At 36.3% G+C, this 288,358-nt stretch overlaps 2 protein-coding genes and 1 pseudogene across 4 annotated transcripts; all 3 read right to left on the bottom strand.

Moving 5' to 3' along the window:
• Window positions 1–62,850: 62,850 nt before the first annotated feature.
• On the bottom strand, window positions 62,851–64,450 carry LOC308341843 (hsc70-interacting protein-like). The gene has a single exon (XM_080801881.1). It carries the CDS (start codon window positions 64,364–64,366, stop codon window positions 63,257–63,259), a length of 1,110 nt encoding a protein of 369 aa, XP_080658007.1. The 5' UTR covers window positions 64,367–64,450; the 3' UTR covers window positions 62,851–63,256.
• Window positions 64,451–92,419: 27,969 nt separating this feature from the next.
• Window positions 92,420–283,500, bottom strand: OLFM3 (olfactomedin 3; the record flags this gene model as incomplete). 2 transcript variants are annotated; one of them, XM_080802825.1, is made up of 6 exons in its annotated part: window positions 92,420–93,097; window positions 94,207–94,313; window positions 115,149–115,368; window positions 120,285–120,440; window positions 126,307–126,453; window positions 283,432–283,500. In XM_080802825.1, the coding sequence occupies 6 exons, from the start codon at window positions 283,498–283,500 to the stop codon at window positions 92,420–92,422; spliced, it is 1,377 nt and encodes a 458-aa protein (XP_080658951.1). The 2 variants fall into 2 exon arrangements, with proteins under 2 accessions (XP_080658951.1, XP_080658950.1); XM_080802824.1 differs by lacking the exon at window positions 283,432–283,500 and adding an exon at window positions 136,723–136,851.
• LOC308341396 (large ribosomal subunit protein uL30-like) lies at window positions 181,996–182,974 on the bottom strand (annotated as a pseudogene). The gene is made up of 2 exons: window positions 182,364–182,974; window positions 181,996–182,135 (listed from the first exon to the last, which is right to left on the bottom strand). The product of its transcript is annotated as a large ribosomal subunit protein uL30-like (transcript).
• Window positions 283,501–288,358: the final 4,858 nt, after the last annotated feature.

The following is a 288,358-nucleotide window of genomic DNA, read 5'->3' as shown; positions in this document are numbered from 1 at the left end:
GAGTCCTTTTAGTACCTACTCTGTTGTAGAATGACATCTCTTTTAAGGCAGTAAGCTGTGGCTCATTTCATTTGTTTCCTTTTTTGATTTTGATTTTTCCTAGTTGTTTCATGAGGCGGGGTAAAGGATAAGTCTGATCACTGTTACTCCATTTTGGCTAGAAGTGAATGAAATGGATTTTTTTTTTCTATTTATTTATCTATTTACTTACTTACTTACTTACTTAGAGAGTGGAGGGTAGGGGGAGAGGGGGAGAATACCAAGCAAACTCCATGTTGAGTGCCGAGCCTGAAGCAGGGCGCAATCTCATAACCCCAAGATGATAACCTGAGCTGAAATCAAGAGTTGGACCCTCAACTGACTGAGCCACTGAGGTGCCTCTATTTTTCTTTATTCATTTATCTATGTATGTATGTATATATTTTAAAAGTGTTTCTTCTTTTTTTAGGGATTTTATTTATTTATTTGTGAGAGAGAAAGCACATAAGCAGAGGGAAGGGGCAGAGGGAGAGGGAAAGGCAGACTCCCTGCTGAGGGGGGAGGATCCCGGTACTCAGAGAGCATGATCTGAGTGGAAGGCAGACGCTTAACTGGCTAAGCCCTAGGCACCCCTAATTTTTTTTTTTAACTAAAGAATGTTACATATATGTCTTCACTCTGTATATATTCTTTAGAAACTTTCTTTTTCCTACTCAACAGAATATGTTAAGGTTTGCCCCTGCTGATCTACATAGAATTAGTATATTTATTTTAACTGTTGTTCAGCAGGAATATAATGATAATAATTATTTATTAATGACACGGCATCATGTTTGAATTGGTTCTCTTTAGTATAATAGGGCAAGTCAATTTTCCAAATAATTCAAATTTCTTTTTTTTTTTTTTTAAAGATTTTATTTATTTATTTGGCAAAGAGAGAGAGATCACAAGTAAGCAGAGAGGCAGGCAGAGAGACAGGGAAGCAGGCTCCCCACTGAGCAGAGAGCCCAACACAGGGCTTGATCCCAGGACCCTGAGAGCATGACCAGAGCTGAAGGCAGAGGTTTAACCCACTGAGCCACCTAGGTGCCCCCAAATAATTCAGATGTCTTATCTGGAAAATATTGATGGCAATAGCAGGATATTTGTGAGAATTACATAATGTGTCTCATGTTGTTCACATGGAGCAAGGTGCACAATACACAGTCAGTAATTACTGTAGGGTAGAGTGGATTTTCCATATCCGTTCTCCATTGGCCTGGCCTGTTCAGGGCAAAACTCACACATCTCTGTGTCGAGGTGCTGCTCCTTGCTTCCCTCCCCAGCCAAAACGTTATTCTAACTTTTCTCTTCATCATCATCTTTTCATTCTTTTCCTCTTTTAACTCTTTTATGTCTTTTGGATTCTTTAAGCCAGATTAACCTGTTTGTTAAAATAGTCAAGTATGTAATTACAAGTCAGACAAGAGTTACTTTGTGAGCATTTTATAGCCTGAGCAGGAGAGGAAATCTTTGTGGAGCCAAGTAGTTGGTTTGACTGAACTTTTCAGTTTTCAAAGTTCTGGACTTCTATGACTCAACTTTTGTTATAGCAGCAGGGAACATGAGGAAGACCCAAGGGAAAGGCTACAAAAAGTAGTTCAAAGCATTGAACTTTCTCAGAGAAATGAAAAAGCAGGGAAGTAAATCATATTGCCAAGTTGAATAGAGTCTACCTTTCTTCGTATCTGCCTGATTTGCTCTTGAAGGAACTCGGTACCTTTCTATGTGGAAACCAAAGCTTCATAAAAACACAGTGCTTTTTCTGACCCTCCCCTTGCTTTTTTTTTCTAGACTTCATTAAAAATTTCTTAAATCAGATCAAAAGGAAAATGAACCTGTGCATTAAGCTATCCTGTTGCAGCAACTTCCTAAGTAGTTTCCTGACTGCCTGCATATCTCTCCTCCCAACCGTCCTATATGTTGCTGCCAAACTCATCTTCCTTAATGAGTCACCTCACAGACAGGGATGGTTCCCCATTGACCCCTGAATTGAGTACACAGGTCTCAACTGTCATTCAAGATTCTCCACCGTGTGATCTATAGGATGCCTTTCTGTATTTATATCCTAGGGCTATTCCTTATATACTCTGCATTTCAGCTAAATGGGACTATTCACCCAGAGCTGTTGCAAATGGTCGTATAGTCTTTGTATTGCACAAAAGCATATGGGTAAGAGAGCTGGAATGCAACCTGTATTTTTGCCTAGCTGAACATATTTGGGGTGTGTCTGCTCAGCCAAGTGCCTTTTTCTAATTTGCACAAAAATGAGATAAGCCAGAGATGACCCTGTTAACTCAATATTCACCAGGCATACCTTACTCTTTCCTGTATTTTCGTCTTTGTTCATGCTTCTGCCCTATAAATTTCTTTTCATCTAATCCACTGAAGCTGTCAAACTTTACTAGTGGCCTCCCACTAGTCCTCATGTTTTTAATCTTTTCTGAGATAATTTATTTGTTGACTCTCCCTCTTAACTCTCTGTTCTCTGGATTTCTAGGTCATATTCCTTTATTTTTCTTCTAAATATCTGATTAATTATGTTTGGGCTTTTCCTGGGTTCCTATCACCCCACCTCCTCCCTGACTCTTAAATATTATTATTGCTCATGTTTTTAAAGAAACAATCCTGACATCCTTCTTGAGCCCTAGACCTATGTCTCCAACCACCTCCTTAGATGTCTCTTCTCAATAAGCCTGCCTAAAACAATATGTCTAAAATAGTATCCACCCTCAGACCACCTTATTATTCTGTATTCCCAATCTCCAGTCCTGGGAGCACCATATACCAATTTTCCAAACTATTAATTGTCAGGTTATCCTGTCCCTCCTTTCCACTTGGGACAGTCAACCAATCATCAAAGCAATTCTATTTTTGAATGTTTCTCATAACTCTTTCTTTTATCCAACTGATAATGCCTTAGTTCCCAATTCATCCTTTGGCTACACTAGTGCAAAATATTCCTTATGGTACATTTCTTGTGCCTCTTGATATTTCAGTCCATTCTCCACATTTCTGCCCCAGTTACTTTTCTACATTAATTTACCATATCATCATCCCACCCCCCAGCATCTAATCAAGAAAACAAAATATTGTTAGTTGAATGCCCGTTCTCCTAAGTGCTAGACAATTCTCATATATCTGTTATCTCATATAAAGTGCACAGTAATCCAGATGTGAAGATAATCTTGTGTTATAGGTCAAGAAATCAATCCTCTGAAGGGATAAATAATTTTCTCACACAGCAGTGTCAAAGCAATATTTCAAAGACAGGTTCTTCTGATTACAAAGCACTCTCTCCTTCTAAATCTTACTGCCCCTTCAGAGATTTGAACATAATCCTAATATTTCATGTTCTCAATGGCCTTGTCAAATCACCTAGGTTAGGTATAATAATAATGACAATATAAAATTCAGAGTTTTTTTTCCTTAGGGAAACATGAAACACATATTAAAGTACTTACAAATTAGTGCTATACAGATGTAAGTTATAATTACAGATTCTTCAAGGCCCTGATGATATCTATTTTTCTAAAGTCTTCTTGATTCATCAAATTGAATTGATTCTTACTTTCTCTGTGCATTTATTGTACTTGGTGCCTATCTCAGAGTTCATTGTATTTACTTTTAAATATTTTCTCCACATACTGTGAGTTTTGGGGGGACCAAGTTTATGTCTCAGTTGTGGCTATATATCCAGCACTTAGAAAAATGTCCAAGAGAGTAAATTGACCACTATCTGCCCCCAAAAAAGAAAAATAAAAAGCTTGAGTTAAAACTAATAGATTAGCATGAAAGGTATTTAAATCTAGGTATTTAAATCTAGAAAGGTATTTAAATCTAGAATGAGACCCTTTACTTTCAAAGCTAGTAAAGATAGCAGAGAGTAACCATGAAAGAGAAGACTTTGAGGAAAGAAGTCAAAAGGAAGGTCAGATTCTCAATTCAAATATAAAACATAAATGTTACTGTTGCACATCTCTAAGTAGCCCTTTCGAGTCATTTGACAAACAACAAATCATTTATTGAGGATAATTAGGGAACAGACTCTTCCCTTCTTAATATAAGCCTACAATAGAAATAATATGCTAGTTGTTTCCAGATCTCTAATGGTCCGAGACTATGGATATGGAAATCTAGGGTATTTTCAATATTTTGGTGATCTTTTGGCAATTTTTCAACTCCCTGGAATTAAAATGTAGGCCAAAGGTGAAGAAGCACATTTTGAAGTTCAGAAGTAAAGACTGGCTCTGGGGACAGCACGAAGATTATCGGCACAAGTTAGTGGATCAGACACTGTGACTAGAATTACCAGTCAGACGGTAGGTCTAATGAAATGAATGTGTCCTGTGGGTGATCAGCCTGGGATACAAGTGCCGAGGGACAGGTGAAATGTGTGACCGGTAGCACTGAAAAGTGCTAAGTGTCTGTGGACTTCATTTTATTACTTATGAGTATCACAACTGCTGTCCCGACTTATGTAATATTGCAAATAATACTGTGAACTCAGAAGTATAGATCACTAGCTAACATTTGAAAAAGTGTAAGAAAAGTAGTGCCAAAAATTAATAAGTAGTTTGGTTAGTAGACTAATCCTTTCAGATTATCATGTCCATAGCTGAAAACAAATAATAAAAGGAATGTAATGATGCAAATGTTAACTCTTTATAAAAGTGCATAAATCTTAAGGGCATAGCAAGCTTACGGTTATTGAATGAACACACCATGGTGTAAGTACCCAAATGAATATATTGAACATTACCAGCATCTCAGAAACCTCCCTCGTGCTTCTCCTGTTACCTACTGCATACCCCCCACATTAGGCCAAAGCTAACTCTTATACTGACTTTAATACTGAAGATTAGATTTACCTCTTTGTGCACTTTATGAAATCAAATAGTACTTCATGTATTTTTTTTGTCTGGCTTTTTACACTCCATTTTATGCTTTGGCATTTATCCATTTGATGGCATATAGTAGTAGCGTGTCTTTATTGTTTTATAGCACGTCATTATTTGAAAATACACAAATACACTTGAAAAACGTGTTCTCTTGTTGATGGACATGTGGGCTGATTCTCAGTTTTGACTATTACTGATAACACTGCCATTAGCATTCTTATATGCATCTGTTGCATATCTGTCCACATTTTGCTGGAGTATGTAATTAGGAGTGGTCTCATTAAGCAAGAGGAAGGCATGTGGTCAGATTCATAGATTCTGCCAAACAATTTTCACTCAACTAATAGTACAAGAATTTCAGATGTTCCACATCCTAATAATTGGTATTGCCAGGTTGATTGATGATAGATTGATAAAATTTCAGCCATTCTGGTGGGCACGTGGTAGTATTTCATTGCTATCTCAGCTACCGTCCTCTCATGTACTTCCTCCTTAATACATTATGGTTTAGTATCGTGATTCTAATATTTTTTTCCCTCTTCTATTTTTTTGAGTCTAATTTCAGTAACCAGTTACCACCTGTTATTGTTATTCCTTAATTGTGTGTTTATTATAATACAGATATCAACTTTGAATTACTATGCAAACAAGTGGTCCTGTTTTCTGTGGTGTGATACTGATCTGAAAATTTTCATAGTGATGTTTTGGGGGTTATGGAATGTATGCTAATTGAGAATGAATGTTCTGTGCATATTTTCTCAGACTTATTCAGGAATTGAAATTTACTTGACTCTAGAACTTCCTACTGATGGAAGAGGCAGAGAGAGTTAAACAAACCCTTTTTGCAAAAAGATATGGCCATTTCCATACTGCCCATTAAATGTGAGTAGAGGGGATATGAGTTTTTAAGATATGGTTTATCCGGGACGCCTGGGTGGCTCAGTTGGTTAAGCGGCTGCCTTCGGCTCGGGTCATGATTCCAGCATCCTGGGATCGAGTCCCACATCCAGCTCTCTGCTCGGCGGGGAGCCTGCTTCTCCCTCTGCCTCGGCCTGCCACTCTGTCTGCCTGTGCTCTCTCTCTCTCTCTAACCAATAAATAAATAAAATCTTAAAAAAAAAAAAAAAAGATATGGTTTATCCACTGGGTCTTCCTCTTCTATTAACATTGCAGATCACTATGGTGACTTTGGAAGGTGGTGATGCCATAGGTGGAAGCAGCCTAGTTCTCTAAATTATCATCGAAAGGAGAGTCTTCCACGGATTCAGAAATATTTATTTTGGACTTCATAGGAATGAATAATGAACTTCTAATGTGTTTGGGCCATTTAAAATTTATGGTTTATTTGTTATATCAACTGGCTTGTTTTTAATTAATACGAAACTGTATTTACTTGGAAGTGGATCAACTACTTACAAAATCTATAGCTCTAAGGGTACAGACACCCGATTGTGTGTTGATTGCTTCTCACTGCATTTGGCGAGGTATTATAAAACAAAACAAGTACAGGAAGACTTGACAGTTTGAAAGCAGAAATAAAAGGGGATAGAAAGATTCCAGAAATTTTGGGTCTAACAAAGTTGGAAAAGATGTCTGTTCCTACACTTTTTTTTTTTTAAGGTTTTATTTATTTGTTTGACAGAAAGCACAGGTTGGGAGGAGCTGCAGAGGGAGAGGGAGAAGCAGACACCCCACTGAGTAGAGAGCACAACATGGGGCTTGATCCCAAGATCCTGAGCCAAAGACAGATGCTTTAATAACTGAGCCACCCTAGTACCCCTATTTCTACATTTTTTTTCTATTTCTACATTCTTAAACAGTAAGAAGTAAAACTGGAAAGAAATTTAAGAAACAGTTATTAAGATTTTTCCAGGTAAACAGTAGTGGGACAAAGATCAGACTATGGGTGTTTGCTTCTCAATGAAGCATAAAGTATCATATGGCTTCATGGTAAACAACATTGAGTTCAAGAGAATAACATGAGAGTGAATAACTAAAGAAATCAGGTAGCCTTGAAAATTATACCTAGGAAAGAAAGTTGGCCATGTTTTATATCACATGGAACTGATGGAAATAGATAATTCAGAATCTACAAAGATACTGAGGGACTTTTTATTTTTTATTTTTTAAGTAGACTCCATGCCTAATGCAGGCCCAATGCTGGGCCCAACACAAGGCTTGAACTCACGACCCTGAGTTCAAGACCTGAGATGAGATCAAGAGTTGGATGCCTAACCAGTTGAGCCACCCAGGTCTCCCAGATGTTAAGGGACTTTTATTGCCAACCCCTCCATGAACCCTAGCCTAGAAAAGACCTGTAATTGTAAAATAATTTTTGGACCCCCAAACTTGTGTCAGCAGAGAGTAGGCTCTTTAAGTTGTACAGAACCCTAAGAAAGCTTACACCTCAGTATTCAGAGAAGATAAGGGACAAGGACAAACCTTTCAAGGCTGCAGCCGGTGTCAATAGACAGCAGTGGGCAAAGAGTTCTGACCAGAGAGCAGGATTATCGTCTAATGTAGGGACATCTTCTACCACCAGGTAAGAGGTAGGCATTAATAATGTCTATCCCTCAGGAGTTAATTATTGCTGTGACTTTTTTCCTGTTGAGAGTTTTTATTATAGTTTTCCTGTCCCTGAACCTCTATTTTCTGGGTGAGAGAGAGAAAAAAAATGTATGTGTGGTAAGTAGAAGCTAATTAGTTAATTTATAGGACCATGAGGAGCCACATTTGGAGGTGGTGAAGAAGTTGGATTTCACTAAGATGTTCTAAACATTAATGTGGATGGCTTCTGAATGGACTTTGGATGGTCTCCCTTGGGGAGAGCTTGACTTGAAGAAAAAGATGGCCAAAGGGATGGACTGTTTTATAAGTAATAATGTAGCCTCCCTCAAAATTGTGTCCCTTCTTCCATAATGTGGAGTCGTCACTGGAATGTGGTTTCCAGTTAAGAATTATTTTTACCAATTTTATGGTTCACTTTTCAGGTCAGGATTTTTAACAATCTAGTATGCCTTCTTCACTTCCTTTTTTATATTTTTTCAACTTGATACAGAGGAGCATGACAACATTTAAAATGGCATATTGAAGACAGTGGAGCCCTAAGGCAGGAGTCTGTGTTCCTGTATTACTGCTTGAGGGGCAGTTTTTAGTAAATCAGGAATACCTTTTAGTCTTTATAGGAGGAAGAAATAAGATTTTAATGTATTTGAGCTGTTTTTAGGTTGATTTGTTACTTAAGTTAAATCAACTTTAGGTTGATTTGTTAGCATTACTTAACTAATAAACTCAGTATGACTTTGTATGACTTTGTTTTTAATTATAACACAATAAAGAAAAATAAGGAGAAAGATTACAGATAAATACTTAGGTGATATTTAGGCGGTTAGATGCCAAGTTGTGGAGAAGTTCTTAGTAGTGTGCCATGTGATACTGTCCTATCTGGTATGCCATGCTTTGCAATTAGCACTTTAATTACTTGACTGAAGAACTATAGAAAGGTCATGTTCAGAAGGTTATCAACAATTAAATCTAACTGAGTACAAAACAGGGATAAAATTTTTATTTTCAGGTGAGAAGTAAATATAATTAAATATGGCAGAAAAAAAGGATATCACTGTCTTTACATTTAATGAGTTTTTCTTTGTAAGAGTTTATTTATTTATTTGAGAGAGATAGAGAGTGAAAGCATGATGGGGTAGGGGAAAGGAGGAGGGGATGGGAGAGAATCTCATGCAGACTCCATGCTGAGTGTGGAACCCAACTTGGGGCTCAATCTCAAGACCCTGAGATCATGACCTGAGCCAAAACCAAGAGTCAGACCCTTAACTAAACCATGCAGGATCAGTCTAATAAATCGCCTACTAAAGTGAGGTTTTTTTTTTCAAAGTTTTTATTTATTTATTTGACACAGAGAGAGAGATCACAAGTAGGCAGAGAGGCAGGCAGAGAGAGTGGGGGAAGCAGGCTCCCTGCGGAGCAGAGAGCCCGACGCAGAGCTCAATCCCAGGACCCTGAGACCATGACTTGAGCTGAAGGCAGAGGATTAACCCACTGAGCCACCCAGGCGCCCCAGTAAAATGAGTTTTGAAAGAAGTCAGACTCATAGAAATGAGGAGCAGAATGGTGGTTGCCAGGGCCTGGGGGCAGGGAAATGGGAAGATATTGGTAAAAGGGTATATAAAATTTTAGTTATAAGGTGAATAAGTCCTGAAGATCTAATATGTACAAGGTGACTATAGTTAGTAGCACTGTATTGTATACTTGAAATTTGTTAAGAGACTTACATCTCAAGTGTTCTTTCCCCACCCCACAGCAACATACACACAAATGTAACTGTGAGGGGGATGAAAATACTATTAACTTCATTGTGTTAATCATTTCACAAGGTATACACATGTCAGTGTCAAATTATTATGTTGTACCCCTTAAATATATACACTTTTATTTGTTGACATACCTCAGTAAAACAGGTGGAAGAAATTCAGTTGGGTAATTTTCATGGTTAGAAGCTCCAGTATGATGCAAAAAGGACGTTCTTGTCTTCTACCAGGCTCAGGGCAAAGAGGTCAGTCTTTTACTATGAAGTATATTAGCTTCAGGTTTTTTTGCACATGCTCTTTATCACGTTGAGGAAGATCCCCTCTATTCCAATTTTTCTTGGAGTTTTTTTTATCATAAATGAGTATTGCATTTTGTTAAGTGCTTTTTATGTACTGATCACTATGATTGTGTGAACTTTATTTTTTAGCTTGTTAATACTGTAGATTACATTGATTTTTCAAATATTGGATCAGTCTTATGTCCTTGAAATCAACCTACTTGGTCATGAGAAAAGAAAAAGACATGGAGGAAACTTAAATGTAGATTACTAAGTGAAAGGAGCCAATCTGCAGAGGCTATACATACTATATGATTCCAACTACATGACATTCTGGAAAACTTAAAACTGTGAAGATAGTAAGAAGATTAGTAGTTGCCAGAGGTGGGGGATGTCAGAGGGTTCAATAGGTAGAGCACAGAGGATTTTTAGGTCAGTGAAATTTCATACAACACTGTAATAGTGAATACACATCATTATATATCTGTCAAAACTTATGGGCTGTACAACCTCAAGAGTGAACCCTAATGAAAACTATGGACTTTGGGTGATTATGATGTTAATGGCATTTCATCATTGTAACAAATATACCACTCCAGTGTGGAATGTCTTATGTGAGAAGCTGTTGATGTGTTTAGAGAGAAGGAATGTGGGAACACCGTACATTCTGCTCAATTTTTCTGTGAACCTAAAATTTCTAGAAAACTAAAGCTCATTAATTAAAAAAATGAGTCAGTACACAGTGAAGAATATATGATTTGATTTAACAGTGCTTGCATGAAATATGCTGAGGTTTTTCATTGACCATAAATTCAGTGCAAACAAAAATTATGATGAAATTTCTAAGAAGAAAAAAAAGGAAACATCCCTTTCTCTTTTTGGCTAAAATCGAGGAACTAATAGGCACATCTTAATAAGCTTTGATCTAATTACATCTGGTATTCAGACTCTGCATCTTAAAAAACATTTTCATGTAAATGAGATTATTGTTAAATTGTGAAAGGTTTTTGAGCCTTGTCATTTTAGAAATGTTTGAGAGAATTAAAAATATATATCCTGAAGAAGCAATAACTAACAAAAGACTTAATATCTGCATCCTGAGATTCAAAACTGTCATGTGGAGTTGTATCCACTAGGTCCAAATGTCAAGATTTGCATCAATTGACAGAAGAAAGATGGAGATTTTTTTAACTTCTTTCTCTGGAAGATCATTCAAAAAGAATTGTTGTTTCACGAAGAGAAACATGTCATGGACAACATACAAACAGACCTCAAATAATCCTGTGTCAGAATTATAGCAAGCAGTTCTTTTCGAGTAAGTTAATTATGTGATGTCCGAGGTGGCGGATCTCAACATTTTCTACAACATGGCACAAAAGACAATTATATTTGTGTCACACAATATGAAAGCTGGAGGCCACTGGCTAGAGCTCAGTCCACCATATTCCCTGGTGGTGGGGGAAAGACTGTCTCCACCTTCCTCTAACCTCTTCAGTGTGGACCGTGGTGCTGTGGCATGAATTGGAAAAACCTCACTCAAAAGTCACATCCAACTGTAAGATTGCATGATGCTCCATTGAGGATGGAAAGATTTGAGATAGATTTTTTTGTTTCCCCAGCAAGAAATGGCTTCCATATTAGAAACTTCCATAAATGATAGAGAAGAGGACAACTACAGAATAACATTTCTTTATGCTTCCTGTTCTTATATCACTGCTACTCTACTCTGATCCTCAATTTTGGCATTGAGTAAAGTATTCTGTGTTCTGGCCATTCTGAGAACTTGTCTCCAAAATCAGGCTTCTACTTCATGATAAGTCAGTTGGCTTTTTAAATCTGTGTAAGGAAGCAAGGAGAATCAAAACCAAATATTTGGTCTGTAGCAAAGAATCTGAATTCTTCGCTTCTGCTTCTGCAGATGAAAACATGTTGAACACAATGCCAGAATAACAAATGATAATGCTTTTTCTAGAGGGAGTAGGCCAAGCTGCAAGCTCTTGGACTCTGTCCATATTTACTTCTCAATTTCAGTTCTGAATTTTTAGCTGTTCAGATCTAAGTTTTATTTCAGCTGGAAGGATTATGACTATGTCACATTCAAGATATCGAGTGTGGTAACCAACTTGTGGCTACACATCAAGGGAAATTATATTACACATTCAACAGTGAACTTGATATTAATGGTCTAAGGAAGTCTTCCCTGCTAAAAGAACTCTCATCTTTTCCATAACCATGGCTTCTCAGATTTCAGTTCTTTTGTGAATCTAATAAAGTGATGGAAGGAGATGTAGGGCCTTTCCAGAAGGAGAAACATCTCCTATCCAATGCATTTTTCTTCTGGATTCTCAACATTTAAAACTTTTTATTATTTTGTAAAAAATGCAAATTAACAAGGCTTTCTTAATAGTTATGTTTATTGGAGCACCTGTATGGCTCAGTTGGTTAAGCAGCTGCCTTTGGCTCAGGTCATAATCTCAGGGTCCTGGGATTGAGCTCCGCATTGAGCCCCACGTGGAACCCCACATCAGTTTCCCTGCTTAGCAGGGAGTCCACTTCTCCCTCTGCCCCTCCCCGCAACTCATGCTTGCGTGTGTGTGTGTGTGTGTGTGTGTGTGTGCATGTGCTTGCATGTACACCCTCTTTAATAATTAATTAAAATCTTTTAAAAAAATAGTGTTGTGGTTGTTTCTTACTTTCTCTTTTCTTTTTTTTGTAACAGCTGCTATGATTTTGGTGTCTTTTGAATTATTGTTCATTCATCAAACATTAATTTAGAACTTATTCTGTGCCCAGCGCTGCAAAAAATGTTGGAAAGGAGAGATGAAAAGGGGATAATTTTTGCCCTAGGAAAATTTAGGCAAGGACATGGACATACATACCAATGTTTCCCATAGTGTAGCAAATACTGTGTCTTTGGGATTGTGTACAGGGTGATAAAGATAAATTAGGTGGGAGGATGATTTTGAGGAATAATGTCACAATTCTGTTAAGCCCTGAGCTGAGTCTTAAACTCACAATGTGCTAAATTTTATTTAATTTAACTTATTGGATTATTCTTATACATCATACTCTGATTATTCCACAGGATCAGGGCAAGTCTGATTCTCACCCTTCTAAACAGTAGTTATCAATTAATTCCTGTATTCTGCTGAACCCTGTTGTTCACACTCAAGTCTTTTACAAAAACACTTTATTTTTAAGGTAACTTATCTTGTCTGTTTTGATTTTTTTTTAATAGATTTTATTTATTTCTTTGACAGAGAGAGAGCATAAGCAGGGAGAGCAGCAGGCAGAGGGAGAGGGAGAAGCAGCCTCACTGCTGAGCAGAGAGCCTGTCAATGGGGCTCCCTGACATGGGTCTCTGTCCCAGGACGCTGGGATCATGACCTAGCCAAAGGCAAATGCTTAACCAACAAGGTGCCCCTTGTGCCTTGATTTTTGTAACTAGGCTTCCATTTGGGTCCTTGGCTCCAAGCCCTATATTTGATAACTACTTGTAGTTCTTTCAGTGTTTGCCTTATGTACAGTCAGTTCTCATCAGTCTTGATAATTGTGTTCTGTAAAAGTACCATGAATACTGAAATAGTGAATATTGACCCATTCTTCCTAATGATGCTCTGCAAATGAGGACCTGCAAATGGGGCTCTGCCTTCTGCCTTGCAGGGATTGGAAAACTGCTCATCTGATGTCAAGGTAGTCTCCCAAGTGTGTGTGTGATTTTTAGTATCTGAAGCACCTGACCACAGTACCTGATGAATGTGGGTGCCCAATTAATTTCTTTGAATGAATATATATATATATATACCAAAGCCTGATGGCTACTTTTCAGATATCATACTTACCCAGTTATTCTAACCTCATTTCTGTACCTGAATTTTGTGTTATTGTAATGTTTAAATTTTGGTATAATTTTAACTTTAGGAAAGTTTCAAGAGTAGCACAAAGGATTCCTGTATGCCCCTTACTCAGATCCACCATTTATTCTTCTCTTATTTACTTCAGGATAACCTCTCTCTCTCTCTCTCTCTCTCCCCCCTCTCCACCCTCTTCACCCTTCCCTATTATATTTCATTTTAAACCATTTGAGAGTAAGTTGTGAGCATCATACTCCATTGATCTCTAAGTACTCCAGGGTAGATTTCTTAAAAATCAATAATAATTTCTTATATAACCACAGTGTAATTACTGACATCAGGGAATTTAACATTGATGCTATACTATTGTGTAATCTATAGTACATAATCAAATATCACCAATTTCCCCAATATTATCTATATTCTAATAATATCTACATTCAGATTTCATCAATTCTCTTAATAATGTCTGTTGTAGCTTTGTTTTATATGATTTTATAGATTCTAATTCAGGATCATGCCTTGCCTTTAGTTGCATATTTCTTAGTCTTCTTTAATCTGGAATCAGTCTTTTTCTTTCATGACCTTGACAGTTTTGAAGTATGCAGGCTCATTATTTTGTAGAATATATCTGTTTGGTCCTGTCAGATGTTTCCTTGTGATTAAAACCAGATTACACGTCTTTATAAGAATAACACAAAAATGACACTGCATTCTTGTCATTATATACCATCACAATGACTTGATGGTACTTTGTAGACAAAATATGTTAATTGTGTTGTTAAAATTTCCTATATTCCTACTGAGTTATTTTTTTCTGTTTGATCTTCCAGATACTGGAAGAAGTGTATTAAACCTTTCATTTTGATAGTGGATTTATCAGTTTCTACTTGCAATTCTGTCAGTTTTGGTTTATATGTAGTCAGTTCTCACTGGTCTTGATAATTACATTCTATAAATTTACCATGAATACTGAAATAGTGAATATTGAACCATTATGCTTAGGGGAAATACAAGGTTAGGTTCCTGTGAGCCTCTGATAACACTGTTTTTGTGAAGTGACCAATACATAACCTTGTTCTATGTATGCTTCTGTTTAAAGACACTTTATTTAGTGTATACTGTTGATTCATTAGTATTGAGTTCATACCAATAATACTAGAACTCATGCCTGAACAAAGCTCATTTAACACACGTGTTTTCTCTGTGAGGCAAATTGCAGTCTTCTAATGCTTATAGGAACTACAAAACTGCAGGCGTACGCTTGGGGACCATGTTAAGCAGTAAAATCACCAACAAAAAGCACAAAAATAAAAACATGGCATTAAATAAATGAAAAAGACTCCTGGTTACAATATGAAAACTGAAACAAGTAGTAAGAGCATCACCTTCTTTAACCTTAACTGGAAATGTGCATTTTGGGCTACTCCAATTTTTTTCTTCTCTCTGCCTGTCAGTGGTCATCCACCACAAAAGTGCTGTTTTGCTTTTGGAGTTACAAATTGGGTATTCTCTGTAGGGAAATTTGCAAATATAGAATCCACAAATAATGAAGACTGGCTGTGTTTGAAACTATTATTATGTTTATATAACTTCAAAATTATGATGTCTTCCTAGTGAATTTAACCTCTTAAAAATAAGAGGTGGTCCTTTTTATTTGTAGTGATGTTATTTGCCTTAAACTTCATTGTGTTTGATATCAATTATGCTATTTCAGCTTTCTTTTGATTCACATATGCCAAGTTTTCTTATATTCTACTTTCCTATATCCTTATATTTAAGTGTGTCTTTTATAAACAGTTTTTGGCTGAACTTTCAAAAATAATCTGAAAAAAACAACTCAGACCTTTAATTAGAAATTTTAGTTTCTTTATAGTTGCTGTAATTATTAAATATTTGGATTCATTTCTACCCTCTTTGTGCTTTCTGTTTTTTCCACTTTTTAATTTATATTTTCCCAGTATATATTTTTATTTTATTTATTTATATCAATGAAACTTTCTCTTTTTATTCTCTTTATTTTTTTTTCTTCTCTAATAGTGGAAAAGATTTTGGCTACTTAGTTAGATTATTTAATGTTTATAGGACCAATCAGATTTTCTATTTCATTTTGGATCACTTTAGAAACTATGTCCATTTCTTTTCTTGAAGTGGTTACCCTGGATATTTTAGCATGTTTATTCTATTTAGAAGGTATCGTAGTAGAACCAGACACCCACATGTGAACACTATCCATATTAGAATTCTTAGCTCCAAAGAAATTTACCTCATTATTTTTGAAATAGAGTCTAAAAATTACTTTTCTCTTTGGGGTAAATCCTTGGCTGTTCTCTGTGCTCCATAATTGGGCAAGTGGGTTGACTAATGCAGTTATTCTATGTGTAGATGTTAAAGGAATTCCCCTTGTTTTCAACTGTTCTTTCTTTTTTCCTAGAGTCTCAGAGCTCAGACATTTTCCCGGACTCTAATGGGCAGAATGGCTCTCCCTCCCATTGTAGTTGCTTCCATACCATCTTCTGGATTACAATTTCCTCCAACCTGTTTCATCTGTAAGTATATTTCTATTTCCCGATTTCTCCCAATTTTCTTTTCTTTAATAGGTTGATTCCTTTTTTTGCAATTTGGTGTTTTAACAAGCTAAGCACATTTCCTTTGTGTGCAATCTTGAATTGGAGTCTATTGAAAATAAAAATTTTACTGTTTTTATCCATTTACAAAAGTAATAATGTACATTTAAGTAAATTTGGAATATACAGAAAATTTAAAAATCTGTCCACGATATTGTAACCTAGAGATATGATTAACATTTGTGTATTTCTCTGATTTCCCTACAATATACACTTCAAGATATCTGAGGTAAGCCACAGCTTAGATTCTGAGAACATGTTGACATGTAGATTGACTGGTTTAAAATCTTAGCTACATCAGTAAAGAGGTGTGTGGCCTTGGGGGAATTTTCAAATTATTCTCGTGTTTCTTTTTTCTACAATGGAAATAATCATATCTCATTGGATTATTGTGAACAATAAATGAATTATATGTAAAATGCTTAGAAGAGTGCCAGACATAAAGTAAACACTGGATGAATGTTAATCATATTTATCTGTGTGGTTTCAAATGGGAGCTACCTGTCTTTACATGGATCATAGTTAATTGTCCAGGTCTGGGCACTTGTAAGTAGTTGCTGACCTGGAAGGATAAACTAAGTAGAAGAGGTGAGGAGGGAGAGTTTTTGTGGTGTTTAAACCTTTGTTCCCATTGTTTCTTAGATTTATCCCATTGTTTGTGCTTCTGTGAGTTATGTTCCTGTGGCTCTCTTAGGTGTGCCAAACCTGCTTTTTGCCTCTGCTACTCTAATTTAGAGTTTTCTTCAGAGTCCAACCAAAGTGTCTTGAGGAATACATTTATTTCCTTCATATTAACCTAATAGAGCCATGCATTTATTTGAAAACTCAAACCAAATATTAAGCACTTTACATCCATGTAACCGTTTAGTCATTACCATAGCCCTATATAACAGGTATTATTATTATTCTGTTTAATATATGAAGGGGACACAGAGAATTAAACTTGATCCTAAACCAGGCATTCTGGCTCCAATATCTATGTTCTTAAATGTTATGTGTCATGGTGGCACCTCCTGGTCACTTTGACTGTACTCTAGTTTGCAGTGTTCAAAGAGACTGTAGATTCCTTTGATAGAATTTATATACTGAAGAATTTCTCTGTGTCTCTTTCCGGTGCATATGCATATATGCACATGCATGTGCATGCTCACACACACACATAGAGTACAGATAGATAATTCAACAGTCTAATCTGGTAAAGTCATTCTTATATAATAATTTAATTAGCATTTTTAAGACTTCAGTGTCTTTTGGCTTCAAAGCTTAATGTTTTAGATTTTCTCCCTTTGCCCAACTCCTCTTCAAGGTGGCACTGGATTGTGAAAGGAATTCTCCCCATTTGAGATTTTGTCTTGCAAGTCAGTCCAGAAAGACAGAAGCTCTGTGTGGGAGTTTCTTTTCTGCCTGTGTGAGTGATGGTAGGGGCAGAAATAGCAGCAGCTCTCCCCTCAGACCAGTTTCGTGAAGACCAGCTTCAACGCTGATCGGTGGCTTCTCTAACCTGGGTTTTAACTTTCTCTACTTCTGTGAAGAATTACACTTTATATGGTATGGGACATGGTTTATGAAAGATAAGATAATATTTTGTGAAACATTATCATCCTTACTTTAATATGGTCATTCCAGTTTCTTTGGGTATGCTTTTGTCTAAAGTGTTTTTGTTTGTTCTTTTGAATTTTCCCATTTTCTCTGTCAGTTTATTTTAGCATTCTTTTTTTTTTCTTAGGCTTTTATTTATTCATTTGAGAAAGAGCCAGAGAGAGCTGGGGGGAGGGGCAGAGGGAGAGAGACAAGCAGACTCCACGCTGAGTGCAGAGCCTGACACGGGGCTTGATCCCATGACCTTGAGATCATGACCTGAGTGGAAATGAAGTCAGACACTTTACCAACTGAGCCACGCAGGTGCCGCTTATTTTAGTGTTCTTGTAAAAAACATAGCTAGCTTTATTTTATTTAAAACCCAAAATCAAGGTTTTGCTTTTTAATTTTTTTTTTGAAGATTTTATTTATTTGAGAGAGAGAGCACACTTGAGAGATAGCTCATGAAGCGGAAGGGATTGAGGGAGAGGGAGAAGCAGGCTCCCCACTGAGCAGGGAGCCCAATGACACAGTAGGGAGTGGTTCCCAGGACATGGGATCATGACCTGAGCCCAAGGCAGACATAACCGACTGAACCACCAAGGCACCCGTAATTGGTGTGTTTAATTACCGAGGAGTGTATGTCTCTGTGTACTCTCCATTATTTTTGCCTACGATTTGGTGAGATATTTTGATTAAGTACTTTTTTTTTAAGCCAAAATAGTTATTTTGTTTTATCTTTGATTCTTCATTCTGTTTCTATTTTTCTTGCTTTTTCCTTGAGATCCTCTATATTTGTTAGATTAACTGAGTTCCTATATGTATCCTGTTCTTATTTATTTTATTATCTTTGTTCTTTGTCTATACTTTCTCAGAGAGTTTCCCCAAATTTTCCTCCATTAGACTCACTTGGTAATCTCTGGTGGCTCGCCTGCTTTCTTAGCCATCCCAGTCGGCTTTAATTATGTTTTGTGGCTGGGATTTTTCGAGACTTTTTTCTCAGACAGATAATTTTGTGTTTCTGCTGTTGTGGCAGGCCATCCATTTTGTTACATACAGACCCACGTACTCTTGAGCGTCTTCCGAATTTTTTTTTTCTATCTTTTGGAGAAAACCTTTTTCAGTGATGCTTTTCTTCTATGTCTTCAAAGCACTAGCTCCTTTTCCTTGATTGTAGACATCTTTTCAGAAATCTCATGGCCTTTTCCCACTCCATCTACTCGCTGTTGAAGAGAAATCTTTCATTTTCCATTAGGTGGCTAGGTAAAGGATGCAGTGTCCTAACCTTTTTAGTGTCCGCTTATATGCTGGCATCTAGCTCTGAAAGGCACTTTTGTATTCTCAGCCATTAGGCTGTATTGTATAGACACTCATCCACTGAGGCTCTGTGGGCGGGCTCACTTCAGCTTCAGCTGTTGGTATCTTCCTGTTGGTAAGTGAATCACATTCTGTTCACGGTATTTCATTATAAGCGAGGGGTGCGACACAGCTACCCCTGCTGCTCCAGGCATCCTACCCCATCCTCTCCTTGACCTGCCACCTGTATCTGACATTACTCGCTGTCCTACCCCCCAGCCACCCTCCCCCACCATCAGACCCACTAAACATACCATATGGTCCCCAACTACACCCCAGCTATACGTTTGCCTTCCTGGGAAATGCCACACTCCGCCCACTTGGATCAGGCCTTGGCTCTGGCTAGCAGGCATCCTTGTTGAGTGTTCGAAAGAGGAGAATGTTATTTGATGGAGGGGCTTGGGTGAAGAGGCCTGATCCCCCTTCATGGACTTCTGGAAGTCAGGGGAGGTCAGAAAGAGAGACTAATGCTCCGAGCTGATTCATAAAGGGAAGGCCTCCAGGAACAGGCAGCCGTGGTTTCCTGGGACAGTTCTAGAACACCTCACTGCTGCTGGGAGGAACACCAGGCCCAAGGAGGATAACAGAACTGCGTGTTCTGGTTGTTGTGGCTCTGGAACTTGGCAGATACAGGATGGCCCCATGGCCCGCATGAGAATGTTTTATCTCTGACACGGATAGGATGCTTTCTTGAAGGCTGATAGACTTGCGGCCTGTGCATGCACAGTTTACTTCCCCGTTCTGGTCTAAAGCGTTCCTGTCCCTGCATAGAATTTTGCTTAGAGCCCAGGTCCCCCACACCCGGCTGGACCCAGGGGCAAAGCAGCACTGGGACTCTGGGCTGTAGTAGGAGACCTCAGCAAGGACTGGGATTTGCTTGCTAGGTAGCCTGAGCCAGGAGACAAGGAGTCTCCAAGCACCTGGGGCACCCAGATGTTTCTCATCCCAGGACTCCCCTGCCAGCACCTGGAGAATTCCTGAGATCTCGCCAGATCGGCCTTTCTCTGAAAAGAGTGCTCAGAGAGGTCAGGGCAGCCCCACCTCTTGTCTGATTTTAGTCGTTCCCTGAGCTGTCCCAAAGCTCAGAGTTTCCCAGCCTACCCTTTCCCTACACCTCCATCAGGACCAGGGCTTCTTCCCCCCCACCCCCTGCAACCTACACACCCAAAACCACAAAGCTCACTCTTTGAGTTCCCAGCTGTGCAGTTTGCCTTCCTGGGAAACACCACACTCCCCACCCGGACCAGGCCCTGACCCACAGGCATTCTCTCCTAAGAAAAGGTAAGTTACCAGTCCTCCTATTTTTGCTTCTAGGACCTTTCCCTACGCTGTTTGGCAGTTCTGTTAACTTCAGAGCAAAGAACAATTTCATTTAAGTAAAGAAAATGAGTTTATTTGGGAATAGAGAAATTGTGGTTCGGGAGTAGCCAGCTCTGCGTAACCATGGGCAAGTTCAAAGAGACAAAGGAAGGGGAGGTCAACTTTTATTAGGTTGTAGGAGGAAATTGGGAGAGGGTTGTTCTGAGTAGAAGCTTGTTTGTTGGAGAAGAACATGAGTCAAGGTTGTGGCGGGTTCTCATTGGCTGCAGGTGGTGGGTAGTGTGTTGTTGCTGGGCAGGAAGGGTCCTGCCTTGTCTTGAAGGAAGATCAATTCTTATGTGAAAAGTGCATTTCCTGGTGGAAATAATTATCTTCCTTTTTCCTGCTGGTTATGTGGCTGCAATGAATGGTGCTTACAGGAGAGTTCTTGCTTTGGGGCTTTCTGACTTCCATTTTAAATGAGGTTTCTTTATTTATTTTCACAGTTCTTTCTGCAGCACATAGAAATGTATAGTTCTGCTTACCCTAGCGCATTATACACTGAGAGCTTTAGTTCTGTGTGGCTCTGAAAAGAAAGGATCTGATGGGGAAGCAACTGAGAGGAGGACTAGGTCAGGGGTGAGTGAGTCATACTTCTAACGGGACTTGTGCCGGGTCCTCATTCAAAGTAAACATATCCCCTACATCCCTGAATTAGTGGCATATATGGCTGGAGTCAGACACAATTTTTTCTAACAGTGTTTAGGCCTTCTATATTCTGGTGGGGTTTATGGGATATATTCGAAGGCCTTTGGTTTCTAGTCAATATCTGTTGAATGTTACCATTAGTAAAAATGTGGTTTGGGAAAAATGACTTTTCTAAAGCTTTGATGTATATTGTCATTACAGGGCTTTGCCTTTTCATGTATCTTTGTGGACTGTTAGTGCGGGGCCTTACTTCTAGGCTGATACCCTACCCATCTGGGTGATTTTAGTTCCACTCTGAGACTGTATATGTATTTAGACTACCTCCTTCCCAAAGGATGTGAGGTCTGAAGTGTAAGAGACTATGTTTGGAGAACAACTGGGTATATGGAGTTCATCAGTTTATCAGTTTATCTAACAGTCTGTCATCTAGTATCAGAAATGTCAGTAGCCTTTTGAGTTGAGAAGAAGAGCATGTGCAAAGGACAAGGAAACCAACCAGTACATCATGCTGGGCAAATGACAGAAGCTGAATGTTGCTCTGAGCGTGGACAATGGATTACTGGAAGCTGTGTTTGCTACTGTTTGAACCTCACCCTACTGCAGCGTGGAAGCCGGGAAGGTCATGAAGCATTGGAGGGACTTGGTTCTGATTTATATTTTAGGAGATCAGTAACTGAGGCAGCCACTAAGAGCTGGAAAGTAGAAGGACCACAGGCAGAAATACCAACTTGGGAACTCTGTAACTTCGCTGAAAGTTAATGAGAGCCCCCAGGAAGAGGGTGAAGAGGACAGAGGAGGAGAAAGATTTGAGAAATACTTAGGTTGTAGAATAGATGAAAGATTTGATGTGGCAGGAACAAGAAAGAATAGTGGAGGCTTAGACTGATGTTCCTAGGCTTGTGTTAATTTCTCACTGCACACGGAAGGGGCAGCAAGGATCTGGAGATTGGCCTTGTGACATTTTAAGTTTGAGGTTTCTGAGGGAAAGGGATTAACATTTATTTTTATTTTTATTTTTTTAAAAGATTTTATTTACTTATTTGACAGAGAGAGGGAGAGATCACAAGTAGGCAGAGAGGCAGGGGAGAGAGAGGGGAGGCAGAGAGAGAGGGGAGGCAGAGAGAGAGGGGAGGAAGCAGGCTCCCTGCTGAGTGGAGAGCCTGATGTGGGGCTGGATCCCAGGACCCTGAGATCATGACCTGAGCCGAAGGCAGAGGCTTAACCCACTGAGCCACCCAGGGCCCCAGGGATTAACATTTATTAACCACTTCCTGTGCACTGTGCTGGAAACGTTACACCTATTTTTTTCTTTTTATCCCCCCCAATATTATGAAATTTAATAATTTCATTTTAGGGGCACCTGGGCTTCCTGCTCAGTGGGGAGCCTACTTCCCCCCCCCTCTCTCTACCAGCCTACTTGTGATCTCTGTCTGTCAAATAAATAAATAAAAATCTTTAAAAAAATAATAATAATTTCATTTTACAGATAAAGAATCTACCTGTGGTCCAGCTTCATTAAATTGCCCAATTCCTGAATAACACATTTCCATGATTAAGGTAGTAAGTACAGATTTGATCCCAGATCTGTCAGTGACTATAATTCACACACTTCCAGGAATGAGAGCTGAAGAGTATGGGTGTGGGGCTTGGTAGATCCTGCAACCAGAGTGCTTGGGTTCATATTCCACATCTGCCAGTATTCAGCTGTGTGCCCAGAAACAAGATCCTTAAACATTATGTCTCCTTTTCTCTTTGATTTCAAGGGAAAAAAAAAGGGGGAGAAAAGAATGGTACTTACCTCATATAGTTGATTTTTGAAGTTTAAATGAATATGTGTGTGTGTGTCATGTGTATATCATGCGTATATGAATAAGTACATGTATGTATATCATATGCATAGTTTTGGGTATGTGCCAAGTGCTAGTAAGTGTCTGCTAATATTGTTACTATTATTAGTGCTATGACTTGTGCATTTAAGGTGAAATTATTTCTTAGAGATTCGAGATAAAGGTACTGAAACGAGGAAGAAAGTTTAGATTAAATACGATAATGTAGGTCATGATTAGAGTCACTGCTCTAGAAGACACTATGTTCTTTTTGTTTTTTTAAACATTATTTTGGATATATAAAAATATGAATTTCTAGAAGAACGCTTTCTTTTCTAACATGCTTTATATTTCTAATACGGTAATTCCTCCAAAAGTTTATACTTAAAAAATCTTCACTTGTGCTTTTAATATCTTAAAACTCCCTTTGGTGTCTTTGATAAATTGAGTTTATCGAGGCTTTTCTAGAAATGCTTTAGGGAGTTTAGTGAGGAGGGGTGGTGGAAGCGGTTTTTGTATGTAAGCATAAAGCACAAAGCAATCTTTTTTGGAGTAATATAATAAGATATCCACTGAAGTCCTGATGGATTCAAGCTCCAATTCCTGCACAGTATTTCAGAAGAAAATTATAATAAAGGGAAAACATGAGCACTATAGATATATGAAGCTTGGATTTGCTTTCAGAATCATCTTAAAGGGATAGGACCTGGTAACCTTAACTGCCCCAGAAATTCTACCTCTGTCCAAGCTGTTGTTATGGTAATCCTATAAACTCTTGATTTTGTTAATTTATTTGTTGATTTGCAAATATCTCTTAATCTCCTTTTAGGCTCCAGATATTGTGTAAAGGCCTCAGATACAAGATTGACCAAGGAACAGTTGCAATTGATAAGTGATTAATAGTCACGTGAAAGAGATAGCTATGACAGGGATTACTAAGCACTTGGTATTATGTAACACAAAATAAGGCCTAAAACTGTTGATGGATAAGAAAGTCTTCCTGGAGGAAATGACACTTCAGTGGAGTCTTTAAGGATAGGCAGGGTTAACCAGATAGAATGGAGGAGAGGAGGGAATGATGTTTTAATTAAGGGTAAAGAGTAAAGTTAGGGTAAGAGGAAAGTCATGCCAATTAGATGGCTCCACAAAGCCAAGAAATTCAGCCTTTCAGTGTTGTTGGAACATAAAAGGCAAGGCTTAGTGAATTCCTGGTGAGAAGGGGAGAGTCTGTATTAGACCTGTAGTGGAGAAGATGGAGGCAACAAACACGGACATATGTTAGAACTATTTACTGCTTTAGCAAAGGAGACTTCCTCAGCTAGATACAAAATTCAGAAGATAAAATTGCAACACCTTAACCACATATTTTTTGACAAAATTTTGTTCGGCAAAAAACCCGTAAAGCCACATGCAAATGACAGATAAAGATGTAAATTTCTTGGTGTACAAAGTGCTGTTAAAAATCAATAAGGAAGAGGCCCCCGGGTGGCTCAGTTGTTAAGCCTCTGCCTTTGGCTCAGGTCCTGACCTTAGGTTCCTGGGATTGAGCCGGCATCAGCCTCCCTGCTTCTCCCTCATCCACTCCCCCTTCTTGTGTTCCCTCTCTGGCTGTCTCTCTGTCAAATAAATAAATAAAATCTTAAAAAAAAAAGAAATCAATAAGGAACACCCATGCTAAAGAATGGATTCTTCCTCCACCAGGAAGAGAGGGGTCTTGTCCTTCTGCAGACCTAAATCGTGAAGCAGGCTTCTGGGGTTGGCCTGAATCTGCTTTCTCTTACCTGCCAGTAGCAACACTATGTCATCTGGTTAAGATCATAACTTTGCCAGTGGGCCCCCAAGCCCGTAATAGAAAACAGCAAAGAAATAAATGGAAAGCTACTTAGTTTATTGTGTCCTCAATGAAGCAATATGTGTAGGATGATGTATATAATGACTATACATTTCATATCAACTCTGGGGTGTATTAACTAAGAAATATATATAGGGTGATGAAGAGAGTAATTATACATTAATTATAGGAACTATTAACTATATTTCTAACCTACAAAGACAGGAAATAACCTTCTTCTCATTGGACCAGAGTTCTTTTTTAACAAATATGTCTATATTAAAACACGAGGATAATATCTTTTACAGATTTAATTCCTCTTGGACTGGTATCAGCAGACTTATGAAATTTCCAAAATAAAATTTTAGTTTAAGAATTGTAGGAGTGTCTCTGTTCTACCTCATCAGATGCCGAGGCAAACTTATTCTTCCAGTGTATAACCCAGAAGGGAGTGAGGTGTGCACCCTACCCTTAAACCTCACACATGGTCCAGTTTATTCATTTCTCCTCCAGAAGAAATATGTAGCTTCTTCCTTCTTCCTGCCTCTCTAAGATACTGAGATTAATCTGTTCCTTTGTATAAGAGCAGCTTCATCGACTAGGCAGTATACTGGATTTTCATGGCAAGGATAATTGGTCGGAACTTTGTATGTATTTACTTTGATTTCATTTTGTAAGATATTAGATACACTTTAATAAAGGAGATAAATTAGAAAGGGTCATAAAAGGAAACAAAATACCATTTCCTATTACACATATTGTATAAATTTTCAATATCTTGTGTTCTCAATAGAGGATTGAGTCCCCAGATCCCATTAGAGAATATAGATTGGGTTTGTAAACTGAAAGTTTGGCTGCAGTTTGTGAATTTTACTTAGTTATGAATTCTCTAAACTAGAATCAATTCTGTTCTTACTCTTAACCACAACAGAAACAAATATGTATTTGAAGTCTTACTTGCTTGCCGTACTTTAGACAGCCTTGAATGAAGTGGTCAAATTCCTATATAAAATTATAACTGAAAAAGGGGAAAAAAAAGCAATAAAAACCAGAACGGTCATCCTTAGCAACAGTGGTTCAGCCAGGTGCTGCTTGGAAATTCAGGAGACTGTCTTCAGAATACTTTTATATGTTGCTGAAAGAAAGTACTGAAGCTAATAGAGCTGCAAAGGAGAAACAGTTATTCTTAAATGTCATCTATTTGCTGGACCTGAACTGGGTAAGGATTCAGACTTGATTCATTCAATTATTGTTCCCAGCAGTGTTCTCACCAATATATTGCTTTTTTGGCTGCTCAAGTTAGCTGAAATAAGATTGGGCTCTATGCAAGAAGGACTGCAAGGAAAGAAAGAGGTTACTGGCTTTAAAAACTACCGATAGTCCATTTTATGACTCATGTTATTTGAATGAATTCAAATATAAAGCTTTTTTTTTTTTAAAATTTCAGAAAACAAAGCTTATAGGAGGTCATAAAATTGATATTAAATCCAAAACATGAATCTGAAGTGTTGTCTTTTTTGGATTTCAAAGTAACACTCTAGTTTTATGATATATATTTTATAGCATGCAGTGTAGGAAAAAAATGCATAAGTTAGAAACTAGTAGAATTAGGTAAACATGTTTTCCATCAGTATTATACCATTTTCTCTTAATAAATCAAATATTGGTAAAGATGTCTCATGCATCAAAACTACTTGACCATATTTGAAATAGTTTGCTGTGTTCCTAGAAAATAATTTCCTAAAGGTGTCTTGTTTATTAATTTTTGTAATAAGCCTTGTCTAGTATAGTTCTAACTATATAGTAAGCTTTTAGTAAATTTGCACCAAACTGGACAGATTTGAAAGATTTCTGTCTTTGACATAGTCATGGGTTAAGTACAAAATTAGCACCATAGTAAAATTTACGTGAGCATTATTTGCAAATTTAAGAATTACCTATTAGGAAATTACTGACTGTGGATTCATTAAAGTTACCCAGACAAATAATTATTTGGCATCTTTTCTCCCTAATGTGCCGAGATGTATATTTTAAGAGTTATTTACTTCTAACCTTAACAGCTGTACTTAGAATATTATATTTCATCAAGTAGATCTCACTGATAGTTCAGTATTATAGCTGATTGATTATTAAAGTTATTGTACTGGTTCAAGACTATGCCAAAAATACACAGAAAGTAAATTTTGAAAGAATCTGAGCCACTTTGTGATGAGAAAAATCCCTCCTGTGAGTCATTTCCTATTATTATCTCCTGTAGTGAGTTTTAGAATTTTATAATTTTAATGAAGTTTATAGAAGAGTACTTCCTTAGAGGGTCATTAGTGACATATAAGAATTCTGTCAAGTTTGACAAATGAGTTTAAAAAATAAATAAATGTGGATAAAATGTATTATTTATAGCTGTTTTTCTGCTCAGTGATTTTTATTGTGTTGCCTCTTTTCTACCTCAGTAATACAGAGTTCCTTAGCCCCTAGAGAGTGTAGATTTGACTCTTGTTCTTGTTTGTCTTACTGTACATCTTCTGGTGGATTTACAGATAGAATTACATCCATTAAAACATAACATTAATACAAAACTAGGTATAGTGAAAGCCTTTACAAATCATAGGTAGATGATGAAGTGAATATTAATTTTCCTCCACAGCCATTTTTTTCAAGGTGTTTCTCTGGTCTGGGAGTTAGATAGAAAAGATTGATAATATGACTGGTGGTATTTTCCCCATCATGTTCTTGGGAAAGAGCCCTGATGACCTTGAGAGAGTACCTGTTACCAGCCCTAATGGAGTCTAGTGCTCTTTGAGGCACTGCTTCTCTGCCTTGTAGCCCCAAATTAACTAACCATCACTGATTATTTTGATTGGTAATTTTCCAGCATTCCACAAGCATATTACACTAACTCAATTTAATAGAGTAGAAGACAGGTCTTATTTATCTGAAAGAGTTAATGAGGCTCCATCGTAAGTCACTGTGATATCCAAAGTAGACCAGCTTTAGGAGCCTGGGAAGTTGCTTCAACACTATAAAATTAGTGTCCTAGAATTTGATACAAAAACAATTTAAAGTCTTGATTAATTCTACATCTTTCCAGGGACACCTGACACACACATAGAATGGACATAAGTCCATATTAATAACCACAATGACTTCACGTCTGATTTTATAAGACAAGGATGATTGCAAATATTTGATTCTAATAAATATATTCCAAATGTGTTCTGAAGTAATAATGCTAAATAGGATTCCGAGGTCAAATAATTATGTTGTTGTTGGTTGTGTGAATATTTAATTAGGAATCTGAGAGCTTTTTATTATGCTCATACACATTGTGATTCTCCAAGCCTTATTTGACTATAGATCTTTATTTTTTATTTTTTTATTTTTTAATTAAGATCATCCACTTACTTGGGAAGTTCATCAGTAAATATACTTTTCTACTTCTGGTGTGGGCAAGGGGAGAGTGTATACATAGCACATTTTCTCAGCTACAGATTTCCAAGGCATTGAAAATAAAGAATTCATGATCTTGTGTAGTGACAAAAGCAAAATTTGTGCATCTGTGGTTTAAGCACTACAAACCACAATGTTAGCAATAGATTTGCCATATTAAAGTGTTCTTGTAATGAACTATGTGGTACAAAATGTTGCTACAAAGCTGTCTTTAATTCTCTTACTGCTTTGGCTTCATTCTTTCCTTAAGGCCAATCATTCAACTTGAGATTTGGAAAATTGTCTTCATTATGCTAGAATGTAACTGTTCTTTCAGTTATATAAGGAGGCAATAAACATTGCCAAAGATTAAGATAACTATTGTATAGTATTATGCTAGCCCAACAGAGGTCGTCTGAAGTTGATAAAATAGCTCCTGTGGGAACAGGGACCTTCGACTTAAACAATGAAAGCAGCTATAATGTCTCCAGTGAATTGACCCACTCTATAAAGTTGTTTTAAAATAAAAAGCATTTTTTTTCTGGTTGGGATGATCTTTTCTACCAAGAACTGCCTTAAAATTTTAAGTGAGCTTAGACCCCAAACCTTTCAAAACAAATGAATTTGTAGTACTTTTGACTCATTGGGTAGTAGTTCACCTTTGTAGAAACTGCTAGAAAAGCACATTTGTGGCATCTGCAAGAATGCTGGGGCTGCCACTCTGCCAGACTGCAAGTGAAGCTTCTCTTCCACCCCTCAGTGTACCTACTTTACTTCTGTCCTGCACCACCCTCTTAACACTCCAGTGGCAGCATTTCAGCATATGAAAAGGCAGGGATGGAAATTCTTGGGAGCTGGAGCCCTGACCAGTGTTCTGAATATCAGTACCTTTTCGGTCTATAGGGAGGTGGGCCTGAATGAGGAGGCTCTTAAGCCCACTTTAAATGGATGGCCATACTGCTGTTTATAAGCACTATTTTAGCAGCAACCTTACTATTCAAGTAACTCTTAATGCTAATGGAGCTAATTTACTTTATTAGATGAAAGCACTAATGAAACTATTTAAGTTGTCCCAAATGCATTTTGGTAGTCTGTTCGTCTGTTAGTCTGGTTTGCCAGGTGAAATGAAGGTGAATGGTGAAAGGAGGTAAGGGGAACCCAGGAATGTAGAGATAACCTCATGCCAGAAAAAGGCCCTCCAGAAAAGGCATCTGTACTTACCCAATGATGTCCCCCTTGTAACTTGGGCTACCATTCATGCCTCTTGTATTTACAGGGGATCTAGAACTCTGTGCTGCTTCTTCCCATGGAACCCAACATGAGTGTCAGAAGATGGCGTGTTAAGGTGACTCATAGTCCTTCTTTGCCCAGGACTGAGGGATTTCCTGGGACGCAGGAAGCCTGGGTGTTAAATCAGGGTAGTCTGGGGCAAGCTGGCCATCCTGGTCGGTAAGCAGCTAAATACTCTTTGGCCTCACCTTTCTCACTTTCCAGCGTAGAGCTGTGGTAGTTCAGTGGAATGAAGAGATCGTGGGTCATGATTTTTAAAAAATCACCACATCATCATTTACTTTGTGACTGAGAGAGTTAACATTTGTGACCCTCAGTTTTTATATTTTGTAAAATGAGGATGATAAAGTTTATATTTCACAGGATTAAAGGAGTCAAACCTTGGGAAAAGATTCATACCAGAGAGCACTAAGTAAATGTGAACTTCTCATTTTCACAAGTGTTGTGATCCTTGAAGCTATAAGACACCTTATTTTTTTTTTTTTAAGATTTCATTTATTTATTTGAGAGAGAGAGAGAGAGCATGAGAGGAGAGAAGTCAGCGGGAGAAGCAGACTTCGTGCTGAGCAGGGAGTCCGACGTGGGACTCCAGGATCATAACCTGAGCTGAAGGCAGTTGCTTAACCAACTGAGCCACCCAGGTGCCCCGCCCCCCGCATTTTTTTTTTTTTTAAACAAAATACATGTAAGTCATGTAAGTCCAAACTTCCAGTGTAATACTGACCCCACTACAGCCTTTAAGATTGGGCACCAGAAATGAAGTCTTATATTTAGGAGTTATTTTACAGTCCTTGAATATATCTGAGCAGTGGTCTGTGAGATTTTGTCTTACATTAGGGGGACAATTTTTCCAATGAAGTTGTCTGCATAGCATCAACCAGTTCTGGTTTGGTTAGCCTGGTAGCAGTAAGTCAACTTCTTGAATTTACAGTAGGAAAAAGTCCCTTACTGCTTTCTTGATTTTACTGTGTATGTTGTGTCAAAATGGTAGATCTGATAACTCTAAGATGAACCCTTGTGAATTCATAGAGCAGCTCTGGGTTATATATGGCACATTTCAATGAAGACATACCATTTTATCTTACTTCCATCAGCCCCCACTTTTCAGGAGTGGGCCAGACTGATTAAGTCCAAAAATATAGCACCTTTCTGGTATAGAAAACACATCTGCTCTGTGACTCTTAATGATATGTGGTCACACATTTACATTTCTGAAATTTGTGGATTTTTTTTCTCTACATACTTTTGTTGATCATGGACTTTAAAGTTTGTAATTTTGCACATAATTAGACATCTTTAAGAAGAAGAAGTAGAGTTTAAGCTTATATCAGTAAAAAAAAAATCAATGGACTTTGTCATTCTTTAAACATCTTTTTTGATCCCTATGGTTCTCTACATGTATTTACTTTTTAAAATGTCAGCAGATATTATTGGAAGGCAGCAATATTAAAAATTTGGTGTACATATGTTTGATATGGGGAGTCATTGTGGGGACCTCTCATATGTTCCACTGACTCCATCACCCTGTGTTCCATCCACTCTAACACTATAACTGCCTCATGCTTGTCACTGCCTCTGGCTTTTGCACATGCTGTGCTCCCTTCCTGGAATGCCCACACTACTCTCTTAATTACTTAGCACATATTTATTCATGAGTCAGTACCTAGCTCCAGTGATCTCTCAATAGAAAGCTTTCTTCAGGAAAATTAATGTAGTGACTTTCTGGAATTTCTACACAGGGCTATGAATACCAGGAGATAGGGATTAGTGGAGATCTGTTTTTGGGCCCGCCCACCATAGCAGATGTGTGCCAAAAGTTGTGCTAGAACATCTATGATGAGTTTCTATTGTCTAAATGTCTTTAAAATAACCTGAACAGTGGGGTGCCTCGGTAAACTAAGACCTAAGTGAGGAAGCCTCAATTCATAGGATATATCTTCTAATCAGTTTGCCATTGAACTTTTAGGCTAGCCTGAGCCACCCATACGTATGCACTTGACAACCAATAGAAACTCATCATCAATGTTCTAGCACAACTCGTGGCACACACCTATTATGCCATTGGTAGCCTTGTGTAATTCCATTTCCTAGAGTAATTTGCTTCTGACCAGGTCTGTACCTCAACCTTGAGGGGATGCCATTTCTGCTATTAGATTTTGGAAGGTTCTCACTTTTGTTTTGGTAGCAGACTCTCTCCTTTGCTGGCTTTGATGAATCAGCAAGCTGTATGGAGAACATCTATATGGCAAGTAACTGAGTCCAAAAACCTGCAAGAAATTGAATCTTGCCAACAGCCATGTGATCTTAGAAGCAGATACTTCCCAGTCAGTCCTTCAGATGAGTTGGCAGTCCTGGCTGTCACCTTGACTGCAGTTGTAGGAGAGAGATCCTGAAGAAGCAAACCCAATGAAGGGTGTACCTGGGCTCCTGACCCACAGAAGCTGTAAAATAATAAACATATGTTGATTTAATCCTATAAGTTTGTAATTTTTTACATAGAAATAGTTAACCTACAATACCCCTCCCTGATTTATTCATTCAACCATCTGTTCATTCACTCCACAAATGTTGATGGACTATTTATTATATGCTAGGAACCGTGTTGGTATTGAGGATGTGACAGTGAACGAAGCAGATGTGGTTGTTGTCTTTTTGGAGCTTATTATTTAGTGAGGACATACTGTCAGGTAGTATGGTAACAAGGTAGAGAATGAGGATCATGGGACACTTTGTGTGCATATGGCAGAAAAACCTGATAAGCAATGTTGGTATTAGGAGGCTTTATCTAAGAAACTGACCTTTCATTTGAGGTGTGAAGAGTAAGTAATACATCAAATGAAACATGAGGGAAATGCTCCAGGGAAGAGGAAGGCATGTATGATGACCTAGAGATGAGAGTTTCAGGAAAGCATAGAACTTCTCTACCTTTGGATCTGAGAGAGATAAGCCTATTAAAATGGTTGAGGTCACATCTTGAAGGCCCCATAAGCCCATTTTTCAAAAAGAACTTTATCTTGAAATGGGGCATCACAGACTGCTTTTGACAAGTAAAGAACGTGAGCACACTTTGTTCTTGGAAAGAGCATTTTGATTGCTCTGTGAAGAATGGTTTGTTTATTGGTCAGAGTTCAGTTGAGGAAGCAGTGCTATGATGATTTTATAGGGTTAGAGATTTGCTATAGGAAGTGGGCTTTATACAAATGTGGGAGAACCATGGACCAAAAGATCTGGAAATGGATCTCTGTGAGAAAATCTGAGAAAACAAGCATACCCAACCACTGGAGGGAGACTGAAGGGGTTGTTTTCATGGAAAACTCTATGGAAAGTGATTGTCTCTGTGTAGCTCTTTCCTCTGGGGTCCATAGAAAAGCATCTGATGGTGGACCTCTGGTGCGAAGATGAGCTGGACATTCTCCTGTTCTTTTCAAATTTTTCTATCGTCTGTCTGTCATCACCTGCTAACCTACTACATAATTTCTTTCTTTATTGTGTTTGTCTTTCAGTTAGAAATGTAAGCTTCATGAACATAGGGATATTTGACTGTTTTGTTTATCCTTTTGTCCTGAGTAGCCTAAACCTAGCCTAAAATAGTACTTGGCTCATAAGAGACAAATAAATAGTAAATTTATGTAATTTGTTATAAAGGTATATGTGGGGTTTTTTTGGGGAGGGTGATAATTCTCCAGATTCATTAATTGGCTTTATTTTGCTTATGTAAAAATGATAAAAAGTTATCTCAAACATAGAATTTTTAAAATGTTTATATATTGGATTATAAACATTTTATTTTAATTTTTTTACATGTCTTACTCTAGAGTGGAAAATCAACCTAATTTGTCAAAAAAGATTTTTTTTTAACTTCACAAATTCAGGTGATGATGACTACATGTATTAAAATGAAAGGAAATTATGCTCCTGAGTTAATAGTCATATGGGAACAAAGATCATTTTTCTTTTTCTGTAATATTTATTTTCAGTTTATATCTGATCAATCTATTTTGGATGATTCACTTTCCAAAAATGAAGCACTCTTTGTGGTTCTGCATTTCCATATTATTAAACCCTTCTAGCAGTGGTAATTTTCCTAATCTCTAATCCTTGTAAAATTCTTATGCTTGTTCTGTATATTGGGACTTAGATCAGGAAGGAGACATTTTCTGTTTCCACTAGAAATGACCTCTTGTTAAAATAGAATTGATTTCAATAACTTGTTCTCCTGAGATAAAGCCACTTTGAAGCTTCTTGAATAACTTGCCATCACATTTCTCATTATTGGTGCTCAACAATTTCTTCTGCCTTGGAAGTCTTAATACATATTAATGTTGTGAAGATGTGCCTAGTTTTGATTTATAGATTCAGGTGTGGTGGTTCCCTCCTTGCCCCCTGGGAGGCCCAAAGAAGAGGTCTTTTTGAACATGAGCTTGTTTTCATACATATACAGTGACTTCCTGGGGCTGTGTTTGTGAAAATTTTGCTGGAAATGAATGCAGGGATCATGGAGTGGGGGTGGGGTATCATTAGGAATGAGGATTCTACTTATATCTTATACCTTCTTTGCTTTGCTCTTTCTCCTTTACCTCTGCCTTCATCCTAATTCAGCTAGTCCTGTGCCACAACCCAGAGCTCTAGACTGGCACTGGAGGATGAGGTGTTGTGATGAGATAGAGTTTGGGTTAAATTGCAGCTTTGCCAATCTCACATGGATCATGCAGTAGGTTTTGGATTGATCTTCTACACTTATTCTTGCCATTTTTCCAATTCAAAACATGGAAGCCAGCATAATGTTTTTGCAATGTGAACCTGATTTCTTCTCACCCTGTCTCATAAAATCACTTTTTAATTCCATAGCTGTTAGGATGAACAGAATTCTTAATATTTTTTATACAGTCTTGTATGGTATGTCATTTAAGTATGTCTCCAGACCATTTTGGTACCACACTTCCTCCTATTATATTTGGAACAGCTACACTAGCCTTAAAATCTTTTTTTTTTTTTCCTTCTTCATAGTGTAGATTTTCTTCTACATGCTGTTCCTTCTACCTGGTATACTTGCATCACCCTATTCAACCTTAGCTTAGCTAACTTCTTTTCTTCAACTTTTCCTCAGAAAAGTAATTCCTAATCTCCTTGGCCAGTCAGTTATCCCTTGAAAGCTCTTATAGTTCAGTGTACATCTCTGTAATAGTATTGGTGGCTATTGTCAACCAACAGGTATGCAACTTGAGTCCTTGACAAAGTTGCTCTTTAATTGGTGAAGTCCAGAAGAATAGGAACACTATTCAATTTCTTATTACTGTCTAGCTTCACCACCTAGCACAACATCTCACGCAAAGTAGACAGCACCCCCCCACCCAAAAAAAGGCATTTGAATGAGTGAGTAAAAGCACTAAGTGAGCACATTTCAGATTCCATTCATTAATTTCTAGAATAGTAAGTGTAAATTCCACCCTCCCTTTATGGCCAAAGCACATGAAAGAATAGAAGTGTTGGAAGAAAGTGCTAAAAAGAAAATAATGAATGGGCTAGATGTCAGGTGATGTAAGTTTTGGCATTGAATCTTCAGTCTGATACTTATGCCACCTTAAGCAAGACTCTGCCCCAATGTTATCTTTAACATGGAAATAATAATAATGACAATAACAAGAGACTAAACTTTGTGAAAAACTTACTGTATGTGGCACACATCAGACTAAATGATGTAAAGACATCATCTCTATTCATCCTCTGAGTCCCTATGAGCTGCATATTAATATAAAAATAAATAATAGTTTCTAACATTCATTTAGTACTGTGTGTTCAGCACTATTTTCAGCATGTTGTATAAATTATTTAATCTTCTGTAATATTGTTAGAATCAGATGAAATATTTATGAAAAATGCTCATAAAGTATACATCAGAATATAGGTGTTAGATAATTATGTCTGTTTAATCTGATTAAAAAGTACATTTTACATAATATGGGGATTAGTCGTGCTATATTATAGCTAGTATACTATTTGCTTCTTTTGATTTAGAAACTCAGAATAAATTCTGTATGCTTAAAAGTTTCTGGACTAAAACTATTTTTCTTTTATGCCCTCTTTTACAATGATCCATTGCTACTCAATTTTCACTTGTGAGAATTTTGGCATATTCGACATTGCATATTTAGTATTCACTCCTCTTTAATGCTGCATGGCTAGAGGGAAATACTGTTTTACATTCTTACCATGTGAGGTAACTGCGGAGAGTCGATAAATTATTTTTATACCCTTGAGGCCTATAAAATTAAATTTTAAATATGTTCACAGGCTTAAAACTCAGAGCTATTGGCATATCATAAACAGGTTTCTCTTACATGTATTCTTGAGATATTTCATTAAATTAAAAATAATTACTCATTCATTTCACCAAACTGTTTAAGATAAAAGAGACAAATGACCTCTGGTCATTTTGAATTATTGCAGAAAATACTTTCAGTAGTAGCATCTTTTCTTAGACTATTTAGAATCCTATACTTAGGTTGAATATATTTTCCAGTTATGCACTAAACTGCCTTCTGTATGAAACCTTATGGGAAATAAGAAGAATGGAGGAAAAGTATTAAAATGTTAACTTATTTATTGTATGAAGACTGCTTTTCTATTTTTCTTTAAGTTAAAAGTGTATAGCTTAGAGCTTTCTTCAAAGCACAAGTTCTTTATTAACCATATTTGTGTCAATCAGTGCTTTAGTAATTACCTCGAAGTATTGCTTCATCTTTGTTAAAATTTTTTTTCCTAGCAAATTTTTATAGTCCCGAATTGCCAGCAGCAATAATAATAGTGTGTAAAATTACATTGAGTTTACTTCCCCAGTAAGGACAGTTTGGGAACAGAAAGACTTGGTTTTAGTTTTATTGCATGCATAATTGAGTTTTTATATTTCATCATGTATAAAACAAGGAAATTGTACTAGAATTTCATTTACTCATCAGTTAAACACAGGATTCGTGAATGTTACTGTGTACCAGGTGTTGTTCTAGATCCTGGGAAAGACAAAATTCTTCATGAAGCTTACATTCTAGTAGAAAGATAATGAATGATAATATTGATAATAATAATCATAATCTATGATGGAATAGCATTCTGTTATTCCCTGTTTTTTTTGTGGAACTATTTTTCACCTTCTTAATTTGAATAGGACTTTGTGTTTACATTTATAATTTCACTTAAGTTTTGTCATATCACTTGTTTATAAGGAGAGATTCTCTTTGTTATGTCCTTAAAAATTGGAATCATGTTCTGAGAATTTTTTTTAATAAGTTGCAATACTCAATGAAAGTTTGTTGAATAGATGAATGCATGGATAAATGAGTTGATTAGTGGAAGAGGAGAAATGAGTAAGATTTTTTTTGGCATAATCTCTAGGCCATAAACTCTGTATAGAGTATTCATGAGTTTCTCAAGTTAAAGATACATTCCTTTACCTTAGTCCCTTAAGAAAGTAGAGTAGTGCACCCCACACATGTTCTCTCTTTAATATTTTACTAGCATTCTCAGAGAGGTTAAATAATTTTGGTAAACAGAGAGGATCCATACACATATACATACATAAAAAATATAAAATTATATATATATACACACATATATATAAAATTTAAATTAGATAATCTCCAAAAAATAAATATGGAAGAAAGGCTCAAAGTCCTTATATATAAAATTTCTTAATTTTACATGCTTTTTAAACTTTTTAAATAATTCCTATCTATATGGTATTATCTTCCTCAAAATCTCATAAACCACCATTTTTCACATGACTAAGTTAATTATTCTATTTTCTTATAGTCATTGATCATAATCACTTATTTGGCAGTATGATGAATTTAAAAGACTAAGATATATAACCATGATAAATACAACTAAGGGCCATTTAAAAATTCGTGAATTAGAAGTGGGCTTGACGAACTTGCTTGTGAACAAAGATAATCAACATCAGTAATAGCCATTCTCTTGATCTGGTACAACAGGAATTGAAACCTGGCAGCATGTTATCAGCCAGGCAAGAGGGCACAGTCATGCTGGCATTCCTATTGGTAAGAGAAAGGATTGTAATAAGGAAACATCAGATAAAATGCCAGAAGACCTGGCAATCTTTTCTGACGGACAGTGAGTCCTAAAACATTTCAGAAAGACTCTTTGACATTTCCTTCTCCCTTACATAGAACAAGACTCCACTTTTTCATCTGCATAGTAGTCAATGTTGCTTAGGAGCAAGGCTACTCTTTCAATACTGTTAAATGTAAGAAAAAATTTTAAGGAATAATTACCACTAATTATATTGGTTTTATGAATATACATTTTATTGTTTTTAAAAGTGGCATTACTTATTTTTTATCTCTTTTTGAAAAATTTGTTTTAAAGATTTTATCCATTTATTTGATAGAGTAAGAGAGAAGGAAAGAGCATGAACAGGGGGAGGAGTGGAGGGAGAAGTGGATTCACTGTTGAGTGGAGAGCCCATGTGGGGCTTGATCCCAGGACCCCGGGATTATGACCTGGAAGGCAGACACTTAACCAACTGAGCCACCCAGGTGCCCCTATTTTTCATCTCTTAAATGCATTTGGATTAGTAATTTTATAAGACACCTGTTTTGGTATGAGACCTTTTATTCCAAGTACCCTTTTATATGTGTATAGATGTATATGTCTGTCTGTCTGTCTGTCTATATCTATCAGAAAGTGAAATCAGTAAGTCACCTGGGCATTGGTAGAGTCATTCTCCCAGAACTGAGTTCAAAGTGTCAGATTTGAATGGCATTGTGTACAAGTCATGATGAAAGATTTGTGCTTTGCTGGTGTTAGTGGGATGGGGTTTCATCTAAGGGATATAGTCATATAACAAATACAAATACCAAATGATAAAATCTAATGTCCTTTTATGGTGAAATTGGTCTTGATTCAAGCCTTGAAAGACAACTTAAAGGATTTATTTAGTTGAAGGGAGTGGCAATAGGAAATCCAACTCTGGTTTTTTTTTTTCTTTTTTTTCTTTAATATTTGTTTGGCATAGGACTTTTGTAGGTAGTTAGGATATGGTAATAATGGTTCGTTATTTCCACAATGTGAACCATCAACAATTAGACAGACATCCTGAGCTTTAATCTAGGGAGTTGGGTATCTTTCTTAGGTTGGTTTGTATTGTCAGTATTACTCCATATTTTTTTTTAAGATTTTATTTATTTATTAGACAAAGATCATAAGTAGGCAGAGAGGCAGGCAGAGAGAGAGGAGGAAGCAGGCTCCCTGCTGAGCAGAGAGCCCAATGCGGGGCTTGATCCCAGGACCCTGGGATCATGACCTGAGCCGAAGGCAGAGGCTTTAACCCACTGAGCCACCCAGGTGCCCCGAGTATTACTTCATATTTAACTACACATTTACTCATTCTGTTACTCTGTTCTTTCTGATGTTTCCAGGTTTCCATCTTGGATTATTTTTATACTTTCCTAGTAACCTCCCTTTAATATTCTTTTTTGTGCAGGTCTCTTTGGTGGCATTCTCTCAGTTTTCTTTGTTTTGCCACATTTGAAAATATCTTTATATCATCTTCATATTTGGAGAATATTTTATATGTGTGCAGAAATGTAAATTGGCAACTTTTTTTTTTAGTACTTTAAAGGACTTGTTCAATTGTCAGTTGAGTTCCATCATTTCTATTAAGAAATCATCTGTAAAAATCTTCCGTCATATTTTCAGATTTCTCCATTTGGCTTCATCAGGTTTTCTATGGTGAGACTAGATGTGATTTTCTTTGTTTTTATTGTGCTTAAATGCAGTGCTTCTTGAATATGTGGATTACTATCTTTCTTAGCTTCTGGAAAATTCTCATTTGCTCTTCAAATTTCTCTCTCTCTCTCTTTCTCTTTTTTTTTTCCTTCCTGATTTCTTTTTTGATCTCACTTGACCACGTTCCACATCTATGTTTCTTCTCAGTTTTTTCATTTTTAAAAAATACATATTTTAGTTTATATATTTTGACTATTGCTATTAAGATCTCTGTTTAAAGTTTTACCATTTTTTTATCAGCTTTTCCTTTCAAGAACATTTTTTTCTTCATGAAACAAAGTTTTAAAATACATTTAGTAATTTTTGATGGTACATTTTACAGTTTTTGTTTATTGGAAAATATTTTAAAATTTATCTTCATTCTTAAATGATTGTATTTGGTATAAAATGAAATATTGGCAATTATCTTCACTCAAGACTTTGAAAATATCATTTCACTGTCTTATCTTCCTTTGTTGCTGAGTATTCTTTTAATTCCAATGGCATTCCTTTATATTTACTCTGTTTTTGTTTATTTCTCTTGATATCTTTTTTTTTTTTTAAGATTTTATTTATTTGACAGAGAGAGAGAGAGACCACAAGTAGTCAGAGAGGCGGGCTGAGAGAAAGGGGGAGGCAGGCTCCCCACTGAGCAGAGTGCTGATGCAGGGCTTGATGCCAGGACCCTGAGATCATGACCTGAGCCGAAGGCAGAGGCTCAACCCACTGAACCACTCAGGTGCCCCTCTCTCTGGATATTTTTAAGAACTTTATCTTTTTCTTCTGAAGTTTTGATATGAGGTTTCTAGATGAGAATTTTACTTCCTATACTTGATGATTTGTATATTCATTAATTCTGAGAAAACCTAAACCTTTTTAAACATTTTATTGAAGTATAATATGGAGGCAGAAAAGTTCATAGTTTGATAACTTTTTTTTTTTTTTTAAGATTTTATTTGTTTATTTGACAGACAGAGATCACAAGTAGGCAGAGAGGCAGGCAGAGAGACAGAGGGGGAAGCAGACTTCCTGCTGAGCAGAGAGCCTGATGTGGGGCTCGATCCCAGGACCCTGGGATCATGACCTGAGCTGAAGGAAGAGGTTTTAACCCACTGAGCCACCCAGGTGCCCCCATAGTTTGATAACTTTTTGTAAGCCATGCATATTGAACTGTAGTTGGCCCACAAATCAAGAAATACATCATTTATAAAGCTCTATATGTATATTTCAGTTGTCTTTTAGTCCATTATGCAAATACTGCCATTATCTTTTCAAATATTCTCTCCCTCATTTTCTTATCAAAAATTACACATCCAATTATATGTTAGACTTTCATATTTTTGCTTCCATATATTCTGTCTTCCAACTCATTGTTTTCCTAGCCTATATTATCAGTCATTTCTTCTTATATATTTTTTAATTCATTAATTTTCCTTTGAGTTATTTATAATCTGTTTAATGTGAACATTTATTTTAATCTATATTTTTAATTAATTAATTAATTAATTTAAAAGATTTTTTTTAATTTGTTATTTATTTATTTGACAGACAGAGATTACAAGTAGGCAGAGAGGCAGGTAGAGAGAGAGGAGGAAGCAGCCTTCCTGCAGAGCAGAGAGCCCAATGTGGGGCTTGATCCCAGGACCCTGGGATCATGACCTAAGCCGAAGGCAGAAGCTTTAAACCACTGAGCCACCCAGGCACCCTATATCTTTAATTTTAGCCATAACATTTTTATTTCTAGAATTATTCACTTATTTTAAAATATGCCTTTTAAAAAACAATTTCCTTGGGGTGCTTGGGTGGCTCAGTCAGTTAAGTATCTAACTCTTGGCCTCAGCTCAGCTCTTGATGTTAGGGTTGTGAATTCAATTCCTGCATTGGGCTCCATAGTGGTCCTGGAGCCTACCAAAAAACCAAAAAATAAAAAAACAAAAAAATGCCAATTATCTTATTGCTCTCAATTATTATTCCATTGTAATGTATTTAAATATTTTAAAATACTTCTTTTACATTCTGAATCTTACAATTACATTATATGATGCTATAGGATATTTAATTCTGCTATTGGTTGTTGGTTGTTTCTGCTAACTCTCACTGATGGTATCTCATTTTCCTAAAGTGTATGTAGTCTTATGTGTTTACTTCATATGTAGCATGGATATTTTTCCTCCAAGAATCTAAAGAGTTCTGGATATTTCTGTGCTTCTTGGGAAATTTGCCTTTGATTCTTCCAGATGCTACCACTTGAGTTTTCTGTTAGACCTTGCAGAGAGAATAAAATAGAGTTACAAGCTTAGCTGTGATTAAAAAGATTTTTTTTTCATCTAGATTCTCCAAAAAGCTAAAAGTTCCTTTTCTTTTTTTCTGTTTTCTGACAGTATTTTTTCCCCTCACCTTAGTTTTACTAAGACTATACACTCTGAGTCTTCCATCTTTTCGTAAGGATCTCACTTCTAACATTCCACCTTATGAGATCCAAGAAAATGACCAAAAACCAAAGACTCTGTTTTACTGAGATGAATAAATCATTCTTAGTCATGCCTTTGAGTAAGTGTGTATTCTTATGTATCCTTGTATTCTTCCTGGTTTTGCTCTCTTAGTTTCTTAAGAATTCAGCCATGTCTTTCTTTTTTTTTTTTTTTTTCCCCAAAGATTTTGTTTATTTATTTGGCAGAGAGAGAGATCACAAGTAGACAGAGAGGCAGGCAAAGAGAGAGGGGGAAGCAGGCTCCCTGCCAAGCAGAGAGCCCGATGCGGGGCTCGATCCCAGGACCCTGAGATCATGACCTGAGCCGAAGGCAGAGGCTTAACCCACTGAGCCACCTAGGCGCCCCTCAGCCATGTCTTTCTATGACATTTGTTACACTTACAGGTCATTTGTAAATTTTTTGTGTTGGAAATTTGTTTAGGTATCTCTTTTGCCATATAGAAATAGAGGTTTTTTTATAGATATTATTGAATAAACTCTTTTACCAGGTAGCTCCTCCAGCAATTAACTGTGTGATTGGGGGGAAGTTACTTAACTTTTTTGTATATTGTTGTTTTTTTATCAGTAAAATAAAGATGATCAACTTGTCTATTTCTTATGCCTTAAGGGTCTAATGGTATAATACATACATGTAAAGTTCTCTGAATAGTGCCAGACACATATTAAGTTGTCAGTAATTGTTAGCTATGACTACTATCTGTACCATTACTGTTACTGACCCTTTGAAGAGATTGATTTCCGGGTATTTAATTGTTATATTGACAATAATGATTGATAATATATTGATAAATGTTGATAATAATTATTGATAGCTTTCCTATGCCCCCTTTTCATGAGTGCTTCAATCCATGCTGCTAACTTATCCTTGTTTTTTTTCAGTTTGATAATGTCAACTATTCCAAATTCCAACCCTTTATAGTAATGTCAGACAAATTACCATCCAGTCTGTCTTAACACATCCCTGGATATGGAACTAAAGGAATATATTTTGTTTGTAGTTATCGCCTATGATCTACTTTTGCCTATCCTTCTATGTCTGGCTTATGGAAGTGATACATACAATAATATAATGAGCCATAAGTTAAGAAAAAGGACATGATTTCTAATAGCCATTGGACCATGACACATCATTCCCTAGGAAAAGAGAGAAGAGAGCTCAGTGAAGAAATAAAGAAGCATGTTGTTTCTCTTATTTATCTTTGGACTTTTTCAGGCAGCAGCTCAGAATGGTTTCTAGACCCAGTGAGACTGTATGCCTGTTGCTCATGTGCTTATAAAAGGTCAAATAAGAAAAAAGTACACTCCAGAGTGTTTCTGTTGATTCATTTAAGATTCTTTTTTGATTTAATGCTATAGAGGCCAGGATTAAATATCCTTTGGGGTTATGCCCATAGATAGGCCATGTTTTATTGACTTAATGCTTACCAGGCTAACACAGTAAAACAGGTGTAGTTTTAAGCCTGATTGAGTTTAAGCCAGTTAGAACACCTAATATTTTTGTTTCTTGTTGGGTTACCCTTACCATGGCATTTTCACTGCTTTGCTTAAAAATATGAGAATGAGGAGAATAGATTCTATTTTATTTCTCTGCTTCCGGCATAGTTTTAAAACTCTCATAAAATAATCAGGGAAATTGTCTCCATGAACAATTATGAAAAAAGCTATTCAAGCTGAATGCCTCTAAGTGAAGCTTCAAGAATGTTGTTAATTCGTTGTAAGATACATTTCTGATGAGAATTAGTATAAAGGAAGACAAGAGGACATACCAGAACTCTAGAAGCCCTAAAGAAGTAGAAGAGCACTCATACAACAACTTCCTTTTCCACCTTCAAAATTTTGAATGGAAAATATATGTCTCATTTTCACTTATTGTGAGTGAAACAGGCATTCTCAGATGAAGCCTGGCTCTTTTAAAATGTAAGCTCTCTCCTTAACCATCATAGCAGAGATGAAGCCTGCCACTTTTCTGACAATTCCAGCACACGGAGAGATTCTAAGTTTTCACATCAGCACTTCAAAAGTTCCATTTTCTGGTACACTATTGTATGATTTTTCAAGGATTAGCAACACTTTCAGTGGTGTTAAAAAGAAGACTTTTTTCCCCCCTTTCCTGCAAGGAGTACATCTATAGTAGGAACTTTTTTTTTTTTTTTTCTTTTTGAGAAATCCCATTGATTACCATTTATTCATGAATGATTTAAAAATCTTTTAATTTTGGAAGCACAGACCTGTGTATACAGAGATTTTCATTTGAATGTCACATGGATGTGTCGTGTCTAAATTTGAATTCTTTGTCTTTCGCCAAACTCTGCTCTTCTCATACTGAATGAATATTTCAAATTGGACACACTGCCACCTGCCACATCTACTAAATCCTTTCTGCTTTCTACCTCCAACATAGATCTTAATCTTCTCTCCATGCTGATCTACCTGCCGTTCCTGCTACTGGACCCATGGCTTCATACCTCACTACCTCTTTATACTACTTCCTTTGCCTGGAATTAAAATCTCCCTCTGGGCCCCTTTGTGTCTCCTACTCATCCTTTTGGAGTCCTAACTTTTTAAGGAAATGATAATTTAAGATGCTCTTAGTCCAGAAAGAGAGACAGGCAGATAAAAGAATATTTTAATATAGAAAAATGTAGGAGCTCTGTTCCAGTAATTTTCTTATATAATCCTTTCCTCTTTGAATTTTGAACTTTCTGAGCTCATGGGCTGTGTCTAATTTATTTTTGTATTTTTGGAGTTTCATATATTAATAAATATTATATGTTTTTTGCTGAATAGATATATAATAAGTGTTTACTGAATTACTGTAATTTCCATGACCTACAATTATAAAAATAATTACTTATACAAGTATTAGTAATATTTCTTTCATTCTCAGACAAGCTCTAGTCAGCAGCTCACTGACAAAAGATTCATATTTACATAAGATTGTAAATTCTGAAACAGAATCCCAAGTGCTTTCCAAAATTAGCATAATATATTTCACAGATTCCACCACAGACTGTTTTTCAAATGCAAAGTTATAGCATTAAACTACAGATGAGTCCTTAAAAGTGAATTTTTATATAGATTATTTCTTCTCCACACAAGGCAGCTTTCTTTCCTTACAGACTCTATATCGAGTTGTATTTTATTGTTGGTCAAAGGATTAGAAGACCTAGTTTATAATTCTGGCTTCTCTATATGTTAGCTATATGATAAATGAAATTTGCTTTTGAGGTTCAGTTTTCTTAATCACAAATGTGAATAATAGTATTTGGCATGATTATCTTGGTGAAGCCCAAATGAACTAATTAATGCACATAAAAGTATTTTGAAATATGTAAGTTGCTGAGAAAGGACAAAGAATTTTGATTAGGCAGAATGTACTAGTTTTGTTATAATGATCAAAGAGAAGAAAGTAAATATCTTAGCATAAAAATAGATAATATTTCTGAATTTATTTGATAAAAATTCTTATCAATACTTATCAGTACTTATATTACCATAATACCAGTTGTTTTACTGCCTGTTGACAATGTGCAAGAACTCATGTGAATTACCTCATTTAGTTCTAATCACAGATGAAGGAATGATAACTGTGGTAGGTAAAGGTGTTTCTCCTGATGAGATGAGGGCCCCAAATGTGGGGTGACTGATGGGTGGAAGCCGGTGGTGGGGGCTGTGACAGGAATTCACTGAGGCAGAACAAAGGAGATAGAAGTTTCCTGATTATACTGCAAGGGAGCAGCAGGCAGGACGGCAGAGGAGAGGCTGTCTGCCAGGAGGCAGTGGGTAGGGGCCGTTTTTAAAGAGGGCAGGTAAAGGAAGTATGACAATGTATAAGAAATCTCCCTTTTTTGGTAACTGTGCCTGTTTGTAAGTAGCCCATTGGTCTGTTAGGGCCTATGGATTTTTTTTTTTTTTTAAAGATTTTATGTATTTATTTGACAGACAGAGACCACAAGTAGGCAGAGAGGCGGGGAGAGAGGGGAAAGCAGGCTCCCTGCTGAGCAGAGAGCCTGATGCAGGGCTCAGTCCCAGGACCCTGAGATCATGACCTGAGCCGAAGGCAGAGGCTTAACCCACTGAGCCACCCAGGCGCCCTGCGCCTATGGATATTTTGAGGTAGGTCGCCTGATGGGCCTGTCTTTATTCAGCCAGATGGTCACTGTGGCCCTTTCTGCATTCCATTGCTTAAGTCTGTTTGCCTAAAGCAGCCTCTACAATAACTATCCCATAACTATCCCATAAGGAAACTGAGTATTATAGTTTACTCAACGATAAGGTTACTCTACGCTATTGCCAAACTATAGCATCTGCTAAAAAGGAAACCACGGGCCCAAGATGGCATCATTTAACATAATACCTAATATAATTACAGTTTCATCCTCCCCCAGAAATGTAGTCTTAACCAATGAGTTTCAGGAATTTATCAATCAGCACCAATGGTGTCTACCACATGGACTCTCTCCATCTTCAAAAGGAAGATCTAAGATGAGCTCATTTGCAGGATAAGACCTCCTGCTCCTTCTCCCCCTCGCTCCGAGAATGTGACCTTGCCTGGAGCAGTCATTTTCTCTTGCTAATAACTTTCTTGCCCCATTCTCATTCTATAGAAACCTTCCATTTCATACAGCTCCTTGGAGTTTCCCTCTACCTGCTAGACAGAATGCTGCCCAATTCATGAATTGTTTAATAAAGCCAGTTAGATCTTCAAATTTACTCAGTTGGATTTTGCTTTTTAACACATTCAAACTAATTTTACTCTGAGTTTAAGAGTGGTCATTGTAAAGCAGGGTGGGGGGGAAGCTCTAATGTGCAAGAGTATGTTCTTGCTAGTCTGTGAGTTATTTACTTTTCACATATTTTAGCAAGCATTATTCTAAGGCGAATAGTACGTAAGATTACTCTGAGCATATGTGCACATCTCCGATTAAAAGAAAAAAAAAGGATTCCAGTTATCTAAGAATAGGATGTAGTATTACATTAGTGGAGAGGAAAAAAAAAAAAAAACTTTTAGAAGGAATCTGTAAGGGATAATAAACTTTTCCCTTAAAATTTTCCCTGGAGGCATTTCTTTCTATTTCTTAAATCAGAATATTCCATCCATTATCTTCCCTCTTACTCAAATGAGAACCATTGGGATTATTATTTAATTTTTTTCTCCCTTATTCCTCCTTTCAGTCCTTATTCCATTTAGTCAGTTACCATAGACTAATCTTCTACCTTGAACATACTGCTTGATTCAGCTTTCTTCTCTTCATCTCCTTTTCACTACGTTAATCCAAGCCAAAACGGTACTTGGCTTACAACATAGCAAACGTCTTTGAATTTGTTCCATTGAATTACTTTTCATTCCTTTTAATTCATTCTCTAACAGCTAGATTGAAGTTTTTACATTGTAGATTAGATCGTGCTATACCTTTGCTTCAAAGTTTGTAGATTGCAGTTATTCTTTGAATAAAGTTTAAATGCCTTGACATAAGCTTTGAGTCTCGGTATGATGTAGTTTACTGAATCTCATATCATACTATTCTTCTCTCATTGTATGCCTTTTGGTCATATTTGCCTAATTTCAGGTTAGCCAATGCTCATGCTTCTTCCAGCATTGGAAACATATGCATGTAAATTCCTCTGCTTGGAATGCTTTGTCACCCCCGTCCTGTCATCTGGCAAATATTCATTTGTTCTTTAGGCTGCACTCTACATGTCAGTTCAGAAGGGAAGCATTCTTTTATCACCCTAGGTTAGGTTAGATCCCTCAATTAGTTGCTCTCACAACATGCTGTGTTTTTCTTTTTTAATAGCCTATATCACAATGGCTTTTAATTATTGGAGAAATTATCTGTGTAAATGAAGTAAAACACAAACATTTTGTTTTCCTTATAGCCTTATACTTACAACAGAGCAGTGTAGAAATAGAATTGATTCCCCTCAGAAGATAAGATTCTAAATAACTATGCTCTAAAGTTTCCTCTGTCATTCCTATGTAATATGTGTTAGGCAGGATTTTATTTATTACTGTGTCGTATGACTGTAGCAAAGTGCCTGACGCAGAGTGGGTGCACAGTGACCCTTTAGTAAATGTGAATACATGAACTTTTCTGTACGAATTATCTATAACTCTTGGGTTCTCCCAAGGATAGAATAAAATATCATGCAGGTATTCCTACTCACATGAACGGAAACTATCCCTTATTAATTTCTTCTAAGAATCAAGGGCTTTTCTAGATATGATACCTAATTTCTTGTACTTGTAATTTTCTCTTATCTTGGATAATTAATGTATTTGTGGGTTTTTATCATTTAATTCTGGAGATACAGTCTGAGTTGGATGTTATTTTTACAAATGAAAAAAACCAAGTATGGCAGAGACTTCCATCTACTCTCCATAGCCTTTCTCTCCTTCCATAAAAATAGAATTCTGGTGGGCACATGGCTAGACTACATTTCTTTGACTCTCTTGCATTGAGGTCTGGCCAGTTCTCTCCAATGTCTTGTAAGAGAAGCACCGTGTGCCACTACAGCCTGGAGCTCTTCAGAGAATGGCTGTGCTTCCTGCAACCCTGTAAACAGGAAATAAATATCCGGTATACCTGAGCTATTGCAGTTTGGGGTTCAGTTTTGCAGCAGTATGGAACTCAAGCCGACTCAGAGGCTTGTTACTCCCTGAGGCCACCAGGTGGCAACCAACCTCAAGACTGCTTGGCTCAAAGACCATCCCTCTCTTCCAAGGTAGGACCTCTCCACTGTGGATGTAATTGGGAAATGTCTCTAGTTTGTGCGCCTGTTTAACCCTGGTCATCTATCCTAGCTTTTATGTGATTTTTTTCCCCCTCCAATGTACTTTTTAAGTGTTAGCATGTTTCAATTTTTAATTCAGTTTCTTCAACTTACTTTTAATGAATGCCCTTCTGGAACAGAAATAAAGACCAGTTAAATAGAGTCCCTGCTCTCCAGGAATTCATACCCTGTCGGTGGCCAGGAGGAGAGGTAAAGATTGTTAAATAATGAGAACACAATTTAAAAAATAGTAAAATAGTTCATACAGTAGAAATGTGAATACAGGTTTAAATGCTACAAGAAGGAAGTGCCTGTCATGTTTCTAATAATATTAGCTGAAGATTAATTAGCCAATATCCTGCTTAATTTATTTTCTGCCTTACAACTCGGTAAGGTCAGAGCACTTCTGACATCTCTATTAGGACTAGCACAGATTTAAGCTTAAAAGAGGGGGCCTCTGATGAGATTCCAGCCCTTCATCTTCTTGTAACAACCCTTATACACTGAAGCTCTACAGGCTACTAATGAGATCTAAATTGTGTCATTAGGCAGGTAGTTTGGTTTTATTATCACCAATTCTTTCAATATGGCACAGCTAATCTTTCCAATTAACCAAAGAGAATCATTGCCAACCAATCATATAACTGGACTAATGAGAATGGTTACTCAGAAATGATTGGTTTAGACCATAATAGTTTGTTCAAAAGACTTTAGAAGAAATAACAATTCAAGGGACAAGTCTAGACATCAGTAGTTTTAAAAATAGATCTGAATGTTGCATTCATTTATTTTGGAAAACTCACAAAATAAAATATTTTCAGAGGTATGATGAATTATCTTACTCTTTGAACTCCTGCATCTTTTCTTTGATTACATAGGCATTCTTAACCACAGATTGTTACCTCTCCGCACACATTCAAGTCACATACTCACAATACGCTTTCATTTTATGACGTTGTCTGTATCTTCAAGAGAGAATTAGTCCAGGCAAACCTAGTTTTAAACACATTAGTTTTCTTTAGTTGACATAATATTTAAAATTAAAATGAAAGTTTATTCCATTAAAAAATAAAAGCAAGAGTTTGATATCAACTATCTCTGGTGTAATTGCCAATTTCCTCATAATCTTTTGCAGAAAAGCATATCAACTGTGAATCAATAAATATCTTTAAAGGTCCCACTTAAAGTAAACTTAGACAAAAATACAGACATGACCTTTGAGGCATCAAGTTGAAATCAACTTGTAGGACCATCTAAAGATAATGACTCAAGGAATAACTCTTATTTTATCGTCTTAACCTCAGTAAGACCAATGATTAATCATTCCAACAGAAGTACAGTTCTCGTAACAGACTGTGTTAGTCAACCAATTTCTCTTGCTATGAGAATGAATACCTTACATTGCTTCAGCATTTATATGTATAGCAAGAGACCATTGAATAGTAAAAATAATTTACTTTGACATTAGTTTTTAACTTTACTGGAATTTTAGATGTTGATTCTTTTGCACATGGAATTGGAGAGAAACAACTTTTCCTACTTGAAACCCTCTGCTTTGTTTGTTTATGTAAGGTAAAAATGATGACAAACTTATATCATCCACCCCATATCATCATCCTTTTTCAACTTTATTTTTGCCTTAAATCTTACCGTTCCACTACTACTTTTTTTCTTTTTTTAAAGTAGATTCTATGCCCAATATGGGGTGTGGACTCATGACCCTGAGATCAAGAGGCACATGCTCTCCTGACTCAGCCAGCCAGGTGCCCCTCCACTACTACTATTTAAGATGTTTCTTATGTAATCCTTATTCTTTACATGTTCTTCTTTTGTGGTTATATAATAGTTGTAAACTAAATCTCACATGCCCATATAGTGTTAAAATTATTTTCCTAGAAAGAAATGGTTTTGTTTATTTATTTTTAAAAAGATTTTATTTTTAGGTAGTCTCTACACTCAGTGTGGAGCTCGAACTCACAACCCTGAGATCAAGAATCACATGCTACTGACAGTGCCAGCCAGGTTCCCCTAGAAAGAAGTATTATGCTTTGTTTTATTTTATTTTATTTTTATTTTATTTTTGAAGACTTTATACATTTATTTGAGAGAGAGAGAGAGTGAGGGGATGTGAGAGAGAGAGGAAGATCATGAGCAAGGGGGCAGGGTAGAAGGACAAGCAGACTCCCCAGTGAGCGGGGAGCCTGATGTGAGACTATCCCAGAACCCTGGGTTCATGACTTGAGTTGAAGGCAGATGCTTAACTGACTAAACCACCCAGGTGCCTGAAGCAGTTTTAGAGTGAGGTCTTCTGTACTATCTTTGACTCATTTGGGACTAATTTCTTGAGAAGCAGTAAGTTGTTTTTTTGGAACAAAACAAAGCAAAAGGCATGGATTACTTACCTAGTATTAAATACAATTTCTTTGGTCTTACCTATATGTTCATGTAAAGATTCTGTCTGTCATATATGTTTAGGCAGAGAGTTAGAGATGATTGAGAGAAAACAGAATTTAACGGTATTAAGTGACAATTTCAACGAGGAGCCTGAGGACAGACCAAGAGCTCTGATGGGAATTTCTTCCAAGAGATGTGTTTAATTGGGATTGGAACATGTTTTAAAAACTGAGATGAATAATTCTCCTAGGAAAAATGCATCTAATAAGTAAAATTACTAATTGAACTGTAACACTGATCGTTAAAGTAACATACATGATTAAGTGTGTATCATCAGAGTGGATTTCCTGTCTAGACATAAGGCTTTTAAGTGTTTCATTCTTTACTTATTGACTTCGGTTAATATATTCTGTGGATTTTTACTTGATGTATTCAGCAAAGTAGAAAATAATTAACCACTACGTAGGTTACTGTCAAGAATGATGAAGTAACAGAGATCACAAAGCTTTTGTGGACCACTGGTTGCACCACCTTTTAAATCTGTGGGATCTCATCAATGTTACCTCCAGTACAGCATCTTCAAGATGCGTCTTCCTTCTGCTTTATGAAAGGGACACATGATGTCTTGTAAATTTAACCTAATAGGAACAAATGTCAACAAAAGTAGGATTTGATTGACAGGTACTTGAGAGATACAAGTGATCGAACTCTAAAAAGTGAATGACTGCTAGGATACTACAGTTTTGGAAACCAGTAAGTGTAGGAGGGGAGAAAGAGACTCTCAGAGGGAGGAGTTAAGATAGCAGAGTGATCAAGGGATCCTGAGCTTGTCTTGTCCCTTGAACACAGCTAGATCTGCATCAAATCATTTTGAACAACCAGGAAATCAATCTGAGGATTAAGAAAACAGTCTGCACAGTTGGAGGGAAAGAATATGGCATATGGGAGAGTCAGAGTCATGAAATGGGGAGAGAAAAACCAATGCCTTAAACAGGAGGGAAGCCCTTTCATAGGACAAAGTCAGGGAGAGAGCAAGAGAGAGAGCAATTTGTGGGGATCGCACAATACATTGCATTGAGGGGATCCTCTGGGTAACAGTGGGAGAGATTGCTCCCCTTCGTGGAGTACATTTGGAAGAGAGTTTTTGCCTCTCTGATGACAGAAGCCCACCAGGAACCACTGAGCTCAATAGCAGGGGACAGAGACCCATTGCAGAAGGCAGATAACCTGGTTGCAGCTTTTTCTCAGTATGTGACAATAGACTCTAGCCACCCCGTGCACACCATGCACCTGCTTTTCTGGGACAGAATGTTCCAGGTGTACTGTGAATCTGTCCTCCAGGGGGAGGAGAGCAGGTCCATGCTTTGTTGTGCCCTTTAAGGTTTAGAGTTTTGAATCCCAGTCACCTGCCAGGAAAAAACCACAGGAGAATGGCGGTACTGGGTGTGCTGATGGCCAGGCACAAACAGGTTGAGGGCAGGGATCTGATGAAAGCCTGGGACACAGTAGAGGAGATTGTTTGCCTTTCTGTGAGGGCCTCATATACAGTGGTGACTATGAGTTCCCTTCCCTGGGGACGAGAGGAAAGGATGGTGCCATTGCCATTGCGCCTGCCCACCAGCACAGCTGGACTTCAGAGAGAAACACTAGTGGCTCCAGTGGAGTAAAAACTGGAGTCACTCACACGAAACCCTACCCCCCTTGGCTGGTAGGGGCATCTGACAAGGGCATGTCTGATTATGAGTCAGTTCCGCAGGCCTCTCCTTCGGAAGATCAACATGGGCCCCCCTCATGTACCAAGTCTATGGATCATAGAGTGCTCCAAAGGCTCAGCTTCAGTTCTGGTAGAAATAGGACCAGACTTTTTTTTTTTTTTTAATTTTTAAATTTTTAAGTTTTTAATTTATTTAATTTATTTGTATTTTTTATGTTTTAATTTAATTTGATTTTTTTCTCCCTTTAGTATCACACTTACAGTTTTTTGTTCATTTGTTGGTTTATTTGTTTCCTTTTCTTATATTTTGGATCAAGGTTTTTTTTTGGTTTTGTTTTTTGTTTTTTTTTTTGTTTTTGTTTTTTACCTTTTCCATTTTCTTTTTTCCTTCTTTCTTATTCTTTGGAGTTAGGCTTATAGTTTTTTGTTTGTTTGCCTTTTTTGTTCCTTTTCCTTTTTTCTTGGATCAAGTTTTTCATTATTATTTTTTTAAAATCAGCTTATCTTAACAAACAAATCAAAGAACCTCTTGTTAAAGGTCCAGACACTCCCCACTGCAAACAAGGAGGAACTTTGTAGAGGACTGACTTGTGTGAAAATAAGGCCAAAACACAGAAGAGAGTGCACACAGCATACACCAGAAAGCTGTCCTGGAGCTCCAGGCCCTGGACAATGTATGGTCCATTCTTCATACATTGTTACTCTCAGGAACAGGAAACATAACAAGCTTTCATAATATGCAAAAGACAGGAATCTAGATGTAATGACAAGATAGAGATTTTCTCCAAAATAAAAATTAAGAAGAAATCACAGGTAGGGGTTTGCTCAAAATAGATATAAGCAATATATCTGAACAAGAATTTAAATCAACAGTCATAAAAATACCAGCTGGGCTTGAAAGAAGCAAAAAGACACCAGAGAAACCTGACTGCAGAGAGGAGATGTGTAAAAACTGGGCAGAATGAAATAAAAAATTCCATAACTTAGAAGCTAAACCAACTGGATGTAATCACAATGAGGATGGAAGAAGCAGAGGATCAAATAGATGATATAGAAGATATAATTATGGAAAATAATGAATCTGAAAATAAGGAAAGAGAACTATTAGAACATGCATAAAGACTTAGAGAACTCAGTGATTCCATAAAGCACAATAATATCTGTATCATAGGAGTCCAAGAAGAAGAAAAGTGGGAAAAGGGGCAGAAGGTTTATTTGAACAATTATAGCTGAGAATTTATCTAATCTGGGGAAGGAAACAGGCATTCAAGTCCAAGAGGCACAGAGAACTCCCCGCAAAGTTCATGAAAATAGGTCAGCACCAAGACATATCGTAGTGACATTTGCAAAATACAAAGATAAAGAGAGAATTCTGAAAGCAGCTAGGGACAGAAGGTCCTTAACCTATAAGGGTAGACACATGAGGTTAGCAGCAGATTTGTCCACAGAAATCGAGCAGGCCAAAAGAGAGTGGCATGATATATTTAAAGTGCTAAATGGGAGAAATATCCAGCCAAGATTACTTTATCCAACAAAGCTGTCATTCAGAATGGAAGGAGAGATAAAGAGTTTTCAGGACAAGCAAAAACTAAAGGAGTTTGTGAACACTAAACCAGTCTGCAAGAAATATTAAAGGGGACACTTTGAGCAGGAAAGAGAGACCAAAAGCAACAAAGACTAGAAAGGAACAGAGATAACCTATAGGAACAGTGAACTTACAGGTAATACAATGCATTACATTTATATCTATTAATATTTACTCTGAATGTACATGGACTCAGTGTTTCAATCAAAAGACATAGTGTATTAGAATGGATTAAAGAATAAGACCCATCAATATGCTGCTTACAAGAGACTTATTTTAGACCCAAAGATACCTTCAGATTGAAAGTGAGGAGGTAGAGAAACATCTATCATGCTAATGGACATCAAAAGAAAGCTGGAGTAGCTATCCTTATATCAGATAAATTAGATTTTAAACCAAAGAGTGTAATTAGAGATGAATAAGGGAACTATATAATAATAAAGGGGTCTATTTAACAAGAAGATCTAACAATTGTGAATATTTATGCCCCCAATTTGGGAGTAGCCAAATACACGAAATAATAACAAACAAAGAAACTCATTGATAATTATATAAAAATAGTAGAGGACTTTAACAGCCCACTCACAGCAAGAGACAGATTATCTAAGCAGAAGATCACAAGGAAAACAAAGGCTTTGAATGACATGCTGGACTGGATGGACTTAATAGGCAAGTGCAGAGCATTTCATCCTAAAGCAGCAGAATGCACATTCTTTTCAAGTGCACATGGAATATTCTCCAGAATAGATCATGTATAGGGTCACAAATTAGGCCTCAACCAGTAAAAAAAGGTTGAGATAATACCATGTGTATTTTCAGACCACAATACTATGAAACTTGAAGTTAAGTACAAGAAAATTTTGGAAAGACCACAAATCCATGGAGGTTAAAAAAATTCTACTAAAGAATGAATGGGTTAACCAGGAACCTAAGGAAGAAATAAAAAAAAATATACAGAGAAGCAAATGATAATAAAAATGTGACAGTTCAAAATCTTTGTAATACAGCAAAAGTGATTCTAAGAAGGAAGTACAGAGCAATACAGGCTTTCCTCAAGAAGTAAAAGTCTCAAATACACAGCCTAACCTTACACCTAAAGGGGTGGAAAAAGAATAGCAAGTAAATCCTAAAACCAGAAGAAGAAGGGGAAATAATAAAGATTAGAGCAGAAATCAGTGATACAGAAATTAAAAAAAAAAAAAAAAAAAAAACAAAGTAGAACACATCAACGAAACTAGGAGCTGGTTTTTAACAGCTTGTAATTAACAAAATTGATAAACCTCTAGCCAGACTTATCAAAAGAAAAGAGAAAGGGCTCAAATAAATAAAATCATGAATGAAATAGAAATCACAACCAACACTGCAGAAATACAATCAGTTTTCAGGGAGTATGATGAACAATTACATGCTAAGAATTGTTGAATCTGGAAGAAATGGATAAATTCCTAGAAACATAAACTACCAAAGCTGAACCAGGAAGAAATAGAAAATTTGAACAGACCAATAACCAGCAAATAAATTGAATCAGTAATCAAAAATCTCCCACAGGGGTGCCTGGGTGGGTCAGTGGTTTAAAGCCTCTGCCTTCGGCTCAGGTCATGATCCCAGGGTCTGGGATTGAGCCTCGCGTCGGGCTCTCTGCTCAGCAGGGAGTCTGCTTCCCCCTCTCTTTCTGCCTGCTTATGACCTCTCTCTCTGTGTCAAATACATAAATAAAATCTTAAAAAAAAAAAAATCTCCCACAAACTATTGTCGGCCAGATGGCTTCCCAGGGGAATTCTACCAAATGTTTAAGGAAGAATTAATACCTATTCTTCTGAAGCTGTTCCATAAAATAGAAATGGAAGGAAGATTTCCAACTCATTCTATTAGGCCAGCATTACCTTGATTCCAAAGCCAAACAAAGATCCCACTAAAAAGGAGAATTATAGACCAATATCCCTGATGAACATAGATGCAGAAATTCTCAACAAGATATTAGCTAATCGAATCCAACAGTACATTAAAAGGATTATTCACTATGACCAAGTGGGATTTATTCCTGGGCTGCAGGCATGATTCAATATTCTCAAATCAATCAACGTGGTATACCATATTAATAAAAGAAAGAGTAAGAACTATATGATCCTCTCAGTAGATACAGAAAAAAGCATTTGACGAAATACAGTATCCTTTTTTGTTTTTTAAAGATTTTATTTATTTATTTGACACAGAGAGAGAGAGTGAGAGAGCACAGCAGGGGAAACAACAAAGGGAGAGGGAGAGAGCCTTAATACAGGGCTCAATCCTAGGACTGTGGGATCACGCCATGAGCCCAAGGCAGACGCTTAACCAGTGGAGCCACCCAGGTGCCCCTACAGCATCCTTTTTTGATAAAAACCTTAAAGAAAGTAGGGATAGAAGGAACATACTGCAACATCATAAGGCCATATACAAAAGACCCACAGCTGATATCATCCTCAGTGGGGAAAAACTGCCAGCTTTTTCCCTAAGGTCAGGAACATGCCAAGGATGTCCACGCTCACCACTGTTGTTCAACATAGTACTGGAAATCCTAGCCTCAGGAATCAGACAACAAAAAGAAATAAAATACATCCAAATCATCAAGGAAGAAGTCAGACTTTCACTATTTGTTGATGGCATGATACTCTATGTCGAAAACCCAAAAGACTCCACCAAAAACCTGCTAGAACTGATAGATGGATTTAGCAAAGTCACAGGATATAAAATCAATGTACAGTAATCTGTTGCATTTCTATACACAAACAATGAAGCAGCACAAAGAGAAATCAGGGAATCAGTCCCATTTACAGTTGCATCAAAAACTTTAAGATACCTAGAAGTCAACGTAGCCAAAGAAGTAAAAGATCTGTACTCTGAAAACTATAGAACACAGATGAATGGCAATGAAGATGGCACAAAGAAATGGAAAAACATCCCATGCTCATGTATTGGAAAAACAAATACTGCTAAAATATCTATACTACCAAGGCGATCTACACATTAATTGCAATTCCTATCAAAATACCACCAGCATTTTCCACAGAGCTAGATCAAACAATTCTAAAATTTGTATGGAACCAAAAAAGATTTTAAATAGCTGAATTAATGTTAAAAAAGAAAAGCAGGGGTGTCTGGGTGGCTCAGTGGGTTAAAGCCTCTGCCTTCGGCTTGGGTCGTGATCACCGGGTCCTGGGATCGAGCCCGGCGTCGGGCTCTCTGCTCAGCGGGGAGCCTGCTTCTTTCCTCTCTCTCTGCCTGCCTCTCTGCCTACTTGTGATCTCTGTCTGTCAAATAAATAAACAAAATCTTCAAAAAAAAAAAAAAAAGGAAAAGAAAAGCAGGAGGCATCACAATCCCAGTCTTCAAGCTGTACTGTAAAGCCACAATCATCACAATACTATGGTACTGGCACAAAAACAGACACATAGGTTAGTGGAATAGAATAGAGAACCCAGAAATGGACTCACAACTTTATGGCCAACTAATCTTTGACAAAGCAGGAAAGAATATCTAATGGAGAAAGGCAGTCTCTTCTACAAATACTGTTGGGAAAACTAGACTGCAATATACAGAATGAAACTGGACCACTTTCTTATACCATACACAAAAATATATTCAAAATGGATGAGAGACCTAAATGTAAGACAGGGAACCATCAAAATCCTAGAGAAGAAAACAGGTAGCAACCTCTTTGACCTCAGCCAGTGCAACTTCTTACTAGACATGTCTCCAGAGGTGAGGGAAACAAAAGAAAATAAGAACTATTAAAAGCTCTCAAGATATAAAGCTTCTGCACAGTGAAGAGAAACAATCAACAAAGCTAAAAGGCAACCTAAAGAATGGGAGAAGATATTTGCAAATAACATATTTGATAAAGAGTCAGTATCCAAAAAAATCTATAGAGAATTTACCAAACTCAGTGCCCAAAAATCTAATAACACATGAATAAACACTTTTCTAAGAAAGGCATCCAGATGGCTAAGAGACACATGCAAAGGTGCTCAACATCACTCATCAGGGAATACAAGTCAAAACTGCAATGAGATACCATGTCCATCTGTCAGAATGGCTAAAATTAGCAACACAGGAAACAATAGACATTGGTGAGGATGCAGAGAAAGGGGAACACTTTTGCCCTGTTTGTGGGAATGCAAAATGATGCAGCCACCCTGGAAAATAGTATGGAGGTTACACAAAAAGTTAAAAATAGAATTACTGTATGACTCAGCAATTACAGTACTAGCTATTTATCCAAAGGATACAAAAATGCTGATTCAAAGGGGCACATGCACCCCAATGTTTATGGCAGCACTATCAACAATAGCCAAATTATGGAAAGAGCCCAAATGGTCATCTACTGATGAATGGATAAAGATGATGTAGTGCGTATATGTGTGTGTATGTGTGTGTACGCATATATATATATACACGTATACATAAATATATATATGTTCACATATATACACACAATGGAATATTACTCAGCCATCAAAAGAATGAAATCTTGCCATTTGTAACAGTGTGGATGGAACTAGAATGTATTATGCTAAGCAAAATAAGAAAGACAAATACATGATATTCATCATATGTGGAATTTAAGAAACAAAACATAGAGGAAGGGAAGGAAAAATAAAATAAGATTAAAACAGAGAGAGAAGTTAATCATAATAGACTTCTAACTATGAAGAAGAAACTGAGAGTTGCCTGAAGGGGGTGGCTTGTAGGGGAATGAGCTAAATGGGTGATAGGTATGAAGGAGGATACTGGTTGGGATGAGCACTAGTGTTATATTTAAGTAATGAATCACTAAATCCTACTCTCGAAACTATTACTACACTGTATGTCAACTAACTTGAATTTAAATTAAAAAAAAGAATCTCATTGCTCTTCTCTGGAAAGCAAATTAACTAATGATGTTTGTAAGGATATGCTATGTACCAGGGTTGTACATTTAGCAAATAGAATTTTCACATTATGAAGTAGCACTATTGATTGATTGATCGATTGACAGATGTAATATCATTGGCTTGCTTGGTGAGGTTATATAACTTCCCTGAAGTCATAGTGCTAGAAATCCAATACAGGTCCATATGGCTCCAAACTGACATTCAGTGCAACATCGGTTAGAAATGAAGGCAATGGATTTTAATCACTGAAAAAGAGTAGAAATTGTCACTTGATGAACAGAAAGCTTAGGGATGAAAGTGAAGACAAAAAGGAACAACTTTCACAAGGGTAAGGTGAAACAGGAAGGCTTTAACACCTCAAGTACTTTGAGGCTCAGAGTGTGGGCTATTTTGTAAAGAAAGAAAGACACACATTTTATATTATCTGCTATGCTTCATTTAAAAATGCAGAAATTTTGAATAGGTGCTTTCATTTTCTACTTTGTTCTAAGAAGAAACACACTTAAAGTCAGGTGTCAAGTAAGATAGAAATCAGCTCTATAATTGTTTTACATATATTGCCTACTTAACATTCTTTAAGTTATTTCAAACTCACATGATTTAGCATTGTTCTTTTTTACATAATTAAAATAGGATTCACTGTGGAGCTCATACAGCTACCACCTTCAGCTATTAATTAAGAAGTCATGCAAGTCAGAGTGGTGAAATTTTGATGCTGAGTCATTTCTCATTTTGTGAATATCATCCGAATGACCCAGAAAGCAAATAGTGAATTATTTCAAGTTGAGCAATAAAATTATATGGAATACAAAGACAGTTGGGTATTTCAAGTCAGTCTGTGTCCATATATATGCCGAAAATTGGTTTGGGTGTGACAATAGCAATTCACGTGGTACTTTTCTGGTGGTTTGAACATCAGAATGATTTACCACAAATCTGTCATTGTGTTTTCTCTGATACTTATTTTTTAAGAGTAGAACAAGTAATTGTGAACACTGCCTCAGCCATAACTTTCATGCATGACCTCTCAATTTACTCATATTTGGAGACCCTACTAGCATGAGAAATAGATGAGAAAACAAACAAATGCATTTACTTTCACTTAGCTCATAAAACAGTCAACTTTTCTTGTTAGAAGCCAGAGTAAATGCTTTCCACTTTCCTATGGTTTGTCTGTGTCATAGTCACTGGACTCTCACTGGGGAGAGGCAGCCATGGACAGGACATAAACAAATGGTTTTGTCATATTTCAATAAAACTTTATTTGCAAAAACAAGTGGCAGGAGCATTTGGCCTCTGACTGTAATTTGCCAGTCCTTAAATTAGATCAACAGCTAATCTCCTGGATAGACAAGGCTAATAGGAATCAGAATGTCAGAAATAAGAAATTTTAGAGGTTTTCTGGCACTCCTTATTCATTTTTAAATGAGAAAACTAAGGCCTGCAGAGGAGGACTGAGTTGCCTACCACAGCATAGGTACTTCAGTCACAAAGAGAAAGGAGGAAAATGCTCCTTCATGATTCTGCCTTGGTTGCCCAGGCAGTCACAGAGGAAGACGACCTACCTGAATGTGTGGAAGGACACCTTTTGGTAGTCTAGTAGTGCATTTTTCCTGCACGTCAATATATGCAAATATATGCTTATTTAAATGGGATATTTGGCAGGACTTAGGGAACCCCATTTAGCTGCTACTAAGGAAGTTATCCCCCAAGAATACAAACTAGAATAAAATTGTTCCAAAGTCTGATTAATTTTTTTGTGGTCTGCATAGAGCTGCCTGCTCATTTATCCAATTCCCCAAGCTGGGTCTCCTCTGTGGTCCTTTCTTCATTTTTGCAAAGATCACACAGCAAACATGCTCAGACTCATCCCTTTTATTCAAGCACACAGCCACAATGGCTCGCTCAGGCTTTGTGGTCCCTGGTGTGGAGGCAGATGCTGTAGCTCCTTTCATGCTGAAACTTTTCATGTTTGGAGTTGAGTGATTTTTTAACTTGAAGTGAGTTCTGTGGATTAAAGGAGGTAGTTGACTTTGCAAACTAGACTTATCTTAGAGTAGGAGACCAAAAGTGGCAGCAATTTCCTTGCAATCTTTTTCTGCAGAGAAAATGCCTTGAAAATACTAAAGGCAAACTCAGTAGTTTAGACAATTGGATATGAACATGAGTAAATCAGAACAAACGGAAAGAGAAATTCTTATAAAAGGAACAATAAATATGGGTCTGATAAAGATGATGATGACAATAAATATTACTTACAATGCCTCTACTTACTATAATAAATACTGCTTATTATATGGCAGATAAAGTTCTAAATGCTTTCATATATATTAAATAATGTTGTATTTTGTAAAAAACCACATAATGTTCTTCATTATGAACAGAATAAATCCAAAATCCTTAGCATGTAGATCAATATTCCTCTGCATACATTTTTAGTATTTTTATTATTCTCTTGCCTATACCATATGGCCAGACATTTGGGCAAGTTGCTATTTTTAAAAAGCTGTCTATTATCTTCATTGGGGCAGACATTGCTTAGGTATTTCAAAATGAAAAACCAGAAACTACTTTTTATTTTTGAGGAGATTACTGTCTAGTTGGGGAAATAACTCCCTGCTACTTCTAGACCCTATAAACTCAACTGGAAGCAACGGAGGTTGATAAGACCTATGTGGTAAGCTCAAATAGTTAACTAGTGAATCAGAGCAACTCTATTGTATATTTTGATCTTTCCATTCAAATCATAGCTTCTACTTATTACTTGAATGCTATCCAAGGTACTATTAAATAGAAGAATACACATTAAAAATATTAGTTTTTTAATGCTTATTTATATGTAAGGAAACAGGAATAAGCACATATGGAGAAGCTCTTCCAAAAGTAGATGGAAACCAGGATTGAATATTTGCATAAAAGAAAGGAGAACTACCAGAATGAAAATACAGTTTTTTAAAAAAAGGGATATTGGAAAAAGTCTCGATGAATGGAGACCGAGAAAAGACCCTTTGATTAATAAAGAAATCATCAAGAAAGCATTTTATTAGATTAGTAGTAATAGAAGACAGATTTCTAATAACTACCTAGGAAATGAATAAGCAGGTTCTAGGATGTAGTCATTTCAGTAGTTTCACTGAATGGAATTGGCCATTTGCAGCTTCAGGAGCAGTAGAGGGTTGTGATGTCCAGACTTCAGAATCACCATCAGTTACCTGTGTTATCCACAGGAGGATCAAAAGGCTCTGTTTATATTAGTGTTTCTATATGAAACACTTGCATTTTTAAAATTAAGAAATTTTAATATTGTGAAGACACTGGTCAAAGGATAGAGTACATTTTTAAGGAAATGAACCCTACTGGACGTTTCAAATCATTTTGGTAATCCAAAGCCTTTGGGGCTATGCAAGAGCTTGAAGCGGGCTATAGAAAACAGAGACGAAATGGTGGGATTATTTTAAAGGACAATTTTGGCTCCTTTGTCATGGGTTAATACACTGATTTTCAGTTACAAATACCATTTATTATTTTTTTTTCCCCTATGTGGAAATAATGCAAAACATTTATTAATTTCTATATCAGACAAGAACACAGCTAAGTAATCCAAGTCTACTGCAGCATTATAAGAATCATCCCTTCACCACAGTGTAAGATTTAAATGCATCTGCACAAGGGTGCACACTATATAAAAGGAGTAAGGTTGCTGCTGCCCTGCCAAGCACTTCGGGTCCCTACCCAGGTCCGACTGCAATACTGGTGGTCCCAATGGTTCTATCAAAATAAATTGTGTTTAAAAAATAAAGCATTAAAAAGACAAGTCAAAATGCCTCAGAAACCGTATCTCCAACTCAAACTTCATCTATTTTAATGTATTATTTACCTCCCACTAATAAACCTTTATTTCACTCGTTACAACTGAGCAATTAATCTTCCACACTGAAATATCTTCCTTGCCCAATTAATCCAAAGGAAAAAAACTGAAATGATTAGTAAAGAAAAATGTAGGGACTAACACACCCTTTTAATATGTTTTTAAATATTTTTAAGGTTTAAAAAGTGTTTAAAGTTTGTAGTTCCTAACAGAAAAACATTATCTGAATGAATACCCTAATGGCAAACCATTGTAGAATGTTTCAGTTGCATGGGGAGCAGAGGGGTAGGGATTCTCTTCACAGCACCCCAGCTTTCTTCATGAGAAGGTCGGAGGTACACTGGTTTATATTATTGCGACATCCATTAGGTGATCGAAGTTGCTTTTCCTTCAGCAAGGGCTTTATTTGTCAGAAGGGCATTATGCTTGACCTCCAAATTTGGCTGACAATTTACTGATGAGATTCATAACCTTTGGGTTGCTCTGATATTTTGACATATTCGCTGGGTTCTGGGCCACATCCTGGAAGGCCACCATAACTTCTGGATCCTGCATGGCTGCAAGAACTTCCGGATCACTAAGAATTTCATTGAGCCCAGGCATTCCTGCCATTCCAGGCATCCCCCCTGCCATTCCAGGCATTCCTCCAGGAAAATTACCAGGCATTCCCCCAGGAAAGCCACCTGGGAAAGAGCCATACTGAGCTCCTGATTGTCGTCTGGCTTCTTCCTCCCTCTGGGCTCTCTCATGTTCTTCCCGAGCCTTCTTAACACTTTCTATTCTTTCTTTGATCTCTCGCTCTTCACGTTTTCGCTCATATTTTCTCCGATGTTCAGCAATTTTCTGGGCCCTCGGTTGAACTTCTTTCAGCATTGCACTAGCATCTTCATCATAATCCAGTTTACAAGCAAGGGCAAGATCATGTGCTGCTTCTTCCCAATGGCCCAGAAGTCTATGTGCTTTCCCGCGCCACTTATAAGGCTGAGCTGAATCAGGATTTATTTCAATAGCTCTGTCACAGTCTCGAATGGCAGCATTTGGCTTCTGTAATTTGATGAAGACACTGGCTCTCTTGGCATACAGAATGGCCAAGCGAGGATTTAGTTTGATGGCATCTGTGAACAAGTCAATGGCTTTCTGTAGTTCACCATCATTTAGGGCATCAATGGCAGCCACTTTTTTATCATTTGCCTGATCCATCATTTCCTCGGTTATCTCTACATTTTCATCTCCCATTTCTTGAGGGGCATCAGTATCTGGTTCAATCACACCTTCATTGTCAATTTCTAGATCACTTTCCTCACTTGATGGTTCATCTGTCTTTATGTTTTCCTCCGCCTTCTTACTATCTGGTTTTTCTTCCTTGATACTGTCTTCTGATTTAGTTTTATGAGTGGCAGGTGGTATTTTACCCCCCATGCTCTCCACCCACTCCCGCAGGAAACGCATTTCCTCGGTGTGCAGAACGCTCGGATCCTGCTTACACATTTTCACGAATGCCCGAAGCTCGCTCACTTTGCGGGGGTCCATGGTCCAGAGACAGTGGCAGGCGGCAGGCGCGGCTGAGGTTACGACCCGATTCCAGGCGCGGGTACTAGCTCAGCGTGATCGTGTAGAAGGCCAAATACCATTTATTATTAATAAGAAAGTGTTCCCTCTCAATTCTTTTTTTTTATTTTAAAGATTTTATTTATTTGAGAGAGAGAGAGAATGAGAGAGAATGGGGGTGGGGAGCAGAGAGGACTCCGTGCTGAGACCATGACCGGAGCTGAAATCAAGAGTCGGGCACTTGGGGCGCCTGGGTGGCTCAGTGGGTTAAAGCCTCTGCCTTCAGCTCGGGTCGTGATCCCAGGGTCCTGGAATCGAGCCCTGCATCGGGCTCTCTGCTCAGCAGGGAGCCTGCTTCCTTTCCTCTCTCTGCCTGCCTCTCTGCCTACCTGTGATCTCTGTCTGTCAAATAAATAAAATAAAAATCTAAAAAAAAAAAAAAAAGAGTCGGGCACTTAATTGACTGAACCACCCAGGCTTAAAGAATATCATAACACTAATACTTTTTTACTTACTAAACATAGAATATTCAGGTTTCAGACAATATCAGGTCTCTAACTGGGGCCTCTTTGCTCTATTTAAGCATTGTTTGATTTATAGCAGAGTTAGCATAATAGCTACATATTTCTTTTTCCTTTATTCTTTCAATTTTGATAGGAATAAATTAAAATTTAATTCATACAATGTTTTTAGTATTCGGTTTAGCTTTGTATTTTAAAATTTGGGAGGGGAGTTTTAATGGGCATGTTTGGATATTAGTGAAGAAAAGTTGGATTTTGAGATTTCTAAATAACTGAGAAAAAAAAGTAGGCAGTGTCACACAATACTTAGACAATTATTACATTTTTCTTAAGCTTTCAAAGATTTTTGTATTACTACTTAGTAGGATTCATGAAATTTTTCACATTATTAGGGCATGTAATCTAACAACAACTTCCAGCTTTGGGGATTTGAGGGAGTTATAACTTTTTTTCAAAGTTAGGAAACTGATATAGCATTATCAAGGCATTATTTTGGCAAAACAAGTGGATTGCTGATATTTCTATTTAACTCAGAATTATCTACCTTCTCTCTGGTAACCTGTACCCTGATTTTCTTAGGGGGTCATCTCTTTCTTTGATTACTCCATTTATTTTTTCTTTCCTTCTTTCTTTCTTTCTTTCTTTCTTTCTTTCTTTCTGTCTTTTTCTTTCTTTCTTTTTTTTTTTTTTTTTAAAGATTTATTTATTTAATTGTTATTCCAGAGAGAGAGAAAACACTAGAGGGGAGAGGTTCAGAGGGAGAAGCTCCCTGCTGGGCAGGGAGCCCAATGTGGGACTTGATCCCAGGTCCCTGGGATCATGACCTGAGCCAAAGGCAGATGCTTAGCAGACTAAGCCACCCAGGTGCCCTACTTTATTTTTTTCTGAGGATCTGACTCTACCTCTGGGCTTATGAATGAACAATTAGACCATTGTGTCCTCTGGTTAAAATGATTGGTTCAGGGTTAGTCATGTGACTTGAGCATGCCCAGTAGGACTTTTCTTAGGAAGGTCATAAGTTTTCTTCCTACTGGTAGGGTTAACAATAAGGATTATGTAAGCATGAATCATCATCATCATCTTCTTCTTCTTCTAAGATTTATTTATTTATCTGAGTGAGAGAGACAGCATGAGCACACACAAGCAGGAGGAGGGGCAGAGAGAGAGGGAGGAAATCCTTAAGTAGACTCCCCACTGAGTGCAGACCCCCCCTTCAGGGGGTGTTCCATACCAGGACCCTGAGAAAATGACCTGAGCTGAAATCAAGTTGAGTGCTTAACTGACTGAGCCACCAAGAGCCCTGAGCGTGAATCCTCTGAGGCTTCCCTGTGAAATCTGAGAATACAGTCTTTAAAAAAACAAAGCAGAACCCAAAGATGGAAAGGGAAATGAGTCCTGATAACATCAGTTGAATCCTGGATCCAGCTACATCTGAACCTATGATCATGGATTTTTTTTATGTGTATATATATATATATATATTTTTTTTTTTTTTCTTTCTCCATGTGCCAGTAAATTCTCTGTTCAGCTTAAACTAGTTTAAGTTGGATTTTAGATGTGTGCAACAGAGGGAGTTCAAATAGGAAGAAAGACCATTTAGAACCATTTTTATCCCCATCATTTAATTTTTAAAAACTTTTTCACACAAAGATAGGACAGATAAAAGGCAATCCTTTAAAATAATAATTATTTACTTTCATAAGATTATTGCCCCTTAATATTTTTATTTCTCCACAGACAAGTGAAAATCTTACCACAGGGCACTAGGAATGGCTTGTCCAGTAGGAGAGTAACAGATCTGAAACTCAAAAGAGAAGGTTTAGGTTTCAGTTTTGCAAGTAAGTAAGTATTGTATTTTATCAGGGAGTTACTTAAATTATCTACATTTTGACCCCTCATTTTTAAACTGTATAGCTACCCCGTATGCTATTTATGAGGAGAAAAGAAGGCTAATTTGTATAAATATGTTCCAAAGTTTCAAATCACCATAGTGCACAGTTTTTACTTACCTATTATTATGACTTGTGAACTGGACAAGTCTTAATTTAATCTCTAGTGATTCTGGAAAATCAAGCTGTGCCTCTGCATTCACACAGAATTTTTCAAATATTAAAACACGCGTAGCAGTCACTACAATATACGGTTTCAATTTTTTGCTAATGTTTTGGGTACAATTTTATTTTGATGTTATAAAATAAACATGCATTGAGAATGTTAGAGTTAAATGAAATAAAATGATATTTTCCAAGAATGCTCACATTGTGTGAAGAAATGAACATCTGTTTTATAGGCTAATTATGTGATGTAGAAGGCTTTTTGTTGTTCATAGCTATGTTTTGAAGGATTGGTCAACGAGCCATATCATAAACACTGTTAAAATGGGGTTTTGGTGCATGAATAAATCAAATTCTGTTCTCTGTTCTCAGCAGATCTCTTAAAAGGACTTGTTTTTATTTTCTAATATTCTTATCTATTTATTTGACACAGAGAGAGAGCACAAGCAGGGGGAGTGGCAGGCAGAGGAAGAGGGAGAAACAGACTCCCTGCTGGGCAGACAGCCCAATGAGGGACTTGATCCCAGGACCCTGGGATCATAACCTGAGCCAAAGGCAGACACTTAACTGACTGAGCCACCCAGGTGCCCCTAAAACAACTTGTTTTTAAGTGCATTTTGTAATCAGAGTAAAACAAATGATTTTAAATAATTATAACAGATACAAAGTCTGAGTTAGTGAAGTCCAGTGCTTCTTTACCAGGTGACTGTTTTCTTTGGTTTTGTTATTTATGAGGTTCTGGACAATAAACAGTTTCCGTGAATTTGGGGCCAGTGAAGAGAGATGCAGTGTGTTTCTGTGAAAGAAAACCTGCTTCATAGTGGAGGATTGCATCACGTCCAATCACATTTGGCAGAAGAAAGAGGAAAAATAGGAAAACACAGAAAGCAATCACTGAGACTGCTCTTGAGGCCCCCGAAACTCCTCCTCCCAGGATCAGCACCGGGGGTCAGTTACATTGTCCCTTTCCGGCAGCTTGCCTTTCAGATGACTGTTCCTCCTTCTCCTCTCAGTTTGCCTTTGAAGTTTCCTTTTGCAGGGACCAGAGGTAATGGGCCATTTTGCACAGTTACAGGAGCGAAGTGAAAGCAGCATTTTTCCTTCAGAAAGCTACTGAAATGTCACCTGCAGTGAACATATGTTTGGCAACAACAAGGTCATGTACTCAGCCATTTAAACAGTTTGATCCAAACAAAAGAGGCCCAGATTTTTGGAAGGGCTACAACTTTACTGGAGGTATTATGACTTGGCCCAAATATGTCACACCTTTTTTTAGAATGGCGATCTGGTGGGCACTATTTTGATATTTTTCTGAATTAGGGCTGATCCACTAATTCTACCTGCGCTGAATATCTTTTGTCTCTGTTTCTTTGCTAGATAACATGGATTTAGCTGCTTTTTAGCTTCTGTGATAAATAATGTGGTAGGGAAAGCACATAGACTCTGAAGCCAGACTGTCTTGAGGTTCAAGTCCTGGTTCTGTCACTAGTTAGCTGTATGACTTTGGGAATCTAACCTAATCTCCCTGTGCCTCAGTTTCCTGACATGTAAAATGGGGGCAAAGTTTGGTTGTGAGGATTAAATAAATTGACATATGTGTAAATGCCTAGCATGTTGTAAGCCCTCTATCAATGTAATTATTATTATTTTAAATTATGATTAAACTTCGATACTTTACTCAATCCTTTTTTTTTTTTTTTTTTTTTTTTGGCTGATCCAGAAAAAATCACGATGTTGCAAAATTGATTCAGGAATATTTATTGGCTACATACACATAAATATGTAAAGTCCTTATCATTGTGATATGTGCTGTTGAAGATAGTTAGTTCTTGAATTTCTGTGGTGATGTTTGACTTAGGGATATGTGTGACACAGAGTAAATATTGGCAGTTTTTAAGAGACCTTTGCAATTTGTTTTGACTAAATCAGTTAAGCAAGCAAAACATTTTTAGCACTTGATGCTTTATTAAAGGCACTGGGCAAGGCATTGGAAGGTCAGAGAAATAAGTTGGAGTCCTTTTGGGTTAATTGAAACTCCTTGAATCTTAGGCTCTCATTTCTGTGCATTAGGCTTAACATAAGGACATCTGAAGACAATGCCTGACACATAGTAAACATTTGTTGAATAACTCCTATAAATTTACAAATCAATTTCACATACACCATCTCATCCAGAATTTCTCCAGCTTGGCACTATTAACTCTTCTGGGCCAGATAATTCTTTGTTGTGGAGGATGGTCCTGGGCATATAGCATGTTTAGGAGAATCCCTGGTCTCTGTCTACCCTCCCCCTTAGTTGTGATAACCCAAAATATCTCCAGGCCTCGGAAAACATCCTCTGGGGGTCAAAATTAACTTCATTCGAGAACCACTGATTCTCATTTTATCCTCAGACTTTCTTGTGAGAGTGATGGCCATATCAGGTTTCTAGTTTACAGCTGAGAAATTGAAATTTTGGTGTTTAAGTGACTTATGCAGTGTCCTTTGGCTGTGTCCTGTAGAGCTAGTACTTGAACTTGGCAGGGGTTTTGACTGAATCTTATGTCCTTCTGACTTAAATGACCACACATAGCATAAAGGTAAATTCAATTGAAGCAAGCAGAGTTTCCATGACTCAGTAGCTCGCAAAGGCCGCTCGGCTGATTCAGCTGGGCTTTTTGGAGTCGTGACCACACAGCAACTCTTCAGCTGTGTTTCCATTCTCAGGGTCATCTTTGGAAAGAATAATGAATGGCCACGGTATCGTTTCTGGGGATACTCCCAAAGGGAACATTCTGTCTCCTTTTCTACATCTGTCTACTAGCGTCCTTAAGTTTTTTCTTGGTGATGGACACACCTTGTTGGTATAGAAGTACATTCTGGTTTTATTTATATTTGTGATAGTCTAATTTTCTTTCCTTTCTCTTAGGGAACAAAATATTCAAATCTTTCCTGGTGGGGGGCGGGGTAAGGAAAAGAGCGCCTGCTCCCTAGAGTCTGGTCTAAATCACTTGTGCATACCAGCCTGTGAAATACAATTGCTGTGGCTTCCAGGAGGCTTTACAGACACAAGAGATCTAAATTTTACAGAACTGCGAAAATAAATTAGGCCTTCTCCAGATGATGCTCCCTGAACGATAAATCTCCTCTGCAGTTTCAAATTCTATCTAAACAACTTGGCATTAAAATTCATTCACTCAGATAAGCTGGGCTAGAGCAGGTGTAAGCAATGATCACGATTCATATAAAGAGGCCAGAGAGAAAGAGATAAAGTAGAAACAACAGACACGGAATGACAAAGCTGAAGAGTTAGAGGACACCATGAAAATGAATGCGTAAGAATGATTTATATGAAGAATTTGTTTAGAAGAGAAAGAAAGATGAGAACTCTCAGTTTTTAAAATCTGATCTCTTTATATGCATCCCAGTGAACTTAAAGGCACTCAAGACAGATTTTAGCTAAGAGAGTGGACTCTGACACAAGATAATTCAACAGAGGTTTATCATTATTTCCAAAGTTATTAACAGCAGCATCAATAAAACATTCATTCAAGACATCAATACCAAAATCAAGGTACTTAAAGCAAAAATGGCACTCAAAGCATTGAAACCGAGGCTTTAACATGAATATAACTCTGAACTTAGACCAACAGTTCTTGGTTTTTAGCTTAACTTGAATCATATGGAGGGCTTGAATCTAGTCTGTTCATAAGCCTCCACCTGGAATTTCTGGTGGTGTGAGGACTGCAGGATTTGCCTTTATGACAAGCTTTCCTGTGAAGTAGATGACAAGAGTCCGTACTTTGTGAACCAAGGGCTTAGATCATCATTGGACCTTGTTTTCCTTGGGCATTTAATGTGACTGAGGACTGTGTACCCCAGTATTTATGTGTGAGAAGTCTTTTAAAAGTATAAATTAAAAGTAAAATCCTTTTAGCTGCAGTCTAGGATTGTTCCACTGATTTGGCTTATTTTATTGGGAACATAATCAGATTATTCTAGCACACCAAGATAATCATTGCTAAATTCCTGTGTCTTCCTGATTATTTTTTCTTATCAAAAAATGGATATAAATTTTACTTATTTTTGAGGGACAGAATATTGGCGCTCAGACCTTTTAAGATGGCTCATCTCTGGCTACGCTTTCCATTTGCTTTCTGACTGCTTTTGACAGAAAATGGGAAACACTCTTGTAACAGACAAATCATGGAAATAACCCTTTCACAGATTATTGATAATCCATTTTTCAACTTCTCAAAATTCTAGATCACCAGTAAGTACTATCCCTCTATGTAGTGTTATCTTTTATACTCCCATACTAACTTACAAGCCCACTTTATAAATGACCCATGGAGACCCTTAATTTAGAGAGTGACACACCTGAATTATATAGATTTCTAAAAGCTAAAAATGTTATTAATTTAAAAGGAATGATGATTTGAGTATTTTACAATCTATTTCTCAATCCTTTATGTAGTTACATAAACAAGAAGAGACACTTCAGACATCTGGGAAGTCAAATTATTATTCACAAATTTGGAGGGATCTTCTACATGTTTCAACAAACATATTGAGTCATGCTATATTCTAGGCACTATGCCAATTGCTGGGGAAACATTTTTAAATGAATAATTGATCCTAGTTTTTAAGAAGCTTACAATATATGAGGAAGACAGCTTACAAATCACTAATTATGTATAGCAAGTAACAAGTGAAAGCCGCTGCAATGGGAATATGTACAAAATAGAATGAGAACAGATAAAAGAGGGTGAAAAATACAGTGTAAATGGGAAACTGTTATTAGAAAAAAATACCTCATCAGTTACCAAACAAGCCTCCAAAACTACTTAGGTTATTTATAAACATAAAGACTATTATCGTTGATGGGGCTAAGCAGCACATATAAGAAACTGCCAGGAATTTTGAGATTCTTGCTTTGCAAAGTCTTAAGTTCCAAATAATATATTCATATTTTATTGCCATATTTTTCTGTACATCCTTACATACTTCAGAATGGTTCTAAATGGTTCATTGCATTTGAAATAATGACCATTTACTGATGAGTAAAAGAAGTCTATCCTGATACTATAATTTATCATTATGTTTTACTGTTATTCCTCAAACACATATATTGAAGTGCTTGTAATATTTTAATCACAGGTATTTTTGAATCTGGATTTAATAATATAAATAAATAAAAAATAATAAAATATAATACTATATAATAAAATATTTAAAATATAAATATATAGGTATATAAATAAAAATATAAAAGTATTAAATATTAAAAATAATAAATAATAAAAATAATAAAAAATTGCAGAGGAAAGAGGTTATATAGTGTCACTGAATGTCAGATCTAGGACCCAGTTTCAGATCTCTTGATTTATAATATGAATGAAATTTCTGCTATATGATATTGTTTCCTTTTGGAAGCTAAAAATGAGTGTATTTTGAACCTACTAAAGGAGGAATAGGCCTCAGATGAGGAGTTTTTAGGCTTGGAGTGGCATTTGTGCTGGGTGAGTCTGGGTAAGGGTACACTGAAAAGTGGAACTTTAGTAAAGTTGAACAGTGAACCGCAGAATTAACCTCATTTTAAGAAAGTAAAGATTTTTTTTTTTAAAGATTTTATTTATTTATTTGACAGAGATCACAAGTAGGCAGAGAGGCAAGCAGAGAGAGGGGAAGAGAAGCAGGTTCCCTGCTGAGCAGAGAGCCCGATGCAGGGCTTGATCCCAGGACCCTGGGATCATGACCTGAGCTGAAGGCAGAGGCTCTAAGCCACTGAGCCACCCAGGTGCCCCAAGAAAGTAAAGATTTTTGGAAATATTTTATTTATTTGAGAGCGAGAGTGATAGAGAGAGAAAGCATGAGCAGGGGGAACAGCAGAGGGAAAAGCAGGCTCCCCACTGAGCAGGTAGCCTGATTTGGGGCTCAATCCCTGGACTCTGGGATCATGACTTGAGCTGATGGCAGATGCTAAACTAAATGAGCCGCTCAGGTACCCTAATGAAACAAAGATTTAAAATTTCTTTTACATGAATATATATGTCATGTCCTTCCTGATCAGGGTCATCCCTGTGTGTGTGGCTTCCTGGACATAGCAATAGGTCTTTCCTTCTATTTTATTAACAAAAATGGGAAATTACTTGTTATTGATTGAATTATACCTCTCAAAATTCATAGTTAAAGCCTTCACCTCCAATGTATATGGGGATGGGGTCTTGAAGGTTAAATGAGGTCCCAAGGGTTGGGCCCTAATCTGAAAAGACTGATGTTCTTATAAGGAGAGGAAGAGACATCAGATATCTCTGTTTGCAGGTAGACAAAAGTCTATGTGGGAACTCAGTAAGACAGCAGCCATTTGCAAGCCAAGGAGAGAGGCATCACTAAAACAGAAACCTGTTCACACCTTGTTCTTGGACTCCTAGCCTCCAGAGCAGTGGGAAAATAAATTTCTGTTGTTTAAGCCACCCAATCTGTGCTATTCTATTATGGCAGCTGGGGCTTGTACCTTACTTAACAATGAGAAATAGCATAACTTGGGGTGCCTGCTGGCTCAGTTGGTTAGGTGTCTAACTCTTGATTTTGGCTCCGGTCGTGATCTTGGGGTTGTGAACCCCACATCAGGCTTTGCACTGGGTATGGAGCCTGCTTAAGATTCTTTCTCTCCCTGTCTGCCTACCCCATATGTGTGTGCTTTCTCTCTCTCTTTCTCCTCCCCTCTCTCTCCCTCCCTCCTTCCTTCTCCCTCTCTCTCTTAAAAAAAAAAAAGTATCTTGATTCTATCCCTTTGACCTTATTGATCTCCAAATCTATACATTATGTGATTAGATGAGACTGGAAGGTACTTTTTTCCAAATGGATTGCTCTAAAAATGTTATTTTTGAAAGGACTTAAAGGCTCATTGTTTGAAAGGTTAGAAAGCAGTGGTAAGAAAAACTACCTGGTGACAGGGATGGGATGATTCTATATAGTGATTTAATATGATGATGGGCTTTTTGCCCTTGAAGATGTCTAAATATTCATCTGTTGGATAATGACTACTTCCTGGTATATTTTTACTTTGTTTGCTCAGTACACTTCTTAAATTCATGTATGGCATGTACTGTGACTAATGCAAACAGAGCAGCCATCAGATCCATTTCATTAAGAGAAGATTAGGTGGAGATTCTGAAAATTTCCCATGAAACTTTGATGCACCATTCATTCCTTAATTAAAAGCAAACAGTGTTGCTTTCTGGGATTAGACCTCCTAATTATATAAAGAAAAAAAAAAAGAGAGAATATGTTGATAAAGAGTGTTTGAGTAAAAACAAAAGAAAAACAACCAAACTTTGCCCCAAATGAATGTCATTCCAGAACATGTGAGGCAAGAATGAAAATCAAGAATATTTTTTAGGGGCGCCTGGGTGGCTCAGTGGGTTAAGCCTCTGCCTTCGGCTCAGGTCATGATCTCAGGGTCCTGGGATCGAGCCCCGCATAGGGCTCTCTGCTCAGCGGGGAGCCTGCTTCCTCCTCTCTCTCTCTGCCTGCCTCTCTGCCTACTTGTGATCTCTGTCTGTCGAATAAATAAATAAAAAAAAAAAAAAAAAGAATATTTTTTAATAATCTGTGGTTCAACTCCCCCTCCGATTTGCTCCAATCCACTTTTCCTTTCCTTCTCCTAGTAGAATGGGGAGATGAACCATGAGAGACTGTGGACTCTGAGAAACAAACTGAGGATTTTAGAGGGGAGGGGGTTGGGGGGATGGGTGAGCCTGGTGGTGGGTATTAAGGAGGGCACATATTGCATGGAGCACTGAAACAATGAATCTTGGGACACTGCATCAAAAACTAGTGATGTGGGGCACCTGGGTGGCTCAGTGGGTTAAGCCTCTGCCTTGAGCTCAGGTCATAGTCTCAGGGTCCTAGGATCGGGCCCCGCATCGGGATCTCTGCTTGGCGGGGAGCCTTGCTTCCCTCTCTCTCTCTGCCTGTCTCTCTGCCTACTCAAATAAATAAATAAAATCTTAAAAAAAAAAAACAAAACCCTAATGATGTATTTTACGGTGACTGATATAACACAATTAAAAAAAAAAAAACCTGATGGTGGGGAAATCCGTGGTTCAGATTCTTCTAACCCCTGAAGAATAAAAATCACTGATGGTCCAGCCAACAGGCAGGAGTTGAGCTGATAAGTTGACCTAGGGAAAAGTGCCGAGGGTGAGATATTCTCGTTTCAGACTCTAGAGAACAATTTGCCTGAGATTTCCGGGTTTCTTCTGACCTCACTGCTAACTTGCTGTGTAACCACAGGCTAAGTGAGTTAATCTTTCTGTGGCTTCATTTGTGCCTTTGTCAAATGGAAATAATAACACCTACTTCATGGGAGTGTTTGGAAGTTTAATTAAATTAGTGCTTTCAGCTTCTTAAATGAAAGTTGCTATAGAAATGCAAAGCGCAATTATGGAAGTCATTTTTTTTCCTTTTCTTGTAGGGAACATGATGATTGAAACACATTTATTTTAATTGGAAACTTGACTAATTGCCTAAAGAAACCTTTCCTCATGGCATGTAATACATGTGACAATAGGTCAAACCTCTTTATAATAAATTGGATCATAATTTAATTCTTAATTTGACAAAAAAATCTAATCTGTGTTAAAAACCAGTTATTTCAGAAATCATTCAACATGTAAAAATTCTTCTATTTTGAAGTAATAACAGTGAAATCTAACTTACGGTCTGGTCTAGGAATGTGGGGTCTCCCACACCACTATTTATAGGGTTGATTGAATTTGCCAGCAATTTTTCTGTCGAATTGATTAGTTTTTGCTTTCTGGCTTAAACAAACAGAAAACCAGTGCTGTTTAAGAAAGGAGAGTGTCAACTATTTGAAGAGTGGAAATTTCCACCAGAAAAAACAATTTGATATACAGTCTTGTCTGGGGTATGTCCATGTGAGCAAGTGGCTCACTGGTAGAAAAGAGGTCAAGGAATTGAGAGGCTCTGGTATTGGATAATTCTAGAGTGGTAATATTAGAGAGAGTGATGATGAGCCAGGGTGCAAAATTCTGAAAACAAGGAGTGGGATCTGAGCGTCCACAGATGATTCTATAAAGAAGGGTAATGAGTGGTGAGGTCTGATGACAAGAGATTAAAAACTGAGTTATGGCCCCATTAGGGGCCATTAGGATCAATGGCAAATGAGTAGTAATTAAGAGCGGAGAGTATCCATACTCACCTCCACACTCGGGCATTTGAGGGTCTCTGGGAGAGGAAATAGCCTTCTTCTTCTTCTTTTTTTTTTTTTTTTTTAAGATTTTTTATTTATTTGGGACGCCTGGGTGGCTCAGTTGATTAAGCCGCTGCCTTTGGCTCAGGTCATGATCCCAGAGTTCTGGGATCGAGTCCCGCATCAGGCTCCTTGCTCGACAGGGAGCCTGCTTCTCTCGCTGCCTCTGCCTGGCTCTCTTCCTACTTGTGTGTACTCTCTCTCTCTCTGAAAAATAAATAAATAAAATCTTAAAAAAAAAAAAGATTTTTTATTTATTTGACAGAGATCACACATAGTCAGAGAGGCAGGCAGAGAGAAAGGGAAGCAGGCTCCCTGCTGAGCAGAGAGCCCAATGTGGGGCTCGATCCCAGGACCCTGGGACCATGACCTGAGCTGAAAGCAGAGGCTTTAACCCACTGAGCCACCCAGGCACCCCGGAAATAACCCTCTTTTGAAAGGAGCAGTTGTGTGCTTCGGGGAGAGCTAAGTTTCCATGAGACTCAGCAGAGGTTCTCAGCTGAGAGCACTGTCATATACTAGAATCTTCTTTGGAACTTTAAAATCAATACGACTGCTGGGCCTCATTTCCAGATCAATTAAATCAAAATCTATGGGGATAGATCCCAGAGAACAGAATGAAAAATCAAACAAAACCCCAAATACTTCTCTAAAGTATTGAGCTGGGTTTACGAACTAGGACTGGAGGCAGGTTTCGGTTAGATTAAGAAGGGGGATGGCACATGGAGAGGAGATAGGGGAAAGGTAGGGGATTCTGCTTAGATGGACTTTGACTTCTAGAGGACACTCAGTGGGAGTGAGAAGTCTGAAAGTCCTGGGATTCCTAAACCATATTGATGACCACAGGCTGTGAACGTTGGGCAGTGGGGTGGGCAGGCAGGTAGTCCTTGCCGAGTGTATGCCGAGTAGTCTGGCTTCCCTTTGACTCTTCACGAGTAGGCACAAGGATAATAGGGGAGAGAAGAAGTTTATTCTTAGCAAGCAAAGCCCTTTTTTACCACTGTCAGTGGGACTAGTGATGAGTATAAACACAGTCCAGACCATCATTTTATTTACTTTGCTTTATTTCTAATTTTTTTTGGATATATATCCAAATATCAGCCTTGTTGTCTATCTCTGTTTTCTTTAAATTAGCATTGATTAATATGCCTTATAAACATTGTGAATTCTTGTTTCATGGTCATTTTTGAGGCTTAGAAATCCTGTGTCTCATGCAGGTGAACTCCTTAGGCTTTGATGAATGAAGATTCAGTAGTAGCCAGTTTATGGATGGCATTCAATAAAAGTGAAATCAGCTTGACACAGCCTGCCTGTTAATGATAGAAAGGTAGAAGCAGGTCTCTCTACAGGGGATTAAAATTCAGCTAGATTCTTCTGAGGATTAAATTCTGCAGTCTGGCCACTTGAATATCGTTAAGTTGCTGGTAATATGAGACTTTACAACTCCTGTGTCTCTGAAAGAGTAAGTTATAGAAAGGAAAATCTACATCAGTATCAACTGAAGATGCTATATGGTTTGATTTAAGAATTTGGAAAGTCAGTAAAGTGAACATAGCATTTATAGGTAGAGGGTAACTTTTGGGAACTTAACTTTTCTTATCCTCTTTTTATACCCTAGTACTTTTGTAGCATTTAGGGAAAACAGAATTTATATAGTTCTACATATATAGATATCTATATATATATAGTTCTATATATAGAACTATATATATATATATAACTGTATAACCATATATATATATAACCAGTTATATATATATATAGTTCTATATATAGAACTATGTATATATCGAACTATATAACCATATAGTTATATAGTTCAGCAAATGGCCCAGTACCTCCAATTTAATCAGAATAAATGCCTATGTCATATACACCATTGCAAATTTTTTATCTGACTGTATTCAGTGCCTTCAGACCATCACATCACTCTCACAAGGCATTTATCTTATTTATTTATTCATTTATTTATTTATATATTTTGATTGACGCATTGCGTATAGGCAAAGCTCTGCAGGATGTTCTGGGGAGACTCTAACGGCAAGTTACTTATGACTGTAACAGATGTTGCTGAGTTTTAGGGAAATGCTGACTTTATATTGTGAATCTCTATCTCTCTTAGGGAAAAATAAGGAATTTCCAAATGCCTGCTAGCTATAAGAACAGAAGGCCTAAACAGCCTAGCTATAAAAATGGAACACTAAAATTCTGACAAGTTAAAAAAAATGACGACATCCTTTTTCTTATTAGGAAGCAAATTTCTCTCTCAGTTGTTCATTATTTGGTTATGGCTCTGTAGACATGATTAAAGAAGAGGTAGAACTTTAACCCTTAATTCAAAATACTTATTATTTAAAACAAAACAAAAAGGCTGACCACAGGGGTGCCTGGGTGGCTCAGTGGGTTAAGCCTCTGCCTTTGGCTCAGGTCATGGTCTTAGGGTCCTGGGATCGAGTCCCGCATCCGGCTCTCTGCTCCATGGGGAGTCTGCTTCCCTTGCTCTCTCTGCCTGCCTCTCTGCCAACTTGTGATCTCTCTCTGTGAAATAAATAAATAAAATCTTAAAAAAAAAAAGGCTGATTGCAAAAGTGGGAATAAACACAGTCTTCCATACTATTCTTAGTCTAGCATTGTTATTAGTAGTAGGAATTTTTGTGGGAGTTGTTATAGAAAGTCTAATAAGCATAGTGTCCCACTGTTACCTCTTATAGGTAAAAACCTGAGATATTTGGGTTTGTGTTGTTGCAAACTTAAGACTTGGAATTTCTCTTAACTTGGTAAATCACTGTGTTTAAACAAATATTTGATCCTATTATAAATATAAATATAAAAAAATTGAAAGCAATTCAAAAGTTATTGAGGAAATAAGCAACTAGCATCAGATGTTGAGATATACAATCTGAAGTTTTGAGTGTGATAAATGTTGATTATTTATTTACTTATTAAAGATTTGTTTTTACTTGTTTTAGAGAGAGAGAGACAAAACATTTGCATGTGACAGCGGGGTGGGGTGGGGCGGGGAGGAGCAGAGAGAGAGGGACTAGCGGACCCTACACTGAATGCAGGCCCAGTATTGTGCCGGAGCCAAAAACAAGAGTCCAACACTTAACTGACTGAGCCACCCGGGCATCCCAAATGTTGATTTTTTTAAACAATTGATTGCTTCATTCAATCATTAACAGTTATTTATTGGGAAACCACTTTATTCCAGGCACTTACTTAAGCACTGCAGATAAAAAGAGAAGTAAGGGGCACCTGGGTTGCTCAGTGGGTTAAAGCCTCTGCCTTCGGTTCAGGTCATGATCCCAGGGTTCTGGGATCGAGCCCCACATCAGGCTCTCTGCTCAGCAGGGAGCCTGCTTCCTCCTCTCTCTCTGCCTGCCTCTTGCCTACTTGTGATCTTTGTCTGTCAAATAAATAAATAAAATCTTTAAAAGAAAAAAATGAGAAGTAAGACAACCGTGGTCCCAGCCATGATGGAGTTTACTTGCTGTTTGGCCGTGTATGAAAATTAGATAAAATAAGCAGATTCAAGGACATGAAATTGAATCTTGCAGCTGAGTCAGAAGCAGCATTTAACAAAGTACTGAACGTCTACTTCCTGTTTTTATGAAATTCAGAGAACACCTAGTCAAGTACTATGCACTGCAAAGTTCATAATAGGGCCTAAGTCTGCCTGTAAGTAATATCTGCATCCATAGTTTATTAAATAGATATGCTGTAAATACTTACTAAACAAAGGAGTGCATTGTTGCAGCTGAGAATCAACTTGTGTATAACCTAAACTTCTTGTTTTCTTATTATAAGCTTTATCTTTTTCTTTTGCCCATTTTTTTCCTCTTCCTGTCTTCATTACACCTTCTGATTTGAACTGACTTCCTCTGTTTTGGGGGAGCTGAAATATAGGGTTCCAAGAAGCTCTTACTGGGCGCTTTGAAATCAGTCTAAAGGACAGCCTAGGGAGGTTAAGGTCCTTAAGTAGGAATTTGAGTGTAGTCCACATCTGTTTATACTATAATAAATACGCTAATTTCCTTTCCTTCTGTTTCTGAGGACCATTAGAAGTTATATCATTCCTCCAGAGGAACATACCCAGTAGGAGTTCATGCAGTGAAATACTGGTGCATATATGGGGTTTATTTGAAGAGATTTTATAACATCATTAGTCAGCTTCTACAGAGGTTGGTCTAACAAAAAATCTCACACATATTTGGGAAAGTGATTAATTGGACTATATGGTCAAGGGTAAGATTTTAAGTCTGTTTGTTTTATAAACATGTGAGCTGGTACTTCTCTGAAAATCATTTCACCAATACCACTGTATACTTCTGCCGAGACAAAAACTACATGTTTCCTTGTAAATTTTTCTAACTCCTATTCTCTATTACTTTCCCCCCTTTTTTAGTTGAGGTTAACATACAATTTTACATTAGTTTCTGATGTACAACATAGTGATTTGACAGGTCTATATGTTATGCCATACTCATCACAAGTGTAGCTCCCATCTGTCACTATACAACACTATTATAATACCAACGACTGTGTTCTCTATGCTGTACCTTTTATCACTGCATCTTAGTCCGTAAGAGGAAGCCTGTGTCTCCTACTCTGCTTCACATATTTTGCCAGTTCCCCTCTCCCGCCTCTGGCAACTACTAGTTTTCTTTATTTATGGGTCTGTTTCTGCTTTTTGTTTCTTTGTTTTGTTTTTTAGGTTTCACATATAAATGAAATCCTGTGGTGTTTGTCTTTCTCTGTCGTACTCATTTCTCTTAGCATTATACCCTCTAGGTCCACCCATGTTGTTGCAAATGACAATATCTCATTCTTTTTTATGGCTGAGTAGTGTTTCATTATATATCTATGCACACACACACACACATCTTCTTTGTTTATGGATGGACAGTTGGATTGCTTCCAATATATACAGGGGTGCATATATTGTTACTATATTGGCTATTGTAAATAATGCCATATATGTAGGGGTGCATATATTTTTTGAATCAGTGTTTTCATTTTCTTTTTTTTTTTAAGATTTTATTTATTTATTCGACAGAGAGAGAGAGAGCACAGGCGGAGGGGAACAGCAGGCACAGAAGAGGGAGAAACAGGCTTCCCGCTGAGCAAGGAGCCTGATGCGGGGCTCAATCCCAGGACGCTGGGATCATGACCCGAGCTGAAGGCAGACACTTAACTGACTGAGCCACCCAGGTGCCCCAGTGTTTTCATTTTCTTTGGTTATATCCCAGTAGTAGAATTACTGGGTCATATGGTATTCATGTTTTTAATGTTCGAGGAACCTCTATACTGGTTTTTTATAGTGGCTGCAATAATTAATATTCCATCAACAGTGCATGAGGGTTCCTTTTTCTCCACATCCTCATCAACACTGGAACACTTATTATTTCTTATCTTTTTGATTCTTGCCATTCTGACAGGTGTAAGATGATATTTCATCATGGTTGTGATTTGCCTTTTGCTGATGATTAGTGATGTTGAGCAATTTTTCACCTGTCTTTTGGCCATCTGTATGTCTTCTTTGGGGAAAGACCTTTTCAGGTCCTTTACCCCTTTATTCATCATATTATTTGGATTTTCTCTTCTCTTCTCTTTTTTTTTTGTTGGTGTTGAGTTGTATTAAGTTTTTTTATATATTTTGGCTATTAGTCCCTTAGCGGATATATCATTTGCAAATATATTCTTCAGTCAGTAGGTTGCTTTTTCATTTTGTTGCCTATTCATTTTGCTGTGCAGAAGCTTTTAATTTTGCTGTAGTCCCAATATTTTATTTTTGCTTTTGTTTCCCTTGCTGCAAGAGACATTTCAAGAAAAACATTTCTATGGCCTATTTCAAGGAAATTATTGCCTATGTTTTCTTCCAAGAGTTTTATGGTTTCATGTCTCACATTTAAGTCTTTAACCTATTTAGAATTATTTTTTTTTAAGATTTATTCATTTACTTTTTAGAGAGAGCTAGTACATCAGAGGGGCAAAGGGAGAGGGAGGAGGGGAGAGAGAATCTCAAGCAGACTCTGCACTGAGCATGGAGACCTACATGGGACCCAGTCTCATGATCCTGAGATATGTCCTGAGTCAGAATTAAGAGTTAGACGCTTAACTGACTGAGCTACCCAGGTGCCCCTTGAGTTTATTTTTGAATATGGTATACAGGAGTGGTCCAGTTTCATTCTACTGCATGTGGCTGTGTAGTTTTCCCAGCACCATTTATTGAAGAGACTTTTTTTCATTTCATTTTCCTTTGTTGTAGATTAATTGATCATATAAGTGTACATTTATTTCTGGCCTCTCTGTCCTGTTCCACTCATCCATGTGTCTGTTTTGTATCCATTGCCATATTGTTGTGATTACTATGGCTTTTTAGTATAGCTTGAAATCTGTGTTCTCCCTTCCTTCTTAATATTGATGATTCTCCTTATGGAATTATTTGGACTGAGTGGGCTTTTCATTGGGCATAGATATGTAAGCAAAGATTCTGAAGGTAAGACAGGAAAGAGGACATTCAAAATGTGGATGTAAACTTAGAGGAAAGAAAAGTAATATTAAGTATGTGGACAAGGAGGAGGGCTTTATGACTGGATTAGAGGAAGTATGTTGGGTATTAATAGAAAATAAATTTATTAAAAAAAAGAAAAAAAAAAGAAAATAAATTTATAAACGTCAGGTGCAGTCAGTCAGAACAGCCTGAAATTGATGTAATGGGAAGAAGAAAACTATGGTTTGCTAAAGAACAAGGAGTGACCCTGACAGAAGAATGCAGATCAAGGTGACCCTGACAGAAGGTGACCCTGACAGAAGAATGCAGGTGACCCTTGACAGAAGAATGCAGATTAGATTTTTGTGAGGACAGGTTGGAGACAGAGATATCTGACAGCAGACTTTTGTAGTACCTTTTGTAGGTAGAAGATGGTGAGATCTTGTATCACTTGTGGCTCTGGTGTGAGTCAGGAAGATGGAGGAAGAAATCATTTGAAAGAATAAACAACAGATATTTGTATTTTAGTAAGAGTTTGAATATAGGAAATAAAGGTAATGGAAGAATTAACGATGTCTAAAACAGTGGTATTGGTGAAATGTAATGGTTTGACTGGTCAAGCCGGCAACAGTTCTCTACAGCAACTGTAGAGAACCTACAGTTTTTCAGGGAATGCTCTGCTAATCTGGATGCCGTTTATGACCTCAAAAGCTCATAGTCCGGGGTGGAGGGCAGACAAGGAAATAAACACTCAATTATAGGAAAAGTACTATAATTGAGGCAAGTATAAGGCAATACGACAGCATAAAAAGAGATCAGGGAGCATAGCTGAGGAGCAATTAGGAAAACTTTCTAGAAGAAGCAAATTGTTAAGCTCATCTTTGAAACACAGGTAGGAATTAATCACATAAGAAAGACACTGCATATAGTGCTATGGGTAGAAGGAATTGCAGGAGAGGAATGTTGAGGAGTGAAACCTCAGTGCTTATTTGTTGAGTTAAATGATGGATGGTTGTATTGTGTTAAGGAGAGTAGACTTTATTGTCTCGGGAAATGGGTGTAGGGAAGATTTGCTCACTGATCGTTAAGCTATCTTTAAATTAAGGGGACATTTGTGTATAGGTATCACTTAGATAGCTAGAAATTATCAACTTGGAGATATAAAATGGATTTAGAAGTCATTCAGTAAAGCTGAAACCACGTGAGAGGGTTAGTTCTTAAAAGAAGTGTGAAGAGGAAAGAACCATAGATTGCAAACTGAGTTGTGTAAGTGGGGGAATAGCCCGAGATAGGTAGCAGGTTTTAGTCTTAATTGGCTAAATGAACAGTATGAAATGTTTGTCTTAGCTTTTATATAATATAGGTAATTCTCTAGAAACTACTTGAAAACTTTTGGAAACTGAATTAAACTTTCATTTTTGTCTCTCCTTTCCTTCTTGTATTTTACCTTTCAATCTGGGCTATATGAGGATCTGAGTCCCAGTTCATGCATAGCCTTTATTGATCATTTAGAATAACAGATAGGAGAAAGAGCTGAAAGAAACCTTGGGGACCATCGAGTTAAGTGGTTTTCAACTTCTTTTTTGCAACAACAAAAAATGTTTTCTGACAATAAAACCTAAACACAGGAACATTTTAAAAGGTAGATAAAATTGAAGTTGCTTTTATTGGAAGGGACGAGTGAAGGTTGTGGCTCATTTTCCCACCTCAATTAAGTGTGTCTGTTTTTTCATGGTAGACTCAAAAGGATCCCTGTAGAAACCTCAAGCTGTAAAGGGCAGCTTTTGAAAACTGCTGATAGAGCGTCCTGCTTTCATTTATAGAAACCAAGACATATAGTTAAACGTAACTTCAGAACTAATATTCTGCCTTTGCAAGACTTGCTTGCAGTAGATGAATAATCCATCTTCGGTCTTGCTACTTAGAAGGCATCACAAGTTGCATTTACTTAGACTCACGGGCAAATGAATGAACATCAGATTTCTTGTTGGTATGTCCTTTGGAAACACAGGATAAGGAAGGAGAGGTAACAGGTGAAGAGGGGAGGAATGGCTCCTTGACTCTCTCCTGGCCTGGTAGCACTGCCATTTTGAGAAAACCCTGTTGTGCCAAAGATGAAGTATATTCCTAAGAGAAGTCTTTACTCACAGGGGAAATAAAGGCAAAATAAGAAATAAGAAACCGAGTGGGTGAGAATTAAAATGTGTTTTTCCTTTTTAGAAATGAGTGTGAAGAGGAGAAATAAGGCAAATAACTATGGTGGCCCTTTTAAGGTATTTCGTCCTGTAATAGAATTCTGTATCATGGAGAAAAAAGTCACCTGAGAGCAAGTTAAGCCATTTTTATCTTCTTGACACTTCCTGTATTTAAAATCTTACTTTAGTAAGGATAGAAATTTATTTCCAATAAAATAAATTCGGAAAGGTTAATTTTTTAAAAAAATTTCTTTTCAGCATTACAGAATTCATTGTTTTTGCACCACACCCAGTGCTCCATGCAATACGTGCCCTCCTCAATACCCACCACCTGGCCCCCCCAACCTCCCACCCCGAAAAGTTAATTTCTTATGATGTTCTAAGAATGGAACAAAGTTTTTCGTGTTTTTAGATATGAGAAGATACTCCATCTTATACTTCTTTGGTTAATACCATTTACTGTGGGATTATTCTGTGTTAGATACTGCCAAGATAATATAAGGAAAATAATTGCTCCTACTCTTGGGAAGTCCATACTAACTTGGAGGAAACAAATAATGTGAGGTGATAATTTTAGTAATACAAGATTAATACTTTAAGAACAAAAAAGAATGACTTTTTTATAGACTTCTGAAATAAGATAATGTTTTAAGTGAATTCTGAATGATGAATAGGAATTTAATGAAAGAGAGTAAGATGTCAGACTTGAATGTGGATTATGAAGGAAGGTGTAAAATTTACCCTTTAGTCTGACTTGCAAATTGAGGGATTGCTTGGGTCAGGGAGCATTTCATAAAGCCATAGGTAATGGAAGTGTCCCTTGGCCAAAGCAAAAGGTAAAACTGATTACATAGGAGAAATCAGGGGTCAGTATTCAAAAGAAGCTTTTCCGAACAGGCCACCCAATTCTGAGTATAGAAGTGGAGATGAGAGAGTTGATTGAAGAGAGCTAGAAAACACTGAGTGAACCGAACAAACTGGAGGTAATTGTTGAGAACAAACATCTGAAATAGGCATTGATTCAGATTTTAGATATGTTTGAATTTTGTCATATTTTATTTGTCATGAGAATCTCATAATGTAAGGGAAGGTGCATTTAAAGAGCCAAAGATACGGTGAGAAGGAAGGCGGAGGATGGGATGATATTTCTGTTACCTGAGGTGAGAAGGAAAAGCGGTGGGGGTTGGGGGGCAGGTGAGGGAAAGAGAAGTACTTTGGTCTGGAACATATTAAGTGCCATGGAATACCTATGGAGAAATATAAACATTGAAACATAAATGTTCTGTTTTCTTATTAAGGATAAAAATGTTTGCCCTCCCTATTCCACAGAACTGTTGTAAAGCCATACATGGAAGAATAGAAATGACACAGCCTTGAAAAATAGAACGCAATGTACAATGGAAAGAGTTCTTTTGGTTATGTTCAGTGCACATATTCTAAGGAAGAATGGCAAGAAAAGCTAATCACAAATTAATTATGCATTTTAGCCACTTTGCTGAGCCAAACTTTACCTGAAGGGCAAGAATATCATTTATATAGAAACTCATTACTCATATAAAGACATATTCCGTTTCTTTTTCAATGCATATTGCATATTCCAAGAGTAGTTTCTAATGGAGTTTAATAAAGACACGGAGGAGAGAGAATAAAAATACTTCTTTTTATTATTTTTGGTTCACATTAAAGTAGAAGTTAATGAATGTCTTCTCAAGGTCATTGGTTGGGAGGGGGAAGAAAATATCACTGACAGAAGCTGCTTCAATGCTTTACTCAGCATCACTTTATAAACTTGACTGGAGGATTATTTTTTAATAAAAGTCTTTATTTTCTGTAGCTGTAGATTGCATACATATCAATTACAATAACTTCTCAAGCAAGACAAGTGGTATAACCTTTCATTTTCGCTGTTTCTGTGTTGCCACTGTTGCTAATTTCAGAAGAGGAGTTTGCCGTTCAATTTGAGGAAGCACATGGGTCTGCTCAATATCAGTCAGATTCTAATGGGGCTGCCAAAAGGCTGTGCTAGAATTATAAAAAAATGTTCTTCAGTTTCAGGTAGTTATAGGAGCCTTAAAATAGAGAGTCTGGGTCACTGAATCTGGTAAGAAGATGCCCTACAGACTGGATCACAGAAAAATAATTAGATTTGAACAAAATATTAAGTCCCTTTAAAGGTTTTATAGAGAACAACTTAATCTTGAGTTCTTCTGAGGAAAAAAAAAATACCCATAATATTAGGGTGTCGATTTTTTTCCTTTCTGGAGCATGTTGAAATTTTTGGAATGCAAGACAGAGGATAGACATTCAGTGCTTGTCATAAAGACATTTAGTAAATTTGTGATTAAATTAGGTTGTGTTGACATGGTGGTGATCTTTTGGGTCATGATTCTTTGGGAATGTGATGAAAGCTGTGAATTCTCTACATGAAAGAATGTACAACCACATATATACACTAAATTTAGCACATATTTTCAGGGTTCAGCCATGCCCAGAAGTATATCCTTAAACTCCAAGTTAAAAAAAATAACTTCTGCAATAGAGACATATTAAGAAATGTTTGGTCCATGGATTTCTAGGAACATAAAGGAAGATGTTAAATTTTGTACATGGATTAGATTTGTTACATTCCATTCTTCGACTGAATTTGCCATGGCAGGCTGCTTCTAAGAGAAATCACTCTTTACTGTTCCCTCTTATACATTACTTCCTACCCCAACCTTGCCCCTAGCAAACATTCACTCACTTTTAATGACTTAAAGTATTTATTTCCTTCACAACAATTAGTACAATTATAACTTTTTCCCCTTAATATATATATGTATTTTTTCCAGCCTGTTCTTACTAAAATGTAAGCACATGATGAAGACCTTATCTGTTGACAGCTCTATCCTTAGCATCTAGAAATTGTCTAGATACATAGTTTTGCTCAGGGCTTATTTTTCAAATAAATGAATAAATAATGCAATATTACCTAGTTGGAAAGCCCATAAACTATGTATTGGTAACATATATGAGTTCATGAAGTTAAGAGCGATACAGACAAAAAGCTTAGCTGCATATGTATTACCAAGTTCAATATGATAATTCTGTAACATGCTTAAATTTGAAATGGCTAATGCTTCTTTTAGTCAGCTCATTTTTTGAGGTCTTTTCAAGACCTTTGTCATATAATATTTATTTTCTGGAAATGTCTGCTGAAAATACGGTACTTCCAGGTCTGATTGTGGTAGGGAATGATATATTATGGTGAAATTTTGGTTATTTATTTGTTTGTTTTTTAGAATATGAGTGTGAGCTCTTCTAGGCAGTCTATACCATTGGTAGGGATGCAACCCACATACAACCGTATTTGTGTGTATGGTATCAGCAAATTTCTTGTATCACTAAGGTATTCCTGAGAACTTCTCCTTATTTACCACATTGCTTCACATCTCTAATTAGGAATAATGTTTTAAGATGGTTACAGTTATGAAAGGTACTAAATATTCTTGGCAAGGTACAGTGTTAGGTCCTTATATCATTTTCAGGACATGTTTAGTGATAATTACACTTGTAAAACTTACTTGGCAACAATGAAATGAGCTTTAAAGGGTAACCAGTTTGACATTTTGGAATCAAAGCAGAATCCAAACAGGATTAAAATTATTGTAAGTCTAATGGAATAGTTCAACCAAAAGGCAAAAGCTGTATGAAATAATTTTAAGATGTGCATCTGATAAATCAGCTTGGTAAAGTCAGTTTGGAAGGTTTTATTTGGATTGGTTAAAAGAGTAGAACAGTTTTCTATTAAAGAGATTGGATTTATTATTTGAGAGTTGGATTCATTATTTCATAGAAAAATAGCTAGAAGATTTTGAAGTTGGTGTTCCTTCCATCAACTAATGTTTTCATTGTATTTTTTCTAATATAAGTTAAATTCAAAACAATATATTTTACAAAGCCCCAGACCTTCTCTGAGGAGTCACTGATTATGAAAAATTATTACCTAAGAGATTTATTTATGCTAAGCTTAGTTAATTTTAGAACCAGAAACCATTCCATGATCTTGATTTCAGTATGGATATAGTCTACTGAACTGAGTGATATTTAGTTCCTCTGGGACTGTCTAGAAATCAGTGTCTCTAGCTATAAGCAGTCAGAGATTAAGGCTTTGTGTCATCCTGTAGTAACTAATTTTAATTTAATTCTCCCTGCTTATAGTGCAAGGTAGACCACTTTATAGTAGTTCTTGTGGTCCATTTATCATGTGGTGGTAGAGAAGGTGAAGTAAAATTTGTCTGTAAATGCCCTTTCTTTTATAATGTCATAGGAACTCAAGGTGTTCGTAAAGGATATAATTGTACCTTCCTGGTCAAATCAGCAAGTTGCCATTTTTCAATTCTTTTTTCAAAAGTGTCTGATATATTTCTAGAAGCTTAGCTTTTAGAAACTCTGCAATATCTATTTTTTCATATTCGCTCTAACTCGAAGGAATAGTTTTAATTTTGCTATCAGTTGCATTCAAACTTAGCATTTGGAGAAATGATTTGGTAATCCTGAGTGCTAAGGAGACCAGTAGGGTTTTCTTTTTTTCTTTTTTCTTTTTGGAAATATACTCTTTAAGGAGAATAAAGCTAAAGGACTATTATATGTAAAACTTACCTTAGTAGGAAAATAACTTTTACTTTTAGGAGAACAGAAGAACAGTTTTGTATAGTTATATTTAAAAAATAATTCTTCTGGGTGAAAAATTTATACTTGTTAAGTTTGGTAGTGATTTGAAAGACCGTTTTCTTATTAGGATTAAATTGTTTCTGAAGAAAAGATTTCATTAGAAGGAGTAATATGGATTATAAAGATGAAATGACTCTGAGTACAGTGATAAAAACCAGAGATTCTGAATTTATGGTAAATTTTATCTAATTACTTGTAATGTTATATTTAGGCATATCATTATTTTCTCTTTTATCTTACATACTGGTAATGCACTGAAACACTATAATTTTATGAACTAATATATATATATGTGTGTAGATAGTAAGTATTGTGATTCAAGGGCCACAAATAGAAAGGTCACACAAACACAATCAGACCATGATCATGTTATTATTTGAATGACATAGAAGTTTGTTAACGATCTGGTTAATTCAGAAAATACCAGTTGCACAGTTCATTTAGGATTAAACTTGGATTTCTTTACTGATAGGATTATGTAAATGATTTTAAAGTAGTAATTTATTTCCCTCATAAAATTTATTTGAGAGTTAAAAAAAAAACAGTGATTAGAGTAAGTTCTTATTTCAGGCACAAAACTGATAATAATTTATTAAGAAGAATGCTTTTAAACTGTAAATGTTTAATGCAAATCACATTTTTAAATTCATGTTACCCCCACTTCTATGACAATAATAAAATCTGTGCGTGCCCTAGCAGCACATACACTAGAAATTGGATGTGGTGATGATACCTTACATAGAAAACAATAAAGTGCTTTACAAGCTGCACATCTCACAAAAAAGCTGTGATCATCCAGGTTTTGAATGTATGTGATACTATATTACATCATTTTTTTAAAAAACAAGTAATGAAGACCCAGATATCCATCAGAGGCCATCTACTTAAAAATTCATTCATTTTTTAAATTGACTTTCTTTCTTCATACAAACTCTTGATATACAAAGTATTGGCTGATTATTTTTGTGGTGTGTGTACAATGACAAGTGAATCCCCTAACTCTCAAAAGCAGAGGAGAACTTATATAAACATTTTAAAAGAGAAGACAACATTGCAAAAGGACCCAGAGTGGTCACTAAGTCATGCTAACTTTTTGTAGGCAAAAGTAAAGAAACCGTTGTTAAACTTGAACAATCTCAAGATTGAGTTATTTAATTCTATGACTTTGACAGTGAGATATTTGAGAATTATGTTTTACTTATGACATTTGAAATGAATTACTTAAGTGTTAGCATTTCTTTACACAATGCTCTATCTGAATTATTATATCCTTACTTTACAAAGGAAATTATTATTATGTATGTGTGAAACTAAACATTTACCACAATTTAAGTTCTACATTATTTGTTATAGAATATACTTTTTAAATTGTAAAACCAACCCACACTCTATTTTCTGTTAAACTGCCTTAGGTAAGTATTTTTAACATATGGAAAGGACATCCAAACTCAATGACATGTTTAATAAATATCGATTATATGTTTTTGAGGTTACTAACATAAAATATTATTAAAACTTTCTTTTTTGGTTACATTATTTCTGCACACATTATGAATCAGGGTAACAAGGGGTTGCCCTCCCATCTTGTTTTCTGAATTGGTTTTTGCACATTTAAACTGCACGGACAGCTCCCAAGTCTACCCATCATTTTCTTTTGCACTCACATTGCCAGTAACTCTCCAGGGCTCATAATGTAAATCTAGATGACCTCACAGAAATTTTCTTTTTAAGAGTTTCTATATGTGCTTCATGTACTTTCAGAGTCCTGACACAAGTAATTACATTATTGCAAACTGCGTGTCAAATTTAAGTTAAAACACTAATATACTTATTTATGAAGAACAAAATTTGGTTGTTTGTATAATAAATGAATAAAGTCAACTCAAATCCAAAATTTTCTGACTCAGTTGCATCTTTGCAAGCAACAATATGGGTTGCTTTCAGTGAAGTGAATGGAGTAACTCATCTGTAGTTAGTTTTAGCATTCAGTGTTAGTGATCCAATAAACTTGGGGTAAAAGAAATATTCTATGCAAGGGATTTAGTTTGATTTTTCTTCCCGATTATAAATTTAAATAAAGGGGTAAGCCGAGAAGATATTTCCTCCTGACCACACTTGAAAATTGGCCCATTATAATTACTGAGATTAAACTTCAGTGTATTTTATAAAAAATATTACTTACTTTCACAGAAGTGAAGAGATACAATTGCACAATGGTGGTTACAATGGTAGAAATACATATTGCCAATAAAATGTTAGCAAGAGATTTAAAAATGACTGTACAGCACCGCATCAGAGAATTCTGTAACAGCAAAATGAGTAATTTATTTTCCCTATAAATAAAATCCTTAAATCTTTTTTTAGAAATAAATGGGAGGAAAGTGCTTTTTTCCCCCTAATTCCTACCAAAATATTTCCCGATGTAGAGCAAAAGACAGTAAAAAAATGACAGAATTAAAAAAAAAAAGACATTCATGCATTTAAGCCATCATTAGTCTCTGACTCTAATATAAGGCAGATCATTAACCTTTTGCAAAACTATAACTTTAGCCACTTAAGCTCTTTTTAGTGCTTTTCACGACAAGGACATGATAGGCCCCATAAATTTAGGAGTTAAGATGTGTTTCCAACAGGTCAATTTAGACAGGCTCGGCTGATTTTTGACAAACCAACTTTATAATAAAGAAAAAATGCTTTGGAGAAATGATGAGAAGTTACAATAAAGGGAAAACAGAAGGGGGTTCTATAGAATTTATCACAAATGACACGGTTTCAATCAATGAAAACAAATTACATTTGCTTATGTGTCATCCTCAGTCTTAATGATGTGGAAAAGGGTGACATTGAATAGGACCTGGTGACCATTGTTCCAGGCATAAAGAGCTCTATCTCTTGCGTTGTAGTCAAGCATGGATATGTGAAAGTATTGGTTATGAAAGGGAATGTCCGTGTACTCATATGTGGAGGTTTTGGTGGAATATGAGTAATACACCTTGGCTCCTGTTAAGTGGGAATTGGTGACATATAGTGTCCCACAAATCATGAAAGATTCCCCTGCACTTCTCTTGGGGTAGCCAGTGCTCCAGCTCTTCATCACCTCCAAGGTGTCTTGGTTAAGTTGGCTGATGACTATATTGCCGGCATTTTGGTTCGTTGCGTACACAGCCCACAGCCCGATCTCATCAGCCATTAGGTCGATGTCCGAGAAGCCACCCCATGTGTAGGGGTAAACGTTGTGAAATCCAGCATACTCAAGGCTTCGTTGGGCAAGCACTCGCCCCATATCAAAGCTGTATTTGATGATGATGTTACTCTGATACTTGTTAAAATAGAGTGAGCCATTGTAGACAACATGGTTGGTTCCTGCCCATTTGAAAGGGAGGTTGTATGTCCGTGATTCAGCCCCACTGACGAAGTCTGCCATTGATTTGTACTCACGAACAATTTTATTGTTGGTATAACTGTCCATGTACCAGACCTAAGGAAAAGGGAAAAAAAAATAGAAGAGTGACTAAATTCTGTACTTGTCTGAGATTTCCAAAATAAAGACAATGAGAGTCAGCACATTTTAATACCTCCATTCTCAGGATCTGGAAGCCACTTATTATTTTACTGCCGACCTCCTGCAATGTGATAGCACTGCAGGCGAAAATTGTGGCATTTTCTATGTGGAAAGCAAACAACTGAATTCACTACCTTGAAGTTGATTTGCTTTCTGTTCTTTTTATTATTTATTTATTTCTCTGACCATTCAGTGCATATCATCAAATGAACTAAACATATATCAATGCAAATCACATCATTTTGTTCAGTTGAAGGATCAGTGAAATCAGTCATAACAGCAAAAAAATACTACCTTCAGCAACTATATTCTTTTGCTCTGAAAAATATATGGTCTAATTTTACTCATTTATTTCTCCTTTATGGATACCATAGAAACTTACAGTAACGCTAGTTAATTGGATCACCTTATAGGTACAGCTGCTTTTTAGTGTATCCATTTTATTAATTTAGCTACTAATCTCATTTGCATGTAACCCTTGAGAATCTTAATGTGAACTGAATTTTGTGATAGACCATAAATAGCGCTATGGTAAGTTTCCAGTATATTGATTTACATAATGCAGACATTGCCAACTTAGGAAAATATACTCCAAAAGTTTCAGTACTCTTTACTTTAAAATTACCTCTAGATTCCAGGGATATTTCAGCTTGTTAGTGAATCGGTTGCTCTTGAGTTTTTCACTTACTTAGTGTTATTTTTTTTTTTCCTCACACTAAGGAGCAGGTTTTAAAAGGAGTGTGTAGAGACTTTTGTGTACTTGTAATTAGCTCTTTATTAGCAGAAAACAAGACTAAAATGAATAAAAATTGGACTAGCTTTACTGTTGAATTAGAAGACGGAATATTTTACTAAAATAAGGTTGCTGTAGATATGTTCATATTATCAAACTGAGAATACCTGGCAAATAACATTAACACTTTTCAAGTTGAAACTAATATTCCTAAAGAAAATAAATCATTCGATAGACATAAAGTGCAAATAAAGTATGATTCTAAGCAAAGGTGTTTGTGGAAGCAACATACTCTATTATTTTTTTCAGATGCTAAAGGGTCTGTCATCCAAGCGCCAAATCGGGTTCCAGATGTCTTGACTGTAATTGGGCCTGTGATTTTCATCAATTTGCCACATGCTGGAATCAGAGAAACATAAACATGTTGGGTGAACATGACCAATGTTTGCAACACACATATTTATACCAAAGTCAAACTCCTACCATACTCAAGAACAAAGAAAGGGATCCTGAAATAAAGCAAATCTGTGAGATTAATATCACATATTCTGAATGAATGATCATTCATATTGGCTGCTGTGCTTTTAACTGTAACTTGAACCATGAGTAGCTGCTTTTTCAATGCTCTAAATCCAAAGAGTAGAGGAGTTTTAAAATGGGAAATGGTTTGTACAGTCTGGAAAGAAATAGTGAGGGAAGTCATTATCATTATACTGAGTTAGCAGCTGCTTCATTTAAGTAAAGAGGTCAGAAGAATTACACAAATTGACCATGGGCCTGTTTACCTGATCACCAGCTCTCCTACCTTTCCCTCTCCCTTATGGCTTGAGACTTTGGACAATGTATACAAGCCAGAAAGAACTCTATAAGTTGATTTTAAGTATTGGTGAATGAGCAGCTCCTGTGAAAGATATCTTTATAGAAGATAGCAATAAAATTCAACCGCGATCTACCTGAAAGAGGTAGAATTTTGAAGGTCAAAAGCCTTGTGCAGGTAGCAGGGCCTGGTACAGCAGCCATTGAAGGTGCAAACAAAAAAATTCCAAAAAACTGAAGCCCTCAAGACCTTGTAGATACATGCAGCGAAAGATGTAGAGTATCATTCAATGCAGTACCTGTCGAAAAATTAATGACTTTCTTGAGAAATTGTAATATTCTTATCACCATAGCTGTAGGATCTTAGGGAAACCTCAGACTTTATAAATGCCCAAACCTAAGCCAAACAGAAACCCAGGCATTTTCTAAGATTTTAAACAGCAAAAATTAAAAGTGACTTATACACTCTGTGAAAGGCAATATGAGTGCCTGTAAATGTTGACCTTTAGTCTATAAAAAGGAATACCTTCTCCATCCATTTATACCCCATTTTCTCCCTTGTTTTTTTTCTTTTTTTTTTTCTTAATATTTTTTGGTTCTGCTTGTTCAATGTTTCTTCCATTTTCTGCCCATCCTTAGAACTTATAAATCTCTAATTAGTTCCTATTCCCATGTATTTGGAAGATAAAGAACAGATCACAAAGCAGATCAAGGACATTACTAACTGTAGTTTGAATATTTTTTTGACTCCTTTTTCTCTATGTGAGTTCCTCATAAGAATAATTTGTAACTTGTAAAATACTAAGCTGTCCAGTTAGGAAGATGATGGATGATAATGTTGTATTTTCTACTATTATTTCTGTGATAACTACAAATTTAGTAATCTCTAGCACTTCATGAAACCTGAATGGAATACATTTTTTTCTCCTTTTGTGAAAGAAATTGTATATGATGGCTTTTTTATATACGTTATATAAATGAATTACTTTGTAATTCATTTTTAATTAATTTAATTAATTCATTAAATTAATTAATTAATTAACTTAATTTAATTCATTTTTTGAGGATTTAAAAAACATATTTACAATTAATTTGTGAGAGATGTCAGACAAACCATAAGTAGCTCACTGAGTTAGTGGTTTAGTTTGAAGTCTCATGTTACAGACAGTTAAGTCCTTATTTAGAAAAAAAAAAGGCCTTTATACCTATTTACAATATACACAGTTACTTGCAAAGAAGTCAGATTTACAACCATTTTCTAAAAGCCTTTTTTTGTTGGTGGTGGTTTTTCCAAATAAGGATGAGTAGATCTATAAAAATGAGACGCAAGAAAAGATCGTTAGTAAGTGAGTTTATAAGTTTCTCATAAAGTTATTAGTTCCTAATAAACTAAGCAAATAATTAAAGAGACTTTATGGCATTATCTGTATTGAATAGCAAAGTATTGGCCTAAACCTGTTTAGAATATATCAACTCAACTTGGTATAAACATATGAACAATACGTGGGTAAGTAGTATCAGTTTGAACTAGGCAAAAGCAAATACATTCTGAATGAATCTCATTGAGTATATTCTTTGCAATAAGTGAAAGTAATATGATCCTTAATGATGTCCTACATAAATATTTCTAAGTTCATAGATGATAAGTGCAAGAAAATTTCAAGATTTAAAATAAATAGGATGATATCCCATCCCCTGAAAATTACCACAGAACATGTTTTTCCCCCTTAGGCATGAATAATAAATTCTTTTGTTAAAATACAAATAACAAAATGAGGTAAAATATGAAAAGTAACTCTGGCTTAATATGATGGACTAATAACATGTGTTTATCTTCTTTTATCCTAAGATCTAATTAAAATGATAGTAAAGGAGTAAAACATGGGTGGAAAGGCCTAAAGCAAAGAGAGTGGTATGAGAATCTTTAGTAGAGAAGAAAGTTTAAATAATTTCTAGAAGGCAGAAGGTGGTAGAGTGGTAATTAAAGATGTAGGATAAGATAAGATGCATCACCTTGTCTAAGCGGGAAAGGCAATTGCTGAGGAGGAAGCTGCCCTACTTTGAAGAAGAGAAGGGACTCAGAAACATAGATACTGTAAGGGTATTGGGTGAGATACAGGGCATTGAAAGCATGCCTGAAAAGCAGTCAATCTTTTCTTCATCTCTAGATCCAGGACCCCAGGAGGCAGCTTTAAAAAAAATCTACAAATCTGTGTTACATACTTGAAAAGGATTAGGGCAATTAATGTAGGCATCAGAGCTCCAGAACAAAGGCTCCAGCATTGACATTGGTGGTCTCCTGCCTTTCTCACTATGGAATAAAGCGGCAAACCCTACCTAAACACACAGTTTCCAAGCAGATACATTGTTCAGATCTTTAAGAGTGAAGGAGTAGCCAAGAATTAGCGTGTGTTCTCAAAAAGCTTACAATGAGAATGACTAAAGTAAAAGTGCAGAGAAAACAGATCCCATAAGAAGAGAGAGAATACAGAGCAGAAGAGAAACGAAGATACTAACCATTCACTGTAAAAGGAAAACACAAAAGAGCTACAAGAAGTTAAAAATATGATAACATTTTAAAAAATAGGAGCTATCCCAAAAACTAAAACAAAAAGACATAAGTATAGGGAAAATATAAATGCATGTAGGATCAACTTAGAAGCTCTTTCATCTGAAGAGTGAGTTTCTACGATGAAAGGAGGGGAAAAGAGTAAATTTTCAAAGAAATTCTATAGGGTATTTCCCAGTTACAAAACCTAAACACAGGTATCGTGTGCCCTTCAGAAGTCTATGTTACCCTGAATGGCGAGAGTTGCCCCACCAAGCTCCTTTCCTGGAAATCATACTCAGAATCTCAGCACTGAGCTGCTGTAGCTTTGAACTGTGACTATGAGCACCGGTGCTTTATGTGGAGTTATTTTGTGCATCCGTCTTCAAGATATGTCCTAAGGTATCAGGAAAGCCTGAAAGAGGTTATCTTTTGGGTCTGGAAATGCTCAAGAAATTTTCCATACAAAGTAATGATTCTGCTTTAATTTGGGCCATTTCGGCTTCTGAAAGTTTTCGTTAAGAATGCTCTACTATCTTATCATGAGGGAAAACTGTTCATACTAAAAGGGCATGACGTAATGAATGAAAAAAGATTTAGTCTTAGAAAATTACGATGAAGTTTTAGAAGATGAATAATAAAGAGAAGAAAACGGAACTTTTCAGAGAAAGAATGTGAGATGGTCACATGCAAACAGGTAAGAATTAGACTGGCATTGGGCTTATCAATACTGGATTCTGGAAGACAATAACCAGTGATTTCATATTTAGGGAGAAAAATCAGAGGAAGCTATACTAGGAATATTGTCTCTCACCAAATGTTCCAAAGTTTACCTACAATTTACTTTTTCTTAAGAAGTTACCTGAGCATATGTTGAGCAAAATAAACAGTGAACCAAGACAGGAGAAGACATGAAATCAGGAAAACAGTAACTTCTTGTCCTGGAATGACAGCTGTGCAGTAGACCTTGAGAGCAGTTAGTCTAGAATGGATAGACATGGGCCAGACGGAGGTCTCAGGAATAAGAGGAATTGATCTATGGAAATACTGTATGAGATCCTCTATGAAAAACTGGGTATGGTGAAGTCAATTATTGAAGTACAAGCATTAAAGGAAAATTCATTTGAACTTAATTCTAGAAATTTTGCCTTTTGAATGGCACAGATGATAGGAAGTTGGACTCAGAGAAAAGGAATACAGCAGAGTCCCCGCTTAGCTTCTCACATGAAAACAGTCATGTTTGACTTGTAGAATCAGCCCATAAACTAGTTGTAGAACGCTTGACAGATATTTCATCTACTCTGTGATTACAGAAACAACAAAATGTTTCGAATCATAATAACATGGAAGACTAGGTAAAGTCCACACTATGAAAGAATTAAAAATTAAGAGAGGAGATGAAAGAAAGATGGAGGTGGAACTGACATCGTACTTAAAAATAGGGCGTGAGGAGAGCTTTCCTAGTTGATGAAAAAATAATAAAGACTTAAATCTGAGGTGTGAAGTTACAACATTGGTAAGGGTTGAATTGTGAATAGTCATAAAACTGTATTATGAGGAGACAAAGAAGTGCCTTTGGCTAAGTGACTTAGGTCCGCATTTTGTTTTAGCAGAAAGTCAGTAAACAATGTCCAAAACTGATTACCCCCCCGAAAAAAGTAGAAAAATAAGTATATTATTAGAGATACAGATTAAACCATCTGAAGCCCTAAAATTAAACTTAAACGTGGTTGCCTCAGGAAAGGAGACTTCCTTTTTATTCTGAGTCCTTTTTATTCCAAGTATATAATTTTCTAGTTATGTGCATATAATATTTAAATTATAATTTTATTTTTTTAAAGATTATTTATTTGTCAGAGAGAGAGAGTGAGAGAACAAGAGAGTGTACAAGCAGGGGGAGCGCGGGCAGAGGGAGAAGCAGGCTCCCAACTGAGCAAGGAGCCTGATGCGGGACTCAGTCCCAGGACCCTGGGATCATGACCCAAGCCAAAGGCAGATGCTTAACCCACTGAACCACCCAGGTGTCCCTAAATTATTATTTTAAAAGCCAAAATAGTTATAAAAACTTAATTAAAAAAGCAAAAATTGCGTTTGTGTATTGCTTATGGAAAGGTTTTTAAATGCCATGCTTCCTTGCAGGTCTAGGAAGTAGGTGGAAATTAAAGATTGAAATAGTCTCCAGAAATGAAAGCTGTGAGTATTCTGAATTTTAATTTGGCTTCAGTCCTGTAAGGACTAGATTGAAATTATCTTCTTTAAATTTCCATCTCTGTCTTACAGTTGACATGACAATCTCTTTCCTTTTAATTGTTTCAACCTTAAAAAAATTAGAATCCTTACTACAAATTACGTTTACCAGTTATTTCATAGAGGTGTTAAGAAAAGCTAATAGGTGATTACATTTGTTGGTACACGTGTAGGAGCTATACTAAGAGATATTATGCATATGATTCAAGTAGAAATGCTGTACATTTTAAAATTTTCAAAATTGTGACTATGACCTAGGAAAAATATGCCCCACTTTGCATAGGAAGAAAAATTAGTCTAAAATTTCTTGAAAAATACCTTATCTTTATTTCTTAACAGTTTTATTGAAAGTTGTATATAACATTATTCTTGCATCTTCTCAATTGTTTCTTCCTTATATTTGCCCTTTTTTACTTGGTGCAATTTGGCTTTTTATTCAAGGATCTTTTGTGGTTTTTATCCAATTTTAATGTGGTGATAACCATTTTGCTAGGGTAGATGTCCACACGGGGAGCTGGGCCATTTGCCTTCTCCCACTGTACTCATCGAGTGTCAATGAAGACATCTTTTGTCCTGTAAACCTGGGCTACTTTGCAAATTTGCTGACCTTTGTAGTGTCCTCACCCAACCTGCAGTTTATCATCTTTTCATGTGGGCATACATTGAACGTTGTACTTCTGTCTGAGATTTTGGAAAGAAAGGAAGACATACTCTTCCTGTAGATGTGAGAAGGTGCATGACAATGCCTTTTACAGTTCTTGCTCGAGTCAGAAGTCACAGAGGGACTGAATTTCATTTTGGCCACTGGCCAATTTCAGGGATGACCACAAAAGGAAAGAGTGAACTTATCTTTTAACGATGAATGAACTTTTGAAAAAAAGACACCTGGCATCTCAGAAGTCAGTTAAAACTAATTCTGAATTTAGATCAATATAAGGTCTCAATAAGAAACATAAACATAATGGAATATTCATTTCCATAACACTTTATATGCAGAGGAAATGACCAAATGGAAACAAAGGAAGAAATTATAGTGACCTCAGGTTGTTTACGGGCACTGAAAGTGAATGGAGATTTTGTAGTCATGGAGTTGGACTTTAACACTTTAGACGGCCAGACTCTACAATTCAAACTCAAAATGAGATTTTTAACCTTCTTTATGAGCCAAGCCAGCTCCTCTAATATAGATAGTATCCATTGCCCCAAGGCCGAAGCACAGTTTGGACACAGCAAGAACACGCAAAGCCCATATTTGCCTCCAATAAGTGCATATTTCAAGTGTTGATTCATTTTATGGGTGTGAGTGAGTGTCTGGACTTGGTTTATGTAACATAACGTTAATATGAATTGAGTTGGATGGATTGGTTAAAACCTGTACAAGAACTATATTTGGGACTAGGAATTGTGCCATGAATCTCATATAATCAACATTTCCAAAAACTGACAGCACATCAGTCGCTTGAGGTGTCTTGGCTTCTGTGGTGTTTGGATATAACCCAGCATTGTATCCATATGGCAGAGGGATACTGCTGAGCTTAGATCACTTAGACTAGGAATTAAGACAGAATTTACAAGAGGGCTTAAAAGCTTGTGACATCTAAACTAAAAATGACTTTGCTTTCTCCTTGTAGCAATGGACATTTTCTCTGAAATACACTAGAGGGTAAAACCAATTCTTTTTGTTTTTGTTTTTGTTTTTTTTTTTTTTTTTGACAGAGAAAGATCACAAGTAGGTAGAGAGGCAGGCAGAGAGAGAGGGGGAAGGACACTCCCTGCTGAGCAGAGAGCCTAATGACGGGCTCGATCCCAGGACCCTGAGATCATGACCTGAGCCGAAGGCAGAGGCTTAACCCACTGAGCCACCCAGGCGTGCCCTCTGCCTTTTTTTGTAAAACCAATTCTTAATATTTAAATGTAAAATGATTCATTTATTCACTTAACAACCATTTACTGAGTACGTATGTACCAATATTGTGCTAGGTGCTGGGAATACAAGGGGAACAGGGAGATAAAATAGGCCCATGTGTTGTACCTTCTCAAAGTACTATTGCTTATCCTTTCCATTTCTTCTTTTTTTCTTCTTTTTTATTTTTGAATCAACTGACAAAGAAAATTAAGTGAAGAAGTGATTTCAGACCAAAACTATATTGAGAGAAGAAGGATGTAGCGTTGAGTGCACAGAATATCTCTTAATATTATATAAAAATTATAGAAATTCAGCCCTGAGTACTAAAATATATAAGCACCTCTCCCATTAAAACAGCCTACTTAGCTAACCTGAAATTTAATCTCATTTTAAACCATATTTGCATTTATTCTGCAAAACATACTTAAATTGTCAAACCTAGAAAGAAACAAGCAAATTCAACTAATTTCTCATGTTTAATTTTCTATAAAAAATGAATGTGAGGAAGCACCAAGGTGGCTCAGTCAGTTAAACATCTGCCTTCAGCTCAGGTCATATCCCCGGGGTCCTGGTATAAAGCTTTGCTTCAGGCTCCCTTCTCCATGGGGAGTCTGCTTCTCCTTCTCCCTCTGCCTTTGCCTCCCCTCTCCCCTGCTCCTGCTCTCTGAAATAAATAAATAAAATGTTAAAAGAGAAAATGAACGTGAGTGTCGAGGAAGGACATATTTAGCAAATGTATTTCTTTTTTTTTTAATTTTTTAAGATTTTTTATTTATTTCACACAGAGAGAGATCACAAGTAGGCAAAGAGGCAGGCAGAGAGAGAGGGGGGAGCAGCCTCCCCGCTGAGCAGAGAGCCCGATGTGGGGGCTCGATCCCAGGACCCTGGGATCATGACCTGAGCCGAAGGCAGAGGCTTAACCCACTGAGCCACCCAGGCACCCCTAGCAAATGCATTTCTTATTAGATCTCACTGATTTGGTTTTGCATATGTGTCTTATTTGTAGTTGTCCTGAGTGTGTGAAGGAAACTTATCTCTATAATCTGGTAAATCAATATAATTTTGCAAACTTTAACTCTGAGATTTCAGTGAATGTTTTTGTTTCTGTTTTTGTTCTGTGAATGAATTTTTAATGTAACCCATTAAATGTAAACCATTTTAAAAATATGCGTGTGGGGTACCGGGTGGCTCAGTTGAGCGTCCAACTCTTGATTTAAGCTCAGGTCATGATCTCAGGGTTGTCAGATGGAGCCCTGCATCAGGTTTTGCACTGGACACGAAGCCTGCTTGAGATTCTTTCTCACCCCTGCCCCTCCCCGCAATGGCTCATACTCACTCAATCTCACTCTCTAAAAATATTTTTAAATGATGCATGTGAAACTATGTGAGCTCTGGTTCCAAATAAAGATATTTTATATGTAGTCTCTGACCAGAGAGATTCCTGTGAATGTTTATGAACTTTGTGTTTTGCATTCTTTGATTCTTCTATGTGATTCCTCTCTCTATCATTTTCTTCCCTGTCTGTCACTCATTAGCTATCTCCCATCTGGCCAGTGACTCATAATGTGCAATGCCAGCCTTTGTCTTCCTCGCACCACCCTGGATTTGACCTTGACCCCATAACTTTCCACCCCACAGTGAAATTCTTTGAGTAAACCAAAATTTATAGCATTAATAACTTGAAGTGAAAAAATTATAATGGCTCAAAGTATTAAGAATTTCAAATAATAACATCTTAAATGAGTCATTTATTCATTGACTCATTTATTCATTTCATTATTCATTAATTCATCAAGCTAAGATTTAATGAGCATCAAGTACTGTTCTATGTACTAGAATTGCAATGGTAAGCAAAACATGACACTTTTTTTCTGGTGAAGCTTCCATTTTGAAGAAAGGGGATAAGAGAAAGAAATAAGCAAACAAGGCAATATATCATGTAGGAAAAATTTTAATGCAGATTATTTAAGTAGAATAATTTGAAGGTGACCTGGGGGAGGCACTGCTTTAGATTGGGTGAGTAGGAAGGACCTCTAAAAAAGGGTAATATTTAATCTGAGAGCTAATTGCCAAGAAGTCAACCATGGAACCTAAGTTGAAGGGAAGGACATTCAGGCAGTGGATCAGTTGGATGGCAGCATCTTAGATCTGGAGCGGGGGGTGGGGGGAGCAGGGAGGTGGTGGGGGTTGGGAGCGGGTTGGTGGTAGGGGTAGGGTGGTCATTCCTGACTGTCTGGACATGGATCCTAATTCTATCACTTACTCTCTGGGGATCTTGAACAGTTTTTAACCTCCCAGTGTCTCATGAGTAACAATAGTAATAATACCTATTTCACAGGGTTATTGGGAAAATTAAGAAATACATATAACTTAATAAATGTTAGCTGTTATCACTGTTCTTACAAAGGTCCTATTATCTGGATATGCTTGGTGAGTTAACACACAAAGAAATTAAAAAAAAAAAAAAAAAGCCAGTGTGTCTAGAGCACACTTGGAAAAGTAGACAAGGTTAGAGAGGTGGTCCAAAAGATGAAGCTATGTAAAGTCAGAGTATTTGGATTTCATTCTAGGTATGATGCAAAGCTATCCGAGAATTTTAAGAAGACAGGGGAGTGATAGAATGTGAGTGATACATTTTAAAAAGATCACTCGAGGTAGCATATGGAAATTAATTCCAGAGGGAATACAGTAAAGGCAGAAAGACCAGTTAAGAGATTATCACATTGATCCAGGTGAGGGATGATGGAAGTGGTGATAGGGATGGAAAATAGATGGTTTGGGTTATGTTTTTTGGGATAAAGTTCATAGGACTGGCTTCAGAATAGATGTTAGAATGGAAAGTAAAAAGAGGAATTGAAGAAAACCTTAAGTTAAAATAATAGTCCAAGATAATATCCAAATTTTGGCTTGTTTAGCTAGGAAGATTGTATTGCCATTTACTCACAGGAAGTGACTGAAGAAGGAACGGATTTGGGAGAAAAGATCAAGAATTCAGTATAGATTATTTTAAGTTGTTCATGACTGGTTTGCATGCCAGTGGAGGTGTAAAGAAGATAGTATAAAAATCTAGGGAGCATAGACACCCTTTTGAGATGAGTTTTAACAGTCTAGGGAAAGCCAGAGGCTAAAATTGCCTTAGAGGGAGGACATATAGAGAAAAGAGAAAAGCATTTATAACAGAACTGTGGGGCATGGCGACCCAGTAGAAGAGCTCAAAAGAAGCTACAGAAAGGACCTAAAAATAGTGTAGTGTTAAGGAAACACACACACACACACACACACACACACACACACACACACACAGCCTTTTAAGAGGATGAAGCACTGAATTGTGAGGAATGCCACTGAGATCTCTAATAAGCTCACAGAAATGATCATGGAAGTTAGCAGCAAGAAGTCCCTGGTGATCACAAGAATCAAATGAAGACAGTGTTAGGAACAGATGCTGGATCACCGTTGGTTTTGAAGACTGTAAATTAAAGCAGCAGCTATAGGAGATTCTTTCAAAGGAGAAAAGGAGATGAGGGTAGAGAAATAAAGGGTCATGGGAAATTTTTACCATTGTGCAGGTGTCATTAAGAAAAGCTTGTTTGCCTTTGGGAATAATCTAGTAGAGAGGGGAGATGGGAAAGAGAATAATTAAATAAATGAACCCCATGAGTAGATGGTAATCTATTTAGGAACTGAGTAACCATGCCTCTATCTATCTTTTTATACACTTTTTTTGGGGGTGGTGGAGAGGTGTCTTTGTTTTTATTCCCACAAATTCTCAGACGTTTTCCAAGGAAATGTTTCTGTGGTATATTCCATCAAGGTTAGAATGCTGAGGTGGGTGTTAGTAGATCTGGTTCCTAATCTAAGCTACAGCATTAAATCATCATGTAAAATTGGATAATGCACTTACTCTCTGGGATGGGATTTTCTCATCTCAAAGATGGAAGTTCTGAAACTTGTCATTTTCTTAGTCTAATTAAGGTGACACTGAGTGGATAGGGCACGCACAAACTTTCATGTGTTGCTGGGAAGAAAGTGGTATTTGTGGTTGTGGTAAAACATGGGGTAATCACGGTCATCATCATCATCTGCTCTTATTCTTGGGAAACCAAAAGCAGGGCTGTCAATGTTGCTTTCTTCCCATTTGAAGTTTATCTGCTAAGTATTTATTTGATTCCAAGCTAAAATGCATCTTGGTAAGTGAAATTGGTAAAATTAAAGGTGCAAGGATTTGTAAGCAACTGGCTGCTTTTTAAATTATAATTTTACAGATATTAGTGTTAAGTGAACCACAGATATTTTCAGATTCTGATGGAATACAGAAATCATAAAAATAAAGTAAAATAAACAATAGAAGTCATTTCTATTGCTTGGCTCCCGAAAACTAGTTTTTCTTCAAATAAATCATTATCTTTCTTACTTCACTCTCACTTTTAGTGAGGACAAAGGCAGACAGAAAGGATAATTTCCCCAAATGCCTGGAAGACAAATGTTCTTGCAAAAGTGGATGGCAAAGAAGGAAGTTAAGATACTTGCTTCATTGATTTTCTCCTGCTATGCGCCTCTGTCTACAGTGAGGCACAGAAGAATGTTAGTATTTTATAATATATTGATTGTGTATATTCAGAAAATATACTGAAGGGATAGTTTAGGAAAGTGACCGTTTTATTTTCTGATGACTTTCAGACAATAAACTTTTTTACAATCAGTTGCAATTCATATTTATCAATCAGTAGCTCAGGAAAACATATCATTTGGGATTCAGCAGATTTGTTGTTTGGATCAATGAAGCACAAAAACCATCTGTCTTTTGTTTATATCTTCAATATATAATTGTATCTTGTAATATCCTGGACTAACAGCTTCTGGATTTAAATCCTAAGGCCATGCCCATATAAGTAAATGAAATGGAGTAGTGACTATCTTTATGACAGAATGTTATTTCTTTTTACTTAAGGCCATTGGAGAACTCATGTAGCAAGAAGTAGATACGATTTGATCTTTAAAGTCTCTTAAAACTACTGAAAATAAGTTTGTCTCTACCATACATAGTGAATTCTAGTAAAGTATAGTAAAATCTATGTATATTACTTAAAATTTTATTTGTATCTTTAGTCTTGACATTTACACTACCAAGAGAAAGGTGATGGTAATGATGGATACAATTGATTATTGGTTAGGGCACTAGATTGAGTTTTCGGCGGGTGTCTCGTAAATAAGGCCAAGAATAATATGTTTCTAAATATCTGTGCTTTTCCAAAATTAAGTTTCAAATTTATTAATTTGTTATAATTAGCATTTTATGACATATAGCATGTGTATAGTTCTGTATATTCAAAAGTACAATGATTAGGTAGTTGAGAAAAGTGACCTTTTTATTTCTCTTGATTTGAAAATTTTAAAATCATCTTAACTTTTTTGGGATAGAGCTTATATTATGAGTATATGTTTAAGGAGAAGCCTATTTAACATCCAGATTGAATGGAGCGAATTGTATTACGAAATCGCAAATATTTTGGCAATTCATGGTTACATCTGAAAGCATAATTTTTATATATATATAAATATAAAATATAAATATAAAATATAAATATTTATTATATAAATATTATTTATATATTTATATTTATATATATTTATATATTTATATAAATATTTTATATAAATACAAAAACATAATTTTGGAAAATTTATATATATATATATAAAATATTTTATTTATTTATTTGATAGACAGAGATCACAAGTAGGAAGAAGAAGCAGGCTCCCTGGTGAGCAGAGAGCCCAATGCAGGGCTCAATCCCAGGACCCTGGGATCATGACCTGGGCCAAAGGCAGAGGCTTTAACCCACTGAGCCACCCAGGCACCCCTCTTCTTAAAAGTCTTAACATTTAGTTGTAATCTAGGAAAATGTAGGACATAAAAAGGAAGATAGATAAATAAATCAATTTATGGTAAAATATACCAATTACCTAAAAATGTGATAAAATAATGAGGGTTTGAGGATTCTGGAAGAATGAGTCATCACCAAGTACTTGGATACTGGAGCAATTGCATTCTGTATTACAGTCTAGAATTTTAGGGAAAGTAGGACTGTCTTTGTTAAATAACTCATCTGAGGTTCTTCTCAATTTAATTTGTGGGGTTATTCTTGTAAATTTCCCCTATTAAATTTCCACTTTAAATCTCACTTTACTCCACTGCAGGCACACAGTTTGACTTTCCTATTAATTTCTGCTTTCACTGAGATTTTCAGTGTCTCTTGTTCTAAGTGCTAGGTAGAACCAAATATCATGTGTTTTGTAATGAAATGTTGCATTGCCATTGAAGAGAGGACAGATAGCAACAATAACAAAGGTTAAGGAAGGCTGTGTTTTTATTGTCTTTTTTTTTTTCTCCAAAGAGTTTCGACTTCGTAAAAGATAAGACATTCCATATTTGACCATCATGATCTTAGGGTCATGAGATAGTGCCCTATGTCAGTCTCCGTGCTCAGTGCAGAGTCTGCTTAAGACTCTCTCTCCCTGGGTGCCTGGGTGGCTCAGTGGGTTAAGCTTCTGCCTTCAGCTCAGGTCATGATCTCAGAGCCCTGCATTGGGCTCTCTGCTCAGCAGGGAACCTGCTTCCCCCCCATCTCTGCCTGCCCCTCTGCCTACTTGTGATCTCTCTTGCTCTGTCAAGTAAGTAAATAAAATCTTTAAAAAACAAAAAAAAAGACTCCCTCTCTCTCTACCCCTACCCCTTCTCTCTATCTCTGTCTCTCTCAAATAAATAAAATAAATCTTTTAAAAAATATTTGCTCTCAAATATTTGACACTGTTTAAAAAGTTTCAAATTTTAAAAAAATTATTTAAATTTAAAATTAAATTTAAAATTAAAATTTTAAATTAAATTTTTAAAATTAAATTTAAAATTAAAAATTTTAATAAGTTTTAAAAAATATTTGCTCTAACTATTTGACACTAAGTTTTACCTACTACGTTTCAGGTGTTTTATGATAATCTTCAAGAATTCAACTGGAATAAGACATAGATGTTCCCTGACCTCTCAGAGAAGGGACATCTTATCTTTAAGGGGGTGAAAATTTAAAAAAATTTAAAGAAGCAAATGGGAATTTTCTGAAAAGTGTGCCAAGTTTCATGGAGAGTGGGGTGGGGGACTCTGGGAGACTGTATCGGGGTAGCCAACCACACATAGGAGCAATCAGAGAAGGCTCTATAGGAAAGTTGATGTCTGGTGTGTAAAATGCAAAATCATTAGAATTTGGATAGGTAAGGTGGAAGAATGTTCCATTATGGGGTAGAAGGTCAGTGTCCAGCCAAGAAAGCATGCATGACCGAGGAACTGAAAGATTAGAATGGCTAAAGCTTATGGTGAGTACATGATGAGAACTTGTGAGAAAAGGGCTGGAGAATTAGGCAGATTCCATGTCATCAAGACAGACCATGAAAAGCTATTTGGATTTAATTTTAAAAGAAAATAATTTAAACATAGGTGTAATATGATTCGATTTGCATTTGGAAAAGACCATTTTAAACAGCTCATGTAGTGGAGAGGGAATGACTCTAGGTAAAGGGCAGTGGGTAAGAGGCCCACTGCAGTCACCCAAATGAGAGATGATGAATGATGATCTGGGTTAGGGTGGTGGAAGTGAGGCAGCAGAAAAGAGGTGGTTTTAAGAGACTGGTTGGAGGGAGAAATGATATGAGTGCATATGAATGGGGTTTAGGGAAGGATAAAAAAGACTGTCTAGCTCCTTTCTTTCTATAGTAAAAAAGAAAGAAATCTGGGGATGAAATCTGCCTGTGAATTCAGAAGGAACTTGGGTTTACAGATGCTGCCTCCAACGTGTACCTTTGGTAAATTAAACTCTCTGAGCAGAAATTGCCCATAATCATGGCCAATCCAGAGTTCTTTCAGTGGTTAGAACAGATACATGTAAGACAGCTGGCATAGTGCTTGTCAAAACAGTAGGCCATCAGTATTGCTATAGTGATCTACTTTTGTGCTCATTTTTGCCACTAAAATGCAAACTTCTTAACAGTAGAGGGAGACAGTGTGCTGCTCATCTTTGTATCACCCAATACCTACCAGAATGCCGGCACATATTGGAGAGTCAATTAGTATTTGTTGAATGAGCAAATAAGACTATTATACACAGACAATTTGGTTTCCCTTTTAAAATTTCATTTGGCATAAACATGCCAGTAATCCAAATTTCGTACTTGTGACCAAAACTTGTGACCTTCAAAATTTTTTTTTAATTTTTTTTAAGATTTTATTTGTATATTTGACGGAGAGAGGGAGAGAGAGAGAGAAAGAGAGAGAGTGAGAGCACAAGCAGGGGGAGCAGCAGAGGGAGAGGGAGAAGCAGGCTCCCCGCTGAGCAGGGAGCCCGATGTACTATATATAGATATATACAGGGCTCATTCCACCCCAGGACCCTGGGATTACTGCTTGAGTCAAAGGCAGACGCTTAACTGACTGAGCCATGCAGGCGCAGATTTAGATTTTAGATTTTAGATTTTAAAATCTAAATTTAAGATTTAGATTTTAGATTTTAAAATCATGCAGATTTTAGATTTTAGATTTGAGTGCTACGAGTGCTACGGCCATTCCGTTTGAACATGAAGCCTCAAAACTGTTACTAGAAAGACATATCCTGAGCACCTGAGCACCTGAGCACCTGAGCATCCTGAGCACTAGATAGCACCACACAGTTGCCCTAAAATAGAACTAACTTGAGAGAGTGGAGGGAAGGGGACTGGAAAGCCTGATTGTAATCTACATTAAACATCTATTGATGCTTTCAGGATGTGCGTGAGACTTTTAACTGTGCTTCTTTCAGCAAATTCTCACATGCATTTAATTATACTTCACATGTCTAGAAATGGGATATTTAATGAAGCACATGGGACTTTATCCTGTTTCTCACAGGAGAAAATTAAGCAGTTAGGAAAGAGCATTACTGTACCTCATTCAGGCCCACTAGGGTGCATCCTTATTAAAACCTTTTTTTCTTTCCCTAATTTCTGTTTTCTCCAAAGCCGTAATTCTCTGGTAGAAATACGCTGAATAGTGCCCTAGTGCTCTCAGTGACTTGTGATTCCTTTAACGCCTTCCTTTTTGGGAGTAACTTAGACCTTGCAGGCAATGAGGCTAGTTTGTTTTTTAGTGTCTTAAAATTTATGTGATGTGCATCTTCCCTAAAAGCAAATTCACTGAAAAGGTGAGCGGAAATGCATTCATCATTGTTGCAATTTGATTCTCTTGCCCCAATCCATTTCTGCCCTCTGCTAATTGGTTGTGTGTGTTGAGAGGCTTTTGTGAAGATTGAAGATGCCGTTGATGGATGAGCCTTCCTGCTCCTGTTACTATATTGAGGATACCATGATTATTCAATGTCCCTGTATAGATCCAAAGAGCAGAGAAGCTGGATTTTAGATGCTTTGGAACATTGAGCCCCTCGTGTTTTTTTTTTCTGTTTGTTTGTTTTGCTTTGTTTTTCTATCTATCTCCTATTAATGGTCCTGATGTTGATTAACATTTGTTTTCTGAGTCCATGTGTTCTGATATTTTGATAACTGGGCAGTTAATAGGAAGCATGGAGTTTAAAGGGTTCTGAGAGATAATGTCATCCAATCTTTATTTAAAGTTCCAGGAAATGTAAGTACAAAATAGTATTAGACTATTAACTTATAAGTTAATAGCTTAAGTTAATAACTTAATAGCTCCCAATCATGTGTTTGTGTTTTCTTCTGCAAATACATGTTTCAGATACTTCCTTTCAAGCTGGAATGATTTTTAAAAAAGGATGATATGAAGATTCCTTTATTTATTTTTTTACAGGGACCATGTAACTTCATACTTCATGGCATTAAGGCTGTCTGTCTCTATCTGGACATGTGCTTTACCTTGTAATTAATGGTTGTGATCCTGCTGATAAATACTTTCTCTGCTTAGGAGACTATCAGTAAGTCGTTCTGATTGTTCTGTAGATCTGTTGTGATAGAGAAAAGTACCCAGTTTTGGGGACAAACAGCATAAATAAGTTATAGTCATTGTGGCACTAGCCTCTCTACTACGTAAGTAGAGATCTCAGAGCTACTAATAATCTAGGAAAGAGTTTATAACATGTCTGAGTTATTTCTAATCTCTTGTAAGGTCATATCAATTAACTCAAATAGCAACCATCTCATTAAATAAGAAAGTTGAATACTATTTTATTGCTGTTAGATATTTGCATTAGTGGCAAGGTTTTATTTTTGATTAGTTAAGATAAAATTAAATATTAACTAGTTAACGTAGTTAATTTGAAAGTTATGTTCTTTCAAACTTTGCTGTTCCTGGGGGCAAATTAGTAAAAAGAACCTTTGAAGTTAAAAAATATATATATCGTGGATCACTGTCCTAAGGCCTCAGGGCATCATGGAAACATTATCCATGGTTCAGTAAGAAGGAATAGGATGAATTTGTGTCCACTTAAATTAATCCCCTTTGTCCCAAATATCATTTTCAATATTGAAGGAGGCTGTGTGTGGGAGAGTTATATGTGGACTGAACAAAAAACCAAAATGGGATTGTGAAAGAGCTGAAAGGAGTGTAGATTTCATTTCCAAACTGCGACGTTATTTCTAGCTGAGTCAACTCAGAGATAATATGTGTTAGAAGTGAAATTCATTTCTAAAGTTAAGCAAATTCCAAGAATTTTCCATGCTAGTCCCTCAAAAACCTGACTGGCACACTTTAAGTTTCAAGGTATTTATTAGCTAGAACTACTCTTTTGCCTGTCCATCCTTTTGTAGAGTGTAGGTGTACTTAGCAGATATATCTGGTCTCAGTGTACAAAGTTTAGGCCTGGGTTTATTGTGAGTTGCTAGGAATGACTGAATATATTAATTCTCAGAATCTGGAGTGATTCATCTGTAACAAACAGACCTCTTCTAAAGTTAAGTCAGAGTCCTACACAGACCAATCCTATGCACTGTCATTTACAGAAAATCTGTAATCAAATATTTTATGAGCTACTAAAAATGCATCTGGATTTTTCTTGTAACCCCCAAAGTAATTTAGATAGTGAGGGCACTCAATTCTTGGACTGAGATTTTCTTATCTGGTTTGGTGGAGACATCATCTGGCAAGCTATGTAATTAGTATGTGCATTACACTACAGGCATTTTTTTTTTAAAGATTTTTTATTTATTTATTTGACAGACAGAGATCACAAGTAGGCAGAGAGGCAGGCAGAGAGAGAGGGGGAAGCAGGCTCCCCGCTGAGCAGAGAGCCCGATGTGGGGCTCGATCCCAGGACCCTGGGATCATGACCTGAGCCGAAGGCAGAAGCTTTAACCCACAGAGCCACCCAGGCACCCTGGCGTTTTTTGATTTAAAAATAAAATATAACAGAATTCACTTATGTCAGTAATATTTTACCTATTGGTATTAGCAATAAACTTCATAATATTAATTATAAAAGAATAGCATATAAGGAGGTATTTAAGTGTTATATCAGATAAATAATCCCTCCTTTGCTTAGTCAATCCTGTGCCACCTGACTCAAATATGTGGCTAAGAGAGCTTTTTTTGTTTTTTCCAAATAAGACTTGAAATAGCTATTGTTTATTTTGTTGAAAGTTAGAAGTCGTTACCATATGGCTCCTTATGGAATTAATTTATTTGGCAAATATTTATTAACTTTTCTTTGTCAGGCAGTTTTCCAGGCATTGAGGGAATACAAGGTTGAAAGGGAGTGTCACAGATATTGTTCTTGTTCTGGTGGAAAAAAAATCTAGAAGGCGGCTATCCAGTTACACATGTAGTGGTAATGAAGCATGAAAAGTCCAGTCATGGGTGCCTGGGTGACTCAGTGGGTTAAGTCTCTGCCTTCGGGCTCAGGTCATGATCAGGGTCCGGGGATCAAGTCCTGCATCGGGCTCTCTGCTCAACAGGGAGCCTGCTTCCTCCTCTCTCTCTGCCTGCCTCTCTGCTTACTTCTTGTGATCTCTCTCTGTCAAATAAATAAATAAAATCTTAAAAAAAAAAAAAAAAAAAAAGAAAAGTCCAGTCATTGGTGAAATATCAGGGTTTGGGAGCAGCCAGCTGGGATACATAGTATACATAGGGAGCTTAATGAAGGATTCTGGCCAAGACATGATATTTAAACTGAGACCTGAAGGAGAAATGGGAGTTTGTCTCATGAGACCAGTGAACATGTGTTGACACAGAAAGGATAAACGGGAAAGAGCATTTCAGGAGAAGGGACAAGCATCTCAACACTGCCCTGGGATGAGAAAGTGTAGAACACACATGACTGGGGTGTAGCATGTGAGGGGAGGAGTGGCAGGACCTGAGGGGAGAAGTAGGGCTGCATATGGAGGGCCTCATAAGTTGTGGGCTATATCCTAGGCTTTTCAGCTGTGCAGATTAATTTCAGATTTATGCTTCAGATAAATGCCTTTGGCCATAATGTGTGCAATGGGTGAAAAGTGCAAGAATAGGAGTCGTGGAATCTACTGGAGTCATGATTGTTAGAAAAAGAGTTATAGGTGAAAAAGTGTGGGCCTTGACTGATGAGGAATAAGAACTGGGGATGCCTGTATAAGCATTTGGCTTTAGGGTTTATGTTAATTGCCTTCTGAGTAATTGTGTCAGAATCTCTAGGAAATCTTGGATTGACCTCAGTGGGGCCTCTGATCTGGTGATTCCCCAAATTGTTTTGAATTGTACTAAATATAATGTTTTGTATATTCACTCTCTTTTTCATTTGGATTGCATTTGTAGAATAATCCTTAAAGTATGCATCAGCCATCTAAACTTTAAGTGTTTGTATCTATTCCTTGAAGTTGTCTTTACTAGAAATTATCTTTTTCAACTCCTTTATCTCTCTTTTTAGTTTATTTTCTATTCCAGATAAGTTTATCTTTCCACAGAGGGAACACTTTTCTATGGTATTTCCTTGACCTCCCTGACATGTCCCTTCATGTCAACAACTAAAATACTGTTCCTAAATGATCTAACAATGCCTCCTCATTCAATTTGTGACCATGTATTTACTTTGCATTAAATTATAGCCTAGTGCCATGATGATTTCAGTTGAGTAATTAACTCATAGATGAAGTGAAGGAGTTTGGAAACTTAGACCAGGTTGAACCACACATTTCAGGACTCAGGAACTGGAGTCCATATCCCATGTCATATGCTTGACCCCTTGCAGAGTAGCGAATCTATATTTGAATAGGTGCCTCCTTTTAATTTCTTGTGTGGATCAGAACTGCTAGCTGATGGTAATTCCCTATAGTAGAGGAATTGTTTTTGTCTGATTTAATGACTGCTATTTCATATTTGGTCCCAAGGTAACTACATTTTTCCCAGCCTCTAACTTTCTCCACTAATAAAAATGCCTTGTCTCCCTTTTAGCCAAGTAATGATTGACCATCACATATTATCTGTCTGTAGTAACTTATTGCCATTATTGTAGCCAATAGAATTGTCCGTATTATTTCAAGCCACCAAATGGTAACAGGGTGCTGTGAAAATTAGGCAGTCATTAATCAAATAGCACTGATTATACAGGCGTGCTTAAGGCGTTAAGGAATACTTACACTGAGAAAGCAGACATTGGTTTCTCTATAATTAGATATTCATGACTGCAAAATGTAAGAATGCAGTTTTCACTGAAACCGCTAAAAACACAACTTAAATAAATGAAACTGTTCTACTTACTCAGCTTTTTCATGCAGTCACGAAGCCTGGTTTCCAGGCTGAGAACCCTTTGATGCAGTTCCTCATAGTCATAGGCACCGATTTCCTCCTGAATCCCAGTGAGGACGGCAGACAGATTCCGGATCTCCTCTTTGAACTGGGTGATTAACTTGGCATCTGTTTTGTACTGTTCCAGCACCGGGATCAAGGGCAGGAGTTCATCCATCTTCTCTTTCAACTCCTGCGAAAAAGCAGCCAGTTGTTCCGGAGAGTCATTTAAATAGATCAAGCAGTATCAATATGATACTTAAAGCAGATTATTAAAACAGATTCAAAATTCCTTTTTTTTAAATTAAAAGAAAAATTTTATTAATGTATAATCAGGATATAACATTATATTAGTTTCAGGTTTACAGCTTATTGATTCAACATTTATATATCAAAATTCTTATTGATTTTTGGTTGAAATTAGGTGCTTTGTGAGAATGTAAGTGGCTACATGATCATTAGCAGTAAATCCATTTATCTCAATACAAGAACCTCTCTTTAAATGGTTATGTGCTTTTTTTTTTTTTTCTTTAAAATTTTACTTATTTATTCATGGAGGCAGAGGCAGAGGGAGAAGCAGGCTCCCTGCTCTACAGGGAGCCCAATGTGGGGCTCGATCCCAGGACCCTGGGATCAAGACCTGAGCCGAAGGCAGTCACTTCACCGACTGAGCCACCCAGGTGCCCCTGTGCTTTTCTATAAAACAAATTGATCCTAATCATAATTATAAAAACTTCTTATGATAGCAATTAATGGTTAATGTATTATTTTATCTTCTGGTAGCATTTTATAAAGTGAACAATACATTTTTTAAGAAATATAATCAGGGTCTATCTTCTAATTATGAATTACTAGAAATAGGTCAAATATCCTCTGTCTGTGAACTCTAATTACTTACTAATTATCTATGTTATGGGACTACTTACCAGAAAAATTTTGGATCCTGGAACAGCCTTTCTGTAACACTCCAAATTGTTACAACTATGGCTTTCTACCACTCTGTCCCTGTTCCAGTGCACTCAGATATTACTTCATTCTTTTTAACATCCGTCTTAGCACAATGTCATTAGGAAGGTAAGTTCAGCAAGCATCATAAATCATGCAAAGCTCCTCAAAGCTCGAAGAAATGCATGTTGCTGTTTACCATTTTGAATTATTACCCACACTCTGACTCCATTTGCCTTAGCATAGATAATCCAGAGCTCTTTAAGTGAGGCAGAATTGCTCACCCATATAGTGAATTAACTCTTTCAACTCTTTCAAGGACCAAGGTGTTCACAGTTCATGTAACAAAGGAACTAGTTATACAGGATCATTTGAATTTTTTTTTTAATTTTTATTTTTTAAAAAATTTTATTTATTTTTTTTAAAGATTTTATTTATTTATTTGACAGAGCTCACAAGTAGGCAGAGAGGCAGGCAGAGAGAGAGGAGGAAGGAGGCTTCCCACAGAGCAGAGAGCCTGATGTGGGGCTCAATCCCAGGACCCTGGGATCATGACCCGAGCCGAAGGCAGAGGCTTAACCCACTGAGCCACCTAGGCACCCCAGGTCATTTGAAACTTAAAGCTGATTTTCATCTGGAGAATAAGAACCGTATTTTGCCAACCCAGTGTCTCTGATTTCTAGCATCATGGCACTGAGCCTCACCTGCAGTTCCACTTTCAATTTCTAGGTGTGTCATCTGTCTTCTTTCCCTTTAATTTGGTGGTAGTGGTCAGTGGAAATTTCAAGGGTGTGAGTCAGTTGTGAGTTTTTTTAAACAGATGATCTCGTTTGTGGAAAGAGCTGTCACTGTTATGATCATTTGAGAATAATCCATAGGTACTGTCAGAAACAATGCTGTACACTAACTAATTTAAGGAGCTGAAAATTGCATTTTAAAATTACATTTGGAAGATGTTATTACTATAAATGCATTAAAATAGCAGGAGCTCCCATTGCTGCCCTGATTTATGGGCTTATGTTTCTTGTGGGGAAATTTTCACTTGTTCTATAAGCTCAGAATTTTTCGATTTAGTCTGTATGTCCATGTTGAGTGGGAGGAGACTATCTTCATAATGAGAAAGATTCATAAGTATCATAGTGAAAAGGTAAAATCGCATAACTTTACTCATTTTGGTGGCTCATTTGGAAATAAACTTATTAGTTTGAGCATTTTATGGCATCCCAAAAGGAAGACACAATTGCTTCATTATGATTTTAATAAGAAGAGTTCTGTTGGTAGCATTTGCTGCATATTATACAGTTACAATGAAGAGTTTTATGTTACATTATGGGAATACTGAAAAGGGAGCAATTCAGTGTCACAATTTTGGGAACTTTTTTTCCCCTGAACTAAAAAAAAAAAAAAAAAAAAGCTAATTGTATTTTAGATCTTTTCAAAAATCCATAATTTGATTGTTGGTAATCACTTTTGAAACTCGTGACACTAGTCAGCAATGGAAATTTTGGCCAATATACATATGAAATACTTAAAAGGTTAAAGTAGAATAGCACAGATCTGTACTTACTAATTTCTTCTAGAATTTCAGCGTCTACTATGTCACTCTTACAGCCAAGGTTGTAGCTAGACTATCTTGCCCAACCATGATCTTTTCTTATAAGAATGATAGTCTCAAGTATGTTAACTAGAATGAGATTTTCATCTTAGTCGGATTTTCTTCCAATTTAAAAGTATTCTCTGATGTAAACTTACTTTTGGAATGTCCCAGTTCTTTGTCTTAAATATAGCACCTCAGCCCCTAGGTGCTGAGTCACCATCTGACTCATGCTCAGACTCAGTGAATACATAAATTCAACAAACATATTTAGCATGTAATTATTATTCTTAAGTTTCAGAGAGCTATTATCCACTTCGGAGAGGCAGTGTAGAACTGGTATTAGCAGGCTGACCTCTACAGCTGGATATTGTTGTTCTGAGGCATATTAGATATTTCATGCTGAACAAATTGTATCAGTTTCTTCATCTCAGTGATGGAGATAAATATGGTGCCTACTTTATAGTATTGTTGAGAGGATTAAATTAGCTAATATATATTTAGAGTTGTCAGAGCTATGTGCTGAGTATGTATAATTCTTCAGAAAATTATCATTGCTGTTTGGATTTTTACATACAACTGAAGTATCCACTTGGATTACATGAACTAGTAATCAATCAAAATCATGACACCCTATGGTGCTGCCTGAAAATTAACTCTTATTGGTAGCTTGGCTGCTGCTAGGCAAACTTCTAGAAAAGGCAAATTATTTCCTTGCGTTTCTCTCAGCGTTGAATCTCTTTGTTTCTGATCATCTCCCAGGAGTTCCCACAGATGGACATGCTTCCTTGTGTCTCCAGTCCTGCCGGGCCTGGCACCCTCTAACTATCCCTTGGCATCACAGAGCTCTGGACTGCCCACCTGAGCTTGAATAATTTTCACTGTGCGCCAGACACCCTGAGCACCTCTCCTTCTGTCCTCCTTCCTTTCTGGGAATGCTCCCCCTGTGCTGTCGGTGCCAGCTTCCATCTCCTACCTTGTTGATGACCTCAGCGTACGGCTTATGTTACTCCTCTACGGCCTACACCCTAACCCTGAACCTTGCAAATGTTCTCATCTTCTCGAAGTCCTCTGGGATTTTGGTTGTGTGTGTGTGTGTGTGTGTGTGTATGTGTGTGTTTGTGTGGGTGTGTTGGGGGGACTAGTCCAAAACTGCTTTCCTGAAAATTGCCAAATCTTGTAACTCTTTCCCTGATCTTCTCTGAATAAAATTAAACAACATTACTCTTCCCTTTGTGCTATTCAATAATGTTTGTGCTTGTATTTTCCATCAATTTTACCTGCCTGTTTTAGTTGTCTTTCATAGAAGAGAGGTCATTATATATCCAACAGTGGGCCCAGCTTGCACACAGTACATGCTCAATAAATGTTGGTTAACATTAACTCATTTCCTCCTCAGCCTTATATTTTTTGTGGGTTATCATTCCCCTATAAATTCTCTATTCATCCAGTTCACTCATTCTCTCATTTCCTTTAATATTTACGTTTATTGTATCTTCTAAGCCTTGCTTTAATTTTTCTAATTTCTTAACTTCCTGGCTTTAATTTTCTCTTCAACTCAAACTTCATGATTCATCCCTTCGGCCTCATCTCCTATCAATACCCTCAACTTTCTCACCCTGACTTCCTTCTGTTGTACCTTTCTGGTAAAACTGGTTCAGTGCAAAAACTATTTTCTATACCAACCTACTCAGACTCCTGAGCACCACTGAAGAAAATGACAAAACCATGAAAATTTTTGCCAGATCAAAATGTGCTATGTGGAGATCCTGTCACATGTCCCTGACCAGCTCTGTGCCCATCACCGTTATGTGTGAAAAGCACTTCTGATGCTTAAATTCAGGCCCTTTCTCTTACTGTCAGCAGTGAATTTCACTAAAGAAGGGAAGGAAAAAAGAAACTATTATGCTTATTAAACCACAGTATGTTTTATAAACTACATGCTATCCCTTTGGAGGTAGGTGATTTCTTTTTAATAGAGGCTCAAATGGTGTTATCATAGTCAGATTTTTAAAAATATGGCACCGTCATACATAGGTACTAAACATCCACATAGCATGCTTAAAATCACTATTTCTACATTTTCAGTGTTTTGGGATAATTGCCAAAAACAACCTGACGTCTAAGAAAAGACTTTGTATCAAATTATGAAACATCCTTCTTTTTATTTTTGTATGCTATGATTAATGGTATTATTGCCTCTTTTAATAACAAATATTCTCTATATGTCTTCTCATATTAGTAGGGCATAAAGTCATCAGAAGAAGCTTTGATAATTTACTTATTAATTTTCCTTGATTTTCCCCTTGTCTTAGATACTGAATTGCCTGAAATACATCCAGAAACTCCACCAACCTCTAGGAGGATTAGGCTCTTTTTATAACAAGTCTGCTATGCATTCCTACCAGCTAACGGTCAGTTTCATTGGAGAGATGATTGATGTCCCCAGTGAGTCTTTAACCTTGCTCGTATGGGCCAACGCATACTTATTTCTAGCTGATTGCCATTCCGACTGTCCATTACACTCAGTGTCTGATTTGGATTGACGAGATTGCAGACGTCAAACCTACTTGAAAATGCTTGGTCATTAGTGTCTTCCGATCATCTTCAATCTGCCGAAACTTGGCCTTCAGCCCTTTCATTTGGGTTTCCATTTTTAGAACATATTGGAAATCTCTCTGAGTTCTCAAGTTTAAGACTTCAATAGACTGGGACATGTTCTGAACCTGTTAAAAAAGAACATTGGCTATACATTATTGTCTGTGTACAGAAATATGTAATCACTACTGAACTAGCAAAAATGACATTAACATAAAGAACTGCCGAATGCCAAATCCTGATTTGCATGCGCACACAATATGTTTTCAGAAGAACAATGATAAACATTCAAAAAATTCAGCAAGGGAAAATTAAACCTAGGCGGGAAATAAGAAAACTGACATTTACCATTAGAGATAAATAAATTGCATTTAGTAAATCAGAAAAGTAAATTTTAAAAACAGAAATTTCGTTCCGGGGCTTTGTAAGCTCATGATGCTCCAAGCTGTTAAATGTTAAAATGAGTGGTTTCTGTAAGTGCTAACTCTGATTTCTTTAAGATCGGGATGTTTAGCAATTGTGGATAGTAGTGACATGTCCAATAGAGTTAGAATGCATTCATTCCAGTACAATCACTTCAATATCTTGAGTTCTCCCAGGGGTGAGATTGAATTGACCAAGATGCATGGTGGCAATGCTGGGACACCTGCAGACTTGGAGAGTGTAGTGTTTAAGAGACCTGGAAAATGGCAGCTGTTTTAAGTGTTTGGTAGGTAGATAGTAAACACCGATTAAGTTGCTGGTACCTACTTTGGTTTGTTGGGCCCCAGGCTATGTAAAGGTAGGAAATGGGTGACTTATAAAACTTCTAGAAACAAGGAAAGAAAGGCTGCTCTAATTTTTGTGGTACCAAAAATTTAAAAAAAAAAAAAAGGTGAAAATGTCTAATGGTTGGCGAGCTACTAAGTGAATTGGGAAATGGAGTACAAATATACTGTTTCAAAGGGTACACTAAGTTTCTGTACTTTGGTACTCAAAGTATTGTCTACAGAGCAACAAGTTTGACATCACTTGGGAGCCTGTTAGAACTGCAGACTTCTGGGGCCTAGCCCAGAATTATTGAGTCAGAATCTGCATTTTATCAGAATCCCTGAGTGATCCCTGTGTTTATTAAATTTTGCTCAACATGGAGGAATTTCCATGAAAAAAGCAAGTAAGAAGAGCAAAGGTAACAGCCTTTATATAATTTGATCTTTTATTCTAAATCAAATTCTTTTGTATGTGTGTCTCACACATAAACACATAAAAGAAAATGGGGCATATGGTGCATATTGGGCATATGGGCAAATCATGGTGGAGAGAGGTATGTAAGGATTAGAAGAATACATAATGGGTTGTTAGTTTTTTGGTAGGAAGTGAGATGTGGGTGAGAAGAGAAGTAACATATTACAGAAAGGAGTCCCTGCTAAATAGAATATAGGTAAATCTGCATAGAATTCTGTTTTTTATTTGCATGAAATGAATATGTGAAAGCACCAAAAAAAAACATTGTGGTAGAGTTTCAGGTGAATTTTAATTTGTTTCATACATTTTTATGCATTATTCTTTTTATTTTTTAATAAACATGTATTATTTATGTTTCAGTAAAAAATTATTTTCATTGCAACAATTGTGAGTTACAAATGAGGAAAGAGTAATTTATTCAATTTTTGTCATCATGTATGTCACAAAGCTCAGTGGACCAGCTAGCTATAAAGAGCCTATTGTTGGTACATTCCTCAGAACTGGAACATTCTAAAAAGGCAGTGCATTTTGCTGCCTTGGCTTGCCTATTCTTTCTACTTATTAAAGAAGATTATATTTTCCTGTTTTTTTTTTTTTCCTGTTGTTTCATCCATAGTCCTGCCTTTTATGAATGCTATCTTTTCGGGATATATTATAATCTAGCTTATATTAAAACTAATTGTGTATTTTGTGTGTTGGGTAGGAGAACAGAAGCGACTGCCCTTGCGTGAACTCCATGATGTTCAAAGCTGCATCTTATTCAAATCTTTCATTTCCAAGACCTTACACAGAACCAGGCACAGAGTAATTGCTCAACAAATATCTATTAGGTAAAATTATCTTAGACTTCCAATTGTAGTAATAGATAATTAGTATTTTAAGATTTTAAGGAAAGTTCCCTTTTTCTGTCACTATTACACTATAACATTACATCATTTCCAAATATTTCTTAATTTACTATCATTCCTACTTAGGCAGCTTCATTTTTTTTTTTTTTAATCTTTAGTGAAGCACAGAATTACTGAGACAACACTGAAAGATGGAGATGGTGACTGCAACTTGAATAAATTTAATGCTCTCAAAATAATTTTCAGCTCTGTATGGTTAAGCATGAATAAAGAAAAACCACTGGTATTAAAGAAACTATCTACACATTTGAATACAGCATTTGTCTCTGAAGATAACCATCATTGGCCTGACCAATATTTTCCTAGGAATTCCATGTATGTAGTCAGAGTCTGTACAGTTAGAAAATGATAGGCAAATAAGGCATTCTGGATACAGTTAAAATAGCCCCCCTCTCTCTCTCTTTCTCCCCCCCTTTTCTTTTTTTTGCCTCTGACTAACCCTATGGAGTTAATTTTCAACTTTATTAGTGTTGTGAAAAATCGAGCTGAGAGTTTTTGCTGAGACTTGATTGTGACCACATGTATATTGTAGAAATAGGCATAATTATAAGAGCTACCTTTGGGGTAATGGATAGAGGTACAGCGGTCTAATTAGAAGGGATTTGGCTCTGGGCTCTCTTTTGCTTTTCCTGCTGGATATCTCCAGGAATGCTAGTTTCCTACTATTTACAGAGAGCCCCTGAGCATGTTTCCTGATTGTACCTGAGACTGGATTCCCATGGTTACGCTTGTAGGAAGGAGACTTGTGGTTCCTCTTCTAGGCTGTTCATCTCTCATGTTCTACAGTTTAATTTTCATGTGTGTCCCTGTGTTTAGATGCTCTCTACATCATCTGGCAAGCTCACTATCAACTTCATTGATAATTTTTTAAACTATTTCTCTTGGTTCTTTGCATAAATAAAATATCTGAGGCACTTCTGTCCTTAAACACAAATGAACTTAGATTTTCACTCTAATTCATAATTATTGTGGAGACTATCTTGGAAAAAAACGCAGCCCTACAGTTCAATATGTTTGGTTAGCCCTGGCATTAACAAAACTAGACAGATTCTTTGCTGTAGGTCTTCCCAGAACCTTTAGCATTAAATGGTGTGGTGGAAATCAAGAGTGAAGTATCATGTACAGTGTTTCTTAAAATCATTTTATTGGGAGGATGCCACTGGCACCCTCTTCCAGAAATCACACTTTAGGAAATATTATCCTAGACAATGCAGGACATCTTCAACTGTACAGAGAAGCCTCATACCTAACAAACATTTTTTAAGTGAACAGTTTTACTTTGGGCATACGAAGACTAGAAATATTGTGAAAGCAATTGTAATTCTTAAACTATTAAGTAATATAGATACTGATTAAAAATGTTTGACAGAACATCATTTAAGTGTGGGTATCACACTTAAATGACACCCTGGTTGACACTAGCATGATGGTGAGAAAATGCCAAACTCATCTGGTAAAGCCCCACAGCCTACTGGTTAAGTGACTTTGGTATGTTCTTTAACCTCAAAGAGCAGTTTCCTTTACGTACACTTAGAAGGGCAGGGACCTCGGCTGTGAGGATTGAATGGACTGGATACAGATATGATATATGGGACATTCTGTTAGTAGCATTATTCTTCTTAAAAATATTTCCTTATTATATGACTAAATCAATTCTTTAAATAATAGTGAGTGGGCTGCTTAAACTCATGCTCCTGTTTTTACATCTGGCACCTTAGATAAATGGGAAACTATAGAGAAGTTAGGAAGGAACTTGCTCAGTCTAAATAAGGAGTGCTTGTTTCACGTGGCTTTTCTTTGGGTCAGTGCAACAAACCAGGGCTACTTCCTTCCTTCAAGCCACTCTATGTACACATGACTATTTCTTTTGATCTTTGATACTCTCCAGTGAGGAATTTAATAAATGTAACTTGTAGAAAACTACATTTTATTAATAAATTTTGTGGATTTTTGGGTCACTTAAATATGATGATTTTTTAAAGGTGTGATTTTCTAGAATTTCTTTTAAAACATTAAACATGTGCACATTATATGGAGTGGTCATGGACATTTCAGTGATTGTTTTCAGCCAACCTCCTGGATATTATATATATAATCCAATATTGCCTTATTCATCCTACACTAATTTCTGATTTTATCATATTTCTGGAATACATTTCACTTTGGAGCTGTAGAGGGTATTATCCACTTCCTGACACTTTATTTGAAATTTTTTGACTGATTTTTGAAGAAATGTCTAAATCTGTATAGGGATGTGTATTATGTAATGCTTTACTGAAAAACAGTGATAGAAATAAGGTTACAGTGTTTAAGAATGTGTTTCTTATACCAGTATAGTTGGTATAGAGAAAAGGTGCTTTTGCACAGAGAAGAATATAGAAGCAGAAAGTCTGTAATTTGAGAAGAAATATAGTTTAATAGAAAAGAGAAAATTGGATTTAAAAAATTAAATCTTTTTACCAATGTAATTAATTTCCCTAGTAACCAAAAAAAATGAAACTATGTATTTGGATTTTTTTCATAGAAATAAAGAAAATCAGGATTGGTAAGCAATACCCAAGACAAATCACAGTTCATATGTCATGATTTCTAATAGCCGAGAAGCACATTAGCCAGGGTCGTTAACTTGAATGAAAATGACATTTGCTCTTGTCTGGGAGACAGATATTGAAAGAGCAAGGGAAGATGGGATCTTATAAAAAGAGACTTAAGAAGAGAGAGCCAATAGATTGATGATATCTCTAAGGAGAAGGGGAGGAAAAACAGGACTAATCATTGTATAAAAACAAGAAAAAAACTTTCTTAAAATCTTAGCGCATCAATAGACTACCAAGTAATGTACACGGAGCAAATTTATTTTCATTATATGGCAGTAGAAGAAGGTTATTGTTCCTAGGCTTGGAATTGCATAAAGTCGTCATGTCTGTATTAACAGATTTGATGCTTTCATTTTTCTAGCTTCTTTTAGTTTTCCATAAAAAGTTCCTACTCACTGCCATCATTGTGTGAATGATCATGAGAATGATATTGCAGAGTGAATCGTTGAGTACCGTGTCCTCTAAAAGCACATACTACCTAATTTATCTGGTTATCCCTGAAGGTATTTAAAATTCCAACGTGTTGCTATCTTTCCAGCAGTCTGGCTACCCAGCTGTCCTACTATATTCAGAGCCCAACACAGTGAAATTCTGAATGAGAATAATTGAAAGAAACATTCATTGTTTTGTTTTTTTTTCCTTTCTCCTCAAACTAAACATAAATAACCCTTCATGAGTTGACTATTATCTGTAAAAAAGAATAAATCAAGGGCATTCTGCATTTGATTGTTATGGATCTGGCTTAAGTAAATTATATGGAGAAAATGCTATTGAATGAAATTGAAGAGCTTAATGTTCAAAGGAATGGCTTAGAGAATGATGATAAATACTTGAAATTATTCATTATCTGTTCAGATAGCTTGCATATTGCATTCCATTATTTTAACTTCCTTGCAAGGTTGTTAATGGGATTCAAATGGATGAGCTCAAAGAGCCTAGTGCGATCCTGGGAGTTGAGGATAAATTTCTGGCATGGGAATAAGACCGCTTATCTTTTTTGTTTTTTTTTTTTTCTTAAGGAGATATTAAAACATAAGATAGCCAGTCTTAAGAAGGTATGATTGAGAAAAATAGAAAGTAATATAAATAGAACAGAGCAGGAAGCTTGAGGTACTCTTTTTAAGGAAGAGGGATAAAAAGTTTGAGAAGGGAGACAAAAATTGGGAGGACATTCCTCGTCAATACCTGCTTCCCCACATTTCCTTTTCAAGGAATGGTAGTTAAAAAAAAAAAAAAAAAAAGTGCATGGAGGATGGGATACCTACCTTTTCCAGAAGCTGGCGGAGCTGCCTGCTTTTGGCATCCCGGGAACACAAGTTTTGTTCTGGAGCGACCACTGTGCATATGCACCGTCCATCAGGATCCTGGGCTGAGCTGTACACTTGCCACCCTTCTTTGGGACTAATCTGAGTCTGAGGAAACCAATGGCAAACACACAACACAGACTTCCATTACAGGATAAAGAGAATGCGGGTTTGTAGCATTTTAAGCAAAGCATCTTTTTTGATAATTCAAGTTTCTGTTCTTTATTCTTTTTCATGTTAGAAAAAGATAAACAACTTCTATAGGCAGCATAGCTTCACTCAGTTACACCTTCCTTATCAGTGCCCCAGAAGGAGAATTTTTCTTTCTATATGCTCATATTATTTTTTTTTAAAGATTTTATTTATTTATTTGATGGAGAGAGAGATCACAAGTAGGCAGAGAGGCAGGCAGAGAGAGAAGGGGAAGCAGGCTCCCCGCCGAGCAGAAAGCCCGATGCGGGGCTAGATCCCAGGACCCTGAGATCATGACCTGAGCCAAAAGCAGAGGCTTAACCCACTGAGCCACCCATGCGCCTCTATACGTTCATATTATTAACTACTTATTGACCCGACAGCCGTCCCTCATGTTTTTTGTCGTATTTGGACATTTTAGTGCAACTTTAGAAGCATCTGATAACCACTGAATCACGTATCACCAGTCTTTCTATTTAAGATCTGTTACCTTGTCTTTCTCAACGGTGAGTGGTAGTTTGTAGTATATATATATATTTTTTTCTGATTGTTATTCATATGTGATATTCTGAAGCAAGCCCTATCTTAAGGAACTTCCTGTGTATTGAAGGGCCAATGAGTAAAGCTAGAAAAGTAGCATATGAGAATTTACAGTAAAAAGAATTAGATCAGCATGGTTTTGCAAAGGAAGCAGAGTCCCAGAGAGGTTCAAGAGAGTATTTTGACATAGTCTGCCAAATTCATCTTCTTAAATTACTTCTGTGCACTTATCACCCTACCTCTCTAGAACCCTGGCCTAAAGTGGCTTTCCTATCAGTAAAGGAGGCAGCTTAAAGTCAGCCTCTTATTTATGTTTCTAGTTTTTCCTCCTGTATCTTCCTATAGCAAACTTCTTTCCAACCAAATTGGTCTATCTGTGTCCTGAAAGTATGCTACCTTGATTCATATCTTTGTATGTCACTCATTTTGTTTCTCCTGCTTGGAATACTTGTTTTATAAACCTTCGGTTTACTAAGCCCTTGTGGTTTCTACCTATTCCGAAAGATTGTCTGTATCATCTATTAGGCATTTAACTCATATTGTCTAGTATTGCTGTTTGCCTTTCTTCTGTCTTATTTCCACACTTAGTTTATATCCAGCTACTAGATATTTCCTGTCATATCAAGTACATTCTATCAGATACAAAGGTAAGTATCCCCATTTTTCATCAAGTTACTTTTCAGAAAGAACTGTGCTTAAACATACGCTCTCTGTCATACAAGCAGAAGTTGTCGTGGATGCCCAAATAGGCACTCATTCATTCTCCCAGCCGCTGAGATTATCGGTAGCTTGACTCTCAGATGAGTTTCTCTTTGGGGATTGCCTGGACTGAAGAGTGCAGCCTGTTCAAGGTCAGGCCCTGTTCCGAGGGACAGCTCACATGCATTGACTTTGATGATACAGCAGTACAAAGAAGCACCCTGAGAAGCAGGAATTATTATTTCCATTTCACAGAAGAAGAAATTACTTGGGGACACTCAGCTTGGATGTAGTAGAGCTTGTGTTCACAAGGCAGTATGCTCCAGGGCAGTACTGTCAACTGGAAATGTAATAATTTTAGCTTTTCTAACAGGCTTGAAAAAAGACGAACAAATATTATTAACCTTAATATATTTTATTTAATCCATGTATCTAAAATATTTCAACATGTGATCAATACAAAAATTATTCGTGAGATACTTCATGTTATTTTTTCTCCTTTTTTTGGTACTGTCTTTGAAACTGTGCATTTTATGCTTATGACTTAGCTCAATTTGGATTAGCCACATCTCAAATGCTCAGTAGCTACATGTGGCCTCCTTGCTGGAGAGTGCAGGTCTAGATCCTGCTTTTTTTTTTTTTAGTATTTTATTTATTTGACAGACAGAAATCACAACTAGGAAGGGAGGCAGGCAGAGAGAGAGGAGGAAGCAGGCACCCCACAGAGCAGAGAGCCCGATGTGGGGCTCAATCCCAGGACACTGGGATCACGACCCGAGCCGAAGGCAGAGGCTTCAACCCACTGAGCCACCCAGGCGCCCCTAGGTCCTGCTTTTAATTACAATGTCCTATCAGTATGATGTTGAACAGCCAGATAATTGTTTTTAAAGGTCAATCATGGATATTGAAAAACCACCTAACAGATGTTACACAGACAAACCATCTAATTTGATCTGAATTTGTTTTTCCTGTGGAAATATCAGATAAATCAGTAATAAGTAATAAATTTCCTGCGTAAGTAAGCTCTGGCTTACTTGTACAGCTAGGATCTGAAATTTATCAGCTTTTCTCTATCTGTCATTTTGGGGTTTCAGAGATTCAGCAGATAGGTGTTTCTTGTATGATCAGGAGAAGAGGGAAATGAATTTAATTTAGAAAATAAGGTATTTAATGGGGCACCTGGGTGGCTCAGTGGGTTAAAGCCTCTGCCTTCAGCTCAGGTCATGATCTCAGGGTCCTGGGATCAAGCCCCGCATTGTGCTCTCTGCTTGGCAGGGAGCCTGCTTCCCCCTCTCTCTCTGCCTGCCTCTCTGCCTACTTGTGATCTCTCTCTCTCTCTCTGTCAAATAAATAAATAAAATCTTTAAAAAATTTAAAAAAAAAAAAAAAAAAGAAAATAAGGTATTTAAGAATCAGATTGGAGGACCAAGGCTGAGGAAGAGTGAGAGAAGGGCTAGGGGTTGGGAACTGAGATGCGATTAGGAACCAGGAGGTGAAGAGAGGCCAGCAGAGGACTGTCTTGCACAATGCCCAGTGTTCCTGGACTCAGCTGTTTGCCTATAGACCTGGAGTGTTTTGCCAGATTGAAAGCAGACTCTTTAAAGAACTAATGCAGGCTGACTTCACTCTTTACAGATCTGCTATCCTCTGGGAGATCGTCTCTTTCTAGAATTCATAGCAGAACAGATACTGTTTCCTACTTATCTTGTCCCAGGTCCCAGATCATTGTATACCATCAACCAGCACACAGTTCTTTTTCTTTTCAAAGTATCTTGCATTACAGTTTGTTTTTCTGTTTATAAGATCCCACCCTTTGTATCAATCTCACTTTTTCTTTCAAGGGCTTCAGCAATAATCACTAGAGGGTGCTGATGCGCATTCCAACAACAATCAAGAACAAATATCAGAGAAGCTGTAAGTTGGAAACTCTGGAAGATGTCGTAGTCCTTGTACTTCATCTATAATGAGAAGCGAATGGTGTCGGTGCTCCTTTTAATCTCCCTTTTCAGATAATTCATGGAAGCTTCCTATGCTGCCTTTTATTTCTGAAGCACTGGATTCATTATTATTCCTTTCTTTTTCATTCTCTTATCCCTTCTAGCATTTATGCTTGAATATCGAGTTGGGATAGAAAGATGTACTACTATTAGAATCAGATAGCATCTTAAAGATTATTTTGTTACACTTTTTTTATTAAAGAAGAAAAAATTCAGAGATTATAGAATGGAGTTAGGAACGGTTTACCAGAGTAGTTTCAGTGGTACCATTAAAGGTTTAAACTAAGTAACAGTGTGCGGTTTAAATATCTAGACATAGGTCCTTTAGTTTCCATTAGAATTCACCTCGCATTGGACACAAATTTCAGATATGTCAGAAAATTAAGTCTTGTCACTAGGATAAATTTAGCTTTTGGATAAAGGAGCATGGGTCACCCAATTATAATACTAAAATATCTTTAACAGCAGTGCAAACACTGATTATTAAACCTGGCAGCATTAATATTGGTGTTCACTTGCCAAGTGTTTGGCTAACTAGTGAGGAGCTTATCATGACAGGGCAAGGTGTCAGTTGCTCTCTGGAATGAGGGAAACAGGAAAGGTGAATAGGGTTTGATGTTCATTTAGCATTCTCCCTCAAGTGTCAGCTTAATAAAAGCAGACTCCAGCCTTGTTTGTATTTCCAATTGTCTTCTTGTAAGAATCACTGAAAAGAGCCATGACCTTATCTACTGTAGAGTTAGTCTGAATGATCTCAACTATAACAAGTTACCTCTTTGGCAAGAAAAAGGTAACTCAAAAGAGAAAAGAGCTAATGTAAAAGATGAGTGCCTGACAGTCCCTTGGGTTTTGATAGAGGCCTTTTTGTCACAGTTGGTGATAAATAAAGAAAGCTTTATGTGCATCTCTGATGCTCTCTTTTAGGGTATCTACAACTGTCATTGAAAAGAGGATCAAAATAAAACCAGTTAGACCTCAGGGGGGAAGGAAATATTTAGAAAATTTTTGGATACCAATGAAAAAAGACTTGCCATTTTAACTTACAAGAGCAACTATTCAGGAATCTGTAAAACTCACAGTAATAGCAACCATTTATGGAGCTCTAGCCATTACTTGGCAGTTTACATGTACCATTGTTTTTGAATATCACACTAACCTTATGGACGAGGTTATGTTATTCCCCCCATTTTATACATGAGGGAACTGAGACTTAAAGACCGTCAGGAACTTGCTCAAGGTCATGCAGGGGGTAATCAGCAGAGCTCGGATTTGTAGTCTGATGTCAGTTTGTTGTCCGGTCTGAAAGTTTAGCCACCACACTGCATCACCAGTTATCTGAAATTTCCTTCTATAAACGCTAGAGATAACCCTGAAAGCATTTTCAGAACTGTTGTGAAGGCCAGTACTTGGACCTAGAGGGTGAATGTCGTTTATTACTATCCAAAGCATCTCTAATCATAGTGGTTACTGATGCAGTTCTCTTTGAACCCTTTGTGTTAATTAGAAGAACTAAATGAACTATCTAGCAGTTTTTAATATTGCAGAACTCATGAAATATTTAAGAAATGCTCTAAATAAGAGAATTAAAATGATAATTTTAACAATTAGATTTCAAGTTTGGATTCTTTCCTTATAATTTAATTACCAAGCTATGCTTTATAAATATAAAGCTACTGTGAGAGTTCTCCCAAAACTCCAAGGGCTTTGTACCAGAAAAGAGAGATCCTGAAGACTGAGGTAAAAGTAAAAATAAAGAAAAATATCATGCATTTCTGTTTGTTTTTCTGTTTATAAAATCCCACCTTTTGATTTAATCTTACTTTTCTTTGAAAGAATGACCCTTCCTTAGACATTGACATTATTTTACTTATGAGGAAATTGAAACTCAACATAAGCAATTTTTTTTTTTTTCAAGTCATCCATTTAGTCAATGTCACGTATAGGACTTTAGACCCAGTTTTCCTCAACTGTCAGCACGGTCTTTTCTCCCATCCTCTGCAGATAAATGTGGACAGATATTCTATGTCCATTTACCAAAAGCTAAAAAATTTGCTATGGAGGAGAGGCATGCAGGCAGATGGAGGGTATCATCTAGAAAGTATGGAAATAAGTAGCAGTTGACACCCCAGAGAAGCTGTTAGCAGTAAAGGCTCAGCAAAACAACTGGATGTCCCTGTGGTAGGCTCTGCAATCATTTATCAGGACCCAGGTGGAGAGGCAGACAAAAGACAGAATTTTGATCCTTTCAAGAGAACCGAATCAGCTAGTTGAACATTGCTAGGTCTTATGTTTTATCTTGAGTTTCTAGGCATTTCATAAAAGTACAGACTGAGGGGAAAAAAAAAAAAGAATAAGGAATCTATTAGAAGTGGTGTACAAGGTAGGGGAAAATAAAGCAGGGAAAAATTCATTTGTTAGACCCTATTTGATTTAGAGTGGGGATACTGAAGTGATGATGAAACCCCTCACAGATTTTTTTCGCCTGAGGATATGTTTGATCTGAGAGAGTGAAATGTGGTTTAGCATGCTAATGACTTCAGTTGTGAAGAGAGGAGAAGTGTGAGGAAAGGAATGGGAGAGATGTTGACAGACCACGCTGAATGAAGCTGTGTTCTAGAGGATGTGTTAATAAAGATGTCACTGCATAGCAGTTTTCTTCCTATTTCTTATGAGACTAGCTGGAACTGAAATAAGAAATGCATATTTTCACTCAAGAAAGCCTCAAGGCTCCAAGAAAAACAACTATTAAAACAACAACAACAAAAACAAATGACAAACAAAAACCCTAAAGATATAAAATTTGGTCAGTTGAACACCTCTGTTCATGTTCTGGAAATCACAAAGACTTAGAGTTGGGAAAGACTCAGTCAGAGGTCATATCTAGCCCAGTGTCTCTCCACTCAGTCACGCTTCTGTCTTTTCTTGTGTTTCCGCTCGAACTCTGCACGATAAGAATTTCGCTGCTTCATAGGCAGCCCCTTCCGCTGGCGGCAAGCTGAGGGGCTCCATCTGAACTTCCGTCTTTGTAATTTTCCCCTTTTGGCCCCACTTCTGCTTTAAGTACTCACACGGGAATACATCTACTCTTGTATCCATGTCACTTTTCTTCTCTAAAAAGGCAATTATCGCTTTCTCTGTGGCTCTCAAGATTTGCAGTTCTGTTTTCTCATCCATCTCCCACTCCTTAATTTGCTTAGCTGCCCTTTTTCACAAGAGGGATACTGCCTAAGGATTTGAGGAAGAAAAACTGTAAAACAGAACTCAGGTGTCTTCATGCAGACTGAAAAAAGTCGGTGAGTTGAGAATAAGAAATGTAGAAAGTGTGGAGAGTTTGCGTCAGGGTATTCTCATTTCACAGGACTTAAAACGGACTACTCAGTGAAATAGTTATTTATGAGGAGAAGTCAGCTAGATGTTTGAAACTGTAGCAAAACAAATCACTTAGGCCCACAGGTTCCCTTTGAGGCCTCTTCCCACCCCAGCAGTCGGGCTGCCTAGGAACAGCTGGTGGCTGCTGAATGTCCTCTGCTTATTTAATTGCTCTTTTCCAGATTCTTCCTGGTGTGGAGGCCACAGCGTGGGGCATTTTTCAGAAGCTCAGCCTCAAGGGGCAGTTACTCTGCATCAGAGAGAAGTGCCAGAGGGGGCCTGAGCTTTCTTAGAGCCAAGGCTTCACCTCTGCAGACGCTAGGCTCTCCAGAGGCTGGTGGGCCCAGTGATAAATTGGAAGGAAAAAAAGAAAGGAAAGAAGAGAGAAAAACAGGGCCAAAGAGGACAATAAATGTTTCAAGATTCTAACAAAAACGAAAGGGAGTATACTCCCCTATTAAGGAGCTGTATTTAACAAAAATATCTTGGAGATTTAAAAACCTCTTTCAGCTTTTGAGACAATCAAATGTACACTGCCTATTTCAGAGACACTTGCTATAAACAGATTTAATTGCATTTAATCACTGAAATTCTTTTTTTTGTTTTCTTATTTTTCTTTTTCTTTTCAGGTCACTTGAAACTACCCTTCTAAAGAAAGACTTCGTATTTGTGTAAATCTGCACTTTTTGCCATCTGCACATCCCATAAACAATCACAAAACAAATGTTAAGACCTACTCTTTTTTTTGTTTTCTTTTGTTTTGATGTTTATGAATTGCAGGCTCATCCCATTCATACTGTCTAAAGTGAGGACATTCAGCAAGAAAGTTAAAAAGGGCAGGATAGGGGCGCCTGAGTGGCTCAGTGGGTTAAGGCCTCTGCCTTCGGCTCAGGTCGTGATCTCGGGGTCCTGGGATCGAGCCCCACATCGGTCTCTCTGCTCGGCGGGGAGCCTGCTTCCCCCCTCTCTCTGCCTGTCTCTCTGACTACTTGTGGTCTCTGTCTCTCTCTCTCTGCACCGAATAAATGAATAAAATCTTAAAAAAAAAAAAGAAGAAAAAAAAAAAGGGCAGGATATCCTAGCTGAATCTACTAGGAAGGGCAATGTTAACCCTTCCATAGAAGGGAAGTGGGTTATGGGAGGCCATCTGATTAGGGCAGAACGAACCTACTGTAGCACCAGGGCCAGGAGGGGTAAGGACTAGTAAAGGATGATGAGACAGCTCTTCTGATCAGGACTGCAGTCAGGGGACTTTCTTCTACCTGTGGTTCTCTCATTCACCAGCTGGGAGGAATATGTTTAGTCACTTACATATTTTGGGTCATTCCTCCCAGTTGCAGCATGAGGAGGTTGGATTAGATCATTCATATTTCCAATTGAGCCCTTGAGTGTTGTAAGTTTTCTCTGGAGGAATCTTGTCTAGGACAAGGGGTTGATTGTGTGGGGATGGAGCAGATGGTGGGGGGCCAATAAATGCCCCCCCTTAATTTATTATTCCATCCATGACCTGTTTTACAAACTGGATTTCCACTTCAAGTTTCATTCAACAAAGCATGTATTACATAAGATTTAGTTTGGGGGTTGGGGAAAGGTACCACTGCCAAAAATGGTGTGAAGATAACGGGCCTGGATGGTTTCAGAAATCCTTTCTAGCATTAACATTTTATGATCTTAATCTAGGAAAAACAGATTCATTTATTTTGCACCATGGGAATTATAAGGTATAAGCAATCATCTTGAATAACTAAGGTAGGGAAGTGCCATAGCCATTGTTCTTCTGTAAAGTATGCCACTTCTGTAAAACATTAAAAAAAAAAATAGCTTTTGCAAGCTGGTTTCTCCTTTCTAGTGAAGAATAACATAGTGTAAACGTCCCTATTTTTTTTTTTTTTTTTGTCACCCAAAGGTGGATTTGGCCGTATCAGAACCTTCAGAGTCCATGGCAATGCTTTATGTTTTCAGCCAACAGATTACTAATCAGGAAGTAAAGAAAATGAATTTATTTTAACCTTACAAGATAACTAGAAGTCCTAAAAGAATCATGCATAATTTTGGAAATTTGATTCTTCTCCATCAACAACAATAGGAAATAAGAAAACCAATGTCTACATACACAAAAAATAGACATATCAGAACCAAGGTACGAAGTTTGTGATATAACTCATTCATGAATATCTTAGTTTCGATTTATTTGCTGAAAGAGTTATTTCAACAACTAAATTGTCGAGAACTATCAGGTTCTTTGAACATTGAGAAAATTTGGCTCAGTGTATAGTAAATAATGTAAATTGATTTTATAATTGTTTGTTGATGACATATCATGTTTTCTTTATAACTAGAAATCTTTTTTATATCCCTTCTGCCATACATACATCATGCAGGTAGGGAGGGGAATTTCAACAGTAGAAGCAATGAGGTGACTTAAATGACCTAAGGTAGGTAATCATAAAAGTGGGTCAAAGTGTGCCTCACATGTGCTCTGTCCATGCCCTAAGAACCAGCTCAATCTAGCAAATTATATAATCGATTTGATTTGGCTCTACTCAGTCAGTTGCACATCGATAGATTAATTAATTATTTGTAGTACCTGCAAATAAGTCTTGAAAATGGAAGGTTACTTTTCTTTTAGTATCAGACTTTTTGATCCACTGGAGTAATCCAGTGGTAAAAATAGATAAAGATAAGAAGGTAAAGAGCTCCAAATGCTAATTGTTTCTGTATCCTTTATTTGACAGCAGGGAAATGATTTTTTGAGGATATTCCTTCTGTTTGAATTTGTAACTTCTGTCTGAAAAATCAGCAGTTTTCATTTTTATTCGAAAGGTTTTAGAGTATTACGAACTAAACTGTGGTTCAAACTACCAGAAAAGACTTCGTTATAACGTGGGAAGGGTTAAAAAGACATTAATTTTAGGTGAATGAAGACTACAGGAGCTAGGCTTGTGATGGAAAAGTCTTTATAAAAAATTAAACAAAGAGAGATGATTTTATCAAGTAACTTTTATATTGCTTGTGTCTCTTAGCTCTCTTAAAGTCTTTTTGGCAGGCTTTAAATTGCTGAGGGTTTTTTTAAAATTTATGTTTAAAAGAGGTTGGTTTCTCAGACCGAAGGCATTGCAAACAGTTCTAAGAATTGAATTCCAGGGAAGAGCCTGCTATAGGAAAACTAGATTAGATGGAATATACTCTATAGCATACTCTGTAGGTAAAATTATGGGAATTTTACAGACATAAAAGAAGAAGCAAAATGATAAACAAACAAACAAACAACAAAACACATTTCTTAAAGAATCCTTCCAAACCTCAGGTTAATATAGTTAAGTTAGAGTTTATCAGTCTTAAGAAGTCAAGTATTTCCTTTCACAGCTAATTTCTCAGACCGTCCACTTATTTTTTTGGTGTAGCTTTAAAGTGTTCACAAAGAAATACCCATGACTAAAGTTAGCACATAAATATCGAATCCGTGAAGCTGCCCTCTAAATACAGAAGCAAAATCTCAGCCTTCACAGTTTAGAAAATCAAGCCCACTGGTTTAAAGCACTTACTTCCCAAGATGGCCAAACCCACCGGAGTGACTTACTAAGGTATCTGGCGTCGACAGCCTCGTGGTGTTCAGTCCTACCAAGGATGGGAGAGTTTGGGACATCCAGTTTGAGATCATTGCCATGGTACTAAGCACAGCGCCAAGCTTCAGCAGTGGAGGACTCATTGCCGTGAAGCTAATGAGTTTTCATAGTGACTGATTAAGATCCCGGAGCTGGGCTGGCAGCGGGAGGCGTGACTGCAGCTCGCCACATTTACAGCATGAAAAGAGATCAACTTTTCCAGCTCTAATCACTGGGGAAAGCTCACAGAACCTCTTTACCCCACCCTCATGGGAAGTGCCTTGCTCTTCCTTTTCCCTCCTTTCCAGACACTTTGCTGGCTCATCAAAGGAAATATTCTTGATAGGGCTTGGTTGGTAATTCGGAGAGCATAGGTTGGAGGGAGAGGGAAACTTGAGCTCTTTCTGCTCCACTGTTGTGAGTTACCATCCACAGAGTCTATTTCCTCTGGGGTTTTTGTGAGTCTAATCAGCTGCTCTTTATCCTTCATAAAAAATACACCTTTAGATGGAGGTCTGCCAAAGTGCACATTTCAAAGATCATATTTAATATCTACGGATTTCGCCAGGCATAGACAGAGTACTTTCAGGCAGAGCATGAAAACAAGTTTGCAAAGAATTTCCAAGATGATCAGATATTGAGAGTAAGAGATTTTTGTTTTTTTTTTTAAAACAGTAACCTAAAATTAGCATTGTTGCCTCTAAAAACAAAAAAAAAAGTCAAAGATGAATAGCTACTGCCTGTGGAAAACATTACCTTAGGCAACTTACTTGTGAACTGACAGAAAAGGCAGCCTTAGAGGAAAGCTTCTGGTATGGAAATTTCATGTTTCCAATTTTACTTTTAAGAATGAGGGCTTCTTAAGTTGCTCAGACAAAAGACAAACTCTGTTAACTGTATTTTCACCTTGTGAAGAATGACAGACTGATAACCAGGAGTCACAAGAGAACATGTGACTTATTAAAAGAGAGCCCAAAACTTGGATTTAGGGAGCCTGAGGGTCCAGTCCTATTCTCTTCTGGTTAGTTGAATGACTGGCCAGTGACTTAACATTTTTTGACTTTCATTTTTTTCAGGTTTGGACTCCACGCTCTCCAAGGCCCCTTTCAGCTTTAAGACTCAATGATCTGTTTATTAGAGTTGGATTGGCAAATGTGTATTTTGAATTTGGGGCTTATGGATAGAATTATTATATTCTTTTTACAAATACTATGAATTGCTCATATCCAAATCTCAGGTCCCGAATGGAATAAATCCGAGGTGGTTGTTTTGTACAATATATGTGTTCTAAAATTAGAAAAAAAAATATGGACTGAAGACATGAAGGGAAATATGGCTGAATGAAAATTAAATGAAAAGGAACCTGTTATAAGAAGGAAACATACTATTTTGATTCCTTAGGAGAATTCTGGAATTGTTTGTAGCTCGAATTCTCAGCCAAAGGTATATATTTTTCATAAACAGTTTTGGCAGCAGAAATAAAGGAAATGTCTTTAATAAAATGAAAGAGATACATATTTATAGAGGTGTATATGCCCTTTATTCTCAAAAAGAGAATACTGAGAGACTCCTTAAATCTTCCTTCTATTACCTAAGAGTTTAGGCTTTTTATTTTCCCCTTCAAAATACATCCAAATGATTTTAGTTGACTCATTTTTTTTTTTAACCACAGACCTAGAAAGCCTATGGTTATTATATATTATATGTATATTATTATATAATATGAGAAATCAATAAGGATAAAAGCACAATAGTTCATATATTAAAGTTAGCCTTGCATAAGAGTATTCAGAGAAAGGACTGTGCAGTTTTACACAGTATTACAATGTGGCAATAGCAAAAAGCAAAGTGGATTTATAAATCTAATTATTTGAAAACTACACCTGGAATTTTACCTTATTTAGGAGGGGAGGTATCTTTTCAAGAGCGTAATTTCCAGATTGAAGACTAAGATACATGCAATGGCTAGGTAATTTAAGATGCAACATGGAGATGGTAATTATAGTTATTAATGAACTATCAGTCAACAAAATAATAGCATCTTTAGAAGAATATAGGATTGAATGTCAGGGGAGCCAATGCTCTTATTTAAAAATTAAAAAAAAAAAAGAAGAAGAAGAAGAAGAGGGGCTCCTGGGTGGCTTAGTTGGTTAAGTGTCTGACTCTTGATTTTGGCTCAGGTCATGATCTCAGAATTGTGGAATCGAGCCCTTCATTGGGCACAGAGTCTGCTTGTCCCTCTCCCTATCCTCCTTCTTTTCCTCTCTCTCTCTCTCTCTCTCTCAAAAGAATAAAGAAATAAATCTTAAAAAAAAAAAAAAGAAAAATGCATACTTTAAAAAAAAGAAGAAAAACAACACAAATGTAATGCTTCTAGTAACTCCAGAAGTAATTCTAGTGATTCTAGAGATGCAAATAACTAAAGAATGGAAAGAGAACAGTAGTCAAAGTGTATAATTCAGTGGAGTTTATCAACCACATCAAATCTATAATGTGTTGTTTTTAGAATAGGTTTAAATGGCACACAATGAAATAAAAAAGCTTAAATTATAATGATTATTAGCTGTGGGAAATAAAAACAGCTACTATTTGTAAAGAGCTAAATAATTTGCTGTGCTCTCCTAATCCAGTGAAGTGATTAACATTATAATTTCCATTTTAGAAGTTGAGTTCTAGTTTGCAGATGAGGAAGGTAATTATTTTATGTAGAAGTAACAACCTGTTTTCAGGACAAGAAACCCCATGGTTACAGAAGTTCCAGAAGAATAGTGTGAATGGTGGTGATGGAGTCAGTAGCAAGAGATGAAGTTGAAAATGCTAGCAGTTACCAGCTCCCAGACCTTCAGGATCACCCAAAGACATCTGGAAATTATCTTGTCTGTAATTCAAGAATTTAGAGCAAAGCATTGAAGTCATTAGTTATTGAGATTTACATCTCAAATTATTATTACTTTGGCATTTTTATGATACAAGGTAGACAGATGGGTATTGCAGGAACAGCAAAGCAAATCCAAGACAGGCAGATCACTTAAGGGCATGGTCTCCTAGTTCAGACAAGAGTGGATGAGGTCCGGAAATAAGAAACTCTGTGAACTTCAGAAGGATGGATTCCATGAAGATCTGAGGTAGAATTGATAGCACTCATTGATTGAATACATGTAAGAAGTGAGGGAGAGGAAGTTACCTGGGGGAATTTCAGATTTTGGGTTTGGGTGGTGAATATTCATCAGGATGAGAAATACAAGTGGAAGTATGATATAGGAAGAAGATACAGTTTGTTGTCACATACCAGATACGAGTCTTCTATGGTAGAGAAAATCCCTGAATAGTAATGTACCAAACATACAGAGTTCAGAAAAGAGTTAATTTCACTAGACCACAAGGGCCTAGTAAAAATAATATGTCCTATATAGAAGACAAAAATGGTTAATTTAGGCACACAGTGTCTTAAACTACCAATGATTTTATTTAGACTTTAAGATAATATCTAGATTTAATTACCTCTACATGACTACCTATACACTTGTCTTGAAAAATAATTTAAAAAGTTCCATCGCTAGTAAATAGAGAAAATATTACTATATCTAACAGATTTCTGTTAGTAATCTAACAGAAAACGTGACCTGCCTACACACTTTATTTATTTATTTATTTAGAATCTTAATGTAGGTCAATAACTATAGGACCTGTAACAGTGCATTATTGTTTATGACCTGCTGAAAGGTATTGATTAATGTGTATATTCATTAGATTTTTTTATGGTAGCCTGTTTTTTATTACCTAGAAAATATTTCATGGTAAACCTATATGATAAATAATTAATAAGCAAATATTGACCAAGAAAGACTTACAGATGATCTTATGTAATATCAGCTTATTCTGTCATTGGAATTTTTTCCCCTTGATTTGGAGCACAAACATTTAACAGTGCTTTAATGCTCAAAACACTTTCTAGTTTGGGGCTATTTGTGTGGTAGGTATATGTGGGGGTTTGGGGAACCCAGCTTTGGCAGTAAGGAAATACATGAAAAGTAAATGCATGAAAAGACCTGATGGCCACATATAATATGATAGAAAACGAAAAAGTTTGACTTTAGGCAAAATGAGAAAGAGACTGATGTTACTTGTTCAATAATAGAAAATTTAAGAAGGAATAGGCTACTTATACTTTATTTTTATAATTGAAAAAATTTAAACTTTGTGGATGGTTTAGGAAATAGAGAAAAATAGCATATTAAATGTGATTGTCAAGATACAGCTGTAAGGAGTAAAGTAATTATTGATGAAGAAGGAGGAGGAAGAAGGGGGAGGGGGAAGGGGGGGGGGATAGGAGAGGGGGAGGAGAACCTGGGAGGAGGAGAGAGTAGTAATTGGGTAGAAAACTGAAATATGACTTGTACTGATTGGCTAAAAGAACAGTTAAACCAAAGTAACCTCTGGAAAAAACAGAGTGGACTCCTTTTAGCCCCTTAAGTAAGAAAAGAGGGAGGAGTGGCATAAAATTGAGGAAAACAGAGTGCTTGTGTTGAAATCACTTTGGTGATGCTCTATTCCCTGGAGAGTGTGGCATGTGAATGATTAGGTAAATAAACAGTTCCACTTATGAGTCCCCCGTTTTCCCGTCTGTAAAATAATGGATACATGAATCAATGTGAAAGGACTGAATGAGAGAATATATTTAGAAGTGCCTGTAGCATGGCAGATGCTCCATAAGTGGTAACCTTGTTTTTGGTAAGAAATGGCATGATTGAGGCAGGGTCAGAAAGTGTAGATCAGTTTAAGGAACATTAGGCACTGAAAAGGTGGGAAGTTTGTCTTTGCAAAGGGTGACGGAGTTGGGCTTGGAGTATACAAGGACATTAATACAACTCTGCTATGCAACACAATGGCACTCTGGGTCTCTAGAATTAATAGTCCAACTCAAAGCAGAAGAAGGGACTAGTATTCTTGCTTCCTCCTTCATTGAGAAGTCAAAGTAATAACTAGAAAATTTCTGTTAGGTCACTACCATACCTAGTTACCTCACCTAAGCCTACATATACCAACTTTTCTCCTGTTGTTATAGATGAATTGTCTGTGTTCCTAGATAAGGTGGATCCCTCCCCTGCGTACTAGGTAATACCTACCTTTCACACTATTATGCTTAGGAATTACCTAAAAAGCTTGTTAAGACCCAGGTCTTTAGGTCCCACCCTTAAGAGTCTTATTTATTGGCTCTAGCATAAGGTCAAATAATTTGCATTTCTGGCAGTCTCCCAGCCATTTTCGGACCACCCTTTGAGTAGCCTGCCCTAGATCACATTCATCTGACCCACTCAAAGACCACTGTCTTAATTCTTTCTGCCATCAAGAAATCTTCCCTCTTTAATGGATCACTCCCTTATATCTCTTATTTTACATACAGTGTTTTCTTGATCCTACTTTCTACCCATTTATTCCCCTATTTCTCATGTCTTTAGAGCATACTTTCTTGAAAGAGTTGTCTATACTCATCATCTTTAGTTTATTTCTTTCTAATCAGGTTTTTGTCCACACTTCTCTACTCCGCTGGTACTACTTTTATCAAGGCTTCCAATGATCCCACATTGCTAAATGATCCCACATCTTGCAGTCAAGTCTCAGACCTCAACTTTCTTGATCTATGAGCAGCATTCATTAGACTTTTACTTTCTCTTCCTTGGAGTAATTTCTTCTGCTTGGCTTCAAGGATATCACACTCACTCACCTAGTTTTCCTTCTACTTTCTGACCTCTCTTTCTAAGTCTCTTTGTTGAATCTTCCTCATCTATATGCTAATGACTCCCAAATTCATTTCTTCCTAGCAGACCTCTCCTATCAATTCAGACCTGTATATCCAATTATCTACTTGACATCTCCACTGGGATGTTTAATAGACATCTTAAATTAAACATGTTAAAAAATGAGCTCCTTTCCCATCTCTAGCAGACAAAACAAAACTAAAAAAAAAAAAAAAAAAGAGAGAGAAAAACAAACATATATGCAGACATTCCTCTAGTCTTCCCATTTCAAATCCATGATTTAGTTGGACAGGTCAGAAAGTTAGGTTTCAAACTTAACATTTTTTTTTCTACATCCCTTTTCAATTCTATGAACATGTCTTCTAGTCTCTACTTTGAAAAATATATCCAGCGTTTTACACCATACCACACTGCTACCATGCTGCTCCAAGTCACCATCATCTCTCATTTAGTTTATTCTAAAAACCACCAGTTGTTGACCCTGTACTACTTCAGCCCATTTTTAACTCCGCAAACCAGATTCTAGTAAACTATATCAGATGTTAAAACTCTTGGATAGATTCCTATCTTGCTCATGGTAAAAGTCAAAATGTTTAGTATGAGCTGTAAGGTTCTATATAATCTCATTTCCTTTTATTCCTCTGATCTCATTTCTTAGAACTCTTCCCTTTTTTTCACTGCACTGGAGCTGCTATACTGTCCTGGATATTTTTCTCAGAGATACAAGATAATCTTCCAACTCAGGAACTTTGGGCTTGTTCTTCTCTGGTGGAATTCTAATCTCTCAAATCCTGTTTATTTTATTTCAAAAATTACCTTTTCATCAGGTCTTTGCTGACCATTATCATCTCAGATTTCTTCTCCTTTTGTCTGGTTACTACTAATGTCTTTTGATACTTTTTTTTCCCCTTAGAATTTATCACAAGTTAGCATCCCAATATATTTTATTTATTCATCCTATTTATTATTATTATTTTTTTCCCACTAGAAATGAAGCTTCACAAAGGCAGGATTGTTGCGCATTTTGTTCGTGGAGGTCAACGTTTAGGTGAGTGCCTAAATATAGAATATAGTAAGAACTAGAATATAGTAAATTCTCAATAAATATTTATTAAACAGATGGCTAAATGAATATGTTGCTGTTTTCTTCATGACTCTCCCTTTGTTTTAAAAGGAGATAATTTTCAGTGTGGAATTATAATAGAGCTTACTTTTTGTAAAATGAATCAGTATAATTTATAGCATTTTGCACGTGTCTTTTTATGTATGTAAGAAGGCTTTTTATGTGTGTAAGAAGGCTTTTTATGTGTGTAAGAAGGCTTTTTCTGTCCAGATTTCAGATTTAGAATGCAAATACTTTTGGTCTAAGCCGGGAAATATTGTTTCTAACTCTTGTGATGTCTTCTCTTGATAAAGGGCTCAAACCACTGGAACACTAAATAAATATTGCCTTTGGTTAATGAAGTTTGTCTCTAATAATCTAGGGAAGGTGGAAGAGGCTGTAGGATATGGAAAGGATGAGTGTAAACAAAATGATTTAGAGAAGCTGGGGACCTGAGTGTCCATACACTCAACTCCCCTTCGTTTGGCTCTTGGCAATCAGTTAGGGACCACTTGCAGCTCCCAGAATTCAGTGCTTTGCTACTCTTGCCTTGAGCTTTCAGGGTTGTCTTAAAAGTGTTCACTAATGAAAGAGTGAATTTAGAGTGAAAAACATTAGCAAAGTTCTTTAAAGGAGGGATTTCCATCTTTTCATCTTTGCCTTCATCTGTGAAGCCGACTGATGCTCTCTAAGCCCGGGGGATCCTTGGTTGGCAGCTGTTGTTGCTACTTCAAAGGGGAAAAAATGGATGTGTGGGGGAGGAATATATTCAGGGCAAACATGTTTTTTCCCCTGACTTTCTGCTCAACACTGAGTAAGTAGGAAAATATAAATCCAGGATTAGACTAAAGGAAAGGAGAATGCAATGTGGTGTGACAGAGAGACCCTCATACTAAAGCAAGAGACCTAGATTTTACATGAGCTTAGTCACTGTCTTGCTCTAGGTTCTTCAACTGGGAAATGAGGATATTAAACTGAATTTCCTATGTAGCCCCTTCCATAATTAAGTCCATTCTTAAGAACTCAGCGTCTATCCCTGTAGTTACACAGACATCTCCTCATTCTCTGCTCTGACACTTCTAGTGATCTCTGTGGTCTCCCAGAGCCTTGATTTCCCTGTGTGTAAATTGGTGGTAATAAGAGAACCTGACTCCTTAGGAACTTGTGAGAATAAAATAAAATTTTACATATGAAGTACTTACTATAGGACCTGGTAAACAAGGAGCTTTATTCTAGTGCAAAAGATATTTATGTATCGTTTCTCCCTCTTTGTTGGAAGAAACAAATAGATACAAAAATTATTAGTGAAAAGTAGTAAAGATCATGAAACTTTGTGAATTATCAATATAGAGGCTTATCTTGAAGAGTTTTAAAAAGGCAAAATATTTTTTGATTATGATATGGTTGGTTTATAGGGACTCACTACTAACAGTATTCTAGAAATGTCCTACAACATGCCCATCCTACAGGCAGCCTTGAGGAGATGTCTGTGGAAGTCTGCCTGCCTGGCAATGTTCTAAGAACTTCGCTTGTACAAACTTGTTTAATTCTCATAAAAATCTTATGAGGTTGGTATTGTTACTAAGACCAGTTTATAGATGAGGAACTGAGGCACCGAGATGTTAAATAAGCTAGCTAAGGTCACACAGCTAATAAATGGCAAGGCCAACATTTGAACCCTAACGGTCACATTCTAAGTATGTTCTTGACTATTACACATGCGCGTGTGCACACACACACACAATATTATAGCAAATGCTGATATCAAATTTTGTCTTTTAAAAAACTAATTGATACTACTTAGGGAAAGCAGTGAAGTTTTGTCACTGGCATGTCCTTGGTAAATGAATTCTTATAGCTAAGCACAAAAAAGGAAAATAACATGTCTTTACTTACTGAGTTTCCATTTAAGTGTGACAGAACAAGGCTCTCATCAGGGAGACACTGACTCTCCGGTAAGTTCAGCCCCTGCTGCTTTTTGCTGGGATCTATTTTCAGATTTTTAAAACTCACCTAAATCATCAGGGCTGACTAAAGCATTAAATTATTGCCAAAAGCTTTTCTGGAAGAAATTGTTTAGGAAGAGAAATCTCAAAGAGGTTGAAAAATTGCCTGGTGATCAGAAAGAAGGCTGATTTCAGTGGTAGCACGAAAAAATGAAATTGGATCCTCAAATGTGCAATTTTCTGAAAAGTTGTTATAAATTGTCTCATAGAGCTTATATCTGTCATGAAATTTGAAGTGTATGTTTAGCAGGAATCAAAAATCGGGTGGTAGTAAATAACCCCAAACATCAGAGTATGAAAGAAGATTGAGTTTGTCGCCTGCCCTCTAACAAATTCACATGAGAACAGGAGTTCTGCAGAGCTATTCTTAGGCAACAGCATTAGCTAAATTATTTGTCAGCATTGCCCCCTCATCAGTATGTGCAGGCAAGGTTGTTTTCTGATTTGAAAGCTCTGGGCAGACAAACATAAACATAAATGTCTAAAGATCTGGACTTGAAACAAGTCAGGCATGCTTTGTCACTGAAAGTGTGAGTTTTGTGGTTTTAGAAAAGGGGGTCAGAAAAACAGAGAAGGGCAGGTCATTAAAACAACCACCACATAGATGAAGCTGTACAAACTCATTACCTCATTCCTTTTCCTTTTTTGTCTCAATACAATTAAGAACTATTAACCTTAAAAACAGTAGGACGGAAGTAATAAATTCGAAACAGCTCTCTTTGTGAACACTCATCTAAAAGGGGCTAATTGACATATATAGAGTAGGAACTTGACAATAGTTAAGTAAAGGAAAATAGTGTTGACAAAGGTTGTCTCTTGTTACTGAAATTAAAAAGATGCTATTTTTCTGCTTTGTAATGTTCTTCTCTACACATATTCTAGCTTAATTATATATTATTTTCTGCCGTTAGCAAAACATAAGGAGAAGTATGTTATTACTCTCATTGGCTTTTAAAGGCACTGATGTATGAGACATTTATTAAGTGCATTCTTTGGGCCAAGAACTGGACGAAACTGACAAATGCAAGATTAGTATGATATAACCTCATCCTTGGAATAATTTATCAATCTGCACATTTGAGTTGAATAGTAATCTTGCAAGTAGAAATACAGTGGAGTAAAAGGAAGGAATGTTCGTCCATGTGATGAAATGGTCAGGAAAAACTCCACTGGAAAAAGATAGTGCTTGAGCTTGTTTTAAAACAGTTCTTAATTTCTTAATTTTTAATGCCCTCAGGGAAATGGACTGTCATTTTTTTTATGGATCCTTTAACAAGATAAAATTTAAGACATAAGAAATTTGGTTCTGGGCTTCAAATCTTAGAGATATTTGTACTTTGACCCTTCCGTTGTCAGTATGCATCTTTTGTCATAGTATTTCACATCTTGACCTCTCTTTTGATTAATAAAATAAAATCATGGTGTTTACCCACATTGTAATATCGGGCTACTGAGTGTAAAGGGACTATGAAATGAAAATGGACATTATTATGAAAACAGCATCTTTTTCTTGAGAAGGGAGACACATAGAGATACTGGAGCTCCTGAAGGACCTTGCATTATTGAGAAAATGGTTTTCAAAATTTTATGCACATGTCAGTGAGGAGTAGTTTGAATTCTAATATTTACACGTAATCTGAGTGGTAAAGTATATGGCCCCAAATTTAATTCTAGCGTGGAGGCTTCTTGTTAGGTCTCCGCAGAAAGATATGCAGGCGTGTGATCCAAGTGACGAGTGTTGAGATAGTGCCCATTCTTGGAGGAGGATTGTTCTTGTGTTGCATTCTCCCTCTCTCTTTCTTTCTCACTCCATCTTCTTTTCTTGCACCTTGTGTGGACCCAGTATTTTCATGGGGCTTTCATCTTCCTTTCTTCGTTCTCATCCTCTTTCCCTTTTTCGCTTTCCTTTTGCTGTTTTTCTCTGTTGCTTTCAGTGAACTTGATCGAGATTTTGGGTGTCCTACACTTAAGTAGGATCTGAGTTTGGTTTGCAAGGGCTCCCCTGGTGATGTTGATGTGTTCCTTATTTTTGAAGGATTGCCTAGGTTGTATGTCTTCCATTTAAGCTTGGATAATTCTAATATTTTGTACTTCGATTGAAAGTTTTATGTTTTCCCTCTCTGCTCCTTCAACAGTATTTGAAACAAACAAACAAAAATAAAAGTTCTCTTAACATTCAAGTGTGCATGCTTAGGCTGTAATCTACTCCTTACTGCAGTTCATAAGGTTTTCAAGACATCATCGAATTTGGGGGACAGCTCGTAACTATAACTACTGCCCAGTAATGGTGGTACATCATTCACATGAACCTCATTAATAACTTTTTCTTCCAAGAGTATTTAATAAATTTGTCAGTAATAAAAAATAAGTTTCTTCTCATATATTTTTGCTTTTAGTAATATATTTTTAATATCTATCAAAATACACATAAGTTACTCAATATTTTTCTACAAAATTACATTTTAAATTATTTGAGGAACAAGGTTTATTTCATTGTGAATCATTTATGCATTCAATAGGCATTCATTGATCATCCTCTATATGGTAGACACTGAATGCTGGAGACCAAGAATATATAAATTTCACTGTCATTCAAGATCACCTGTTCTGGTTGGGTTCTAATGAGAACAAAGAAGAAATACATCTATAAAAATTATTTCAATATGATTTGATATGTAGTATGTACAAAATGCAATGGAACTTACATTGGTTAGAAATTAATTCTGCTTGGGTGGGATAGAACAGGCTTCAGGAGAATGTGGGTTAGGTGGACTCAGTAGAATTTCCTAAGTAGATCAGGAAGGAAAGACCATCCTGCCCTGGAAGGGAAAATGTGAAAATGTACCACCGAGGTCACATATTATTTAGGGAACTCTAAATAGGGAACTCTAAATAGCTTGGCGTGAGTTCTGCTTTATTAACGAGAGAGTGTGTATGCAGAAGGAGAGGGGGAAGTAGAATCCTTGCTGAGCATAGTGCCTTGACACAGGGCTTGACCCCAGAACCCTGAGATCAGGACCTGAGTCAAAGTCAGGTGCTTAACCGACTGACCCACCCAGATGCCCCCGTGACTACGAATACTGTGCCTTATACAACTTCAAAATGCCAAGATTTGGGTAATTATCCTTAGATAACTGTGACTCAGACTCAAGGTTGATTCAAGATTTAAGCAGGGTAGGAGGTCAGCCTTATACTCTGATTTTGGGTTGGGGTGGAAAAGGAAGAAATGGATGACAATTTCACATAATTCACTTATTGTAGGAAATTAGTATATTAGAAGTATCTAGGAGGTTGATGCATTGCATTTCAGCACCTATGGGAACTTGAAAAGCACTAGTTGCTTTGGTTAAACTCTGATCTGTCATAACGAGGAAATATATGGAGTTCTAGGTATTGCCTGAAGTTACAAGTGTTAGAGTCTTAGTGAAGGTTCAGAGTGTCCCAAAAGCCCCACAAAAATACTGGGTCCACACAAGGTGCAAACAAAAAGGAAAGCCTGAAAAATTCCCAGTGACATAAATAAAAATGAAACTATTCATGTGATGAGGGTTGGAAGGTCAAGATACCTGGATTCCAGTCCTAATTCTTTGTTTAAAGTTAGCAGGGTGGCATGCCTTAGTTTCCTTCAGTTCCAGCATTCTCTGATTTTACGTGCATTGCGTAAGAGCATGGAGAGTTTGAAACTAGATAAACCTGGGTTGGAATCCTAGTTCTGTCACTTCCTCTGTGATCCTGTGTAAGTTTTTTTCTGAACATTGTTCTACTCATCTTTAAATTGAAGATTGTAATAGCTACTGATAAAGCCCATCAGATAAAGGATCCTAAGGATACACCTACACACCAATAAAGTTAGGCTTATCAACCTGTTGCAACCATAAAGATTGTACATCAGAGGAGACAAGGGACATCTCACCAAGCAGGGGAAAATACAGGGTTAAAAATAAGTCTGAGGAGAGACTAGAGTTTAGACACTATTTATATAGAGCACAATTTTGATAATGCCAAAAAAGAGCAAGACTGTAATATAAAAGAGTTAATATCAGACTTGCATTGAGAAGGGGACTCTGGATTCTGTTTCCTTGGAAACTACAAAGTTAAGATAAATGCTGAACATTATGTCTGAAAAACCCTTATCTGAAGTTTTGCACCTGGGTTGAAAATTGAGGCTGCTTCTCAGTGTCAATGTGACTTGAATCCTCCAGGCAGGAGTGGACTGTCCCATTTTAACTGATCTGATTTCAAATAGCTAAGTTTCTGAGCCTATGATTGTAGGGAACAAAGTGTCTCAGCACTACATCTCTCAGCAAAGTAACAAAAACAGTATTTAGAAGTTGACCTTATAGGCTCATACTAATAAAATTAGACCAGGCATACGAAGTGCTGAGCACATTGCCTGTTCTACAAGCAATTATTACTATTATTAGTAGTAGTAGTACTACTGTTTGGCTGTCCTTTCACAAATCTACCTCTCCATAAGAGAATTGGCTGTTGAGTTAAAGTGGCGTGTTAGTCACTAAAAAGCACAATTTTGAAAAGCTACCCAGCCAATTAAAGGATGGATTCCATTGTCTAGCCCAGAGGAGTCCTGGGCTTTGAACAGCAATCGGGATGCAGCACAATTGCCTGTTGCTTTTGAAAATACAGATTTCTGGCCCTGGTTCACCAGAGATGCTATTCAAAGGGCTTGAAATGGAACATGTATTTGCACTTTTCAAAAGCTTTTGATTTTGATGTACAGCCAAATTTCAGAAATATTCATATAACCGAATGAGCCGGGGGGAAGGATCATCACAGTATATATGTCACTCCCCACTGGTAGTAGAAAAAGTTTAGAACATCAAAGAGTGTGGTTTAAAGATCATCTAGTCCAGGGGTGCCTGGGTGGCTCAGTGGGTTAAGCCTCTGACTTTGGCTCAGGTCCTGATCCCAGGGTTCTGGGATTGAGCCCCGTGTCGGTCTCTCTGCTCAGCCGGGAGCCTGCTTCCCCCTCTTTCTCTGCCTGCCTCTCTGCCTCCTTGTGATCTCTGTCAAATAAATAAGTAAAATCTTAAAAAAAAAATAAAGATCATCTAGTCCAGATCTCACTCAATCTTGAAATACATTTTGTAGCATCCCTGATACATTGATTTTTCAATTTGGACAGCTTCAGTGGTGGTAAAATCCATTCTGTGCTACTGGATGCTTTGGTATCAGATGTTTCTAATCAAGAGTAAGTCCTTGTTATCACTCATTTCATTCACTGTCTTAGTTCTGCCTTCTCAGTACCAACTGGAAGGTCTTCGCACTGTTATAGGATGGCCCTTTAAAATATCAAGATTTCTAAACTTGTCTTTTTTCAAGAAGAATATACTCCACCTTTTCGACTATTCCTCTTATGGCATACTTTAAGGGCTTCTATGTTCCCGGCTGTTCTCATCTGGGCACACTCTTGCCGGTCAATATTGGTAGGCTAAGAACAGAATAAATTTCTTTGAAATACTCTAGGTTGGTCAGCTCAACCTAGATTCAAAAAAAAGTAAAAAGGCTTATTCACAGAAATGACGATATATTTTTCCTTTGTAGGATTCACAATTAAAGTATATTATCCTTTCTTTAAAGAATTGTGATTATGATTCTAAGAATTATAAAGAAAACATTTTTCACTCTAATGCAACAACTGCTGTCTGTTTCCGAGAGCATGGTAATTTTGCACTTGCGGTAATATATATCTTACTGACAAATCAGGTTAAAATTTTCTCAGCAGTTCACAGGATGATTTAAGATACATTGTATTTTTAAATCCTAGTAAGGAGTCGGTATGTTAGGGTTTCCAAAGTAGCTATTTATACCTAGAGAGAAGTTCAGAGTCTTAGATTTTGGATCTCCAAGCATCTTTTGGTTTTAGAATTGGACTGAGGCTCCCACCAGCTCAAAGGCCACCAGGGCTGCTTCTCTTCTACATGCCTTTGAACTTTAGATTCAAATTCAACACTCCCCCCGGCCCCCCCGCCGGTCCCATTACCTAACTTTCCTAACAAACTCAGCGTATTGGATTAGCTGATACCCGATTGGTTAATTCAGGAATGATGTCAATATAATGTGCATTTACACATGTTCATACACATTTTTTTTCCAACTCATTAAGATTTTACACCAGAAATAACAGAAACAAGTATAGTAAAACAAGTGAGGTTTGACAGGTCTGATATAACCTATGATCCCATAACCCTTTTTGTTTTTGATGCATGACTTCAGAAAACATGATGTTTTCTTCAGGAATGTATATTTTGCATTTTATTTGCAGATTGATCAGGAGTCTCCTAACAAGAACTGGTTGAAACTGGGATTTGAAGTGTTTTATGGGGCAGGGGTCCTTGGAACTTTACACAGCTTAATGCCTGTCCTTCCTCTAACTCAAACATTTGGGATCACCCTCAGTATCAGTGCTAATACATATGCATTACTAAATGTGAAAAGTTTAATGGCTCAAAAGATGACACTTTTCTCTCTCTCAGGAATTGTAAGCCACTTGATACCATTATACACAGAGGCTGGCTCATGAAAACAGTTTCTTAGAATTCCCACATTTCTCTCCCATCTCAAGGAACTCTATCTAGCCTGTTCTGCTCAGTCTTATCCAGTATGACTCTGCTTTATCTTTACTGCTTGGCTACAATCTCTTGTCTCAGACAAGAGTTCATCAGGATCTCTGTTCCCTCCATATGTGGATTCACTTTGCCTTTCTTCAGGTGTTTACACCATGGACTTTCTGTATGGTTTCTTGTTTATTTTATCTTCCTTGCTCCAGTTCTAAGCCCTTTGGACCCTGCTCAACCGGGCTGAGTTTTCAGCAGTGGCTCTGCTTGGAACAGCCCTGACCAAGCCTTAAGATGAAGTTGATTTAGAAAGATTCTGCCTCGGGAGCACATAATGACATTTTTGATCCTGCAAGCTTACTTTCACAGTCACTGTTAGTTTCCAGCAAGGCTATGTCTTTTCACTCTTGTATCTGCAAAAGTAATCTATTTATTAGTGCAAACCCAAAGTAGAATTCAGTCTACAATGCAGGCCCCTAGGCCTTTGTTTTTTCTTCAAAAAAATTTTTTAAAGGTATTTTATATTCTGGAAGACCTGAGTATGTGATATTATTCTACATATGGGAGGACATTTGAATAGAAGAATCATTAATTCCTTTATATCAGTGGCAGGTCATCCAAGAAGATTTTGTGGCCATATAACAACTTCTTAATCTAAAACCGTTAGTATTTAACCTAGCATATCTAACAGCTCTATAAAGTCACAGCCTAGACAGATCCTGGGACACACTGTTTGTGGTGCCATCAGTCCAGGGCTGGTTACCAGTTAATGGTTCACAGTAACTCAGGAGTTGGCAAGTTCAAGGACCAACCACTAGGTGAAAACATGAAACTCTGAAACATTTATCTCTACCAGATTTACTCTTAAAAAGCAAATAAAGAGTTTTTATTAAAGTCTTAAAGAATTCACACCAACATTTCTAGCTGCTTGAATGTTCATTTGTTTGGTCAGAATCTTTGTCAAAGAGAAAGTCCAGTGACGTGCCATTATATTAACAAAGCTGTTTGCATTTCCAAATGTGCACAAAAGAGAAAATAGCAATCATATTCCATCAGCTGAAGGAATGTATCAATATGTAGAACATTAATGACCATTCATTTGTGTATTTAAAATATAGCCAGATGAAATAAAATGTCTCTGATTCCCAGAAAATTGTTTCATCAGCCAAATGTATTTAAGGAAACATTATTTATGTTTGGTAAATATAAATGAATATGATACAATTATCTCTACTTTGAAAACATAATTGCTCTTTTGGAAGTAGAAGCTCAGTCCTTTTTTGTTTTAGTCAACAGAATCATCCATTTGGATTAAAAATTTTTGTGCTGGTATCAAATTGAATAAAACTGTAACTATATCTATTCCATTTATACTTTATCAAAATTAAATATTTGCAGTATCATTTTTCAAATACTGTAATTTGCTTGTTGAATCAATAGATATTAAAATTTTAAAACATATATTGCCATATCTTTTTAGCTTATAGTGATTAGTACATTAATTTAAATGCTTGGCTTCATAAAATCATTAGTAGTTAAATGTCATAGTGTATTAGGAATGCAGTCTGCACTTCGAAATCAGGTTAATGTTAATTTAAAAAATAGCTAAAAAAGAATGAGGAGAATTAAAGAACATTTAGTAGTACTTAATGTAAATTCAGCAAATTATGCAAATAAACATTCATCTCTTCATATTAATGTTTTTATATATGCATTCTGCATAAAAATTTTGCAAGTTAGGTAATCATTGAAATGCAATGTGTAATGATCACTTATCATTTATTCAAATATTTGAAGTGTGTGTTCTTTTTCTTTTTATAAATAGTAAGTGTGGCTCAGTACTGGAATACAGATTTACTAATTTTAAGTTTTGTGTTCATGTGTGATTTAAAATATTTATTTGGCTTTACTATGTGTCGTGTCAGAGAGAAAGCAAGCAAGAACATTACATTTTGGTGATGCTGGAGGAGGTTGAAACCATTCTTTCAAATTGAAGCACTTGATTCTTTGCTGACATGGACAGTAGTGACAGGTCTGCCTTTCCTGTGGTCATGGGGATAGCACTATGACAACACATTGAAAGTAGCACTTCGTTTTCAAGCACCCTACTAGCATTTGCATTGCTCATCCATTACAACACCCTTCTGTGGTAGGTTTGTGTTGTTAAACCCAATTTAATAATGAACAGTCGGAGGCCCATTGAAGTTACAAAAAAACTGTCACAGAACGAAGTAGCAGAAAGAAAAATCAAACCTTTGATTCTTTGATTTGGAGATTATAGGTATTGATAATTTTATTCTTTGTGATCTTCTATGACTAAAGTGGTGGATTTTTTTTGTTTGTTTGTTTTTGTTTTTGTTTCTGTTTTGGCTATCAGAGCATCATCGCTAACCTAAAAAATGACAGACTGCCATTTCAATCTTACCAAGATGGTGATGTGTTCTTAATTTCCATAGAGAGTGCCGCTGAAGGATTGTGGTACTCTGGTAGCCACAGAGTCCTTTTAAAGGGAATCTACACTAAAATATTATTCTGGAACCATTTGTTTTCAGGTTAGGCAATATTCTGTTCTTTGAAGAAGAGTGATGTTCATAATGATTTATCCTATCATGTCAGTATAACTCAATGATAAAGAGCATTGTTGTCTAGTGTCAGCCAGACCTGGGGTGTGAATTCTGGCTCCGTTACCTAACAACTGTATACTTTATTTTTTTTTTTTTAAGATTTATTTATTTATTTATTTATTTGACAGACAGAGATCACAAGTAGGCAGAGAGGCAGGCAGAGAGGGAGAGAGGAGGAAGCAGGTTTGCCGCTGAGCAGAGAGCCGAATGCGGGGCTCGATCCCAGGACCCTGAGATCGTGATGCGAGCCGAAGGCAGAGGCTTTAACCCACTGAGCCACCCAGGCGCCCCAACAACTGTGTACTTTAAGGAAGTTATTTAACTTACAAGTACCTCAGTCGCCTTACCTTTATAATAGAAATAAATATGGGTGCTTAGCTGATAAAGTTACTGTGAGAATTACTGTAGAATAATTGACCAGCTAAAATACTTACTGTAGTGTCTGAAATATATTACTATTAAAAATATTAGCTGTTACCAAAATGGAAGAGAGAAAGACAAGAAAGGATCAGAGAAATCTTCAGAAACAAACACAAAACAAGTGATAAAATGGAAATAAATACAAAGCTATCAATAGTTAACTTGAATGTAAATGGACTAAATGTACTTTTGTACATTGTACCATGTCAATGTACAATGTCAGTTGTACAGTGTACTATGTCAAAAGACATAGGGTGACACAATGGATAGAAAAACCAGACCTATCGATATGCTGCCTACAAGACTCATTTTATACCTAAACACACCTGCAGATTGAAAATGACAAGATAGAGAAACATCTATCATGCAAATGGATGTCAAAAGAAAGCTGGAGTAGATATACTCATGTTGGACAAAATAGACTTTAAGACTGTAACAGGGGATAAGGAAGAATACTATATAATAATAAAGGGGACAATTCAACAAGAAGATTCAATAATTGTAAATATTTATACACGCAGCCTGACACCCAAGTACAAAAAGCAGTTAATAACAAACATAAAGGAACTAATCAATAATAATACAATAATAGTAAGGAGCATTAATACCCCATTTACATCAATGGAAAAATCACCTAAACAGAAAGTCAATAAGGAAAAAATGGCTTTGAATAACACAGTGGAACATATGGATTTAACAGATATATTCAGAATATTCCATCCTAAAACAGGTTGCACATTCTTTTGAAGCATACATGGAACATTCTCTAGAATAGATCACATATTAGCTGACAAAACCAGCCTCAACAAACTGAAGAAGATCAAAGTCATACCATGCAACTTTTCTGACCACAACATTATGAAGCTAGAAGTCAACCACATGAAAAAATCTGGAAAGACCAGTAATATATGGAGGCTAAGTAACATGTTAATAAACAATGAATGGGTCAACCAGGAATGAAAAGAAGAAATTAAAAAAGTACATGGAAACAAATGAAAGTGTAAACACACTTGTCTAAAACATTTGGGATGTAGCAAAAGATACTTTAAGAGAGAAATTTATAGCAATATAGGCCTATCTCGAGAAGCAAGAAAAATCTCAAACAACCTAGTCTTATACCTACATGAGCTAGAGAAAGAACAACAAACAAAACTTCAAACCAGCAACATGAAGGACATAATAAAGATTAGAACAGAAATAAATGATATAGAAACAAAATTAAAAAACAAACAAGATAAGAACAGATCATTGAAACCAGGAGCTGGATCTTTGAAAAAAAAAATCAATAAAATTGATAAACCTGTAGGTGGCTTAGTTGGTTACACCTATGCCTTTGGCTCAGGTCGTGATCCCAGGGTCCTGGAATCAAGCCCTGCATTGAGTTCCCTGCTCAGTGGACAGCCTGCTTCTCCCTCTCCCTCCCATCCCTGCTCATGCTCTCTCTCTTTGTCAAATAAATAAACAAAATATTTTTTAAAAAATTGATAAACCTTTAGACAGACTTATCAAGAAAAATAGAGAAAGGACTCAAATGAAAGAAATCACAAATGAGAGAGGAGAAATAACATTTAACACCATAGAAATATAAATAACTGTAAGAGAATATTATGGAAAATATAAGCCAATAAATGCACAACCTAGAACAAATGAATAAATTCCTAGAAAAATACAAACTACCAAAACTGAAACAGGAAGAAATAGAAAATTGGAACAAATCAATAACCAGCAAAGAAATTGAATCAATACTCAAAAAACTCCCAAGAAACAAAAGTCTAGGACCAGATGGCTTCACAGGCAAATTCTACCAAACATTTAAAGAAGAGGTATTTAAATATCTATTCTTCTCAAACTATTCCAAAATAAAGAAGAGGAAGGAAAACTTCCAAATTCATTCTATCAGGCCATTATCCTGATACCAAAACCAGACAAAGATTCCACTGAAAAAAAGAACAACAGGCCAATATCCCTGATGAACATAGGTGCGAAAAATTCTCAATAAAATACTAGCAAACAGAATCCAACAGTACATTAAAAAAAAAATTCACTATGACCAAGTGGAATTTATTCCTGGGTTCCAAGGATAGTTCAATATTTGCAAATCAATCGAGGTGATACATCACATCAATAAGAGAAATGATAAGAACCATCTGGTCATTTCAATAGACACAGAAAAAGCATTTGACAAAGTACAACATCCATTTATGATAAAAATCCTCTACAAGGTAGGGTTAGAGGGAATATTCCCCAATATAATAAAGGCCATATATGAAAAACCCACAGCTAACATCATCACCAATGGGAAAAAACCCTGAGACCTTTTTCCCTAAAGTCAGGAACGAAACACAGATGTCCACTCTCACCACTTCTATTTTTTTTTTTTTTAGATTTTTTATTTATTTGCCAGAGAGAGAGAGAGAGAGAGAGAGAGAATACACACAAGCAGGCAGAGAGGCAGGCAGAGGCAGCCAGAGAAGCAGGCTCCCTGTAGAGCAAGGAGCCTGGGATCATGACCTGAGCCGAAGGCAGTGGCTTAACCAACTGAGCCACCCAGGCATCCCTCACTACTTCTATTTAACATCATACTGGAAGTCCTAGCCATAGTAATCAGAAAACAAAAAGAAATAAAAGGCATCCAAATCAGCAAAGAAGAGGTAAAACTTTCACTTTTTGCAGATGATGTAATACTCTCTATAGAATACCCAAAGACTCCACCAGAAAACTACTAGAACTGATACAGGAATTCAGTGAAGTCACAGGATACAAAATCAATGTACAGAAATCTGTTGTATGTTTATGCATCAATAATGAAGCAACAGAAAGAGAAATTAGGGTAAAAATTGCATTTATAATTGTACCACAAACAGTAAGATACCTAGGAATAAATCTAACCAAAGAGGTGAAGGACCTGTATTCTGAAAACTATAAAACACTGATTACAGAAATTGAAGATGATGCAAAGAAATGGAAAAATATTCCATGGATTGGAAGAATAAATGATGTTAAAAGTGTCTGTACTACCCAAAGAAATCTGCACATTTAATGCAGTCCTTATTAAGATACCACCAGTATTTAACACAGAATTAGAATCGCCAATCCTAAAATTTGTATGGAGCTACAAAAGACACCAAATAGCCAAAGGAAAAAAAAAAAAGGTAAAGCTGGAGGCATCACAATTCCAGATCTCAAGTTATGTTACAAAGCTGTAAACTGCATGTAAACAGCATGGTACTGGCACAAAAATAGACACATAGATCAATGGAACAGAATTGAAAACCCAGAAATGAACCCATAAGTATATGGCCAATTAATCTTTGGCAAAGCAGGAAAGAATATCCAATGGGAAGAGGACAGTCTCTTCAACAAAAGGTGTTTGGAAAACTGGACCACTGTCTTGTATACTATACACAAAATAAAATAAAAATGGATTAAAGACCTAAATGTGAGACCTGAAACCACATAAAAATCCTTGGAGAAAGCAGAGGCAGCAACCTCTTTGACATCGACTGTAACATTTTTCTTGATATGTCTCCTGAGGCAAGGGAAACAAAAGCAAGAATAAACTATAGAGACAACGTAAAAATAAAAAGCTTTTGCACAGGGCAGAAAACATTTAACACAAGTAAAAGGCAGCCTTTGAAATGGGAGAAGATATTTGCAAATGACATATCTGATCAAGGGTTGGTATCAGAAATATGTAAAGAATTTATAAAACTCGGTACTCAAAAAACAAATAATGCAATTTAACGACAGGCAGAAGACATGAATAGATATTTCTCCAAAGACCGCATGCAGATGTCCAAGAGACACATGAAAATTGCTCAACATCACTTACCATCAGGGAAATGGAAATCAAAACCACAATAAGGTATGACCTTACACCTGTCAGAGTGGTTATAATCAACAACAGGTATTGGTGAGGATGTGGGAACACTTGTGCACTGTTGGTGGAAATGCAAACTGGTGTAGCCACTCTGGAAAGCAGTATGGAGGTTCCTCAAAAAGTTAAAGATAGAACTATCTTATAAACCAGCAATTGTGCTACTGGGTATTTACCCAAAGAATACAAGAGTGCAAATTCAAAGGGATAAATCCCAATGTTTATAGCAACATTATTTACAATAACTAAAATCTGGAAGCAGCCCAAGTGTCTATTGATGGATGAACAGATAGAGAAGAAATTATACACACACACACACACACACACACACACACTCACACACTCAGGTATATACACATCCATCCATCCATATACATACATATATATGTATATGCACAATGGGATACCACTCAGCCATGAAAAAGAATAAATTCTTGCCATTTGTAACAACGTGGATGGCCCTAGAGAGTATCATGCTAAGCAAAATAAGTCAATCAGGGAAAGACAAATACCATATGATTTCACTCATCTGTTGAATTTAAGAAACAAAACAAAGAGAAAAAAAAAACAAGAGAAAGAGATACAAATCAAGAAATAGACTCTTAATTATAGAGAACAAACTAATGGTTACCAGAGGGGAGGATTGTGGAGGGATGGGGTAAAAAGGTGATGGGGGTTAATAGTACACTTCTGATGAGCACAGGGTGATGTATGGAAATGCTGAATCACTCTATTGTACACATGAAACTAATATAACACTGTATATTAACTGACTGGAATTAAAATGAAAATTAAAATATTAGTTGTTACTAATATTAATATTCCTGTTACAATTTTTGGACAAATAGTTCCAATAAATAGCATCTAGTCAGTGAATACTTGTGAAAGTTTACTTGGTCAGTTACAAAACAATTGCTTCATCTTCCCCACATAGTGTAGATACTATATTTTTGAACCTGGACATTTAAATAATCTCTGACATGTCAGTTGCTCCAAGGATGTTGCTCATGGCCTTAGAAATCTTCTATAATTTATCAAGAACATTGTGCCCACCTTTGCCTTTCCCAGCCTTCAGTGACTTCTGGTTTCAGCTACAGTGCACAGCAATGACCTCATTTGTTTTACCCCATTGAGATCACTGAGAATAATGAAATAGAATTTATTTATGCTTGAATTAGCTACAATGTGAGTTGCCGTGGCATTTACCAGTGTGGGATTTCCAGTTTTTGATAAAGTTATTCGTGGACGTCTTGCACTTAAAAATCTTTCCTTTCTCACAGTGGTTCCCAGTGGAGAAAAAGTTAGAATTACCTAGGGACTAGCGAGGTTTTGTTTTGTTTGTTTGTTTGTTTGTATTATAGACTGGGGTTTCTCTTCCCCTGAATGCCACGATTATGAATACAAGAATATATAATATAAAAATTTCCCCAGGTACTTCTAATAAAGCATCCACTATTTCATCTTGTTGCCCCATAGAGAAACACTGATTTTGAGTTTATGCCTCTTATATACCTGGCTAGGGTGTAGTCACGTTATTTGTCCCCTCACCAAACTTTTTGAGGGCTTTTCACCTTTTTTTTAAAAAAATATTTTACTTATCTATTTGACAGAGAGAGGGAGAGAGATCACAAGAAGGCAGAGAGGCAGGCAGAGAGAAGGAAGGAAGCAGGCTCCCTGCTGAGCAGAGAGCCCGATGTGGGACTCTATCCAAGGACCCTGAGATCAGACTCCATCCAAGGACCCTGAGATCATGACCTGAGCTGAAGGCAGAGGCTTAACCCACTGAACAACCCAGGCACCCCACCTTTTTTATTTCAAGAAAGTATAGTGCTATGCACTTGAAGGAAATTAATCAGTAGATTTTTTTTCTGATATATGAATGAATATATTTTAGGACCGTATTACATGTTTTATTGTCACTTAAGTCAGTATCTCAAATAGAATAAAGAAATTCATATATATATATATATATATATATATATATATATATATATTTAAATCCAATCAGGAAAAAACAATCCAAGTTTTAAAGGGCAAACATTTTGTTTCATAAAAAGCCCCCAAGCCATTGACTTTTATTATATACAGAATTATAATAAGTTTAGTTTGCTAGTGTTCTAGCTCACAGTAAATTGAGTAAAAATTTTTTGAATGGATTTGGTTGGAATTTTTTTGCAGAAAGATGCACTATTTTTTTTAAGATTAAATAAGAACTAACAGTTTTTATTATTTTTTTGTATTATGACAATCTTAACAAATGTAGATGTGTTCCAACTTTAGTTTTAAGTAAAATAAATTTTTAAGTGAATTGATTAGATATAAAATAGCATTTTTTAAAATTATGTTCAGTTATCCACCATATAGTACATAATTAAATTAAGGCAAGAAATGATAGTGTAACAGGCTTTCAGAAGACAAGCCATAAGAGACACTTAATCTTACAAAACAAACTGAGAGTTGCTGGGGGTTGGGATAGGGTGGCTGGGTTATGGACATTGGGGAGGGTTTGTGCTTTGGTGAGTGCTGTGAAATGTGTAAGCCTGATGATTCACAGACCTGTACCCTTAGGGCAAATAATACATTATATGTTAATAAAATTTAAAAAAAAAGAGACATACCCTAAATAGATCCATTGAGATGGCTGAAAATTTGTGTTCTATTTTAACAACAAGTATCTCTATAGATATGTCCTTCAGGAATAACAAAAATAAAACAAATGCCTATATATAATGGCTCTCAGTTGTATTAAAATGTGAAATAGTTTATAATCCATTGAAAATAAAACAGACATGGATATTCATTGATATACATTGAATATGCATATAATACACTGAAAATAGAATTTACATTAAATGACAAAAAAGTACATATCTTAGCTCTCTGTTTAGAACCTGAGTAGCACACAGAGGTAGATATGTATGCATCACATAATGTAATGAATGTTGCCATAGAAGAATGATTTGTTCCCGTGGGATCACAAGAAGAGCTGCTCACTTTGAGTTGAAGAGTTACCAGATGCATTGGTAAGATGATAATTAAACTGCATCTTTAAGAATGGGTGGCTTTCATTATTTAACATGGTACTAGAAGTCAGAGCCTCAGGAATCAGATAACCAAAAAAAAAAAAAAAAAAAAGAAAGGCACCCAGATCAGCAGGGAAGAAGTCAAACATTCACTATCTGCAGATGACGTGATGCTCCATGTAGAAAACCTGAACAACTCCACCTAAAAATTGCTAGAACTGTTACATAAATTTAGTAAAGTTACAGGATACAAAATCAATGTATAGAAATCTATTGCATTTCTATACACCAATAATGAAGTGGCCGAAAGAGAAATCAAGGAATCAGTCCCATTTACAATTATACCAAGAACCATATGATACCTAGGAATCAACCTAACCAAAGAAGTGAAAGATCTGTAATGTGAAAACTATAGAACACTGATGAAAGAAAATTAAGATGATACAAAGAAATGGAAAACAGTCCATGCTCATGGATTGGAAGAGCAAATATTGTTAAAATGTCTATATTACTCAAAGCAATTTACCCATTTAAAGCAGTCCCTATTAAAATACCACCAGCATTTTTCACAGAGCAAACAATCCTAAAATTTGTATGGAACCACAAAAGATCCTGAGTAACCAAAGTAATGTTGAAAAAGAAAAGCAAAGCTGAAGAATCATAATTCCAGACTTCAAGCTATATTACAAAGCTGTAGTCATGAAGACAGTATGATACTGGTACAAAAACAGACACACAGATCTTGGTACAGAATAGAGAATCCAGAAATGGACCTACAAGTATATGGTCAAGTAATCTTCGACAAAGCAGGAAAGAATATCCAATGGGAAAAAGATGGTCTCTTCAAATGGTGTTTGGAAAGCTGGACAGCCACATGCAGAAGAATGAAACTGGACCACTTTCTTACATCATATACAAAAGTAAATTCAAAATGGATGAAAGATCTAAAAATAAGACATGAAACCATCAAAATCCTAGAGGAGAACACAGGCAGCAACCTCTTTGACAACAGCTATAGCAATTTCTTACTAAACACATCTCCAGAGGCAAGGGAAACAAAAGCAAAAATGAACTATTGGGACTTGATCAAGATATATAGCTTCTGTACAGTGAAGGAAATAATCAAGAAAACTAAAAGATAACTTTTGGAATGGGAGAAGATATTTGTAAATGACATATCTGATAAAGGGTTAGTTTCCAAAATCTGTGGAGAACTTATCAAACTCAACACACAAAAAGCAAATAATCCAGTTATGAAATAGGCAGAATAGATGAATAGATGTTTTTCCAAAGAAGACATCCAGATGGCTAACAGACTCATGAAAAGATACTCAACATCACTCATCATTAGGGAAATATAAATCAAAACTACGATGAGACATCACCTCCCACCTGTCAGAATAGCTAACATTAGCAACACAGGAAGAAACAGACGTCACAAGGATGTGGAGAAAGGGAACCCTCTTAGACTGTTGGAATGCAGAGTCATGCAGCAGCTGTGGAAAGCAGTAAGGAGGCTCCTCAAAAGGTAAAAATAGAACTACTCTAGGACCCAGCAATTGTACTACCGGTTAATTTATCCAAACGATGCAAAAATACTGATTTGAAGGAACACATGTACCCTGATGTTAATAACAGCATTATCAATATTAGTCAATTATGGAACGAACTCATATCCATCAACTAATGAATGGATAAAGAAGTAATATTACTCAGCCATCAAAGCAATGAAACCTTGCCATTTTCAACAACATGGATAGAGTGTACTATGCTAAGAAAAATAAGTCAGAGAAAGACAAATATATGATTTCACTCATACATGGAATTTAAGAAACACAACAGAAGACAATAGGAGAAGGGAAAAAAATAGAGAGGGAAGGAAACTGTAAGAGACTCTTTTTTTTTTAAATTAAATTTTTATTTATTTTTTTACAATGTATTATTAGCCTCCGGGGTACAGGTTTGTGAATCACCAGGTTTACACCCTTCACATCATTCACCATAGCACATACCTTCCCCAATGTCCATAACCCAACCACCCTCTCCCTACATCCCTCCCCCGGCAACCCTCAATTTGTTTTGTGAGATTAAGAATCTTATGGTTTGAAGAGACTCTTAACTATATAGAACAAACTGAGAGTTGATGGAGGGGAGGTGGGTGGGGGATGGACTAAATGGATTATGGGTATCATGGAGGACACTTGTGATGAGCACTGGGTGTTATATGTAAGTGATAAATCACCAAAGTCTATTCTTGAAACCAATGTTACACTATGTGTTAACTAATTAGAATTTACATAAAAAGTTAAAAAAAAAAAGAACAGGTGGCTTTCTGGATAGTATTTCATTGGAGTAAAATCAGAAGCTCAAAAGGAGAGCCTAGAGTATGTGGAGAAGTTCAGCATACTGAATCTTAGATGAGTATTAGAGATGAGCTGGGGGAAGTTGAAAAGAGATAGAAAGACTTGTAGACCATTCTAAGAAGGTCTGAATCAGCACTAATGGTAACGAGGAGGTAGGAAGGGATTTTTTTTTTTAAAGCAAGGTGAAGATGTGATTAGATATATTTCTTTGTGTTTTGTTAAAATTCAATACAAAATGGAGACCGGATTTGAAAATTTCCTGAACAGACAAAACCAGTTAAGCCACATAAGCAAAACCTAATTTAGCTTATCCTGTAACACAAGCAAAACTTAACGCCATTTCTTGAGAAACTCTCTGATAATCTTAAACAAAATCTAAATTGTTTTCCAAAAACAGTGTAAGATAACCACTTTTAACCAATCCCGTCATTTGTAGAAACTCCGATGCTATAAGCATTCGTTATGAAATTGAATAAATAGCTCTGTATTTTCATGATATAACCTCTCCTATAATGACATGACTTGGAGCTTCATTCTACCATTGGTGTGAAGACTCCCATTCATGAACTTTTATTCTATGAACAGTAAACACTTACTAATTATGATTTTGTTGTTCTGGTTTTCTTTTTGTTAGTTTCTGGATTTTGACTGTTTTATTCAGGGAACTACAATGAAAGAATAGAGAGTGGCTTTGGCAGGCTTTGGCAGGCTGGCTGTGTAGGTGGTCATGCAAGAGTTCAGGAAGAGTTTTTTTGGTTTTGTTGTTGTTGTTGTTTATTTAGTTTGTTTTTAAGGCTTGAGAAGACCTAAAAGGGAATTGATATACTAAGAAATTACTTAGGATTGATTGAAGTGGGAAAAACCAAGAGATGGTTGGAACTACTGAAGATGACCCCTAATGGAGATAAGAAAATCAAGATGAGATATACCAGATGAGGTTTTGGCAGAGAGAAATGCTGGCGGTTTTGACAGTGCTAAATATGGATGAAATGCCAGTGAGATACCCCAGTGAAAATCTTTAAAAAATATAAATATGAACTAGAGATCTGTGAATTTGGTGGAGCAGGAGATACAGATTTCATCACTTTCCACGGAATGGATGAGTACCATTGAGAAAGAACATAGAGAATGAAAACAAAAAAATGATATAAGCAGAGAAAATAGGGTGAGCCAATGCCAAAAGAAGCAATGTTGCAAAATGTTGGAAGAGGAACAGGAGAGAGTTTTGTCCTGTGCACTAAGCAGAAAGTGTTACATGTTGCAAAAAAATGGTGTAGGGAATGGTTATTCCACGAGTGCAGAAACCACTTATTAGATAGAGAGCCTTCAGCAGATTAGTAGAGCCAGCCCTTTAAGTGGTGCAGACGGAGGAGCAGGTGGGAGCCTAAGATGTAAACAACAATATCAAATCATTTAACAAAATTATTTATTATTTATTTTTTCAAAACATTTTATTTCTTTATTTGAGAGAGAGTGGGAGCAGGGAAGGAGGGAAAGGGAAGAACAGAGGGAGAGAGAGAAACAGACTCCTCACTGAGCAGAGAGGCCAGCTCAGGGCTCCATCCCAGGACCTCAGGATCATACTTAACTCACTGAATCCAGGAGCCCCTATCAAGTCCTTTTTGCAGAAGTCTGAGTATGAAGAGGCTCAAAGGGAAAGTCAGATGAAGTTAAATTATATGTAGGAACTTTTTTTTGCTATATACAGAGTTTTGAGTGATTCTGAAATTTGAGGTTTTTTGATAGTTTCTTATCCTGCCTGCAGTTCATTCAGCTGTAATAAATATATATCTGTTAGAAGTTAGTGCTATACTTTTTCTTAGAGAGGATTTGATTTTAAAAATGAAAATTTTAGCTTAATTTTCACCTTTTAAAAATAGTAAGTATCTACAAAAGCTATTTATCTCTCTTCCCTGGAAAGATCTCATTTGTTCTAGTTTACTATCATTTTCCTCAGAAGTTAGTTTCCAAGTTAAATGATGATGAATGATAATTATTCTTAATGAAACATCAATGTAGCCTCAATAAGTTAGGCAGCACAGGATGTAGATAAAATTGTTGTGTCTGATTACTGTATTTTAGTAATTAAGGTTAGCACTTTGCTACTTTTTAGAATTCAAAAGCCTTGTTCTATCATTTTTGCTTTTGTATCAATCTGTTGAAGATTGTCTCTTACTCTATATCCTAATGAGTACATTGTGAGAAATAAAGAAATTACAGAAAATTTGAAAAACGTAGTGATTCTCAGAATCTTTTAATTTCCAGTAAAGCTAATTTTAATGACCACAGAGCCATAGGTTTGACAGCTGAATGAGTACATGGATTGCATGGTCATAGGACACTCAAAAGCTGACAGCTAAAAAGTCGTGCTTCAGTGAATACTGTTAATTTTTTGGATTTTTCAGAAAGAGAGTTACTAAAATAAGATTAAGTCTGTCAAAATATCTCTATAAAAAAGATTTATTTCAGTATGAGTAAATTTGGAAGTAGGACCAAGTAGTACAGGTATGATAATAGAAGTATTAGCAAGAGAAGAGTGTCCAGTGTCTCCTCACATCTCCTGCCAGCTCACCTCCAGATGCTTTTCCTTCTGAGAACGTGTATTCATTCAGGGAATGTGAAGGGGAAACATCAGCCTCAAGAAAATCTCCGAAGTAACTTAACATTGTGTTCCTGTTGTTTTATACATCACGATTTATTTCGCATGGGGCAAGTTGTCTTTGATATTTCAAGTTCAGGCTTGAGTAATGATAGGCTAATCACAAACTTTTGTATTAAAGATAAAATAAAAATATAAATATCATATAACTCATTTGTGCAAGTTTTTACACAGCAAGCTATTTTAATGATAAATGTCAAGTTAGAAACTTTTGTGGCTTTTTCTACACACATGTCAGACTAGCCTAGAAGGAAACCAGGAAAAGTTCTACAACAACACATGTAGTTCCTGATATGTATTAAAAAAATGCTAATAATTTTTATTTCCTTTTGCAGCTTTCAAAGTCTTCTAATTTGATCCTCAGAACAATTCTGTGAGATCTATAGGACCCCACTTAAAAAAAAAAAAAAAAAAAAAAAAAAAAAAGAAGTGTTTCAGGAGGGTTTCCATTTTTCCATGGTAATGAATAGTGTATGCTAGCTCTTTTTTTTTTTTTTCTTTTCAGTGTAACAGAATTCATTGTTTATGCACCACATCCAGTGCTCCATGCAATACATGCCCTCCATAATACCCACCACCTGGCTCCCCCAACCTCCCACCCCCCGCCCCTTCAAAACCCTCAGATTGTTTTTCCGAGTCCATAGTCTCTCATGGTTCATCTCCCCTTCCAATTTCCCTCAACTCCCTTCTCCTCTCCATCTCCCCATGTCCTCCATGTTATTTGTTATGCTCCACAAATAAGTGAAACCACATGATAATTGACTCTCTCTGCTTGACTTATTTCACTCAGCATAATCTCTTCCAGTCCCATCCATGTTGCTACAAAAGTTGGGTATTCATCCTTTCTGATGGAGGCATAATACTCCATAGTGTATATGGACCACATCTTCCTTATCCATTCGTCCGTTGAAGGGCATCTTGGTTCTTTCCACAGTTTGGTGACCGTGGCCATTGCTGCTATGAACATTGGGGTACAGATGGCCCTTCTTTTCACTACATCTTCCCTATGACCCTGCAATTGCACTACTGGGTATTTACCCCAAAGATACAGATGCTAGCTCTTAATGTTACATTTATTTCTTCTGATTCCTGATGTATTTTTCTACCTTGGAATGAAGGATAAGTGAGTGTAGGATCTTTGTAACCAGATGTTCTGGGTTCAAATTCTGTTTTTACCTTCAACTGGCATAGTAGGTTACTAGTAGATCTTTTTCTCTTTTCTCTGATAATAGAATGGAGAAAATAATGGTACTCAGAAAGTTACTGCTTGGGTTAAATGATGTAACACTTGTTTAGCATTTTAATTTGGCTAGACCAATTAACTTAAATACTATTATTATCCCCAAGTAATTTAAATTTTACTTATTAAAATAAGTTGTCTCCAAGTTCATGAGCTGGAAAAGAAAACATCCTGACTTTTGAAATGTAATATGTCTTCTCCACTCTAGTTTTTCATTTCTTCTTCTCACCTACCTCGATTAGTATGTGTAGGTGTCCTAAAAAGAGGGATGGATAATCACCATACCTTTGTAATTCTCTAATTCTTAAAGACTTGGAACTTCAAAAATATAGTTCTACTATCAATGGCTATTTTTGAAAATGTCTTCTTTTCTGCCTGTTTACTATGTGGTTTTTAAAAACTAATTGTAACTAATTGTGGTAGAATAACTATTAGATAGTAAATAGACACATGTCTAATTAACCCAGGGGAAAGCCAGAAGAAATTCTAATAAATATTTCTTGAATTTAATGCTATCCCTACCACTCATATACTCTACTATATTGATGGTACAGCTAACACTATTCATATCTGGGATGGAAGTTCTAATACTTCTTTTGATCATTTTTTCCAGCGCTGTAGGCAACTATTGCTATACTTTCTTCTTTGGATCTCCACTGTATAGTAAAAGTTCTAATAACATAATGATGATAACAGTGACAAATATTAATTGAGTGTTAGTTAAATATCAGGTACTATATTAGGAATTTTAATATACTAAGAAATTTGATTATTATAGAAATTAAGTGAAGTAAGTGTTATTATGTTATTTTTACAAATAAGAAATTTGAGGCTCTTCAATACCAAGTACCTCACCCAGAGTCATACTGTAAAACTGGTACTATTCCATATCCGGTGTTGGAACTGCTGTTTTAACTGCCTTGTGATACTGTATAAGATTGGAAGGAGAAGGCAGATTTTCCATAAGTCTCACTTTAAGAAGTATTAATAGGGATCTGGTCTCACCTACCCAACTTTCTGATTGGCTGGTCAGCCTGTACATTTTTTCAGCTTGATTTAAGTAATAGACATTATACTGAAGTCATTGCAGAGGTCTAAATCCCAACTTTTCTTATTTGTGGATTAGACTTTCTGAGTCACAATGACTGTGAATCCCCTCATGACTAACAATTTTATTAAGTGCAATAATTTCTGAACTCATAGTTCTGGGTAAAAACTATTTAAAGAAATTGGTTTATGAAACAAAGTAATTAAATTCAGTATTAATGAAGAAAAATGGAAGGATTCTGTATACACCAGAATTTTTTTAATCTTTTTTTTTATTGTGTTCAGTTAGCCAGCATATAGTACATCATATTTTTGTTGCAGTGCTCAATGATTCGTTAGTTGCATATAACACCCAGTGCTCATCCTATACCAGAGTTTTAAAATAATCTTCCTTAGAGGGCGGGCACCTGGGTGACTCAGTTGAGTAAGCATCCACCTCTTGATCTCACTTCAGGTCATGAGTTCAAGCCCCATGTTGAACTCTAAGTGGGAAGACTACTTAAAAAAAAAAAAATCCCCTGTACAGGGAGGAAAATTACTGGGATGTAAGTTGGTGAGCAACCTGAAAATGCAATTAAAAACATACTATATTATGGAAGTGAAATTGTTCTGAACAACACCTTAATGGTGGGTACATGTTTTTAGACTTTTGTCAAAACTCATAGAATGTACAACAGAGATAGTGAAGTGTACTGTAAACTACTGACTGTTAATAATAATATATAAATATTGGTTCATCAGTTATAAGATACATACTACATTGTATTCCTTGTATTCCTTAATTTGGATTGTTGTAACAAAATACCAGAGACTGTGTGTCTTAAATAACAAAGATTTATTTTTTCCCAGTTCTAGAAACTGAAAGTCAGAAATCAGGGTGCCAGCATAGTCAGGTTCTGACGAGAACCCTTGCTCTAGTTTGCAGATGGCTGCCTTCTCTCTGTATCCTTTCTGACTGAGAAAGAGTTTTAGTATCTCTTCCTTTTCTAATAAGGGTGCTAATCTCATCATTATGGCACCATCCCCCCTCATCTCATCTTTCTAAACCAAATTATCTCCCAAAGGCCCCATCTTCAAATACGATCCCATTGAGGGTTAGGGCTTCAATATATTAAATTTGAGGGGGATGCCCTTAAGTCTATAGCATATATTAATGCAAGATGTCAATAAAAGGGCAGCTGTGCATGTGTGTGTGGCAAAGGGATGTATATGGGAACTCTCTGTATTATCTTCTCAATTTTTCTGCAAGCCTAAAACTTCTCTCAAAAATTTTTTTTTAAATTTAAAAAATTTAAATACATATTCTAGGACAGAAGAAGAACTAAAGGAAGAAATGTAAAATGTATATAAGATATAGCAACTTATAATCCCTATAAATAATTTTATAAAACGGTATTATTTCAAACATGCTGCCTTTTTTTCCCTATCCTTTGAACACTTTTTCCCATTTTGAAGCAATGATGAGTCTTCAAAATGTTCACATGGAAGGAAGTTGGAAAAATATCATCGATTCTTTTATGTGACTTCTATTAATTTAGCAAAAATGACCTTGCCAATTTTGAAATAACTATAAGCAAAGACTTTAACACCATCATTTACGTGAATGTCACAAACTAGATTTTAGATGACTAGCAAAATGACTTAACTTTGTTTGAAAAATAATTGGCGCACAAATGAGTAAACTACGTAAATGACTGGTTTGCTCACACTAAAGAAAATCTATCAGAGTCTGCTGGCGGATTCAATGTCACTCTCCTAATTTATTTACTGTACTTCAGATTAAAGGATTTCAGAAGTAACACAAGGAGGTTGTAAATATTTAAAAGATGATGCCTTAAATCAGCAATTCCTAAGTTTCTCTCTGTTTAAAATTTATTTTTCCCTTATACTTAAAATGAAGATTGGGATTGTTCATAAATATTCATTTCATGAATATCTTTCCACAACCCTCTCCCTACAGCGGAAACCACCTGCTCCGAGCAGCCTTCTTGTGCAAAGTGTATTAGAGGGAATTGGCAGATGCCAGAAGGCAGTGGTGCCAAGTGTTGGATGGCTTCTCCTTCCTCCATATAGCAACTCCCAAGGCATCTGAACACAGAAATGGTGGCTGCTGGGCCACTATATAATGGGATACCCTCTAAAATGCTTTTGCAAACTTACGTTTACTAAAGCAAGTCTATATCCTCTGGGATGCAGAGTGGCTAAAAGATAAATGAGACCTTCATTTGTGATTGACAGGGCAGTCAATCACATAGCTTGAACTCCGTTGTGTTGTTTTGTTTGTACTTGTTTTAGGATAAAAGGGAGTTTAAGTCTGGCCAAGATAAAACACAATTTAATGTTAAAATTCCTAATCAAATATTGCCACTTATCTAGTTTGTTAAGCTTTTTATGTTTCGATTTTCTTCTTTTTTTTTCTTATAATAACAATTCTATCTTAATTCTATATGTCAAAACCTTTTAGGAGACCGAACAGTTTTGTCTAAGTGTTCAGTGTAGTCTGTAACAAATAAGTGCATTGCATAATTGTTTTTATATTATCTTGTGGGTCATAGTATCATATAGTGGGACGGACTATAGAATCACCATATAGAATCACCATATGAACATCCCGTATCTAACTAGACCTTTCAGTCTCCCAGGTATGTGACTTGGGTTAAAATTTCAGTTTGTTAACAAACCTAATTACAGGATATCAGATACATATTTGTTGGTGTTTGATCTTTCATTGAGCCATTTTATTTTATTTTATTTTATTTTATTTATTTTTTAAGATTTTATCATTTATCAGAGAGAGAGAGAGAGAGAGGGAGAGAGTGTGTGTGCACATACAGGGGGAACAGCAGGCAGAGGAAGAAGCAGGCTCCCCCTCTGAGCAAGAGACTGATGTGGGACTTGATCCCAGTACCCTGGGATCATGACCTGAGCCAAAGGCAGATGCTTAACTCACTGAGCCACCCAGGCATCCCATTACTGAGCCATTTTAAAGAACAAATGAGCTTTACATGATAAAGTTCTTTGTGAAGAATAATGTAGTATGCAAAGATTAGTTATTAAATATGTAGCTAATCGCAATATTTAGTTATCAACTATATGAGTCATGGTTATTTTTAATTCATTGATAATGTAAAGCAGCCTACAGTCAAGCCAAAACCTTGAAAATATTAACCCTTCTGTTCATTTAAGATAAACCCACAAGAATGGCATGATCAGAACTCTTTAGGGAAAAACTAGATCCCTCTGTTTTCACCCACTTTCCTCCTCAGTACTGACAGACTTCCTGACATTGGATATGGTGCCTTGACCTCTATTTTATAGTCTGGAGAGCAGTAGATCAGGATACAGAACCATGTGTTTTGTTCTGGTTAAAGATGTTCATATTTTATTGACGCCATTATTATATCTTAAAAACTAGCTTTTCAAAGAGCTGTATTTCCAAAATAACATTAATAAATAAAATTTAAACATCATCATAAGTTACCTTTTTATATTTTAATGTTTTTGAGAAAGTATTGTTTTTTTTTTTTTAAAGATTTTATTTATTTTATTTGACAGAGAGAGAGAGATCACAAGTAGGCAGAGAGGTAGGCAGAGAGAGTGAGAGAGGGAAGCAGGCTCCCTGCCAAGCAGAGAGCCCGATGTGGGACTCGATCCCAGGACCCTGAGATCATGACCTGAGCCGAAGGCAGCGGCTTAAACCACTGAGCCACCCAGGCGCCCCTTTGAGAAAGTATTGTATAATTATTTTAGGATATGAGAAGGAGAGAATGACAAATAAGTAAAACCTAATCCAGACTTGAAATTTTCAGTACTACTTTCAATATCAGTTTATTTTTTTAAATTAAGCCAAAGATAAAATGTTATAGGAACAACCTTACTAAAACATGATCTTAATGTAAGTATTTTAAGGTAAATTAGTTGGTTACATGGCATTTAAATATTTAGACTTTAATGAAACACAGTTCTTTCAGATTTTATTTATATGACATATTTTTCATTAAAGCTTAGTTGTGATTTTAATATTATTACAAAGTCTTAGGACTGTTCAGATTTCTTTGGAGTTTTCTCTGTTTGATAATTATGAAACTGGTTACTATGTGTATGGCAGGTGACATCACTTTAGATGAAGCCAAGGAATTGAGAAGTCCTCATGAGCTAGGAAGCACAATGGGAATTTAAGTGCCTTTCTCAGTCAATATCCCAGAGAAGCCACAACTGAACACCGAGGCTTAAAGACTAATTTTTTTGACAAGACTTTGGAGAGACTCAAAGCTGGATTTTATGCTTTAAAAGAGAGATAATATAATATTATCTAAATGGAGAAGCCTACATAAAGTGTTTGATTAAGGGGATGATATAGAGGATTGTTAATTCCAAGTCACTGGGTCAGTGTTAAATGCTTCATTTAGGGGCATTGGCTGGTATGGAATGATAGTGCACCATTCCTGAGCCAACCTCTGTCCAGATAGTTCTCTGCCCTGGATCTCATCATTGCCAGAGGAAGCAGGTAGACAGTTACCATGTAGAACCCAAAACTCACAAAGGCATTCATATATGTTGGTCAGCCCATTTAATTATCATAACAGAGGGAAATAGACTGCCAAAAGTTGATAAATTTGTATCCAGCATCATCTGTAATGATGAATAATGGTGCCGTCTGCAGTATTGAGGCCCTTTTGTGGCTTGAGATTAGTGACTGTTGGTAACAGCAGGGGTGGACATAATAGAGGCAAGATTTCAGTTTCAAACAGGGCTTATGCCAGAAGTCACTACCTGTGAGCTATCAGTGTCCTCAGTAGCAACACATCTTCTCAATCTATCTTCTGAGCAACGGCAGCTGAGTTCTAGGACGCAAGCTCATTATGGTCGCAGAAAACTTACACAGAACTTCCCAAAACAAAGGCAATCAGGATCCCTGAAAACTGATTCTGAATTAGTTTCATTACATATTTGTTTGTGCTTTCAGGATCAGGTGTAGTTCAATTAGCAGAAAGCAGTTATGCAAATAGCACTTAAATAGACCTTATTATGGACTTTTAACCAATAATCATTTTGCCTCAGAGAAATAATATCACCTGCAAATATATATATATATGGTTTAATCATATTTGTTGACTCAGTGACCAGCAATAATTGTGAAAGTTCTGAGGAATGTCATTAAGGGAGGGAAATGTAAAGGGGTAATTTGGAATTAGCTGAATTATCCCCTCAGCCATGAGGTTCTAACAAAGCAAAAGTAGAGCTATAAAACTTAGGCAGAGGATGTGATAGGTCTTGGTAGACTGCGGTAGCATTCTTTTGTCAAGGAATAATGAGAATCCATTTTTGTCTGAAACAGAAAGTATGGTTTAGGGTTTGTCTATTAATCATTATATTTTCCTTTCAATATCAGTTTTTTCGTGGTACTGCTTATGTGTGCTAGTGACTCTACAGCACAGTTGAATGGTAACCTTCTGATTTTACTCATATTTTTTCCTGTTCTTGATGGTATCTCTACCTTACACAAATGAGAAACTATTTCTTAAAGTAATAACTTTTTTTCCCATTCAATATTTTAGCTATTTTGCTTCATCTTAAAGTATTTGATGCTATGATCTATGTCACTTCATCTTCTCTTTCTAAAAATTTTGTTTGGTATTTGTTAGAAATTTTGAATGTCTGTCTTGGATTTAATGAGCTGTTTTACTTTTTGATGCAATATACTGGGTCTGGCTCCAAAATCCTTTTCTCCTATCTTTTATCATGGCCGGGATGTTACCAATTCATATAACAAAAGTGGATTTATATGGAAGACTAGATTTAACTATGGGTTGAATTTCTTAAATATTGAAGACTAGATTTAACTATGTGGGTTGAATTTCTTAAATATTGAAGACTAGATTTAACTATGGGTTGAAGTTCTTAAATACTGAGAGTCAGCACTAGGATGAGTTTGTAAGAGCTAAAACTTCAGTACCATGTTTTCCCTAACTTACATTTTTATTGTAAGGAAAAGTTGTTTGTAGTAGACCAAAAAAACTCCATTTAGGGAATGTCCTTCATCCCCTAAAATCTGGGATTATAAAAAGAGCAGCTGATATAAGAAACATTCGGCTCTTTTCTGTCTGAAACCCATGTTTTTCTGTACTCTTGCCTGAATATTTCAATATTGCCTAGAGCCTTCTTAGGAAAACATGTTGAGATATTAACTATTTCTTCACTTATTCACTTATTAATAGCTTCATTAGTTTTATCTTTTATACAATCCGTGGAAAGTTCTACAAAGTGTGTGTGTGTGTGTGTGTGTGTATGTGTGTGTGTGTGTGTGTGTATATATATATATATATATTGATTTTAAGATACTGTTGAGTGTAAGATGCAGCATAAAGATTAATAGTGTTTTTGAAGAAAACTGTATTAAATAAATATTGATTGTGAAGTAATCAAATTTTCAGAAATGTTATATGAAGAAAAATAGACTCAACAAAAATAGCCTTGTGTTATTTCTTCTAAGTATTAGTGCACATACGTATTTCCTGCTAGGTCTGATATTGTTATGTTATCATATACTCAGTATCCATGTATATATTTTATTAGGGTAACCCTAAAAAATATCAAGATTGATTTATTGATTGATTGGTTGATTTTTAAGATTTTACTTATTTACTTTATAGACACACAGTGAGAGAGGAAGCTGCAGGGGGAGTGGGAGAAGGAGAACCCAGGACCCTGGGATCATGACCTGAGCCGAAGGCAAATGTTTAAAGACTAAGCCACCCAGGTGCCACTCAAGCAAGCTTTAAACCAAACCCCCTTTTATGCTGCTGCCATCCCTAGTCGGTGCAACCTTCCATTCCTGCAGTTGTGGCTGCCTACAAGATAGGACTGATCTCGTGTCATCAGAGCTTTAGAAACCTGGAGAACTACTTTAGCTACAGGAACAATGCTGATGGAAGCCTGGCAGGGCATGAAGAGGTAAAGAATGAGATTCTGGCTCTGAGTTTGACATGTGCTGCATCTTTGTACAAAAAACCCCCAATAATCTAGACCCTCTATTTAGGGTTAAATGTCACTGCTCAATTACAGTTGCCAGTAGTGAGCAGTTTATGAAGGTCTAATCAGTCTCAACAAAGAAGGGATAGTTGCCAGGGATGGTAAAGTTCAGGAAAATATCTGGAGATCTTATAAAGTCCACCATCCTGTAGCGGAGTCCAGTCACTCCCTCTAGAGCAACACCAGTGAGAATGATTCCTGTATAGATCACACTGAAGACCAGATACCCTCCAGTGAGAGTCTAAATAATACTAATGCCTGGTATTATCATTTTAGAATGAATAAATAGTTTTTAAATCAAGAAGGTGAGGTTGGTGCTAATTGTAGACTATGACAAAAGTCTTCAGGAAATTGTCAAATATCTGTAGTTTCTCTTTGTAGAAAATATCCTGGAGATGTAGAATACCCATTGATATTCTAGGTGTCTGTGAATTCTTTTTTTTAAGATTTTATTTATTTATCTGACAGAGAGAGAGAAATCATAAGTAGGCAGAGAAGTAGGAAGAGAGAGAGGGGAAAGCAGGCTTCCCACTGAGCAGAGAGCCCAATGCGGGGCTCAATCCCAGGACCCTGAGATCATGACCTGAGCCGAAGGCAGAGGCTTAACCCACTGAGCCACCCAGGTGCCCCTTCTCTGTGAATTTGACAAGAGCTTGTATTATACCAAACCCATGCATTTCCTGGGGACCAAGAGTCTTTGTTTACAGCCGTGGAAACTACAGCTTCTCAGGACAAAGTCAGAAGTTAAGCGATCAGAAAAATGACTAGCATAAAGAAATTTCTTCCTATGTACTGCACCATCACTATCATGCATCTCCCTTTGCATGTCCCATTGACCCCATCTGTCAGAATCTGAAGTTGGAGCTGCCAGTGGGAGAGTAGACACCCCCATTCTTATCTCTTTCTACTGTATTTTAAAATATATTTTATTTTAATACCAGTGCAGTTAACATACAGGATTATATTAGTTTCAGGTGTATAATATAATGATTCAATAATTTCCATATATTACTCAGTGCTCATCAGATATGGAAATGCAATTCGTGGAATAAGAAATAAAAATAGGGAACAAATATATGACAGTGTATTTAATTCATTTAATGTATATAATATGTTTAACTTCACTAATAGGGAAAAGGAAATTTGAAAAAATCTTTGTAACCTTACTAAAATGATAAGATTAAAACATCTCTTAAGTTAGTTTAACTGTCTCTTACCCACCTTGGTTTGCAAGAATAGAGACAGGAAGGCCTGTAACACTGCTAAAGTATCCTATAAATTCAGCAGTGTCTATTAAAATTCTGCTAATCTCACAGTTCAAACTATTACAGAGGAAATATCATCAGTACTTAAGAATGTATGTACCATGCTTACTACTGTCAAGAAATATGAATACTAATTAATAAGGTAGTTAATTACATAAATTATCATATATTTGTGTTGCATGGTAGTATGCAGCTAGTAACATGAATGTGTTTTATATATAGTTATTGACTTGGAAGTACTCTTATGTTTTATTTTTTAATGGGAAATTAAAAAATAAAGGGTAATTATGACATCATTCATTTTTATTAGAAGAAATAAAGAGGAAATATATATGTAATAAATTTGTATAAATACATGGGTATACTGATCGAGCACAGGAAACTTATGTAAAAATATACATAACATTGTTAGTATTGATTAAGGGTAACATTTGAGGGAATAGAAAGATGCTTACTTTTTTCTCTGTATATTTGTAATACTTAAATATATTATTTTCATGACTTTAAATATCTTTTAATATTATTTGAACCAGTAATTCCACTTCTCAGAAGTCATCCTGAAAAAATAATTGAAAATCCAGGGGAAAAATACAGAGCAAATATCTTCATCTATATTACAAATAACTAGTAAATGAGGAACATCCCCCAAATCCAAAGAGGACTGATTAAATCACATGGCAGTCCTAAGTATGATATTCATGGGCATTAAAATTGTGCCTTTAAAAAAGCTTTTAATGATCTTGGAAAATGGTTATAATAGATATATTTTGAAGATTTATTTATTTGTTTGAGAGAGAGTAAGAGAGTGTGTGTACTCATGAGCAGGGGGAGGGGCAGAGGAAGAGGGAGGGAGAGAACCTCAAGCAGACTCCCAGCTGAGTGTGAAGCCCAAAGCTGGGCTCCCAGGATCCTTAGATCATGACCTGAGGCCGAAACCAAGAGTCAGACGCTCAATCAACTGAATAACCTGGTGCTGCAGTTACAATATATTAAGTAGAAAAACAAGGATAGCCCCTGCACACAGGTAATAATCGTAATGGTTAAGACACACACATCCTATGCACATGCTCATATATAGTCGTATCTGTATATGCATACAAAAAACAGAAGACAATCTGGACATAACAACTGTGAAGAAATATTTTGCTAGGAATTGGAGTGATATTATTTTCACTTCACTTTTTATAAACTTTCTATAGCTTCTAAAATTTTTGTAAAAGCCTCTAGTGGTTTTTTAACTTCTCAAAAGAAAATACAGCCAACATGAAAACACCAGAATGATCAGAAATTTTGTGAATTGTTTAAGTGGGAGTTGATTATTCTTCCAATCAATGTAAAGTTCCTGATATCTGTATAAAAGAGTTATTATTTCACAGGTTTATGCTCTATGGTCATTTTGCAGAAAACAAAATTAAACATACAAAGAGAACCCAAAAAGGTTTGTTTTCAGTGTGCTGAATATGGAGAAAAATCCTGAATTCTAAAACTCAGTGAAGAAAGAACCACTTGATTCATGCTTAAATCATTTATAAAAATATAATGCATGAAATAATTTGGAAAGATAGAAGTTTGGAAAAGAGGTCATGGCTCAGCAAATCTGAGACAACAGAATAGGTTATTACCATTGAAATAAATTAATCTCCAAGCAGCCAGTATTTCCACTTTATACCTGATAGTGTGAATCTTTCGGACCTTATTTAATACGGCATATTTGTAATCTAACCAAACATTTGGATAATCCGAGAATTTGATTTAATAAAACAGCCTCTCATCCAATAAGTATTAGTAATACATCAGTTTTCACCGTGGTCAGCAAATTTGTCTTCTTAATGATTCTGGTGGAACTAATGTCAGAACCCGGCAGATAGGTTTTTGATGGGAGAGCATATTACTTCTACCCAGCTCTTAGAGTTAAGAAGGATTTAGCTAGAGATTTTAAATTTGCACATAATCCACCCCATGAATCAGTAACTTTGTATGTAAAATGTGTAGCGCCTTCTTGTTTGGGTTAGGCAGGGCAATCTAAATCTTTTGCAGAGATTCAAAAAGGAAACTTAAAAATGGTCATTAATTCTGAAAGAAATAATAACATACTTTGTCAAGTATTCCATACAAGGAAGATAGACGCAGTATAAATAACATGCTAATTATTGCTAGATGAATGCATTAAAATAAAAGCAATGAAAATAAAATGTAAGCTGTAGAAGAAACGAACAAAAATATTGATGATCTACTGACTGCCATTACGCAATTTTTTATATTTGGATCAGTTTCTCCCATAATATTCCCATTTTAAATGGATTTGTCTTTTTTTACTTACATTCAAAAGTGCTTTTAATACTTTCATGATGTAATAAAACTAATAGTGATCAGTGCATACATGCATTAGATCATCTACATTAATGCCAGTTTCATTTTTGTAAAGCTAAGTATGGTCCTTAGTTATGAAAAAAAATAGATGTTAGTGGCAAAATTTCTGATGAGTATATGTGAAACTATCTATTCTTAATATTCATATCTAGTATTTAACATTTTGTATTTGGCATGGACATTATTTACTGTGACAATCATGAGATGTAGTGATATTTCACTATGTAATAGAATCATATGAAATTGCCATCTTTTAAAGATAAAAATGTTGAATATGGTCAACTTTATATGGTTTAACATAATCTTTATTTCTCACAAATTCTCAAATTTGCCTTTAATACACTCTGGATAGTAAAATGAGGTACACTTTTAGGACAACACTTTTTTTCTAATGAGTGACTAATTTAATCATATACAAAGCTCACAGGCCTTATTAGCTCAAGCTTTATATTTTCTATGTCTCTGCTGGACAAGAATAAGAGTCTATCTTGAATGAAAGTCTATTTTGGTAATAAGTGACTCTGCAATTTACACCTAAAAATGGTGTGCAAAAGCAAGAGAAACATTAAGTCTGGCCTCAGTTCTGTACCAGAATGCCTGGAGAAGCCTGGGGACATGATAAAAGTTTTTATATTCCCTGACTCCCCAACTCTTCTAATAACATGCTGGTTAATATAAGAGACCTGCAGCAGATAATTGGTCAAATTTATTGTTCTATTCAAAGATTTCAGGGGTGCCTGGGTGGCTCAGTCGGTTAATGCCTCTGCTTTCGGCTCAGGTCATGATCCCAGGGTCCTGGGATCGAGCCCCGCATCGGGCTCTCTGCTCAGCAGGAGGCCTGCTTCTCTTCCTCTCTCTCTCTGCCTGCCTCTCTGCCTACTTGTGATCTCTGTCTGTCAAATAAATAAATTAAAAAAAAATTTAAAAAAAGATTTCAACCACAGAAGCTTGTGAAGAGCAGCAATTGAGTAATAGATTCAATAATTTATTGAATAATAAAATTAAAAGTTGCATAGTTATCTAACAATTACCCTTTCCAGAATTTTCTTTTTCAAAATACGACATTTGTAGAAAAAAAGTGGTCACTTCTTAATCTAGAAAATTGAATATCTTTACTTGGAAATACTGAGTTTACAGTATGTTCACATATCTTTCCTCTTCCCTTCCTATTTTCTACCCTCTTCTGTCTCTCTCTGTGTCTTTGTTTCTGTATCTCTTCATTTTAATGTCCAAGACTATTGAAGTGTACCAAATAATCTTGCCTACTTGTGTTTTTAAAATGATGAAAAATTGGGGACCCGGGTGGCTCAGACAGTTAAACTTCTGCCTTCAGCTCAGGTCATGATCCCAGGGTCGTGGGATCGAGCCCCGTGTCAGGCTCCCTTCTCAGTGGGGGAGCCTGCTTCTCCCTTTCCTTCTGTACCCTGCTCATGCTCTCTCTTCCTCTCTCTATTTCAAATAAATAAATAAAATCTTAAAAAAAAAAAGAAATGGTGAAAATTTACATTACATGCAAATTGTAGTAACTATTTCATCAACGTCCAAACCTACTTGCTTAACACCCATGCATTGCTCTTCACCATTATCCTGGCCTCAGTAAAGAAACCACAGAGTCTGGTAGAACCCTTCAGAAGAGAGTCTGTTTATAGCAAATATTTGCCCTTCTTATTCCCCTTCTAATTACTTAACAAAGGCAATTGTATTCATAATTTGCTATTATTTTTATCCTTAATATATTTGATAAAAATTAATAGAGAAACAGGATTTGAGTATTTCCAAGTAGATTGTATGGTAGCTTGTTCATTCTTTCATTCTTTTTTTTTTCCCCATTTGAGAGTAGTCTTTTATTAACTGGCCAGATTACAACAATAATCATGGTAGATACCTTAGTTCATCCTTCTAATAAGCCTGTTGATCTTGTCTTCCCTGTTGCTGGCATCTCCACCTTCTACAAAATGAGTGGTCTTTTTCTTCATTCCCCCTCATGGGGAAGATAATTTGAAGGGCCATAAAAAGTTGTTTGCTTCTTTAAACCGTTTTCTTTCTTTTTTATTTTTTTTTAAAGATTTTATTTATTTATTTGACAGACAGAGATCACAAGTAGGCAGAGACGCAGGCAGAGAGGCAGGCAGAGAGAGAGGGGTAAGCAGTCTCCCCGCTGAGCAGAGAGCCCAATGCAGGACTCGATTTCAGGACCCTGAGATCATGACCTGAGCCAAAGGCAGAGGCTTAACCCACTGAACCACCCAGGCACCCCTGAAACGTTTTCTAACAGTATAGATCTTATGAATCAGATCTTCCATGAAGATGATGCCATATTTACCAAGAGATCAGGCAATCAATACGTTATCTCTCAGGGCAATTCGCTTCTTACTGATTTTGCTGTAACCACTCTTGTAGATCAGTTCATTCGCCGGCTTCAGGTTTGGGTACCCCCATACTATGTATGGTTGCACAATCCTTAACATGTTAACTGAAGCCTTGTTGAGCTTAACAAAGGTGCCATTGAGGATCTGGCGAAGGTGAAGAAGCTGCAAGACCATTCGAACTTTTGGGCTCACACCACTGATACCTCTGATCCTGATGACAAATGCCAACTTGGGTTCTGCAGGGACACAGAAGTTGCCAGCTTTTCTTGCCATCTCTGCCATTTGAATCTGAGTTCTTCTGTACATCTGCCTATATTCCTTGTGGTAGCGCTTAGCTTTTTCATGCGTAAGCTTCCTCCTTGCCTTTCGAAGCATCTTTTGAGCAAACTCCTTCCTCAGACGCTTGACCTTTAACTCTGAAATTCCTTTGGTTCTTTTTAAGGGTTTCTGGCACAGCAGGAACCTTCTTTTTCTTCTCTTCTGCACCCTCCATAGTTCCAGCCAGGAAAGAGGAGGCTCATTTGTTCATTCTTTCATTCATTCGTTCTACTAATGAGCCATAATCCGTAAATGCTTGATCTCTCTTGTAGGTAAAAAGATCTTTAGAGATCTGTAGGAGCCAATTTGTGGTGAGTAAGAAAGCTGTCAAACTGACAAGGGTGAACAAAGTCAACAAAGCTAACTTCTCTTGTGTCTCAATTGGTTTAAATTTGGTTTCCAGAGTCAGTTAATAGAAGATATTCCAGAGACCCAGAAATATAAATTAAGTGGCAGGCTAGTTAGATGTCAGAAGGGATGTGATTATTGTAATACGATATTTTGTAGAACAATCTCTTTTGAGATATTAACAATATATATACACTGAGAATTAAAAATGGAATGTATATAAATTATTTGGTTTATTAAATCAGTGTTGAGATTTAGTCTGGATAATTCAAACCCTTAGAATAATTTTTTAGGTGAATTGACTTCTATTCATTTTATGCTGTGTAAACTCAGAAGAGAATTGCACTTTCTCAGAATGTGTCACTTAATATTTTCTATTTTAAAAAAGAAATAGAGTTTATAGCATAAGAATGACTATTTTAATATTTGCCTCTGTATCACATTTAAATTCTCCTTTTACAATTCATTTTAAATATGTTTCTCAGCCGGGTGACTATAACAATAATACAAATTGTAACTGTATTTCAACAACTTAAACTATTTGTTCTTTAAGCATCTTAAACACAAATCACATGCATTAAAAGGACAGTTACCTTCTTTGAGCTTGCCATTAGCCTACTTGGAAATGTTTTCACCAAGTGGAGCTGGAAATACACTTACGATAAGCACCTGAGAGATTTATTTTATTCAGAACTCTCAGGATATAGAAGTCATGACCCCAGTATTGAGCTGTTTACCTTTCACAAAAAGAATAAATACAAATACCAATAGATGTAAACACTCTGCTTACTTTCAGGTCAGCTAGGGGTGGAGTGACTAAGTAAGATGAATGGATTCAGGGTTTTCACATGTTTCTCTGTAAAACCCTTTTGTAGGAATCTTTATGTCCTTGCACATGCTACTAAACATTTTTCCAGCCTCAATTAATGGGATTGATTTCTTCATCAATTTTACTATGGTCCTGGACTAAATTCCTCTATTGGCTTATTCGTTTCCATTCTGTTGTCTTGTTTCCAGTGGATTCCCTGTAACCCTAAGCCTCCAATTCAGTCACTAGAGATAAATTATAGTAGATAAATTTATAGATAAATTAATTTATCTAAAGTAGGTCTAAATTAATTTATCTAAAATTTAATTTATAGATAAATTAAAGTAGGTCTAAATTCCATGCTTTGTTCATTTTCCAGGAGTCTTATACTAATGTTATAGAATAACAAGAACTTTTAATGATTTTTTTTCTTCCATTGAAAACTCTGTCCCCTCCTCTTGGGCCTAATTCTGGAACTTCGGTCCACACTGATACCTCCTGAGAGGATGTTGAACGGTTTGGCATGGTCTCTGGAATGGTGCTTTACGAATTGTGTGGTTTCACTATTATATCATTAAATTAATTTACTTGGGCATGATTACCTTTTGAAATTGAAATGGAAAAGAATATCAGATTAATTTCATAATTTTTACATTTGTGGAATGGATGTATGAACTGAGAAATTTCCAATATGTTTTGTGCTTGTTTGTGGTAAATGTATATTATTTATTCTGCTTTGTGTTTGTGAAGCTTTAAAGCATAGAATAAGGTTTCTCAGTTTAGAATCTTCAAATGGATCCATCTAAAAGGTAGATGATGATGATGGTAATAATAATAATAATAGTAAAATTGTGGGTAACATTGTTTGCTTAGATTGGCTTTTGTAATATAATGTATTTACAAACACATATGCAATCTGTGTGTATAAAGATTAGGGATAAATTTATTATTCATTTTATTCTTAAATAACTAAAAAGCTAAACAATTGCAAGTAAGAATTTAAAACTACAATAATAAAGTTTAAATTAATAACATTAATGTGGCATACACAACTGCTTTCTTGAATTTAATATGACCAGGCTAGGTTTAATAATGTAAAGATATATTAGCATTTAAAAATTTTCATTTGGTATTGATTTTATCTTTTAATTTTAAGACTTTTGTGTCATCCTGGAATCAGTGTCCTGGTCATTGTAGTTCTTATGACCACTTACTGGGACTCTTACTACTAAAACACTGCTATAATTATGTTGGTAAGTTCTAGAAAGAGTGGCAGCAGTTTGTTCACTCACAATTTGCACATGGTACTAATTGGGGTTCTCCAGGTCTCTGTCTCTCTCTCTTTTTTTTTTTTTTTTTTGCATTTCGCATGCTTATCCCCTCTGTACATATGTATCTCCATTTTCTGGTCACTTTTTTCTATTTGAACTGAAAAATTTTTGTTTTATATCATTCCTTGACCTCATTTGACCCTCCCTAAGAGCAAATGTAGTAAAAAGCAAAAAGGAAGGTAAATGCAAAAAATAAAATCCTACTGCAAAACCAGGATAAAAGATGCCCACAAATAATCCAGAACATGATTGGATTTAACTCCTTTTTACCTTATATTTGAAAGAAAGAACCCAAAATTTGAAACCTGTCTTTAGAATCTTTCAGAATGTATTCATGGACTCAAGAAGTTCATAGACCTCAATATGGAAAACTTGTCCTAGAGAATTCCTCCAACTTTTTAAATTGCAGGGGTGTGTGTGTGTGTGTGTGTGTGTGTGTGTGTGTGTGATGTGTCTCAATTACCTGTAGAAAAATAATCTGATAACAGGAATACTGAAAAAAACAAAATGGTAACAATGTATGAATTTATAAGTTCATAACTGGTACTATCAGTTATCCTAAAAATACATTATTCACTACAAAATATTTAAAAAAACAGATACCATTACCAACACAAGATAGCAGTTATGACCTTTTGATAAGAAAAAGTTCTGGGGCGCCTGGGTGGCTCAGTGGGTTGAAGCCTCTGCCTTCGGCTCAGGTCATAATCTCAGGGTCCTGGGATCGAGCCCCGCATCGGGCTCTCTGCTCCGCAGGGAGCCTGCTTCCTCCTCTCTCTCTGCCTGCCTCTCTGCCTAGTTGTGATTTCTCTCTGTCAAATAAATAAAATATTAAAAAAAAAGAAAAAGTTCTATGACTTAGTAGAATTCCAATAATTTGTATTTGCATATGTACATGTTTAAGTGTTATACGACAGAACACTAAATTACAATACTAAGTCAAGTCCCCACTTTTAATTTGTGATTCCTAAATTGTGTTCTTTTAACAAGTAACTAAGGTAGTCCTCAAGTGAATATGAAAATGAAAACCAGTGGAAAAGGTATGAAACTAAAGTTTGTATTCTAAAAAAATCCACTTGTATTTGTAGGAGTCTTTGTGGGTAGTGAACTACACACTAGGAAATGCTGCACTAAGAGTTTAATATAAAATTAGAAAGAGTTATAAATTTATCAACCTTTAGGAAAGTAAATTATTCTACATTAAACATAAAATCGACCTATATGTAATTAATCAGTTCTGTAATTAGTACAGCCAATAATAGATTAACCTAATCTAAGTAATTTATCTGATAGAAACAGGAAAATCATTATTTTTAAAGTAAGTACAACTTTTAAGATTACAATTAGGAATATAGTTTGTAAGATCATAAAAGGGAAAAAAAACTCTCTAAGGTGACTTTCTGAAATATCTTTTGAGATAAATCATATTGACAGTACATTTCTATTAAGTATCTACTCAGCTTGAAAAGCTGTGTTTGAAAGCAATATGTATATTACATTTATATATGGCTTTCTTTTATATCTCTTTTAGGTACTTATTTATTTTATTTTAATTTTAATTTTTTTATTTAATTTTTTAATTTTTTATTAACATATTATGTATTGTTAGTCCCAGGGGTACAGGTCTGCGAATCGTCAGGCTTACACACTTCACAGCACTCACCATAGAGGCATTTATTTATTTGTTAGTTTTGGGATAGAAGGGATTTCAAAGGAAACGAGTCATCCTCCCCTAATGTTTATCCATATCCATCAGAGATTTTAATATTGAATCACATTGCATTGCTTCCTTGATGTGACTTTACTTGGAAAAGAGTACATTTATTTCACAAGTAGGATTTTCCCCTTAGGTTTATCATTTCAAAACAAATAACCCTATTCCAAGGGGAAAATATTTTTTTAACTATGTAATATGTTTTTAGATGGTGCCAGGACTTAGAGAAGAATAACAGAAAAGTTACATATAGTTGGTTGGTATTTTCAAATTGCATCACAATTTCAAAATGATCTTTCAGGAAAGAACTTAAAGAACTTGATGGAAGGACAATTCCAGTTGGGAAAATTAATGGCAATTCTCTGTCTTTTGGTATTTATGCGTGCTAGACAAAAAGAAATCTTTTTTTTTTTCCATTTTGCAAAGCTTCAAAGACCATAAACAAACAAATGATTTTAAAATATTTCATGACAATTCAAGCTCTACATTCTAACCTAAGTTAGAGATTCTTGGGTCATATAATGGATTAACAGATTCATATGACCTGGATCACATACACTTCAGAGTGTATCATAACTTGTAACATTCAGTCTAGGTTTCAGAGTTTTGCAAAAAGGATTTTTTTTTTCCAGGATGTTTCGCTTCGGTCCTAATTACGACAGCTACATTTTTGCTTAGTGTCAGTCAAACATGTTACTGAATTTAACCTTTATAAAAACTTTCTAAGGTGGTTAATATGATCTTTTTTGACAGATTATGAAACTGGAAGAGCTAAATAAGGTTAAACTACTTACTGTAGGTCATTTAACTAGTAGGTAGCAGATCCAGGGCTTGGTTTTTGGCTGATTTCAAACACTTAATATAAAATCGCTTCTATTTGTGAAGTGATGAGAAGTTTTGAAATTGTAGTAGGAGAGTAAATGTAATTCTAGATGATGTTTTGATCTGACTTCTTGATGTTTAAGTGATTCTATTTAATACTGAGTGATTTGAGAAACTATTTTATATCTGCATGTATGAATTTCTAATTTAAAAAAACAAAATTGGATGGTAAGAGTAGAAAATCCTGAACATTTATTTAATTCATTCCACAAACATTCTTATGGATACCCTAGAGTGTACAAAGGAAAAAGGCAGTTATATTAGGTATCTATTGCTGTGTAACAAAGCACCCCAAAACTTAGTCAATTTAAACAGCAAACATTTATTATCTCACAGTTTCTCTATGTCAGGAATCTGGGTATAGTTCAGCTGGATGCTCTGTGTCAAGGTCTCTCCCAAGGCCGTAATTAAGGCTGGAGTTTTGATCATATCTGCAGGTTCAAATGGGGGAAGATGTGCTTCTGAGTTCTCTTGTTGTTGGCAGGACAGTCTCACAGGTTGTTGAACAGATGGTGCATTTCCTCATGGCGATTAGCCTGAGGCTGCCCTTAGTTCCTTGCTATGCAGACCTAGCTTTATGGCAGCTCACAAACTGATAGAACAAGAACAGGTGAAAGGAGAGGCTGGGCAGCAAGACTGCAAGCAAAGTCTCTTTGTAACCTCATAATGAAATTGTGATTTTATCACTTTTACATATTCTGTTCATTAGGAGGGAGTCACTAATGGGGCCCATAGGGTTACATAAGGGCATGAATAACAACCAGGGATCTTTGGGGAAAATATAGAAACTTACTACCAAAGCAAACAATATTTGTTAGTAGCTGGTTAACGTTTGGCAGTTGAATTAAGAGTCTTACAAATTAGCATACCTTTCATCTCATGAGTTTAATCTATAGGAGTCTCCCCAAAGGAAATGATTCTCATCCAAGAATAATTTTTAATTGCAGAAAAGGAATTTTCAATAAAAATAGAGTGAATAAATACAAAACGATTGAACGGTACATTTGTATGTGTTCAATATGTAAATAAATAATTTAAATGTAGAAATTTATATATGTTTTACTTAACATTTAATATGTACAGTTTTATTTATTAAACTTCCTGTTTTTGTTCTCATGTTAGCTCCTGAGAGAGAACGTCTCTACATATTAGGGCCCTAGTATCTTAGGTTGGATCATTGAAGTTGAATTGTCACAAGAAATTTAAAATCCTTATTTGAAAGAGGACATTACCTTACTACGCTTTATTTTTTTCCTGTTGCTTATTATTGTCTGATACTATATTACCCATGAACTTACTTCTGTGTTTAATATTTCCCTTACTAGAATGTGAGTTTCAGGATGGCAGGAAGTTTTGTCTGTTTTGTTCATTCTTGCGTACCAAACATCTAGATAAGTCCATGGACATAGACTTCAATACTTACTCAAGAAACAAATGAAATGCATGCACAGATTGGAACATAAGAGAAAATACTTCATCAGCCTGCAAGTCCATGTCATGTTTGAAAAGGAAACTTTTCCCATAGGCAATGATAGTTGAGCCAAAACAAACTGGAGTTAAAGGAAGGGAAGGTCCTGAATCCATATCATGCCATTCGGTACATATATTTGAACGTGCCCAGGAGTTCATGATCTGGGTGACATGAAGAAGGCATTCAGGTGGTTGGAGTTTGGCTGTGGGAAATAAAGAGGGGAAAGCAAGCAAATTGGTTGTTAAGGCAAGAAAGTATTTGGAGTGGGGAAATCATGCTGTCAAAGCTAGTTAGTGAAGGCAGCGAAGCTAAGAAGGGGCTCATAATGTAGAAGGAAATTGTAGAGTCAGTGGATTGAGAAGTTAAGTGAGGTCAAAAAACAGGTAAGAGAGTTGCATTTTGGAGGTTCTGGTCGACACATGAAGCATATTTGTGGTGAAAAAGGCAGAAGGGGTCACGGATGTGAGTAGCTACAGTAGGTTGGATTCTAAAGTTAATGGGATCTATTTTGAGTTTGTTCTAAAATATTCACTTTATAGATTTAATGAAAATTTAGAAGTTTCTTTCAGAAGTGGATGTGCTACACATATTTTATAAATAAGGCGAAATGCAATGGGTATTCATGACACTTTTGGATTCTCTATGTCCTTTTACTTCTATTTGTATTTAACCATATTGCTATACATAAGTCCCTGTCAACAGGTCAGTTTATTACTATTCTTCGAGCCTTTTATATGGTACGAGAGATACGAAGATAAATACAATGATATCTCTACTTTTAATAAACTGGTTAAGAGTAATACTAGGGCGCCTGGGTGGCTCAGTGGGTTAAAGCCTCTGCCTTCAGCTCAGGTCATGATCCCAGGGTCCTGGGATTGAGCCCACATCGGGCTCTCTGCTCAGTGGCGAGCCTGCTTCCCCCTCTCACTCTGCCTGCCTCTCTGCCTACTTGGGATCTCTCTTTGTCAAATAAATAAATAAAATCTTTGAAAAAAAAAGAGTAATACTAGTTAAGACAGGCAAACAATATTGTAAAAGGTTTACATTATTTTGGACATGCAAAATAAACAGGTGTCATACCATTTGGGAGAATCAAGGAAGACTTTCGGAAAATAATATTTGAGCAGCATTTGAAGAATGCATAGAATTTCATCAATCATGTGGGATGAAGTAGAATTTCAGAAGGAGACACATACCTGAGAGAAGGCAGTGAAGATAATCAGGTATGGCAGGCATGTGGAAAAAAGTGAGCAGTCTGTATGGTGATGTGATGCCTTTGTATATGGAGTATAGAGACATACAACTGGAAAGGTAAGATAGATAGAGCTTAAAGCTACAGGAATGAAATTACACTTAATGGAGTGTCTGAAGATTTTCAAGATGGCTAGTGGTATGATCAGCAAAATGTAAAATGGGTAAGGAAGCATATTAGAAGCAGGAAAACCAACAAAAGGATTATTGTAACCACAAAGGAAAAATAAAATCCTGAACTAGCATAATGGAATTATGAACAGAGGAAGGTATATAAATGAGGAATATTTGGTGATCTGTAGACCTGATAAATATTGAGTTGTGAGGGCAATTGGAGAGTAGGACATTAAAGATAATGCCTTGATTTGGATGGAGATAATGGTGGTACTTTAACAGAAATAGGAAAACCAATGGAAAAGTAATAGAATGAGTTTGATTTTGCCTGATTTAATTTAAAATGTTACAGGTAAATCAAAGTGGGAAAGCACAGTGCACAACTGGGAATTGAGTTTCAGATTCATGAACTATCTCAACAGAGAGAAGAGTCAAAAAACTTCAGAATGAATGAAGTCAATTGGTAGAGACCAGGAAGGGCTAAAAACAGAACACATATTTGATAAGAGAGATTACTGATAAGAGAGAGTACCTGAGACAACCAAGGAATGTTTGGAAAGAAGAGGTGAATGATGATGGTACTATATAACCTGGAAGACAAATGAGGAGAGATTTTAAGAAGGAGGGCATGATTGGTGATTAGAAGGTCAGCAGTGGTTTAGAGAGAATAATTTCAATATAATGGTCAATATACCCATTCAATAGAACAGGTTCACATCGAATCCTGATTACAAGGAATAAATTTGAGGAGTAAATGAATTTTGAGTAAGTGGAGGCTTCAAGATGTGCTCTTTTTCCATAGTTTTGGCAGCAAATAAGGGGACAGATGGTGTGGAAACTTGAAATAGTTGCATCACAAAGAGGAAATGAAAAAATTGATCATGTTTGTCACCCAAAGAGGAAAGAACTATGAAGTATAGAGGAAAAGACTGAAGATGGAAGTGCAACTAAAAGGAACTAGGAAGTTTAGAAAAGACAGAGTTGAGGAGTCCAGATTAAAAAAGAAGTTGGTGCAAGAAAGAAAATCACGGTCATCGGATTATACAAAAAGTGAAGTGGAAATGCCAGAAATAACTTAGGTTAAGGAAACCCCAGTTGTTTGGTCCTAATTATAGTAATCTGTAAGAAAATAATATCTACTATTTGTTTAAGGGTTACTGGTTGCCAGGAGCCATACTCAGTATGTTTATTCAGTAGTTTACATGCACTAACTCATTTGGTATTTCTAAAGGTTCTGTGCAGTATATGCTGTAAATACTCTCATTTAAATGTAGGAAACTGAGGGGCACCTCAGTGGCTCAGTGGGTTAAGCCTCTGCCTTCGGCTCAGGTCGGGATCTCAGGGTCCTGGGATCGAGCCCTGCATCGGGCTCTCTGCTCGGCAGGAAGCCTGCTTCCCCCCCTCTCTCTGCCTGCCTCTCTGACTACTTGTGATTTCTCTCTCTCTGTCAAATAAATAAATAAAATCTTTAAAAAAAAATGTAGGAAACTGAATCTTGAGTGAATGTAATTTGTTTTAAGCTTTAGTGAGAGATCAGACTGGATTGAACTTAAGACTCTCTGGCTCCAAATCCTTTACCCTTGATCATCATGCTCAGTGGGTAGATTGAGAACTTGAGGATACAAGGGATTTCTCAGAAGCTGTGGTGATTTAACTCAGACAGCATGGCTCGAAATGTATTTAGTCTGGTTTTATGATTTCTTCCAGCAGAATCTGGCAGCCCTAGGACAGAGAAGATAGTAGAGAATTTCAGGAATTGCAGGATAAATATTGCAAAAGGACAAAGGAGAAGAAAAGTCTGACGTGAGAGTTGACACTTACTTGAAATTACTGGCATTAGAATCCAATCTGGGGAGGAAAAGAAGAGAGGCCAAAAGAGAGTAGGTAGTTGGAAGCCCTGGGAATAACAAGGTTCTGGGCTTCAACAAGATGGACAAGGATAGAATGAATAGGTAAGAGAGAATGAAAAAGTGTATTGAGAGAAGTTTCATTCTTTCAAAATATTTCAGGCCAAATAACTGCCATTGTGATAAGCCCCGTGTATATGAAAGTTAGTTAGACATAGTTTTCTCCGAGAGGAAAAAGGTTTAATGTGTCTGAAGTAGGGTGGAACTGGGGTTGTTACAGTTATGGAGTTAAGGAACGTGAGACCAAGGATAGGCAAAGATTGTAGTCAATGTATGATGTTAATTACTGAGTTGGTTAGATTGGTGATACTGGCTTTAGATAAGTTAGACAGTATAGTTTCTAAATTTTGTTATTTTATACTTTATGATTAATGATGCTTAAGAACTCTTAAAATCTATGAATTCTTTCGTGTCCTATCAAAGAAAAACAATTCTTGAAATGATACAGTGAACTTATAGTTTTATGTATTTGGATATATGCCCTTCTTAAGGGAATTTGAAATCTGAAAATCTCTTTGAAACAAATTATTTTTGTTCTTTTAAAAAGAAATTTTTGTATTTTTATTTTTAAAAAGATAAAAAGGTTTTCTTACCATAATAATCATTAGGTGTCACAAATTATTTCTAGTTTATTTTGAAATGATTTTCTGATTGTAGCAAAGTAACATGATTGTGTTTTATTTATTAATATGCTGCTGGAAATATCTACACTCCATTCTGCTTTTCTGGATTTAAAGTCCTATGTTTTTGTTCAGACAGCCTTGTATACAAAAATAAGGTATCATTTCAATTTCCACAAAACCAAGCTTTTGCGAACCTTATTGTTATTCACTATAACTATATATTTTATATGTGTATATATGCATATATATATAGTTATATAAAACAACTGTAGCAACTATTATTTACTAGACAATATGGACAATTGTGGAATATTTTTTCTGTTGATTCAGTTATCGTTATAGTTTGCCAAGTTATAGTTCTTTATATATATGGTCCACCATCATAGTTTCCTTGAAGAAACTATTCAGTATCATCAAAAAATAAATGGAAGAAGTTTAAGAAGTAATATTCTTGAGTGATTGAAGATGGCAAAGGATATGGTCTGGGTAGTTGGAACAGAGCTTCAAAACTAATCATGCCAAGTAGGAGGAAAAAAAATCTTGACTTTATTTTAGGAGCCAGTCAGAAGTTATTTGTAACATTTAGCAGGATGGGGAGAAGAAGGGATGTTCCATTCTTCATTTCTGAAGATGCAGCTGCTGGCTGCAAGTCCTAGACTGAAACATGGTCTCCAGTTCTATAAAAAGAGTGAACGAGAATGAATTTGTCAATTTCTAATTTTTAAGTAACTTGGGGTATGTTGTTTATTCTTTAATATGTGGATGAAAGCTAAATCTGTTTTAAGCCTTCAATAAATGGCTGATACATGTATGAAAACTGTACGAACAGAATTGCCAAAAGCTGGTGACCAACAATACAATTCACTAATGATAAATGACTCTTCCAAAGAGATTTTCTTCTTGGAAGGTGAAAATGGATAGTAAACAAACCAAGGCAAATAACTTTCTGTCATTGAAAATAACTTAGGGTTATGGAAATCAGCGCCCAGAAAAAATGAAAGTGCTGACATCAATTTTCTTCTCATCTATTTAACTTTACTCCCCAAAACTCCCCAATAAGAACCACCACCAGCACCCAGTTAATATTTTAAATAGCTTACTGTCAGCATGTGGTGAACACAGACAAAACTTGTGGTCTTTGGACACAGAAGAATGTTAAAAAAAAAAAAATGAGGAGGCCTGAGGAAGTATTGGTTAAAAATTCTTTTGTTATGGTTTAGATAAAAGGAACCTTTCCAAAGATTTTCAAGACAAGGTTTTGGTAGGGATGTTATGGTAACAGTGTTTGGATGGGTGTGCACGTGTCACAAATATTTTGCATATTTCAGGGTTTTTATTTTTCACTAATAAGCCTTCAATCGGCTACTCTTAATCCTAGCATACACTCTCCCTGCCACCTCGTCTTCCTTTTTGCAATATTTCAGTGCAACCACAGAGGAAAATGCCTCCCCCAGTTTTTAAAACAGCGAAAGTCATCTCAAGACAACCAAATATTCGTTGGATTGCAACGGACTCCAACTGAACTTCCTGGAACATCAAAATCTCATTAAAACCAGTCATTGAGTAAGAATATCACTTACGATACACTCAATGATGGACTCAGGCCAAATGTAATTTAATACTCAGTATCCAGGTTGGATATGGGAAACTGTTAGCTGGCACAGGTGTTAGATGGCTAAGAGAGTTATTTTACTTTTGATCTGTTTACTTCTTGAGCGAAGCCTACAGTGTGCTCTGGAAGGGTTCCCCTGCTGATTTAAGAAAGTTGTAAAGTAAATTTCTCAGTGGGGTGTGATCATCAAGCTAACAGTTGGTTTCCAGGGAGTAAATAAAGCCCCTGAAACTTACGATTGACCGCATCACAAGGAGGTGGGGCTCTACGAAATTGTGATGACCAGGTTTCAGAATTGGGATTGGCCTCTGATGCCTGAAATCACAGCTGCAGTCAGTGCTTTTAAGACAGAGTCACCCGCGGCAGCTGGATCTATGAGAACACTCAACAACTGACTAAAAACTGCCTTTGAGGTCTAATGAATAATTCAGAACCAGAAATAATCTGCCTCTGACGTGGAGCAGAGGACGACCACAGTCCTCAGCAGGGTACCCAGGAAATGATGTTTTCATCATATTAGCTTTATAAGGGCTTTCCCCCACCCCCTTTCCTATCTGGTTAAATCAGTAGTAACCAGCGAGGATCAGGGAAAAACTCATCCCTCCCCATCTCTTCCATTTTCTAAAATGAGTGGGAATAGAGCTGAATTCAGAATGCCTTCTCCTTAGGGAGCCAAGGGGAGGAATAGCTATCCCTTCCCCCTCTCCCCAGTAAAACTAGAGATGTTTCTTTGACTGGTAAATCAATTCCATAGAAACTAGGGTCTAGACTGTCTTGGAGTAATGAGTTATAGCAATAGTTCCTCTTAATGATTTGGTGTTAAATACACTGATAAAATGCACCTGATTTCTTATACCATTGCTAAGGTATTGAATTAAAACATACATACATTTATAAATGACATGGGCCTAAGTTTAATCCAAAGCCTAGAAATAGTGGAATAATTTAAATATCTGAATACAAGTCATAGGTTTCAGTATTTCCAACTGTGCGTTGCTGAGAAATGTTCTCATATTTAATCTCATGTGTTTTATATTACCAAGGAGATCATCGTAGAGATAATTTATTTTAATGCTCTCGTTATACATGTGAGAAAACTGGGGTCCAGTGAAGTTAAATAGTTTTCTGTAATGAGATAGTAAGTGGGAAGCTGGGTCCAGGATGTAGGAGCCTTGGATTCTGGCCTACTCTTTCCATAATTATGTGACTGCTATAGTTGAAAGCAAGATGATAAAACCGTGGCAAAACCTCATACTTTCTATGTCCTACAAAACTAGAACAAGAATGAGTCTCTTATCCTTAGCAATGGTAGCTTGTAGATGCAGATTATACAGAGTTCTTGGCAAAAGCTGAACTTTTGACAGAAGAAATGACAATAGACTTCAATCATTCGGAAATCTGACTGCTTGGTTCACTTCGCCTGACTTTCAGTCATCTTCAGTACTATCAGTGACCAGATTTGTATATGATACACATATATGTACTCATATATATATGACCAAATATACACATGCATTTAGAATATGATATGTATGAATGCAAATATGCACACACATATGCAAATTTACACACATACATATATGTCTGTATGTTCTTAAACTAAACCAGGAGAGAGGTCTTTCGGGTGCTCATTGATTATTTTTCTTATTCACGTTTAATTTATTTCATGCTTTAAGCTTTTCATTTTGGAAATAAAAACATTCAGTTTTCCAACCATCCTCTGTGACAAAAAAAAAAAGATTGCAATTGAGCTAAAAGATAAATGTGACTATTTGACATGTAAGCTTGAACTAGGTTCCCACTATAATAGCAATTGAAGTTTTTTGTGATTTTCAAAAATTTTGCCATGGGATCCAGATAAAATCATAAGCTGATTGAGATATTTAAACAATCACTTAAATGTGGTAAAAGGGGAAATGTCAATGGAATTTTAAGTTTTTCGTCTCTGCAAAGAATATGTTCAAGTACACCTGCCTATGTACACACACCATCACATGTCAATTATTAGATTCAATTATTAGAACTATTTCTATATATCTTAAAAGCAGAATCATCATAGTGAAATACCATTCTCTGCCCAGGTGGAATTAAATGCAGACAATGGAATGCTGGTTTCAAAATTTGCCTTACTCCTGCTGACTGCTTGACCTCACTTGATCTTATCTGTGCAGACTATAAAGGAAAATAATCCAGGTTACCCTGCGTTTGATACTTGTTTCTGTGGTTTTAATTAGCGGAATTGCAGAAGGGAGCCAGCCCACCCAGCAGCAAGGCTAGCAAAGGGAGGTCTCCAGGTGGGTTCCAAATAATATGTTTATAAATGTTTATTTTAAAGTGGTTTTTTTTATTTGTTTCATTTTTTTTCCCCTTAACCTGTGTTATTGCCATTAATGCAATGTCAAAGTTTTTTTTGCTCTAAGGCTAACTAAGATGAGGGGCAAAAGTCTCTGATCAATCTGGGACATCTCTGGTTCTCTATTTTAAGCTCACAAGGTTCTTTTTGCAAAAGGCAGAAGGTCATTGAGATCATTAGGAAGTTTCATTTCTCTACAGAGAGACCCTTGAAAGTAATACTAAGTTACTTAAAATTTTGATCAATGTCAAATGAAATATTCTACATGCCCATCAGCCTCCGCTCACATATTGTTACGTTACCTATATGCAGCACCCAAATATATTAATTGTGAAGATATGTTAGATGGAGATATTTATTATTTCAAAAATTAATCTACTCAGAACTTATTTTCCTCATTAAATATGGAGCTATTCAAAATTTAACACTCAAATACCATTTATTTTCCATTTGTTTTCTAGATATTAAAATTTGATTTATCTGTATAACTTCATTTAATCATCACACATGCCTTTGAGGGAAAATATTTTAACCTCAAATTATAGGTGCAAAAAATGAGTCTTAGTTTAAGTGATTTGATTAAGAAAAGTGGTAAAACACCTCACCAGGCAGAACTAAAGCTTTTCTCAGTGACCTTGCTGTTCTTGACTGTGCTATCTGTTGGCACCAGGAAAAACATCTGGAACTAAATCAGTGGAGGGAGATATTGTGAATAACTGTCCAGACTAATCAGCTAATAGTGGGAGAGGGCAAGTGATAACGTGCTCAGAGTTCTTGAATAGCTTTATACTTTTTGTTGGAAGAAGAAGAAGATATAGACAGATAAACTAGTTAGCCCAGCTGTTTCACAGGGCAGCGGTACTGCTCACACGAATTTCATTTGGATATCCTTAGAGGCGTTTTTGGTTGACACAATGAGGCATGCTAGAACTGCAGCCTGGAATGGAAGGAGGTTTTGGTGAGTTGAGTGGTGGCTCCCAGAAAGGTGTATCCATGCTCTAAACCCTAGAATATGTCAGTGCTACCTTATTTGGAAAAAGGATCTTTGCAGGTGTAATTGAGGTAAGGATCTTAGATGAGGTCATCGCAGATTATCCAGGTGAACCCTGAGTCCAGTGACAAGTGTCCTTATAAGAGACACACAGAGGGACACAGACACACAGAGAAGAGGAGGAGGTAATGTGACCAGAAGCAGAAACTGGAGTGATGGTACCAGAAGCTGGAAGAGCCCAGGAATGGAGTCTCCCTGACAGGCTCGAAAGGTCCTGTGGCCCCGCTGATACCTTGATTTCAGACTTTTGGCTTCCAGAACTATTAGGGAATGCATTTCTGTTATTTTAAGGTGCCAAATTTATGGTAATTTGTCACAGCACCCCCCGAAAACTAATATAGAAGTATGTCAGACATATTTTTGTGTCCCATTTCCACTTTGCCTGTGTCTTCTTTTCTCAGAACTTCCTGTAGATTTGCTGCGTCCATTCAGCACTCAATCTATCTCTAACTCTTTGTCCTTGGGCTTCTCTGCTGCCATTTGTGGGACGTCTGTGCAAGCCCCATCATAACTCTGACAGCTTTAAGTGGCTAACCAGCAGAGAGGCGACATGTCTTACAGATTGAAAGACAGTCCCAAATTAAAAAAAAAAAAAATCCTGGACCCTTCAAGACATTTTAATATTTGAATAGACACTAACATAGGCAAAAATCCTGTTTGTAATTATTTGATCCTGAAGATACTACAATTTTTTTATATAAATGGAAAATATTTTGACATGCTTTTAATATAAGCTGAGTTTTCCAGGAATATAGTTGCCATGTAAATTGAAGGAAGAATGTATTTTGTTTAGTCTGGAATTTTACCAAGCCCATTTTACCACTTTTTAAATTTCCCACTAACTAATAGATGTGTTTCATTGGCAACAGTGTGTGAGTTGTCTATATCATACATTTGATCAGTCTTCATTTGTGACCCTCACGCTTCTATACACACAAGTATAAGCATTTGTTTACCTAATTATGTCTTTGAACACTCAAAGGCATAGTGTTCCATTACTATTACTTGCCATATATCTCCATTGTATTATAATTAGGTCATTATATTAAGTTTTTAAATTTGAGAGCCAGTAGGTTATGTTGTCTTCTGTGTAGGTTCTTTTTCTTCAAAGAATTGTTTTGGGGCATTAAAAATCTTTCTGATTGAAGTGTTTATATTGGTTGGGAAGATGTTAATGTCCCCTGAGCGAGATAGATGTCTTTAAATACATTTTTTTAAGATTTTATTTATTTATTTGACAGACAGATCACAAGTAGGCAGAGAGGCAGGCAGAGAGAGGAGAAGCAGGCTCCCCGCTGAGCAGAGATCCCAATGCAGGGTTCAATCCCGGGACCCTGAGATCCTGATCTGAACCAAAGGCAGAGGCTTCAACCCACTGAGCCACCCAGGCATCCCTAGATGGATGTCTTTAAAGGCAGATTTAATTCCAAGTAAAACATAGAGTCATCCAGTAATGTTCTGTGCAACATAGAACATAATACTTTTTGAGGAAGACCAGACCATGTCTTATGATTTTCGTGCATAACATTAAAGATTTTTTCCCCTTACCTGTTGTTCTAAAGAAGCTTCCTCTCAACAGTTAAATAATCTTTTTCATCATCACTAGATGTTTGCCAAGTGTGCCTACCAAGTAAAAATACATTCTGAGTGGACTATAAAAAGTATAAATTCAGACTTCTGTCCTGAAAAATTTGTCAACAGCATGAACTGAAAAACATATACACATGAACTAGACTTAAAATCATGGTTAACTATGTCATTTTCCTAGCTTTGTTCTCTGGTTACTATTTGTGTGTCCTTTTAATTGTGTGTGTGTGTGTGTGTGTGTGTGTGTGTGTGTGTGTGTTTTCTTAGATTGTGAAGTCCTGGGGGTTTGGACCATATTTAAATAATTCTCTTTGTAGGAACCCCGAAATAGCACAATGCAGAATTAGTACTTTAAAATTCTTTTTGATGAAGGAATGAAATTATGCCTAAATCCATGATAGAAATCACCACTATTTCCAAATTATATAACTGCTATATTTAAAGCTTCTGAAATGGAGTAATTAGTAAAAACTAAGATTCAGTGATGCCTTTGGGGAACTTGGAGTTCTAGAGAGCAGTTTTTTTTCAGTCACAATCCAGAAAAATTGTTCACTCTATAGAGTTATTGGCATTGTCATGTCAAAATATTTGAAAGGAAAACAGCACAATGGCATAGCAAGTCCTAATGGTAATATTTTATGAATCTCATTATTATTTCATGCATAGCTGCCCTGTGAATAGAGGAATTATAAATACAGTTAATGATTTACTAGGGAACTCACTGGGTATCCTTTGAACAAAATAGAAGCAAATATCTGCCAAGGGCAAAAGCATAAACTGCAACTTAAATAATGTGATATATGGTGAGTGGCGAAGCAGACAAGGGGAAAAGAGTGGTAGTGTATTAGAATGGGACTTTTTAATTTAACCAAAGAAAATCAATATTGAAAACAGGGTAGAAGACCAACATTCAAGTCCAGAACTGTGAGTTGAGGCCTCATGGAGAATTAGAGGCTTCTATGATAAAACAGATAAGTGTCTGGAATTGTGTGGATGTCTTGCTTGCTCTTGGCAGAGAGAAAAAAAAAAAAGATTTTCTTTAAGAACTCTGATGACATGTCTACCTACTTAACTGTAATACAGTGGAAGGAAAAGAAGCAAAATTGATAGGCTATAAGTTTTTATTTTTGTGTTTGTCACCCAGTTTGAACCTTAACAACAGCCCTCCAAGGTTGTCAGGTGGGCACCAAATTACTAATTGAGCACTTACTGTAAAGAGAAAGTAATGAGCTATACAGACACACTTAATGGTCTATGGAATTAATGCAAAAAAAAAAAAAAAAGTAACTGCCCAATTCTTAGGGAAGAGGAAATCCTGTCTAAGTCAGATTAAAGAGCCAGCCCAAAACCACCCTCTGTGAATTACTGCGGGAGGATTTTAACTTGTGTCTAAAGATTTATTTGAGTCTTACACTCAAAATTGTAAGATTTCAAATGACTTCTTTGAACTCTCTCCTGTATTGTGAATATCTAACCTTAACTAGATAATTTCAAAAGATTTTATTTAAAAATTCAAGTTGTATTGTTAATTTCACATTGAGTACACACATTATTAATATTAAAAAATCACAAGTAGTGAAATTTTGGCGATGAGGCATGACAGATGCTCAGCCAGGAGGGAAAGAGGGTTTATCAAACACCTCTTTGTTCTGCCTGACATTATCTTGATCCGCATATTTATTCTAGTTATTGGTCTGGCAGTGAACTGAAAGCATCTATTTCTTGGCTACATCAATGACTTTTTCTGGATTTCTTTGCTTTGGGGCTTCTCTACTGCTATTCTTTGGAATGCCTGTGGGAACCTACTCAGGCTTTTGAACTCAGATATTTGCAAATTTGAAAGTGCACTGAGTTTAACACTGCAAATCTTCACCGATAGGAGACTTCAGCCAAAGGATAAAGACTGTTTCCTCAGTCCTTTGTGTAGGCAGTTTCAGGTGCATTCAGCATGGTTTCGCAGAGGGTCTTCAGCAAGTTTGAGCCTTGGATGCCATCCATTTAATCTTTACAACAACCTTATGAAAGAAGTTTTAGTATTATCCCGACTTTAAAGATGAGGAAACCAAAGTTTAGAGATGTAAGCCAAAATGCTCAAAGTCAGATTTTCTTAATGGAGGTCCTGGGGTTTTGAACCTCTATCTACGTGATTTCACAGACTACACTCATTCACTGAAGCAATGCAGTAGGGCTGCATCTGTTGGCTATAGGGACTTAGGGCAGAGGTTGAGGAAGCCTCGGGATGCCTACAGTGTGTGAGAGAAAAACATACAATTAAGGTACATCAAACCTTGTATCTGTTTTTTAAGATTTTATTTATTTATTTGGGGGGGTGCATGGAGAAGCGGAGAGAGTGCAAGTAAAAGGGGAAGGACCAGAGCGGGAGGGAGAGGGAGAGAATCTTGAGCAGACTCCACCCAGAGCTCAGAGCCCCACGTGGGACTCGATCTCATGACCCTGAGATCATGACATGAGCTGAAACCAAGGGTTGGATGCTTAACTGACTGAGCCCCCAGGCTCCTCAAATCTTGTATCTTCTATATGGTATGATTTGAATAAAACCTACATGCTCGATTCTACCCATCATTTTATATCTGCTACCTTCCTTGACAATCCAGATTTTCTCCATTAAATATTTTTTCAGATCTTCAAGATCTGTTTAAAATACAAGTGCTTTTTGGAAAGTTCTAAATCCAGCTCTGAGAGGCTAGTTGTCAGTCAGCTTAGAGTAATAGCTTTGAGGGAGTGGAGTCCATTACCAGATACCAAAAACACAGCGAGGTTACTGACACTAAAAGAGGTAAGGGAGCCACAAGGTAAGATTTCACTTTCATTTATTTTCTTTAAGTTTGGTCCTACCAGTAACTGTAAGAAGTATGAGATTTCAAAGCATAGATTACTTTAAAAGTGCTACTTTCTCCCTCCTAACACAGTATAACACCAACCTGAAGATTAATTAGTAGGAAGGTCTTCTGATTCGAACAGTCCTGAAAGTGTTTAAGGAGCAAAGCAATTTCTAAAGCAGGGCTCCAAGTTTAGCTTTCTAACTTTAGTTAGGATATAAAGAAATAATTATATATCTCGCTTAGTCATAATTGCACCATCTTCCCTCTTATGAAAGGCTACAGATTATGTAACTGCAGCTATTGATTTTCTACATCAGACACTTTAATTGAAAGGTTAAGAGGAAGCTGGATCAGCAAAGTTTGAGGTTACTAATTCTGCATTAAATAATTTGGGACTTAAACTCCCTTAACAGACCAGAGGCCAAGAAATTTATAAGAACAATTTCACTTCTTGGGAAAGGAGTATTACTATTACCAATCAATGAAAGATATTTAAAGCCTGGACTGAAACAAAAGACATGAACTCTATGTAATCTGAGCTTTCGAATAGAATATTCTGGCATTATTTGGCTTTTTACTGATTATGATATGGACCGCAAAAGACCCTACTGCCACTTTACAGCTGACATTGTGTTTCAGTGACATTGACGTTTAGTGCACTCAGGTGAAGATGATGATGTCGGAACGGTCATGTAGTAGCTATTGGCATCCAGGTTCAATCTTAAAAATCCTACAGGAAAAAAAAATCAGTACCCACTATTCACCTGTCAAAAATACTGATACCCAAGACCATGAAGTAGCAATAGAAAGCAATAACTTCTGTCACCATTAGGAGTGGAGATGATCTGAAAATTTAGCACCACAATAAAATGATTAAAATGCTTCAGGAAAAAAAATGAATTGAATGAATAAATTATAAAAGGGACTAGGAAAGATCAAAGCATTACTAAATCTAGACATTGCTCATAGGTCTCATTGTGAAACTCCAAATATATTCCCTGTATATTGAGTTAATTAATGGTATTCTTGAGGCACAAAACTGAAAATTAAATATAGAGAACCAAATATTTACACTGAGACCCTTATAAAGAATTTCAATTAATTTTTTAGTCAGTATTTTCCAAGTAGGCTGTACATTACCTATATCCTCTCCCTTTCATAAAAAATTGAGACATACATAAATAATTAAATCAATTGCTTATTGAACATTATGGTGAATTGACATCTAATAGCTCTTGTCCTGCAAGTCTGCCTCACTAATGCATCAGCATGAAGCCATTCCTGATGCTTTTGTCTGAATTGGGTTTTGCATCTCTTCTTTCATAGCATGCTGCGTATACCACATTATTTTTGAATTTAAATGTCAGTCTCCTCGAGTATACTAGGTGCGTAGTTGCGGTTAGTGACCATATTCTATACAACTTGGTAATGCACTGTTACCTCAGTATTGCTTGGTGGATGGCAATGTCTGGTATCCAACAATAATTGTTAAACTGGACTGGGTCACAAATTTGGGATCTTACCCATCCTATTCTTCATCCCTGACATCCTAGTTTTTAGAATACTGTTTCAATGGGATTGGGTTATCTCATTATTTTGTAGTAAAGTTCCAGTGACCTGTATCACCACAGATATCCCTTTTAATAATGCCGTGATGCCAGAAATCACTCAGGGGTGAGCATATGCTAAAGCAGGGATCCAATAACAGGATTTAACACTGTGTCGATGTAGCTGGAGGAGTGAAAGCCTGCGTGGGGCTCCTTCCAGGTTTTAATACACGGTAGTGGTCAAAACAATAAAAGAGGGTTTCCAAATGGTCTGAACAGAAGCACTGAAGTTATAAACACATATACTCATGGAATTCAGATGTGAAAACATATTTGACAGAAAGAAGAGATTGGGAAATTTCTTTGTGGAATAGTAATATAACTGTTTGACAGTTTGGGTAATGTTTGCATTATTCATCACTATGTACTCAATGAGGACACTTGTTTTCTGTCATGGTTTTATTATGCACTTGGTCTACTAAAGTATATATACATATTTCAAGTAAGATCAGCAAACATTAATAATTTTAAGAGCCCCATATTGTGTGCATTTTATGTGTTTGATACAGGTTATTGATAAATTAATAGAATGTATTAGAATACCAAGTACAAAGTTGCATGAAAGAAAATCAATTTGATTTTTTAAGTGGCAAGAAATGTAAGCGAATGTCAATATTTTATGTATAGTTGGGCCAATATACTATCAAGGCACAGAAAATACTTTAAAACTTTATTTTGTGTCCTTATTTAACCAGCTGGAATTATTATCTTTTAAATAATGTCTAGTTTAGTTTTTTGAGAATTTGCTTTGAATGAATTTTATGTTGTGATTCTCTTAGGATTTGAACTGTTCAAAAAAAAAAAACACAAAAGCATCTTTAAAACAAGTAAAAGGGACTGATAAGGGAAGTTCTGTTATTTTGGGTAAATGATGAAAGTATGCCATTGAAACAGTGAAGCAATTTATCTTAAAATTTCTGCTTATTTCTCTACTCTTAAAGAACTTAAAGATAATGATCATAATCATTGGATAGAGTTAAAACTGTAAGAACTCTCCTGCCTTAGAAATGGCTCCAAACCCCTCCTAGAAAATAAGTTGGCAAATATTCAAAACATGGAAAAATTGATGAATGTTAAAATAAAGTAATAATCATCTTTGCAAGGTAGAATGGTTTCATTTCCTATTGCTGGAGACTGCACAGAGTTGAGGATATTCCAGCTTTGGCATCCTTTCAGAAGTATATTCTATACACTTGCCAATTCATTGGGAACTTTCTATCCTGAAAATAGATCATTGTAATGTTCTCAGTAAGACAACCCATTGTTGTGAATTAATGCCAGATTTATCTGTGCTATTAAAATTATTATGAGTATTAGCACAGCTATTAATACCACCACTTTGTGGTTTTCAAAGAGCTTTTCATTTGTATTGCCTCATTTGATTCTTTAGCAACTCTGAGAGGTACAAAGACTGGTTATTATTATCCTCATTGTATATGTGGGAAACTGAGTCATAAAGATTGAATTGACGTAGGCAGTCACACAAGTGGACCTGTGATTCATTGATTAAGAATATTTCTCATTTTAGCGGGGGCTGGGTGGCCCAGTGAGTTAAGCCTCTGCCTTTGACTCAGTTCATGATCTCAGGGTCCTAGGATCAAGTCTGGCATCGGGCTCTCTGCTCATCAGGGAGCCTGCTTCCCCCTCCCACCTCTGCCTGCCTTTCTGCCTACTTGTGATCTCTGTCTGTCAAATAAATAAATACATACATAAATAAAATCTTTAAAAAAGGAGAATATTTCTAATTTTAAAAGTAGTAGAAATATTTATTAAACATTCATTCTGGGCAGTCACTCTGACTTCCTAAAATAGTTACTGTGTATTATATGTTTACTTTGTGTCCAATACTTTGACAGATCTTATCTTTAAGAGTGAGAACTAACTTTCAAAGATAGATATTGCTATCCTCTTTTTCCAAGTAAGAATGCATAGAAAGGTGACATACTAGGTTTTAAATTTAGGACTGTTTAACTTCCAAGATCAAGCTCTTTATCCTGAGATATTACTTAATTTAATTCTCACTCTGTCTTTCTGAGATAAGTTATAGTGGTCCTCTCTTTTTATACTTCTGGAGGCACGTTCAAGAGAGTTAATATAGGAGATATATATAAATATATATATGTATATAAGTATTATGTGGATATATATATGCATATGTATATATTTGTGTGTGTGTGTGTGTGTGTGCGTGTGTGTGTGTGTAGGGAATTGACATTCCGGCTGGCTGAATTTTCAGTTTTCATGATTGTTAATATTTTTGAAATATATAGTTAAAATCCCTGACTTCCTAAACATAGTAAGAGTAATTGAAGTTTTTGTTGCTGATGGTTACCTTTTAATTCCTATGGACAATTATTTTTATTTATATTTTGCATTATGTTTGTATAGTTATCGAAGGTAACAAATTGGTTCTAATCTGTACTGATATATATGACTGAATGTTTTTAAAAATAAATCATTAATGTTGAGGGGTTTTTATCACTGAGAGATCTGGGTAATTTGTTTATTAGTCAGCACCTACTATGAGCCAGATTTTAAGCTATATAGGGAGTATACCTATCCCTGTTTACTGAACATGTACTAAGTATACCTGTATACTGAATGTGTACTGACTGCATCTGTCACAAAGGAGACACATGAACAAACTAAACACATAAACTAGATTTTACAGTGGCAGGGACATTACTGAGTTCTGAAAACGATCAAATGAAATCTTTAATACATTTTAAGTTTAGTATGAAGAAAATGCTCCACTAAGCTTAGAGCAATGTAATATTGAGTAATATGTCTAAAGTAATCACGAGCAGGAAAGCAGTTAAATAGACTTACATTACTTGTTAAATATAATATAATCCTCCAGACAATTTTATTTTCAGATAATTTATCTTTATTTTTAAATTTTATTTTCAATTTTATTTACATATTGTTTGATAGTACAATATTCTGTTATATGTGTTGAGAGGTTAGTATATTTCAGAGTTAAATCAAAAGTTAAGATCTCAGGAGTGCCTTGGTGGCTCAGTGGATTAAAGCCTCTGCCTTCGGCTCAGGTCATGATCTCAGGGTCCTGGGATCTAGTCCCGGCGTCAGGCTCTCTGCTCAGCAGGGAGTCTGCTTCCCCCTCTCTCTCTGCCTGCCTCTCTGCCTACTTGTGATCTCTCTCTGTCAAACAAATAAAATTTAAAAAAAAAGAAGTTAAGATCTCAGTGATTTTTATACTAATCCTCAATTACCACAGTATCATCTGTGGTAGTGACAGTATTGCAAGGGAGGGTTGAAATGGAATACAGCAATTTCTTATAAAGATAGTCACAGACTGTTTTGTATAATAGGAAAGTTTTCAGAAAATACTTCTTTTAAAAAAGATAAATTATTATTGCACGTATTTTTTGGACACCATGTGAAAAATAAAAATAAAAGCAATCAACATAGTTTACACATCACAATAATATCGCTGACATTTTAAAGAAACATTGAATTATGTTATTACTTCTGTGATTAAAAATATACAAAAAACATACAAATCCTAGCAGGCAATTATACTAAAAATCTGTGGAAATCAAACAGTGTATTTCTTCTAATGTTTAGGAATTATAGTAGTATCCTCCTGAGTAGGAAAGGGTCACATAATTTATATTTATTCAAGGTATCTTTTATTTATGTTGAAAAATTCATTTTCTCTTGAAAGAACATTAAAGATAAATGCCACATTTTATTATTTTCTCCTTTGGGAACTCCTTCTTCGCAGACATTTTTATAATTACTGATCTAGTTTTGATACAATATTTAAATATTAATTTTCCAAAGAAATTCAGCATTTATTGAGCACCTGCTGTGGGCAAGGTATTATGGAGATCTATAAGAAATAAAGAGATAATCGAGACCAGAACATGTCTTCAGGAGTTCACAGTTTCCTGAGGTCTATAGACAAATACAGATCCCTAATGGTACTTCAGTTATCTGTTGCTACTATAATAAAGTACTACAAACTTAGTGACTTACCAGAACAAAAATTTATTATCCTACAGTTATCTAGGTCAGTGGTCTGAGATGGATTTCCTGGAGGTAAAATGAAGGTGTTAACAGGGCTGTGTTCCTCCTCAAGGGTCCAGAAAAGAAACTGCTTCCCTGCCTTTTCTACCTTCTGAAGTCTCCCTGCATTCTCACACTCCTGGTGGCTCCCTTCCATCTTCAGATCACATGATTCCAGTCTCTACTTCCATCATTATATTTTCTCTGAGTTTCCTGACTTCTTCTTTGTTCCTTTCCTTTACAGAGACCTTCGTGACTAAATTCAGCCCACCTGGATAATTCAGGATAATCTTTCCATCTCAAAATTTGTAACTTAATCACATCAGCAAAAGCCCTTTTTCTATGTTAGGGAACATAGTCCCAGGTTCTGGGGATTAGAATCTAATCACATCTGCCACTAGAAATGGTGATATGCTAAATAGATTAATACCTATATCTTAAAATTTCGATGTAGACATGGACACACACACAAATTCAGTGTTAAGGTTGTCTTAATCTATTCATACAGAAAATAATTAAATATTAATAGAGAAGATTATAAGACCCATAGTTTAACATATTCAATTAAATAGGCAAAGGGAGGAAGGAAATTTATTCATAACGTATAGATTTAGTTAATGGACTTAAATATGTATTTTCAATTCACTGTCACATGCCAGCTATCGAACTGACCTTTATTTTATTTACAAAGTCTTATTATCAGAAGACAAACACAACCAGATAATGGAACTTAATCTGGTCTTTATTTGATTCCTTGTGATATATTGTAAAAGAATGAAATACTAGATTTGAAAGAAATTTTAACATGTGAAATTATCTAATCATAAATCTTTAAATATCTTTATAAACCTCTTTTGGTTCCACGTATGACCCTACCAGATCATTTCTCTGTTCCTTTTAGAGGTAAAATGCCTTGAAAGAGTTTTCTGAACTATTTCCTCTTCTTTCCTTCCCATTCTAGTTTTAACCTGTTCCAGCCATGTTCTCTCCCCTCTACTCCACAGAAACTTTCGCGGTCTGGTACCAGTGAGCACTGCGCTGCTAAAGCAGGGGTCATCTCAGGTCTCACTTTCTTTGCTCTCTCAGGGATATTTGACACAGATGTTCATCCTTTTTTCCTTGAAATAGTTTCTTCATTTGACAACTAGAAGTCTTCCTTCCTTCTCCTGTCCTCTCACTATCCTGTCCTCAGCTTCCTTCGTTTCTCCTCTTCAGTCCCCTGAACTTGGATGGTCAACTCTCCAAAAAATCAGTCTTTGGATTTTTACTCTCCTTGTAGCTTGTCTGCTCATTTGTTAATGATGTTATCTAGTAGGCAGATACTGTTAAATGCTTTCTGAATCCTGCCCTTAAAATTTTACTTCCAGTCTGGATGTCTCTCCTGAGCTCCAAATTCATTAACCTAAACTCCCTATTTAATATATTCTATTGGATCTCCACAGACATCAATCATATAATCAATATATTCTAAATTGCATTTCTTGTTTCTGTCCTGTCCTCTCACAAAAAGAAAACAAAACTGTTCAAGTAGTCCTCCCCATCTCAGTAAATGGCAGCTCTGTTCTTTTTTTTTTTCTTTAAGATTTTATTTTTAAGTAATCTTTGCACCCAACGTGGGACTCTAACTTATAACCCTGCGATCAAGAGTCCCATGCTCTACCTTCTGAGCCAGCCAGATGCCCTTGCAACTCTCGTCTTATAAATACTTGAGCCAGAAGCCCTGCAGTCAGCCTTGAGTCACACCCTACATGCAACTGGTTGGCCAATCCTGCTGACTTTACCTTAACCATGGCTCCAGAATATGAATACTACTCACTACATCCCCTTTTTCTCTCACTTGAGATTATTTCCATGGTTTCCTAACCGGTCTCCCTGTTTGTACACTTACTTCCCAACAGTATATCTTTCTTTCTTTCTTTCTTTCTTTTTTTAAAGATTTTATTTATTTACTTGACAGAGAGATCACAAGTAGGCAGAGAGGCAGGCAGAGAGAGAAGGGGAAGTAGGGCCCCTGCTGAGCAGAGAGCCCGATGCAGGGACTCGATCCCAGGACCCTGAGATCATGACCTGAGCTGAAGGCAGAGGCTTAACCCACTGAGCCACCCAGGTGCCCCCCCAACAGTGTATTTTCAACCAACAGAGCAATCCTTTAAAAATTTAAGTCAAAGAATTAACCTGCGAACAACCTTACAAAATTTTCCCAACTCATTCTGAGTAAAAGCTAGTCATTACAATGACCTGTAAGCCCCTGCATTGCTCTGACTCACTCTCTTACCTCCTTGAGCTCAACTCCTATGACTCTTGCTTACTGTATCTGAGTCTGAGTGGCCTTACTGAGAGGTTAACTCACAGATTTTTCACATGCTGTTTTCTTTTCTGAAATGTTTTTCATCTACATATCTTCACGGTTTATTCCCTTACATTTTTAAGGTCCTTTCTCCAGTGTCACTCTTTATATAAGCTCTTTATTGGCTATCCTATTTAAATGGTAACGTTTCCCGATTCAGTATTTCCTGTGCTTCTGTGCTTCAATTTTCCTCATAGTAATTAACTCAGTATAGTATACATCTTTGGCACTTATTTCTTTATGTCTCCCTCCTTTCTATAAAAGATGAATTCCATGAGGTTTATTTATGTATTTTAGAGAGAATGTGTGTGAGTGGGGGAGGGGCAGAGGGAAATAATCTCCAAGCAGACTCCCCATTGTGGGGCTCAATCCCACGACCCATGAGATCATGACCTGAGCTGAAACCAAGAGTTGGAGGCTCAGCCAACTGAGCCCCCCTGGTGCCCCTATCTGTTTTATGTTTCCAGTTTCAAGACTAGATAGGCATTGTGAAGGCATTCAGTGAATGTTTGTTAAGTGAATTAATATATGTAGTCCAAAGCTTAATGCGAAGTAAAATATGTTTAGTTCTTACTCTCCCACTTAGAAAATCTAATGAAAACAAGCATACAGATTTTTTGTTTTTTCCCCTGCTGTGTTAGGTAGGATCTGATTCCAAAGGAATATACAGTCTGGGCATTGGGAGGTCGTTAGGGACTTGCTTGTATTTTTCCAGTCAGGGTTCACTTGCCAGGTGATGTAGGTATGGGGGTAAGTTCATGTGTGCTCCCATCAGGGCGCCTGCATCAGCCAACCTTAGCGTTGCCTCTGGTGCTGTCATGTAAGAGAGACCCATAACCAGTTTCTTCCTCACGGTCAGTCTGGCCATTGCTGACAGCTACCAGGTGGGTTCTGTTTTTTGTCTGTATGTTTTATATGTATATTTAAACATCCCAAACCATTACAATTTCTTTGTTTTTCTAAAAAAATTGTTCCTTCTTTGTGTTTTCACTACTTTTACTATCTGTACAATATTCTATTAATCAATTTGTTCAGGATATTCACTTTCCTTTGCTCTCATTGAGAATTCTTCACATGCCCAGATAGGAATGCCTTTACTGCTTTTCTTGTTCTCAACATGACACTTAGCATTTGGAGATGTTCAGTGTTGAGTGAAAAATACAAGATTAAAGTTCGTAATAAAGCATAATAATAAAATGTTTGATAAACTCAAATTAGAGATACGATAATTAAACTATCAAGTAATTGGTAATATATTTTTAGTAGGATAAAATTTTGAAACAAATAAGCTTTTGAAACTAATGAGCTTCTGTTAAGCCTGGTGGGCCTGATGATCTCTTTTAGAGCAATTTTCCTAGAGGACAACGAGGCTACAGGGATCAGATGCTTGACTCTGAGATACAGACTCTAAACCTCAGGTGCAAAGGAAACATTCGGAAGAACAGAGGCACTGCAAGGGTCTTTGTCTCCTTCCAGTGTAGAGCTTCACTGGGCTGGAGAGAGAGGAACCACAGTAGGGAAGTGTGGTTACAACTGGTGTCATTGCAAATAGGCTCACATTTGGCCCTTTGTGGGGTAGAGTGATGTTAGAACCTCAGAGAATCTTGGAGCAGAGGGCAGTTGGGCTCATTTCCATCTGGGACCAATGACTCCATAAGCCTTAGAGTTCTCCTTCATAAGGAATAATAATACAATTTGCTGAGCGTGACAAATGCAGTAAAGACATTATCTAATTTTATCTTTGCAACAAGTGTGTATGAACTGATGAAGGAAACTGACACTCTGAGAGTTTAAATAACTTGCCTGAACTTGAACTGCACAAGAGGGTGTGATCTCCACAGTCAAGCTCTGTGGGTATGAATTCAGGCTCTACTTCCTAGCAGGTTGTTCCTGGGGAAAGTTACTTAATGTTTCCATGCTTCATTTTTTTAATGCTAATAATTATATCTGTCTTACATAGTTCTTACTAAGATTAAATGAGTTAATATATGTAAAGTGCTTCAGTCTTAATAGGTAGTCTAACCCATACTTTGAAGAACACATGTATGGTTCCGATATTACCTTCTTATTTTAAGGATTGAAGAGGAATGGGATGAGTTGACTTTCCTTTTTTTTTTTTTTTAAAGATTTTATTTATTTATTTGACAGGTAGAGATCACAAGTAGGCAGAGAAGCAGGCAGAGAGAGAGGGGGATGCGGGCTCCCTGCTGAGCAGAGAGCCTGATGCAGGGCTCGATCCCAGGACCCTGAGATCATGACCTGAGCTGAAGGCAGAGGCTTAACCCACTGAGCCACCCATGCGCCCCATGAGTTGTCTTTCAAGAACAGCAGCTCCCATGGGGTGCCTGGATGGCTCAGTGGGTTAAGTCTCTGCCTTTGGCTCAGGCCCTGATCTCAGGTTCCTGGGATCGAGCCCCGCATCGGTCTCTCTGCTCAGTGGGGAGCCTGCTTCCTCCTCTCTCTCTACCTGCCTCTCTGTCTACTTGTGATCTCTGTCTGTCAAATAAATAAATAAAATCTTTAAAAAAAAAAAAAAAGAACAGCAGCTCCCTGATTGTGGCTAAGTAGGGCTGGTTGAGGTCCAAGCTGACTGGTTAGGCTTTTCTTTTATAAGGATATATTTCTGCTTGACTTCATCTCCCCATTTTTCCATCCTTTCTAGGGGTAGTCCTGGAACCATTTAGAACCAGTTTTCCCTGTGAATATGTCAGGATCTCTTGTATTTGTCTTCTGTAGAGTAAGAGGTATTAAAAAATTCTTACAGGGAAAGCCCCACCTGTCTCTAAAAATGGATTGTTTCCTGGGACATTTTTCCTCTCAGAGATAGCAAATGTGCCTATGAATTTGTAAGCCATTTGTTTGAATCAGGACCCGCGAAAATGTTAAGAGGAATTTGTGAGATGAAATAAAAAAATTAGCTAACATATATAGAGTTTATGAATTGAGAGTTACTTTTCCAAGTAACTGGCATTCAATAACTCAGCTACTCCTCACAGAAATCCTACAGATTATTTGCTACCATTTCTCCCAATGTATACATGACTAAGTAAAAAGTAACTGGCCCAAACTAGTAAAGTTCTAAAACCCAAATATTATCCAGGCAGTCTGCCTACAGGGTCCCATGGTTTAACCATGAAACTCAGAAGCATCTGTCCACATATTTTCTGGATGTCAGGTAGTCTTGTGTGGCCGCCAGTGCCCTTTATTTCTTAGGCATGTTTCTCTAGAATGACTGACTTTAACCTGATTGCCCCAGTGAATGCTAATTTTAAAATTTACACAAGGATATGGTCCTTCCTGTGTGACTTTTCCTTTGCTTTTCAATATTTGCTCCTGAATATAGCATAAGGAGTTTGGCAGAATTTATAAATATTTTAAAATTCTCATGCGGCCATGTCCTTTTAAATCTGTGTATATATAATCTCAATCAAATTACTTATTTTTAACTTTATTTTTGCACTAAATTCTATAGAGGAATTTCAAAACACTTCAGCATTTCTGAATTCTGAACAACCTGGAAATAGGGATGTCTGAAATATATTCTTAGCTTCATCTAAGAGTGGAGTAATTAAAGCATGGGTAAAATCTGTTTAAAGTTTATGTAATTAGCAAAGCTTGGGGGAAAAGTTCTCTTTAAGTCTAACAAATGAAATGTTTATATTTTTAGTTATGTACAAAAGTAAAAAGAGAAATTGAGTCAATAATCAGAAAGACCTATACTCTAAAAGTTCTTTCCTTATTTGGATCTTCTCTACTCATAATTGTCTTGATAATTTCTTTTTCTAATTCAGTTTTCTGAATTAGATTTTCTAATTCAGTTTATGTATATAAATACAGCACTTAATCAGCTATGATTACAGTGGTTCCCCTTCAATGTGATACTGGAAATGTGTTTTCTAGTGGTTGTACTCTGTGATATTTTATCTCTAATGTTTTTGTGCATATTTTAAAAACCTACTAGTTTGTTTTTGCTTTTCTTTAAAGATAAAACTGTCATAATAGAAATTTTGAAAAATAATAGTTGAGTTTAATATTGGGAATCAAATGTTCCACTTGATGTCTTTAATGTTTACACCACCTGTGAGGTCTGAGCATGGTCTCAAGTGCAGTAAACCAGTGTTTGGAACTGAAAATTATTTTCATTACCTAAGAAAGAAAACCAGAGGCAAAATACAACCTTTGATGAGAATGTTTTTATTGTACATATTTAACTTAGGAAGTCAACCAGCTTTTTTAAATTTAAATAGAAGAGGACATGAATATATCAAATTTGCACTGATTATCAAAATGTTTATAGTACAGTCTTTGCACAGTAGTGGCTATAAATCAACTTGGACTTTTCAGTAGACACAAAGGGAAGCAAACGCCTACTCTCAAAACCAAAGAGGAATTCACAACTCTAATAGCTTCTCTTTCTACAAATAAGAAATCATGTGTATATTACTTTGGTTTCTATGTCCAGTTTATAGTAACAAAGTAATGAAGTAAGAGTGACATGGAGCTTAATAGGAATCTCAGTTGTATTAGGCATTTTCACTGTCACGACTACAGTTTGAGATCTGGAAAATGAACTGCGTTGTATCAGATTCCATTTGTATGGTACATATATCTTTTCAAAGTATATTTGCTTTTTTTGGTTAACCCTTATTTGACATATTGACAATTCTGTGTAACACTGTCATTTGCAGTAAATCAAGTGAAGTAGTTCGACTTGTACCCTCCCGGTCACACTCAAAAGGCTACTTCTTGGGCTATTAAATTTTATTTTATTTATTTATTTATTTATTTATTTGACAGACGGATCACAAGTAGGCATAGAGGCAGGCAGAGAGAGAAGGGAGGAAGCAGGCTCCCCGCTGAGCAGAGAGCCGATGCAGGGCTCAATCCCAGGATGCTGGGATCATGACCTGAGCCGAAGGCAGCGGCTCTAACCCACTGAGCCACCCAGGCGCCCCTATTAAATTTTATTTTTATGGAAGTTTTTAAAAACTCTTATATTTATTTAATCTACCACTTCATATCTGTGAATGTTCTATTTCTGATCAGATCAATACCCTTTAAGAATTGGAATTAATCATTCCAAATTCAGTGAGTATTTATTTAGTTCCTGGTATAGGTCAAGTAATGCATTCAGGAGCTGATAATTCATAGATGTGTAAGATACTCAAGAAGCATGAAGTGAACTTGTGTACTACAGTGTGAAATGCACTGCAGTATAGATGAGTACAGCATATGGGGGGGATCTCAGCAGAATGGACAAACATCTTAGGACTGAAAGAGGTGAAGAAATGTGAAATAAAGTGTGAAACATTCAGCTTTTGCTTTGGTGGATGAATGGCAGCATTTCTGCTGAATAAGGAGGAGGTAATAATAAGTAAGACCAGGTTATGGGTTTTTGAAGAACATGGTCTGCTTGGGAGGAAGAGTGAATAGTGGTATATGGTGCAAGGATGCAGGAGAAGAAATGGTGGAGGGTAATGTACAAGGATGGAAGGTAGTGAAGGGCCTGAATACTTGTTTTTATTTTTTTTCTTAAATATTTGTATTTACCTTGCAGGAAACAGGTGGGTGTTAATCTATATTAAGTAGGAGTGTTTAAAACTAAAGTGTTTAAAACTAAATGTCACTTTCTATAAGAAGCCCTACTATACTCTCCACCTTTATATTAGGTAACTTCTCATGTTTTTCCATATTCCATTGTATGTTGTACTTAGTTCTACCATAGTAGTACCTACCACAGAAGGGTTTTTTTTTTTTTTTTTGCATTTTAGTGTATTATTTTTTTTAAGACTTTATTATTTTAGAGCAGTTTCAGATTCACAGCAAAAGTGAGAGTAAGGTACAAGGACTTCCCATATAGCCTTCTCCCCATGCATAGACAGCCTCCCCCATTATCAACATCCCCTACCAGTACAGGATGTTTGTTATAATTGATGAACCTATATTGAGACATTAACATCCAAAGTCCATAGTTTACATTAGCATATATTTTATGGGTTTGGACAAGTGTGTAATGACATGCATCCACTATTACAGTATTATACAGAGTATTTTCACTGTTCTCACAATCCCCTGTGCTCCAACTGTTTCTCTCTCCCTCCTCTTCTTGCCGAGATTTGTAATTGTTTGAATATGTCTGTATTAAACTGCAAGCTCCAAGAACACTCTGACAAATCTTAGTCCCTGTTATATCTCCAGTACCCAGCACTTGGCTTAGCCCATGGTGGATTCTTAGTAATAATCTGATGAATATATTTAATCACATTTCTTAAGAGAATAACTCTGTCTCAAGTGTCAAGGATGAAGAGAAGTAAGGCAAGATAGTCGAAGAAGTGGCCAAATCTAGATCTGGACCTGAGTCATTATTTTAAAGTGTAGAGCAGTGAATATGCTGTACTCTTGCTCCTAATAAATAGCTCACTATTTAAACCCTTAGGTTAGTTTAATTGAACTAGATCATAAAAATATTAGAAATTTCTAGCTATAGGCTTAAGCCAATTAAGCCATATATTCAAGCACATTCAACTATTTGGTCATAAACCTCTCTTTGGCAATAGAGGTGGTACTAAAATAGGGATGCTATCTAATCTCTATCTAATAGGGTAGTCTATATCACAGACAAAATCATGTTTGCAGTGTTTAGTCTTTTTTTTTTTTTTTAAGATTTTATTTATTTATTTATTTGAGAGAGAGAGAGATCACAAGTAGGCAGAGAGGCAGGCAGAGAGGTAGAGGAGGAAGCAGGCTCCCTGCCGGGGAGAGAGCCCAATGCGGGGCTCGATCCCAGGACCCTGAGATCATGACCTGAGCTGAAGGCAGAGGCTTAACCCACTGAGCCACCCAGATACCCCCTACAGTATTTAGTCTTAAATCTCTTATCTTTGATAGCATGGTTTAGTTCTCCAAACTGTTTTTGTTCATTCTGTCACGATATGCATGTCAGCCTCTGATCAATCAATGGTACAAGGCAGTCTAGTATAACATGAAGAGCTCTGTACTAAGATAGAAGTCTCCAATGGGGCACCTGGGTGGCTCAGTCAGTTAAGCATCAGACTCTTGATTTTGGCTCAGATCACAATCTCAGGGATGTGAGATCAAGCCCCATGTCTGGCTCCTTGCTCAGTGGAGAGTCTGCTTGAGATTCTCTCTCTCTCTTTCCCTCTGCACACCTCCCCACTAATTTAAAAAAAAAAAATAGAGGTCTTCAGGAAAACTTTCAGTTCTGCATTTAAATCACCTTGTGACTTTGGAAAAGTCATCATGGCTTGAATTGGGCCTAAGGACTCATTTCAAGTTGGTGATCAGATTTAAATGAGGTAAAATAGATAAAGCACTTAGAGTAACTGGCACATTGGAGGTACTGGTTTTTTCCTCCCTGAGTTCTTTACTGACTCAAATAGGAGAATTAGTTGCAACCATTTCTGTTGTCTTTATGAGCCTATAAATCTATAAAGATGGGCATTAAATTTAGCTGTTTACATTTCACCTATGGTAGACAATTGTCTCTCAAATACGGTAGAACATAAAAAATAGGAACTGAATAAAGTTTTCCAATTTTGGATTTAAAAAGTTTACTGTTTTTATTGCATTTTTAAAAAGAATTCTTTTAATTCTAGCATTGCCTATTGATAAGTGAAGGCCAGGGCATTCCCTGGAATTGAAAAGCTTTTGAGAGTCACACTTAGCTTGAATTCTTTTAAAAATTATTTAGCTTATTTCAAAGGAAGGATGGCTTTCATTTTTTTTTAACATATAACCACTTTTGCCTTTTAAAAACTAGATAGAAGGACTGAAAATGGCAGCCCTCTATAACCTTATGCTTTAAAGGCCTAGAGAGGAATTGTGAGAAAAGAGGCAAAAACTGCCTGAAATGGTCTGATATAAAATGGCATTTTTTTCCTAAAATGATTTTGACTTGTTATTCAAATTTTTTTGAATGAAACAGAAAGGAAGTAGCTTTCTATTAATCTAGAATGCATTAAAAAAAAATCCTTTCTTGAAAAATAATCCATTCAAACATTTCTTGACAAAGTCGAGGAAGATTTATCACATCACTGGAAATTTTCTTTAAGAAGCCCTGTCTCATAAATTCAGTCCATCTTTGAAGATTTGGGGAATAATGACCATCTGGTAAGAGGATAATCAGGTTAAAGCTGGCAGCTTTGTGGAAAATTTCCTTTCATGATTCTAAAAGGACTATTTGTTTTTTAGGTTTTAAAAACCTAGAGATTTATTCCCAACCCCCTTTGTTTTAAATTCAAGTTAATTCAGAGCCTGCAAACTTTATTAAAACGAAATATACTTTTTATACTATAAAAGAAATATGTGCTAAATATTAAAGATTGTATAATATAATGAGGTTTTTGAAAAAGTAGTGGTACGTAAATATATATAGATATTAGAAAAATTGGAAAAATTGGAAAAATATAAGCCACACTGTTGACAGTGTGTCAGTTTTACAGAGAATGAGATGATAAAGTTTTCATTCTCCATATCTTTTGAATTTTATATGAGAGTGTTATATGAATTTTATGAATTAATTTTATATATGAGTTTATATATGAATTTTATGAATGTTATATATGAATTTTATATGAGAATATCTTCAGTAATTAGAGATATCATTGAAAAATTAATAGTAGGCCAACATAAGAAAGAGTAAGAAAGTATAAACTGCCTAAACGTAGGCTGTTTCTGCCTTATTCACTCTTGTGTTTCACAGCCCCTGACTCACAGAAGGCACTTAATAAGTATTTAGTAAATATTTTGGAATGAATGAATGATGAGTGAATGAATGAAAATATTAAAGGAAGCTGCCACAACTAATTTTGAGGCTGTCTTTAGAGATCACATAAACTCTTATTTCATATGGAACATTTGCATTGTTAGACTAGAATAAGCACTTTGCCACTCTTTAACACAGAAAACTGGAGAAAATCCATTGAGTTTGAGATTTTCGTAGTCATTCCTGACGTTTTCTTCCAGCGCAGGGATTCTAAGGGCAGAATAAAGAGTAACTTTTTGTTTAGATATATCTGCAATTACAGAGGCAGCAGCAAAATACCATGTTCTGAAGGCCTATTGTATGCTTGTCACTATAGTCATTTTCTAATTTAGTTTTTCTAAAAAAGAAAAAAAAAAACCCTAAAGGTGGGTATTATTGTATCCATTTTTAGATGGTAAGATTAAGGCTTAGAGATATTAAATTTACTCACACAATACCTGCATGGAAATGACTGACCTGAGATTAAAATTCTAATAGCTCTGGATGTAAGCTTGAGTGCGTTTGTTGTTGTTTTGTTTTGCATTTTAATTACAATCCATTGTTCTTATGTCTTCACTTGCCAGCTGCCCCTTCTCTATAAAGATCATGCACATCCTGAGAAATTCTGATGGAAATTAGTATACAATCCTGAAATGCCAGGACTTGGATTGTACTCAAACTGTCACATGCTTTCTAGCTATGATGTATGGGCCTGAACTCATTAGTGATGGATTCCTAGTGGCAGCGCTGAGCAGGTAAAACTTCTTAACTAAGCAGATATTCCATCATTCTGGCATTGTAAAATGTCATAAGTGCTCCCAGTGTAATCATCTTTTTGTTTCTTTGCTACATTTGGATGAACAAAATCAGGAAGCATTGGAGGAATACCACACCCTACCAAAAGTATAGCCCAAACATAGAGGCATCTGGGGAACACGTTGGTGTTCCACTAAGTTTCCTTGGACCTGATTATTTAATGCCATAAGTACTAGTTGAGTTGCAGTCTTGTTCCTTGGAATATAGATGAATAAGTGGGCTGGGCTTTTAGTGGAGGTTTCCTTTATGTCTGGTCTCTACTCTGGCAGTCCTTCATCTATCTCTATTCCTCAAGCTCTGGGAACTCGGCACCTTGCCAGCATTCAGCTCCTGAGACTGTCTAATGAAAGTTAATGGACCTCCAATTTAGGTAATTCACATGAATTAAAAATAACTTTGGAAACCATTTAGGGCTCCATAAAATCAAATTTAAAATACTACATGCAGAGGTCATAATAGTACAGTTTGAACTTTCAGCCATACAAAAATAAATAAAGTTTATTTGAAATTCATCTAAAATATCAAAAAATTATCAGAAAGTTGGAGAGAATAGATTTTCCCCATGTGTTATGAAAAATAAATAATCCCAATAATGCTTTCTTGCTTGGTTTGTTCTAAATGTTCTAAGATCTTATTTCAAGATTTCTTACAAATTATAAGGTACATGTAAAAAAGACTTTCATCGGAGGATAAACTTACAAGAAATTATTTCACAGTTTCTAATAATTCTGCAAAATAGAATATATGGACTTTGGAGGAGAAAAAAGTCATATTTGTGCAGAAAGCACATAAAATTCTATGATGGATTTAAGAGAATTGAAGGGACCTTGAGTTTGCTATAAAAGAGGCATAATGATCTTACCACTGAAAATCATTTAATTCTTTTTTTGTTTGTTTGTTTGTTTTGTTTCCTACAGATAGAGCCACAGTTGAAACAACCCAGGGAGATTATTGCTGGACTCTCTTTTGAATGCTAAATTCCTCAATTTCACAAATATTTGTTAAACTAGGCATTATGAATTCAAACACAAAGATCGGTAATGTGTGTGTGATTTTCTTTTTTTAAAGATTTTATTTTATTTATTTGACAGAGAGAGAGATAGAATCACAAGTAGGCAGAGCAGCAGACAGAGAGAGAGGGAGAAGCAGGCTCCCCGCTGAGCAGAGAGCCCGACGCGGGGCTGGATCCCAGGACCCTGAGACCATGACCTGAGCCGAAGGCAGAGGCTTAACCCACTGAGCCACCCAGGTGCCCCAGTAATGTGTGGTTTTATCCTGAAGGAATCTTGAATTTAGTTAATTCATGAGGCAAGTACTGTCAGCTTACAGTGCAAGGAAGAAAATGATAGTGACCACAGGCAAAGCATAAAATGTCTGTGAACTTTCTGTATCATGCTGAACTCTGCAAGGTAGATTGAGAAGATTTAAGACCGAGCTCTAAGTCCTGGCTTTTCTCTCTTTTAGTTCTGATTCTAGGCAGATGATTTAATATTTGGAGCTTTAGGTTCATTTTCTGTAGAATGGTGGGAATAGGAATGTACTTCGTAAGTGTTTTGCACAAGATGTTCCTCATTCATTCATTCATTTATACACAAGTATGTACTGGGTGTCCACTGTTTGCCTGGTTGCACAGCTATACAGTGTATAGTGTGGGTAGAAGCAAAAAGTATGACAGATGCTACAGATGAAAAGGACATTTAGGTTACAGCAAGGCTTTAAAGAAAAGTGTGATCAATTCCATGAAAGGAAGATCCAGAATCTCTTCATAGAGGAGCCTGTTATTAAAATAGATGAGAAATGAAAATGATGAGAGATTGAAAAATGAAATTATAGATGAGAAAATGAAATCTTAGGACATTTAAATAATTATCCCAGGAGTGTATAGTTAGTAAGTGGCTGAGCCAGGAGCCAGGTTTTCTGCATTCTTACACAAAGCAATCAATTCTGTGTTAGCTTTGAAAGGGATTACCAAAACAATGGGACCTAAAGGAATCATTTATGTCAATAGGAATGTGTGTTTGCAGTATCTCAGAGGATTTCAAAGACATTGATATTTGTTTTGTAATTACTTTCTATAATTAATGGTAAGTCTTACCAACTAAAATAACTGGCATGCAAAGTAGGCTTTTAAGTAATGTATGGAAATATTTCAGGGATCTTTTTGTTTTAGGTTTCTTTCAAGGAAATTTTGTCTACAAACTAGATCAGCAAAAATGAAATCAACTGTCTTCCGTATTTCCTTAATAAGCTCTACATGACCTCCACCAAATACATATTTCTGTCTGACACTAAAGCACTGGACTCCAATAAAGAAGGATAAGGCCAAAAAAGAGGTTTTTTTTTCCTTCTTATTGTTTAAGATGACCTTCGTATCTAACCCTTCCAATGGGGAGAAATCTACTCCCCTGCTCCTCCTCTCCCTCTGCCCTTTCCCTTTGTTCTCACACAGTTTTGAAAAGTATCCCTTGGTGAGTTCTTCTGTCCCTGCATCCCTCCCCTTGTTTCCATTGTCAGTGCAATGTGCTAGCAATCACAAATAGAATACACAATAGAGTCCCCCGTTAGAGTTCGCAGAGAAAAAGAGATCAAGGTGCCCATAGCCATATTGAGCAGATGCCTAGTTCTTAAGAAGTGGAAAAAGATCGAAAGCTCCTCACACTCAACCAAAATCCACAGGTGTCTTGACTTGTGCTCCTAGTGTAGATTGTGGGGAGCTCATCAATATCCTCCCATAATAATAACTGTCAATCTACTGAGGGTACCTGAGTTTGGCCTGTTTCAGGAAAGTAGGCAGGAGAAACTTCTGCAGCTCTGTTGGGCAGCTAGATACACAGATTCAGAATACTTACAGCACTTGTGAGCATAGCATAGTAGAGAGAAGTTGAGTCACTATGTTGTACACATGAAACTATTGTAACATTGGTGTCAACTGTACTCATATCGAAAAAAAAATTTAAAAACTTACGACAATTTATTCTTGCCAAAAACCAACAGGACAACCTATCATTTGGGGATAAGCTCATCATCTTTTTCTCACATAGTCAAGTAAGTGAACTGTTGTTTTTTTTACAGGGTATGATTGTATTAAAGTTCTTGAGGGCTCTCATGGCAAAATTTGCATGGCATGGATTATTTTACTTAATGAAAAGTGCAAGAAGTGACTTTTTTCCTGCTGTAAAGCTTTCAAAAACAAAAATTGATTTAATTTTTTTTTTTTGTGGAAATCTTACATTTTCTGTATTTACTAAATACAGGGGAGGGGTGGTTCAGACTTTCCAGTGCTCAAGAACTTTCTAGAATAATTTAAATTTTTTTAAAAATTAGATTAGTGGACCATTCCTGCATTCTGATTCAGTAAGACTATTGTGGGGCTCAAGAGTATGCATTTTAAAATAGGATCTGGAGTCACAAGACTGAGATTTGACTTCCAGCTCTGCTACCTCTTTGCTACATATCTGGACAAAACATTCATTTTTCTTGAGCTTCAATATCTTACCTATAAAGTCAGAATATATTCACACTTAATTTCACAGTATTGTTGAGCAAATCAAAGAATACAATAAGAGCAGCTAACATTCAGTGAGTTAAGTGCATACTGTATACCAGTCAAGTTGTAAGGGCTTTACATGTGCCTACCCTATTTTCATCCCAACCCTTGAGGTTGGCAATATTTTTAATCCCAATTATATGGATGAAAAATAAACATACAGTGGTTAATTAATTCTTCTAAAGTCATACAACTGATGTATGGCAAGCAAGATTCTAAACCTAGGTAGTCAGACTCCTGATTTGGAACTTGTAGGAACTGTATTATATTCCTTTAAATGAAAAAAAATAGATGTGACTTGAGTAAGTGCTACATAAATATTATCATATGATAGTTTGTAGATTTGGTGATCACATGTATCTGGATTTCTTGATTAGTTCTGATTGTAAATAATTAATTACATTGTCCTGGTTACTCTGATTACATAACAAGTTACCCTAGAAATTAATGGCTTACAACAATCACATACATCTTTCACGGTTGCTGTAGGTCAGGCACTGAGACAGGTTACTGGGAGGATGGACTGTTTTTTGTTAGGGTATGGAGTTGACCGCCCCTCAATCAGACAGAGAACACTCTCAATAATGCAAGTCACACAGTGAGGTTTTTTTCCAGCTAGCTGGGGTCCAAGTATCTGCCTGGCGCATCGGGTTTTAACAAGGACCCCGAGCACTCAAAGTCAAGGGTTTATATAGCATTTTTTTAAAAAACATCCAACTCACAGTAACTTTCCATCATTTCAGGGACCATACACACTTTTGGCTTGCGCCCCCCTAGTGGTTTAGCAAGATAAGCTCTCTTCAACATCTGGTCCCCATGCCTCAACTTCCTAGCTGTCCTGGTGGTTTAAGCTGATTAGCTGCAGCTGGGGTGTTGCAGGGTGGGATACTTTCTTGGAACTAAAGCAGGGAGGGGGTCCCTGGAACTAAAGTAAAGTAGGGGAAAGTTCAGCCCTTGGGCCTGAAATGGCTGCCCAAGCTAAGATGGCTGTACTTATGCTAACCTCTTACATTTTTGTTTCATAATATTCGGGATCTCATCTAGAAGACACAAAGATCTAGGTGGAATGGAATCATCTGAGGGCTCTTTTACTCATAGTATAAGAGAGACTACCTTTTTTTTTTTTTTTTTCTAGATTTATTCATTTATTTGAGAGAGAGCACAAGGCCAGAGGGGGAGAACATGGGAGCGGAGCAGAAGTGGAGGGAGAGGGACAAGTAGGCTCTGTGCTGAGCATGTAGCCCAGATTAGGGCTCCATCCCATGACTGAGGTCATAACTGAGCCCAAACCATGAGTCAGATGCTCAACTGACTGAGCCACCCAGGCACCTCAGAAACTTCCTTTTAATAGGCGTGGAAATAATTTAGAAATAACACAATCCAATGCTCCCAGGCACCTTGTTTTTTAAATATTTTTCTATATGTAATCTATATTTATAAATTTCTAATAACAGTATACCTATATTCTAATTTTCTTATAAAATAAATTAGAATTGTGTGTTAGGATAAGCTGTTCATATGAAGCATAACCTTCACAGTCCTTTATACTGTTATGTTTCTGAGTCTTTGTTCATGTTATTTGCATGGTATAAATACCTAATTTTTCCCCAAAGTAATTCCCACCTATCTCCCCAATTATTTCAAATGTCATAGTGTCTTAGGACATGTTACCCAAGACTCACCCTACCTCCTCCAAAGTTAATAATATTTCCTCTGTATCCTCACCTTCACATGAGAACTTACAAGAATGTCTATCAGTCTCACTTTGGTGGAGGCTTGTAAATGGCCCCTTTTCTCTATTCTTCCAGCTGTGTGGGAAAACCCTACCTAATAAAAATGGCTTGATTGCACTACTCAGAGTAGAAATTCCAGTGGCTTCTCAGAGGTTCTGCAAACTATATAGCATGTAATGTTGCATTTCTGTGCCATATTGGTCCAGGCATGGAACAGAGTTCCATCTCCTTCATTTACCCCAAACAACACTAACACAAAGCTGTGCTGATTAGAGGCAAGGATGAAGTTTGTGGAGTGTGCATTCTGTAGAACACAGAACAAAAATAAAACTGAATATTAAATAATTTGCTATTACCATGTTTGTTTTACATGCTCTTTGGTTTCAGATTACTATTTTCTTCTTGGACCTTGCTCTCTAGAACCATCACCTCTCATAGTTTCTCAAGCCTCTGTCTCTCATGCTAGTTGGGTTCAGGTGACAGCTCTTAAATATATGCTACCATTCTATACAGAGAAAATTGGTTTTCCTCTTTGTTTTATTTTCATTCCATATTGGTCTAATAAATTGGGTGAGTTGGAATGAAAAACCCAAGTTTCTTTTATTCAAGGAACATTATGACACAAACTTTTAAACACTATGTGATGATTTATATCATTAAATATTTATGTCATCAGCTATTCAGTATAAAACATGGGTTCACAGATAGACAAATGGACATTTCCTCATTTTCTAGTATATGTATAATATAATGACTGCTTATTTTAGAATGGATTGCTTTACCATTTTTTTACTCAGTCTTGCCCTTTTAAGAGAAGATCTGGGTTGTTTTTACGTTATGATAATAATTTTAATAGTAGGTAACATTTATTGAGTGCTCACTATAGTCAGGATACTTTAAATGAATTTACTTGGTACTTGTAACAAAACTACGATATAGGTGCTATTATTATCCCAATTTACACATAAAGAAAATGAAGAGCAGAGAGGTTAAATGTTATCCAGTTGTTACTCAGCTAGTAAGTCCTTCATGATTCTGGACTTCATATCTTCAGTTTCATATACTCATTTTCACATACCTCTTTTCATTTTGGTTATCGTTGTTCTATTTCCTGATGGCCAGCTTTGAGGCTCAGCCTTTACCTGGCCACTGAGTGGAAACTTGGCTGTTGTTAGTCCCAACAAGACCATCGGCACAAACATTCCTTAATGTTATACACATCACAGAACATGCTGCTTTTGCTAAAGAGGAAGAGAGGCTTTGGCCCCCATGTGTTAAAGGTTATTGGGGTCCCTGCTGAGTTTTCCCATTCACTCAGTTTCTTATATTGCTCCCTAGAACATATTAGAGGAAACTCTTATTAGACTCACTCTCTCAGTTTCTTACAGCTGCATCTCTCAAGGTATTTGTAACACATTTCCCTGAGGCTGGAGAGAATCTGAGTGTCTCTGTCAAGTATTCATCCAAATCATCCTACCATTCTAAGAATCAGTGTCTTTGCCAGGACAAATCCGAGATGCTTTGTCTCTATCTAGGGTAAATTTCCTACACACCTGGAGTCTGTGGAAAGATTGATACTAGAGATAGCAGGTTCTTTTTGTCCTTGTTTTGTTATATAGTCCTAATTTTAGTATTTTTTATACATTACAGTGCCAAGATAGGCCTCATTTTATAAAATCTCTGCAGTGGCTTGTGAAAACAAAACCCCAAAACTGTCTTTAAAAATAAGCCAGTGCACAACTGGTACAAACACCATCTGGTATTATAGCCAGGTAAAAAGAAAGATGGCAGGTAGCTACTAAGTCTCCTAGAATTTTTATTCCCAAGAAACGAACTCACTTGCTGGTTTGTTTGTTAGTTTACAGATATTTTTCAAAAAGCTAAAATTGGATGAAGAAATCATATAGGGAAGTAAATAGTTAGAGGTAATTAATATTAGAAGCATTTTTTGAAAGTAGCTTCTTTTATTCATTTGTTCATCCAACAAATATGTTCATCGCTCCTTAGTAGTAAGACATTTTGGACCTGCAGAGAGGATCATACACAGTCCATGCCCTCCAGGACTCATAGCTGTAGATGTAAATCTAAATCACACTCTTTAAGAACCGAATTTGCAAATTTGAGTGTATCTTCGTGAAGACAATGATACTGGTAAGGCTCTTTGGAACAGCTGAGGGAAAACATAAAGTTCATGAGGTGTAGGATATCTGTCTCTAGGTATTTGAAAGGCTGTTATGATAAACGAGTGGACTCTATGTGTGTTGCTTCAGAAGACAAAGAGAAACAGACCTGGATCATTGCAAAGATATTTATATTAACTAGACTATTAAGAAAAGATGGGGAAAAGTATGGAGTCTTAAAAAAAATCAGTGGTTGTCAGGTTTTGGGGTGGGAGAGAGATAAAGAGATAAACAGGCAGGACACAGAGGCTTTTTTTTAAGGCAGTGAAAATACTTGGTAGTATTAAACTGATGAGGATCTCCGTCATTGCACATTTGTTCAGTCCCACGGAATATACAACACCAAGAGTGAACTCTAAGGTAAACTATGGATTTTGAGTGATTATGATGTGTTAATGTAGGGTCATCCTTGGTGGAAAGTGTACTATTGTAGTAAGTGATTTTGATAATGGAGGAGGCTATGCATGTATTTGGAACAGGGGAGTGTAAGAAATCTCTGTACTTTCCTTTCAACTTTACTGTAAACCTAAAGCTCTTCTTAAAAAATGAAGTCTTCAGGGTGCCTGGGTGACTCTGTTTTGGCCCAGGTCATGATCCAGGGTCCTGGGACAGAGCCCCACATCAGGCTCCCTGCTCGGCAGAGAGCTTGCTTCTCCCTCTCCTCCCCATTCATGAACACTCTTGCTATCTCAGTCATTCTCTCTCTCTCTCTCAAGTAAATAAATAAAATCTTAAAAAAAAAAAAAAAAGTCTTTAGCAAAAGAAAAAAAGAAAAGATGGGCTTCCTTAAGAAGAAAGCTCCTCCATGGGGGCGCCTGGGTGGCTCAATGGGTTAAGCCTCTGCCTTCGGCTCAGGTCATCCCAGAGTCCTGGGATCGAGCCCCACGTCGGGCTCTCTGCTCCACGGGGAGCTTGCTTCCCTTCTTCTCTCTCTGCCTGCCTCTCTGCCTACTTGTGATCTCTGTCTGTCAAATAAATAAATAAAATCTTAAAAAAAAATTTAAAAGAAGAAAGCTCCTCCCCACCCCAAAATAGTAGAAGAAAGCTCCCTGTGGTGAAAGTTTTCAGGCAAGGTTGTAATAGAAGTCTTTTGTTGTTGCTATTGTGTTTGGTTTTGTTTTGTTATTGGTGGGGGGTTACACTTAAATTACTTTTAGGACGTTTTGGGTGATGGGACTTTATAATAACCAGGTGTTATCACAGCCTCTATCCCTGTGGTGATTATCTTTTATGTTATATAGTTTTCACCTAATCCTTAAATTAGTCATGAAAAGAATGCTAATCCCTAATCTATAAAAATTATGATAAAATTAGAATAGGTGACTGAATCCATGAAAAGTATACAGTCTGCTTTTTATTTTCATCTTAATTTGATTTAAGCCTCATAAGCATATACACATGGGTACGGGAGTTTTTATGGGTTGAAAGGAGTGTAGAAGTGCTCTGAATGTATCTGTGATAGGTGAGTACATGTCTTTTCCCTAATGTTCAGAAACAAGTTATACAAAGACATTTCCAGACAACAGTATAAAACAGCGAGACCTGGGCCAATAAAAGACCAACAACAAAACATGGGACTTTGGGGTTTACTTTTGTTCTTAGCCTTTACTCATTTTTTCAGAACTATGGTAGAGCTGTGTTAACCTCAGGAAACCAAAGCACATTGACACGTCTTTTAAAAGAACATTATTTTTTAGCTCTGTGTTCAGATCCCTTTCACATTCCCTCTCTTGAGCTTTGAAAAAATCTGAGTCTTGACTTAAAATTTTTTCACCCATATATGTGTTACTTTTGTTCAGTAGTGAGTCTCAGTAATGATGGCGGCAAATGCAGATTTTTTGGTGGCACACAGCCCTTGACATTCCCCAATACCACTAAACACTAGCTATGTATATGTATGTCTATATCTATATAGCTATAGCCATATCCATACCTAAATCTCATCTAGGTATGATGCATCTATGTGACTACCCAAGCTTTGGAAACTGACCATCAAAATGGTGGTTACAGGGACATGTGGGTGTCTCAGTCGTTTGAGTGTCCCACTCTTGGTTTAGGCTCAGATCATGATCTCAGGGTTGTGGGATCAAGCCCCATGTCGGGGGCTCTGTGCTCACCAGGGAGTCTGTTCTCTCCCTCTCCCTCTGCTCTTCCCCCACTCCAAATAAATAAATGAATCTTTAGAAAAATCATGGTTATAATACAGTGTGGTGTTTGTTCTGAATCTATGTCATGGGCACATCTGTACCCTGGAGAACAACAGGTCAAATGCAAAGAGTTGACTTGCTAAATCCTACAACACTGTGGGGCCCAAGGAGCACTGCTGTGAGACCCTCTTAATAGAAGGAAGTGTGCCTTTTCCCATGTCATGTTAAAGAAAATTGTGAAGGCAAGATGAAAGCTCCAACAGGTCGGAAGCCCAGACCCCATGGGTTTGACAGGAGCCTGCCTTTGCGGTGGAGATCAGCCAGAGCAAGGGCAGAGTTTTTGGTGGAATGGTGACTAAGGATGTTTGAGGCAGAGCTCCACCCACTGCGTCATAGTAGGGAGCGTGAAAAGCAGCAGCACCATTGCAGCAAATGGTGGTGTGGTTGTGTGGCTTAGCAGGGAGTCGTGGGGCAGATGGTTATCCAGATGGAATCACAGACTGAGAATCTCACTTGAGTCTCCTCCTTGTTCAGTCCCGAACAAGTCCCCCAGAAATATGCCAGTGGGGAGAGAATTTTATAGGTAGAGCTGAAAGACTGTAGTTAAACGTTTGGCAATAGCAAGTTCACGAATGTGACCTTATTCGTGTCCACAAATGGAGCTGGTGAGGCCAATGTGACCTTAAGCTACCTCTGCTACCTCACTTATTTATGCTATGACCTAATGATGACATTGATGGCCTTCAGAGCATGCTGCTCCACGATACAGCATCTCGGGATATTGAATATTTTCAGCTGAAGAAATTTGAGACATGGCAAGTGCAGGAAGGACTTTCTGGCCTTCACCTGAAGCAGGTCATTGAACCCTCATGTGAGAGGTGCCCTCCCTATGCCCAGAAGAAAGGAACATCCTTATCTCCGAAGGTAGAGGGACAGGCCTTGCTAAGTTTCTCCCCGTTTATTACACTTAGCTCATACTTCTTGTTCTCTCACATTTTTTTCACGATTCTGTACTATTCATTGAAACTACCAGAAAAACACTCAGGTTTCACTGTTTCTTGAAGTCTTCAATCTCTTCATTTCCTTTCCATGTAACATAAAGCATGTATTAAATAAATGTGTAGGCTTTTCTCTTGTTAATCTGTCTTTTGTTACAGGGGTCCCAGTCTAGAACTTAGAAAAGGAGAGGTAAAAGATATTTTTTCTCCTCTATAAGGTTATAAAAAGAAGGAAAAACTAGCAACAATGAAAAAGTTAAAATCCAACAGACTATTTATTTATATTATTTATTTATTTATTTATTTATTCATCCACTTCTAAAGATTTTATTTATTTGAGAGAGAGAGCGTGAGAGTGAGAGCACAAGCGGGGGTGGGGGATGAGGGTCAGAGGGAGAGGGAGAGCCCCACGTGGGGCTTGATCTTAGGACCCTGGGATCATGACCTGCGCCAAAGGCAGATGCCTAACAAACTGAGCCAACCAGGCGCCCCCTGCCATAGACATTTAAAAAACTTTGAAGTATGTGATATTTCAGAAGTTATAATCTATGATGTGATAAAGAAATACCCATGTTAGAACATAACTAACACTTGCTGAAACTGAAGTATAACTTTGGTTCAAAGTAGGACATTTATATAAGCTGCTTCTTCAAAGCAGCTGGGTAACATTTTCAAGCTGTTAGAGCTCTCAGAGTAGAAGACCAGAAGAATACTCTCTTACCCTTAAAAAGATACCAATAAAAATAACTTATGTATGTAAGGCATATTCATATTTTCCACATTCATATTTATCATCTCATTTATAATTCACAATAGGCTTTTCAAGAAAATATTTTCACCCCGATTTTCTAGATAAGGAAATCAAAGTTAAGAAAAAAATGGGATCACCCAAGGTCACAAGAATTTTTAATTTAAGTATTTGGATTCTGATTATAACTGCCTAGTTATGAGTATGGGCTTATGCCCAGAGTGTGTCTTAATCATTTTAGGGTAATAGAATATTTGGGAAACTGAAGAAAGTGATAAATCCTCTTCTCAGGAAATTACACAGGCATGCACATATACAAAATTGGAGTATTCTTTCAGAAACAATTCTGAAATGGATTTACGAATACCCTACAGATCTAAACACCCCAGGATAAGAAACCCAGGCTGAGTCAGTGGTTTATTGTAGTGCTGTAACACTTAGTTTCAATAAGCGGAAAGGTTATGTGAAAAAGCAAAGCGAAAACAAAAAGATATAAAACCTCTTCCCTCCCTCCCCTAACCCCATAATCGTTGAAAGTCAAACGATTTAATTTTACAATTGACACCTCACATCTTAAGTTCTAGGGCGATATTACTAGGTGTTTCCTCCTATTGGAATTTAAATGATACTGGAGCAAGGAATTTCCTGTGTAGTTCTTGTTTCCCTTCTATGTATCCTCATGCCACATCTTTCATCTTTCTCTGATCCCGGTGCAGTAATCCACATGATCACTACATGGAGCCGTCATTTGCTGTTCCATTATTTTATGGACCTGCTATGATTTTTCCAATTACTCCTAGACAATTGCCTGTCATAATTTCTAGCCATAGGGTAAACCGGTCTTTGATGCATGTGGTACAATACGAGAACTGTTAAATTATTTTCTTCCAACAGTCAATGAATAAATTCCTGGAGAGAGATCTTTGATAATACCCTTCACTAAAAGAATGTACTCTTCTATTCTCTCTTTGTTCTTGGAAAAAAGAAGAAAAATAATTAAGAATGGCCTTTAGTCTTTTAGCAATTAGACCATAATTTCCTCTGCTAATAACAGTGACTGCTGCAAGCAACCATTTACAACTCTGGCTCTTAGAGCACCTTAGAGACATCTTAGACCACCTTAGATGGAAATAATCTATGGATGTCTGAGCTCAGAAACATACAGGACTGACAAAACCCTCAGCTTTCTCCTCCCATGTCCCTTAACAGGACACTGGGCCATTATGATGATCTTTTCACGGGTCAATTCAGCTAGGCTGTAGTCCTGTTTTCTTTTTCTTTCTTTTTTTTTTTTTAAGATTTTATTTATTTATTTGAGAGTGAGAGAGACAGACAGAGTGAGAGAGCATGACAGGGGAGATCAGAGGGAGAAGCAGACTCCCCACGGATCTGGGAGCCTGATGTGGGACTCGATCCCAGGACTCTGGGATCATGACCTAAGCCGAAGGCAGTTGCTTAACCAACTGAGCCACCCAGACACCCCTGTAGTCCCATTTTCAATAAGACATGAATCTAGGTGTTCTGTTAAAATATTTTGTAGATGTGATTATAGTTCTTAATATTGACTGTAAATAAAAAGAGATGCTATTCCAGATAATCTAGTGGGCCTGAATCAATCAGCTGAAAAACCTGAAAACTGAACCGAGGCTTCCCTTAGAGAAGAAATCCCACCTGTGATTAGCAGCTTCAGTCCATCCTGTGAGTTTCAGCCTGCCCTTTCTGAAAACTGGTCCTACAGATTTTGGACTTGCCTATCCAGCAATGATTGTGTATAAGAGAATTACTTGTAATAATTCTCTTATATACCTCCTATTGGTTCTGCTTCTCTGGTTAAACATTGAATGACACTGGAACATATAAACAAATAATCAGCTGAGATAGAGCAATAACTTCAGGTATCTACTTAGCCCTCAGGAAATATATAAACTCAGCATAAGGAATGACCCCGAGATAGAGAAAAATGATTTCCTTGTAGTTTTCAAAGCACTGAACAGGTTTGTATCAGAAAGCTGCTATTGTAGATACACTGCTTTCTCTTATTCTCAATTTGGAAATACATGTTCAGTCTTAGTTGTAATATTTTCTTAAGCAAAAAAATATAGATGTACATATCTATGTCTGTATTTATATATCATCTATTGTATATCTCTTGCTATATATCTAATATCCCTCAAAATGTATTTGCATAGGAATAGCCGAAGAAGAATCATTGCTATTGCATACTGGTATATTTAATGACATTTTTCTAGTTAAAGTCATAAAACCCTAGAAGTAAAATTTATTTGCATCATATTACTACCCTAATCTCTTGATTAAGATAAAAGTTTTGCTGTTTGCAGTATTGCCTACTAATTTATGGTAAAGTAATCCTGACACAATATTTCATTGAAAGCTATGACCCTACTAATTTTATTAATAAAGCAGTGGCTAGATTTTTGATATGTCAGTGTCTTAAAGCAATCTGTCCTTATGTCTATTTTATATTTCATTATTGAACATGGATTATATGTATATTAATTGTTTCTTTTAAGATTTATTTTTAAATAATCTCTACACCCAGTGTGGGGCTTGAACTCACAGCCCTGAGTATGAGTCATGAGCTCTACTGACTGAGCCAGACGGGGGCCCCATAACGTGAATGATATTTAATTATGGCCAATATGTAGAAAAATCAGCTCTGAGAATGAAACAGTGTATCAATTTATCATGGATCAAAACATACGCATAAAAGTTTACGCATAAAGGTTCTTAATTCTCTAAGAAATTGCCCATCACTTTATTGTATTAATGATTTAAAGAAAGATGCAGAAATTAAGAGGAGCAGGTGCTGGAAGTGGGCAGAAGAGATAAAGAAAAGAATCAGAGACAAACTTAGTACCTGCTCAAGCATTGCTTAAAGAAGGAGGTCCATTGAGAAAACTGTTTCTAATCTAGAGGTAGATGTATATAACTCTCCTTATTTTGATTCCATATGTACATCTGTCCATCTTCTCTATTCCTGATTCTGAAACACCCTGACATTCCAGTAAGTACCTGGGGCAGATGCTATTGATCATCGTGCACTAGAATACATGATAATTGATTATTAACTATGTTCTAGTCACTATGAAAAACACATATGTATTATTAAATTTAAAGCTGACCATAAAACTGTTGTCATCATATTATTATATACCATATATAACTCTAAAGGTGATTATCTTAATTTTATAATTATAAAGTAGTAATTCATAAAGTAAAGTTACTTGACTAAAATTACATAAATAGATTACCTGTTATTATAAATTTATCTGAATTCATTGTTCATAATGAAAAGACGCAAATACATACAATTATGAAATTCTGATTGTACTATAGGATCTAACAGATACGTAATTTGACCATATGAGCATATAGGGGACTACTGATTCTGGTAAAGTTGGAATCACACAGAACAGACTTAATCTCCCTTCTGATAAATTTTAGAATTTGATAAAATATGTACAGCAATGATTTTCAGCAACATTGGACACCAGGCTACAAAGGATAATAATTCCAGAGAGATTGGAAAAAATCCAGTTTCTTTATTTGCCCAACAAGAGGATAGACAATCTAACTTGTAGGTTCTATTTTAGTTTAAATGACAGTATATGCTATGAGGATACTTTAGCATATAGTAAATCTTATTCATGGCTTATGTTACTGTAATAGTTCAGGATAGGCCAGCAATTATTTGGATTAACATAGCTTTTTAGCACCTTAATATTCCTATTCTAAGTTGCATAAGAGTCAGTTTTACCTGATAAAAATCCGTAAGGACCACCATAACATGTATTTTGGAAGATCAAATGAGACAAGTAAATAAATTTTGAATTAGTAATTGTGAGTGCTCTATGAGAATTTATAACTTATTTTTTCCTTGTTGAATTAGTATTTTTTTTTATTTTTTTAAATTTAATTTTATTTTTTTCAGTGATCCAAAATTCATTGTTTATGCACCACACCTAGTGCTCCATGCAATACATGCCCTCCATAATACCCAGTTTATATGGTAAGAATACACAAAGACAGAGGTATTCATTTCTTTTTTTGGCAAAATAATTATTTTAAATGAAACACAATGTTTTCTTTCCTATATTGATATTCCAGGTATATGCAGCTTAGACCTTATAATAAACTAGAGACTGAGTTAATGAATCATTCATGATTAGTTTGAACTAATCATCAGAATGATCACACGTTGTCAGGGGTTCTTGGAATGAAAGGAAATGATCTACTATTGTAACTGCTCCAGCATTCTGAAGGTTCTTCGCTTCTTTTTTCCCCCAACACTAGTCATTCTCTGCAGCCATTTATCTTGAACAAGCCAAAAGAAGGAAAGGTCAGCCAGATTCAAGACTTCAAAGGTGCCATTTCTTTAACAAACATTCTCTGTTCTTGATAGATTTTGAAATATTCTGCATTTATAAAGGCTTCATTCAGAATTATAAATTATAAGATCTTCCAATCTTTAAACTTAGATCATGTTTTGAGCTTGAGTCAGCAAAACCATTCAAACTCAGCTTTCTTTGTCTAGTAGTAAAAGGATTGTCTTTGCTGCAATAGATTCCCAAGTTTTATAGGGACAATAACTTTCCATTTTTCTGTCCCTATGGTAAAGTCATATTGTAAATTGAAAGGTTTTGATTGGGATAATTGTTTTTTGAAATAAAACTAAAATATACAGATGCTTAAATTTCTTCAAATGACCTAAAGGGATCTTAAATATTCAATATATGGCTATCTTTTTAAAAAAGTATTTTATTTTTTTAATTTTAGTTTTAATTTTTTTAAAGACTATATTTATTTATTTGAGAGAGTGAGAGAGAGTGCATAGACAGGGGGAGTGGCAGAGGGAGAAGCAGGCTCCCTGCTGAGCAGGGAGCCCAATGGGGGACTCGATCTCAGGACCCCAGATCCTGACCTCAGCCAAAGGCAGGCACTTAACTGACTGAGCCACCCAGGCACCAACATATAGCTTTTTTTTTTTTTTAAAAAACTTTCTTACTGGTCCTCTTGACTATATAAATTATTGTTTAAATAGTAAGTTGGCCAGACTATTTGCAGCTGAGCTGTTTAGGAATCACATGCTCCAGCTTTCAGGACTTAGGTCAAGAAAACTGTCTCTCTGATTCTTTCTATCCTCCTTTACTGGAATAACTTCACATATCAGTACTTTTTGGCTAATTTACAGAATCCCTGATTTACTTCACCTCTATTGTTTAGTTAGCTAGTACTTAATACAGTTCTGTGTTAGGGCTAGATATTTTATTTTATTTATTTTTTTATTTTAATTAATTAATTGATTGATTTTAATTTAATTTATTTTTTAAAGATTTTATTTATTGAGAGAGAGAGAAAGAGAGAGAGAGAGGAGGAGCAGAAGGGAAGGGCAGAGTGAGAGGGAGAAATAGACTCTCTGTTGAGCAGGGAGCCCACCTTACGGTTCAGCCCAGGACCTGCAATCATGACCTGAGCCAAATGCAGATGCTTAACCCACTGAACCACTGAGGAGCCTCCATAATTTATTTTATTTTATTTATTTATTTATTTTTTTTTTTAAAGATTTTATTTATTTATTTGACAGAGATTACAAGTAGACAGAGGCAGGCAGAGAGAGAGGGAAGCAGGCTCCCTGCTGAGCAGAGAGCCCGATGCGGGACTTGATCCCAGGACCCTGAGATCATGACCTGAGCCGAAGGCAGCGGCTTAACCCACTGAGCCACCCAGGCGCCCATCCATAATTTATTTTAAAGCAACACATTTTTGTGAGGAAATGTTAAATAGAATTACAATCACATTTAATGCTTACTCAAAAAACAGTTATAGAACATACCTGTGGAATGAAAGAAGAAAAAGCATGTAGGAGAGCTACTGAATCACAAACATATTCAGGGCAAATCCCCTTTTTCAAAAATTGCAATCTAGTAATAAGAATACCAACGTGAGTAAAATGTATAGGAGGGGATGACTTAGGCACTTAGCATGTTAGCATTTGTTCCATTGTTCATTCATTCATATATTTATTCACACTTTAGGTTGGGCTCTTTAGGTTGCCGATAAGAAGATATTCTCAGGCTGTCCTTAGAAAAATGCTGCAATTGGGGGCGCCTGGGTGGCTCAGTGGGTTAAAGCCTCTGCCTTCGGCTCAGGTCATGATCCCAGTGTCCTGGGATCGAGCCCCACATCGGGCTCTCTGCTCAGCAGGGAGCCTGCTTCCTCCCTTCTCTCTGTCTGCCTACTTGTGATCTGTCTGTCAAATAAATAAATAAATAAAATCTTTAAAAAAAAAAAAAAAAAAAAAAAGAAAAATGCTGCAATTGAAAATCATAAGGACTCTGGGCATCACAGGAGACTGGAGATTCTCACCATCTCTTTCATGGTCTAGATCCACATAGGTCAGTGTGATGGCCACTAGTCAGTGGTGGCTGTTTAAGCCCTTGAAACTTATCTAGTCTAAATTGAAAGTTTCTCTCATCCTGGTTGAAAAGTCTAAACTGGGAGGTCCTTTAAGTGTAAAATGCATACTGGGTTTCCAAGATATGGTATTGAAAAAGAATGTAAAATTTCTAAAATTTTTTTTAGTAATGACATTGAGATGCTAGCATTTTGGACACATTAAGTTAAACAAAATATATTAATAAATCTAATTTCACTTCTTCGTTTTAACTTTGTAATGTGGCTATTAGAAAATGTCACATTGCATGTGTGGCTTACATCACCTTTGTTCTGGACAGCAGTACACTAGAACAGGGACTGACAAACTACTGACTTGTGGATCATAAAAGTAAGAGAGTGACATATATTGATCCATATGGTCGGAAACAACCAGCTCATATTCTAGTCCTGGAGAGAGTCTTTAAGTGGAGGCTCTGAGAAGAGAAAAAGTATTGGTTGAACAATAAGAAAGTAGGGGAAATTGTTCAACTTTCTGGCTTCTACCTTGATGTTTATGAATTATAATGTTAATACTGTATTTAAAATGGGGTTTATTCCTAAGATACATTCATATTTGAGTATAAATATTTATTCTAACATAAATTTAAAATGACCTCTGGATTACCCATTTAAAATTATTTTAATGATACCACCATTTCTTTTATAATTAAGGACTGACCAAAGTGCCTACCCATTTGAATAGAGTTGTAGGCAAATGCAAATTACTGTTCTATTTCTTGTTACAAAATTAAATAAACATGTCCACTTTCACTGTACAAAGATTTACTTCAAATTTAGATGTAGGGATATGTAACTTCTACTTATAATTTTTATTTTAGAGATAACATGAGTAAGTGTGCAAAATTTGATCAATATAGATGGGTATATATATTACTATCGTGAAATCAAAGTGAATTTCATTCAGTTTCTAGAGACATGAAATACTGTTTCTTGCTTGTAAAGAACATGTACCAGAACATGTTTTAATTTAAGTTTAAAACACCCCTGAATAATTTTATAGCTTTCCTAAGTTGAGTTCTGCAGGGTCAGTAATGACTTTTGCTTTGAAGCAGCAATTCTAAACATTTCAAACTAGCTGTGATCACCTAACATGGAGATAAACTAAGTGAAAAGTAAAAAAACAGTGTTTCTGAAGTTTAGTCAATAGGTCATAATTGACTCCTTCTCAGGGAGCAAGCCCACCATTTTTTTATTCCATCTTAAAGGAGAGGAGTGGTGATCTGGATCAGTCGAAATTTAAAATATTTTATTGGATACTTTTGCTAATAAGTGACATTTTCATATGATCTCTATAGTTAAGTATGACTATTTCTAGGTTGTTCCTTTAATGGATGTTGTTCTTTCCCATCATGTTTTGAATCAGAATACACTGTGTTGTGGTGATGTGTGATCATTCAGTGTATAGAACTCAGTTTGAATTCTGGAAGTAGGGGAGAGGAATGGAAGACTGAGCTGACCATATGGCTTGCTTCATTATGAGGCTGTTTCTGCAGACCAGATATTATACAGAGTAAGTTCTCTATAGGGTTCTTTTGGTATGCTAAAATTCTAAAATTTTGAGATTGAAATCTTAGCTTATAAGAAAAAAGTTAAATTGTTTTCCTGTTGTGGTACCTAAATCTCCTTTGGGGATTCAAAGGGAAAAATAAGTGATTGGATCAAGGCAGGATTCACGTATTTCTGGATTTGTTGAACGTCATCATGATGCTACTTCAACTATTTTGGAATTGGGAAATAGAGATGAACCCAGTTTATTAAAAAAAATTCTCTCATCTAAAACACTATTGTCTTGGGCTATTCCTTATTCAAGTTAGGACACTCTAGATCTCATTCTTTGTCAAACCGACTTGACTTTCATTTTTTGTTTAACCTGCCTCTGCTGCTTTATGGAAACACTAAAGTTTCTAACAAACTCATGATCACCAATTGGGAAAACTTGACTTCAGCACTATTTGACTTGTGTGTACAGTTTTTACTTGCCCATCCTCTATTTTTTTTTTTTTCCACTCTTGGTTTCTAAGACAATCTCCTTTAGAACTTTGTCCTTAGATCTCTAACCGTTTTTGCTGTGTTCCCCCTGCAGGAGCCTTCTCCTTACCTGTTGGAGTTCTATAGCTTTTGATCTTTTATGTTTCATTTCTGACTATGAATATATGTTAAGATCATCTCATTTATTCAGTGCTTTCAACTACCTTCAATGTGTTGATGCCTCTCAAATTTGTGTTTCCAGTCTCGAGCTCCTTATATGCTTTCCATCGAATTGCTTCTTGGATATACTTCAGTTTCTTCAATACTACAGGTACCAAATTGAAGCATCATGATTTTCCATTCTCGCCACCTCCAAAGTTTATTCCTGTTCTTGTATTCTCTATCCCAGCTAAGGACATCACCATCCACCATTAAGCTACAAATAACAGAGTTACTAAGGTTTTTTATTTCTCATATTAGTCGCCAACTTCTGTCAGTTTTACTCCACAGTTCTTTCTTACATCTACCATCCCTCAGTCCAACAGCATACAGTTTTATAAAACACCTTTTCAGGAATTTTCTTGGAATTTTCGGTCTAGTCCTTTTTTGCCTTCCAGTATGAATGCTGCAGTGCTACCATGGTAATCTTACTAAAACAAAATCTTCTTAAAGTCTTCCTTTAGCGCTTTGATTACAAGATGAAATTAAGATTCTCTTATATGCTGTGTAAAGCTTTACAATCTGTTTCTGGCCTACTGAGCTAGTCCAATCTCATCTCTCATCACTCACTTCAATCCATAAAACCATTTGCTTTTAGTTCCAGCTACACCACACCTTCCACTGGGTCCTCAAACATCAGTCGTTTTAAAACCCCAGGCCTTTTTCCATATTGTTCTCTTGCTGTTAATACTCTACTCTTGCCTTCTTTCCTTAGGAATTATCTATTTGCCTTCTAATAGTCAAACGTTCTGTTTTTTCTGTGGAACTCCTGCCAGAGCTCTACCTTCTTTGGGCCAGTGAACACATTCAATATTAAATACAAATCTGGCTTTGGAAATTTTGAATGTGCAGGTGATAGCTTATTTTTTTTACCTAGCCTAGCTAATATCAAGGGAAAGCCCTGATATTTTGAATGGACCTTTGCAATTCTTCAAATGTCTCTTTTGCATAGACTTTATAGGAAATGGAGGAAAGAGGGAAGATTTTTTTTCATCTTTTTGTCTTAATCTATTTTAGGCCATTGTCCATACATAAGACTATCATACTGTGTTTTAGCAAATGCTTTGTATCTCTCTCTTCCCTATAGGATAGTGAGCTCCTACAAGACAGAGATTACCCATCCTAATAATATTGAAGAAAACTTAGAGGAAAAACTCAGGAATGCTGGGCTCACTTTTTCTTTTGATTCCACAAAATCTCTTTTGCCATGATACATAGAAGAATCCCTCTTTCCCTCTAAACAACATTCTAGTACATGGTTAGTGTCCAGTATTCATTGATAGGTCAAATAAACTCAATTGCATGGATGTCCTTCTAAAGACATTCTTTGGGAGGGGCTATCATAAGGGATACACTTTTGGAAGCCGGTCTCATATCTTTATAGATTAATTCTAATAGGCAGAGACTCTTGTGATTGACATTTTATCTTTTTAATTTTTAACATTTTTCATCAAACCCATCAAACTCATAACCTACAAACCTTGTCATATTTTACTTTTGAATTATTGCCTTTAGCTAGCTTGCCTCTCTTCAGCCCACTTTTGGTACTTGTGTTTTGAATTAGAGTGGAATGGTTAAAATGGCAAAAAGTGGATGTAGCAGGCAAAATTAAGAGGAATGAGAATGGAATGGAGAAAGAGAGTAAAGGAGGAGGTGTCAGGGGTGATTTTTGTGTTTCTGGCTTGCACAAGTGGGTGGATGGTAGCATTCACTGGGGCAGAAAATACGAGTCCATGTTAGGTTCTGGAAGTCAATTAATTTGTTTTTGTATATATTAAATTTGAGGTACTTCTGAGACATCTGCAAGGAGATGTCAAGAAGCTGTTGTAAATGTTGGCTTAGACCTCAGAGTAGGGTCAGTAAACTTTACTAATTAACTAGCTAGCTAGCTAGCTAACTAAATTAACTAGCTTACTAGTTACTATTGATAGTTTACTAGTTACTTATTGATAAATGGATGAAACTGATAATTTATGAGACCCTACCAGTATTGGGGATTCCATAATGGCTAAAATAATTTCATCTTTCTTTTTTTTTTTTTAAGATTTTATTTATTTATTTGTCAGACAGAGAGCATGCACAGGCAGGCAGAGTGGCAGGCAGAGGCAGAGGGAGAAGCAACCTCCCTGCTGCGAAAGGAGCCCCATATGGGACTTGATCCCAGAACGCTGGGATCATGACCTATAACCGAGGGCAGCTGCTTAACCGACTGAGCCACCTAGGAATCCCTAATTTCATCTTTCTAAGGGTTGATACTCTATCCAGAAAAACAGACATATATATACAAAATATATAAGTAGTTATTTAGCCATATCATGTGTAAAATAAACCAAGTGCCATGAGGCCCTATGGAAGCAAATAATTCTGTTAAGTGGATGAGTCTGTGGTATAAGGATGAGAAAATGTAACAGAAATTAGGTAAATTTAACTGGATATTGATAGAATATTGAGCATTGTTATTCTTAACTGAGTGAACAGATTAAATACACTCTCAGAAGCATTAAACTCATGATATACTTGAGGACCAGCAAATGTTCCTTTTGGGAAGGATATAGTCAGGTTAGGGATGCTTTTCCTGCATCTCTAATTGCTGGGAAGAGGAACCCTTGAAAGCACCACTCATCAATTTTTCTCTTTCCGATAAGCTTACATTTTGCAATTCAACCAATTTTCTTATCATAACAAAATTGGTTGATAAACTTCTAGACTCAATTATCTCCTTCGTACATGCACTTATGTCTTTGTAAATATTCTGTGGTTTTAGGCATTCTGATTGTATCTGATACAAAATGCCCATGTAGTGCTTTGAAAGGCTTATTATCATAGTGCATGATTTCCAGTAGGGAATCCATGTATGCCTGATAATATAAAACATATAGGTATGCATTCATAAGACAATTCCAGAACTAATTACTGTCTGATAAGTACAAGATAATTTTACAGATGGAGTTTCTACTCAAAGTGTAGCAAGTAAAGCCTTTCAGTTGATGTTTTGATTGCTGCAGTGAAAGATGTTTGAAGAACACTTAGACCGAATGCTCATATAATGTACTCCATCACAGTACCAGAGAGAGTGAAGATCAGAAGGTAAATAGGTTAGGAAGCACCAAAGGGACAGTACGAAAGCTACATAACAGCAAACTCTGAATACAAATGAAAATTATCTTTACCTTCACACTAAACCACATAGAGGAATTCATAGACTAAATTTAAAAATCCAGGCACTTGGGTGGCTCAGTGGGTTAAGCCTCTGCCTTCAGCTCAGGTCATGATCCCAGGGTCCTGGGATTGAGCCCGCATTGGGCTCTCTGCTTGGCAGGAAGCCTGCTTCCCTTCCTCTCTCTCTGCCTGCTTCTATGCCTACTTGTGATCTGTCTGTCAAATAAATAAATAAAAGTCTTCAAAAAATAAAATAAATAAAAAATTTAAAAATCCAATCTAATTTTCTGTTAAAGCATAGTTTAACAATCTAATTGTTACTGTTTTGTAACCAAATAGGACTAGAAATAATAATATGTATGACTAGCTATTACACCAAAGAATAGTTAGAGAAATTAAATAATAGTATTTACTTTGCATGTACTTTCTCTTTCCTCTTTCAAAATTAAAAAAATATATGTATAAAGAGTAGATGTTACTTTCTGATGAAGTATGAAATGATGAAGATTAAATGAAGTCTTTCTGTGAAGAAACTGAAAAAGTAAGAAGTGAAAGGGTAATTCCCAAGGCTGTAGGTTATGCAAAGGCTGCAAAGTATTAACATTGACAAATCACCACTTCCGAGCATCATGTATCAGGAATAGTAAGGAAGTAAGAATGAAAATTAGAGAAACTTTAGACAATACTTACTCCTTAAGTGTTTTCAATTGAGGAAAAATCCCAGTAGAGAGAAAGATGGTAATACAGTGCTTGCATTTAGCTGACAACCAGAGCAAAATGTGAGTGCACAGCAAAAAGGGATACAGCAACTATGGGTTAAGCAAAGATTGATATGGCTAAATGAATGAACTTTAGGGGTGCAGTTGCATTCAGGAAGTGGCATTGGTGAGTAAATGGTTTACATGACCTGTTCTGCCTCTAATTTTGAGCCCACAGTAGACAACCTGATTTTCCCGAAACATTGAAACTTTTAGAAGTATGATGGGAAAACAGACTTTATGCTTCATTTAATACTGACAATTTGAATTACATGTTAATTGTATCTACTGTTTTTATTAGCTTGGAATTTTTTTATTGAATTTTACATTTAAAAATCATTGCAATTTTCATAAGTGATATACTCTTTCATTTATGTAACCCGTCATAATTGATTAAATTATTCTTAGTGATTCTTTTCTACACCGTGAAGTAGTAGGCATGACTGATATTATTGGTCCCATTTTACTCAGAAAAAATAGGCTCAGAGAGGTCTAATGGTTTTTCCAACTCAGACTGTTTATTAGCATTAAAGTCAAGATTATTCCACTAATTCAGAGTCCTTTTGAAATACTACATTGTAGATTTTAGGGTCAGAAGAGCATAAAGTTTAAGATGCATCTTAAGTTTTCTTCAGAACATGAGTAAGCTTTTTATCATAATTTTAGAATGTGGCCAAATTTGTTCTCTCTAAGTAGACAATGAAGATTAGATATGGAGAAGACATAGGAAGAATTTCCTAGCTAAAATTTATGAGCATGAGAGTAGATTCTTGAGGAAAAGGGATTCCACCCCCCTGAAATAGAGCATGTATGACCTCTAACTGACTTGAAAAATACAGTTTTTGGTGAGGCAGTTGTAAAGCTTTCTACCAAAAAGGATGGCCTCAGGAGGTGATTTGGAACCCCTAAGAACTGCATCTGTCTGAAGCTACTATATACGTAGACATGTATACTGCTTTCCTATTAAGCAATACTATAGAAATAATTTTTTTAGTGTTAAATATGCTAGGAATTGGAAACATAAAGCTTAACTAAATATGTCCCAGACCTCAAACCACATACTTCTAAATCCCAATGCATTCTTGCTTCCTTCTTCCTCCCTTTTTCCCCTTTATTTTTTAAAGTGAAAGTTGAATTTAGAGGCATAACAATGGGAAAGGACTGGCCCAAATGGGATGTATTGCTTACCATGAGTTATAACAATAATGCATATACTTTATCAAACTTCTATATTCTAAGCACCATGCTAGGCTTAATGAAACATTCACATAATTCTATGCAATGGGTATGTAAATATCATTTAATGCAGAATATTAGGCTTAGGTAGGTTAAGTGATTTATCTCAAGTTGGGAATTTGAATCAAGATTATTCTCTCTTGTGTTTCAGTACAGAAATTAGACATTTAAAAAGGTTGCACAGCAAGTTAGAAAGGCGGATCAATCCTGAATGAGGCTAGATGAGTGTTAGGTCAAGATATAACAGGATGGTATTAATCTGTCTTTAGTTTCTTTGAGTTCAGAATCTGGTCTTTAGAACCTTAATCTCATTTCTGTCTAAAAGTTGATTAAATTGTTGTTTGTTGATATATGTTAACCAAATTCACAAAAGATTGACATATGTGATAAAAATGTACACTTGTAATTTCCCATGAGAAATATGACAGGTGGATTGGATGTAGGCATTGGACTGACCTGTAATTATCAGAAGTTGCTTCAAGCGAAGGAAATCAAGGTTAAAAGGCTTAGTTATATAATTCAAATAACACCAGTGTCTGATACCCTTCAGTTTCTCCGCAGATGGTACCATTGACAGGTGATTCTGTTGTAATATGATACTTGGATTCTTAAAAGACTGTATTCTGTAAAACTGTGTACCAAAAATCACAGGGCTTATGGAGAAAATGGAGTTGGGACAAACCACCCCAAACCTGTGTAACTGTATATCCAGAATACTAACAAAAAATAATAATGGGTACCTTGAGAATTTGCTTGGATAACTAGGGGTAAGAGCTTAAAATAGTTGGAATTTGTACCATGACACTATAAATGCCTAAAGACACTCAGGGTAAATGCTGACTTGTGAGCCTGGAGCAATGCGTATGGAAGCATAACTCAGGGTCATTGCTGCTGCTTTTTAGCTGGGCAACATGGTAAATGCAACTTTCCACAACCCAGAACAGGGCTGGGAGTACACTTTACTGGGAAGGTGACCTGTATACAGGGGCTCATTATCATTCCACTCTCATGATTACAGTTCTACATGCCTAGAAAAAAACATCATTTATAAAGCAACAGACCTGTGTTATATTAACATTACTCCTATATTTGCCAATCATATAAAAGCTACTTGGTCTTAAAGAAAATGTGTTGTAACAGAATGGTCTGCTTGTGTTTGAACCCATCCCCCTTGGTAGTACTTGGAGTGGGGGGATGCATTGTCAAATTGCCTCAGTGATTCTTTTTTCATATTTATGATTGATTGACACATTCTTAAGCTCTGTCAGAGCATGTCATTGTCACCCTCTACAGATGGAAGAAGATTAGAGTTACCTAGAACCGTAGACCTTTGCCATTTCAACTGAGGAAATCTTATCACAGCTTCCATAGCCCATGTTAACCAGTCTTTGCTTGAACTCTTGCAGAAATGGGGAGTTCACAAACTCTGAGCTCCAGTTTTTTATCTACTCATAAAAAACACATATGTTCATGATATTTCTAAACTTTTGAGTGTTTGGAGAAGACATAATATGTTTCAAAAGGGTCTTTGGTTTAAGAACAAATTGAATAGAAAGAAAATCTGATTCTAATAATTCAGATCCTCTGATGAGATTTACTTAGGTAGTATATTTAAAATGCTCAGTGGCTTCAGAAGACATCTTTCTGGATATGACAGTTTGTCACAGGAAGGCTCATCTAGAGAACTGGCAAAAGAGGATGATGGGGATAACGACAATGTCCCTGAAGTATATTTTATAAGATTAATGACTTATAAATCCTCAAGCTGTTAATGGTATTTTTAAATGAAGAATCTAAAAGAGAAGCTAATTTTATGAAATGTAATTTTACATCTAATTTGAAAATAGAAGAAGTTTTAGTTGGCTAAACCAAATGACCCAAGTCTTTTGTAAATTACTGTAACATATTTAAGATGATACTGTATTCACTAATCTATTAAATTTTGCCTTCGGTACTTGATTCTTGAACCTCTTATATACCATGTGTCAAACCTAGTTAGACAAAAAGAGCAGAGCTGTAAGTAATCATTTTTAACATTAGATGTCTTTGCTGAAAAAGAAATCCTTTAAAAATATTTGATTGTAGGGGGCGCCTGGGTGGCTCAGTGGGTTAAGCCGCTGCCTTCGGCTCGGGTCATGATCTCAGGGTCCTGGAATCGAGTCCCGCGTCGGGCTCTCTGCTCAGCAGGGAGCCTGCTTCCCTCTCTCTCTGCCTGCCTCTCTGTCTACTTGTAATCTCTGTCAAATAAATAAATAAAATCTTTAGAAAAAAAATATTTGATTGTAGTAAATAAAATGAAGTTAGAAATAGAAGAAAGCAAGTATAGAAATACTTTCCTTAATGACGTTGGTAACTGAAAGACTAAAGGACTACGTAAAAGGAAGTCATTAATACTGTTATAATTTGTAATCTTGCAGTGTTTCACAAAAGAGAAGATAAAGATTTACTGCAGATAGCAAGGGGAGACCATGCATTAGTAAAAAGCAAATTCCCATAATAGACTGGAAGTGATACAGTAAGCAGTTAGTTAGACAGGAGCTGGAGGCAAGAACAGTTAGAAATAGGTTACACATTAGAAGCCTGGGGTCCCAACATCCTGACTTTGTGGCTTCCAAGACCCTGCAACATCCTGGCCCTGTGGCTTCCCAGAGGCTGGGTCTAATGGACCATGGTGTAGAACATATGCTCTCCCTTTCCACCTCTGACTCAGGGTAACACCTAGACTCATTATAATGAATTTGTATTACAGTTTTAGCTTGTGCTCTTTGGGGAAGGGTGCATTGACAGTGCTGGTACAAACCTTTTAGGGTTAAAACCTCCTCTTCCCAACCTGTGAGAGGAGTTTCCCAAATGATTGGGAGCAGCCTACACTAGAGACCACATTGTCCATGACCCAGAACACCACTCACATAAAAGGAAAAGACCCCTGTAACCTCTTGGGGCAGTTGGCACCTGTGGGCCCTCCCACTCTCCCTTCTTGCAAGTGTACTGTCCTTAATAAACTGTTTTGTGCTTGCTACTTTCCTTCTGGCTGTCTTTATTCTAGCACAGATCCTCACATAAATCTTTTGTGGGGAATCCAAGAACTCAGACCTCCATTCCCACAACGCAGACTCTTCCACCAGTAACAGAAGGTCAATAACCAATATATTTTCATGACTGAAAGATATAATTTATAAAATGATCCAGGAAGCTGTACATGAAACATCACAGAAGAGTTCAGCTTTAGAGCTAGTATTTTTAAAAAAAACAAACTAGAAAGTAAGCAACCATATAACAATGTATATGTTCAGAAGAGTGGGAAGTTCTGTGATGACTTCAGGGTTGAACTATTTAGCTTCCTTTCACATCTTCTTGGCTTCTTTTCTAACACTTCTAATAGCATCAATTTCATCTATTCACACTCCTCTCAGGTTTTTTCATTTATTCTCTAAGATCCTCGAATTACCCACTTTTTTTTTTTTTTAGCACCATTTCTGCCTTCTATGTAATAGGTGTAGAAGGTTTTTCTGAAGTAGAAAAGTTCACTGTTTTAGTCACTTCTTATTAGTCATCAGCATATGCTTTTTTTTTTTTTAAAGAATCGGTATTAGAAGAGGAAGGGGTGGTGGTTAGAACTACAGGGATTGCAGTGTTTGTAGAGATTCACAATTCAGTCCCATAAAATGTATGGAATTTTGACTAGATATACAACTTCCCCTCCCCCACCTCTATTTTTGATCTGCACTACCTAGCAAAGCACTTCCTTCTAATGGAGACTTTGACAAATGATTAGTTAATGTAAGTCATGATTAGTAAAGTCAGTTATGTTGTTTTTTTTCCCTTTTTTTCAAATATGGAAATATCAAATTAAAAAAATTGATCCCTGATAATGACTTTTGTAGAATGAATTTTGCTCTGTTCTGTAACTAGTTTGCTGAACATAAAGGATACGTGAATTAGGATCAAAATGTAACTTTCTTCTGATTTTAACTGGTCCTCAATACTTTGTTCAATGGGGTGAACTTCTCTGTCCCAGAATATATGTTCTAGCAGGTTCCAGGGTCTTTGCATTTTGACAAAGTAACAGAGAACTCTAACATTACGTCAAGTAACAGTCCTAATTCAGAAATTAGCGTGTTCTCTGCAATGACTGAAGAACAGAAGCTTCTCTGTGTTAAATGTTCTCTCGCCCATCTCTACCTAGTTTTAAACTGAAAGCCTATAGTATGGTTAGTAGTTCTTCATCCTTTCAACCTGCTTGTTTCCATCCTTCTGGGATAGTTTATTCCCTGCCAAAACTGAAGTTTGGGGGTGGTGCATAGAGAGGGAGCAGCAGTAGGGGATAAACCCATTCTTACTTGGCTAGCTCTTTTTGTGCTCCTTGGGCTGCCAGCTAAATTTGAAATCCCTGTGTGGGGATACAGTTGGTGAAAGCTGACTGTCTCATTGAAGGACTTGGTGGGCTCTCTTGTAATTCAGCTAAATTAGTAGATGTGCCATGTGTAGACTGGAGTTCTTTTCTCTGTCCTAGACAGCTAGTAGTATAACTGCAGACCGCTTATGTTGAAGTCTTCTCAGGCTTCTGGGCCAGTATTCAAAAGCTTCCTAATGCATGTCTCCCCATTGCCACTCAGTGTGTGGGAAAATTTCATGTATCTTTTTCCCGACAAACACTAGGAGTGCAGGCACATTCCATTTTCACTCACAGAAGAAATCTCTCCACCAGTTTGGAGTTTTGTTGTTGTTTTTTAATTTCCCCTCTCAGAAACTCTATGTCCTTGAGCTTAGGGAGGGGTCCAAGAGATGGGAAGAGATTTTAATTCATTTCTTCTGTAAATTCCTCATATGGGGTTGGAGGTCTATCATTCATCTGAATGGTTTCTCAGTGGACACTGTGGAAAAGAAGAGATTTTCTTCTAGTATCATTTTATACTGTCACCACAGCAGTTATCAAATGTGTTATAAATATTGATTTAGAGGTGAGCTTATTCCACGAAGGGTAACTATGGGCTCTTCTTACTCATGTTTATATTTCCAGGAACTAGTACAGTGCCTGTGATGGATAGATATTCAAAAACAATCGTAAAAACAAAATTAATGGCCATGTTGCATGGCCATGCAATGACATAAACTTGATCGTTGATTGTTGCTTCTGTTCAGCTAGTATTGAGCTAGCTATATTGAGCTAGTTCATGGAAGGATTCCTAAATTGGTCTTGTAGCAGATTGTAGATGGTGGTGGTGGTGGTGGTAAATGTGTGTGAAAGCAGGTTTGGGAGGAGCATGGTGTATATTTCAGGCCGACCGAACAGCAAGTGCCAAAACATGGAGGTGTGAGGAGAAGCATGTTGGGACCCTTGGATATTGATGGAGTGGGTGGCAGGATAAGAAAGGCAGGGGGTGAGATCAGGCAACAGTATGGGGGTTTTCTGTGCCACACTGAGTGTTTGAATTTTTATCTTTAGGATAACGAGAGGCTTTTGAAGAATTGGAAGTGGAAAACATGTTAATTAAGAGTAGAATATGTTTTCATCAATTTGGAAGTGAAAGACAATGTAGAGAATTTATTAATTGAAAGTACAGTATGTCTTGAAACATTCATCATTAAAGCTTTGTGTTTCTGTTGGCAAAATATGTAAAACTTTGAATGGATCTCCTCTATTATCAAGCTATTGTAACTTTTTGACCTCCAGTTTTAGAAAAAAAAATATTGGCTATTTTCACCCCTTAATCATGAAGGGAAGGACCTTGGGGATTTTGCTCTTCACTCCTTGAAAGCTGATCATTTCTGCAAGCACTGATTTAATTCTGAGTAAAAGAAAATAAAATTCAATACAGGGAAATCAACATGCCAGTATTCAGAAAAAATGCATCTTTATTTTAAACAAGTTGGTAGAAGCCAAGGGAGGAAAATAAAAACTAGGTATGATGAAAGGCAAGCCTAAAAGGAGACTGGTGTTTATCCAAATCCCTCTGTCATGTATACGAAGGGTGTATCCTATAAAGTGTAAGTATAGTAAAGTATAAAGGGTCATTTCTGAAACAGCAAATGAGACAGTACAAGCAACTCAAATCTGTGTCTGGCTCAAAAGAGGAAGATCATTCAGAACTTGTTTAAATTGTGATGCCATTTAAAAGCCAAGAAAATTACACAGACAGCATCTCTTTTAGGGGGAGAGCAACACTTAAGGCCATTAAAGGCTGTTAAAAAATACAGAAGTAATAATTGGAATTTCCTCAGTGCTCAGGAATCAGAACTTTGTTATTTGTAGCAAAAGTTCTCCAAATCTCCTGAATGAGTGCACTATAGTGTGTGTATATGCCCAGGCTAATAAGAACTGCCACTCTGGGACAGAAAAGGATCAAAAGAAGGATGAAGGTTATAGAATTAAAGTGTGAGCTGCTAAACAGGGCAAAGATGTTGAGGGAAGGCAAAAGAAAAAAAGTGATATTTCTGGGGAATTAGCTATTAAATCATGCACGTTTATTATAGCCAGACTTGGCAGTACAATTGCTGGTAAAATCATGTCAGAGGTTTCAATATAAAATTCCTATTAAAAGTGGTTATTGTGTAAAATTAGCTATCCAGATCTTGGAGCATCCCACACCATCTGGCAGACACGTACAAGCCCAGATGTCCTAAGTCTTTATGCAGAGTTTAGAGTCACTAGGTATCATACCAAAACTCACAGATAGCTCATTCTGGGGAAAAGCTAATATTTTTTTTCACTGCTTCAATTGATTCTATCATTAGTTCGAATAATATGACATGTTTATTTATAGTAACCACTGTACTATAACCAAAATCTTCATATACTGGAGAGATACCTATTTTCAATTTGCACCTCCAGATCCACTCTCTAACCTTCTCCTGCAGCATGTTTTGGAGCAAGGCTGCTGATAATTCGCTCCTGGATGGATTTGGCCAATGGGAGATACTGGTAGGACATCAGAAGGCAGAAGGAAAGTGAAGCTGATATATTCATTCCTTTCTGCCTTTTCCCTAAGTCCTAGTTTATTTTGGGTGAACCTTTCTCATGGGTGTGTTTCTCTCCAGTTAAGGTAACTGCTAATTCCCTGTCCCTCTTAGGCTTAGAATAGTCCTTCTTCACTTTTGCTGTTAGCCTCAAGGCACTAAACCATCTCTTGTTGGTTCCCTTAACTTTCAAATCCTTTGGTATATGAATCTTTAATTGAAGTTCCTCATTTGAATCTGCCACCTGTTTCTTTCCAGGATTCTCATTGATAGGTATCCATTTACTAAAAGATAAAAGGCTTAGTTTCTGAGGAAATATTTTCATGTGGTATACTGATCTGTGTGGGGAAAACATAAAAGATGAGAGACCAATTAGTCTGAGCAAGAGAACAGAGAGTTAAGTTTTGGCACTTTGCTTTATACTTAACAAAGTGTTTGGAGTTCTTTACTGATATTTTGGCTTAGTGGGGCACCTGGATGGCTCAGTGGGTTGAGGCCTCTGCCTTCGGCTCAGGTCATGATCCCAGAGTCCTAGGATGGAGCCCCGCATCGAGCTTTCTGCTCAGTGGGGAGCCTGCTTCCTCCTCTCTCTCTCTGCCTGCCTCTCTGTCTACTTGTGATCTCTGTCTGCCAAATAAATAAATAAAATCTTTAAAAAATAATAATAATGATATTTTGGCTTTGCATTTTCTTATTTTCAGTTAACACACTCATATGAGGGCTTAATTATATATGAGCTTCTGAAATTTGAAGGATATATGTATATTTCAAATACTGTTCCTTTTTTATTGTTAGTCTCATTTTAGTTGAATATGTTTCTTATATATGGCAATTAGATGAAATTCACATATAAAAATGAATATAAGTTCCCAAAGAAAAATGTTCTGAATGTTTGCTGTGGAGATTAAGGCAAATACTGTAATTTCATTAATGTTTTATTTCTCTACCTCTCTGGTTATTACTTCTCTGTCCTGTTTGTTAATTAACTTGCACCAGTTTCTATTCATATTGGAGTTCCTCTAGCTTGCATTGACCTGTCCCTTTTTTATCTGCTATACTGATTCTTTTGGGATCTAATACACATTCAGGATTTCAGTAACTACCTATATTCAAACTACTCACTTTTTGCATTTGTTTATATCTCTGAGCTCTAATCCAACTATCTACTGATACCTATTTGTAAATGTCTTCCATGTATATATATGTAATTTATTTATTTATTTATTCATTTATTTAAGAGTGAGAGCAAGCAAGAGAGAGAGCATGAGTGGTGGGGGAGGGGCAGAAGGAGATGGAGAAGTAGGGTCCCCACTGAGCAAAGAGCCTGGTGCAAGGCTTGATTCCAGGACTCTGGGATCATGACCTGAGCCGAAGGCAGACACTTAACCAACTGAGCCATCCAGGCGCCCCGGTTTTTGTTTTTTTTGTTTAAAAAAAATTTTTTTTAAACATTTTATTTATTTATTTGAGAGAGAGAGAGAATGAGAGAGAGAGCATGAGAGGAGAGAGATCAGCGGGAGAAGAAGACTCCCCATGGAGCTGGGAGCCCAATGTGGGACTCGATCCTGGTACTCCAGGATCATGACCTGAGCCGAAGGCAGTTGCTTAACCAACTGAGCCACCCAGGCGCCCCAGGTGCCTCGTTTTTGTTTTTGTTTTTTATTTTTGAAAGTCTTCCTTATTTTTGAAAGTCTGTAACGGTTTCCCATTTAATTTTAACTAACACCCAAATACCGTGACCTCTCTGGTTGTATTTGGTTTGCCTTCTACTTTCCTTTGATAGAGTACAGTCTAAGCTTGTGTATCAAAAAGACAAGAAATAGCTTAAGCAAGGTAGAAGTTTACTTCTCCCTTATGTAGCAGTCAAATGTTAGTTGTCCGGGGCTATAGTGGTAGAAGTTTCTGCTAATCACTTACACACAGCTTTTCTCTTTGGATCCAAGGTAGTTGCTAAAGGTCCTGCCTTATCATTTATACCATAGTCAGTAGGAAAGGGAAAATGACAAGAAGACTAGAGAAGTACATACCATCCATTTTAAGGACATGGCCTGGGAGTGACATAACTTATTAGCAGAAAAAGAAGGTTCCTTGGGAACCCTGTTATAAAAGTTACACTAATGGGAGTTCAGATTCCATTCCCATGCTAGACTATATTTTTCCATCCCAATACATCCTGAATAATAGTGCTGATCTAAGTAAGCCTAACTCTTTTTCCTTTACAGGTGTTTGGGTGGTTGCTGTGTGTCAGTCATTGTTAACAGTCCCCTTCCTTCAGCTCCCAGGATCTTCTTTTATTCTTTTCACCTTTACCATAGATACTTTTCATTAAAGTTAGTTGCCTGTTGCTCTTGGATGAAGCATGTTTGGAGGCCCCTAACTTGTGTGTTTCAAGTTTCAGGAAGTCAGCTAGGCAGCTGGTTTATTTTGTTCATTTAACAATAGTTTCATGATGCCCTGACTGCAACAAGGTGGGAAAAGGCAACAAAACCAGAGGTTTGTCATCCTGTCCAGGTATTACGAGCTTGCACACCGGAAAGGATGACATATAACTTTATGTGATTCCTCATATTTTAAGAATGTCTTAATTCTATGAGTTTCTACCTTCTTTGTCTACACAATATGTTTGGCACCAGCTTCAGTGATCTTATGATTTTTATTCACAGTTACCTTACTCATAGATAGGAAAATATCACATCATAAATAATTATGTTTCAAGAGATTTCCAAGTATTTAATTGGAATGCAGAGAACATAATTTTCATAGAAACGATAATCTGAAAGAAGCTTAGGTTTTCTGACTAACACACAGTATCATATTAAATCCACAACATAGCTAATATATAGCACTAATTTCAGTTCTGGGTCAGGGGCCATTGAGAAAAAGGAGCTTAATGAGAGGGAAGAAGACTTTCTCTCTCATTGTTAAGGAAAGAAAATGGTTTTAGAACTCTTCCCCATTGGCACGTGTATCCCTGCTGTCATAAGGCTACTCTTTGGAAAAGACAGAAATAAAACTAACTCCTACTGTGCTACTGGGTCCTCCCATTGCCTTCACGTTAGCTGCTACTCCTACTCAAATTGGCGCAATCTCTGAATAACTTCAGTCTGAAAGGGAGAATGCTATATGATTGAATAAACTCCACTTATGTGTTAACAGAAAGCAATAGCTAGCTCTGTAGCATTCTTGGAGATAATTGTGGTTTTCAAAGGATGATGACTTCATCATGAATTTCTTGATTAGTAGAATTATAGTAAGGATAACATGGAAGTCAAGTGAAATCAGGAAGCAGAAATACTAGAAATTTAAACTGGCAACACTCCTGCCTGGGGCAGCTCCACCGGGACTTTCCCTGCATTTTTATTGCTTCTCCTGTCTCTCCTTCAAGGTTTACCGGTTCTCTGAGTTTTTCAGTTGCTCTTTTGGCAACGGCATCAGTGAACAAGAGTGAGAAGGCTTCATGTAGTAGGATTATTTTTGTTCTTTCATCTACCTGGCTTGTCAACTAGAGAAGCCATGTCTTACATTTCTCATTATTCTCATAAAGGGCCAAGCACCTTGACCTATTCAAAGAGGTACCCAGTTAAAGGTTATGGAATAGTTTAGACAAAGTACTTAAGATTTTTTTCTTCATTTAAAGGATCCATTTCCTTTCTGACTTATTCAGACTTCAATAATATGCAGCCAATTCTAACGTCTTAGCTGGGATTTTCTATTTCTAGGTCCAGCAATCAGTAATGTCATCCATGAGCATAAATCTTTTTTGGATTTGCCTTCTTATTGATTTTATTCCCCTTTGGGCTGTTCTTTTTTTTTTTTTTTTTTCCCCTCTACATAGAATATGCTGCATGGAAGTCTGGGAGGAGGGTGTCAGTTTCAGACTCATGGTGAAAATAAGTGAGTCAGAGCCATGAAAAAATACTGGGAGTAGAATAAAGGAAGTGGTATTTCTAGATGGAGAATTAAATAAAAATGGGAGCTTCTTGGGACGCCTGGGTGGCTCAGTCTATTAAGCTTCAGAGTCTTGGTTTTAGCTCAGGTCATGATCTCAGGGTCCTGAGATCGAGCCCCACCTCAGGCTCTGCACTCCTTGGGAAGTCTGCTTGGGATACTTTCCTCTGCCTCTCCCTTCTCCTCCATCCACACACATACTCTCTCTTAAACAAATAAATCTTTTAAAAAATGAGAGCTTCTTATCCCTCTTCGTAAGTTAGCAAGGGAGGTCTGGGGGATTCGTGGACACCTGAGTTCTCTCAGGGTCCCCTCATGTACCCTTCAGGCTAGAGGTTGCTGTTTTGTCACAACAGACTCTTCATATTTTCTTTCATTTTAACATTTTTCTTGGTATTTATTTTCTTATGGTATTACTATAACCAATACTTGGGTAGGGGACGGGGAGAAAGGGGAGAAGACAATGTTTTATCTAAACACTATTCCCTACTAAAGAATTACTTCTTTCCTTTCTCTCTTCCATCTGTCACTCCTGCTTTCCTCTCTCCTTTCCTTTCCTAAGGAACATTTACTGCTGTACCTGCTTCCTGTCAGGCATTTTGCCAGGCTCTGGGGATGTAAATAATGAACACAGAACACTGATTCACATCTTTAAGATTCTTACTTTCTAATGGGGAAGCAAGCACAAACATAGGAAGATTATAATAAAAATAGCTTTTGTAATGATTTTCCAAAATACAAAGGAAGAAAAGGAATTCCCCGAATTTTATGCTACAGTAAGATTCACACAGAGGAATAGTTTAAGTTGAAGCACAAGTAGGAATTTGCAAGGTAGAATAACCTGGGGAGGAGAATATTCCCATAGGGTGGGGGAACCAGGTGGTGGGTATTAGGGAGGGCACAGATTGCATGGAGCACTGGGTGTGGTGAAAAAACAATGAATACTGTTACGCTGAAAATAAATAAAAAATTAAAAAAAAAAAAGAAACAACTTGAAATTATACAATCAAAAAAAAAAAAGAAGGAATTACTCACGCATTTAAGTAGAAGGTGCATTGCATAAAATCTTGTTTTGAATTTTTAAGTACATTACTGCTAGGCATAATATGTGGGGTAGCTGAGTGATGGGGGATGAACAATGTATAACCAGATGATAAAAGTTGCATGTAAGAGGAGTTTAGATTTTGTTCTGAGATAATGAAACTGTTTTCAAGACTTTTGATTAAGATTCTGAAATAATTAACATTTTCAGCCATTGTCAGAAAGATTGTGCTGAGAGCAGTGCTGAGGATGTACTGAGAAAATAGAGTGTTGGAGACAAGTAGGCATCAATTGTTCTGGTCCAGGTGAGAGGAAATGAGGTCCTGAGCTAGGGCAGCCACAGAAGAATTGGAGTGGAAGGGCAGATTTAAGTCAGATTAATAGTGCAGATATGAAAGGGATTGGTGATCACTTGAATGTGAGATTAGGGAGAAGGGGATTTGAGATAACTCATGCATTAGGATTTAGGAGGGCCCTAGGCTTTTCTTTTCAACTGTATTCAGCCAAATGTGAAATGTGGAATGGCAATTTATCCTAAAATAGTTGTGAAGACTTCAGAATGCCAGAACCTCATTTTCAAGTCAGCCCCCACCCCACCCCCCACCACACTCTGTTTTGGTAAAATCATTTCCTTGTTACTAATTAGAAAATAGCCACACTTATTGACACACCTCTGATGACCAGACTGCATTCTTTTTTTTTTTCTTTTTTAAAGATTTTATTTGAATCTTGACACACAGAGAGAGAGAGAGACAGCAAGAGAGAGAACACAAGGGGAGAGGGAGAGGGAGAAGTAGGCTTCCCACTGAGCAGGGAGCCTGATCTGGGCTCAATCCCAGGATCATGGTATCATGACCTGAGCTGAAGGCAGATGCTTAACCAACTGAGCTACCCAGGTGCCCCTTCAGACTGCATTCTTAATAATTTACAAAAAGAAAAAATTTCAAAGTTCTGAAAACTTGAAGTAAAGCAAAACAACTTATATATTCAATTTAGATGCTTGTTGAATAAAAGATTTAATTGAAGTATACAGTATTATTTTCAACATTAAAATTATATTTGAGGCCAAATCAGACCAGCCTTTAGCATGAGCAAGAGAAGTCCAGGTTGATGCTATAGTTCAAGAATAGCGCTAACAGAAAAATCTTAATTTGGTCAGATCATTTTTTATTTTTATTTTTTTTCATTTATTTTAAGGTAAGTTGTTAGGAGCATGAGAAATATTCCAAAGGGAAATAGAGGAATAGCTTTCTTTTATGTAATTTATATGCCAGTAGGATGAAATCTAATTTAGTTTTGCTTTAAGTATTTTAGGTGTGTGTTTTTGTGTGCATACACTGTGGATGTGTGTGTGTTTCTAAACTTGACTTTAAGATAAATTTTAAAAAGCCAACTGTTGAGTTCATAGTTCAGTAAATATTATTAAAATATTTTATTTGAGAGAAAGCACGAGAGAACTCACACACAGGTGCATGTAAGTGAGGGGGTGGGCAGAGGAGTGGAGAGTAAGAGGGAAACATGCCCCAAGCAGACTCTGTATTGGGTTGAGCACAGAGCCTGATGCAGGACTAGATCCCACGACCTTGAGATCATGATCTAGCCAAAACCAAGAGTAAGTTGCTTAACTGACAGTCACCCAGGTTAACCCTCAGTAAATATTTTTTAAATTAGATTTTTATCTCTGCCAATCTATAACAATGTGGCATAACTGATATTTTTTAAGTTTATCGTTCAGTTTGTTTCAAGTCCCTGACATTTAATTTTACTGCTTTCATAGTCCTTTGAAAAAGTAATGGTGATATGACACCTATTGTTCCTTGGGGAGGCTGGATGTTACTGTCCCACAGAGGACCATCCTGTGATATTTCCAGGAGGATATTTAAAACCTCTGTTTATATTAGAAATTGTGCCTTTTTAAATATCAGACATCTTTATGATAATGTTGTAAGTGCGCTATTCTTCGTGCATTTTGGTGGCAGAAAGAGAAAACTGGTGTAATGATCTTGATATATGAAATGTATTTCTTTTTCCATTTGATGAATATTTTTTTCTAGTGGATTATCTTATCCAGTTGAAGTGTTTATTATCTTTCATTGGGTAATTCTTGAGCTAGACTAAAGCCTAATGTTGGTCTAGATGTTATTCTGGGGAGCATTTTAGACATGACTGAATCTAACCTCTTTACTTTCTTATGAAGTCATTGAATTCCAGAGAGCTCATTGAGGGTATACTGTTGAGTCAACACTAGCGACCCAGAACTAGAACTTCAGTGCTCTGGGCTGCTGTCCAGTACTTTTTGCTGTGTTGGTCCTTGATAAGAAGGATCCACAACTGTTAGAAAGAGGAAGATCTACATTTTGTTTTATAAGATTAATTATTTTCTAAAATCATCTCTATGCTGAAAAGTTGAGATCCCTCTCACTTGGAGAGAACAAGCGTTGCTTTACTGAATTTGGACTGTTTGTATCACAAAAAGGGAGTTTCTGGATGTATTAGTCTTAGTTCATGCAACAACCACTTACTGAGAAGCTACTTTGTGCCTCCTCTGGGGTGATTGCAAAAATAAAGAAGGTCAGATTTCATCTCATGATGTTCATGAGGGAGTCTCACACATACACAAGTGACTCGAAAAATTAGGCTCTTTAAATGTTACAGCAAAAATAAAAACAAAGCTCTGTGGTCCCATGGAAGAAAAAGCAAAATTCTTTCCAGGCAAAGTGAAACTGAAGGGTCAATAGGTTTTAAGAGTTAAAGAGTAGAAATATTGGTCTTCAAAGAAAAAAAAAATCACAGAGCAAAGAAATGGAGACTCTAAAAGCATAGATAGTTTTGAATAGTACATCTTTTGGTAGGGCTATGGCAAAAAGTGTCAAGGGACTAGAAAGAGATGAGATGACAGTGTGGAGGATTCTATGTGGAATGCCACATTTTTTTCTGAAGAAAATTTAGGATTCTTGAAGGTTTTGGTAAGAGGAACAGATGGAAAATAAACTTGCTCTGACTTAATGTTTTCCCAGGGCTTTTGAAATCACACAGCCTAAACTTTCTACTCTTACAAAAGATCACTACATTCTAAGGTTTTCTGTTCACTTGCCAAATTCCTTTCTGCTCAGCTTCAAGACCCAGTTCATGTCACAGGTTTACAGTATTTTCTTGACTCTCTGATAGTGCTTTTCATTTCTGTTGGCTCATACGGATTCTATACCACTAATAAAGGATTTAGTGCCTGGAACATGATGGGTGCTCAAAAAATATTTGGCAAAATTAGCAATTATTGCTTAGATATTTTCATTTGCTGAGTCTAGGTTTTATGCTTCCTTGTCAATGACTAGTATTTTACTCATGGTTGTGAAATAAATTAGTGCATGAATGCATGATTTAATGTCTTCTAGGGTTTTGGGTATTTCTGTATAAAATATACTGCTTAAAATCAGTTTATTCATAGTTAACTAATTTTAGGAGCTGTAATTATGCTGGAAATATTTTGGTGTCATCCCCCAGATCTCATGATTTTGGAGTTATAGAGATAATGCCTTAAAGATTCTGACACCTCAGTTGCCCCAGTGGTACCCTTATTTTCTTTAGTTTTGGACATTGCATCAGTGTTGCTCCCTCCATAATTTTATCTTTATGCCACTGTGGAGATGTTATAAACTTCCTCTTACCCACGTGGTAAGGACCTATAATGTCCTGTGACTTCATTATTGTGCTTCTGGTGCATTTTTTGATGCAGAGGTCCTGCTTTAATCTAACCCTGACAAGGTCAACTAATGCTACTAACTCTAACACTTCCTTAAGCTTGTACTTTGACTCAGTCTTCTGATGGACAATTTGCAAATATATGTCATTTTGCTCTTTATTTATCTATTCTTAATTCAGTCTGTTCCACAACTAGACTGTAAGCCCCATGAATCAGGGACTCTCTTAACATCCTCTAAAGCATGTTCTTTGAAACAAGATGGAGGGTGAATAAGAAATGAGAAACAACTCTATTTTTTCTACATGGTCCCTCATTCATCCTTTCAAGAAGAGGAAATTCAGTAAAAGAGCTTCATGTGTTTGTTGTTGTTCATTTGGCTGATGCCCCTGTTGATGATGTCAGAAAAGCTCTTGCTCTGTCACCCCCACCGTGGAACTTGTCTACTGAGTTGATTATGACTCCACTCTAACTAATGGGGAGCCAGTATGAAGTTATCAATAGATGCTCCACATCGGGATGTACTTTACAGATTAAAGTACTTTACAGACGAAAGCATGTGATTCTCCCTGTTCCACAGAAGCAGATTATTTCAGTGATCTAAATTAACTCCATATCCGTGTTTCTTCCAGGCAGTTACTATTTGGAGACAATTATGTGTGCAAATGTAGATATTGTCCCATAGTATTTGGATTAACATTTAAATTGGCACTGCAACGTAGTTACATAGTCCCATGGCCAGAAAGTAATTGTTAGGCTAAATCACATGTATGCTTTAAATTTTTAAAATGAATTTTAGCTTATTATTTGTGCACTGAGGTTTTTACCTGTATGGACCATAAGGAACAGCCTTTGGACATTAAAGATTGTCCAAAAGGAAACACTTTTTAAAAGTTTTATTTTGTTTTGTTTTTTAATTATGTCATTTTCCTATAGGTAGAGAAGTTCACAAAATAACTGAAATAATTTGCTTTGTTTCCTAAAGGAAACTTTTTTTTAAAAAGATTTTATTTATTTGACAGACAGATCACAAGTAGGCAAAGAGGCAGGCAGAGAGAGAGGGGGAAGCAGGCTCCCAGCTGAGCAGAGAACCCGATGTGGGGCTCGATCCCAGAACCCTGAGATCATGACCTGAGCCGAAGGCAGAGGCTTAACCCACAGAGCCACCCAGACGCCCCCTAAAAGAACCTTTTTTTAGGGGGTGGCTTTCTGATTTATATATAGCCAATCTCCTCCCCCCCCCCCCCCGCCCGCCAAACTATCAATGTTTCTTGAGGATAAAAATAGCCCCATTTCAGTCAACAAAATGCCATTTGGAACTGTAAGTGACTATTGTCCCATTGTCACAGAAAAATGGAAACCACTTATTATTAATGCTTATAACACAAATAACACAATGATTTCATTACAGATTGCTGTTTTCATACAGATGGAAATAATCAAAAAGAGATAATAAAAGTAAGAGAAAGGCAGCAGAATGTGACTCATTGCCTAGAAGATACACTCTTAAGGAAAAAAAATATTTAGGAGAACACAAGAAACAATGGAATATGCATGTACAGAGAGTTGTCAAAGGAGGGGAACACAATATATAACAATGACAGAAAGAGCATAAAAGAAAGCCATGTAGGAAGGAAAGTACAGGAGGAAAGAGGAGCAAGATTTAAGAATTTGCTGTAAGTTAACAAAAGGATAACTGCACTTCAGTGAACATTATTTCAATGGGGCGTTTTAAACTCTTTGAAAAAGTAGTAAGACAGGACAGAAAAGGACATATGATTAAGAGATAGAACTTCCCCAGACACTAGGACACAATGCGATTTGTAATTAGTGATATGTGTTTGTTTAGATTTTTCATTAGTCTTTTAAGATAAATTTACCTAATATATAATTAGGTAATTTCCAATTACTTTGTTTTATTGTTAAATCCCACTTATGGAACTCTGACCTGGTATTATGTGCAGGAGAATTAAATGTGTCCAGGTGGATTGTAGTGACCATCTGGTCATTGGATGGATGCCCAGGAGTGGACAGACTACTGCTGATTGTTAGCTGCACCCACTCCTTTTCTACTCTGTGAAATGCTCAGATGGAGAGGGCTTACATAATGGGTAACCTAAAAAGAGGTTACACATATATGTGTATATTTTATATTTTATGAGTTACACACATAAAAGTACTAATACTAATAATATAATTAGCCATCAGGCTATAATTGGTAATAACATCTTTATTGTCCTTCTCTTACTGTGTTTCAGATACTTCCAGGAAATATCTCATATACTTCCCCACAACAATCTTATGAGGTATGTTTCACTTTACCCTGGATTTATATATCAGTAAAATGAAGTTCGTAGAGATAAATTTCTCAAGGTTCCATAGCTAATAAGGAGAAACTCTTAATCAAATTCAATTCTATCTCATGAATTTTTAGCTTCCATGCTATATTCCTTAAACTAAAAAAAAAAAAAAATTGAAGGTTTTATTATATGTTGGACTCCGAGAAGGATAACTTTTCCATCCTTCCCCTATTTATTGAGGATCTTAAAATCCTTTATACATTTATAAATAGACTTACTTTGCCTAATGTAAAATACACTTTGTTAAGAACTATATAATGAAGAAGAGGGAGCTATTGCAGTATATATCTCTATTTCATGGACAGTCTGGCCTTACATATTGGTATATTCAAACAACCTTCCCTGAATTATTTGCTCTTAACAATGCTTTCAATAAAATTTGGGTAATAGTAAACAAGAAATTTTACTCTCTAGAAATTTCAATGGTAGGTATACAAACTACGTTTTAACAACTGTGTTAGTGGTAGAATTAACGTCCTTTATTAAAATGGAAGAGTCCAAAATGGTAACTAAATAATATTTCATTTGGGGGTTTTAATAAACTTTTTCCTCATTCTCAACATTCTCACTTTAACAGTTGGGAAAAGTTCTCAGATGATCCAGTGACTGATTTTATTCTATTCTCACATCTTTAATCTTCGAGTTGAGATATTTTATTTTGCTAAAGAGCTGGACCACGGTTAACTGAAATTTAGATCTGTGTGTATTTCTCTTTTTCATGAACACGGACTATGATTTTAGACAAACACCAAATGGACATGCTTACAAAAAAGAGCATAGAAAATTGGAAGAAACTAAAATCACAGCATGTGGGGGCCTGAATGAACATGTGCTTCGCAAAGATTTGTGGAAATGAGACACCATATATCCCAGCCCTGGAAGAGGCCTTAGGAGGCATTTGTTCAATTCTGTCTTACTTTCTGCAAAAGCATTTCAACACAACAAGCTTTGTTCAAGAGATGAGAGATGATCTGTAAATGAGTAAGGGTAGAACCTATAAAATTGCCTCCTTCCAATCCTCGTTTGTTAATACTGTGGGAGATCATTGGTTATTGTCTTTTTAAAAAAATAATTACACTCTTGATTTATTCCCACAGACATAGCCTTTTCTATTTTGAAGGGTCTTTGTAAAATACTTTCTTTTTTTTTCTTTTGTTCTCATAAATAATAACATATTCACACCACTCTTTCAAAAGATAATCTAAAAAAAAAACAAAAAACAAAAAACAACCAAAACTTTATGAGAATGGTGCCAGAAGTAGGTAGAGTTTCTGGAAAGAATAGATATCTTTTATTTTTTCATAAGATATATTGGAAATCATGTAAAATTGGATAAGGTGAACTGAATGAATAATGTCAGGTTACAGATTATTACATTAGTTAAGAAGTAGGACATACAGCACAAACAATGTTTTTGAACACTAATTACTGAAAAATAAGCTGCCATTCATTTAGCACTTACTTAATGCTAAGCAGTGGACTTGGTGCTTCAAAATGCTATTTAACCTTCATGTAGTCCCATGAGGGAGGTATTATTTTCCCATTATAATACCAAGAAATACATGATTTAGACAGAAGTAACATGCTTCAAGGAAGGCACATAATTTCTTATAATTTCAATCAAGAAATGTTATTTACTGCAATTTCCCATCATTTGGATCATATAGTAACTATGATAGAGGTTAAAAATAGTGTTTTCTTTGCATAAAAGGAAAAAAAGGCAGAAAAGAATTTTGATGGGGAATTTAAATCACCCATGCCCATTTAATTGATAGGATAATTTGAAAGTGATCTCATCTGTTTTTTCAATGAGTTCTAAAGCTTTCTATTAGGCAACAGTTCAAGCAAAATTTGTGGGACTAACTTAGATTATTATTTGAATTGGAAATAATCAAGCTGCATTTAAAAATATTCTATAATTCATGCTGTTGATTTATATAATTTATGTAATAAGTTTTGATAGTTGAAGTTTTACTTTAGTAGTTGCCAGATAAAACTTCCCCTTCTTTACACACAAGCACACACATGCACAAATACATCAGCACGTTTTAATTTTTCTATTTCCCAATTCTTATTTCAACATCATTATATTACCTTACGATTCCTTTTATTCTATTACAATGTTACCTCATAGCAAGAAAATGAGAAGAATGTCACATGGATCTTTTTTTTCTTTTGCTTGCTTTAGTCACATAAAATTAAACTTAACATTTTTCTTCTGTTATGTTTGTTGGATAATTAGAAAGACATTGTATAATAGATTAAAAGACATATGTGAGCCATGTCTCCTTTAGACATATGCTACAGCATAAATAAATTGCTAAATATAACAAACTACAAATTTCTTTGCATTAATGTAGTACATTGAAATAAGATTTTATTTTGGTCTCAGGATTTGTGGAAGAAACAAAAGTGAATCCAGTTTTCTTGTATGTGTTTGGTGGGACTATTACAATATGTTCTCATGGATGTGGGAAAATTGCTAAATCCTCCCTATCAGTCAGCAATACAACTTTCTTGTGTTGCTTTAAAAATGTTCCAAGGAAATTTTCAGGGCAGAGGTTTGGCCCAATAGGGTTAAAATATACAATCCCACTGTGCCCCTCTTTCCTGGTTATACCATATCAACTTTGAAGAATCAGTGGTTGAGTCTTCCCTTGGGTGTGCTATGACATCTAAGATAAATCTGGCCCAAAGTGTGGGGGAAAGAAGTGATACATCTTTTCACTTTCTATAATACTCTGTGTTGAATGCCCTTCAACTAGTTTATGGCTTTGTACGTTTTCCACATCAAGAGAGATCTGAGCTAGCTAAACTTCTTCATAGACTCAGTGAAAAAATAACTAGTTCCTGGGGAAAACTCAGACTTGTCTTTCCATGTACATGAAAGATTCATTATCGATTTAATGCAGACAGCAACATGTGAGAAACTCACAATCAATCATTAGTGACATTCCCTCATGTCTACTCTCTTCTGTGAAAATTTCTTCACCTTTTACTTTTATTGAAATCTCGTTCTCCCCTGAGTAGACAGCTGCCTCTAAGGCACTCCCAAGCCCTTTGCCACACTCCTCTATCACAGCTTGACAGTGGAAAAGCTGTCCTTTTTGCTCCTAATTGCAGTTTTCAGGGCATTATTCTTTTCTTCTTTCTACCAATAACCCATCATCACTCTCAGCTGATGACCATGCTTTCTATTTCACTGAGAAGATGAAAGCAATTACAAGAGAGCTTCCATGTGTCTGCACTCCCCTATCTAAACCACAAAGAGCATTAGTACACATACTTTGTCTTCCCACCTGTTCCCATAGAAGAATTCTCTGTGATCCTATTTAAAACCATTCATGATTATTTGTGATTATTATCAGCATTACAATGTGGTGTTATTTCTTCCATTTTAGACTCAACAAAACCAAGCATGTCTGATACCATATCTTCCTCTAGGCTTACCCCATTTCTCTTCTCTTCATGGCAGAACTCCTCAGAAGTCTTATTTATATCTGTTTGTTATCTATAATTCTTCCTTTATGCTTTATTGAACCCACTAAGATGAGGACTTGTCACCATCAGTGTACTGAATCCATTTATCAGTCTCACCAGCGATTCCATTTCTAAAGACGATTCATTTTCGATTTTCATATTACTTGGTCCAGTTGGAGCATATGAAAATTTAATTTAATCATTTTTTCTCCTTGAGACATTTCATTCACATTGTTTTCAGGACAGTACCTTCTCCAACTTTTCCTCCTGTTTCATAAATTCTCAGTTTCTATTATTAGTTTTCCCTCAGCTTTTTGCCTTTCAATATTTGAGGCATTAGTGTTCAGGCCACTTCTCTCACCGATCCCCTCCAGTTTTATGGGCTTGAGTACTATCTACGTATTAATGATTCTCAAAATGATATATGTAGTTCAGACCTCTCCACTGAGCTCTAAACACCAACTGCCTACTCAAAAACAACACTTGGATGTCGAATTGACAGTTTTTTTCATTTTATTTTATTTTTTTCAGTGTTCCAAATTCATTGTTTATGCACCACTCCCAGAGCTCCATGCAATACATGCCCTCCATAATACCCACCACCAGGCTCACCCAACCTCGTACCCCCCTCCCCTCCAAAGCCCTCAGTTTATGGACTCTGAGAATCTAATATGCATTTCAAACTTAGCAACTCTAAAGTTTAACTTCTGATCTCTTCTCCCAGTGGGTTTGGTATCTTGAGAGACTTATTTCTTTCCAAGTGCTCAAACCAAAAAACTTCCATTGCCAATTTTCAACTCATTGAATAAATTCTGTTAGCTACCACCACTAATTTAATTTTTTATACCACCTGGTCTCTCTTCTTCCCTTATCACCAGAAGTAAAATAAAATGTCACATCTGTGCTCAAAACACACAGTATCTTCCCATCCCACAGACTCCTTCAGACTACTTAGAGGAGTCCACAAGATTTTTCTCCTGCTAAACTGCTGATCTCATTTCCTGTTAGTTTCCTTTTTGTTCATTTCCCTTGTTCACTAGCCTCCTTGCCTTTTCTCAAACCTGCCACTTGTGTGCTTTTGCTTTTCTGAATTTGTACTTAATTTTTTTTTGTTCTTGGAACTCTTTTCTGCCAGATAGCTACATGGCTTACTCCTTCACCTTCATGTCTCAGCTCAAGCATCAGGTTTATTGGGGGACCTATTTTGTCCCACTATTGTGGGACCTTACAACATGTTACTGCCTCTTACTTACTATTCTTTGTTTTATTTTCCTTCCACATGGTGTATTATCATGTGACATGCAATTTTCTTATTTGTTTGTTATTTTAGTTTGATTTTAAGCATTACGAGGGCAGAGACTTTTATTTAATTGGTCACTCCTGTATCCTTAGAGTCCAATTAATGCTAGGTGTGTGGCAGACATTCTAAAAAGGCATTGAAAATCTTCCACCATAAGTCCCCGGTGATGCAAATATCATGTTATTGGTGTCTGGCTCCAAACTTCAAGAGCAGGCTTACCTTAGCCATTTGGTATTTTGTTGCAATGTGGCAACCAGTTTTATATTTTTTGAACTTTTCTTCTCCAACTTTTAACATTGTGATGGGGTTTTATTGTGTTTTTTGAATGAATAAAAAAAAAAAAGAAAGGAATAAAATAAGAAGGAAGGAAGGAAAAGGAAAAATAAAGATGAAAGAAATTCCAAGATGAAAAACCTTTGCATGGTGAAAAACCTGGTCAATAGAATTTGAATTCAGTATGCAACCTGACTAACAGTTTTAGGTGATGTCAAATTGCAAGCCAATTTGACCAAGCCAGAATCATCTTGTAACTAGATCAGAATATAGTAGAAGATCATTTGTGTGGGGGAATATCTTGACAACAGACTTGTTCTAAGAAGATTTATGATAGTTTTAATTATTTTGTAATAATAATTTTCATGTATGATGGTGGTGATGCAGTCCACAGTGTGCCAGGAATCTCCATTCACAGTTCATAGGGGAGCTTAATCAGCATGATACGGATGAGGCAGGGACAGACAATCACCATGAAGTCATAGAGATCTTGGAGTAAGATGTGTTGGGGTTCTTCTCAGTAACTTAATTATTTGAGGATTAAAATAGGTAGATAGAGATGAAATTGGATAGAAAGAGATAAAATAGAGACAGCTAGATATATAACCATATATATATACATTTTTAATGTTATTATGTTAGGTAATTTTATGTGTCAACTTGACTAAACCATGGTATGCCCAGATATTTGGTCAAGCATTACCTTGACTGTCTCTGTGACAGTGTTTCTGGATGACAGTTGAAAATTGGTATACTAAGTAAAGCAGATTCCTCTCCTTAATGTAGGTGGGCCTCACCCAAACAGTTGGCATCCTGAATAGAAATAAAGGACTTAGTAAAAGAAAATTTCTGCCTAACTGCCTTTGAGTTGGGACCTTGATTTTTTTCCCCCTATCTTTGGACTCCAATGGAAACATTGACTCTTTCTAGGTCTTGAGCTTATAGGCTTTTGGATTGGATTGACACCATGGGCTTTTCTGGGTCTTCAGCTGGCTGACTGCAGGCTGGGGAAATATCTATTGCATGAGCCAATTCCTCATCATCAATATTTTTATATATTATGTATGATATATATTCATATGTGTGTATATATATATATACACACACGAGTGCACTCATATATACACACACACACACACACACACACAAGTGCACACACACACACCCCTACACATCCTGTTGATTTTGTTTCTCTGTATAACTCTAACTACAATAATACAACTACATTGTGTTTTATTTCTTTGTTTTGTGTTAAGGTAATTAAAGGCTAGAAATATGTTTAAAGCCAGTATAGGTCAAATCTTGGACACTTTAGGTAATCATTTTTCTACCATTTTAATGCTACCAATAGCTCTCTTTTTCATCAACTTCACCTACTTCTCATAAAATTAGTAGTAAAAGGACTCAAGTCATGTTGAAAGCTCTAAAGTGTTTCACATGCTTTTTTATATCTCTGTGACTTCATATGAGTTGCCTTTTAATGGAAACCCCTTTCTTCCTTCATTGTCTTGCTGATCTTCCTTTAAGCATCACTCCCCCCAGGAAATTTTTTCTTATGCCTAGTCTGCTGTAGATGTTCATTCTTTATCCCTGACTTGTGTCATATGCAAGTGTCTGTTACATACATAGTACTATAATTATTAATATATCTGATTTGAGTTCTCTGGTAGAAAACATTAAGGGCTTTTTGAGAGTAGTAACTATATACCTCTTAAAAATTATTTTATCTCCAATTCCTACAATATTGCCAGGCATAAGTATTTGTTGAAAAATTTATCCTAATATGAATGTAATATAAATGTAACATGTATTAATTAAGATCATTGAGAGTAATTAATTTCTGGACTAATTGTTTTCTTCACTTTGTATATTTTCCTAAAGCTAAAACCAAATCCCAATTATTTAAAATTAAATAACCAAATTCAACAACACAATTTTCTTCTTCAACTGTACACTTGCTTATACATTGTAGAATATCATTAAACAATCATCGTGTTTGACCATGCCTTTATTGTGTAACATGCATTGGTTCTCTAAACAAAATTGCTTTCATCTGAAGACATACAAGTGCCTTTCTTAGATCAAATTTGACTGATGAAAAGAAGGAGCTGTCTTCATCATTTTACTGAATCATATGTAGACAATTTATTTGCATTTTCACTGTAGATGACAAATCCAGTATAAAGAATGTGGCATCAAATGCTTTTAAGATCCTGGGTTGGCAAAGAAATGAAATGACAACCACTTAATTCTTAGATTGAGAGTGAGATTCTATAGGCAGATTTTACCTAACAACAACTAAAAGACTCACTTGTATCTTATAAATGTCAGCTAGGGAAAATGGTTATCTATCATGTAATTAAATTAAGGTTATGTATAACCTTATTAGTCATCTTTTTAAACAATTTTTCATTTCTATATTATCTAACTTTACTTTTTAGAACTCACTGTAATTTTACATCTATTGTTTCTCTAATGTTAATATTCACAAGCACAGACTGTAGCATTATTTGGCTGACTTATGTTTCATGTTTATGTAGTAATTACTGTCATCTAGAATCATGTATCGGTTTCCTATCGCTGCTATAAGGCATTACCCTAAACTTAGTGGTTTAAAACAACACAAGTTTGGTGTCCTACAGTTCTAGAGGGCAGAAATATGAAGTTCTCTGAGGTTAAAACTGAAGTGCTAACAAGGCTGTATTCCTTGCTGGAGTCTGTAGAGAGGCATCCATTTTCTTGGCTGTCCAGCTTCCTTGGCTTTTGGCCCCTTCTTTCATCTTTAAAGTGACTCCCTCCAGTCTCTGTTCTGTCATCCTCTCTCTTTTTTCTGATTCTAAGCATCCAGCCATCCTCTTATAAGGTCCTTTTTATTACATTGGGCCCATCAGAAAATCTAGGACAATGTTCCCATCTCAGAATTTTTAATTTAGTCACATTTGGCCGAGTAAGGTAACAAACATATTCACAGTTTCTGGGGATTAGGATGTGAACATCATTGGGGAGGACATTATTCTGTCTACCACTGTCCATATGCATTTTTTGTACTGTTTTTAGCCAAATAATGAATCATAATTCAGTAGCAGAAAATATCACTGGAAGTCATAACTTCATTTAAAAAGAAACTTTGTAATTATTTTTTGATTAAAAATAATCTAGTCCCTTGACTACTGTTCCTGAATACTGTCCACTCCCCAATAATAAAAACATATGGATAGAAGCTTGCTAACCATTCTTCAGTTGTGTCATGGAGGTTATTCCTTTATGCAGAAATAAAATAGGCGGTCTCTCTATTTCTTGTAACTCTTAGAGTCTCTTTTAACTACTGTCAGATAAAGAAACACAATGTCCTTCACTCATTTGTTTTTCACTGAATCTTCAAAAGCTAATAACAAGGAAGGATACAAAATAAAGATTAAATATTCTGTAATGCTTGAGATGTGAAATGAGCTTATATATTTTACATTTATTTTGGTGTCACTGTGTATATGACTAAATTACCATGATTTTCTTGATGACAGATGATATTAACTTTGATTTTCAGAAGTAAAGTAAAAGAGACCTACGTTTTACCCTTAATTTTAAAAATTTGAGAGTCTATGAGCAGAAGGAAGGATGAAAGAATGATGAGCTACATTTATAAGACATGACTGTGTCCCATTTTAGGAGGACCTACCCATAAAAAAAGAGCATTTTGCTCAGCATCTTCATTTTGTACATGAGGAAATGGAAACCAAAAAAATTTAATGAGTTGTCCAAAGCCATACAACTAGACAGTTGCAAAACTGGTATTAGGCCCCAGCTTTTTAAATTCCTAATTTAGTACACTGTCTATAACACTGTGAACTTTCCAATTTCCTAATTATTATGTAACTTGCTTTGATTTGGTATGGTTCTTATCTTCCTTTATTTTCATTTTATATGTTAAATTAATATTAATTATGTTGATTCCCTTGAGAGGTATCTTTTCCAAGAGAAATGATGACAAATGGACAAAATACGATCACCTTTCTATTGCCTCCCTCTTTGCAAAGGTAAGCTGCAAGAAAGAAAAAGGAAATAAGGATGTTTTCATTGCCTTTTCCTCCCATTTCTTTTTACTAAGAGATATTAAAGATAAATTGAACTAAATTAGAGACTTTGTTCTAAAAGTGAATGCCAACAGTAAGAAAATGGTTACCAATTCTCATATTAATGAATGCAATCATTCTGTGTGGGGGTGCAGTAAACCACTTGAAATAATTCAAATGCATGTTGGCAGATGAACACACCATCTGTAAAAGCATCAGTCTATGCTAGTGTGTAAACAAATACTTATCCCCTCTCAACCCTTCTTTTCTTTCAGCTATATGAGTGTATCCACCTCTTTGCCACATATAAGCTCATTTATAATTTTATCACTTCTTACAGTCTTATTCCATTCCAAATATTTAGAGTTGGAGTTTTTAATTGCTTTAACTGACAGGAAAGTCATGGTGCTTTGGAACAAATAAGGGCACCATGTGTAAATTATTGATTGATCCCATCTACTTGATTCCTTACTCTCACATATCTTATGCCCAGTTTTGAGTTATATTACAATAGCTACTTTTTTGGCATGAGCTTCATAAGTCTCTATACATTTCCTCCTGCTTATCCCTAGAGGGCTTTAAGGTATATGCAATCAAACTAGAGTTATTTTATTCTCTGACTTTGTCTAGCATTCAGCTTTCTGTAAAGAGTACAGTATATCTGCAGCACAATATAAATAATAAATGGTAAGTATAATCAAAAGTCTTCAGTGGGTCTTGAGCCAGATAATATTTCTGTTTATTTAGTACTACAGTGATACACACTAAGATATAGTTATCATGCCACAAAATGTATGTAGGTGTAAAAATACTAAACATTGGTACTAATTCCAGATAACCAATTCCCTAAGCATCCATAGACATAGATCATTCCCAGAAGTGTTATTGTCTTTTTTAAGTTAATATTTCACCCATGACATTTTGGTGCAGTGAATCAACATTTCCAATACTGATTCTCTATTTGAAGAAATCCTGCCATCTGGAATTGGTCCCTCTAGTAATGCTATTTAAATCATCACGGGATAATGCTTCTTAATCACCTTCAACTTAGTTGGAAAAATAAAAAAGATCATCTATTCAATTTATGCACTCCCTTTGGGGTTATCTAGGTAGCTGTTTGTTTGTGCTGTTAGGACAATTTATTACTGACATTTCTTTCCAGAGCATTTGAGCCTACAAAGTTAATCATGAAAATATTGAATTTTCTGATGATATTTAGAAGTTAAATTCAGATGATTTTTTTTTCTATTTTTAAAGATTTTATTTATTTACTTGAGAGAGAGAGATAGCAAGAGAGAGAGCATACAAGCAGCGGGGAGAGGGAGAACCAGGCTCCCCTCTGATCTGGGAGCCTAACATGGGGCTCAATCTCAGGACCCTGGGACCATGACCTGAGCTGAAGACAGACGCTTAACAACTAAGACACCCAGGCGCCCCTCAGATGATTTTTTTTAACTCCACTCTACCTATATTTGCTCTTAATCATTTAATACTATTCTGTATCATGGTGTGTGCTCATTTAGTAATGTAGTACAAATATACAGGCAATATTACTTTTCTTTATATGGTACTATTATAAGAACGTGTAGTAAGAGAATAATTTTAAGAGCATATCTTATATTCTTAAAAAAATGGAGTCCTTACAAAGAGATGGAGAAATATCAATAATATACTAATTTATCAGATAAGGCTAAGACATTACATAAAATAAAGTAGTCAAGACGTGGATACACATTGATAAACTCTTCAGACTTATAAACCTATGCAAATAAAATGGATGCTTATACACACACGATGGAATAAGAGGGTTTACTAACATTACTACCAAGTATCAGGAAACACAGCAGGTAATTCTCAAGAGTATTAAGGTTGTAGTATCCCAGAGAGCTATGAAAAGTCAAAACTAGCACTAAAGATGGTAAGGTAGGACAGGAAATTAATCAAAAATTTAAAAAGACATAATATTGCAGCATCCTTTAAGATAAATAACCAGATATAAGAGGTCTAAGCCCTTGAAAGGATTCTTACAATTTACTATCCTGTCCCTAATATCTTTTCTAGTGGGAGTATGGACCCCAAACACATATTTAACCCAGGATTTTGAGTTTTTTAAGTGTTCCTTGACTTATTTTTTTCTTTGTCTATAAATTTGTCCATTCAACAAATACTTGTTAAGTATATTACCTGAATAGATCCTATGCTAGTCACCCGATGGGAAAAGATAAGATAATGACTAAGACAGGGTCTGCCCTCAGTTACCGTACAATTTATTCATGGAGACATAATACAATAAATAACCAAGTGGGGGAAAAAAAGTGGAAAGTGTACTAAAAGTGATTAGAAATAGAGTGCAATAGAGGAGAGCAAATTTGGGGGGAAAAGAAATCCAACTCAGTGTTCACTGAACACCTATTCTATTTCAGAGGCAGTGTAGTGGCTATAAATGCAAAGATGAATAAAACATGATTTCTTTTAGGAGTTCTTAGTTTATCAGGATTACCTCTTTCTCTGGGGTATGAGGAGTGTTAGGGCAGGATGTATGGAAGAAGTGACATTTGAGTTGCATCTTAAAATATAGGTAAGATTTTGACATATGGAGATGAGGGAAAGAGCTTTCCAAAGAGAGGCGAAAGGAGGAACACAACAGCATCTGTGATCCTCTTTCTGAACTTATTTTTGTTCTCCTGAAGTCTTGTTATAAGAATGACGGAAGGTATAGCCTTATGATATATACTTTAGAACACTTGTTTTTAAAACATAAAAAATAAATGTTTTTAGAAAACTCTACTTTTTAATTCCAAGAATATTTTTGAATATTTTTATTAGTCACATTCAAATTAATGGCACTCTTGATAGAGATGTTCTTATACTGTTCCTGTATTTTGGACCCCCCTTCCCAAAAGGCTTTGCCACCTCTTATAGCAAGTAACGGAAATATATTAAATCTCACTAAATGATGGTGTGCAAATATTTCTGAAATAATACATTTCTTAAATATTAATTTTTCTTGATTAGGGTCTATCCTAAAAATTATATAGTTATCCTTATCTATTTTTACCCTTTATATTATTTACATCAGTTGAACTGAGAAAGGAAAGAATGAATTCATGAGTTACTCAGGTGGACTTGCTTTTGGATGAGTAACATTAGAAGTATTATTAAGTGGCTGATTAAGGGTTAGGTCTTTTCAAGCACTTTGTAAAAGTCTCTGTTAAAAAGAGCAAGAAACCCAGTATTAACAAAGGGACTAGGAAAGCAATCCAGGAGATGAGAGCAGAGAAATTATGTTCATAACGTTGTCATTTCTTCATGACTGCTATGTTCTTGACATTTATGTCCTTCCTACCTGCCTAAATTGTTGTTATTCCAATGCCCAATGTGATGGTTTTAGGAGGTGGGGGCTTTGGGAAGTGATTAGGTCATCAAGGGGAGCCTTCACTGAATGAGATTAGTGCCCTTCTAGAAAGACTCCACAGAGCTCCGTAGCCCCTATTACATATGAGAACACAATGAGAGGGAACCAACTATGAACCAGGAAAAGGACCCTTACCAAAACTTGATCATGCTGGTGCCTTGATCCTGGACTTCCCAACCTTCAGAATTGTGAGCAATCAATTTCTGTTGTTAACCCAGTCTGTGGTATTCTGTTATTGTAGCCTGAATGGACCAAGACAAGGACCTTCTGCCTTGAACATATTTAGACGGAGTAACTTGAGAAAATCCCTTTCTAAATCTTCTTCCTTTAATATTTTTAAATCATAGAGAGGATTTAACTACTTAATAGGGGTGACTGTGTGGCTCAAACGGTTAAGCAGCTGCCTTTGGCTCAGGTCATGATTCCAGGGTCCTGGGATCGAACCCCTCATTGGGCTTCTTACTCAGTAAGGAATCAGCTTCTCCCTCTCCCTCTGCCTGCCGCTCTGCCTGCTTGTGCTTTCTCTTTCTGTCCAATAAATAAATAAATAAATAAATAAATAAATAAAATCTTAAAAAAAATGCTTTATCATTGGTATACTTTACAAAGACACAAGAAGCCTACACTTTTCATGCTGGTCAAAAAAGCAATTTTATCTGTTGATAGATCTTTGTTTAAATATATCCATCCTCTCTGTGACACACTCTCCATGATTAGTTTAAAAGCTCTTTTCTGGATGTAGTTTGGCTCTGATATTACGGAACCACTCTGCATGTCTTGTATTTTTTTTAACAAATTTGTAAGCGGTGCCTTTTGGGCTATAAGCATGATGTAAATTTTCAAGGTGATATTTTGAAATTGGAGCTTTGACCAAAACTATGGGCTGATTCTGAGAAATTCTGCTGATCACATAGAAATATGACATTAACTTTTCTGAAAGCTGAGAAGAAGGAATAGCAAAGAAAAAAGAGTAATGAAAGGCCCTTTTCTACTACGATCTTAACATATGGTACAAAACAGACTTCAGATCTGGTTATAGATTGACTGATGTTATGAAATATTTATATAAAAACTTATGGATTTATATATAAATGATTTATTGGTATAAGTGATATATAAACAATTATATATATAATTAATAATGGTATGAACTATTGCTATTCCATCTAGTCCATAGCTAAGAAAAGTGAGCTTTAGAGAGATAACTGTCTTACTGAAATGTTGCACAGTTAGGCCTTAAAATCATGTTAGGCCTTAAAGCCATGATTTCATGTCCAGTTTGCCTTTTTATGTTGAATTCATTTAGTATACAATTTAAAAATTACATCGGAGAATTACCATGATAATACTAGTTCCATAGAAAATCTCCTTCAAGGTTTTTAATTGGTAGGTGGCGTAGACTGAGCAAATGGATGGCTAATTTCAAGATCATATTTTAGATTACCTGGGATCTAGCTAGTAAATGTTTAGATAATTTTTGATGTTACTTTAATATATTAATGCCACTATGAAATCATCTGTTCATATACATACACATATACATATTCATCTAAATGCACAGATGATCCAAAGACCCATGGTCATCTCATCTAACCTGCAAAGACAGCTGTCTGGTTTTGTATCTCCTCTATTACTTTCACTGATGCCAATTTATTTAAAGTAAAATGTGACTAATTAACACTCCAGTAAATCAAATGCCAAGTCTTAGCTTTATCCAGTCTCATTTTTTTCTTTATATATTTTGTCAGTACAAAAATTGAAGTTTTGTAATGATTGCAAGTCCAAAATCCTTAAGGGTGCTCCTGCTTGGGAAGAGTCAGCAAAGATAAGCAGGACCTTTTATAATTAGCCCTCCCGAATACCTCCGACATCTCCTCATCACACTAGCAACTCCCTTCATGTGAGAAATAAGTTTTTGCTTTGCTTTTCAATAGAGAACTTTTAATTAAATAAAAGACTTAGAGATGAAGCAAGAAACATGTTGGTTTTCAGATCCACTCCACAGTTTTGTTGGGTGAGTAAAGTTTGATGGGCAAATGAATAAACCCGGGTACATGAATCATCTATGTGGAGATAGGAGGGAAGGAGAGGATGGTTTGTGAGGAAGTAGAAAACCTAAGGCTTTATTGAATGCCTAGCACAGAAGAGGAAGACTTCATGATATTATCTAGGCAGGCTGATCCCCCGATGTCACAAAGTTTATGATCTTAGAAGCTATACCCTACAAAACGATTTGCTAATTTTTCATGAATGATCAAATATGATTAAATAAAGTATTATAGTCTGTGGGCTGCTGTAACAAAGTTCTCCACTGAGTGGCTTATAAACAGATAATTTATTTCTCACAATTCTGGAGGCTGGAAGTTTAAGCTCTGGGTGCCAGCAGGGTCAGGTGGGGGCATCCTCTTCCAGGTTGTAGACTTCTGTTTGTATCCTCACATGATGGAAAGAATGAGCTTTTTCTCTGTGGCCTCTTATATCAGGGTACAAATCTCATTTGTGAAGGCTCCATCTTCAGGACCTAATTACCTCCCCAAAGCCTCAGTCAGGGCTAAGTACCCTCACTTTGGGCATTAGGTTTCAATATATGAATGGGGATGGGAGGGCTGGGGACCCACAAACATGCAAAGCGTAGCTTGGGGTCTCCTAGAGTTTAACAAAGAACTTTTAAGAACATGTAGGCTTCACTTTTTATAGGTGAGATCACAGCTTCCTCAGTGTCGTCCTCATACACACACACACACACACACACATCTATATATACATACACACATGCATATATACATATATATGTATATATGGATACACACACACACACACACACACACACGTATAGTGGCAAAGGGGGGATGGAGAATAAAGGACCCTGCATCCTACTATGCTTCTCACTTTTGTGCCGCTTTCCATCCCAACAGGGAACCTATCCGTCATCCCAATAGTCATTTTTAAAGACAGTAATTGCACAGTTACATGGGATAGAATTTTAAAAGAAAAATAAATGAAAAATTGTACAAATTTAACCTTTTCAGATTGCCAAGAGAGTGAGAAGGAATATTTACTTTCTCTAAAATAAGAATTCAATTGGTTTAAAGAGAATGGGATAAAATCAGAGTAAGAAAGTAATTTGTTCCTTCAAAACATGGATGGGCTGGGTTGAACTTTTCACTTTTTACCATATCAGGGTTTATGGGTGTGTGATTACAGATTTTGCCAAATGCCATCGATCCATATTTTCTGTGCTAATTTGAGTTGGTCCTGTTGTATAGACGGTGTGTCTGGCATATAGGAGATACAGGAGAAGATAGATTTTTAAAGTTAATTTTACAACAAATTTATCTTTTTAATTTTACAACAAATTTATATTTCCCTTGATGCTTTTGCTTTTTATTAATTTCATTTAAAAGTTGAAAGAACAAGAACTTCGGGTTTATGTACAAAAGCCACCATAGCCAATTTAGGTCCTTGATACCTCTTTAGCAATACCAAAATGCAAAGGCATGTATACCTGGTGAATTACATTATGAAGCATTAAAAATATAATGATTGAAATTCTCTTGTTTTTCATCATCTTTATGTGGCTTTAAAGCAACTGTCTTATTTAATGCAAGAGTTCTAATTAGCTGGGCTGTTTTGGACAGAAAGAACAGTTTGGTATTGGACATAATTGCTGAATCACTGTTACATTTTATTATGTTTGTGGTGTGAGCAAGTAGCATGGTGATAAGTTCTTTAATATATTTCTAGGTAAGGAGATAGTGAATGTTTTCTTCATCTAAGTGTGCTAGGGCATTTTTCAATCTATTTATCCCAGAGGTACAACTACCTTAAAGTTCAGCAGTCACCCCAATGTGTGTCTATGCTTATGTCACTGCTTTTTAACTATTCCCCAAGTATCTGACTCTGGTATAAATGTTCTGTTTAAAACCGGCACAGCCACATTTATTTCTTCCTTTCTTCCTGTTTCAGCACTGCAGAGCAGAGAAATTCATGGTTCTGATTCACAGGAATTACTATTTTGTTATAATGTTTCAATAATGGTCTGCTAAAAATCTTCTTGTAAAAGAAAAAGAGATTCACTCTCCTAATATCAAGGTCATTACTGAACTCAGTGTGTTTAGTTTAAAAGCACAGAGATGCCATCTAGCAGCCATTCTCAGGAATTTCTAGCACTGGAATATTCCTTTCTCCATAAAAGTAAGCAATAATTGAATTCCTACAAGCTTTCAGGTTTTTAAAAATTTACTTATTAAATGATTGATGGTTTGGCACATTGCCTGTAATTCAGGCACTCCATTACAAATAAAATTAATTTCTCTTAAAATAGGTAAAGTAATATACCTATGAGTTTTTCTAAATGAAACTAGAAACTTGTTAATAAGATTTTAATTAAGAAAACATAGTTCTCATAATTTTCTGAGAGGAAAATTGATAACCTGTCTATACAAAAATACAAATAATTAATTAATGGTGAATTGCCTTTCTTTGCTGAAAGAAAATACTAATTTTGCCAATTTTCTGATACATCAAATGAGAGAAAAGAAAGTGAGTACATGCTGAAAGTAAGTCCATTCTATAAATATAGAAGTTTGGGGATTTTTTTTTAAATTTAAAAATAAAATTGACTTTCAAGTAACTTATCTTACCATAAGATGGCGATACTTAAGTACTTTATAAATTGTTATATAAGATCTGGAAGTTTCAATCTTAGGAAGAATGATCATAAACCTGAACATTATCTAGTCTTCCATGAAATGGAATTGACGCTGTTATTAGAAAGCCTTATTGTTTTTAGATTAATAAATATGCAATGATCACTAAGGTTTAGATTTCCAATATTTGATCCATGTGGCAATCCTATAACTGAAAAAAAAAAAAACCCTATTCTTAGGAGCTCTCCTATTTTGCCAATTTGTGGGTCTCCATGTGTAATTATACATATATATTTACTATAAAGAAAGTGTAACAATATAGAAGAATATTTGAATGCATTTATTTAAAAATGTGATTATGAAATATATCAGTTCTAGCATATTAGTATATTAAAAAACATCAACTGTTTAGAATTTCTGTATATTTAACTGTCATCACTTAATTATTACTTATTGTTCAAGAACTGTGGTCTTATACATTTCTGTATCATTGGATTTTTATTTCAATTTCATCACACATAATTTGCATTATGAATGCTAATTTTATTACCTAAATCTTTAAGTAGTTTATGCAACAACAAATAAAATTTGTGAAAATTTCTAGTTCATAACCTAATTGACAATTATTTTGAGAATTCATTGGTACCATTTATGATTTGGTTGGGAGGGATACTTATAGTCTGGTGATCAACACCTTGCCAAAACAGTAGCTTTTATTAACTTTTTAAAAGCAATATTTTGTCTACTAGTCCCAAAAGTTTTTAGACATTAAAATCATTTGCTCTGAACCTTTTAATATTTTCTATAATGTCATATATGATGTAGAACAAAATATCATCTCTTCTTTACACACTGTATTACAGTATCTAGAATCTGAAAAGGACAATTTGAAAAGTTCATATATGTGTTTTCCTTGCCTGGATTTCTCAGCTTACTTGTACTAAACAGCCCACTACATCAACAGAAAAGTTATATATAGTTGAATACACAGACAAACTTCTTAATACTAGAAAAGATCATATTAACTGAAACGGGTCATTGGAGAATTTAACAGCTCTTTTATTTAATAGCTCTTTTTTGTTTATATATATCTAATTTGGGAAGGAGTGGGGTTCAAGAATTCAAAAAGGTGTTCAGACACTAAACATACCAGACAAATCACATCACACATGCAGTTCCTGGTAAAGCTCTACATTTCTGAATTCATTTTAAAGAATGACAAAACTCACTTTAAGTGATTTTTTTTCCCTACAGTAACTCAGTAATTGGCTTTGCTTTAAAAAACTATTTTATCAAGAATATTCCAAAAAAGATATATAATTGAATTTGTTCAAATGTGGTAACCAATAGAATATAATGAAAGTGGCAGTAGGATGTGTCACTATAAATCCAGAGACAAAAAGAAAAAAAAATGTAAAAATATAAAAACAAAGTCAACACTTTTTACCTGGATGTAAAGCTACCCCTTAGTATATAAAATACTCTACTAAGATCATTAAGGTGGAATTCACACACTGTGTGGAGATTTCACAGTGACAATACCAGCATAACCATACCTTTAAAATAAAATTATTCTCATCAGGTCTCTCTAAATATGAAAACTGCAAAGAAATAACTACAAATATATATGATATGATTCTAAGTTTTCACTGTATACTATATTCGGCCTAGAAATATTCAGTCAACCATAATACTAGATTATGCTTGGTTACATATTAGTTCTATCCAATTAGGAAAAGAAACTTCATTTCTCTACACCACACAGATAATGTTAAGCTTTAAAAATAACTTTACAATATTTTCAAATGCAGCTTTATATGGTTTTGTAACATGGTATCATTTTTTTTCTGTTTTGTCTAAGTGCTCTTGACAAGCTAAATAAGTAAAATTATTTCAAAAATTGTATCTCTTATTCTTTTTACCAGATGCCTTTATCTCTTATTTCAGGTCATTGTGATTTTCTTAGAATGCTGAAGCTCTCACATTATCTCACTTTATGGTCAAGACGTTTCTCGCACACAACTGAAAATATTTCTCCATATTTTTCTACCTTTTTATCAAAAGAGCTTAGCGTTCACTTTAATTACCAGTACTGGATAATTTTCGGAGTTCAAGAGCTACGAGACAACTCATCCTTCCTCTTTCCCTCCCTAGTTTGACAGGGTTCTCACTTCCTGTTTCTTAACACTGTTAATCAGAACTTCCCCAGTGCTTCCTAATTTTCTTAATAAAAAAGAAAGAAGCAAATAAACACAAGCTCCTTTCACGAACGCCTCTCAGCCATGGCAGAGTATAGCTCTGCTGCTCGGCCGTGTGTGTTACCAGCAGCATCCTAAATGTTTTGGACACAAACCGCAGCACGTCTGCGATGGGAGTATTATTGACCAGGAGCAGCTGGAAAACGCTTCTCTGCTTTCAACAAAGAAACAGTGCACCATCTCCTAATACATGTTTACAAACTGCATTGTTTCAACTGCTAACTCCTTTGCATTACCCGTCCGACTTCAAAAGAGAGCATTAAGCACTTGGATACGGAATAAGCTAAATTCCCCCGAGAGCCGCATAGTCCTCTGCCCATACACATTATATTCGCTCTTGGTCCCTCCCCCAACCCCTCCTCGCCTGGACTCTACCTTGAGGAGCTATTCCTTCGGTAGTTCACCTTGTTATCTTAGCAGTAGGGATAAGCCAGGCACCTCAAGATAGCTGAGAGAGCTGTCTTTCGTGCCTTTCCCCCCATATTTATTTGCATTTTTGGTCGGTTTGTTACATATTGCACATTTATTTCAAACAAGAGTTAAATATTGCCCATACCTTGGAAGGGTCTAATCCAGCAAGCAAAGACAGCAGCAGGAGATTGAGTAGGTTGGACGTCGCCTGCATTCTGATCTGGGTTTTTGCCCTCTTTACTCTCTTTTCTGTAGCCACTCCACTCTCACTGCAGAGACCTTTCCCTCGTCAGTTGCACTCTCTGCCTGCCAGTCAGAGCAGAGTAGAGACAGAGGCGGTGGCTGGAGCAGGAGCAAGAGCAGCAGCAGCGGGAGCAGTAGCAGCGGTAGCAGTAGCGGCAGCAGCGGCAGCCGCCCTGGGGGGCGATCATTCCGCAGGCATTCTCAGAGCTGGGAGTCCGCGCGAGCTCAAGGGGGTGGGTTGGGCTGCAGTGGGCGCTGACCGAGGTGCTGAAGCTCCTCCAACCCGAGCCCTAGTTTACCCTCTCTCCCGCTGCTATCTAGCCAGCCCACCTCAAAAGTTTTGACCCAAGCAAAAGATACAGGGAGTAACTGCCGAGAGAGGTGTGGAGACCTGGGCAACGGATATGACATCACTACAACTCCTGGGGGTTTGGGGGTATATGTTGCTGGGAATTTGTTAACCAAACAAGGATTGACTCTCACGCTCCAGTTCAGCATTTGGTGGCAACTTGATCTGCAAAGGAGAAGTAAAGAGTCAGCTAGATCCAGGATTATGAAACAAATAGTGCCTGGAACCTTCTGCTGTCATTGACAGAGGACTTGATATCGTATTTAGTGCTTTAAACAAAGTTTGCAGTACAGACTGTCAATGTGAATTTTCCGTTCAAGGCACCCAATTTGTAGCTATTATATATGCATATATGCACTGTCATTTATAAACAGTCTATTGAAATAATTTATTTGGTTAGGTATTAATGTGTATTTTTCTGTCTAGGACTTTACTATGCATAAATAAATGAGAAGCTTTCTTTTTTTATCATAAATGGGATATTCCATTAGTGACCTCCCCCACCCCCCCCACACAGCTGAAATCCTTCTTCCTCACACACAGCCACATCCATAGCCAGAAATATAATTTCTTTGTCTATCTGACTTATGTTTATGCCTGAGGAAGAATTCAGTGATGGATGGACAGTGGGATGGGAAAAATGAATATTTCTAAGCTTCCAAATATTTCTGTTTTCCCAAACTCAAGAGAAGAGGCAGAACAGCTGTCTCACAGGAGCAAGAAAGGGTAAATAACAAACTAACACTCTCATACACCTTACGTTTTTAATTATACTCAAACGACTTCTTTTCTTTGAAGCTGGGAAAAGTAAGTGTTTGCCATAAGATAAAAACATGGAGAGGAGTTTGCAACCACCTTGAAACCTCCCTCTCATATGATTATACACTTAATGCTCCTTGAGTCATGTCTTCTGTTGAGTTTTCTAGAAACGTTATTTCCTAAGGATTAAAATATATGAACTGATGATATGGCCATTGCTTCCACTGTAAAAAAGGAGATAAATTGTTTGAGATATTAGACACACACTGTGTACAAAATCTCACCAATCTTTTACTGAAAACTTTTCATATTTTTCAATATATCTCAATTAGGAATCAAATGTCTTAAAAGTTATAATCCCCAAGGATTTGTATCACGTTGCATCTATTTTTATCCTGATATTATGAATGTGTATACATGTGTATGTCATTACTTGAGGTCTTTTTTTCCTAATGAAACAAATAATAAGGAGAAATATGAAAATTCCTTTTGAAGAAATAGATCATGCATAGAAAAGAGATTAAAGAATAAGAGAAAGAAGGTGGAATTATCTGAAGACTGTTAGTTTAATGATAACTCTAGCAATCATAACAACAGCTGGAAATTCCCATTTTTTCCATGCAGAAAGAGATAAGAGAAATTTTCTTTTGGGGTAATAGATAAAATTACAGAGTTATGTCTGACACACTTTGGGATAGCTTTCTAGAGCATATTTGGGGTGCCCCCTCTTTTTACATTGGTTTCTTAACCTAATCTCTATTTTTATCCATCCATCTAGGATAAATCAGCATAGATTATGCTTTTTGATGATTCATACATGAAAATTGTTGAAAATTGCATTCCATTTCTAAATGAAATTTCTAAACATTTCAAATCATTGCACAATTGGGAAATGAATTGCAAAGGTGCAGTAGTTGGATGGCTATAATAGTGCATTTGTATTATCTATACTAAATACAACATAATTGTTTATTTTTATGCATTCTCTTCTCAGAATATCTTCTACCATCTTGTTCCACCTCCACCTCTCATCACACAGTGCAGCATGCTTATTTGGAATATGAGGAACTGTGCTTAACAGACATACAAGAAAGTAATATGAGATCATAATCATCATAAACATAAGATCAATAGCTGTTCTTTTAATGATAATGTTTTTTTTCCCTAGGGATTAAAAAATATTCTGATCTTATACATAGTTCACAATATTAATAACTATTGGACCAAGACTCCTATATGGGCACATTTTTTTTTCCCTTTAAATTTCCATTTCCTGGGGTGCCTGAGTAGGTCAGTCAGTTAAGTGTCTGCCTTTGGCTCAGGCCATGATCCCAGGGTCCTGGGAGTTGGGCCCCCTTCTCAGTGGAGAGTCTGTTTCTCCCTCTTCCACTGTCCCTGCCCTCTCTCTCTGTCTCTCTATCTCATGTGCCCAACTCTTTCTCTCTCTAATAAATAAATAAAATCTTTTGAAAAAATTCTCTATTTCCTTATATTTTGTGGCACTGTATCATCATTTGTAACAAGGAGTTAATAAGAATACAAAATCTGTGGCACTTTGAGAGAAAATATGTGATGGAAGATGGTAACACTTAAAGAATGCACTGTATGATAATTATGTTACAAATGAAAACAGATGACCTTAGTATACTTTGAACACATTGCCATAAGAAAAGCTTGTCTTTTGTAGAGAGCAACCAAGTTTAGTAACCAAAAACTTTATTAAACATACCAGTGAAAAACAAAGCTGTATCTCAGCAGCACAAATGCACCAATACCCTACTACTTCATTCTCTCTTTAAAATGAAACAGAACAAACTGAAATTAGTTTTTCTAAAAGGAATTCTGAATACTGTTTTTAGTCATTTGTTTTATAATCAAGCTCCCGTATAGTACATTTTCATAAAATCAGTTTTATGAAAAATATAATCAATTTAATTTGATGACATTATAGGCCATATCGTATCTCATCTGTGCATAGCAATTTATACATCATTTCTCCTTGCAAGAAAGTCCAAGAAGCTCTTCCATTAGCTATCCAAAAGAGTTCTGTGATGGAAAGGAAATGGTGTATCTACTTTTGTCTTCATAGTCACTTCATATTGCTTACTGTAACTTAAATTGGTAATTGAAATTTAGAACAAAATGATAAAATATGATGCATAGCATAGATTTAGAAATTTTACATTTTCAATACATGAATGAGAAAATATTTGATATTTATGTATCTAATTAAAGTTAGCCCTCGTGTCTATAACAGGTATAAAATTTCTCTGAGACATATAAAGCACTACACAAATTTTAACCAATACTATCTATAGAGGCATGAATGAAAATAAGCTTAAATGAAATTGTGTACATATGTAATATCTAGGGCAAAAATGTAACTTTTAAAAAATTATTTTATTTATTTATTTATTCATTTATTTTAGAGAGAGAGTTGGGGGGGCTAGTAAAGGGGGAAGGGGAGGAAGAAGAAGAACATCTCCAGCAGACTTCCCGATGAGTGTGAAGCCTAATGCAGGGCTCCATCTCAAGACCCTGAGATCATGACCTGACCTGAAACCATGAATTGCCAGGCTTAATCAACTGAGCCACCCAGGCACCCCAAAAGTGTAACTTTTAAAATATCTATACCCAATATTACTAAAGTAGATTCTTAGTTATATAATAGATTATTAGATGACTGTTTTTTTATATTAGTCTTCTTTTGTAAGATATATTACTTTTGAATGTGTTATATTGCCTAAGCCTTACAGAGATGCTACATTGTGTTAAAAAATTCTCTTACCTATATTGACTTTCACCTATCATTTAACATTGATGGACTTAGTTATCTTAGAATAATAAAAAGAATTATCCAACAGATTATATAAACCCTTGAGAAAATTCTTACCTTTTATTAGATAAATGAAATAATCTCTGATTCACTTTCTAATATACTTGATCTATGAAAGTACATCTCTGCCACACTTTCATTTTTTGCCCTGTTCTATTCTATTCCCTCTTGAGGTGACTTTTTTACCTTGCTTGCTTTTAAGCCATTTCCATCCAGAACCCTTACCTCCCCTAATTACCCAATCTAAAATAACACCACAATCATTCTCTATTTATGTTATTTTTGTTCTTAGGTAGATTATTTACTGTCTCTTTTATTACGATATGTTTAATAAAATGTCTTTGTTTGATATTCTGCTCTAATCCAATCACCTAGAGTAGTGCCTGGCACCTGGTAGTCACTTAATCAATAATGATTTAATGAATGAATGAATGAGTGATTTTCTGACCCTAATTCTGTCATGCATGATATTTATATACCCAAGGTTTGCTAAATGTCACTAACTTAATTTTTGCAGGCACCTCAAACTCAATATTTCAAATCAATATTTTTCCTCAATCATATTAGTTTGTAACACAATTTTCTCTATATTGCAAAGCAATAAGCATGGGATTCACACTTGGTTCCTCCCTCATTTGCATTCAATCTATCAAAATTCTGTTAATTTTTCCTCCATTTTTTTTTTTTTTCTCCTTCCCACTTCTCCATGCATACCTAGGTCAGGACCTCATTTTCTATCATGTGAATTATTCCAGTGGTTTCTTTCCCCTGCCTTATCACCAGTATTTCAATCTGCAATTTATTATCCACACAGGACCTGAGATGGTTGATTTAAAGACTAATTTGGCCAAGTTATTTCTGAGATTAAAGGCCTTCAATGTCTCT

Source organism: Martes martes (assembly GCF_963455335.1).
Source record: "Martes martes genome assembly, chromosome: 4".
NCBI lineage: Eukaryota > Metazoa > Chordata > Mammalia > Carnivora > Mustelidae > Martes > Martes martes.
Note: the sequence above shows the minus strand (reverse complement) of the source record. Positions and strands in the feature narration are given on the sequence as shown.

What these genes read in the sequence shown, in the direction of transcription:
- LOC308341843 (XM_080801881.1), bottom strand. Translation starts at nt 64,366, where the DNA reads ATGGACCCCCGCAAAGTGAGCGAGCTTCGGGCATTCGTGAAAATGTGT.